This window comes from Bos indicus, chromosome 3, assembly GCF_029378745.1.
Source record: "Bos indicus isolate NIAB-ARS_2022 breed Sahiwal x Tharparkar chromosome 3, NIAB-ARS_B.indTharparkar_mat_pri_1.0, whole genome shotgun sequence".
NCBI classification, from domain to species: domain Eukaryota; kingdom Metazoa; phylum Chordata; class Mammalia; order Artiodactyla; family Bovidae; genus Bos; species Bos indicus.
This window is the reverse complement of record NC_091762.1, coordinates 20320604-20602151: the sequence shown is the minus strand read 5'-3', so window position 1 is coordinate 20602151 and position 281548 is coordinate 20320604. Positions and strand designations below refer to the sequence as shown.

At 43.3% G+C, this 281548-nt stretch overlaps 12 protein-coding genes, 2 long non-coding RNA genes, 1 other non-coding gene and 1 pseudogene across 44 annotated transcripts in view; 11 read left to right on the top strand and 5 right to left on the bottom strand.

Moving 5' to 3' along the window:
- CA14 (carbonic anhydrase 14) overlaps positions 1–850 on the top strand; it is a 7194-nt gene extending 6344 nt beyond the window's left edge. For 2 of the 5 annotated variants that reach the window (XM_019956478.2, XM_019956464.2), the window contains exons 9-11: positions 22–42; positions 164–248; positions 371–850. In XM_019956478.2, the coding sequence (XP_019812037.1) occupies positions 22–42; positions 164–248; positions 371–434 (170 nt within the window). In that variant the 3' untranslated portion in view covers positions 435–850. Of the gene's footprint in view, positions 1–21; positions 43–163; positions 249–341 lie in introns of all 5 variants that reach the window. The other 3 variants (XM_019956470.2, XM_070785759.1, XM_070785758.1) reach the window with 3 other exon arrangements.
- Positions 851–1161: 311 nt separating this feature from the next.
- On the bottom strand, positions 1162–5000 carry APH1A (aph-1 homolog A, gamma-secretase subunit). The gene is made up of 7 exons (XM_019956489.2): positions 4679–5000; positions 3722–3892; positions 3477–3550; positions 3118–3240; positions 2836–2963; positions 2305–2428; positions 1162–1959 (listed from the first exon to the last, which is right to left on the bottom strand). Exons 1-7 carry the CDS (start codon positions 4789–4791, stop codon positions 1895–1897), a joined length of 798 nt encoding a protein of 265 aa, XP_019812048.1. The 5' UTR covers positions 4792–5000; the 3' UTR covers positions 1162–1894.
- Positions 5001–7245: 2245 nt separating this feature from the next.
- C3H1orf54 (chromosome 3 C1orf54 homolog) lies at positions 7246–14195 on the top strand. Its single transcript, XM_019956498.2, has 6 exons — positions 7246–7399; positions 8610–8693; positions 9308–9366; positions 9783–9890; positions 13406–13507; positions 14127–14195. The coding sequence occupies exons 1-5, from the start codon at positions 7354–7356 to the stop codon at positions 13502–13504; spliced, it is 396 nt and encodes a 131-aa protein (XP_019812057.1). The 5' UTR covers positions 7246–7353; the 3' UTR covers positions 13505–13507; positions 14127–14195.
- A 2330-nt stretch (positions 14196–16525) lies between these two features.
- CIART (circadian associated repressor of transcription) lies at positions 16526–20047 on the top strand. The gene is made up of 6 exons (XM_019956444.2): positions 16526–16622; positions 17193–17618; positions 17781–17856; positions 18087–18165; positions 18267–18378; positions 19392–20047. Exons 2-6 carry the CDS (start codon positions 17253–17255, stop codon positions 19914–19916), a joined length of 1158 nt encoding a protein of 385 aa, XP_019812003.1. The 5' UTR covers positions 16526–16622; positions 17193–17252; the 3' UTR covers positions 19917–20047.
- Positions 20048–20491: 444 nt separating this feature from the next.
- MRPS21 (mitochondrial ribosomal protein S21) lies at positions 20492–39134 on the top strand. 4 transcript variants are annotated; one of them, XM_070785761.1, is made up of 3 exons: positions 20492–20515; positions 26705–26819; positions 37379–39134. In XM_070785761.1, exons 2-3 carry the CDS (start codon positions 26737–26739, stop codon positions 37557–37559), a joined length of 264 nt encoding a protein of 87 aa, XP_070641862.1. In that variant the 5' UTR covers positions 20492–20515; positions 26705–26736; the 3' UTR covers positions 37560–39134. The 4 variants fall into 4 exon arrangements, with proteins under 4 accessions (XP_070641862.1, XP_019811984.1, XP_070641861.1 ...); XM_019956425.2 differs by lacking the exon at positions 20492–20515 and adding an exon at positions 26147–26250; XM_070785760.1 differs by lacking the exon at positions 20492–20515 and adding an exon at positions 26248–26271.
- Positions 39135–46593: 7459 nt separating this feature from the next.
- Positions 46594–65327, top strand: PRPF3 (pre-mRNA processing factor 3). Of its 3 annotated transcripts, XM_019956391.2 has the most exons (17): positions 46604–46734; positions 47908–47999; positions 48996–49186; positions 50540–50670; positions 52617–52763; positions 54076–54159; positions 54393–54613; positions 55272–55578; positions 56253–56419; positions 57163–57242; positions 59058–59201; positions 59899–59998; positions 60171–60284; positions 61350–61468; positions 61722–61805; positions 62842–62903; positions 64966–65327. In XM_019956391.2, the coding sequence occupies exons 3-17, from the start codon at positions 49042–49044 to the stop codon at positions 65110–65112; spliced, it is 2052 nt and encodes a 683-aa protein (XP_019811950.1). In that variant the 5' UTR covers positions 46604–46734; positions 47908–47999; positions 48996–49041; the 3' UTR covers positions 65113–65327. The 3 variants fall into 3 exon arrangements, with proteins under 3 accessions (XP_019811973.1, XP_019811950.1, XP_070641858.1); XM_019956414.2 differs by lacking the exon at positions 47908–47999 and having other exon boundaries at positions 46594–46734; XM_070785757.1 differs by lacking the exons at positions 46604–46734; positions 47908–47999; positions 48996–49186 and adding an exon at positions 51885–51980.
- Positions 65328–74326: 8999 nt separating this feature from the next.
- RPRD2 (regulation of nuclear pre-mRNA domain containing 2) lies at positions 74327–169797 on the top strand. 11 transcript variants are annotated; one of them, XM_070785740.1, is made up of 12 exons: positions 74328–75556; positions 121695–121824; positions 139060–139160; positions 139958–140035; positions 141299–141351; positions 141934–142060; positions 143531–143706; positions 155606–155888; positions 157302–157562; positions 159571–159771; positions 163154–164335; positions 164476–164783. In XM_070785740.1, exons 1-12 carry the CDS (start codon positions 75352–75354, stop codon positions 164562–164564), a joined length of 2886 nt encoding a protein of 961 aa, XP_070641841.1. In that variant the 5' UTR covers positions 74328–75351; the 3' UTR covers positions 164565–164783. The 11 variants fall into 11 exon arrangements, with proteins under 11 accessions (XP_070641843.1, XP_019811837.1, XP_070641838.1 ...); XM_070785742.1 differs by lacking the exon at positions 159571–159771 and having other exon boundaries at positions 74327–75556; XM_019956270.2 differs by having other exon boundaries at positions 163154–169797.
- On the top strand, positions 75563–121688 carry LOC139182127 (protein-L-histidine N-pros-methyltransferase pseudogene; annotated as a pseudogene).
- Positions 169798–173658: 3861 nt separating the features above from the next.
- Positions 173659–186490, top strand: TARS2 (threonyl-tRNA synthetase 2, mitochondrial). Of its 5 annotated transcripts, none has more exons than XM_070785748.1 (18): positions 173659–174903; positions 175226–175422; positions 175747–175870; positions 176538–176662; positions 177454–177571; positions 177689–177753; positions 178003–178081; positions 179261–179407; positions 179603–179701; positions 180215–180432; positions 180891–181053; positions 181268–181405; positions 181586–181663; positions 183810–183910; positions 184111–184212; positions 184391–184463; positions 184977–185091; positions 185512–185982. In XM_070785748.1, the coding sequence occupies exons 1-18, from the start codon at positions 174838–174840 to the stop codon at positions 185565–185567; spliced, it is 2064 nt and encodes a 687-aa protein (XP_070641849.1). In that variant the 5' UTR covers positions 173659–174837; the 3' UTR covers positions 185568–185982. The 5 variants fall into 5 exon arrangements, 4 of the variants coding, with proteins under 4 accessions (XP_070641849.1, XP_019811879.2, XP_019811870.2 ...); XM_019956311.2 differs by lacking the exon at positions 185512–185982 and adding an exon at positions 185989–186490 and having other exon boundaries at positions 173666–174903; XR_002180268.2 differs by lacking the exon at positions 185512–185982 and having other exon boundaries at positions 173661–174903; positions 184115–184212.
- Positions 186491–186934: 444 nt separating this feature from the next.
- ECM1 (extracellular matrix protein 1) lies at positions 186935–192378 on the top strand. 2 transcript variants are annotated; one of them, XM_019956336.2, is made up of 12 exons: positions 186935–187133; positions 188231–188293; positions 188374–188475; positions 188580–188657; positions 188747–188824; positions 188920–189000; positions 189548–189562; positions 189712–190034; positions 190302–190676; positions 191161–191381; positions 191550–191637; positions 192054–192378. In XM_019956336.2, exons 1-12 carry the CDS (start codon positions 187064–187066, stop codon positions 192282–192284), a joined length of 1725 nt encoding a protein of 574 aa, XP_019811895.2. In that variant the 5' UTR covers positions 186935–187063; the 3' UTR covers positions 192285–192378. The 2 variants fall into 2 exon arrangements, with proteins under 2 accessions (XP_019811895.2, XP_019811904.2); XM_019956345.2 differs by lacking the exon at positions 189548–189562.
- A 624-nt stretch (positions 192379–193002) lies between these two features.
- Positions 193003–196247, bottom strand: LOC139182129 (uncharacterized). The gene is made up of 2 exons (XR_011565694.1): positions 194457–196247; positions 193003–193444 (listed from the first exon to the last, which is right to left on the bottom strand). It is a non-coding gene; the product is annotated as an uncharacterized lncRNA (long non-coding RNA).
- A 16734-nt stretch (positions 196248–212981) lies between these two features.
- Positions 212982–222009, bottom strand: LOC109555397 (uncharacterized). The gene is made up of 4 exons (XR_011565693.1): positions 221774–222009; positions 221195–221353; positions 216874–217054; positions 212982–213102 (listed from the first exon to the last, which is right to left on the bottom strand). It is a non-coding gene; the product is annotated as an uncharacterized lncRNA (long non-coding RNA).
- TRNAS-GGA (transfer RNA serine (anticodon GGA)) lies at positions 218025–218096 on the top strand. The gene has a single exon. It is a non-coding gene; the product is annotated as a tRNA-Ser (tRNA).
- Positions 222010–222183: 174 nt separating the features above from the next.
- On the top strand, positions 222184–233362 carry ADAMTSL4 (ADAMTS like 4). 4 transcript variants are annotated; one of them, XM_070785746.1, is made up of 19 exons: positions 222440–222543; positions 223038–223152; positions 224846–225077; positions 225294–225351; positions 225640–225995; positions 226177–226858; positions 227083–227185; positions 227922–228058; positions 228421–228625; positions 228893–229065; positions 229211–229322; positions 229414–229599; positions 229779–229908; positions 230461–230665; positions 230974–231150; positions 231447–231653; positions 231748–231927; positions 232199–232343; positions 232494–233362. In XM_070785746.1, the coding sequence occupies exons 3-19, from the start codon at positions 225058–225060 to the stop codon at positions 232628–232630; spliced, it is 3213 nt and encodes a 1070-aa protein (XP_070641847.1). In that variant the 5' UTR covers positions 222440–222543; positions 223038–223152; positions 224846–225057; the 3' UTR covers positions 232631–233362. The 4 variants fall into 4 exon arrangements, with proteins under 4 accessions (XP_070641848.1, XP_070641845.1, XP_070641847.1 ...); XM_070785745.1 differs by having other exon boundaries at positions 222441–222543; positions 222988–223152; XM_070785747.1 differs by lacking the exons at positions 222440–222543; positions 223038–223152 and adding an exon at positions 222184–222312.
- A 9995-nt stretch (positions 233363–243357) lies between these two features.
- On the bottom strand, positions 243358–248111 carry MCL1 (MCL1 apoptosis regulator, BCL2 family member). 2 transcript variants are annotated; one of them, XM_070785752.1, is made up of 3 exons: positions 247238–248081; positions 246645–246892; positions 243358–246107 (listed from the first exon to the last, which is right to left on the bottom strand). In XM_070785752.1, exons 1-3 carry the CDS (start codon positions 247923–247925, stop codon positions 245991–245993), a joined length of 1053 nt encoding a protein of 350 aa, XP_070641853.1. In that variant the 5' UTR covers positions 247926–248081; the 3' UTR covers positions 243358–245990. The 2 variants fall into 2 exon arrangements, with proteins under 2 accessions (XP_070641853.1, XP_070641854.1); XM_070785753.1 differs by lacking the exon at positions 246645–246892 and having other exon boundaries at positions 247238–248111.
- Positions 248112–271760: 23649 nt separating this feature from the next.
- Positions 271761–278589, bottom strand: ENSA (endosulfine alpha). 2 transcript variants are annotated; one of them, XM_019956212.2, is made up of 4 exons: positions 278383–278583; positions 276599–276724; positions 275229–275395; positions 271761–272528 (listed from the first exon to the last, which is right to left on the bottom strand). In XM_019956212.2, the coding sequence occupies exons 1-4, from the start codon at positions 278437–278439 to the stop codon at positions 272513–272515; spliced, it is 366 nt and encodes a 121-aa protein (XP_019811771.1). In that variant the 5' UTR covers positions 278440–278583; the 3' UTR covers positions 271761–272512. The 2 variants fall into 2 exon arrangements, with proteins under 2 accessions (XP_019811771.1, XP_070641857.1); XM_070785756.1 differs by lacking the exon at positions 276599–276724 and having other exon boundaries at positions 278383–278589.
- Between the last annotated feature and the right edge of the window lie 2959 nt (positions 278590–281548).

Genomic DNA, 281548 nt, shown 5'->3' with positions numbered 1-281548 from the left:
CCAGGTTTTCTTCCCTTGCAGTGGGACCCTCGTATACCACAGGTAAGACAGTCTTTCCCAGGTATCGAGGTGTGGGGTACAGGGTATGGTGCTCCTCAGCAAGTTAGGGAAAGGCTCACTATCTATGTCAGTCCTAGGCAGACACCCTCCATCTCTCTCCCAGGTGAAATGCTGAGTTTGGGAGTAGGAATCCTGGTTGGCTGTCTCTGCCTTCTGCTGGCTGTTTATTTCATCGCTAGAAAGATCCGGTGAGGTCCTACTCTCCAATCTTCCAGTCCTTTCTTTTGTCCCAAAAAGCATGCTCCTAGTCCACCTCTAATCTGTTTCACATTGGACACTAGGCATTTCCACGAACCATTCTCCCTTCCAGGAGGAAGAGACTAAGAAACCGGAAAAGTGTGGTCTTCACCTCAGCACGAGCCACCGAGGCATAGACTCCTTCCTGGACACTTCAGATGCCTTCCACTTGCTCGGCTGTCAGGGTGCTTGTCAAGTGAGGCGCCGGGACTGGCCAGGAAATACTGTAGGAGTAGGCCAACACCCCTCTTTCCTCCAGACAGTCCCTACACAGAGGTAGGGACAGGCTTTCATTCAAGGAAGAAAAACAGAACCTTCAGCCTCTCAGAACATGGAGGAGATCAGGACAGTCCTAAGGTGACAATGCAGAGGCTCAACTGTGTGTAGTTGTAGGAGGATGTGGCCCATAGTCCCCTGTCCCCTCATCTTTATAACCCTGTCCCTAGATATAGCTGTAAGATCTCCCCTTAGGAAAAAGGGTTGCTGCTGTTTATTTTGGTGTTTTGTTCTTTTTTTTGCTCAATATATTTGGAAATTAAAGCTGCTGACCCCACGTCTGGTTTTACTCCTGGAGCTCTTGAGAATGGGAGTGTTCCTTAATGCCTCAGATGGCAGAGGTGGGCAAACGGAAGCGTGGGTGAGTAACTCCTTTTACTCCAATCCTGGAGGAGGGGAGATCCACTTCTGGAAGATGCTTAACCCAGAGTTTCTGACATGAGTTCAGACTCCCTGCCCTTGCATCGAAGCTATCCTTGGAGGGAACCAGAAATTGCCAGGTTAGAAAGGAGGTGGAAAAGAGCCATGAGAGGGCAGAAACCTCATTAACATGTTTTCCCCTCCTTTTAAAGCCAAGTTCCCCCACAATTATAAAGTCCTTTTTATTAGTCAAAATCACAAACACCTCGATTAAAAGGATGGAATACACCACCCTCAGCAGAAAATGATACAGTTTATAGAAAACCTCCCTGCCCCCCACACACCCCAATTAAAAACTAGAAAAAAATCTGCCCTCCTTCCCTGTGATGTCATGGTAGGCTGACTCCTCCAGGAGCACTGCAACTCTGGAGTGGGCCAGCTCCCCGCAGCACCCTCCACTTCACCTTGGGGAGAGGAGGGATGCTGGTGGTCAAGGAGGTTAAAACATTAGTTCCAGTAATACCAGTTCCCAAACATGCACTTCCTTCCTTTCCCCCAAAGTCTGGGACCAAGGGGAAAGCTGGACAGTTATAAGCCCAGTCATAAGGAGCAAGTTGAGGAGGGAAAATACAGTCCCAGGAGGTTAGGAGAAGAATTCCAACATACCTCCTCCCTCCCCCCACTCAAAAAAAAAAAAAAAGGCAATTTGGGGTCTTTATCACACCAAAAATAGTTCCCCTCAGACCTGAGAAAAAGACCAAGATGTCCAGTCTGGGGAGGGGGTACTGGGAAACTCAGAGCTCGTCTACCCTTGAACCTCCATTGACTTCATCTCCACGGCAATGGCTAAACTAGGTCCCTTTTCTTGGCCACCTGCACTGTCCAGAACTGGAGATGGAGAAATACAGGGCGAGGAGATCAGGAGGGCACCCCAGGCCCAGGGGTCCCCCCCAAGGTTCCCTCAGTCCTCGGGTGGGATGCGCAGGGCAGAATACACCATCACCCGACTGTCCTCCTGCCGTCGGCCTGCAGAGGGGAAGGGGGGTGAGTCTTGGGCAGGGTGAGGGCAGAGCACTGACACATGGGGAGTCCTGGACAACACGGGGAAAGGGGAGTCCCCAGATGGTGGGGACAAGTGCAGATTCAAACCCGCCAGTCACTGACTGGCTGAACCCAGACTGCTTCTGGTAAAGCCTAGAGACTAAAGGTCACACACGAGTGGACAAAGCAAGACCCTGAAGGTGGTGGAACAGACCGACGAGGAGACAGAGAATGCTGGGCAATGGACCGGGCTGGGGCTGGGCTCAGTCATGGGCAGTGGGCAGGCAGGTGGGATCTGTCAGGCGATCGGTCCAGGTAGTCAGTCCTTACACGAGAGACTGCGCTGGATACTTCGGAAGGACCCTCCAGCTGTGATGAAGGCCCAGAGCCCCATGGAAATAGTGACTGCATAGATGGGCAGCAGGCTGGCCTCATACCAGGGGTTCAGGAATGTCTGGTGATGGGGGAAGAATAGAAAAGAAGTTAGATTCTCCCTCTAATCCCTATATTCCCATTGTGCCTTTGACCCAAATCTCCCTAGAGATCTCCCTCAAATCCCCCAGTCCTTCAGAGCACCAGTAAGTATCTTGTGATGTTCAACTCTCCCAAAGATTTCTGCTATTCCTGCTCACCTCAGGCCATCTGCATTATGGTTTGATTAATTCATTCAAAGTCCTCCCCAGAGAATCCCCAGAGCAGGATATACAATTGATGCTGAGCTGAGAGATGTCTCAAGACTCACCTTTCTGCCTCTTCTCAAGACAGATTTTTAAATGTTAAGAAGTGAGGATGTATTTCCCCTCCATCCCACTCACCATTAAGTTCTTTTCTCTCTAACTCAGGCCCCTGTCCCCAACTCACCAGTCCTGATGTCAGTAGGTGACTCCCAACCACCAGGCCCAAAGCCCAGTACCGTCTCCTCTCACAGGCATCAAAGAACACAACTCCCCAAAAGGTATGGAGCAGGATAATGGCTGCTGTCAGAAAGGCTGCAGGGGGGAGATGGGGATGAGATACATCCCTCGTCTTCTCCCAGCCTCCTGAGATGCTGAGCCAAAGAAGTCTCCCAGGGAGGGCCAGTAAATCAGGTCAGGGCTAAGGGATGGATGGGGCAGGACGGCAAGAAAAGAAAGTGGACCTTACCTGAAGTCAAGAAGTAATAGGGTGAGTCTCCGTGGATCCCAACCACACCTGGCCCAAGTGCATCAGCCAAAATATTGATAACAGAGAAGACACCACTGATGATACCGAAGGAAAGACCAGAAACTGGGGGGAGGGAGGGTCTCATCAATGCCAGAGATCACTACAGCCTGACTGCCAGTGATCCCTCCCCATTCTCAGGCACAAGTTCCCCCCCACCTTCTCTCCCTCCAGGCAACCTATCCTTGGAAGTCAGGTGTGAAGAAAAACAAGAAGCCACTTAGGACATGTGGATGTTTAGAGGCTTCCCTGGGAGAGACGAGTGTCCAACTCCCTCCTCCAGTCCTTCTCCCTTGGCTCACCATAGGCCATCTGGCGGATGGAGATGGGTGATCTTCCGTCCTCACTCAGCGATGCTAACCCTTCATCTGCCTTCCTGGGGTGTGGTGGGGTGGGTGGGACAGGGGAAACATGAGGGAGGGCAGGAATCTCCTTTCCCTCTAATGTCTTCCCTTAGTGCTTCCTCGTCCAAACCACCACCCAGGGTTGCCCCATTTATAGTTCAGTCCTCTGCCCTTCTCCCCTTCAGACCATCCCATCTTCTTACTTAAGCAGCTTGTAGTAGGCAAAGCGGAACACCTCCTGTAGAAGGACGGAGACTGCAGCACCAAATATCAGAAGGCCATACTGGAGCCGGGCATCTGACCGGTCGGTCACATGGACCAAGATGAACCAGACCACAGAGGCCAGGAGCAGGGAGACCAGCCAGAAAAATGCCCTAAGGAAAGACAAGGGCAATCAGACAAGCAAGGGTAGAGGGCATCCTGAGAAATCAAAGAGGGAAACCAATCAAGGCTGCAGCATAAAAAGCGGAACTTAGACTTCCGGATGGCCAGGGAGACAAGGAGGAGATAGGATAGGTGTCTCCACCAAGGGAGTTTGTAGGGATCTGAATGCAGGGGAAGGCTTAGAAATCTGATTAAAGGGTCTGCAGAGCTATGAAAGCCAGAGTGTAGGAGCACAAGAGGGCGAGGTATCCATTCCTGGATACTCCCGTAGGGACGGGTGAGGTCAGCACAGCCCCTTCACTAGACTTGGCCCTGGGCCTCCTCTGACGTCGCCAGGAGGAGTATAGGAGGAATCTGTGCGATCCCTGCAAGGCGGAAACCAACTGCGGGAAAGGGCAAATCAATCAGATCCCTTCCCAATCTTCACCTCCAACTTGTCTCCCCCTACTAAGGCTTCCCTTGGAGCGTCCCAGGTGGCTCAGTGGTAAAGAATCCGCCTGCTAATGCAGCAGACTCAGGAGACGCGGTTTCCATCCCTGCGTAGGGAAGATCCCTGAAGTAGTATCTTCAGTACGGCAACCCACTCCAGTATTCTCGCCTGGAAAAATCTCATGAACAGAAGAGCCTGGCGGGCTACAGTCCATAGGGTCGCAAAAGAATCGGACACCACTGAGCAGGAGCAAGACTCAGGTTCCCAGGCTCGCCCCAGGTCCTCAAGCTCCTTTCGGATCTCACTCTTCGGCGTCCTTCCGCGTCTCCCCAACCCCCTAACTTACCCGGCGACCAAGATAATGACGCGAAGCGGGTCTCCAGCCACAGTGATCAAGAAAAGCGCAAAGGCCGGGCCGAAAGCGACGAAAGTGCATCCAAAAAACACTGCGGCCCCCATGGCTGGGCAGCTGGGGGGGGGGGGGGGGGGGGTGGAGACCCGGCCAAGAGAGGGGAAGGGGAGGAGCACGCCAGCTAGGGTGTCCGGGTGGGGTGGCGACGCGACCCCGTGAGGGGCGCGGTGCAATGTCACCCCCGGACCCCCAGGAAGGCGGGGATACCGAAACCCCAGACACAAGTCCGCGCGACTTCCTCTACGGAAGCCGAGGAGGGAACAAACCCCTTTGCAGCCTCATGGCCACCTCCCATCTAATCCCCACCCCCTGGAGGCCAATGGAGGGAGAATCCGTAGGGGCGGAGCTGCGGAGGTGGGGCGTGGCTTCACGACCTGCTGGGAGTTGTAGTCCAGGTTTCCTTGCCCTGGACCTCGGACCTGGGAGTGGCTCCTGCCGGTTAAAGCAGTGGGCTGGGCCCGGCCCAGGTTCCTTGGTTCGGTTCGGTTCGGCCTTGGTCGCTGTTTCCTTTCGTTATTTTATGGGGCAGAGTGGTAGCACTCCTACCTTTTCTTGAAGACCTGCAGAGGGGGAAGATCCTGTTAGAAACTAAAGAACAAATACAAAGAAATCACAGGATAGAGGATGCCGGGAGATAGGGACGGGTATTGTTCTTACTTGAATGAGAGGAAATGAGCTGGAGATACTGCCCAAGAAATGAAGGTTACACTTAAAAGTAGGTGCGCTTTGAACAGGCTAGTGTAGGAAACATACAATACAGTGTCGCTAATGAAGCTTTCATCTGTAATGACAAGCGAATAAGAAAGAAGTTTAAAAGAAGCCTGGATAGCAATGTTAGGTAGGTTAGAGGGGATTTTGAGTTAGAATTGGGAGTTAAAGCTGTTTGTAAAAAGCAATTATAGCTGTGGAGTTGAAGGAAAACTATCTCCCTCCCCCCCACACCACCAAAGTTACTCAGTTCCTTTTATGTCATACTTCCTCTATTTATTTTCTGAAAATGAACATCAGTGGTGTCTTTTCCTCAGACTGGGGGAAGGGAAGGCAGAAGGGATGCCTTTTAGAGAGAAAGAAAGTTAAAATGTAAGAGGGTACTGTAACTTCATAGCAGGGTTAGTCCTTAGGGAGGATGTTTTGGCAAAAGAGTGCCAGGATGGGAAGATGAGGGAAACCAGAACATTGCTTTTGAGAAAGTTATCAAAGTACCCCCAAAATACTATAAAAATTGTTCAAAGAGAGCCAGCCTTCCTTTCTTTCTGGAAATGATTTATGGCAATGCATAGATGTATATCCACATAAGAGTTTTACATTTTTTTCTAGAAAATTCTGGAAAGGAGCCAAAGGAGTAGATTATATAGAATTATATGAGAACAAACCATGCAAATCTGCCCCCAATAAGGTTGAGAGGGTGGGAGCATCCTGGTTGGTACTCAAGACTCTATATTGTCTTGCTTCTGAGCATAGCAATCCAGAAGAGATGCGGATAAGACATCATTTCTCCTCTGAGCTGTTATCACAGCATCTTCTGACTTAGGAACAGGCGCCAAACCTATCTTGTTCATTAGTGTTTCCACGGAGACTTGCATAGTGCCTAGCTCATAGTAGATGTTGAATAGATGTTTATTAACTCCCTTAAAAAAAATTCTTTATTTCCTTGCCTCTGAACCCTGAATTGCCTGTCAGACTAGGCCTAGCACACTGTGCCCAGCAATTTGTCACTAAATGTTTCTACACTGAATGGAATGAAAATAGGAACTATAAAAGCAGAGAGAAGAATAAGATGAACTCCACCCCTGTAGGCTAGGAGGAAGGGAACACACCAAATGACTGAAAGGGGAGAAGAGGTGTGGCATATACCTCAGGGAAAGAGTACCTGCTTCCTCCCTTCTCCCATCCTGTGTGCAGAAACTTGAGAAAGGGGTGAGTTGAGGTCAGTACTTAGCAGAGAGGAAGGAACTAGTCTTGACTGAAAGTTGTTTTTTTTTTTTTTTTAAATCAGAATCGATGCAGCAGGTGCTTGTAGAGTCGGATGGTGATGTTGACACTGCTCCCATACTTCGTAGTCTGAGATAAGCAGGGATAGGGAATTGTTCTCACTCTAGAAAAAATGCTTATTCCTTCCGCAGAATATTTTGACTGTGAAGAAAGAGACTGTGATGAAGCCTCAGAAAGAAGGGCAGTTCTGGAGAGGATAGTCAGGGACAGTGAGAGGGAGAGTGAGCTTTTTGTGAGGACTGGGAATAAGGAAGGAAAGTAGGGGAGAGGGGAAATTTCAAGGTAAGCTGGGTTTTTTGTTGTTGGTTGGTTTGTGTGTTTTGTTTTTCAGAAAGTGGCAGCAGGTGGCCTGATTGGATCTGGTCTAGGGCCAGGGAGTCTCAGTGAACATGTTCCCGTCAAAATTCACTCTGTCTCTCTAATCTGGGCCGCTGTGACTGAGAACTGTACCGGTAGTAGCTGATGGCCTAGCCAGGCAGCAAGTGGGCGGGAATTCCCCCCGTGGGAGAAGAGTTGCTGCAGCTCCTTCGCTGCTTTGGGGGAGGGCAGAAGGCGGGGTAAGTTTGGTGGGAAACGCTGCAATTTCCTTTTTACAAGGAGCTAGAGCAGAATCCAGAATGGATGTCCTCTTTGTAGCCATTCTTGCTGTGCCACTCATCCTGGGTAAGTTCATATCTCTCCCTGGGCTTTTGAGCCAGGTCTTCTAACCATAAATGGGGAGAAACCATAAATGGTGGGAGAAAAGCAAATGAGAGGGCAGGAGGTGCAGTTCAGTAAGGAGGGATAACACTCTCCCATCGGAGTTAGATGTCAGGGGCAGAGGGAGGACCTGGAAATTAGAGACAGGAAACGGGGAGGAGAGCAGAGTCCTGTCAAAGAAGAGACAGCTGGTGCGGATGGAGCCCCAGACATGGGGAGGTTCTAACAAGAGTGAACTCAGCTCGCCATCATCACAGACTTCAGTGAGATGAGAAGGACTAAAGTGAGAGTGGACTGAGGCAGACTCCTTGAAGGTGGAGCAGTCTGAAACTATCGAGGGAAGCCAGGGTATCTTCTTTGCCAGAGAGCTGGAGAAAAAGCCTTGTATTAGTAAAGACCCAGGAGGGCTGACCTTTAGAATACTGAGTACGGGCTGCCTTCAGTGACAGGGTCCCAGAAGTAGCTTGGCTTCTTCCCTGCTTTGTTCCCAGTCTTCCAGGTGCTCTCATTGTTTCCTTTTCCTCCAGACTGTTGTGTCACTGCTTGGGGTTAAGAGAGCGAATTCAAGGAGTTTAGAAAAGATTAGCAGGAGGCCTAGAATTCCTGACCCAGTCCTGTCAAAGCCACATATTTTTAATCCTGGGAAGGAAGAAAAACTAAGGCAGATGGTTCATTTAGTCCGTCTGACTCATTCGAAGAAAGCGGGTGTTAACTGTGTTGTTCAGAGATATCCTGGAAGTTAGCATTGAAAGGAGAACCAACGCCCAAGTCCAAAAGCCTAAGGCCGTGTGTATTAGTTAATTGTGAGGAATACTGCTAAGAGGAGATCGCTCACAAATACAGTAGGTCTGGAGCATAATACTGAGAAGTAGATTTGGAGGTCTTAATTTCTGGTGTCTCCCTGCTTCCTACGTTTTTAAGGCTTCGTTTGGGTTCCAGTATGTGAAGGGACCCATTTTCAGTTCTGGGGATTCCCGGGTTGAAAGGGCACAGAGTAACAGGCCTTGTCAGCATTAAGGAGCCCGGAAGACTGAGAAGAGTTTAGAGATACAGAGGCAGGGAGATAAAAGAGGGGATGCAGAGACAAAGAATACTGACAGAGCTGAGGTCAGCGTCTGGTGTCTGTGTTGCTAAGGCTTTCCAGATGCCTCTTGACCTCTAGTCCTTGTCCTAGGACAAGAATATGAGGATGGAGAAGAACTGGAAGAGGATGAATATTATCAGGTGATCTATTATTACACAATCACCCCCAGCTATGGTGAGTACATATAAGGTTCTGATCCTTCACAGGCTGGAGAGAGGTTTGGGAGCTACTCAGTTCAGAGACTCTGACTTTTCCTTTTGCAATGGCATAACTAGATCAGAGAGAAATTTGGCCCTGAGCAAAAGCCATCAAACTCATGATGTTATTTCTCAGACTGGTGATCCTTTAGAAACAAATCTGTGCATGATTTTAGATATCAGGTTGAAAATATAAATGCATACACATTCACAAACATTTTTAACATTAGAGTTTGTTGTGTGCATCTGCTTAGTCGCTCAGTCCTGTCCGACTCTTTGCGACCCCATGGACTTTAGCCGATCAGGCTCCTCTGTCCATGGAATTTTCCAGGCAAGAATACTAGACCTGGTTGTCATATCCTATGCCAGGGTATCCTCCTGTCCCAGGGATCAACCCAAATCTCTGCATCCCCTGCATTGGCAGGCGGATTCTTTACCACTCTGTCATCTGGGAAGCCCTTAAAGTTTGTGGAATTATATTATACCGGTTAATTTTATAACTTGAGCAAACTGAAGTATTTCTTCCTCTTCTCTTTTCTGGATCTAGTGCTACCTTTCTGATTTGTAACTAATTTTTTTTCTCCTTCCCAGATGAGTTTGGTGTGAACTTCACTGTTGATTACTCTATGTTTGAGTCAGAGAACACAGTGGTGAGTGACATCTACATGATCCTCTAGGAGGATCAGGATAGGTAGCAGTTAAAAAGAAACTAGACATTGTTGAAATGTGAATAATGAACAGGAATAAAAACTAGTTAGGTGAAGCGAAACTAGGTAGTGAATCTGAAACAAATATGTTAACCACAGCTGGGAATGAAGCCAGAATGCAGTAGGTTTGCTAAGACACCGAAAGGGAGGAACAGTCCTCGAGTCAAGGGAGTTGGTGAATGGGGTGGGTACATAATCCATGCAAACATGAAGTAGGAAAAATCCCTGAGTGTAAGTCTTGGATGAGGGGTTGGAGGGAAGAAGAGGTGGTGAAGTAAAAAAGAAATCTAAATAGAGAATCTATGAGGATGTTGAACGGAGGCAATGATAACTCTGTTTCCTAATCCTACGGAGGGCAGAACAGGTTGGATGAGAAGGTGGAAGCATCAGAGACTACCATTAGTTACGAAACAGACCGCGCTGACCATCAGAAGCCTGTAATAGAGAAACCAGTGACAATGGAACCAGTGAGTGGATTGGGGATAAGGGGGGGAGGGAGACAGACATCCCTTACCCCGGATGGATCCCCAGACTGGTGACGTGGAGCAGAGGGAAGCTTTGGTGGATGGGGGAACCAAATAACTAGTACTACAATGCACGTGTTCATCTCAGATTGGCCATCATTTCTTTCACGGAGATTTAATACTAACCTTGTATACAGAACACAGGGAAGAGTTGGTGCAGTTAAATTTCAGTTGAATAGTGTTTAATGTGTTTATATACAAATACAGAGTCTAGTGCTCTGTCATGTCCAACTCTTTGAGGTTTTGTGGTCTGTAGCCCACCAGGCTCCTCTGTCCATGGAATTTTCCAGGCAAGAAATACTGGAGTGGGTTGCCATTTTCTTCTCCAGGGATCTTCCCCACCCAGGGACTGAACCCCTGTCTTTTGTGTCTCCTGCACTGGCAGTCAGATTCTTTACCACTTGGCCACCATGTTTTTGTAACCTATGTGTAAAGCTGCTAAGGATGTTGCTGCTAATGAAAAATAAATCTATGATGTTATGGTCCTCAAAGTATTCATAAAACTTTATGAAACATTTGGAACAAAATGGAAAGGTTTTTAACAGTGTTAAATTGCATACAAATTTGACAGCATACAACAAACAATTGCTTTAGGCGGTGGAAGGAGAGAGATTAGTACAGGTTGAAGTTGTCTGGAAGACTCTCAGAAGATGACTGTGCTTGAGATACTTCTTTGAAGAATAGGTGAGCTTTTGATTGGCAGTAAGTTATAAAAGGTTGAAAGCAATTCGGAAGAAGAATAGTTCTTCCAAGAGTGAAAGAGCTGCACAGACAAGGAGGATGGAACAAGAAGGGTATATTTAGTGGTTGAGGTATGACTGAAGGAGATGGTATATGAAAAGGAACAATAGGAAATTAACAAATAAAATGTTCAAGGATACATGTATTTGCTTGGTAATTTCACATATGGGAACACAGGGCCAAATTACAGAGTCTGAAGTGTCAAGGTAAATTTCAGACTTATAAACAATAGGGGGCCTAGTATGTTCTCCCAAGTGCTAAATGCACCATGAAAGTGGTATTTTTGAAAAATGATTTATCTGGTCGTATGAAGGATTCAATGGACTGGAGAGAAATTAATGAGATTTGCATCCATTAAAGGTCTGGATGAGGGAAGTGGCATTTTGTTTGTTTGTTTATTCTTGGCTGTGCTGAGTCTTCAGGGCTTCTCCTTGCAGTGGCTTCCCTTGTTTCGGAGCACAGGCTCTAGGGCAAGCAGGCTTCAGTAGTTGCAGCTCCTGGGCTCCTGAACACAGGCTCAATTGTTGTGGCCCACAGGCTTAGTTGCTCCAAGGCATGTGGGATCTTCCCGGATCAGGTATCGAACCCATGTCTCCTGCATTGACAGGTGGATTCTTTGCCACTGAGCCATCAGGAAAACCCCAGAAGTGGCATTTTTAATGGAGCAGAGAAAAATAAACACTTTGAAGAAAATGCCTTGCTTCAATGATAATTTCATATGGGCAATAAATAAGGGAGAAGGAAATGGCAACCCACTCCAGTATTCTTGCCTGGAGAATCCCAGGGATGGGGGAGCCTGGTGGGCTGCTGTCTATGGGGTCGCACAGAGTCGGACATGACTGAAGCGACTTAGCAGCAGCAGCAGCAAAATAACTTGAGTTTTAAAAATAACTTTAAGTTTTAAATATGGGCATCTCGGAAAATGGTTGACTGAAATGGGAACTGTGATCAGAGATCACAGTGATCAGAGTAATTTAGGGGGGGAGTTATAAATTTGGTATTGGCCAAGTTGAATTTATGGTCACAGCCTATGCTGCTGCCTATGCTCCAGCTCTAAGTGCAAAGTTATGAATGCAGACAAGCTCAGTAGATCCAGTATTTACAGAATACGGAAAGGCCAATGAGTGTGCCTTTAGTTAGTAGGAGAGGAATCAACCAAGGAAAAGGAAACAAATTGATTGGAGAGGTAGGTAGATAGCCAGATTTGTATTATCGAGTCTAGAAGAGAAAGTTTAATATAGTCAGTCAAAAGCTACCAATAAGTCAAGAAGGAGGTCATCGATAACCACAGAGAAAGCAGTTTCAATTGAGTGGTTGTACCAAAAGCTACTTTCTGTGGCATTAGAGAGGAAATATATTGTGAGGAAGTGGAGGGAGAGGATAGACCAACTAGCTGAGAAATCTGGTAATGAAAAAAGAAACAGATGACTTCCTTGAAAGTCCAACAGCTAAGACTCTATGCTTCCAATGCAGGGGTATGGGTTCAATCCAGGCTGGGGAACTAAGATCCCCCATGCCATGAGGTGTGGCCAAAGAGAGAAAGAGAGGAGCAACAACTAGAAAGGGCCACAGAACCAATGCAGTCTGAATACAGTTGTACATAGATGGGAGGAATCGGTAGGAATGGAAAGCTGATGACTGACAAGGACAGATAAATATTTTAAAGTATATAGTAGGCTCCCTTTTGGAGAAGGAAACGGCAACCCACTCCAGTATTCTTGCCTGAAGAATCCTGTGGACAGAGGAGCCTGGTGGGCTGCCATCTATGGGGTCGCACAGAGTCGGACACGACTGAAGCAACTTAGCATGCATGCATGCATGCATTGGAGAAGGAAATGGCAACCCACTCCAGTATTCTTGCCTGGAGAATCCCAGGGATGGGGGAGCCTGGTGGGCTGCTGTCTATGGGGTCGCACAGAGTCGGACACAACTGAAGCGACTTGGCAGCAGCAGGCTCCCTTTAGATTGTAAACTCTGTGAGGGTAGGACCAATGTCTTAATCATATTATCCCCCTATGTGGGCTTCCCCAGTGGCTCAGCAGTGAAGAATCTGCCTGCAAAGCAAGAGCCACAGGAGACCCAGGCTCGATCCCTGGGACAGGAAGATCCCCTGCAGAAGGGCACAGCAACCCATTCCAATATTCTTGCCTGCAAAATCCCATGGACAGAAGAGCCTGGTGGGCTACAGTTCATATGGTCTTAGAGACCCAACTGAAGTGACTTAGCACACATGGCACCTGTGCCTGAACCTGGTGCCTCAGACAGTAAAGAATCTGCCTGCAATGCAGGAGACCCAGGTTCAATCCCTGGGTCAGGAAGATCCCATGGAGAAGGGAATGATTATCCACTCCATTATTCTTGAAAATTCCATGAACAGAGGAGCTTGGTGGGCTGTAGTCGATGGGGTTGCATAGTCGGACACTACTGAGTGACTAATATGGCACCTAGCACGGTGACTAGCACAGTCATGTACATAGGTTAAGAAACAAAAAACATGTCACTGAATTGAGTCAGGCCTCCCTAGTATGGTCAGGAATGACTGAAAAGCACAGGGGAAAGGACTTCTTATAGTGATGGGGAGGAGGGCTGGATCTTTCTCTAAGCTCAGAGGAAAGAAGACAGAGGTTGGCATAAAGACATGGTTATCTTTCCAGAGTGGGAACTGGGTGGTGGGAAGGATGATACTAGCCTCCTATGAGGGGATGTCTGTATTTTAGCAGAGTCCAGATCTGAATGACGCTGTATCCGGTCTGCAGAGTCCTGGTCCACTCCTCCTGTCCTGGGCCCTCATTCAGGGGGTGATGTATTTCCTGTAAAAGGTAAGAGTGCAGCCACTGGCCTTGGGGGAGTTTTGAAGTTTTACCAGTATCTCCAGCTAGTGTTCCCAGCCTGGTCAATTCTCAGCTGCTTAAAGGAAGAGGGATCACATTTAGAAAAAGCTTATCTAACTTTAAGGAGGTTTAGGAGATGTTAAGGCAAAGGCCTTTGTAATAAGAGTCATTACTTTTTCTGAACTGGGATGATTTCAGGACCTCCTACAGCAGAAGCAGGTAGAAGGGACAAGAAACTTCTCCAGGTTTCCAGTCTGCCTTGAGGAATCAGAGCTGGTTTCGGCCTGGACTGGTTTAAGGTTCTGCAGGTGCCAGAGGGCAAAATGAGAGGGGCCCTGCAACCTGACAGAGTTGAGAGGCTGAAGTTCAGAAGCAGGGGCAGGAAAGGAAGGAATTTAAGTTGGTAACCACAATAAGAGGCATGAAGAAGTTTAGCAGAAGGAAGGAATGAAGGAGGGAGACACATCTAATAGATGTCATGAGGAAATCTAGCTCAAAATATAAAATCCGGGCAGTTTCCATAGAGGTGGGAGATCCTGGAAGGTTTCCTGAGTCCCCTGACCCTGATTTTCCACAAACCGCCTCCTCTCCCGATTTTTTTTTTTAGGAGAAGGAAGACTCGTTGATGGGGATTTGGGAAGAGGAGAGTAGAAGATTAAATAAATAAATGAAGTAATCTGGTTACTCTCTACTCCTTTATGAGGGCCAGTTCTAAAGCCACAACACTGAAGAGAGCACCAGGATATGTGGGAAGGATGGATTAGAGACGGAGCTCAGTTCAGCCGCTCATTCACGTCGGACTCTTTGCGACCCCATGAATCACAGCACTCCAGGCCTCCCTGTCCATCACCAACTCCTGGAGTTCACTCAAACTCTTGTCCATCGAGTCAGTGATGCCATCCAGCGACCTCATCCTCTGTCGTCCCCTTCTCCTCCTGCCCCCAATCCCTCCCAGCATCAGGGTCTTTTCCAGTGAGTCAACTCTTCGCATGAGGTGGCCAAAGTACTGGAGTTTCAGCTTTAGCATCATTCCTTCCAGTGAACACCCAGGACTGGTCTCCTTTAGGATGGACTGGTTGGATCTCCTTGCAGTCCAAGGGACTCTCAAGAGTCTTCTCCAACACCACAGTTCAAAAGCATCAATTCTTCGGTGCTCAGCTTTCTTCACAGTCCAACTCTCACATCCATACATGACCACGGGAAAAACCATAGCCTTGACTAGACGGACCTTTGTTGGCAAAGTAATGTCTCTGCTTTTCAATATGCTGTCTAGGTTGGTCATAACTTTCTTCCAAGGAGTAAGTGCCTTTTAATTTCATGGCTGCAGTCACCATCTGCGGAGTTAGGTGACAGTAGACTTAAGAGGGAATTATTAGGACCTTGGGGAGGGGGGTGGAACTTAAATTTTGGGAAGAACAGAGAAAAGCACCCACAAACAGGTTTATTCACAGCCTATAATTCCCTCTAATTCTACCGTTTTACCTTATCATATACAGGATTGAAACAATATGCTTGGAGAAAGTTGAAGTAGAACCCTTTTATCCTTTTTATAAAATAAGCACGTTGTTAAACAAACATAAACCATCAAAAGCTACTTAGAATAGATTTTAAAAATTCACACCCTTTTCTACTTACTTTCCCCACCCCTACCCCCTGCCCTCCGCCTCTAAATATGTACCTTTTTCAGTTAGTAATTAGGGCATGCAAGGACAAACTTTAAATTTTTTTTCCCCCCTTTATCCTTGCGACCCTAATCAGAACTAGGCTGCCCCCTTGTGGTCTCTTCAATGTTACAGCTTTAATCAGCCCACAGTCCCTGAGTCCCCGTCCCCTTCTCTCCACAGTGCTCTCAATACTGCAAGGGGCGTTCCCTGGTTGCTTAGTGGTTAGAACTCCCGAGCTTTCACTGCTGTTGCCCGGGTTCAGCCCCTGGTTGGGGAACTGAGATCCTGCAAGCCTCCCGGTGGTGCAGCAAAGAAAAAAAAAAAAAAAAAAACCTGCAAGGGGCAGTGAATAGTAAACTCCAGACTTTGCCACCCTCCCTTCTTCAAATCTTCTCTAGAGGACCAATGAAGAAACTAAAGCTGAACAAAGGCATAATCTAGGAAATCAGAGACCTACCCGCCTCCCCATTCCTTGTGCTAAGTAAAATAGAATTAAGGGCACAGGGCCTGAGGAACCCGGGTAGAAGTCAGGAACAACCCGGCTGGGCTTTGACCTCTAGATTGATGGCGGGCTGGCATCTGAGCTGGTAACGTGCGTGGCGGGTTATATAAGGAAAGGGCTGGAGGAGCCGCCCCAGTGGGAGCCGGGGAGAGGACGCGGTGTTCTCGGCAGAAGTCCCCACCCTCCTCACCCAACAGGGCAGGAGGCACCCAACTTGTAGGATAAGGAGGAGGAGGGGAGAGTGAAACAGAGACCGGGGAGTCACGAGGGCTGGGCCACGGAGAGCGGAGGGGGGAGGGGGGAGGAGGAGGATACACAGTGGCACACGTCCATGTTCTCACACACGTTGCAGACGCAAGTCGCTGACGGGTTCCACGTGCTGCACTTGTAAGCGGAGGCGCTGAAAAAGCGGGGACAGGGGTCGGTTACCAAGGAAGAACCAAGAGTCCCACACGGCAAGGCTCACATCTCAGATCACACTACTAGTCTGCACACTCCAGCCGCGCGGCTGCAGCACACCACCATCCTATTTAAGGCCACGGGCTCCGCCCTTTTTCTCCCCTCCCTTCTTTTCCACTCTTTTTCCATCCTCCTCCTTTTCTCATCACCGGGTCCTCCTTGCTAGCCGCATGTAGGGGCGGAGCACAGAATACTTACCATCCAACCAATCGTCCCCTGAGAGCCGCTTTATTGGCCGGACCCCTGTAAGCTGTAGCAAATGGGATGTGAACGTCAATAACGAGAGTCACGTGTCACCGGCTACACAACCAATGAGGGTGCGAGGTCTGTGTAAGCAGGGGGAAGGCACGTGCGGAGCTGCACGTGTCCTGGAGGGGGAAGGGGCGGGACCCAGTGGGAGGGAGCCGGAGGTGGGTAGCAGAGACTCGAGAGTCTGAGTAGGAGCTGCACACAGCCTGAACTGAACCAACTGACACAGGTGAGGAGACTCTGACGCCAGGGAGCGATCCGCGCGGGAGGATCAGACCCGGTGGGAGTGGGCTTTGGGACTCGTTGCAGATATTGGTATTGCAAGGATTCGCATCACGTGGCAGGTGCGACTGGAAGTGGTCCGGCGCAGGGATGGCAATCAGAAAGGTTGGGAAGAGGCGGGAGTTTCCTACAGGGTCCCTAGGTGGGTTCAAGTGCAGCAGATTTCCGGCTTGCTGGTGGTGTGAGCTCAGGTAGAGAGGCTCGCTACGGGGTCAGGATGAGACCAGAAAAGCGAACCGGAGAAAGGGGTCATATCATGTCATTTACTCTGAACTGAGGGAAGAAAGAACAGCCTGTGTCAGGCTAAGAGCTGCTCCGCAGAGGGCACAAAGGCAATCCAGGTTCTTAGTGGAGAGGGGGAGGTAGGGAAGATGACTTTTTCTATTGTGCCCGAGACAGGATAAATATTGGGAAGGGAGAGAAGAGATGTTATTATCGTATACAGTACACCCTACTCTCTCAGTCCATTTCCCAATCCTCAGATTCTGGTTTCAGACTCCCTCGCTTTGCTCTTCAGTTGCAGGTCCCGATCTTTGGGTACTCCGGGAGCTGCTCTCCAGACCCTGCTTCTGAACCTATGGATTCTCCATCTAGCGTTTCTTCCTATTCTTCCTACTCTCTTTCGTCCTCTTTTTCCACCTCCCCAGTGAACAGTGACTTTGGCTCCCCCTCCGATAGTGAGGGGGAGGACAAGTGGGCTCCTGGCCCCAAGCCAGACTCTGTTGGGCAGAAGGAAGGTTCTCGGCCCAGCCCTGGTCCTATCCGCTGCAGGCAACGACCCAAGGTTTCCAGTAACCAACATGTAGCATCTCACTCGGAACAGCGGGGCTTGGCTTCTTCTATGTCAGGATCTGGGATCAAAAGATCAAGAGATGGTGAACTGGAGACCTGTATAAACATCCAGGGTTGTACCACAGAAGGAGACCTGCTCTTTGCTCAGAAGGTAAGAGAAAGCTGGGAAAAGGAGATGGGACCAGAGTGGCTTAGTATTCATTTGGTTGATAAGGACCCCACAAGGAGAGTATTGGCTCCCAGGGATGGAAAAATAAGTACTGGTGTGGGCAATTCTTGGTCTTCTCATACCATTTGTCCTATTTTCCTACAGTGTAAAGAGCTCCAAGGATTCATACCCCCTCTCACAGACCTACTGAAGGGGCTGAAGATGGGTCGATTTGAGAGAGGTAATTATCTGATTAGTTGCATTCATTTGAGCTAGGCTCATATCTGTCTCTGTCTCCACATGTGTTTTAAATGTGTATTTCTCATAAATCTTTGGGGCCTAGATGATTCCGGTTTGCTCCTGTGACAATTTACTTAGGTGAATCGATTTTAACTCCCTTCTGTCTTTCCTTGCGCTCACTAAATTCTTGAATCTCAATCCTTGATCTCATCTTCTCTCTCCTAACCCCAGGATTGAGCACTTTCCAGCAGAGTGTGGCAATGGACAGGATCCAGCGTATCTTAGGAGTTTTGAAGAAGCCACAGATGGGGTAAGTCCCCTTCTTTTCTCTTCTTCATAAAGTGCTATTTCCAATCCTGTTCTGTGGCTTTTTTCACACCTAATGGCCTTTTTTTTAACTTTCCCTCACAGAGAACGTTATCTAGGAACTCTGTTACAGGTGGAAGGAATGTTAAAGACTTGGTTTCCTCATATAGCTGCTCAGAAATCATCATTGGGTAGTAGCAGGAACCAGCTGACCAAGGTGAGAACTTATTATCGGAGGAAAAGTTGGGGAAATAACCAAAGAAATGACGTGTACATACAGAAAGGGGCTCCCGCTCCCATTTTCTTCTGGGTCTTTTCATCTTTTCAATAAGTTTCTTTTCAAGGAAGAGAATGCCTAGATTCCTTCATAGTCTGATTTCTAGATGTTTTTTGGCTCTATTTTGTTTGGGTCATTTCTAAGAACTCTATGGAGTTTAACCCCATACCGTGTCTTGTAGCTTATCTGCTTTCTGTATAGATAACAGAAGACTTTTTACCTGGCCAAATGAATCATGCAGGAAGATTCCACAGCTTGTCTATGAAAATCTTTTCTCCTCTGCTGCTTCTAAGCTGCTTTTCCTCTCCTTTTTACTCCTACCGAAGGATCCTTGTATCCCTCTGGAAGCATGGGTATTGAGGAATGATCACAGTTCTTAAGGAACTCAACACAGAAAATTAGAACTTAAAATACAAAAATTGGAAAATGATGATTCCAATTAAAAACTTTAGAAAGACGTTCTAAAATGAATTTGTTTATAAAGAGTGGAAATTTGTGAGACTGTTAGTTTTATTTTGTATACATCTGAATTGTTGTTTAGTTGCTAAGTCATGTCCGGACTGTAGCCGGCCAAGCTCCTCTGTCCATGGGTTTCCCAGCCAAGAATACTAGAGTCGGTTGCCATTTCCTTCTCCAGGGCATCTTCCCAACCCAGGGATCAAACCTGCATCTCCTGCATTGGCAGGCGGATTCTCTACCACTGAGCCACCAGGGAAGCCCTTAAATGTCTGAATAGCCAGTGCTATATAGTATGTGGTATATATAGTAGGGCTTCAAAAATTTGGTTACTAAAACTTTTACTTAATCATGGCCTGGCAGGAAATTATCTATTGCATAAAGCAAGGTATGTTAGCATTACAGAGTTCCCAAGGAAACCAAGATTTAAGCATCCAGGTGGAAGTAATCTGAAAGCTTTCTCACATAATTTTTTCTCTTTTCTTCCCTCTCCCTAGTATTTTCCAAGCCACCACAGTTATCCAGCTGCTTCCTCTCCTGCACCTTCCATGGAAAAGATGGACCAGACACAGCTAGGACAGCTAGTATTAAAACCAAAGCAGCCTTGGCACCTCACCGAATGGCCAGCTATGAACCTCACTTGGATCCACACTACTCCAATTTGCAATCCCCCTCTCAGTTCCCCAGGTACCATCTCCTTTAGCCATGGTCCTTTAGGCACTGGAACCAGCATTGGTGTCATCCTTTTCCTCCAGCATGGAGTACAGCCCTTGACTCACTCAGCCCCAATCACTCCAGTTCCATCTACGACAGCATCTCCTGTCATCCCTGGTAATCATCAGAAACTATCTGCAGAGGGGTCTCATTATTACAATTTTCCAGTAACTCTGCCATCAAACTGTAGCTGTGCCCTTTCCCCTCTTGGTCTACCTGCCTCGACCAGAGAGAGGACCACAGGACACCTGGAACAGATGAGAGGCCATCCTGCAGTTGCTCCTGCTGTCCATCCTCTCGACCCCTAATCCAGGACCTGAGACTGTAGTTTCTAATTTGTGTAAATATATGTCTCTCTCTCTTTTTTTTTACTTTTAATGTGTGCATTTGTGTTGAAGAAAGAGAAATCCTTTATGATTAAATACATTTTATACCTAAAGAGTTTACTCACTGGGGGAAATTGAAACCTTTTGCCTCAACCTTTTTTCCTCTGACCTGCAGAAAAGAAAGGGGAGGGAAATGTTTGTGAACCCAAGCTCCACCAAATTAGAGGTCTGGATGGGACAATATTATGTCCTGCGGGAGAGGAAAAGGGACTCTCTGCTGCTAAGTTCCTAGGAAACACCTTTGGGACAGTTAGGGGTTCAAAGCTGGGTCTGTTTTTTCATTCAGGCTCAGAGACTAGTACCTTTCCCTTTGTGTGTCTCATGCTTGTAACCTTCCAGCTGGTCCAGACTAGCAGGTTCTACCACTCAGGGGTAGCTCTTTGCTTCACTGGGAGCTGTTGATTCTTGTGGATAAATGCATAATGTAATGTACTGCTGTCAGGAAAGGGACACCAAAGCCAGAACAGCCACCGTGGTTGCTAGTTTTGAAGAGGAAGGGATGCCTTAGAACTGTCAGAATGGTGAGTCCTCTTAGATGCTGGGCCTAATCATTATTCAAAAGCTTCAGCTGCTAAATGTATGTTACCCAGTGTCATCAGACCACAAAAGTGAAGTCTGTGAATTTACTTACCTCTGCTCTTCTCCATGTATTGTTCTTTCTGATCTATCCCAGTTTCCATCACAACCATGTCCTCTCCCAGCCTTAGCGATGTATCAGGCTACCTTGTCATTTTACTTATATTGCATATTGGCTGCGTAGCATATTTCTCATAGCTAATTGTACATCTTTCACCTGTTTCTCAACTCTGTTCTCAGTAGATTATTGTCTCCTTTTATTTCAGACAACATGCTCTCTCTTCTAAGGCAAACTGCTCCAGTTGTGCTTTTGATTACCTTTCACCTCTGGAATTTCTGCTGAATCACTTGTCCCTTCTTTACTTTGCAACTTCCGATTGTTATTGATTTGTTTATGCTTTCTTCCCTCCTGCAAGTATGATCAGGTACCCTCTTCATGAAAATATCTCTTGACTCTACTTGCCCTCTTTCCCGTCTTTTTTCTCTAATTCTTTTTATTTATGTATGTATTTATTTAGCTGCACCAGGTCTTATTTGTGGCACCTGGGATCTTCATTGCGTAGGCTTAGTTGCCCCGCAGCCTGTGGGATCTTTGTTCCCCAACCAGGGATCGAATCTGTGGCCCCTGCATTGAAAGGTGGATTCTTAGCCACTGGACCACCAGTGGCTAAGGGGAAGTCCCTTTTCTTTATTCTTTAATTCTTGACAGAGTAGTCTAATCATACTCTTTCTGACTCCTTCCTATCACATAATCCTTAAATCTTACAGCCTAGCCTCCACCGCACCCTCTTAGTCACTAATGATCTTACAGAATTTGAGTATCATAAAGTAGCTTCCACCCAATCAATAGCTAAATCCAGGGGCTTTACAAAGGCTAGGTACTCAGTGCTCTCAGAGTGCTCTTCTCCCTTGGATCCCATGTCAGCACACTATCCTAATTCTCCTCTTACCTATCTGGCAACAACTTCTATATCTCGTAATAGCCTCACTTCTGCCCACTCCAGAGTATGGGTGTTCCCTTAGGCTCAATCCTTGGCTCTTTAACTATATTCTTTCACTTCAAGCTTTCATCTTCTTCATGGCTCTAATTATTACCTCAACTTAGAAGACTTCTGAAGCTTCCTCTCCAGTCTCAATCTTTCCCATGAGATGACATACTGAATGTATACATTTCTGCTGGACAGTTTCATTTACTCATTACTAATACTTAAAACTTATTAAACGTTTCAGCATTTTAGAGCCAAGAGGGTGACATGAGAGTGTGATTAGTCTATTCAGTTGTGTCCTAATCTTTTCGACCCTGTGGACTGTAGCCTGCCAGGCTCCTCTGCCCATGGGATTCTCCAAGAAAGAATACTGGAGTGAGTTCCCATTTCTTCCTCCAGAGGATCTTCCCAATCCAGGGACCAAACCGTGTCTGCTGTATTGGCAGGCAGATTCTTTACCTCTGAGCCATCAGAGAAGCCCCAAGAAGGTATTATTTGTAATTTTATAAATGAGGACACTTAGGTAGCTTGTGTAAGACAAAACAATGTGTCATACAGGACTCTTGTTTTCCAGTCTGATGCCTTTTCTAGTGTTGACCAATCAAATTAGTGTTCTTCCTGTTCTGCCTTTTTACAGCCTCTTTTTCTTCTGTTAATGCTGCCTATAGTACCATCTTTTTTCTAGATAACTAGGTTTAAAAGTTGGTGCTATTTAGTCACCAAATCCTTTTTATTCTATATTTGGAATGGCTCTTAAAATCTGTTTCTTCCTTTCCATTCCATCACCACCTCTTTGGTCTAAAACTTGGCTATAGCAATAGCTTCTCTTACCTCTAATCCCTTCTCACTTAAAAACAGATTAATTTTCCTGAAACAATGCTTTGCATGTCATTTCCTATTCAATGGCTCTCTGATATTTTGAGAAGAAAATCCAAAGCAAAGTCAAGGCCTCTGTTTCTCTCTCTGCTCCCATGCATGATCCGTCTGTTCTACGCTGTTTTGTTGTTGCTTGCTCCCAGAAACTGTAAGCCTTTTTGCCTCTAAACTCTTGTTCATGCCACTCACCTTGCCCAGCCTTTCTGCCCTCTGTTAACTAAGCCCTCCGCTTCTTTCAGTGACTAACTCAAGTCCTCTCAATTGTTTGCCCCATTAAACACGATCTATATGCTTAGGCTTTGGCCCTTTACTCCATCAAATGAAAGGAGGTATATAAACTGCCTAGTATTTGGTATCTAATTTGGTATCTAATACCCTGATATAAGATTCTCAAAAACACTACTTTTCCTCTTCCTTTCTTTCAAAATATTTTTCCGTGTTATCCCTTTTGATTCCCATGACAAATTATGTGTGATTGAAGGCACATATTAGTTCAATTTTACAGATGAGGGAACAGACTGAGTTTAAATAAGTGGTCAGCAAAGCAAGATACATGCTTTGTGGGCCATACATCTTGCTGGAACTACCCAGCGCTGTCATTGTAGCCCAAACAGTCATACCTAATATATAAACACACAGCAGAACTGTGTTCCAATAAGTTTTTTTTTTTAATTTTTGATTCATTTTTTTTTTGGCTGTCAGTCTTCGTTGATGTGAGCAGGTTTCTCTAGTTGAGGCAAGTGGGGCTTGCTCTTCATTGCAGTACACAGCCTTCTCGTGGTGGCTTCTCTTGTTGGGGAACATGGGCTCTAAGTGCTCAGGCTCAGTAGTTGTGGCACATGGCCTTAGTTCCTCCAAGGCATGTGGAATCTTCCCAGACCAGGGATCGAACCCATGTTCCCTACATTGGCAGGCGGATTCTTAACCAGTTGACCACCAGGGAAGTCCCAATAAAGTTTATTTACAAAAACAAGAATGGGGCTGGATTTGACCTGTAGGCAGTACTTTGCAGACTACTGATTTAAGTGATTTGTTCAAGGTCATATGCCTGATGAGTATCAGAATTTTGATAGAATCCAGATCACCTGACTTCCAATCCAGTGTTTTTCTACTACAGTATGTTGCTGGCTATATAATTTATTTTGCATTCATCATACGCTACCTTGTTGTACTATTTATCTTTTTGGACACTTACTATGTTTTGGTAGTTCAAGAGGCAGTGGAGGAACTTCCCAGGTGGTATAGTGGATAAGAATATGCCTGCCAATGCAAGGGACAAGGGTTTGATCCCTGGTCAGGGAAGATTCCATATGCTGCAGAGCAACTAAGCCTGCCTGCCACAAATATTGAAGCCTGAACACTCTAGGGCTGGAAAGCTACAACTAATGCTACAACTCTTTAGTTGTAGCAACTAATGTGCTGCAACTACTGAAGCTCATGCTCCTAGAGCCTGTGCTCTGCATCAGGGGAGGCCACTGCAATGAGAAGCCAAGCACCACAATGAAGAGTAACTCCTGTTCACTGCAACTAGAGAAAACCTACATGCAGGAACAAAGACATAGCGCAGTGGTGAACGTTTGTGAAAGTCGCTCAGTTCAGTTCAGTTCAGTCGCTCAGTCGTGTCTGACTCTTTGCGACCCCATGAATCACAGCACACCAGGCCTCCCTGTCCATCACCAACTCCCAGAGTTCACTCAAACTCATGTCCATTGAGTCAGTGATGCCATCCAGCCATCTCATCCTTTGTCGTCCCCTTCTCCTCCTGCCCCCAATTCCTCCCAGCATCAGGGTCTTTTCCAATGAGTTGACTCTTTGCATGAGGTGGCCAGAGTATTGGAGTTTCAGCTTTAGCATCAGTCCTTCCAATGAGCACCCAGGACTGGTTTCCTTTAGGATGGACTGGTTGGATCTCCTTGCAGTCCAAGGGACTCTCAAGAGTCTTCTCCAACACCACAGTTCAAAAGCATCTTCCGCGCTCAGCCTTCTTCACAGTCCAACTCTCACATCCATACATGACCACTGTGAAAACCATAGCCTTGACTGGACAAAACTTTGTTGGCAAAGTAATATCTCTGCTTTTTAATATGCTGTCTAGGTTGGTCATAACTTTCCTTCCAAGGAGTAAGCGTCTTTAATTTCATGGCTGCAGTCACCATCTGCAGTGATTTTGGAACCCCCAAAAATAAAGTCTGACACTGTTTCCACTGTTTCCCCATCTATTTCCCATGAAGTGATGGGGCCAGATGCCATGATCTTAGTTTTCTGAATGTTGAGCTTAAAGTCGCTCAGTCGTGTCCAACTCAGGGAATTCTCTAGGCCAGAATACTGGAGTGGGTAACCTTTCCCTTCTACAGAGGATCTTCCCAACCCAGAAATGGAACTGAGGTCTCCTGGACTGCAGGTGGATTCTTTACCAACTGAGCTATCAGGGAAGCCAACCAAAAGTAATAATAAGTAAATAAGAGGTAGTCGGATGACACAAAGTAGGCACTCCATAAAAGTTTGTTGATAAGCAAAATCATGTCCCAGACTAACTCTATTTTGGTTACTTTGAACCTGGCTTACTTTAAGGCAGGCTTCAGTTTTTGTGAGTCCTATTAGCATAACTGATGTGGATGCATCTGTCTCTGTGTATGTTCCTGTGTGTTTCAGGGGAGTTACCCAAAGAACGGTATTGCACAAGTACCTGATTGACATGCTTTCTTCTTCTGAGCCTTTCCCTACTGTTTTCCAGTAGCCATTTCCAGTAAATCTGAACTTATATGAATACCCATAAAATAAGATATATGTAGACATAACATATGAATAAAAGGAAAGCTGGTTCCACAATGAGGAAAAAGTAAAAAAAAAAAAAGTTTCTACTAAGTCTCACTAGGAGACAAATGGGATAGAAGCTGGCATAAAAGAGTCTGATTCTAAATCCTTTAGATGAGTTTTCTGACTCTTTAGTGATTCCACTTTGTTTAGTGAAATGTCTAGGGAGATGGTGATATAGGAAACTGATAGTATGTTATTTCATTTCTTGCCCTTAGATTTTTGGGTGTAAAACTGTTTTCCATCCGCAGTTCGCTACGTTGTGTTCTGTTCTTTTGTGACCACCCACCACCCTGCCCCAACCCCCCCCCCCCCCCCCAATGGACTGTAGGTAGTAATGTGCCAGGCTCCTCTGTCCATGGGATTTCCCAGTAAAGGATACACAGTGGAGTGGGTTGCCATTTCCTTCTCCAGAGGATCTTCCCCACCCAGGGATCGAATTCGGGTCTCCTGCACTGGCAGGTGGATTCTTCCCACTGAGCCACCATGGAAGCCCCTTCCACCCTGAGAGCAGCTCTCCAAGAATCCGTGTCCTTTGTGAAAACAGGAACCATGCCAGGAAGCTTCGCCTATTTCTCTCATTTTCCGTCCGGAAAAAGAAATAGATTGAATATCTATTTAAGGTTTAATAGGATTACGGCAGAGATTGGCACAACATTTTAAATCAACTCTACTTCAACTGGAAGGGGGAAAAAAAAGATTTAATAGGATTAAAGGGTACAGAATCGGGCTGACCTCAGAGGCCAAAGGACCGTGACTCCGCGAGAAAGCGAAGAATCTGTTTTGGGACAACATAAGGCAACAAGTACTTTGCTTTGCCAGCTGTAGAGTGCTGGCCCGGGGGTTGGCAGTGGCTGACCGAACCGAAAAAGCCCCTACCCCGGCCAGACGGTTGCCATGGTTTCTTCGTAGCGTCTCTTCCTTTTCGGCTTCGTTGTCCCCTTGCGATGACCCAACTTCCGCTTCCTGTTGGGGCGGGCTTCCAGTTGGCTGGGTGCTAAGGGGTGAGGGGCTCCTACTGGGAGGTGAAAATAAGGCGGGTGTGGCGGAGGGAGAGATTCCGCGCGGTTGCCCCCTTTCCGAAGCACAGAGAGACTGTGCCCAATTGCCGCCCCAAACCATCCTGGGAACTTTTGCGGTAATTAGGAGAGGGAGGGGGCGCCCGCGGCGCGTCCCAGTTCTTCCGTGCCTGGCCAAATAAATCTCCGTCGGTACACCCTGCTACTGTCGCGTTTCTTCCCTGTGGCAGGATTTGTATTGGCAATGAGAGTGGGGGAATCTTGATAACGAGTCACATGTACCTTCCAGGATATGAGGTCTTGCACGTGTCCCAGTCTCCTGTTCTGAGTCCGTTGCATTTCCAGACCCTAAATAAGCCACGCGGTTCTGTATTCTATTGTGTTTCTCTTTCTTAGCGGGTCTCTATACTTAACTTCCCCATTCTCCATCGTACTTTAGGTCCTGCAGATTGAAGACTTAAATCCAAGGTCATGGCAAAACATCTGAAGTTCATTGCCAGGACTGTGATGGTACAAGAAGGGAACGTGGAAGGTGCATACAGGACTCTAAACAGGTAACTGGTTGGGGACCAGAATCACGTCTAGGCCAACTCTCTTGAGAAGTGGGGTGATTATTCTGTCCCTCCCTCTGTCATTTGCTGTTGATCAGTCGCTCAGTCGTGCCTGACTTTGCGACCCCATGGACTGCAGCATGCCAGGCTTCCCTGTCCTTCACTCTCTCCTGGAGTTTGCTCAAACTCATGTCCATTGATTCGGTGACGCCATCCAGCCATTTCATTCTCTGTCACCCCCTTCTCCTCCTACTCTCAGTCTTCCCAACATCAGTGGGAAGACTGATGAGTGAGTCTTCCCAGTGAGTCAGCTCTTTGCCTCAGGTGGCCAAAGTATTGGAGCTTCAGCTTCAGCATCAGTCCTTCCAATGCATATTCAGGGTTGATTTCCTTTAGGATTGACGGGTTCGATCTCCTTGCTGTCCAAGGGACACTCAGGAGTCTTCTCCAGTAGAATTCAAAAGCGTCAGTTCTTCAACGCTCAACCTTCTTTATGGCCCAACTCTCACAATTCTTACATGACTACTGGAAAAACCATAGCTTTGACTATTTGGACCTTTGATGGCAAAGTGAGGTTGTTTCTAACCAGTGCCAGCCCAGGTGTTCACAGTCTTGGAACTTCTCAGTCCCTCAGTTTACTGTCTTAAAATTGAAGTTCTTCCCCAATCCTAACAGTGTGAGGCATATTCATCCACAATCATTCCTTTGATGATGAACCTGAATTCTATCCAAGACTTTAGGAAAGAGCCCAAAGGGAAAACCAAGTTATAAAATTGCTAGTCAGCAGGAATATAGTACATGATACATGGAAAGCTGAGCGAGAGATTGGTGTGGGACAAGGCTAATGGAAAAGGTGAGCTCAGATTTAGGATCTTAAAGGAGCAAGCAAGTGATGGAAAACTGAAACAGGTTCAGAAAATAGGTTATAACATAAGCAAAAACATGGAAATAAACTCTCTGAAGTGGAGGAGCTGTGTTGAAAGGTTTTGAATGCTAGGCTGATCCCTAATAAAGTTATGTTTTCTAAAGAAAATAGTTCATTAATCTGCTCTTATCACTAGTTTTAAGGATTTTGACTTTCATTTATCATTTTCTCTCCCCAGTGAAGCAGAGTTTGGAGAAACAAATGCTTGTTGAATTGAATTATATGAAAGAGATAATACATGAGCTGATCTTCTGCCTTAAGGCCACTAAGGTGGTTGCTTTATTAAAGAAGTAAGAGAAGCCTGGGAAGATTAAGTTATATTCCTTGGGTTACAATTATTGAGTGGTTGAAAGAAGTATAAAATACACACATTTTTCTAGTGCAGTGTTCTTTGCTCCATGTTATAGATTACTTACTGGCTTCTGTGGAAATGAGGAGACCTATGGCAGTCATTCTCCAGTTAAGAATCCTTATATGATTAGGTTTAAATGTAGGTGGGGTTCTTGGGGACTGAGAAGATAAATGAAAGAGAACTACTTCTTAGCAGAGCAGAGAGTTCTAAGTGTGGAGGACAGAAGACCATAGTAGGTGAAGACAAAGATGCTGCCAGAAGCTGTGTGATTGAGAAGCAGTTGCAGGCTCAAGATGATTTGTATGTCTTTTTAAAAAGTCAGCCTCTTTACCTCTTATGGTGTCTGAACATGCCAGTCATATCCTTGTATAGTAGAAGCTATTCCCACTGTACTTTCACTTAAGTTGAAAGGATAACAGGGCAAGTAAGATAATCCTATTTCATGTTTCTCTATAATTGCTCATTCTAGACTCTTCTATTTCAGACTTTTAAGTGGCATGTCTGTGGGAAGGTTGAGATGTCTAATGATCTCTGCTCTTACACTGGAAGCACTAAGTGAATATCTTTACAGATTCTGTAGCTAATTAGCTAGTGAGATGAAATGATGAATTTGGGGAAGGAAAGTCTTTCAGATTACCTCACCCTTTTTCTGACCTATCCCTATAAGTTTTTTTCTGTGTGGTTTATTTTGGTGAATTTAGATAGGTTTTGTTGTTGTTGTTCAGTCAGTAAACCATGTCTCTCTCTTTGCAACTCCATGGACTGTAACACACCAGGCTTCCATGTCCTTCACTATATCCTGGAGTTTGCTCAAATTCTTATCCATTGAGTCAGTGATGCTATCTAACCATCTTATCCTCTGCTGCCCTCTTCTCCTTTTGCCCTCAAGTCTTTCCTAGTGTCAGGGTCTTTTCCAATGGGTCAGTTCTTCACATCAGGTAACCAAAGTATTGGAGCTTTAGCATCAGTCCTTCCAGTGAATAGTTAGGGTTGATTTCCTTTAGGATTGACTGGTTTGATCTACTTGTTTTCCAAAGGACTCTCAAGAGTCTTCTCCAGCACCACAGTTCAAAAACATCAATTCTTCAGCACTCTGTCTTCTTTATCCAATTCTCACATTTGTACATGACCACTGGAAAAACCATAGCTTTGACTAGTCGGACTTTTGTGGGCAAAGTGATGTCTTTCCTTTTTAATACCTGTCTAGGTTTGTCATCGGAGAAGGCAGTGGCACCCCACTCCAGTACTCTTGCCTGGAAAATCCATGGACAGAGGAGCCTGGTAGGCTGCAGTCCATGGGGTCGCTAAGAGTCAGACACGACTGATTGACTTCACTTTCCCTTTTCACTTTCATGCATTGGAGAAGGAAATGGCACCCCACTCTAGTGTTCTTGCCTGGAAAATCCCAGGGATGGGGGAGCTGCCGTCTATGGGGTCGCACAGAGTCGGACACGACTGAAGCGACTTAGCAGCAGCAGCAGCAGGTTTGTCATAGCTTTCCTTCCAGGGGGCAGGCATCTTAATTTCATGGCTGCAGTCACTATCCACAATGATTTTGGAGCCCAAGAAAATAAAATCTGTCACTGCTTCCATATTTTTCCTCTTCTGTTTGCCATGAAGTGATGGGACCAGATGCCACGATCTTAGATTTTTGAATGTTGAGTTTTAAGCCAACTTTTTCAGTCCCCTCTTTCACCTTCATCAAGAAGCTCTTTAGTTCTTCTTCACTTTCTCCCATTAGAGTGGTGTCATCTGCATATCTGAGGTTGTTGATATTTCTCCTGGCAATCTTGATTCCAGCTTATGTTTCATCTAGCCTGGCATGTTGTGTGATGTACTCTGCATATAAGTTAAATAAACAGGGTGACAGTATACAGCCTTGTCGTACTCCTTTCGCAATTTTGAACCAGCCAGTTGTTCCATGTAAGGCTCTAACTGTTGCCTCTTGACCCCAAATACAGGTTTCTCACAAGACAGGTAGGGTGGTCTGGTATTCCCATCTCTTTAAGAATTTTCCACAGTTCATTATGATCCACACAGTCAAAGGCTTTAGCATATATAGTCAATGAAGCAGAAGTAGACGCTTTCTGGAATTCCTTTGGTTTCTCTATGATCCAGCAAATGTTGGCAATTTGATCTCTGGTTCCTTTGCCTCTTCAAAACCCAGCTTGTATATTTGGAAGTTCTTGGTTCATGTACTGCTGGAGCCTAGCTTGAAGGATTTTGAGTATTACCTTGCTTGCATGTTAAATTGTACAGTAGTTTAAACATTCTTTGGCATTGCCCTTCTTTGGGATTGGAATGAAAACTGACCTTTTCCAGTCCCATGACCACTGCTGCCTTTTCCAAATTTGCTGACACTGAGTGCAGCACTTTAACCGCATCACCTTTTAGGATTTTAAATAGCTCAGCTGGAATTCCATCACCTCCACTAGCTTTGTTTGTAGTAATGCTTCCTAACGCCCTCCTGGAGGAGGAAATGGCCACCCACTCCAGTATTCTTGTCCTTTAGCTGCCTTTTCTGTATGTCTCTCTTAAATTCCGGCTTCTTATTTCTCTCATATTTTTGATAATAAGTTGCATATTCTGCAGTTGAATTACAGCAATAGGTATGACAACAAATGAGAAGAAAGGAAGGTGGTTAAAGCTTTAGCATGTTTAGAACACAAATATAGTCTTACAAAGAAAATAGTCTATGTGTCTGTACAGTGAGATCACCACAGAACGCTTTTTATATAACCAAGGGCCCTCGTTGGTGCCCTGAGATGAAGAGATGGAGACTGGGGGTTGCTAGGAAGCCCTGCATGATTGGCTGGCCCCCAGGTAAGGAAAGTCAAGTACTCAGGAAGTGTGCCCAGTTGACCCCTTTTATTCCTGGTAGGAGAGCCTCTGGGCCCATTGAGTCGTCCTGTGTACACTCTTGTCCTGACATAGGCTGGCTACAGTGACGTGTGTCTGTCGCCCTCAAATTCCTCCCGCTCGGGCAGCTTAGCTCCTTTTACATAATCTGTTGAATTTCACTGAAACTGGAAGCTGACTGTCCTGCAGTATTACGTTGCCAGGCACCCAAACTCCAGGCTGATCTGTTTACTGTGAGCCTCTTGGTCTGCTAGTCCTTGAACTACCTGTGGAAGCAGAAGCATCATTATTACTTCTATTTACTTCATAAGTTCTACAAAGCTCTTCTTACATCCTTGTTTATTAGAAATAAGTAGATGCCTTTACTGTAGGGATTCTGGAACATTTGAGGATAATCTGTTCTATTTTCAGGATAACTAGAAAGTGCAGCGGAGAAGGCAGTGGCACCCCACTCCAGTACTCTTGCCTGGAAAGTCTCATGGACGGAGGAGCCTGGTAGGCTGCAGTCCATGGGGTCGCTAAGAGTCAGACACGACTGAGCAACTTCACTTTCACTTTTCACTTTCATGCATTGGAGAGGAAATGGCAACCCACTCCAGTGTTCTTGCCTGGAGAATCCCGGGGACGGGGGAGCCTGGTGGGCTGCCATCTATGGGGTCGCACAGAGTCAGACACGACTGAAGCGACTTAGCAGCAGCAGCAGAAAGTGCAGGGTGAGGAAGGAAATCCTCACCTGGCACCTTGGAATTTATTTGATATGTGTTTTGGAAATAGAACCATCCAAGGAATACCATTTAGCAACTCCATCATTATGTTAGGGGGCACCGATCTTTTCATTTTTTTTCCCCTTCTTCTATTCTTTTATTCCTTTGATACTTTTTTCTTGTTTTTCTTTTCTGCCTGACCACACAGGCATTTACTTGATAAGATGATCACTTTTGTCTGTTTCAGAACTCTTTCGAAACTCCAGTAGGATACCTAGTCTGTTTCTCAACTCTTCCTTTTGCACTTCTCTTTCATAGTACTTTTAAACTGTCCTTGTCATTCCAGTAGGCTCCTCTTCCTAGGTGAAGTCATATCTAGGGTCTGTGTTCTTTTCGTGTGAAAGTGTAGTGTTACTCAGTCATGACTGACTCTTTGCGACCCCATGGACTGCAGCCCGCCAGGCTCCTCTGTCCATGAGATTTCCCAGGCAAGAATCCTGGAGTGGGTTGCTATTTTCTTCTCCAGAGTATCTTCCCACACCAGGGCTTGAACCTGCATCTCCTGCATTGATGAGTGGATTCTTTACCCCTGAGCCACCAGGGAAGCCCAAACAAAGCCTAGACAGAAATAAATACTTAGTTGTTTGGATCAATGCCTTTCCCTTAGTGTGCCATGTCTTCTTCGCTTGCATCTTTTTACTCTAATTAAGGAGTCTGGCTCAGCTTTTTCCTCTTTTATTTTCTCTTTGCCTGTGGGCACCGCAGTAATTTGTCTTTTGAACCTCCGTGATTTTTATTGGAGAAGCAGAGTGCTGTTATAAAGCACTGCACTAAAGACCTGAATTCTACTTCTAGCTCTATTTTGTGATCTTGGGCGGGTCAGCCTCACTGAACTTCCGTTTTCTAACCTGTAAAGAGATGCTGGGGACTTCCCTGGTGGTCCAGTGGTAAGATCTCGAACGCAGCACAGTGCAGCCAAGAAAAAAAAAGATGACGTTACCTGCTTAATCAGTTTCATAGAATTATGATTAGGATCATGGATGTGAAAATGCTATCTAAACTCTAACATGCCATTTTAGTAAAGGTAATGTTGTGGCCTTCTGAGCTAATACTCCCAAGAACTGTGTCTCTTATAAAGTAACAATCCCTTGAGCTGTGGACATTTGTCAGTCACTTACAGCAGCACTCCCCAACCTGTTTGGCCCCAGGGGCCAGTTTCTTGGAAAATTTTTCCACGGACTGGGGTTGGGGGATGGGTCAGGTGGTAATTCAAGCAATGAGGAGTAGCAGATGAAGCTTTGCCTGCTCATCTGCTTTGCGGCCCAGTTTCCTAACAGGCTTTGGACTGAACCAGGGGTTGAGGACCCCTGACCTAGAGGATTCATTTTTGTCATACATTTACTGATATTTGCTCTTTGCCAAGTATAATATTAAATGCAAAAATGAAAGACTTAATCTGTAACCTTAGAAAGCACACAGCCCAGTAAGGGAGATACACTGTCTGATCAGTGTTTTAACAGTGTGCTGTGGCATTGGTTCTCCCTGGACCGTCAGCTGCAACATCACCTGGGAGCTTGTTAGAAATGCAAATTCTTAGGCTCCACCTTAGACCTGTATGAAGTCAAAAACTGGAGGTGACACAGCGATCTGCAGGGTTTTTAATTTTTAAACATTATTTATTCTGGGCAGCACTGAGTGTCTTGCTGCATGTGGGCTTTCTCTAGTTGCTGCAGGTGGGGCCGCTCCCTAGGTGCGGTGCACAGCTTCTCATGTGGTGACTTACCTTGTTGCAGAGCATGGGCTCTAGGACTTGCAGGGTTCAGTAGTTGTGGCTCACAGGCTTAGTTTCCCCGCTTCCCGGCCCAGGGGTTGAACCCCATGTCCCCTGCATTGGCAGGCAGATTCTTAACCACTGGACCACCAGGAAAGTCCCAGCAATCTGTGTTTTAACAAGTTTTCTAGGTGGCTATTGCATGAGTCTCAAACTTTAGTTTGAGAACCACTGTGCTTTGGGAACAGAGGGAAGGCATGATTAATTTCTCCTGTATCAATTTACAAATGTCGTTACCCATTGGTTTACGCCTTTGAAGAGTAAATAGCATTTTATACAACAGAAAAAGAAAGGAATAGGGCTTCCCTGGTGGTCCAGTGGTTAGGTGTCTGTGTCGCAATGCAGGGGACACAGATTTGATCCCTGGTCTGGGAGGATCCCACATGCCTCGGGGCAACTGAGCCGGTGCACCACAACTGTTGAGCCCACATGCCGCAACTACTGAAGCCTTCGAGCCCTAGAGCCTGTACTCCACAACAATAAGCCACTGCAATGAGAAACCCACGCGCTACGACTAAAGAGTGGCCCCTGCTTTCCACAACCAGAGAAGGCCTGAGCACAGCAACGAAGACCCAGCACAGCCATAAATAAATAAATAAATAATTTTTTAAAAGTTTTTTTAAAAAGGAATCATTGTAAAGAGGATTGTGAACAAATGTAAAAAATAGATATGTAATGTGTTTGAAGTAAACACATAGTTCAGTGTGACTAGACAGGCTTTTTAGGGCAAGTTATTAAAGATAAAGCTAGAGAGAAAGGGACGATGAAACTCAGTTGTTTAGGGCTTTGAGCTTAGACTAGTGGTTCCCAAATGTGCACTTTGCAATTACTAGGGGAACTTAACAAACCCTGCTCATGTCCCTCCCTACTTGTAATTTAATTGGCCTGGAGTGGCCTAGGGTTTGGAATTTTTAAAAGATCCCCAGGATTTGGATTTTTAAAAGATCCCTAATATGCAAACAAGTGGGAACCACTGGGTTAGACTATTTTGTTTATTGGGAACAATTTTTATTTTTTTAACATCAGAGTGACATGCTCTGATTTATGTTTTAGGACAATAATTGGTGTAGGGAAAGAGAATGGAAATAGGGCAACCTGTTTATCCTTCACAATTCAAATAAAATATCCTTTAGGAAGCTTTCATAACCACCTTATCCTCAAGTCCTCTCCTGTGGGCTTCTATAACAATATTTCCCTTATCTTTGCATCTGTCACACTCTATTGTAATTCTTTTGTCTTTACTAGACCACAAGGGTAGGAAACCATATCGAAGTTTGTTTTCTATCCTCAGCATTTAATGCAGTATCTGGTATAGAGTTGATATTTCATAAATACTTACTGATTAAATGACCAGTTAGGTGATCATTTCAGTACAGGTGTAAGATAAGGATCATAATTAGAGCTGTAGCCATAGGAAGAGAGAGAAGGAAGAGATCTAAGAACTATTTCAGGTTATAGAATTTATAAGATACTGTAAATGTGGGTGTAGCAAGAAAAGAAGTCCTAGTCCAGGAACATGAGATTTTAGCTTGAGTAACTGATGATGCCATTAACAGATAGAGTATAGAGGAGGAAGAATGAATTTTAGTTGGAGAAAATAAGTTTGTTTTTTGTGAGGTTTAAGGCAATTGGAAGCATTGGCCTAGCTCTTAAGACTGGAACTAGAGATAATGATTTAAGAGTCAGCAGTGTCTAGGTCAGTTCTCAAGTGTGGCCCTACATTAGAATTACCTGTGGGGTCTTTTAAAATATACCCAGTATATAACCCCACTGTAGACCAATTAAATCAGAATCTCTGAGGAATGGGACCGAGGCGTGAATACTTTTTAAAGGCTCTTAAGGAGATGATTCTGTTGTGCATCAGGGTTGAGGCCCATGTTATAGTTTAAGGGAATCATGTAGAACCAAAAAGGAGGAAATTTACAGTCAGAATCTGGAGTGATACCAACATTTAAGGGTAAGATGAGGAAGAAAGCCAGCATTGGAGACCCTCTGTGGGCAAAGGTATTGAGTGTTTGGTGCCCTGCTTTTCTACTGTACAACTCTAGTGTTGGATCCACTTTTGGGCATGACTGTGTTTTCAATAGAACCCGAATTATCTGCTCCTTCCACCGCTGGGAGTTTGAGACAGTTCCCTCACCTCCCATCTCCCTGCCATTAAAACCTAGACAAACTGATCTTACAAATCAGCAGGAGTGTAAAAGTGTCCCAAAGGACAGTGGTGCCCATGTCTATTCACATTAGTAATGTACCCAAAGCTCAAATCTTTTCAAGCTCATGTTCAATCTATTATTGTTACCTTGGGCTTCTGGTATAACATAGCAGCAATACATAGGGTTTCCCACTGAGCAGAAGGAGCAGGTAGTTTCTCTTATTTCCTGCTTCTTCTGTCTCCCCTCTAATTATGTGCTTAGTTGTTCAGTCGTGTCTGACTCTGTGTGACCCCATGGACTACAGCCCACAGGCTCCTCTGTCCATGGGAATTCTCCAGGCAAGAATACTGGAGTGGGTTGCCATGCCCTCCTCTAGGGGATATTCCCAACCCAGGGATCGAACCAAGCTTTCCTGCATTGCTGGCGGATTCTTTACCGACTTAGCCATCTCCAGTTGTGTTTCTGACTGACTTTTTACGTGTAATGAAAGGAAAGAGTAGGCAGGATTGGGGTCATGTAAACAATGCAAGATTGGAGGGCAGGTGCCTCCAGACTTCTCAGGACCAGCTGATGATGGGTTGAGAGGGAGGAACAAATTGCAGATTGGAGCCAGAGCTCTCAGGTGCCTCGGGATAAAGTAAGTTATAGAATAAGCCCCTGTGTCTTCTTGGCTCAGTGAGAACAAAAAGGTGATTTTGAGGTATGCATGTTATGAATCCAGCAAGAGGAACTGTTGAAGTAGTTAGGTGGGCAGGAAAAAAACCTGAGCTAAATTAAGATGAATAAAACACACTTTCTGCCTTCAGGGATTTTCAGTCTAAGGAGAGAGACATCTGTATAAATAACTAACAGAATGGCAAAATGAAATAATCTCTACATAGGTGTTCAACAAAACAAATTATCTTCTCTCTAAGATGAGAAAGGTTTGTGGAGAGATGGTATCTGGATTTGGCCTCAGAAAGATGTGGAAAATCTCCCAAGGGGAAAAAAAAACATGGAAAACCTCGAAGGTTGGCAGTTTGGAGCTGTGGATGGCATTCTAGGCTGAGGAAGCAGCCCTGAGTAAAGACCTGGTATTAAAAAAAAAAGCTCCTATGAACACTTAAAAAGATTTGCTATTAATGTGTGTTCAGGGAGTAGTCAGATGTGTGGTTGGAGCATGTGGTACATGGGAAAAACATGGTTGAGGCTCTTATTTTGATGCTTCTATCTGTATCACTGGTGTGATAAGGGTCTCTTCTTTCCCTGTATGAAGTAGGCCGAGATTTCCTAAATGTTCATAATTGAGCTGCATCAGCTCTTAAACACAGTAGGGGTGGAACTACATTCTCCCTTAAGGACCAGGTAGGAATCACCTCTAGTTATTTTCTTTCCTACTGCAAATGACTTATCCCATTTGAAGATTCTGAAATGGTTGAGACCATTGGTTGAGACCCCCTGCCACTGCCATCTCTCTCAGGTGTGTTGTGGTAGGAAATAAAAATGGTTGAGAACATGATAATGACGATAAACTCCCCAAGAACAAGGACTGTATAATTAACTGCCTTTTTATTTCCCCAGGTATTCCTGTTTGGGGCCTGGCCTGTATATGTAGGCAGTGAATGCTGTACTGTCACCATTGCACACTATCATTTTTACAGATACCATTCGTTTGGTCAGTTGACTTCTGATCATTGTGAAACTGGAAAAGAATAACAATGAGCCTAAGCCTCTAACTTCATTGCCTGTCCTTAAACAGAATCCTTACCATGGATGGGCTCATTGAGGACATAAAGCGACGGCGGTATTATGAGAAGCCTTGCCGTCGGCGACAGAGGGAAAGCTATGAAACCTGCCGGCGGATCTACAACATGGAAATGGCTCGCAAGATCAACTTCTTGATGCGAAAGAATCGGGCGGATCCATGGCAGGGCTGCTGAGGCCTGTGGATAGGAGGCCCAGTATGAAAACCCTTACCAGTTGTCTGCACCTCTTTTCTTCCTCCAATTCCATTTACCTTTCTTAAAATAAACTCAATCACATATATGCAAGAAGCAATTCCAGTAGTCAGCAGTGGATACTCTTTTATTAAGTCAAAAGACAACTGAGTCAAAAAGTAGTCTAGGGATAGAATGTTGGTTGCCAAGGGCTGGTTTGACAGGAGGGGGATGGGAAATTATTGTTTAATGAGTATGAGTTTCAGTTTGGGAAGATGAAAAGGTCTGGAGATGGACGATGGTGGAACTTGCACAACAGTGTGAATGTACTTAATGCCATGGAATTGTATGCTTAAATGATCAGTTATGGTACATTTTGTGTTTTGTATATTTTACTGTAATTTTTTAAAAAGCAGTCTGAGGTGGGAAATTTTTCTCAAATGTAGTAGAGTATATCTCCCATGTTCTGACTAATTTTTATGAAACTCAAAGCAAGATCTTATGATTGGAAAAGGATCTATTCCTCTTTACTGAACTGCCTTCCAGCTGTTGGCAGGCAGTTCAGTAAAGAGAGAGGAAGTATGTATGTATTGGGAGTAAGTTCCACTTCTGAAACACCCATCAACCAGAGTAGTAGAGAGCTGAAACCCTTCCCCAAAAGAATCTTTAAGTCAGTCTAACATTTACCCCTGTTTTGTCTTTTCTTTAATTTTCCGAAAGGAAGCTAATGGAGGGTTGGTATACGTGAAAGCAGTAGATGGATGGTAGGAAAGAGGGAATGGGGGAGTGTTAAGAGAAAGCCAGAAAAACCTACAGTGGTGGTTCTCAAAATGTGATCTTCAGATCAGCAGCATCACCTGAAAAACAGCTTGAAATGTACGTTTTAGACCTACTTTAGACCTTCTGAATTGGAAATTGAGGTTGGAGCCCAGCAGTCTAAAGCCCTGTGGGTGATTCTGATGCCTGATAACATTTGAGAATCATTGCCCTATAGTACTCAAAAGAGACTCCAGGTGGAGGTTCTGACTACTACCACTCCCTGTCCTCAGCAGGCACTTCCAGGTGAGAGCTGGGGCAGCTGACCAGCTGCTCTGCTTCCTCTCCTGTTGTGTTTTTTCTGACATTGGTCCCCTTACAGTCATGCCTGCTGGTACAAAGAGAGTTAGCGCCAACCCCTGTAGAATGCAAAGGGTAGTCACCTCTCCTGACCCTGACTGGAGCCCTCTCAGATTTAACAAGAGCAGACTGCCTCACCTCCTACCTCTCCACATCAGTAGCGTTCAAACATTGCCCCCTTGTGGTACAGCAGCATGACTTCAGATTTCTTCTGGTTTTAATTCTGTCTTCAGTGTTTTTTCTCATTTTCATGATAACCATATTTATTGATTAAATATGTGATGGAACAATTTTATACAATCTCATAAGAAATATTTATACTTCTGAATCTGATTGAACCTTTCAATCTCTGAATTTTGTCTTCAGTACATCACTTTTGAATGATTTTGAGCCATGGCATGGTATCATCTGCCAATTGCTGTTGCTAAAGAATAAAGACCTGGCTTCTGCCAAAATGGTAAATAGGAGAACTGGGTCTGTTACTTGTCAGCATTTCCCTGAGGCTAAAGTTGTTTTTGTCTTCCCTGCAAAATACTAAGGGGTGGCTAAGGTCTGGAATTTGTCTCTGAAATTATCCCCTGCTTGTCCTAATCTCCAGTCCTGACCATCTTCCATGTTCCCTGGAGCAGTGAAAAATAATGGGTTGTAGCAGGTAGCCAGTTGAAAAGGCCTCGTGTGTGAAAAGGGAGTAGCTGGCTGGCTGAAGTCCTAATCAGCTTGTGCTGTCGTGGAAGGAAGAAAGACCTTCCACTCCCTGCTCTGGAAGCTAGAAGATACTTCATGGTCACTTAATGAATGGGGATTACCCTAATCTTTTTATTTCTGCATTAGCTTTAGAAGAGGGGTGGTTTAGTACCTTTTGCATTTCCAGGTAGCGTTAGTGGTAAAGAACCTGCCTGCCAATGCAGGAGACATAAGATGCAGGTTTGATCCCTGGGTTTGGAAGATCCCCTGGAGGAGGGCACTGCAACCCACTCCAGTATTCTTGTCTGGAGAATCCCATGGACAGAGGAGCCTGGTGGGCCACAGTCCATGGGGTCGAAAAGAGTCGGATGTGACTGAGCATACATGCAGCACGGCTTAGTATTTACACAGTTACAGGATAATAGATACAATACCTCCTACCTTGATCTTAGGCATCTTTGCCCTCTCTTAGATGTCCACCTGATTGCCTCTGGCAGGCCTGTTCTGATCATAATTTAAGGATCTTATCTTTAGTGCTCCAGAAACAGCTACCTCTTTAAAATCGGACTCTGAAAAAAAAATAAAATCGGACTCTGTTGAGTAACTTTGACGTTGCACTTTAAAGTTTTCAGAAGTGCTCTAAGTACAAAATAAGTATGCCTATGGGTTAACTGAAAATACTAAGGAATAAAAACTCACTAAACAAGTAAAGTAATAATGGATTACTGTATTAAAAGGTAGTTGAAGGAAAAGGAAAAGATTGGAACTTCTAGTGTGTGCCAGCTACCTAATATACATAGTTTTTTACATAGTCAAAAAGATCTAGATTCAGTCATGACCTTGGCAAATTATTTACATAAATTCTAAGAATTTAAATCTATCTGATTCCAAATAATGGAAATAAAATCAGTTCCTAAAAACCTATTTCCCTATGGGGAATTGAATCCAGGTGACTGAAAGCACTGAACCTAAATTTACAACTACAGAGTTGGAACTCATTAACCCATTTAACAGACTTTTTGGAGTGACTATTTGGAGCCGCAAGAGTCAGACACGACCTAGCGACTAAACTACCACCACCATTTATGTGAGACATTAGTTTTAAATATTGCAGATAAAATGAGCAAACAGGCATGAGTAGTAGTAAGTTGAGCAAGAGGCACCCTCAGCTTCTTACTCAAAGCCAAAATGTATTCATTGTTTCATGCTGCACCATCAGTGAAGGTTGATTTTAGTACATTTTTCTCAAATTTATTAAAAGCCAGACTTTAAATATAAAAATCTTGTGTTCCCTGGGAAACTCTAATAATCTCCTTAAAGAATAACTGCAATTTTCCAGTGAACCTATTATCTTAAAATACTGGAATTTCTTAAACATTTTGGAATTTTGGTTTTTGTAGTTTGTAATCTGAAAATAACAATTTTTTAAAAGATGGAGAAGCCCTACACAGTCAGCAAAAACAAGACCGGGAGCTGACTGCAGCTCAGATCATGAACTCCTTATTGCAAAATTCAGACTAAAATTGAAGAAAGTAGGGAAAACTACTAGACCATTCAGGTATGATCTAAATCAAATCCCTTACGATTATACAGTGGAAGTGACAAATAGATTCAAGGGATTAGATCTGATAGAGTGCCTGAAGAACTATGGATGAAGGAGCGTGACATTGTACATGAGGCAGTGATCAAGACCATCCCCAAGAAAAAGAAATGCAAAAAGGCAAAATGGTTGTCTGAGCAGACCTTACAAATAGCTGAGAAAAGGAAAGATATACCCATCTGAATGCAGAGTTCCCAAGAATAGCAAGGAAAGATAAAGCTTTCCTCAGCGATCAATGCAAAAAAATAGAGGCAAACAATAGAATGGGAAAGACTAGAGATCTCTTCAAGAAAATTAGAGATACCAAGGGAACATTTCATGCAAAGATGAGCATAATAAAGGACAAAAATGGTATGTACCTAACAGAAGCAGAAGATACTAAAAAGAGGTGGCAAGAATACACAGAACTATACAAAAAGATCTTCATGACCCAAATAACCATGATGGTGTGATCACGTACCTAAAGCCAGACATCCTGGAGTGTGAAGTCAAGTGGGCCTTAGGAAGCATCACTATGAACAAAGCTAGTGGAGCTGATAGAATTCCAGCTGAGCTATTTCAAATCCTAAAAGATGATTCTGTGAAAGTGCTGCACTCAATATGCCAGCAAATTTAGAAAACTCAGCAGTGGCCACAGGACTGGTAAAGATCAGTTTTCATTCCAATTCCAAAGAAAGGCAATGCCAAAGAATGTTCAAACTACTGCACAATTGCATTCATCTCACATGCTAGCAAAGTAATGCTCAAAAAATTCTCCAAGCCAGGCTTCAACAGTATATGAACCAAGAACTTCCAGATGTTCAAGCTGGATTTAGAAAAGGCAAAGGAACCAGATACCCAATTGCCAACATCCACTGGATCATAGAAAAAGCAAAAGAGTTCCAGAAAAACATCTGCTTTATTGATTATGCCAAAGCTTTTGTATGGATCATAACAAACTGGAAAATTCTTAAAGAGATGGGAATAGCAGACCACCTTACCTGCCTCCTGAGAAATCTGTATGCAGGTCAAGAAGCAACAGTTAGATCTGGAAATGGAACAATGGAATGGTTCCAAATTGGGAAAGCAGTATGTCAAGGCTGTATGTCAAACTGGCACCCTGGTTATTTAACTTATATGCAGAGTACATCATGAGAAACGCTGGGCTGGATGAAGTACAAGCTGGAATCAAGATTGCAGGGAGAAATATCAATAACCTCAGATATGCAGATGACATCACCCTTATGGCAGAAAGCAAAGAGGAACTGAAGAGCCTCTTGATGAAAGTGAAAGAGGAGAGTGAAAAAGTTGGCTTAAAACTCAAAACACTAAGATCATAGTATCCAGTCAAATAGATGGGGAAACAATGGAAACAGAGACTTTATATTTTCTTGGGCTCCAAAAACCACTGCAGATGGTGATTGCAGCCATAAAATTAAAAGACACTTGCTCCTTGAAAGAAAAGCTATGACAGACCTAGACAGCATATTAAAAAGCAGAGACATTACTTTCCCTACAAAGGTTTGTCTAGTCAAAGCTATGGTTTTTCCAGTAGTCATGTATGGATGTGGGAGTTGGACTATAAAAAAAAATGAGCACAGAAGAATTAATGCTTTGAACTGTGGTGTTGGAGAAGACTCTTGAGAGTCCCTTGGACTGGGCAAGGAGATCAAACCAGTCAATCCTAAAGGAAATCAGTCCTGAATATACACTGGAAGGACTGATGCTGAAGCTAAGGCTCCAATACTTTGGCCACCGATGTGAAGAACTGACTCATTGGAAAAGACCCTGATGCTAGGAAAGATTGAAGGTAGGAGACGGGGACGACAGAGAATGAGATGATTGGATGGTGTCACCAACTCGATGGACACAAGTTTGAGCAAGCCATGGGAGTTGGTAATGGAAAGGGAAGCCTGGCGTGCTGCAGTCCATGGGGTCACAAAGAGTCGGACATGACTGAGTGACTGAACTGAACTGGACTACAAAATGTGGAAGGCTTATGAAGGTAAAACCCACAGCATTATAGGTACATGAGTTATTTGTCAATAATTATATTTTGGAGCTGGCAAGAAGTAAGGTTGTTTGTTTTTTGTGTGTGTTGTGGCTGCACCAGTCAACTCGTTGGGTCTTAGTTCTGATCCTGGACTTCAGCAGTGAAAGCACCAAGTACTGACCACTGGACCGCCAGGAAATTCCCAGTGGTAGTTGTTAAGTAAGGGTCAGCTGGGGTTCGAATTTGTTACATGGTTATAAGGGAAGACCCTGAGACCATAAGTTGCAGCTGGCATGTATTGTTCTGAATATGACTAGTGTCATATTCAGACACTAGTGGTGTTTTGGGGTCTGGTATAGTCAAGGCTATGGTTTTTCCTGTGGTCATGTATGGATGTGAGAGTTGGACTGTGAAGAAGGCTGAGCGCTGAAGAATTGATGTTTTTGAACTGTGGTGTTGGAGAAGACTCTTGAGAGTCCCTTGGACTGCAAGGAGATCCAACCAGTCCATTCTGAAGGAGATCAGCCCTGGGATTTCTTTGGAAGGAATGATGCTAAAGCTGAAACTCCAGTACTTTGGCCACCTCACGCAAAGAGTTGACTCATTGGAAAAGACCCTGATGCTGGGAAAGATTGAGGGCGGGAGGAGACGGGGACGACAGAGGATGAGATGGTTGGATGGCATCACCGAGTCAATGGACATCAATTTGAGTAAACTCTGGGGGTTAGTGATGGACAGGGAGGCCTGGTGTGCTGCAGTTCATGGGGTTGCAAAGAGTCAGACACGACTGAGTGACTGAACTGAACTGAATCATAGTTCAGATATACAAAAATGCAGCTGGGAGGCCATTAAGGATCTGGTTTAAGACACATCTCTGCCTGACTGAGAACTTGAACTTTCTTTGAATTATCAGTTCAGTTCAGTTCAGTCGCTGAACTGGCCAAAGTACTGGAGTTTGAGCTTCAGCATCAGTCCTTCCAATGAACACCCAGGACTGATCTCCTTTAGGATGGACTGGTTGGATCTCCTTGCAGTCCAAGGGACTCTCAAGAGTCTTCTCAAACACCACAGTTCAAAAGCATCAATTCTTCTGTGCTCAGTTTTCTTTATAGTCCAACTCTCACATCCATACATGACCACTGGAAAAACCATAGCCTTGACTAGATGGACCTTTGTTGACAAAGTAATGTCTCTGCTTTTCAATATGCTGTCTAGGTTGGTCATAACTTTCCTTCCAAGGAGGAAGCATCTTATAATGTCATGGCTGCAATCACCATCGACAGTGATTTTGGAGCCCCCCAAAAGAAAGTCAGTCACTGTTTCCCCATCTATTTGTCATGAAGTGATGGGACTGGATGCCATGATCTTAGTTTTCTGAATGTTGAGCTTTAAGAAAACTTTTTCACTCTCTTTCACTTTCATCAAGAGGCTCTTTAGTTCCTCTTCACTTTCTGCCATAAGGGTGATGTCATCTGCATATCTGAGCTTATTGATATTTCTCCCAGCAATCTTGACTCCAGCTTGTGCTTCCTCCAGCCCAGCATTTCTCATGATGTACTCTGCATATAAGTTAAATAAGCAGGGTGACAATGTACAACCTTGATGTACTCCTTTTCCTATTTGGAACCAGTCTGTTGTTCCATGTCCAGTTCTAACTGTTGCTTCCTGACCTGCATACAAATTTCTCAAGAGGCAGATCAGATGGTCTGGTATTCCCATCTCTTTCAGAATTTTCCACAGTTTATTGTGATCCACACAGTCAAAGGCTTTGGCATAGTCAATAAAGCAGAAATAGATGTTTTTCTGGAACTCTCTTGCTTTTTCCATGATCCAGCAGATGTTGGCAATTTGATCTCTGGTTCCTCTGCCTTTTCTAAAACCAGCTTGAACATCAGGAAGTTCACGGTTCACATGGTGCTGAAGCCTGGCTTGGAGAATTTTGAGCATTACTTTACTAGCGTGTGAGATGAGTGCAATTGTGCAGTAGTCTGAACAGTCTTTGGCATTTCCTTTCTTTGGGATTGGAATGAAAACTGACCTTTTCCAGTGCTGTGGCCACTGCTGAGTTTTCCAAATTTGCTGGCATATTGAGTGCAGCACTTTCACAGCATCATCTTTTAGGATTTGAAAAAGCTCAACTGGAACTCCATCACCTCTACTAGCTTTGTTCATAGTGATGCTTCCTAAAGCCCACTTGACTTCACATTCCAGGATGTCTGGTTCTAGGTTAGTGATCACAGCATCATGATTATCTGGGTTTTGAAGATTTTTTATCTATGGTTGCTGCTGCTAAGTCATTTCAGTCGTGTCCAACTCTGTGTGACCCCATAGATGGCAGCCCACCAGGCTCCCCTGTCCCTGGGATTCTCCAGGCAAGAACACTGGAGTGGGTTGCCATTTCCTTCTCCAGTGCATGAAAGTGAAAAGTGAAAGGGAAGTCGCTCAGTCGTGTCCGACTCTTAGCGACCCCATGGACTGCATCCCACCAGGCTCCTCTGTCCATGGGATTCTCCAGGCAAGAGTACTGGAGTGGGGTGCCACTGCCTTATCTATGATTACTCCATTATAATTTCAATTTTTCATCACCTGTAAAAATATGGTGGCCATTAAGTGAGATGAGGGAGACTGTGTTGGGAGCTGGTTTGGGGAGGACGGTGGTGGTTAGAATCAGGAGTTTAGACTTTGTCATGTAAGTTTAGGACCTCTACATGTATGTAACCAACTGCATATATTGTTATACACCAAGCAGCTTTACTGAACTCTCTGAGAAGCACTGTCACTCTTGTGGTCTTCACAGCAACCCTATGAGGTGAATTTTTTTTTTTTTTTACACGTGAGGAAACAGCTTAAGGAACTTGCCTAATGTCACAGCTAATGAGTGGGAGAGCTGGAATATAAATACAGACGGCTTTAAAACTCGTGCTCTTGCTTAAATCATTAAGTAATACTGAATCTCAGTGGATGCATGACATATAGTAATAGATAGTCATTAATTATTTGTTCCAAGAAAGAATGGAAGGAAAAAAAAAAAATACTAAAAGGGGGGAGGGGCTACCATCTTCAGAATCCTATACTCACTTTTCCTGAGTGATCTCTGGCACCACTGTTAGGTTAGGGACAGAAGCTAATGAGGGAATGCTACAGATCCTTAACGCTAGGAATCACGACTCTCGGAGGGTTTACTTTGTACTAGAAAGTCCAGGTTTAGCCCAAACGCAGAAGCCCTGCTTTTAGTTGTAGCATAACCTAGTGTGGCACTTATTCGCCACACTAGGAATACTACCAGTGAAAGTGAAGTTGCTCAGTCGTGTCCGACTCTTTGCGACCCCATGAACTGTAGTCTACCAGGCTCTTCCATCCATGGAATTTTCCGGGCAAGAGTACTGGAGTGGGTTGCCCCTTCTCCAGGGGATCTTCCCCACCCAGGGATCGAACCCAGGTCTCCTGCATTGCAGGCAGACGCTTTACCGTCTGAGCTACCAGGGAAACCTGGAAGGGATACTACAGTCAGCCCGATTTATGCTTCACGTAACACTAACGTTGCACACCTTTACCTGGGGAAACCGATGAGGCGAGGAACTAGAAAACGTGTAACTTTAGGACTCCGCTACGCATGCGCTCCCTCTCTCGGGGAAAGTGGCAACTACGGCTGCGCGAACCGGCGGCCCCACCCTCCCTCGTCACGCGTTGTGGGACCGCGGCGTGGCGGCGGCCGCGGCGGTAGGACGGCAGGCCATAGGGCGGCCAGAGGGTTTCCGGTTCCGGTGTAACGTTCGGGCTCCGTCTCAGGGGCTGAAGTTTGTGAGGTGAGTAGTGGCCCGGGGCCCGGAGAGGGTATCCTGTTGTCCAAGTGATTGGGGTAGGGTTCAGTTCGAGAGAAGGACAGAGGCGGGAAGGTTCAGCGGAAAGGAAGCTGAGAAAAGAACAAGGTTCTGTGGGAGAACGGGTTGGAATGAGGTTGTTGAGAGGGAAAGGGCGGGGGCGGGAAAGGGACGAGCTGAGGGGACTAGCACCGAGATGAGGAGTTGGGGTAGAACAGGTGAGTAGCGGGCTGCTCAGAGAGGCGGAAAAAGCAAAAAAGAAACGAATGGGAGTTTCAGGGATGAAATTCGACTTCAAGCAAAGAACACAGAGAAAGGAAATCCTTCAGAAGATTAAATTGTGTTCCCTGCTCATTCAGAGATCATTCTGCCTTCCTCTCCTTCCACACCAGAACCACACCCCACCCCTACCCCACGCAGTCACTGTTGAACAATTGATTAGTGACAAAGCTCGTTACTGTTTGGAACTTTTATTTTGCCTATTGGCTGTTTAGTTTGCACGTTATCTTACGGAGAAATGGGTTGAAGTTGTGTACATTTGTTAGTATAGTGCTTGGGCACACCTTTCATCTAATAGAGTGATGCCCCATTTGTAACTCTGGATTTTCAAATTGTTTACCCTTTCTAGCCTATGATTCAGTTCCAGTGGAATATAAGTTCTGTTAAGGCAAGAATTCCTGTCTGTCTTTTTCACCGTTGTGTGTATCCTCAGCACTCAGTAGGCTGCCTGAAACTTACTAGGTTTGCAGTAAATATTTATTGAATGAATTAAGTGCCTTGTAAGAATGACAGTTGTCCTCATTTTGTAGGATGAGTGAACTGAGGCTCAGAGGAATTACTTTTCAGAAGGCTGGTAAATAGTAGAGGTGCATGTGAGCTCTTCACTCTATGGTGTCTGAATATGCATCTTTTGAGCAATGCACAGTTAACATGTTGAGATTGATAGGCTATCCTGCTATCTCCTGATGGGTAAATAAAGCCACTGCGGATTTATTCATATTACATGTCACCGAGGCACAAAATACGACACCCCTAGTTTCTGACTTTAAGCTACTAGTTTCATATGGTTATACCAAAATTACATACATTATTTAGCAATAGGTCTTCTGGAGGATAAACCTGCCAACAATTAGAAGTTAATCAAGCTGTACCTTTTAGGGAAAAGATGTCTTAAAACATCTTGAAAAATTGACACCCAAATCGAACCCTGATGTGTGGCACTTCTGGGAGGAGGTTAACTTGGATTTGAGGTCAGTCTAATTTATTGTCTTTTAGACAATATGGAGAAAATTATAGAAATAAAATTTTCTTTCTGCTCATGTAGAGTTTTGAGGTTTCAGTAGGAGATAAGACTGTAAACATGAATAAAGTTCAAGAATTGTACCAATTTGCATTAAATAACAGATTGTTGTAGAGTCTTGTATGATGGTTTCTGTATTAAGCTAAAAAGTAGAAGGATAAAGGTGAAAAGAGTACATCCAAAATGAGGGTGATCTTTTTTTTAATTAATTTTTGTTGGAGTATAGTTGCTTTACAATGTTGTTAGTTTCTACTGTACAGCAGAATGAATCATACATATACATATATCCCCTCCCTTTTGGACTTCCTTCCCATTCAGGTCACCACAGTGCATGAGGGTAACCTTTTCTGAACTGAGGGATTACTTATGACAGAGACCCTGTAGAACAAAAGAGAAAAGGATCTGGGTACAGAATTCTCACTGGGATGACAATGAATACAGAGAAATGTGACAGAACAGTCTTGAGGATTAGGAGCTTTAATGTAAGATGTAACCCGGATAAGCCATCTCTTATTTGTCTCCCTTAAAAGAAGCCCTGGGTTAAGGAATGCCTGCCTGGAAGTAGGAAGAATAGAAAAGTTGGCCTGTGAGTGGGCTTTTTCAGTCTTGTTTTCATGTTATATGTTTGACAGTCCTTGTTGAATATGATAATCAGAAAAGAAGCTAGAACTCATTTCTCAGACTAGGTTCTTCACGAGGGTTGTTTGTTTATTCCACAGATTTCATTGATTAGCTGATGATATTACTGAGTTAGGGTTAAAAATCAAACAGAATGTAGTTCTTTCTGTTTTGAAGTATAAGTTGAGAGTATTTGGCTTGAAATGAGGTTAGAGGAACTTGCCTAGGATTGAGAATAGCAGTGGGGAAAGTATTCCTGATATACTAATCATTGCCTGGGGTCCTTTTAGTCTTTTCCTGTTCTCTAACTTTACTGATTTCTTTTTAGGTGCAGTATTGAATCCTGTTTTGAGCTATCCTCCTTTTCCCAAAGAATGGCACTATCTAAGAGGGAGCTGGATGAACTGAAACCATGGATAGAAAAGACAGTGAAGAGGGTGCTGGGTTTCTCAGAGCCCACAGTGGTCACAGCAGCACTGAACTGTGTGGGGAAGGGCATGGACAAGAAGAAAGCAGCTGGTATGTGTGATCTTTCTGAATCTTTTGGCTTAACATGTTGGATGACTGCAAATGCTACTTTGAAGTTCCCCAAAATTCTCTATGTTAGGAGCATCTGAAAAAAGGTCAGGCCACATTTTATTTTCTCTTGCATTATAATTGTTGTTGTTCAGTCGCCAAGTTGTATCCGACTCTTCATAACCCCATGGATTATAGCACACCAGGCTTCCCTGTCCCTCACCATCTCCTGGAGTTTACCCAAGTTCATGTCCATTGCATTGGTGATGCCATCCAACAATCTCATCCTCTGTTGGCATCTTCTCCTTCTGCCTTCAATCTTTCCTAGCATCAGGGTCTTTTCCAGTGAGTCAGCTGTTCGCATCAGGTGGCCAGGGTATTGGAACTTCGGCTTTAGCATGAATCCTAAATAAAATGCTCAGGATTGATTTCCTTTAAGATTGACTAGTTTGATCTCCTTGCTGGCCAAGCGACTTTCAAGAATCTTCTCCAGCACCACAGTTCGAAAGCATCAATTCTTCAATTCTCTGCCTTCTTTATGGTCCAGCTCTCAACAACCGTACATGACTACTGAAAAGATCATAGCCTTGACTATATGGACCTTTGTCAGCAAAGTGATGTCTTTGCTTTTTAACACACTGTCTAGATTTACCATAGCTTTCCTGCCAAGAAGCAAATGTCTTTTAATTTCATGACTGCAGTTACCATCTGCAGTGATTTTAGAGCCCAGAAAGAGGAAATCTGTCACTGCTTCCACCTTTTCCCCTTCTATTTGCTGTGAAGTGATCCGGTTGCCATTCTCTTAGTTTTAATATTTAGTTTTAAAGTGGCTTTTTCACTCTCCATTATAATGGAAATAGCCTAAATAATTAATTTTCCTTTTTTTTTAATACTATTTGTGACGTATTTTGAATCTCAGACTGATTTCCTTTGACCGCTGCACTGAGTTACCTAAATTATATTTACTTAGGAAATATGCTAAAGTCAGATGGGTATATTCAGGTCAACATCTAAGCATATAGAAGTCTCTATAAAATACATTTAAAAAGTTGAGGAGGTAGATTTTGTTAATGGTAGTCTCCTCCAGCTTGCAGTTTAGGAAAAGTTACAGTGGTTATTCACCCTAAACTTTGATGCTCAACCTAAACAGGTTGCTCTGGCTCTGCTACTTCCTACTCCAAAAAATTAAAACTGTATTTTTATCTCATGGGGCAAAATCATTCAGTGTAAGAGAATTTATGAGAATCCTACAAAAAACTTAAGAAAGCATTTCCGTCCCTCTTAGGCATAAAATTCCAGTGTTGGTATCTGGATGAAATACCTTTTCAACCTTGCCACCTCTCTTTTTCTTGTCAGACCATCTGAAACCTTTTCTTGATGATTCTACTCTCCGATTTGTGGACAAACTGTTTGAAGCTGTGGAGGAAGGCCGAAGCTCTAGGCATTCCAAGTCCAGCAGTGACCGGAGCAGGAAACGAGAGCTAAAGGTAGGTTACAGTTAACTATCTGATGAGTGTTTTGAATGGTAACAAAGTTGCTGAGCTTACCTGGCTCACACTTTAATATCCATTATTAGAATACCTGATATTTAAGAGAGATACTTAGATATAGAAGTAGAAGGGGTGAACTTGTATTATCACCATCTTATGGTGATGAACTGCCTAAGTTCATGGGTTAAAATGTTCCAAGAAAACGGTTGCTTTGTCCTTTTTCATATACAGTTAGGAGTTTGGGTTCTTATGTTTCCCTAAATCTCCTTTTTAAAAAAATAAATTGATTACTTTAAGATTTTATGCTTGAGGCCTAATAGATTGCTCAGAATGTGACTTTACTGCTCCTTGAGCTATAGACCTCATTGTTCTGCTTTTCAGATATTTCTCTGCAATGACTTGCAGATGGGATACCTAAGAACTCACTTTTTACCATATGTCCTGAGAGCCTGCTCTTTGCTGTATAGCATATTGCAGGTCACCTGGCCCCATGAGTGGAATACTTAAAGGGACCATCATTACTCCCTTACTTTCTTCACTTTTTATCCAGTAGCTGCTGATTGGTCATGGTCTCTTTCAGTATTAACAGTGTCAAGTAGCTGATCAGTCTCTTTTCTTTGTCTGTCTCTTAAAATCTTTTCTGTGACTTCTATCAAACCTTCTAAAGTGCTTTTGATTCCTTGGCTATCCTTTTGCTTTTCCTGAGGCACAAGAGTGAATAAGCTGTGTCTGTTTGGTTCCTGACCAGGCTGTGGAACCAAGAGAAATAGAGATTTGTGTGCTGTTTGTGTTGAGGGTTTTGCAGGGTGATCAGAGGAATGAAAGATAGTCCTTGCCTTAAGGAATTTTCAGTTCAGGGGTTTGGGGATGGGAGGGCTGAACAAAATACAGTCACAAAAATGATAAAATCCAAGTAGCAGTTTTCATGGAAAGTTTAAGGTTGACTATAAAGTTTCAGACTTAGTTGAATTTTGTTACACTTAAGGAGAAATTCATAGATCTGTAGAGTGAAGATTATGTTTTTGGTAGGACATGGTACTGTATGAGTGCTGAGGGCCTGCTACAAATAAAGTGACTACATTGGGTGGGATTAATAAAAATGGTTTCTTGAAGGAAATCTAGATAGCCTTGGGAGTTGGGTCCCATTTTGGTCCATTCAGTCCCCATCCCACACAATATATTATGGGAGAGTCCTTTTTCTTGAACTGTAGGAGTTCCAGGAAGCGCTCGCCCCTGGCCGAGGATATGTCCTTGCAAAACACGAGCCCTCCTAGTGAAGAGGGGATGTCACCCAAAGCCTACCACCGGTGTGTACATTTGCTTTTTCCCATTGTCCCTTCCAGTTGGCCACTCTTGGTCCTGTTAAGTTCATCCTGCAAATTAGTCAACATATTTGAGTTCCCATTGTTAGATGAGAACAAAGTGTTATTGGGGAATATTGAAGAAGAGAGAAAACCCCTATCCTGGAAGAGCTTAGACGCTAGCTGGGAGAAAGTACATAGTGACATTGAAAGACTTAACACTTGGCAAGCAAATACCAACAATGTAATTTTACTTAGTATGAACCAAGTTCTTAAGTACTAAAGGGATGTGAAACAACAGTTTGATCAGAGTGGGATGAGATTATTAATGAGGAAAACTTCCTGGAGGAGGTGAGTTTTAGGGAGGGTTTGGATTGGGGGAAAAGTTGAGGGAGATAATTACAAATGTGGGCGGTAAGATTTGCAAAGACCTTGGGATGGGAACATTTATAAGAATATGGGGATGAAATTTGTTTGACTGGAGTAGGAAAATAATGAAGTTGAGATGGGTGAGATGGTCCATTTGGTGGAGGGTATAGAAGACTCTGGGAAAAGCCACAGAATACTGATAAGGACTAGAATTGTTCTTCCCTTCTCCCATGGGCAGGGATACAACTCTTCTTTCACCTTGGGTTCCCTTAGGAAGTGTTTGGTGATGACTCTGAGATCTCCAAGGAATCATCAGGAGTAAAGAAGCGACGGATACCCCGTTTTGAAGAGGTAGAAGAGGAGCCAGAAGTGATCCCTGGGCCTCCCTCAGAGAGTCCTGGCATGCTGACTAAGCTCCAGGTTAGTAGTTAAGAACTGGAAGCGGTGGTTTTGAGAGTTGAAGAAGAAAGAGATGGATTTATTGTATCCTTAATTTAAACTAAATGTTAGCGTTGGGGAAATTTTCTTTTCTGTTTTATGTTTCATCATTTCTTGGTTTAACCAGGAGAGATTCCAGTTGAATGGAGAAGGAAATGGCAACCCACTCCAGTATTCGTGCCAGAATAATCTCATGGACAGAGGATCCTGGCGGGCTACAGTCCATAGGGTCGCAGAGTCAGACATGACTTAGTGACTGAATGACAACAACAGCAGCCCAGTTGAAGGCTATTGAAATAGCATTTTGAGCACCTATTATGTGGCAAGGAAGGTGTGTTACATACATCATTTGCTCAGATATCTACCTCACTGTGTCATTAAGAAAATTATTGAAATAATTAGAACTCAGCATGATGGCAGAGAAGAATTTCCAAATAATATAATGCAGAAAGCTTAATCCACTTAAATAATTTCAGATTGACTTGGTTTTCTTTTTAATAGAAATTATCTATGTATTTAAAATGGGCATTGTTTAAAAATTCTGATACCATATAAATAGTAAATATTTTCAGAGTATACTTTTTGTACTTCTTGAATTTTAAACTATGTAAATATGTCACTATTTAAGAAATTGTTAAAAGTAAATTAAAAAAAATAACCTTGAAGCACCTTGACAGCAGACTCTTTTGGAAAATTCAAGAAGAGTTACTGGATCATGTTCTCAAAGCTTATTTTTCTGAATTTCCTTAGGACAGAGGAAGGGATTGATGGAGACTAGGAAGCAAGTCTACATTGTGGACTCTGGTTACCCAAACTAGGAACTCAAAGACCAGTAGTGTTGTTTTTTTTTTTTTTTTTAATAATGTTATGGATTCTATTTTGCATTATTTAAATGTTCACAGTTGCCCTGTAAGGTAGGTACTGTTTTTACTCCTTTTAGACACTTGGAGATTTAAGAATTAAATACAATGTTCAAGGTCACACAGGCATTAAATGGCAGAGTTAAGATTCAAACTAAGGTTTCCCTGACTCCAGAGTCTTACTCATCAAGCTGTGTTACTACTTAACATGCCAGTCCTGCCTTGGGAAGATAGGTTGAAAAATTCCAGTGATCAACTGTGTAAGCTTATCTTTACTAAATTTGCTAGCCTATGGTACAGGCAGAATATGATGGGATCATTCAAAAAATACTAGTTTCTCTAGACCTAAAAGCCCTTTGAGTTGAGGAACCTGTATGGGAGAAATAAAAAAGAGCTGTTAACTGTTTTTCAACTTTTTACCCCACTGAGAGCAGATCAAACAGATGATGGAGGCAGCAACACGGCAAATTGAGGAGAGGAAAAAGCAACTGAGCTTCATTAGCCCTCCTACACCTCAGGTATTGTAACCTCTTTTCAGGTTTCTCCAAAAAGAAGACTGTTAAACACAGAATTTCTTGCCACGTACTCAAATGAGAGTCCAGAAAATGACTGCATGTTCCACCCTCAATTTACCACAGTCCACCGCTCCGTGTGTGTGTGTGTGTGTGTGTGTGTGTGTGTGTAAAAGAGAGAGATCTGTTTGCCTATGTTAATTTTTTCTGATTCTGATTTCTTTTTCTCTATCTCACAGCCAAAGACTCCTTCATCCTCCCAACCAGAGCGACTTCCAATTGGCAACACTATTCAGCCCTCCCAGGCCGCCACTTTCATGAATGATGCCATTGAGAAGGCAAGGAAAGCAGCTGAACTACAAGCCCGCATCCAAGCCCAGCTGGCACTGAAGCCAGGGCTCATCGGCAATGCCAACATGGTGGGCCTGGCCAATCTCCATGCTATGGGCATTGCTCCCCCGTGAGTATCTATTTCATGGAATTCGTTTTTTCTGAAGCTTGAGAAGCAATAAATACCTTTGAGTGTTACTTATCCTTTCCTTCCAAGGAACTTAAATCATTTCTTGGTTTCATATTTCTTACATATGTTCAGTAAATACCAATTGAATTTTTTCTCTTGGTTTTTTTGTTGCAGAGTTTAATTATCTTCTTTTTATGAATGGTAGAACTAAAATTAAGATTATTCCTCCAGTATTAGAGCTAAGAACAGGATCAGGTCTCCTGGTTCCTAACTCAAGAGCTATTTCCATTAAACCATATTGAGTGAGACCAGATCTGAGAGTTCTCTGCAACTGGGTAAAGGTGATAGGCTTTATTTTTAGTATCTCAATTGGCTTGCCATTCCCTGACTCAAGAATTCAGGAGTAAAGAATGATAGGATTCCAACTTCTTGCCATTGTAATTTGTAAGTTCATTTCATCTGATTATACTCCATACTCAACTGTCCATCTTCATATATTCAGTCAAGATGTTATTACTCATTGATGGGTTTATATTCCTTAGAATTTTGTACCCTAATTGTGTTTGGTGGGTTTTGATTTGTTTGTATTTTTTGTCTATTTGTTTGCCTGCCTTATTGTTTTATATGGGATTTATTCCTCTTTCGGGCTATTTTTTAGGAAGGTGGAGTTAAAAGATCAAACTAAACCTACACCATTGATTCTTGATGAACAAGGTCGAACTGTAGATGCAACAGGCAAGGAAATTGAGCTGACACACAGAATGCCTACTCTGAAGGCCAATATTCGGGCTGTGAAGAGGGAACAATTCAAGCAACAGCTAAAAGAAAAGCCATCAGAAGACATGGAATCTAATACCTTTTTTGATCCACGAGTCTCAATTGCCCCTTCCCAGCGCCAGAGACGCACTTTTAAATTCCATGACAAGGGCAAATTTGAAAAGATTGCCCAGCGGTTACGGACAAAGGTATCTGGCTTAGAATAAAATCTAGAAATTTGAAGAAGTTAGGAAGGTAACAAAGGAAACTGAATATAATCCTGAAATACTGTCAACTTAATTCTCTATGTTTTTGGCAATTAAATAAATAAGTAGTAAAGCAATGAGTAATTTTTAAAATACTGTATTTATTCCTGGAATACTTGATTTTTAGTGATTTGTTTTCTCAGTTACTTACATTCTACTTAGGTAGAAAGGAAATTGAATTTGAAAATTCTGTACATACAACGATCAGTGGAGGGAACTGTTCAGAAACCTCAGGACATCTGAGGAAAGCTAGCCTGCTGTTAAAATTTGCTGCAGACAATCCACATTCCTGGATAGTTTAATTGACCATATATTCAATGACTTTTACCTTCTTGTTTTCATCCTCTCAGAAGTTTTCCATAAAATTCCATTTCTGCATATTTGCTGCAGGCACACACTGGGATAGAGGGGTGATGATGAGAGCCAAATATATGGAAATCAACCAAGTAATGAATAAAGTAAAGCAGAACAGCTCTTTTTTCTTAGCTTTCAGAAAATCTGAATTTGTTGTGTTAGATGTAAAGAGTTCAACAAGGGAATGTTTTAAGATTTGGGATTCTACTACTTCCTTGTTTTCTTTGATTCCCGTTTATCTTCTTGTCTTACCTTGTCTTTAGGCTCAACTAGAGAAGCTGCAGGCAGAGATCTCACAGGCTGCTCGAAAAACAGGAATTCATACTTCAACTAGACTGGCCCTCATTGCTCCTAAGAAGGAATTGAAAGAAGGCGACATCCCTGAAATTGAGTGGTGGGACTCTTACATCATCCCCAATGGCTTTGACCTGTGAGTTTGTTGGTAAATACCTTTTAATAAGGCTAGAGTTTTAATGGGAAAGATGGTACTCATGCATTAAGTAAAAATTTTAAATCTAAGGCAAATAGATAACCATATACAAGCTCCATAAAGAATATGTTCTATGGGTTGCTTTTAGTTTTTTGGGTCAATAAATGTAGGAGGATTGGACACAAATATTTTCTGCTTGCTTTGTTATACATTGTTAGTGTTTTAGCATATTTGTTTTCTTAATTACCTTCTTTTGCTACTTAGATGTTTACATTTCTTAAAGATCCAGTCCTAGAATAGAGAAAGGATTCTTAGTTGATGAGGGAGAGAATGATAAAGTATATAAGAAACATTCAGAGACCTTTAATCATATCTGCTCCATTATTCTGATACATGACTTAAGGAGACTGTGTCTCAGCCTTTCCTTATGCCTCCTTTGTCAACCACTGTCCCAGAGAATTATTGTTACTAATGACAGAATATGGTATCTGTTAAGTGTGTTAGGGTAGAAAAAAAAGGTTGAGAATGACTGGTGTAGAGAGTGCATCCAACCTTAGTGGGACCATTTTCTTATCTTGAAAATTACATGTAATCTAATTGCATATATAGATATGCAAATACTTTTAATAAGTACTAGAATGCACTATGGCGAGTGGATTTTTTTATTGTGTTTCTGAGATTGCCTCTCTCTTGGAATCGTCTCTACCCACATATCCTGTTTTCCCTTCTTCCTCCAATTTTAGTACAGAGGAAAATCCCAAGAGAGAAGATTATTTTGGAATCACAAATCTTGTTGAACATCCAGCCCAGCTCAACCCTCCAGGTAATGTAGAGATTACTCAGTCAAAGCTCTAGACAAGTATTAGCCCATAAGAATTTATGTGATAATGGATATAATCTCTGGGCTGTCTGTACTATAGCTGCTATTCACACATGACTACTGAGAACTTGAAAACTGAGTTGCACTAATATAGCTGAGGGACTGATTTTTTTAAATTTTTTTCAATTTTAATTTAAATGTAAATAGTACATGTGGCTAGTGGCTACAGTGTTGGAGAGTGCAGCTATTATAGAGCGTTGAGGTCTAAATTAGAGATGGCCTCACTGATGTATATCTGTATTTCAAATTGGGCTTTTGCAATAGTGTTGACTCCCAACTCTAGTCTAGCACACCACCACTAAACCCCTGCCATCTTCAGTCTGCCTTGTCTTCAGCCTTTCTGTTTATCTGTTTTGTAGCGAAAATCTGTTGGCTTAGTCAGAAGAGATAGGTTTTAGTTGTACCTGAAACCCCTGGATAAATCACTTACAATACAGAATTTTCTCATATGTACAGATAACACTATCTAACATTCCTTTTTCAAGTGATAACAGAAGATGCTAACAGTTTGATCAGATTTGAGATGAACAGAGAAGGTTAGTTTTTACTCAGTAAATTTGTTTATCAGGATCTCTAATAAATTCAGAAAAATAGATTCAGACTTTGAGATAATAAAAATAATAATAACCACTGAATTGTACTTAATCAGAATCTATTTAGTTGTCTTCAGTGTGAATCATTAGAAGAATGTAGGGGGTTTTGTTTGTTTTAATATATTGACTTGGGAGCCCAGAGGATTTTTCCCAATCCCTGTAACTCTTAAATTAGAAATTTCATCATCTTGGCCAGTGGTTTTAAGTTGGATTCCGTAGACACCTTGAGGTTTAGTAGGTAGGATCCAGATGGGATTCTGGATACCCTCTGCATACCCCAAATCCTCACACAGAGCAGTCAGAGCAGCTCTAATCTTTTTTTCGATATCTGCCACATTTCAGTTTATCAAATTCAGTTGCTTAAAGAAAAACAAGTTAGAACATGACTCATGAAAGATAAGAATGCTTTTTACTCCTTTTTTTTTTTTTTAGTATTTATTTATTTGTTCGGCTGCACCAGGTCTTAGTTGCGGCATGCAAACTCTTAGTTGAACCATGTGAGATCTAGTTTCCTGACCAGGGATTGAACGCAGACTCCCTGAATTGGGAGCACAGAGTCCTAGCCACTGTACTACCAGGGGAGTTCCAAGAATACTTAATAAAAACATAACTGTAATACTACTATGATGACCTAAAAATAACTAAAAACAAGCTAAAGGTCCTTTTTTAAAAAAATTTTTATTGGGACATAGTTGATTTACAATGTTATATTAGTTTCAGGTGTACAGCTCAGTATATCATTTATACATAAACCCACTCTTTTTTAGATTCTTTTCTCATATAGGCCATTATAGAGTATTGAGTAGAGTTCCCTGTGCTATGTAGTAGATCCTTATTAGTTACTTTATATATATATAGTAATGGGTATATGTCAATCCCAGTCCTCTAATTTATCCCTCTCCCTCTAGCCCCTGGTAGCCTTAAGTTTGTTTTCAGCGGCTGTAACTATTTCTGTTTTATTAAAAGATAAGTTCATTTGTAGTTTTTTTAGGTTCCACATATAAGCATTATATATTTGTCTTTATCTGTCTGACTTATATCACTCAGTCTGACAATCTTTAGGTCCATCTGTGTTGCTGTAAAGTTCTTTTTAATGTGATTGATATTCACCCATATCCCTGTAATATGCTAATTGCTTTGGTATATTCATTTCTCTGCCTGACAGTTGACAATGACACACCAGTTACTCTGGGAGTATATCTGACCAAGAAGGAACAGAAGAAACTTCGAAGGCAAACGAGGAGGGAAGCACAGAAGGAGCTACAGGAGAAAGTCAGGCTGGGCCTGATGCCTCCTCCAGAACCCAAAGGTACAGATCTTAGAGGCAGGGAAGAAAGGGTGGAAAGTTTTTCTTCCTGTCATTATAGAGGATCTTTAGTATTTCTCTATATTTGAATGCTTTTTGTTTCTCAGAATCATTCATTGGTTTTTCCTTTCCCAAATTTTCTACTGTCTTTCTTTATTAAATCAGGTCAACATAGTCATTGTAGAGGTCATTTAAGCCTGTTTCTTAAGTAATATTGACCATATAACATTCTTACCTTCCTGGAAGAAGAATAGTCTTGAAGTTTATGGAGATAGTAGTTGGAGTATTTGCACGGAGTTGTGGTATACATAATTCTTAAATGTTTAAAAAATGAAAATGCAGTTTAAAAAACCTCACTCCTATAGTTTCCAGGATCAGTTAGTAGTATTTTGAGTGAGCACTGTTATGTATAGGATCTTTCACTAAATGCTGCAGTGAAAGTGAAAAATGCCAACAAAATTAAGTTCGTTTTCTTTCACGAATTTTCAAGCAGTGTGAATAAATGTATACCAGTTACTGAGATTAATTGACCTCCTGCAAATGCTGAATTAATTGGGCTTTCAAGGTAGAAGTATTTGGAGGAAGTGAGTTTTGAGCAGATTTGAAATAGGTGAACAATATGAATTAGTAGGAAGAGATTGCCAGATTACCCTAGCTGGAGTGGTGACTTAGATTGATCTCTATCATCTCTTCACTGCAGTGAGAATTTCAAATTTGATGCGAGTATTAGGAACAGAAGCTGTTCAAGACCCCACGAAGGTAGAAGCCCATGTCAGAGCTCAGATGGCAAAAAGACAGAAGTAAGTGCCATGGGATTGGGTGGAAACCCAGGGCAAGTACCTTTCCCGAACTCTTCTGGGGGATCCATATTTGGAGGGAGGGGAGAGTTCTCCGTTGCTCTCTCTTTCCCTCAGCCCTGCTTCTGATCTGCAATGCCTTTCTCACTTGTGGATGTCCTTCCTGTCACGACAGAGCGCATGAAGAGGCCAATGCTGCCCGAAAACTTACAGCAGAACAGAGAAAGGTCAAGAAAATTAAAAAGCTTAAAGAAGACATTTCACAGGGGGTACACATATCTGTATATAGGTAGGTGTCCAGACTGGGCCAGCGTTTCCCTTAGAAATACCAAAACATTTTCCAAGTGCTCAAGGCAGAATCACTGGTATAAAGCATACCTAACATCAGCTCTACTCTCTTTAATGATCCTGGTATACATCAAGAGCTAGTAGATCTTTTACAGCGATGAGGGTTAGAAACTTACTCTTCTGTCTCTGAGGTCTTAGTGAACTAATGTTAGTTCTGAAGAATGAATGTGAATATGCTTGTTCAGGTCAAGATGTGAACTAAGGCTCATTCATTCTTTATGAAGCATAAAATACTGTTTTTGTAGGAAACATTAAAAGTTTTTTTCCTCAGTTAACTGTATCCTTATCCTAGTGTATTGCAGTAATCCTTTTATTTCCACTCCAGAATGGACTTTATGTGTTGTAATTATTTTCTACCGTTTGTGTTGATTTAATGTTTTCATTTTACTCTTTTATGTCAAGTATATATATGTCTTTTATTTAGATGTGCTCATGTTTAGTAACTAGTTCTTTATTATAGAAACGGTACATTATTATAAAAGTAGTGAATGCTTACTAAGATAAAAAACATTCTAGCAATACAGAAGGACACTTACTGAAAAAGTCCCCTTCCTATTCTCTGATCCTCAGGACCACTCACTATGGGTAATTGTCTCTAACAGCTTTTCATGTATTCTTGTAGAAATTTTCATGCATAGTATTGTGACTACTTTACATTATAAGCATCTAGAGGGCAAAGAATTTGTTGATCTTTATATTGTCAAGAATAACCAAGCATATAAATATTTGTGGATGATGGTTAATAGCTCTCCTTTGTTCTTAGAGTAAATTTTGATTACCTGCTACTTGTTGTAAAGTGTACTGTGTTAGACTTTGAAGAAGTTTAAGGCAGTAGAAGCACTTGTAGATTCATCAATTCTACCTTTCAAGCATTAGTATATTTGCCTACTCCAAATGCCTTTGTTTTTAGAAAGAAAACTATTTTGGACCCATCTTTATTTGCCATTCCATTCAGTCAGCTACTGATGCTAAAATGAAGCCCATAACTAAACTTTCCCTTCTCCAGAGTTCGAAATTTGAGCAACCCAGCCAAGAAGTTCAAGATTGAGGCCAATGCTGGGCAGCTGTACCTGACAGGGGTGGTGGTACTGCACAAGGATGTCAACGTGGTAGTAGTGGAAGGGGGTGAGTCTGAAACACGCGAGGCGCCTAGGCCTTGAGTGACTAGCCTGGTGGGAGAATTGAGCAAAAGAGTCATGCCTGTGTTCAATATCTTGGGCCTCTGTTTCTTTATTTATTGAAGTAGAAGAACCTAGGATGTGGTTCCTGGGATTGCTTCAACTACCATATTAATGTCTGAGCGTTGAGTGAGCTCAGAGGTTCCTTCTACCCCATGGTCTTCCACAACTCTGGCAAAATTCTTCTTCTCTGTTTCTAGGCCCCAAGGCCCAGAAGAAATTTAAGCGTCTCATGCTGCATCGGATAAAGTGGGATGAACAGACATCTAACACAAAGGGAGATGGTGAATGGGGGTTAGAGGGGATTAAGTGGGAGGTGGGTGGGATGGTACTCGGTCCATTCATCTATTCCCTCTCTCTCACACTCTTGCAAATACTAGATAATGTTCAAGAATCTTAGAAAAACCCTTTTGGACTTTAAATATGCTAGACATTCATAAAGTATTTACTGTATGAATATTAGCTATTCTCCTGCCTGTCCTGTAAGGCCTTTCTACTTGCTGGTTTCTCTGTTAGCCCAGAATTTAGATACCGACTACATGAGTACATTTAGTTTGTGAATTTTCAGCAAGCTGCACGCTCATATGTGCATTGTCTATATTGTATAGTTTTTTGATAAAAAGCTTTTTAAAGGATTGAAGGCAAAAAAAATTTTTTAGACCAAAAAAAGTTCTGCTTCATTCAGAAAAATACACTTTTCTTTTGCCCAAGTTTATCTTGTATATATTTATTTGACATCCTCCTGGCCATCATTCTTCCATCAATATTTATCCTTGCCTTCTTTGAAGACCTAGGTTAGCATTTACCATGTACAGAGAACCTTATTTTTCATAATTTTGGCCTTCTTATACTTTTTGTTCTTCCTCATTGTATTTTTGTACTTTAAGTACAGTTTTTATGATAATTGACTTGTATTTTGTTTTGCAAGTGTTCTAAGATATTTTCATTCCATATATCTGCCCTTCTTCATTAGACTAAAAACTCCTTGAGAATGGGCTCTATTGTTTTGGCATCTAAAGTGCTTAGGACAAGTTTTTATTGTTCTTTATCTCCTTATTCCCAGTACCTGGCACAGCTCTTGACACAGAGTTGGTACTCAATCCATATTTGTTGAATTAATTAATGTCCCTGCCAGATAGGAGATATCAGTCTAATTGGGGGGAAATAAAGAGTAACAGAAGATATTTGATCCCAATACATGAGGAAAAAATGGTAATATTTAAAAGAATTTGGGTAGGCTTGAATACTGTTTGTTTGAAACCTGAATCTTGGTGTCTAGTCTAAGTCTAGAGCAAGATTTAGCTATATTGTCTTTTCCAGATGATGAGGAATCTGATGAGGAAGCTGTCAAGAAAACCAACAAATGTGTACTAGTCTGGGAGGTAGGTGATCCTCTGTTAAACAGTGAGGCAAAACTTTAGCTAATTCCTGACTGTTTATACATAATAACTAATCCCTTAAGTACTTTGTGTTTCTTTTTGGAATTCATAGTTAAGTATTTGGCAGCAAATCCTTCCTGATTATATTTTAGTTAAACTGATGGGTGTATAGTTTATGCCATCTGGGGAAAACTATGGAAAACTGGTGGCAAGAATAAAAATTCTCTGTTTATTTATTTCAGTCATGGATATGACACTTAGAAAGAGGGGAATGAATTGTAGGATTTTTCTTTGGATATAGTGAGAGAAGTACTAGACTTAGGAGTATAAAGTTGCGGACTTCCCTGGTGGTCCAGTGTTAAGATGCTACACTCCCAATGCAGGAGGCATGGGTTTGATCCCTGGCTGGGTAACTAAGATCATGCATGGCATCGCCAAAAAAATATATATATATAAAGTTGACTAAGTTGGCAGTATCACTTACTAGCTGTGCAACTGGGCAACGAAGTAACACTTAATATAAAATACTGTTGCTTTGTCTATAAAATATGGATATTATTTTCCCTTGCTATTTTTTTTTTTTTGGTGGAAAACCTAATTATTATGTAATGATGCTTCGTAAAATGTGACTAAATCACTGTTTAAATGGAACATTTTTATGGTTGTACAATTCTTTCATCCCTAAAATTTTCCTAGTGAACCACTATTAGTTCTGAAGAATGAAGAAATGAGTGCATATGCTTGTTCAGGCCAAGTTGTGAACTAAGGGCTCATTCACCCTTTGTGGAGTGTAAAATATTATCCTGTTTCTCCAGAAAGCATTAAAAGTTTATTTCCTCAGTAACTGTATTCTTAATTTGATATACTGCAGTAATCCTTTATATTACCACTTTAAAATACCTTTTATACATTGTAAGTATTTTCTACCTTTGTGTTAATTTTTTCATTTTATTCTTTTAGGTTGAATACATGAGTATCTTCTAGTTTTAAAATGTGCTCATGTTTAGGAACCAGTTCTTTATTATAAAAGTAGTACTTTGGGAATTCCTGGTGGTCCAGTGATTAAGACTCCACACTTCTGCAGGGATCATGGGTTCAGTCCCTGGTTAGGGAACTAAGATCCTGCATGCCCCAAAGTGTGGCCAAAAAGAGTAGTATTTTAATTCAAAAGTAGTGAATGCTCATTACAATACATTCTAACCACACAGAGCCTGACTGAAATAGTCCCTTCCAGCCCCCTGATTCCTTAAGACCACTCTATAGGTAATTGCTACTGATTGCTTTTCATGTGTCCTTCTGTCTTATCCCAGATCCCTCCAATTTATGCATACTAATTAGGTGATAATAACCATTATAACTGTTTCTGTGTCTCATAAGTCCCCACTTGCATATTTAATATTCCAGCCCCATCATCTCTTTAAAATTCTCTTCATTTACCTCTGAGAGTCCTCAGGAATTGTCTCTCAGATTCAGAAACAAGCCAAGTTCTGCTCTTGCCTCCTTTTTGGAATCTGGTCCCTGAAAAGCCTCTTGAGGTTGCATTTGTGACTGACATTGCAGCCTTTGGTGAGAACACGATTCTACCACGTACTGTATCTTTCTGTTGTAGTTGTCTGCAAGAACCCCCCCTCACTCCCATTCCTCTCTCCCCCTCACCCTTGTATTGTTCTTTGTCACTGGGCCCCAAACCCTCCTGCTCGTATGAAAATCTCACTAAGTCTTGTGAAAAGAGTCCTTTTAGCCTCTAACTCCTTTCTCCTTAAAGGTCCTAGAGGCCTGGTGGGAAACAAGTTCATCCCATCTCCCATAGTCCTTCCTGACGTACTCTTCCATCCAGGCACCTGAGCACAGAAATCCTGTATTCAATTAAAAAAACAAACCCACAGAAAGTCATGAGAACTCAGCAGATACCCAGGGGGGTAGAGGTTAGAATTGTTTTTACCATAAAATCACTTTCAGCTAGGCACTTTGCTACACAGTGTTACCAGGTTTTATAAAGGACTATTATATCTGATTTAAATTAGAAATTGCAGTGTTTCTATTACATGTTTTGTCTCTTTCCCAGGGTACAGCCAAAGACCGGAGCTTTGGGGAGATGAAGTTCAAACAGTGCCCTACAGAGAACATGGCTCGGGAGCATTTCAAAAAGCATGGGGCTGAGCACTACTGGGACCTTGCGCTGAGCGAATCTGTGCTGGAGTCCACCGACTGAGACTACTGCAAGCCCTTCCTCTCCCCTCTTACCTTTGTCTCTTCAGTCCTCTCCCTTATTCTACTTCCACACCCAGCCCCACTTGTGTGTGTAATCTCAGAACGGTGCCAGGCTGACATCTGGACAGAGGGAGAACTCCTTGCTCCCTTCCCTAGTCAGCCTGGTGCTGCCCTTTATTCCTCTTATGTGAATATGATTAAAGAGTTATTTTTAAAGTCAGTATGATATTTTTCACACACTCATAGGTATCAGAGTTTGGGTCTTCAGGTGATCTTTCCTCCAGACTTCTAGCAACTGCTATGGAAAAAGAAAATTTTGTCATTGATATTTATGTATATATAAATGAATGAATGAATGGATGGATGATTGGATAATGGAAACTTCTGACCTCATCTTGGAGCAAAAGCGATCAATACCATTTTCCTGGAACAGAGTGAAGAAGGAAGAGGTGGATAGAGGAGAGGGAATGTCTCTTAACCTTCAGTGGTTAGTCACAAGGTTGACAGATTACTTCTGGTCTTGGCCGAATAACATTAACAGGAAATCCCTTCCTCACACGGGTGAATATATGAGAATGTGTGTTGTGAGTGAAATGGACACAGAGGGAGAGTCCAAGGATGATGTTATAGGTCAGTTTGTAAAATCAAATAGGATTTGAGAATTTAGCCTATTTCTTCTCTTTACTAATTAAAAAAAAAGCAATCCTTTTCTAAAAGACAGTGTGTAGTTTCTTTTTTTACCCCCCTAAGAATCTGACAAGATGCAGTTCTGTTAAGCACTTAATGTTTTTGGTTTGTTTTTAGGAGTCTTTGGGTCAGAATAAGTGTCCAAAGAAGTCCAAATTCTTACCGTAAATATCCTATTTCATGTTGCCTGTTGAGGACATACTGAGAATGGATTGTACACAGGAGCCATTAGAGCTCCTTCCTGCTAACTGAAGTTTACTAGGCAATAGTATCAGAGAATGCTTGACCAGAAGTTAAAACAGTCTATGATATCAAATTAACCCTTTTAAAAAAGGTTATGTGGGGACTGCTCTGGCAGTTCAGTAGTTAAGACTCTGTGCTCCCAATGTAAAGGACAATGTGGGTTTGATCCTTGGTCAGGGAATCCCACATGCCCTGCATCACAGCAAAAAATAAAAAGTTTTAAAAAGTAACATGTTTTAGGTCCTAGTTGGAGTTTAAGGCAGTATTCAGTTCAGTTCTGTTCAGTCGCTCAGTCGTGTCCGACTCTGCGACCCCATGGATCACAGCACGCCAGGCCTCCCTGTCCATCACCAGCTCCCGGAGTTCACCCAGACTCAAGTCCATCGAGTCAGTGATGCCATCCAGCCATCTCATCCTCTGTCGTCCCCTTCTCCTCCTGCCCCCAATCCCTCCCAGCATCAGGGTCTTTTCCAATGAGTCAGCTCTTCGCATGAGGTGGCCAAAGTACTGGAGTTTCAGCTTTAGCATCATTCCTTCCAAAGAAATCCCAGGGCTGATCTCCTTCAGAATGGACTGGTTGGATCTCCTTGCAGTCCAAGGGACTCTCAAGAGTCTTCTCCAACACCACAGTTCAAAAGCATCAATTCTTTGGCGCTCAGCCGTCTTCACAGTCCAACTCTCACATCCATACATGACCACAGGAAAAACCATAGCCTTGACTAGACGAACCTTTGCTGGCAAGGTAATGTGTCTGCTTTTGAATATGCTGTCTAGGTTGGTCATAACTTTCCTTCCAAGGAGTAAGCATCTTTTAATTTCATGGCTGCAGTCACCATCTGCAGTGATTTTCAAGCCCCCAAAAATAAAGTCTGACACTGTTTCCACTGTTTCCCCATCTATTTTTCCATGAAGTGGTGGAACCGGATGCCATGATCATTTTCTGAATGTTGAGCTTTAAGCCAACTTTTTCATTCTCCACTTTCACTTTCATCAAGAGGCTTTTGAGTTCCTCTTCACTTTCTGCCATAAGGGTGGTGTCATCTGCATATCTGAGGTTATTGATATTTCTCCCGGCAATCTTGATTCCAGCTTGTGCTTCTTCCAGTCCAGCATTTCTCATGATGTACTCTGCATATAAGTTAAATAAGCAGGATGACATTATACAGCCTTGACGTACTCCTTTTCCTCTTTGGAACCAGTCTGTTGTTCCATATCCAGTTCTAACTGTTGCTTCCTGACCTGCATACAAATTTCTCAAGAGGCAGATCAGATGGTCTGGTACTCCCATCTTTTTCAGAATTTTCCACAGTTTATTGTGATCCACACAGTCAAAGGCTTTGGCATAGTCAATAAAGCAGAAATAGATGTTTTTCTGTAACTCTCTTGCTTTTTCCATGATCCAGCGGATGTTGGCAATTTGATCTCTGGTTCCTCTGCCTTTTCTAAAACCAGCTTGAACATCAGGAAGTTCACGGTTCACATATTGCTGAAGCCTGGCTTGGAGAATTTTGAGCATTACTTTACTAGCGTGTGAGATGAGTGCAATTGTGCGGTAGTTTGAGCATTCTTTGGCATTGCCTTTCTTTGGGATTGGAATGAAAACTGACCTTTTCCAGTGCTGTGGCCACTGCTGAGTTTTCCAGATTTTCTGGCATCTTGAGTGCAGCACTTTCACAGCATCATCTTTCAGGATTTGAAATAGTTCAACTGGAATTCCATCACCTCCACTAGCTTTGTTCGTAGTGATGCTTTCTAAGGCCCACTTGACTTCACATTCCAGGATGTCTGGCTCTAGGTCAGTGATCACACCATCGTGATTATCTGGGTCATGAAGATCTTTTTTGTACAGTTCTTCTGTGTATTCTTGCCACCTCTTAATATCTTCTGTTTCTGTTAGGTCCATACCATTTCTGTCCTTTATCGAGCCCATCTTTGCATGAAATGTTCCTTTGGTATCTCTAATTTTCTTGAAGAGATCTCTAGTCTTTCCCATTCTGTTGAGGCAGTAGCAGTATTAGTACTAGGATAAAAAAGGTGGAAAGAGACAAAGGACTGCAAAAGACCTGAAGGAAAAGAAGCAACCTCCCTCTTAGAGATGAACCATAACGCAGACAGATGAAATTAGTAATTCCTAGAGCAGGAAGAAATCTTAAAAAAGAAGCCTATGTCCGTGAGATTTAGCAGCTAGAGAACTGAACTCATTTTTTATATTTCTTGATTCAAGCAAATCCAGGAGAAAATGTCAGAAATACATGCTTTTGGCTTTTATTACAATAATTTATTACAATAATGTGTGTAAATAATTTATACACAGCTTCAAAAATGTTTGCCGAAGAACTAAAAGGAGTTTTATGTTCTTTATAAACTACCCTTAATGAGACTTAATCCTTGTCTTGAGTAAGTGTGTTTAACTCCCTGTGTCTCAGGATGTTACTTGTTTGTTTTTTTGGTTTTCCTGATCCTATACTATATTGAGCACTGCTCAGTAAGCATTATCTCTTTTATCAGAACAGACTTATGAGGAAAGTAGGTCTTACAGGTGAGAAATCTGAGGCTTAGAGTAAGTAATTTGCTCCAAGGTTATGGCTAATAAGTGATAGAGTTTAATTTGAACCCAGATTTCACTAGAACCCAAACTTAGTCCCTACATATGCTATGTCACTTGTGAAATAGGTGTTAAGAACAGATGTGTTATTTTCCAATGAACGCTGATCTCAGAATAGTTCCTACCTTGGGATGCTGTCACCACTTAAAATACCTTGTGGACTTTAATAATTTCTTTCATAATCTGTTTGAATATATATCTTTAGTTAATGGTAGTTTTTTGTCCTCTGTAGACTTCTGGTAAGAATTTTAAAAGTCATTTGGAATTTGTTAAGGAGAATTAAGTGATATGGTCAAGATAGATAATAACTTTCTTTGTTTAAAAATGTGAATATAAAGTAATTGATTTTTCCTTCCTCTACGTGGCTTACCTTGATGAATTTCCAGAAATATCTTGAACAATGGCAGTATCATTGTCATATACCAATAATTATTTTTGGGTAAGAATTTTGTCATAACTAACATGGACTCGTTGGAAAAGACCCTGATGATGGGAAAGATTGAAGACAGAAGGAGAAAAGGGTGACAGAAGATGAGATGGTTGGATTGCATCATCTATTCAATGGATATGAACTTGGGCGAACTCCAGGAAATGGTGAGGGACAGGGAAGCTTGATGTGCATCAGTCCATGGGGGTCATGAAGAGTCAGACATGACTTGGTGACTGAACAACACCACCACTATTTAGCAATTAGGGTGCTTTTGCATGTTACTCAATGCAATATTACTGTAGGTAAGTAAATATAAATAATTTTATTCAGGGCAGAAAATGCTACTGTTCAAAAGAGAAATTCAGTTGGAATGATCAGGGAAGTTTACATAAAAGAGGCAATTCAAGATAGTTCTTGAAAGATAGGTGGAATTTTGGTAATAGAGGCCATTTTAGAAAGAATTTATAAACAGAAAATTACAGATACATTTAAGAAACAGTTTGGAGCCCAAAGAACCACTGTGGAAAGGTATTTGAGATAATACTGGGGAGATGGATTGGAACCATTGTGGATGGTCTTCAAAGCTAGAGCATTTACTTGGTAGATTGTTATCTGCAATCTAGAAACAAGTTTTTTGGTTGTGATTGAGTAGAGGAAAACTAGGACATTATATACTGGTAATGTATATAAGCTAAAGAGAGAGACTAGGAAGCTGATCATGATGCTGTTGACATAGTTGATTAGAATGGTGATGATAACCTTTAGGTAGAAGGCAAGGGGATGGAAAGAAGAGAATTTATGCAAGAAATTTTTAGGTAGAAGTCTATAGGATTTGATAACTAGGTGAAAGTGAAAGTCGCTCAGTCTTGTCTGACACTTTGCAACCCCATGGACTATATGGTCCATGGAATTCTCCAGGCCAGAATACTGCAGTGGGTAGCCTTTCCCTTCTCCAGGGGATTGTCCCAACCCAGGTCTCCCGCATTGCAGGCGGATTCTTTACCAGCTGACCCACAAGGGAAGCCTAAGAACACTGGGGTGGGTAGCCTATCCCTTCTCCAGGGGATCTTCCCAACCCAGGAATCAAACTGGGGTCTCCTGCATTGCAGGCAGATGCTTTACCAACTGAGCTATGAGGGAAGCCCTTGGAACAGGTAAAATCAAAGGTAACTAGGATAACAAAGATAACCAGGATAACTTTGTAAGTGAATGCAGGTGATAAATTTAACCTTTGAGAGAGAATAAGCAGAAAGATGAGAGAAGGGCTAAAAATGGAACTTTGGCAAACTCAAGTTATAAAAACTAGCAATGGGCAGAGAAAGGAGCCATTTAGTGGGATCTGATTAAAAACTGTATAATAGAAGTAAACGGAAAGAATTTTAAGAAAGATTTAAATATAATAATAGCTGACATCAACATCATCATCAAGCCTTACTAAGCTAGACAGCACTGCTTTGAGCACTACATGCATTAACTCGTTTAATAATTATAGCACCACAGATAGGTAAAGAAATTTATCTTTGGCCACTGGCAAGTAAATTGCCACTGAGAGTGGCAGAGTCTAAATTTGAGCTGTCTGGTTCTATGTTTGTACTCTAAACCATTACAGTACTTAACAGAAAAGATAAGGGTTGAGATTGTAAACGGTGCACTGGAATTGGCAATTAACAGATCTTCACTCTTTTTTAAAAGTGTGCTTCCTCAGCACATATTTCACTGAGAAAAGAAAGCAATTGAAGAGAATTTCTGCACAGTCTCAACAACTATCAACCTACTGGAATTTCTACCTAGACTCTCTACTTTCCTGTTACAAGAAAGGAACTGTCTATGGACTTAACATTTTATCTATCCTCTCCCACTTACTCAAGGAAATCAATTCAGCAATTGTCCCATCTTACGTGTATCAGCCGTAGCATCTGAAAATAGGTACATTATTTTCCATCTTAGAAAAAAAGAAATGACCTGTGAGCCCACGTTTCCCTTCAGCTTCAGCTCCATTACTCTGCTCCCACTTTATTTCTTGAAAGAGTTGTCTATATATGATAATGCCACTTCTCCCATTCTTTCCAGAGCCCTCTCCAGTCAGTTCCTGGAAACAGCCTTTGTCAAGCCCACCAATTACTAGTGTGTTTCCCAGATTCAATGATTATCTCAGTTCTCCTGCAACCTATGTAGCAACATCTGACACAATTACTCCCTCCTTAACAAATTTTCATGACATGGCTTTCAGAATACTACTTTCTGGGTTCTCCTTCACTGGTCATTGTTTTTCTATCTCCTTTGGAACTTGCTTCTGATTGCCCAGTCCTTAGACTTTTATTAATACCTATGCTCACTCACTTTCTGGGCGGCCTCATCCATGTCACAGCTTTAAGATCATCTCTATACTGGCAATTCTTAAATTTATGTTTCCTACCAAGATTTCTTTTATGAACTTGAGGGAATGAAAGTTTTAGATATTGCAGTGCTTTGTGACTTTCCAAAGCTGAACTCTACCCAACAAAATCTTTTTTTTTTTTCCCCGCCCTACCCAACAAAATCTTACCCTTTATTTAACTTCTCTCATTTTCTTGGCTATGACATAAGAAACAATGACATTGAGTTCATGGAAGATACAAAAAATGTATGCAAAATCAGTGCTACAAAACTATGAGGAACAGATGGCTGTGATTGGAGAACTTCATCTCTCTCAAATGACCTATTTTGAAGTCAGTGGCCTACTGACTGTGAAGTAGCGGGCTTCCTAAGAAGTAGTGAAGGAAATGCCTACACACAATTACTGCTGTCAGAAATGTTATGTTTGATTCTCTGTGCTTCTGTGCATGATTTGGACTTGGAGAAGCAAATAAAAATTGTTTATATTGTATTATTCAATTCTACAAAAATTATTTAACTCATCACTAACTATGTCAATTCTGAGAAGAAAAAATGTCAATATTTGAATCTCTAGCAGCTAGCAATTTTCTCATGTTGAATAAAAGTTCACTAAAATTTTTTAAAAATTAATTTTTCAATTATTTTACTGGAAAATAAGTTTTGAATGATTTTTTAAAAACTGATTACATTCTGTTATGTATTTATATATATTGGTAATTTACATATGTAGTGTAATGAATTACAACTTATAGAAATAATGTTTACTCAGTAAATAGTTATAAAATCATTATATATTACTAGGACTAAATTTTTTTTAATTTAAAAAACGTATTTTTTGGCTGCTCTGGGTCTTTGTTGCTGTGCTCAGGCTTTCTCTCATTGTGTGTGTCTGTAGGGCTCCTTTCTAGTTGTGGTCCAAGGGCTTCTCACTGTAGTGGCTGCTCTTGTTGCAGAGCACTGGCTGTAGAGCTCCAGCTTAGTAGTGGTACACGGGTTTTGTTGCCCCTTGGCACGTGGAATTCTCCCTGATTAGGGATTGAACCCATGTCCCTGCACTGGCAGACAGATTATTAACCACTGGACCACCAGAGAAGTCCAAAATATTTTAATTTTTAACTTAAAGATTTTAGTCATCCTTAATTCTGCATTGAATACAAAGTTCATTCTTATTCTTGTATAAAGAACAGATACATAGACAGTACATAAACAGATGTACAGTATATTTGTGGCATTAACATTTCATGGGGGCTAGGGGGAATAGGAACAAATACCTAAGCAGAATCTTTAGGGTCAACAGTTATGGAAAAAAAGCTGAGAAACACCGTTTTAGTTGCTCAGGTCTAAAACCTTGGTGCCATATTTGCCTCTTTTTTTTTTTTCTCATATTCTCCTTAAATTCATGAGCAATCCTCTGGACTCTACCTTCAAACTATATCTAGGATCTGACACCACTTCTCTCTCTCTTTTTTTTTATTGCCACCCTGTAGAAGCCACCATCATTTCCTTGTCTGGATTACTGCAATAGTCTCCTTAACTGGTTACTCTGAAGTCTATTTTCAATATAGCAACCTATGTAATCTTTTAAAAAGAATGCTATGTAACTTTCTTGTTTAAAGCTGCTCTGCTTAAAAGTGTTTCAAATCCCAAAGTTAAAAGCCAAAGTTCTTAGAGTGGACTTCCAGGCCACATGAATTATCTGTCTTCACCTCTCAAATCTCGTGTTTTACTATTTGTCCCCTCTTCGTTAGTCAAACTGGCCTCCTTGTTCTTGCTCTATTTCAAGACATTTGTGTTTTAGGTCTTTTGCACTAGCTGTTCCTTGTGCCAGCATGCTTTTTTCTCTTCCCTTCCACATATTTGCTTGGTTACCTTGAGCTCAACATTCAGATCAAATTATCACTTCCTTCCAAAAGCCGTCCTTGGTCACCAAACCACCATTCCACACACACACACACTACCCTCTCTCTCTCTCTCTCTCTCTCTCTCTCTCTCTCTCTCTCTCTCTCTCTCTCTCTCTCTCACACACACACACACACACACACACACACACACAGTACCCTCTCTCTCTTACCCTGCGTGGATAGAACTTATTGGTGGTGGTTTAGTCGCTAAGTCATGTCCGACTCTTGGGACCCCATGGACTGTAGTCCACCAGGATCCTCTGTCCATGGGATTCTCCAGTCAAGAATACTGGAGTGCGTTGCCATTTCCTTCTCCATGGGTTTTCCTGACCCGGGAATCGACCCAGGAATCGAACCCTGGTCTCCTGCATTGCAGGAGAACTTATTATTCCTTGATATTTTTATGGTCTCCTGCCAATAAACCCCAGAAGAAAGGGATTTTTGTCTGTTTTGCTGTGTTACCGCCCCACATCTAGAACTGTACTTGACACAAGACACTCAACAACTTTTTGTTGGGTTAACATATATGAAATGTGAGCTTGACAAAACAGGTGAATGTGAGTCTAATGTGGAGACGTGGGAGAATTAAAATACAGTAATTGTATGTGCTTAGTGGAACACAGAAGCCTCCAAATCCATCCAGAAGTTTTACATAGGCAGATGCTATGGCCTGGTTAATTTAGGCTGTGCTAATCAATATAATAGATTTCTAAGGGTTTTGTAAACTATAATGCATTATGCAATTGCGAGACTGTATGATAATTGGAGAAGGTCAATCACATCTTGCCTTTTATTGTTTCCTTGTCTCGAAAATTCTACAGGGAAAATTTTCGTTTCACGTCATTTACTTCCTCTTCCTATAATCCAGTCAAGGGGCTGTGAATGGTATCGTCCAAGGGGAGTGTAAAAAGTTGTTTCGTCTGGGAGTCTGCGTAGTGAATGGCTTGCCGAGGCTGGCGCATGCGCACCTTCGGAGGCACCGCAAGATGGCTGCCATCTACTTTGTCGCGCGTCAGTGTCCCGAGGAGTTAGCAGCGGCGCCGGTAGCGGCAGCTGCAAGTGCCAGAAAATAAGTGGCCGCTGAACGGTGGGAGTTTCTCGGTCCTGTGATGTGAGCTGGACAGCTCCAAAAGAGACACCTCGCTAGGAAGCAAAACGCGGGGTTGGAGCGGTGAAGCCCCTCCCCCCAACCTCTCTTTAGTCCGACCAACTCCCTCGCCTTTCCCTCCCCTTTTTTCCTCCCAACCCGCTACACGCTGGCCTGTCGCGCAGGCGCACAAATCTTCGAAGCGCCTCCTTAGCCCTTGGGGCTTGTGGGCTTCTGCGCGCGCTTCTTCGTCTTCTCCTTTGATTGGCCAGATTGCCCCGCCATGACGTCTCCCTCTGCTTTCTAGGTTGAGAAGGAAGCAGGGGGGCGGGTCCAAGCAGCGCGTGCGCGATACTGTTGCTGTCCCTTTGCTGCTATTGCGTTGCAAAAAAATTCCTGACTAGGTAGCCTTGGGCTTTTCTGTGCTAGAGGACCTAAAGGAGAGAGAAAGATTTCTGCAACTGAAGGGGCAGTCGGGTAGTATTTACTTTAAGATATTAACGCCCACTCTTAGAAGAGTGTTGGGGAAGGGCCTTAAGCGTTGAGAGCCGAAGAGTATAAAACCATTTAATTTCCGGGCCAGACGTTTAGAAAGGTTTTGCAGGAGCTGTTCTCTGCGTAATTCTTCGTGATTGCTGACTGGTTTAAACACAATCCCTTGAACAATTCTGATAAACCTTCGAAACCCGCAGCCCCTCCTTGCAGCGTGTAGGAGCCGCCAGCGTGCCCAGCACCTGGTCCTCCCGTCCTCCCTCCAGAAGAGCCTAGCGCGTGCACCATCCCCACCCCCTGGCCTCCCTCCCCACCTGCGGCTTTCACGCACTCGCAGTGATTGTTTTGCCCGCTCCCGCCGCCGTCGCCGTCGCCGCCGCGGCCGCCAGAGGAGAGCAGCGCTTGTGCAAACCGGGAAGATGGCGGCCGGCGGCGGCGGAGGCGGCAGTAAGGCCTCCTCCTCGTCGGCCTCTTCAGCAGGGGCTCTGGAGTCCTCGTTGGATCGAAAATTCCAGTCGGTAACTAACACCATGGAATCTATTCAAGGCTTGTCGTCTTGGTGTATAGAGAACAAGAAACACCACACTACTATCGTCTACCATTGGATGAAGTGGCTACGGAGATGTGAGTGTTGGGGGTGGCCAGGGAAGGGAAGACTGGGGAATGGAAGGAAATACTGCTCGAAACGTTTAGGGTTTCCCTGTGGAGCCGCTGCATTCGGTTGGGGTTGTTCAAATTAGAGCTTCAACCCAAGTGTTGCCAAACCCTGACTTATTTCTCACCGGGATTGTCTGAACTGTAGGAGGTTCATCATTTCTTGGATTTTACAGCCACTGACTTGGTGTGACCTTGGGCCGCTGGGCCCAATTCTGTAGAGATTTATATGTTATTTCAGAGCCTTGTGAGGTGGTGGTGTATTTACTGAACGTTCACAGAAATTGTCGCGTCCGTTTATTTCTAATAGGCCTTGATGTGTTAATGATTTCTCGTACTGCTATGGTTTAAGCAGTAGTAAATGCACCTACTTCGCGGGAATGTGTTGGACAATTCTATTTTCCACTGGCCTAAAACTTGTGATGTGTAGTAAGAAGAACCTTACCTAGATGAAGAGGTAACGTGAGCGCCACATAGAGCTCAGGCGACCGACCACCTGAGAGGTTTTCCTCGACTTGTGTTCGCTGCAGTAAAGTACAGGCTTCTTAATACTGACCAGAAACAACCGTAGTCCGTATTGCCACTAATACCTTAAAATGGAAAACATATCCGTCTACTTTTCAGTCAGTTCAGATACGTTTTTAAAGAATAGGAATTGGTTTCTTAGGTAACCAAAACAAGGAATCAGAAGTGCTCCTTTTGAATATATACTACTCCCCCTCTCACCGCGAGTTAATTGCTTTTTTGTCTACTTCGCTGAATTTATTTCACTTTGCTGCTTTACTGCGGAAAAGAAGTCTATTAAATTGTCAGGAAGCATGGATTGTTTGCAGATTTCAAATCTTGAGGACGAAGGAAGTGTGGAGAAGTCATTGTTGCTTCCTACACAGAAGAGATGGTTGACCGTAAATCCCTGTGTATCTGAATTTTATGTTTGTTGTTGCTTCTTGTCTATGGCTGTCACCAGTGAAACCCATCATTCAGTTATTATTATTATTCCACTTTTGCTACTCACTCTGTAGTGTTTTGATCTGTGTTTACTTTTTTAGGGAACCGATGGATAAAACTTGCAAAATCATAGACCCCAAAACTTCAAACTATTTGTGTATAGTTATTGTTGGGAGAGACGTTTTGCGAGATTACCTGTATTTACCAATAGCAGATCAAAGTTACCTTCTTTCCAAGAGGTAAAATTAGAAAATACAATATCAAGTACGGTACTCCTCACTATCAAAGACTCACATGATAAGTATCTACTATGTGCCCAGGCCATTTGTCATTTACAGTGTATCTAGTATCTCATTCTACCTTAAACTAACCCAAAGTAGATTTTTTAATCATTGATTTACCCATGGGGAAACTAAGGCTCAGAAATATTAAGGAAGCTACTAAGCTTATGGTGGAGTTGGGATTTGACTCCACCATATCAGATGACAGCGGTCACATTTAATTTTGTAAAATAATGTTTTCATGCTTTTTCTTTAATGTATTTGGTCTACCAGTGGTAGCAAGCAGTGCTCAAGCTTGAGGACATACTGTTCTTAAACATATTTTTCTTCCTGTTTTAAAACGTTTTCCTACCTTTGGACTCTGGTGCTTTAACTGTATGGGTAAGTTGGTCTCTATCCCTGCCTGTGGGATTATATATGACAATTACAGTATATTTTTTCTAGTCAGCGATGATGAGATACACTGGAGCCAGAATTTTTCTGCCTCTACTTTTTACATTGTGCCTGAGCTTATTTCCCTTGCTGGTATTTTAAGAGTGAAAAAGAGTGGTTGCTCTAGGAAGACAATACTTCATTTGAAGTGCATTATATGTAGTTTGTGTCGCTAAATGCTTTTGGCTTTCTATAAACCTGATTTTTTTCCCCTGGTGAAATGGGCTTAACTTTCTAAAATGGTTAAGGGTAATTTGTAGCTGTTTTGTGTTTACGTTAGTGAATGTCATCTGTCTTATTGTAAATAAAACCTTTTGAGAGAAATATTCGGGAGAGTAGTGTTAGAATTATTTTGGAGTTTGGCTTCTAAATCAGGTTTAGGCAAATTTGTGCAATAGATAGATGTCTTTGGCATTCACAGCCTTTCTGTCCATTTTCCTGATGCCACTTTTGCTTCTCTTTTGGCATCTGTTCTTTAGTAATTTATATTTAGACTTCAGCGTGAATTTACGTAACTGTATAACTCTTCCTGAGATATTTTCATTTTATCTTTTATTTCGTAATGTATATTAAGAGACTTTAGTTCACTTTAAAGGAAATAATTTTGGGAGTTCTTGGTGGCCTCGTGGTTAGGATTCTGGGCTTTCTCTGCCATGACCCAGGTTCAGTCCTCAGTTGGGGAACTGAGATCTGAAAGTTACGCGGTATGGCAAAAAAATAAATAGAAATAAAGAAAATAATTTATTAGAGAAGGCAAGTAGTCTTCCTGAAGACACACTCCATGGTGGGTTTTACCAATTTTATTCAGGTTTGTTTTAATTTGTTTGACCCTTCCACTGCTATCATTTTCCAAAAGTGATCTTTCTGTAGCATGAACCCATGTCATTTCTGTGCTTTAAAACCCTCCAGTGACATTCCATTGCAACAGGCTTAAGAGTTAAACTTCTTTTACTACAGGTAAAAAGGTCTACACATTCTTATACTATCAGCCCTGCCTACTACTTGTCAGGCTTCTTCCACTGCTGTCTTCTCATCATTTTAGATCCAAGCTCAGATACTACTTCCTCAGAAAGGTCTTCTATAATGATCTTATTTTAAGTGGTTTCAGTTGAATTCTATCATATCACTTTATTTTTCATTTTATGAAATTACATTATTTATTTATTGTGTGTTTGCTATGTTATTTCACTAGGGCTATGTCTTCTTTGCTGCTGTATCCCAAGCAACTAGAACAGTGTTTGGCACACAATAAGTAATCAGTAGATATTTGCCAATATAATTTTGTGAAATAGTTAATCAAGAACTTGAATGGTTTTAATTTCTGTTTATCAGAAGGCCACATTTATAATTTAGTAAAAGAAATAATAGATATGGTTGTTTACAGTTTCAAAATGTGGCTCTTGCATAGGCTTGATGTGCAATATGACTATTGTCATTTCTGTATTTCATTCATCCCTCCCATTTTTAATTGTAAATGGAAATCAAGATGGAAAAGTAGAAAAATACAGACTCTAGACATAAGTTCACATCATAATGCCATCAGTTAATAACCTGGGTGATTCTACGCATAGTGCTTAAGTTGTGAGCCCCAATTTCTGATTTGTGAGTAGAGAGAATTATCTCTCATAGGCTTGTTGTCTAGATTTAAAAAGATAATGCATGTGTTTTAGTATAGGTCCTAGCATATAGAAATATGTTCAGATTACTTATGATAATGATAGCGATGATGTAGTTAATCTTAAGGTCCTGACTATTTGAAATAATAACTGTTTTGGGAATGGTGTGGAAAACTATACCTAGTCAGGGGCAGATGATTTGAGCTAGCCTTTCTGTAGTGAATTAGCAAGTTCTCTGAAGAAGTAGTAGGAAAAAATAAAATATGTTGTGTTCATGATATCTCCACGATGTTCTGCTTCCAGCCATTGAATGGGTTGGTCTGTTTTAGAAGGTGTATGAGAATTTAAGTGAGTTTTTGAAGAAAAGCGGGATATAGGAAAGTAGAATCATTTGTAGAACAGAAAAATCTGTTAAGATTTCCTGTTAGCTGTTTCTGATACGAACTTTAAATATGAACAAAATTAGAAAAGTAATGACATCTCCCCCCACTGATCACCTCACTTCAGTAGTTATCCTTTTAAGGGCCGATCTTTTTTCTCCTATCCCCTTAACTTTCTCCCCCTCCCATTTGAAACAAATCTCTACAATCCGGTATTTTGTCCACAAGAGAAACTGTCATATAAACGTGGACTGGGAAAAACTTTTTTCTTCATACAGGATTAATCTGTTGCAGAGAATTTGCGAAGTGCAATTACTAGTTTTGGTGTATGGCAATGGTTTCTCAAATCCTTGGGTGAACCATGAAGATGGCAGTTTTCTAGCTCAGTTTTATCGAGTGCTTATTATGTGCCAGGTACTGCTCCAAGCATTTTACATACATTAATTCATTCGGTCGTCACAATTCTTTGAAGTACGTATTATTATGATTCCCATTTTACAGATGGGAAAACAGAGGCCCTGAGAGGTTGAGTAGCTTGCCCAAGGTTAGAGAGGTAATAAGTGATGGATCCAGGATTCAACCCAGGCATTCTTGATTTACAGCATACACTCACACTCAGAGCCACTGTACTAGTCTTTCTTACATTTTCTACAATGCAAAAAACCTTTGATAACCTGCCTATTTATTCATTGTTAGGCCAGATTAACTAAAATGTCTAGATCTTGAAGCTTTGCAGGGTTTGTTTGTTTTTACTTTTGCTTTCTGTGGGAAAACTGATTATCTTGTATAGATTTGAAGTTCTGATAGTCGTTCATAATTTTTAAAAAAGGGGGAAACAAAGCTGAACATGTTAGGTATTAAAGTTGTCTACTTGATAGAAATCTCTAAATGTTAAGTGGTTTTAGATTAAATAATAGAATTTTTTGGTGGTAGAAAGTTTAGGGTACCACACTGGTAGTTCCACTGGTCAGTGGAGAGTGAAGTCTTTAGTCTTTTATTTACTATTCCATAAATCTGAGGATCTGGAACTATTTTCTGTGGCTCTGGTATCTGAAATGTAGCTGTTCCTTTAACTGCTTAGTTTCCTTGTAATTCATCCTTTGTAATAGGTATGTTGGTCAGGCATATACAGTATAACAGTACTGCCTTAGGCATATGATTTTTTAATCATGTATCACATGTGTACAAATGTAAGTGGACTTGGTACAGATTTAAAGTTTCAAGATGAATTTTGCTTATAAATCCTTACATTCAGTGCTTTTAACAATGCCTTATTGGATACCTGCTGTGCCTGGCACTGGGGATATATCAGGTGAACAAAATGGAGGAAAATGTTTGCCCTCTTGGAGCTTATACTCTCGTAAGGAGAGACAAGCAGCAGACAAACAATGTTAAGTACATTGGAAGGTAAAAAATACTAGGAGTGCTGTAGAGAAATATAAAGCAGGGAAAGGGGATACAGAGTGTTCAGTTCCATTTAGTCACTCAGTTGTGTCCGATTCTTTGCGACCTCATGGACTGAAGAGTCTTCTCCAACACCACAGTTCAAAAGCATCAATTCTTCTGTGCACAGCTTTCTTTGTAGTCCAACTGTTATATCCATACATGACTACTGGAAAAAATATAGCTTTGACTAGATGGACCTTGACTGGGCAGCTTCACTTTCACTTTTCACTTTCATGCACTGGAGAAGGAAATGGCAACCCACTCCAGTGTTCTTACCTGGAGAATCCCAGGGACGGGGCATCCTGGTGGGCTGCTGTCTGTGGGGTCGCACAGAGTCGGACACGACTGAAGTAACTCAGCAGCAGCAGATGGACCTTTGTTGGCAAAGTAATGTCTCTGCTTTTTAATATGCTGTCTAGATTGATCATAGCTTTTCTTCCAAGGAGCAAGCGTCTTTTAATTTCATGGCTGCAGTCAGTATCTGCAGTGATTTTGGAGCACCGCCCCCCCCCCCCCAAAAAAAAAAAGTCTGTCACTGTTTCCATTGTTTCCCCATCTATTTGCCATGAAGTGGTGGGACTGGATGCCATAGTCTCAGTTTTCTGAATGTTGAATTTTAAGCCAGCTTTGTCACTGTCCTCTTTCACTTTCATCAAGAGGCTCTTTAGTTCTTCTTTGCTTTCTGCCATAAGGGTGATGTCATCTGCATATCTGAGCTTATTGATATTTCTCCTGACAATCTTGATTCCAGCTTGTGCTTCATTCAGCCCAGTATTTTGCATGATGTACTCTGCATATAAGTTAAATAATCAGGGTGACGGTATACAACCTTGATGTACTCCTTTCTCTATTTGGAACCAGCCTGTTGTTCCGTGTCCAGTTCTAACTGTTGCTTCTTGACCTGTATGCAGATTTCTCAGAAGGCAGGTAAGGTGGTCTGGTATTCCAGTCTCTTTCAGAATTTTCCACAGTTTGTTGTGATCCACACAGTCAAAGGCTTTGGCATAGTCAATAAAGCAGAAGTGGTTTTCTGGAACTCTCTTGCTTTTTTGATGATCCAGCGGATGTTGGCAATTTGATCTCTGGTTCCTCTGCCTTTTCTAAATCCAGCTTGAGCATTTGTAAGTTCACGGCTCACATACTGTTGAAGCTGGCTTGGAGAATTTTGAGCATTACTTTACTAGTGTGTGAGATGAGTGCAATTGTGCGGTAGTTTGAACATTCTATAGGAATTTAAATTGGGTGTAAGGGAAGGCCTCACTGAGAATGTGACAGTTGAGCAGGGAGATGAGACACTATAAACAATATCGATACGAGTGTGAGGGGAGAACAAAAACACAAAGGTCTTGAGGTTAGTGTGTGCCTGGTGAGTTTAAGGAACAGCAGGAAAACTTTTGTGACTGGAAAGGAGTAGAGAAAGAGAGGATTAGCAGATGAACTCAGATTTTGGTGGGTAATATGGCAGGAGGGACAGATCACAATTTTATAGGCATCCTTAGACTTTTATTTTTAATGAGATGGGGAACTTAGAGCCAAGGAGTGATGTGAACTGATTTGTGTTTTTAAAAGATCATTCTAATTGCTGCAGAAACAGGAATGCCAGTAGGTGGCTGTGGTAGTAGTCCTGGGATAAAATATTGGTGGGTTTTGGACCAGATTGTGAAAGAAATAAAAAGTAGTTTAATTCTAGATTTGTTTTTGAGAATAGATCCAATCGAGGTTCTAAATGAATTAAATGTGTGGTAACAGGAGGAGCCTGGTAGGCTGAAGTCCATGGGGTCACTAAGAGTCAGACGCGACTGAGCGACTTCACTTTCGCTTTTCACTTTCATGCATTGGAGAAGGAAATGGCAACCCACTCCAGTGTTCTTGCCTGGAGAATCCTGGGGATGGAGGAGCTTGGTGGGCTGCCGTCTATGGGGTCGCACAGAGTCGGACACGACTGATGTGACTTAGCAGCAGCAGCAGCAACAGAGGATAATAATCAAGAATGAGTGTTGTTTTTTTCCTTGAGTGACTAGAAAGAGTTAACATTTATTGACAAACTTCACTTATTTAAAGTGTACAATTCATTTACTAATTTCAATGTATTCACACAGTTGTGTGACAGTCACCACAGGGTGTCTGTTGAGTCTGTAAATTGTCTTTAGAGACAGCCTGGAAGAGATGTACTAGAAGTTAAGTGTAGATAGAGAAGCCACTGTAGTAAGTTAGGGTGGTAAGTACAGATAGAGAAGAAGTCCAGAGAAAAGGCTCTAGGGCATTCCAGTGTTTTAGATATCTCTTTCTACTTAGTTGGTGTTCTGTGTTATTGGCTTTGGTTCTTTTTGAAGTTCAGGGTAAACTAACTTTCAGCTCCCCGAAGAAGTTATAAATCTATTTTGATCTCTTTCATGTTTCTACTCTTGGCTTGGGTTTAACGGCACTTGTGAATCAGTTAGGCGTTAGGTCTGTTGTAATTCCCAATTGTAAAGTTATTGCATAATCAGTCTTCTCCCTGCCCTTTGGATACCTTGGTCACCTTTTCTTCCTTCTCCTGCCCTCCTTTCATAGAGATGTAGATCATTTCCATGTTTTCAGACAGTGTTTCAAAACATGAAGTACCTTAGTTATACACCTGATTATTATAATGGTGTGTACTAAATGAGCCTTTTTGTGTGTATTGAGAGACTTTACAAGTAGTTGTTGCAGTCTTCATTTACCTGCTTTGTCTCTCATGCTGAAGGGTAGTATTATATACATGACCCTAGGTAGATTTAAAACAGTATGTAAAACATAATTTTGTTATGCATCCTATAGTAAGCTAAAATGTTAAATTATGTAGCAGATAAACATTTCCATAACTCAGAGTGTGAAACACTATTGAAATAATTCAAATGATTTTGTGGTGTGGAAATACCTTGAAATTCCATTGGAAATTTTCATTTCCCCTGGAAAATTACTAACATTTCCTTAAACAGGCCACCCCCCAAATTACAGTTTTGTTGGTAGAGAAGGGGTTGACTGTATGTATGTGTGTAATGTTTTAGAGAGTGAAGACTTACTGATTTTATTTTAGTGATTTGGCTTCCTGCCTTTCATAAACTAATAATAGTTGCATCCAAACTTCTTTTTCTCCTAAGCTTTTGTCATGCAGTTACCATCTTTCCTCTCTCTTTTCCGCCCCAATTTCCCCATGTTTAGTGTTTTCTAGCAGTACTTTAAGAAATCCTTAGGGTATATTTTGAGTTCATTGCTTTAAATTTTCAGCTATCTGAGAACTGAGAATACATAAGAGTTGTGGAATTTTTTTGTTTGTTTAACATGAGGTTTTTTTTAATGTGTAGAAGGATTTCAAGAGACCCTAGTAAAAAAAAGTTACCCCAAAACTTAACACTGTTGCACAAACCACCTTGACTAAGCTGCTCCTCGGTTTGTCAAGGAAACAGAAAGGAGTTTGTACTTCGTAGTGCTTTTGATTCCCCTGCACCCACAGATTTTAATTATAGAACAGTGGAGAAAGGCACATCTTGTGGAGAAAGTAGTAGAACCCAGTTACTGTTTGGAAAAAGGCAACAGTTCCATTTGTGCTTTAGAACATTAAAGTATCTTTCAGACTAAGATAAAGATAGTTTTAAAAAAATACCTCTTTGTTTTTCTTGTTCTATAAAAACACTGGATTAGAGGCTGTTTGTTGAAAGAAAATGTTTAGAATGCTGGTTTTATATTTTGGTTGCAGCCTTTATCTTTCCCTTATCTCTCTTCCTTCACTCACTAGTGATTAGTTTCACTGACTTTCAGTTTATTGTTCTTTGGTACTCACTGAGGGGCAGAGAGAGAGAGAGAGAGAGAGAGCAGATTGAGTATTTCCGTTAGTGAAAATTTCACTGTTAGAAGGGAAAATTTTTTTTAATGTTAGGTTTTATAACTTCATTTTTAATTAAAAAAAAAAAAAAAGACCCAAATGGGTCCTGTTCTGTTTTTGTGTTCCCTTTATCATCGTGATAGTTTTAAAGTGGCAGGATCATTATTTTAAAATTATGATCTCTGTCCAAGAGGCAGTCAGTATTACTTGAGTTATTAAAACCTCTTTTATTGTGTGTATTCCTATGTCTAAGGATACAGAATTCAGAAAGTGAATTTGGAAATACTATATGTTTACTCTATATAAAACTTTCTTAGGTTGCGGAAAGAGATGGAGTTACAAGGAACTTAATGTTTTGTAACTAAGATAAGAATTGAACAAAAATAGCTGGTTCTGGGAAGTATGGTAATATGAGTTTGTATATGCTTTTCCAGTTTAGAAGAGGTATCATGTTTTGGTTGGAGTGAAGGTATCATTCACTGAGCACCCTTTCTGGATGTCATATGTATATATGTTACCTGTAATCCTAACATAAGCTCTGTGAGATAGGAGTTATCCTCACTTAAAATTTTTGTAAAATGAGGCTTAGAGATGTCAGTTGATTATTTTGAGGCAATTGTCAGAACATTTTTCTAGCATAGGAAAGGGAAGCTGCTTGTTTTCAGGGTGGCTAAGCATAAGCTAGTTTGTTTTCTGAAGGCAGAAGGTAACAGCAAGTGGGAGAAAGAAAAGATGTACAGTGGATTCAAAGCCTGAGTTACTTACAAGTACTTTGTTATTATTTAACAGTGTTCTTTATTAAATTTCTCATCATTAGTACAGTTACCTTCACAAACATTGTCACTCATAGATTTAGTAATAAATAGACAATGTTAACTGAGTTCTTAGCATGTGATCTCATAACAATTCATGAAGTAAGTATTATGTAATGTATTGCTTAGTAAGTCTACTAGTGATATATATGTAAAATTAGCTATGCTGGTGAGGGGCAAAATAATAAAATATTATAGATGATATAATTGAAGCACTTGAAGACTCAGTGAGGTAAAATGAATTGTTTAAGATTCACAGCTAGTGAACAGTAGAGCCAGAATTCAGATGTAAATAGTTTGACTCCAGAGCCTACACTCTACCTTTGTGTTAGACCGCTTCCCACTTCTTTCAAAGTTTACTGGTATTTTGTAGTGTTGTATAGTGTAGTATATAGAATATAAGACAGTAGCCCTTGTGCCTGTCTTTTTCCCAGCTTTTTGATATATTATTGACATAACATTGGATACGTTGTGATGATTTGATACATGTATGTATATTGCAGAATGATTACCACAGTTAGGTTGTTGAACACCTTCATCACCTCACATCATTACCCTCCTTTTTTTAGGAGAACATTTAGGATGTTGTCTCTTAGCAACTTGTGAATATATAAGGCCACATTGTTAACTGCAGTCACCCCGCTTTACAGTAGGCGCCAGAACTTATATAATTGTAAGTTTGTACCTTTTAGCCATCATCTACCCATTGCCCTACTCTCTGGCTCCTGGCAACCACCATTCTATTCTCTGTTTCTGTGATTTCTGTGCCTGTTGATTTTTTTTTTTTTTGCAGGCATAAAATTTATTATTACAGACATAGCGTAACAAGTGGGAGAGTACATAGAGAAATGGTCTGCTAAGATAGAAGCAAGGCAGAGAAAGGGCTTGGGCGTCACCCCCAGGGAGGGGGACCTGTGCCTGTCTACTGTGATGATTTTGCTAAGCTGCAGAGGTGAAAACAATCCATTAACTTGTATACAGCAATAAATTGGATATAGAAGCAGATGTGAGAGCCTACCTGTCTTCTATTAAGCCAAACATTAGATTTTCAAGAATATAAAACAGTGCTGCGGTCCTCACTAAACTTTTTGTCTTGGAAATATAGTTGCTTTTAATAAAGTATATATAATTTATTAGCTGAATGGTTTATTATTGTTTTTAATGAGTTGATAGATATTTTAAATTTCTTAGTTTTAATTAATTATACAGTAAATAGATACATCTAACCCACATAAGCTTCCCAGGTGGTGCTAGGGGTCAAGAATCCACTTGCCAATGCAGGAGACACAAGAGACGTGGGTTTGATCTCTAGTCTGGGAAGATCCCCTGGAGTAGGAAATGGCAGCCCATTCCAGGATTCTTGCCTGGAAAATTCCACGGGCAGAGAAGCCTACCAATTACAATCCATGGGGCTGCAAAGACTCTAACACGACTGAGCACACACAACCCACTGAAACAAAAGATGATCAGTAGTTTTTAGGGGTATAAAGGGATCCTGAAACCAAAAGTTTTGAGAGTTCACTGATTTATATTGTAAAATGACCTTTATCAGTTTCTACAAGGTCAGCATCCATTGTCTGTCATCTTAATGCCTTCTGTTGCCCAGAGGTTTCCAGATGTTATTTTATAAGCATTATTATTTTTTAATTTGTGAGATCTTAAGTTTACTGACTTTTATCTTGCCAAATAAAGTTGTAAAATACACTACCATTTATATTATCGCTACCATTTTATAAATTACAACTTTATATGAAAAATTTGCCTTGAAGTCCGTGTCTTTCAAGTCTTAACTCAAATGTCATCTCCTTCGAGGTTGTTCCCTATCGTCCTAGCCAAAGAGCTAGTGCCTACTATCCCTTTTGCACCTGCCTGTCATTCTCTTTAATGCATCACTGTGTTTTATTTTCTTTGTATACCTTTTCTAATTGTAAGATTCTGCCTTATTTGTTTATTTCCTGAGATGTCTTCTCTTGGAAGCCCCACGTGGCTGCCACTGCAGGAGACAAAAGAGACTGGTTCAGTTTCTAGGTTGGGAAGATCCCCTGGAGGAGGGCTTGGCAACCCACTCTAGTATTCTTGCAGAATCTTAGTTCGCTGATCAGGGATTGAATTCATGCTCCCTTTTTTGAGAGGGCAGAGTCTTAACCACTAGACCACCAGGGAAGTGCCCACAATTGTTTTAAATGCAATTATGTTATGTATTAAAAAAAAAAAAAAAACCTTTATTTTATATTGGAGTATAGCTGATTAACAGTTTTGTGATAGTTTCAGGTGGACAGCAAAGGGACTTAGTCGTACATATACATGTACCCATTCTCCCCCAAATTCCCCTCTTATCCAGGCTGCCACATAACATTGAGCAAAGTTCCGTGTGCTATGTAGTAGCTTTGTTGGTTATCCATTTTCTCCCAGTTTTTAAGTTTTTGGTTTTATATATATTTTCTTTATTTTTAATTGAAAGATAATTGCTTTACCGTGTTCTGTTGGCTTGTGCCGTACAACAATGTGAGTCAGCTAAAAGTATACATATATTCCTTCCCTCTTGAGTCTCCTTCCTCCACCCCTCTAGGTCATCACAGCACCAGGCTGAGGTCCCGGTGGTATACAGCAACTTCCCACTAGCTGTCTGTTTTACATATGGTAATATATATATTTCAGTGCCACTCTATTCTAGATTTCATATCTACGTGTTAATATACGATATTTGTTTTTCTCTTTCTGACTTACTTCACTCTGTATAATAGGCTCTAGGTTTGTCTGGGTTATTCATTTTAAATATAGCACTGTGTACATGTTGATCCCAAATTCCCCATCCGTTTCCCCCATTCTTCCCTCCTGGCAACCATAAGTTCATTCTCTGAGACTGAGTCTGTTTATGGTATTTATTTTTATTACACCATATTTCATGCAGGCCTGTCTGCTTAAGCTGTAAATTCTTCCAGTTAATCCTGCATACGCTAGGTGAAATTTTAAGGTTAATAGTCCAAAGAAATGAACATGGAATTTTTGGTCTTTCCTTTGTTAATATTAGAGAATACCTGGAAAATGCACTAATTTGGGAACTGTTTACCTATTTTGAGTATTTGAAGTGCCTATTCATATAATAGCATCTTGCAGTTCTAGAAGTTCATAGAATTTAAGAATCTTTCATATGTTTTTATAGCTATTGTGCTAATATGAAAATGCACCTCCATAGGGAATTTCATAGAGACAGCAGTATCTTTAGTGTTGCTGGATTTTTTAAAATGACCCGTTAAAAACAAAGGGTTTCTAAAAATTGAAGTTGGAATAATAAAGACCAAATGTTAATCATTTTCATGTGCATTTTTCTTTTTTTTTTTTTTCATGTGCATTTTTAAATTAAAGATTTTGTAAAAGAACATTTCATTTCATAACACATTTTGGAAGGTCAGTGTCACGTTTTTAAAGTCTTTAAAAACTTGATAATAAAAAAGTGAAGAGCTTTTGAAATCTGCTTTCAGGGCATCCTTACACATATATACTATGTTTAGTGTAAACTAGGATGAGAATTCATTACTGTTCTCTTACTTACCCTCAGATTGTCATGTACAATTGTATAAGATTGCTATGTACATATGTGTAAACTGAGAAGTGTGGATAAGATACCGAGAAAATAAAACGTAGCAATGAACATCAAATACTGTATGAATTTGACTTTGTGCAGCAGCATTCCCCCAGAAAATGGTGATGTTTAGGGTGTCACTGTCAAACCTTCAGTTCAGTTCCGTCGCTCAATCATGTCCGACTCTTTGCGACCCCATGAATCACAGCACGCCAGGCCTCCCTGTGCATCACCAACTCCCGGAGTTCACTCAGACTCAACGTCCATCGAGTCAGTGATGCCATCCAGCCATCTCATCCACTGTCGTCCCCTTCTCCTCCTGCCCCCAATCCCTCCCAGCATCAGAGTCTTTTCCAATGAGTCAACCCTTCGCATGAGGTGGCCAAAGTACTGGAGTTTCAGCTTTAGCATCATTCCTTCCAAAGAAATCCCAGGGCTGATCTCCTTCAGAATGGACTGGTTGGATCTCCTTGCAGTCCAAGGGACTCTCAAGAGTCTTCTCCAAGACCACAGTTCAAAAGCATCAATTCTTCGGCGCTCAGCCTTCTTCACAGTCCAACTCTCACATCCATACATGACCACAGGAAAAACCATAGCCTTGACTAGACGAACCTTTGTTGGCAAAGTAATGTGTCTGCTTTTGAATATGCTATCTAGGTTGGTCATTCATAACTTTCCTTCCAAGGAGTAAGCATCTTTTAATTTCATGGCTGCAGTCACCATCTGCAGTGATTTTTGGAGCCCCAAAAATAAAGTCTGACACTGTTTCCACTGTTTCCCCATCTATTTCCCATGAAATGATGGGACCGGATGCCATGATCTTCATTTTCTGAATGTTGAGCTTTAAGCCAACTTTTTCACTCTCCACTTTCACTTCATCAAGAGGCTTTTGAGTTCCTCTTCACTTTCTGCCATAAGGGTGGTATCATCTGCATATCTGAGGTTATTGATATTTATCCCGGCAATCTTGATTCCAGCTTGTGCTTCTTCCAGTCCAGCATTTCTCATGATGTACTCTGCATACAAGTTAAATAAGCAGGGTGACAATATACAGCCTTGACGTACTCATTTTCCTATTTGGAACCAGTCTGTTGTTCCATGTCCAGTTCTAACTGTTGCTTCCTGACCTGCATACAAATTTCTCAAGAGGCAGATCAGGTGGTCTGGTATTCCCATCTCTTTCAGAATTTTCCACAGTTTATTGTGATCCACACAGTCAAAGGCTTTGGCATAGTCAATAAAGCAGAAATAGATGTTTTTCTGGAACTCTCTTGCTTTATCAATGATCCAGCAGATGTTGGCAATTTGATCTCTGGTTCCTCTGCCTTTTCTAAAACCAGCTTGAACATCAGGAAGTTCACGGTTCACATATTGCTGAAGCCTGGCTTGGAGAATTTTGAGCATTACTTTACTAGCGTGTGAGATGAGTGCAATTGTGTGGTAGTTTGAGCATTCTTTGGCATTGCCTTTCTTTGGGATTGGAATGAAAACTGACCTTTTCCAGTGCTGTGGCCACTGCTGAGTTTTCCAAATTTGCTGGCATATTGAATGCAGCACTTTCACAGCATCATCTTTCAGAATTTGGAATAGCTCAACTGGAATTCCATCACCTCCACTAGCTTTGTTCATAGTGATGCTTTCTAAGGCCCACTTGACTTCACATTCCAGGATGTCTGGCTCTAGGTCAGTGATCACACCATCGTGATTATCTGGGTCATGAAGATCTTTTTTGTACAGTTCTTCTGTGTATTCTTGCCACCTCTTCTTAATATCTTCTGCTTCTGTTAGGTCCATACCATTTCTGTCCTTTATCGAGCCCATCTTTGCATGAAATGTTCCCTTGGTATCTCTAATTTTCTTGAGATCTCTAGTCTTTCCCATTCTGTTGTTTTCCTCTATTTCTTTGCATTGATCGCTGAAGAAGGCTTTCTTGTCTCTTCTTGCTATTCTTTGGAACTCTGCATTCAAATGGCTTATATTTTTCCTTTTGTCCTTTGCTTTTCGCTTCTCTTCTTTTCACAGCTATTTGTAAGGCCTCCTCAGACAGCCATTTTGCTATTTTGCATTTCTTTTCCATGGGGATGGTCTTGATCCCTGTCTCCTGTACAATGTCACGAACCTCATTCCATAGTTCATCAGGCACTCTTATCTATCAGATCTAGGCCCTTAAATCTATTTCTCACTTCCACTGTATAATCATAAGGGATTTGATTTAGGTCATACCTGAATGATCTGGTAGTTTTCCCTACTTTCTTCAATTTCAGTCTGAATTTGGCAATAAGGAGTTCATGATCTGAGCCACAGTCAGCTCCTGATCTTGTTTTTGCTGACCATATAGACTTCTCCATCTTTGGCTGCAAAGAATATAATCACTCTGATTTCGGTGTTGACCATCTGGTGATGTCCATGTATAGAGTCTTCTCTTGTGTTGTTGGAAGAGGGTGTTTGTTATGACCAGTGCATTTTCTTGGCAAAACTCTATTAGTCTTTGCCCTGTCAAAGCTTAGGTACTATGAAATTAAAGATAAACCTGTTTGATGCTGCTGGACTTGAATAAAATGCTTCATAAATTCCCAGGAGAGGCGGGGGATAGGCTGTCAGTATTTTCTAAACTTACTTAACCGTGGCATTCCTTTATTTTCTCACCATCTCATGTGAACATGGAACACACTTCGGGAAGCTTTGTTATGAAAGTTTTTCTAGGAAACCCCCAGTTAAAGAACAGAGAGAAATTTATATTTGTGTGTAGTAAGAAAGACTTCATGAAGGAAATACTTGTACAAAAATAATGAAGTAGGTGAGAGAAGACATTCCAAATACAAACAAAAGTATACGAGAATCAGAAGCAGGGAGTGAACAACCAGAAGTACATGTAGACAAGTGAGGGTGGGAAAGACAAAGAGAAGCAACAAAAGCCGTGATTCTTAAGACATAGTTGGGGGAGGAGGGGGAGCGTATGTTGAAAACAAAGTAACTGTGTCAAGGCACAAAAGCTGCAATAGATAGTGATTTTAATACTGGGCAAATTATTTTTTTGTAATACTGGTATTATTAATAGTATATTTTTAGGATTTATTCAAAACTTTAAAAATTTAAAAATTGAAGTCAGTGAGCTCAGATTTTTAATGTATTTTGTATTTTAAAAATTATATTTTAAAACCCATTGTAATATAAATCATCGGCTGGTCCTGGACTTTGCTGCTTTCTTTGACTTTGATCTTTTTGTCTGAGGCACTCTTGTAATTGCTATGTGGTGATGTAGCTGATTGGATTGAACTTTAGTATCTTCTTGCCATGTTTAACTCCCCTGACCAGTGCTTTCAAAACCACCTGTCTGTGTTCAGTAATATAAAATTGCCAAAGTTTTGACTTTTTCTTGGCCAACTTGGAAAACATTTCCTAAATGGAGTTTAAATCCTTTCTTTTCCCTAGGCGAGATTCTTCATTATGGAACGTTCTTTCCCTCAGGTTCAGACTCACCCTATAAGTGGCCCATGACATGGGTAGAGGTGGGTGAGTCTGGGGAGTTTCCTGAGCTATGTGGTAATTAGGGTAAGGAGTTTGGGTGAAAGGGAAAGAATGGGAATGGGTGAGTAGGTAGCAAAGAGATAAAGACAACCAAGAGAATGAATGAACTGCTTTTGTATTATGCCCCCCAAAATATGTATTTTGGTTTTTAAAATAGCAATACCTGAGGCTGATATTACAGTTTCTAAAAATAAATAGCCCCCAAAAATATGTATTTTGGTTTTTAAAATAGCAGTACCTGAAGCTGATATTACAGTTTCTAAAAATAAATAGCAACATATTTGGGGGAAATGTCAGAAGCCACTAGAATAATATAACCAAATTACAAAGATCTGAAAGAATATAGTGGTAGCGCCGGGCAGAATGACTGCTATCAAAAAGTCTACAAATAATAAATGCTGGAGAGGGTGTGGAGAAAAGGGAACCCTCTTACACTGTTGGTGGGAATGCAAACTAGTACAGCCACTGTGAAGAACAGTGTGGAGAGTCCTTAAAAAACTGAAAACAGAAAACTGAAAATCCTGGCTTATGACCCAGGATTCCCACTGCTGGGCATACACACCAAGGAAACCAGAATTGAAAGAGACACGTGTACCCCAATGTTCATCGCAGCACTGTTTACAATAGCCAGGACATGGAAGCAACCTAGATGTCCATCAGCAGATGAATGGATAAGAAAGCTGGTACTTATACACAATGGAATATTACTCAGCTTTTAAAAAGAATGGGTTTGAATCAGTTCTAATGAGATGGATGAAACTGGAGCTTATTATAAGTAAGTCAGAAAGAAAAACACCAATACAGTATACTAACGCGTATATATGGAATTTAGAAAGATGGAAAGAATGACCCTATATGTGAGACAGCAAGAGAGACACAGATGTAAAGAACAGACTTCTGGATTCTGTGGGAGAAGACAAGGGTGGGATGATTTGAGAGAACAGCGTTGAATCATGTATATTACCATATGTGAAACAGATGACCAGTCCATGTTCGAAGCATGAAACAGGGCACTCAAAGCCGGTGCGCTGGGACAAGCCAGAGGGATGGGATGGGAGGGAGGTGGGAGGGGGGTTCAGGATGAGGGACACATGTACACCCGTGGCTGATTCATCTCAGTGAATGGCAGAAACCATCACAATATTATAATTAGCCTCCAATTAAAATAATAAAAAAAATAGAATATAGTGGTAGTGGAGAGGACAGATAAGATCTAAGAGGTATTTAGAAAGTAGAATTTGATGGAAGTTGCTGACCACTTGGATGTTGGGGATGAAGTTAGAAGAAAGCTTCGAAAATGGATTCTGTGGATTCTGTCTTGGGTGACAGGAAATTTGGGAGGATAGGTGATGAAAATGGACTTGAACACAAGGATTTGGAGTGTTTGGAGGGCATCTGAGACAACTTGTTTAATAGATAACCGTTTTCCTAGTGCTTATAATCCTAATATTGGCTAATATTTATTTTCAGTTATATACTTGATCCAATTCTAGGAATTTCATGTATATTACATAAGTTTGAGAAAAATCTTTGAAAAGGTAGATACTATTATTATCTCATTGTATAGATGAGAAGAGCAGTCTTGAGTCATGCAGTTGGAAATAGGGGCTGGCCTTTAAAACTAGTTCTGACTTAAAAAATAAATTCATAACTACTCTGTTGTGTTTATTGTATTTGAGAGGGAGCTTTGGAACAGAGATGTAGACTGGGGAATTGCAAGCTTATCTATAGCAGTTAATGAATGAGCACTTAGGGGCATGATATCTTAAGTGAGAAGAGAATAGGGCCAATGAAAGAACCTTGGAAACACGAGTGTTTCAGAAGAAAAGATATCCTAGGTAGAGAAGAGGATCAGCAAAGTAATTTCTCAGAAATTAAGGGAAGAGAAAGTGTGCCAGTGGAGTTTCCCAGAACATGGTTCTGGGAAAGAGCAAGATTGTTCTGGGCAGAAGGGTGAACAGGACAATTTCTGTCTCAGATGATAAGACAGACTAGATATTTTGCAGGGAGACTATATTTTTTGCACTAAAAACATAGCTAAATCCTGCAGAAATTGTAATATAACTTAAAAAAATACTTTATTCTAGAATAGCTTTAGGTTTACAGGAAAATTGCAGAGTTAGAATAGAGGGTTCTGGTATACCCGACACCCAGTTTCCCGTGTTGTTAACAGCTTACATTGGTATATGATACATTTGTTACAGCTAATGAACGAATTATTGATATGTAATTGCTAACTAGAGTCCATACTTTGTGGTTTCCTGAGTTTTTGCCTAATGTCTTTTTCTGTCCAGGATCCCATCCAAAATTTCATCTTATATTTAGTCATCATGTCACTTTAGGCTCCTTTAGACTTTTAACAAGTTTTGAGGATTATTAATCAGGTATTTATAGACTGTCCCTTAGTATGGATTTTTCTGGGAATTCCCATCTGGTCCAGTGGTTAGGAATCCACAATTCCACTGTAGGGGATTTGGGTTCCGTCTCTGATCAGGGAACTAAGATCCCACAAGACACTCGGCATGGCAAAAACAAGCAAATAAATATATGAATTTGTCTGATATATATATATGTGTGTGTGTGTGTATATATGTGTGTATATATATATTTATATTTTTTTTTTTCATGATTAGCTAGAGTTACAGGTTTTGGGAAAGAAAACAGGAAAAGTGCCATTTGCATCACATCATATCAGGAGCATCCTGTCAGCATGACTTACCACCAGTGGTGCTACCCTTGATCACCTGGCTGAGGCAGTATTAGTTAGGTTTCTTCATCAGCCTGTGCGCGCCGCATCCCCCGCCCCCCCCAATCAAACAATACTCTTTGGAAAGAAGTCACTGCCCACAGCGCACACTTAAGGAGTGCAGAGTTCATGTCTTGTCTCTTTGAAGGGGCAGTATCTTTGCAAATTATTTGGAATTCTTCCGTATGGAAGGTTATAAGCATAATTTCTAATATATTACTGAGTATGCTAAAAAAGTAAGGCACTCTCTGAGGGCCTGTTTTCACAAAAGGGAAGAGGCAGATGAAGCAGGATCAGTGAGCTGTGGACAAACAAAAAAGGCAAGGCTGCTCTCTCTCTAAAGGCAAATGGCCACACTAGCAGTGATGGGAAACTAAACCTTTGACCCACAGCAAAGCGCAATAACCCTCGGAGAAAGATGCGAAATTGGACCAAGGTCAGCTCTACCCCCTTTCTGCCGGAGCAATTGGAAAGATATTTTGAGAGGAAGTTTTTTTCTGGTTAGGCTGTTTGAATTCCCACAAATAAAATTCAGCAAAGAATTACTAAATGCAAGGATAAGTCACTTTGAGTGAGATTTAATAGGAATAAGCCCCTAAAAAGTTAAACTGTTGGACTGATATAAAATAGTCATATATAAAATGTTTAATAAAAGATGGAGTTGCAAATGTAGCAAGAAATGAAAGACCGTCAAACATGATTATGTAGATATATAGAAGAACCAAAGTGAAATGTTAGAGATGAAAAATATAACTGTTGAAATTAAAATCTTGGTGGATTAATGAACTGAGGGATAGACCTAAATTACTTATCCAAAATGTAGTGCAAGAGACAAATTGATTGGAATGATACAATAATGAATCTAACATACGTGTGATTGAAGTCTCAGGAGAGAATTGAGAGCAAGCCATAAAGGAATAATGGCTGAGAAATTTTAAGAATTAATGAAAGACATGAATGTACAGAAAGTAGAATGTATATTAAGAATATTAAATAAAAAGAAATTTATACCTACACACTCTGTAGTTAAACTGAAGAATACATTCAAAGATAAAGAGAAAACCCTTAAAAAGAGCCACAGAGAACAGACAGGTAGCTTTTAAAGGAAGGACAATCAGTCTGGTAGCCACAATGGAAGGCTGAAGACATTGAGATCAACTATTCAAAGTGCAGAGAAAAAACAGCTTTCAATCTATAATTGTACACCTAGCAAAGTAATTTCTTAAGAACAAGGGTAAAATGAACTCATCTCCAAAAAGATGGAAGCTGGAAACCAACAGATCTTTGCCTTATGACCTTCTAACCGTCTTCCCTGGTGTCTCAGACAGTAGAGAATCTGCCTGCAACGCAAGAGACCCTGGTTTGATCCCTGGCTTGGAAAGATCCCCTGGAGAAGGGAATGGGGGCCCACTCCAGTATTCTTGCCTGAACTCCATGGACAAAGGAGTCTGGTGGACTACAGTCCATGGGGTTGCAGAGAGTCAGACACAACTAAGTACTAACACTGCTGTACCACTGCCAGTGGTTGTGTACTGAAGGACGAAGGAAGATAACCCCAGGAGGAGTGGCTGAGAGAGAAAGTGAGTGTTGAGCAAATAGGTTGGTGAGCATGAGAGTACATCTAAACGTTATCTGTATGAAATAATGTTTAATTTGCAAAGTTTAAGAGAAGTCAACTAACACTAGACAACATATTGTGGATCAAGAAGAAGTTGATTTGAAATGAAAGTTTTCTAAAATCCTTGTATTTTTTCAGGACACAAGATGTTTAAAATATTGTTTAACTTGAGACCTTGTTTATACACATACACGCGCACACGTTCACACATATATATGTCCCCCAAGAGTGGATGCTAAATGACTGGAATAGAATATGTGATTTCCAGCCCTAGAAGGGGAGGAGATGGAATTTAAATAAACTCCCCAGAGGCATGAATAGAGAAACATGAATAAAGGAAAAGCAGGGTAGATTAAAAGTCCAAATATATCAGTCACAATTAAATGTAAATATAATAATCCTGTCAGTTAAACAAGAGATGATCAGTTTGGATTTTTTTTTAGCAGTCTATTTATACAGACACATTTCTTTTTCTTAGGGATGGTCTTGATCCCTGTCTCCTGTACAATGTCACGAACCTCTGTCCATTGTTCATCAGGCACTCTGTCTATCAGATATAGGCCCTTAAATCTTTTTATTTGTCACTTCCACTGTATAGTCATAAGGGATTTGATTTAGGTCATACCTGAATGGTCTACTGATTTCCTCCATTTTCTTCAATTTCAGTCTGAATTTGGCAATAAGAAGTTCACAATCTGAGCCACAGTCAGCTCCCGGTCTTGTTTTTGCTGAATGTATGGAGCTTCTCCATCTTTGGCTGCAAAGAATATAATGGTCTGATTTCGGTGTTGACCATCTGGTGATGTCCATGTATAGAGTCTTCTCTTGTGTTGTTGGAAGAGGGTGTTTGCTATGACCAGTGCATTCTCTTGGCAGAACTGTATTAGTTTCTGCCCTGCTTCATTCCATATTCCAAGGCCAAATTTGCCTGTTACTCCAGATGTTTCTTGACTTCCTACTTTTGCATTCCAGTCCCCTATCATGAAAAGGACATCTTTTTTGGGTGTTAGTTCTTAAAGGTCTTGTGGGTCTTCATAGAACCGTTCAACTTCAGATTCTTCAGTGTTACTGCTTGGGGCATAGACTTGATATTGAATGTGATATTGTGATATTGAATGGTTTGCCTTGGAAACGAACAGAGATCATTCTGTCGTTTTTGAGATTGCATCCAAGTACTGCATTTCGGACTCTTTTGTTGACCATGATGGCTACTCCATTTTTTCTAAGGGATTCCTGCCCACAGTAGTAGATGTAATGGTCATCTGAGTTAAATTCACCCATTCCAGTCCATCTGAGTTCACTGATTCCTAGAATGTTGATGTTCACTCTTGTCATCTCCTGTTTGACCACTTCCAATTTGCCTTGATTCATGGACCTGACATTCCAGGTTCCTATGCAATATTGCTCTTTACAGCATTGGACCTTGCTTTTATCACCAGTCCCATCCACAACTGGGTATTGTTTTTGCTTTGGCTCCATCCCTTCATTCTTTCTGGAGTTATTTCTCCACTGATCTCCAGTAGCATATTGGGCACCTACTGACCTGGAGAGTTCCTCTTTCAGTGTCCTGTCATTTTGCCTTTTCATACTGTTCATGGGGTTCTCAAGGCAAGAATACTGAAGTGGTTTGCCATTCCCTTCTCCAGTGGACCACATTCTGTCAGACCTCTCCACCATGACCGACCCATCTTGGGTGGCCCCACAGGGCATGGCTTAGTTTCATTGAGTTAGACAAGCTGTGGTCCGTGTGATGAGATTGGCCTGTGGTCTGTGATTGTGGTTTTGGTCTGTCTGCCCTCTGAGATGCCCTCTCTCAGTGTCTACTGTCTTACTTGGGTTTTCTCTTACCTGGGACGTGGGGTAGCTCCTCTCGGCTGCTGCCCCCGCCTCCCAAAAAAAAAGAAATGCAAAAAAGCAAAATGGCTGTCTGAGGAGGCCTTACAAATATCTGTGAAAAGAAGAGAAGCGAAAAGCAAAGGAGAAAAGGAAAGATATACCCATTTGAATGCAGACTTCCAAAGAATAGCAAGGAGAGATAAGAAAGCCTTCCTGAGCTATCAGTGCAAAGAAATAGAGGAAACCATTAAAATGGGAAAGACTAAAGATATCTTCAAGAAAATTAGAGATACCAAGGGAACATTTAATGCAAAGATGGACTCAGTAAAGAACAGAAATGGTAGGGACCTAACAGAAACAGAAGATATTAAGAAGAGATGGCAAGAATACACAGAAGAACTGTACAAAAAAGATCTTCATGACCCAGATAATCACGATGGTGTGATGACTCACCTAGAGCCAGACATCCTGGAATGTGAAGTCAAGTGAGCCTTAGGAAGCATCACTACAAACAAAACTAGTGGAGGTGATGGAATTCCAGTTGAGCTATTCCAAATGCTGAAAGATGATGCTGTGAAAGCGCTGCACTCAAGATGCCAGCAAATTGGAAAACTCAGCAGTGGCCACAGGACTGGAAAAGGTCAGTTTTCATTCCAATCCCAAAGAAAGGCAATGCCAAAGAATGCTCAAACTACCACACAATTGCACTCATCTCACATGCTAGTAAAATGATGCTTAAAATTCTCTAAGCCAGGCTTCAGCAATATGTGAACCGTGAACTTCCTGATGTTCAAGCTGGTTTTAGAAAAGGCAGAGGAACCAGAGATCAAATTGCCAACATCTGCTGGATCATGGAAAAAGCAAGAGAGTTCCAGAAAAACATCTGTTTCAGCTTTGACTATGCCAAAGCCTTTGACTGTGTGGATCACAATAAACTGTGGGAAATTCTTCAAGAAATGGAAATACCAGGCCACCAGACCTGCCTCTTGAGAAACCTGTATGCAGGTCATGAAGCAACAGTTAGAACTGGTTATGAAACAACAGAGTAGTTCCAAATAGGAAAAGGAGTACGTCAAGGCTGTATATTGTCACCCTGCTTATTTAACTTATATGCAGAGTACATCACGAGAAACGCTGGGCTGAATGAAGCACAAGCTGGAATCAAGATTGCCAGGAGAAATATCAGTAACCTCAGATATGCAGATGACACCAGCCTTATGGCAGAAAGTAAAGAGGACCTAAAGAGCCTCTTGATGAAAGTGAAAGTAGAGAGTGAAAAAGTTGGCTTAAAGCTCAACATTCAGAAAACTAAGATCATGGCATCTGTTCCCATCACTTCATGGTGAGTAGTTGGGAAAACAGTGGCTAACTTTATTTTTTGAGGCTCCAAAATCACTGCAGATGATGATTGCAGCCATGAAATTAAAAGACACTTACTCCTTGGAAGGAAAGTTATGACCAACCTAGATAGCATATTAAAAATTAGCGATATTGCTTTGTCAACAAAGGTCCGTTTAGTCAAGGCTGTGTTTTTTCCTGTGGTCATGTATGGATGTGAGAGTTGGACTATAAAGAAAGCTGAGCCCCAAAGAATTGATGCTTTTGAACTGTGGTGTTGGAGAAGACTCGAGAGTCCCTTGGACTGCAAGGAGATCCAACCAGTCCATACTAAACGAGATCCGTCCTGGGTGTTCATTGGAAGGACTGAAGTTGAAGCTGAAACTCCAGTACTTTGGCCACCTGATGCGAAGAGTTGACTCATTGGAAAAGACCCTGATGCTGGGAAAGATTGAGGGCAGGAGGAGAAGGGGACGACAGAGGATGAGATGGTTGGATGGCATCACCAACTCAATGGACATGGGTTTGGGTGGACTCTGGGAGTTGATGATGGACAGGGAGGCCTGGCGTGCTGCGGTTCATGGGGTTGCAAAGAGTCGGACATGACTGAGCAACTGAACTGAACTGATACATACACAAAGAGACGTGTAAAATGGAAAATTAAAGGTAAAATGTAATTATAAACAAAAGCATACCACTATGGTAGCTGACTGAATAACAAATAGATGAGACTTTAAGGCAAAAAAATTTATTAAAAACAGAGCCCCTAAAATGACAAAAAAAATTTAGTTTACCTGGAAGAGTCAACAATTTTAAATTTATATGCATCCAATAAAGGGATGTCAGTATATACAACAAACATTGATGTACAGGCATACCTTGTTTTATTGCAGTCTGCAGATAATAATGTGTTTTTTCTTACAAACTGAAGGTTTGTGGCAATCCTGCATCAACCAAGACTATTGATACCATTTTTTTCAACAGCTTTTTAAAATTATGGTGTGTACATTTTTTTTTTAGTCATAATGTTATTGCACACTTAATGGAGAAGGCAATGGCACCCCACTCCAGTACTCCTGCCTGGAAAATCCCATGGACGGAGGAGCCTGGTAGGGTGCAGTCCACGGGGTCGTGAAGAGTCGGAGCCGACTGGGCGACTTCACTTTCACTTTTCACTTTCATGCATTGGAGAGGAAATGGCAACCCACTCCAGTGTTCTTGCCTGGAGAATCCCAGGGACGGGGGAGCCTGGTGGGCTGCCATCTGTGGGGTCGCACAGAGTCAGACACGACTGAAGCGACTTAGCAGCAACAGCAGCACACTTAATAGACTACAGTATAGTGCAAACATGAGTTTTACATGTACTGGGAAACCAAAAAATTCATGTGACTCACTTTATTTCTATATTTGGAACTTGACTTACAATAAACTGGAACTGAACTCGCAGTATCTCCAAAATATGCCTGTATGGAAAGGGAAATTTACCAGCTTTGTTATCTGAGTGAGAGAGTTAAAATGTAGCTCTAAATTTTTGGTAGTTTAAACAGATACAAATTTGTAAAAATACAGAGAATTTAATACTATACCAAATCTGATTTAGTTGCCTCACATGTAGAGAACCCTGTGCTCTAAAATTACAAAGTATGCTTTTTTTTTTTTTAACAAATCAGGACTATTTTAGCCAATTAGTGATGCGTAGTGGCCCCTCAGAAAAGATTTATTTAATTTCAGATGCTCTATATCATATGGATTCATGTACTTTAGTCATGTAGTAGTATTAATTTAGATGTTATAACCAAAAGAAAAATTTTCCCTTTGCTTGGAAATTAAAATGTATATTTCTGAATAACTCATGAATCAAAATTCATGAAATTTAAAAATATACAGAGCTGAATAGTAATAAGAATACTGTGTATGTGCTCAGTCGCCTCGGTTGTGGCGCATCTTTGCAACCCCATGGACTGTAGCCTACCAAGCTCCTTTGTGCATGGGATTTTCCAGGCAAGAATATTGAAGTGGGTTGCCATTTCCTTCTCCAGGGGATCTTCCTTTCGCAGGGATCAAACCCACGACTCCTGTATCTCCTGCATTGCAGGCGGAGTCTTTATCCACTGAACCACTACATCAAAACCAATGACTCATTTTTTTGAGTGCTTACTATGTGTTTATTTGGGATCCATCAGTGACTGCATTACAATTTCTTGTGGAGCAATAAATATGAAAAAGTAAATTATCTAGTATGGTAGAAAATGATGAAGTCTTATGGGAAAAAAGTAGAGAGCAGGGTAAAGGGCATTGGAATGAATGGTTGAGATTGTGGGAAAGGTTGTGGTATTAAAGGAAGCACTTAAATTAGGCTTCATTGAGAGAGTGAGAGCTGAGCAGAGACCTGAAGACACTGAGTTAGCCCGGTGGATATCTGGAGGAAGAGGATTCTAGTTAAAGGGAATAGTTAGAATTAAGACCTGAAAGTTTGAGGGAATCTGGTGTGTTCAAGGAATAGTGTTCCAGAACACTGTGGCTGAATTGCATGAAAGTAGACAAGGTCAGAGAGATGAGGGAGATGGCAGATCACAGAGGGCAGTCTTTGGCTTTTACTCAGAGTGGAAGTAGAAATCATTGAAAGGTTTTGAGCAGAGAAACAATGTGCTCTGACTTTATCTTTTAAAAGAATTGTCCACTGCCATGGTAAGAATAGACTATAAGGAGGAATAGAAAAAAGCAGAGAGACCTATTTCAAGAGTAATGTAACAGTCCAGGTGAGAGATGATGGTGGCTTAGATTGCAGTGACAGAGATGAAAGTAGTAAGAAATAAATGATTTCTGGATGCATTTTGAAGATAGAACAAATTGTTGACAGTATGAGAAAAAGAGCAATTAAAGATAATTCCAGGGTTTGTGTCCTGAGTGATAGAAGGATGGAGTTGTTAATTAAGTGATGAAGGCTTTGAGTGAACAAGATTTGGTGGTAATCAAGAATTTAGTTTTTAATATGTTGAGTTTGAGGTATCTTTTAGATACATCATTGGAGATGTCATTTTAGGTGGGTATATGGATCTTGAGTTAAGGGAAGAGGTCTGGGCTGGGATGCAGTAAAAACTGTAATTAAGGGAAATATATAACCTAAAATGCAAGAGGCTGGAAATTAATAAGCTAAGCATCTTTTGTTTAAAAAAAAAACAGGCAAAGAACAACAGAGTAGGCCCAAGGAAAGTAGAAGAAAGGAAATTAAAAAGAAAAACAATAAATACAGAAGAAAGAAAAGATCAGCAAAGACAAAATTTGCTTCTTCAAAAAGCACAGTAAAAGATAAACCTTTGTCTGATTGACCAAGGAAGAAAAAAAGAGAAAGCTTAAATAAAAAATATTAGGATTGGAAAAGGGGGCATGACTACAAGTAAAGTAGAAGTTTAAAAATCATATTAGCAACATTAGCCAGTAAATGAAAACTCAGATGAAATGGACAAATTCCTTTAAAAATAAATAATGATCCAGAAGAGTTAGGAAATTTGAACAGTTCTGTAAGTACCAACCAGATTGAATCAGTAGTTTGTAAAATCTTCTTATGTAGAGGACATCAGGCTCATGGAATGAACATCTTTGGCCAGAGGGCAAGAATATCTCAAAAGACCTCAAAGATGAATGAGATCTTCATCAAAAGGATATAAGAGCTGGCTTGAAAAGGATTTTGCTGACTAACTGTGGGACAGTTTGCACATCAAAAACAATGACAGTAATGAAGTATGAAAAAGTCCCTGTGTCTGTAGTCATATTCATGAAAAGAGAAAGAGAACAAGGTGGGGCAAAAAAGAAAAACTTTATAGAAGAATGTCACCTAATAAATTGTGTATTTTTGTATGTTTAATATTAAATGACATACATATTTTTTTTAAGTAAATAGTCCTAGGTGAGGACATGGAGAGACATCTGGCCATTGTAGTAGATATATGAATGAGGAAGGCAAGTAAGAAGTGAGAAGGTAGCTATGATAGATTATGTAGTTAAGGGAGGATTATTTTCAAATGAGTCACTTCAGTATACATTGTTAGGGAGCTATTCACTAGTCTGATTTTTAAACTATATTATAAAAGTGCATGGTAAATAAAATTCAAACTCTGTATGTGTTAAAAAATGAAAAGCAAGTTACCCTTCACCTTCATCTGTATGCCCAGTTCCGTTATTAACAGTTTCTTATTTACTACTTATGTACATTAACATTGTTGAACAACCATCATCACTGTCACTCTTGAAATTTTTGTTTTTTTAAACTGAAACTCTGTACTCATTAAACAGTAACTCCCCATTCCTACTATCCCCCAGCCCCTGGTAACCAATTTCTGTTTCTGTGAATTTGATCCCTTCAGAAGAAATGGAGTAGCCATCATGGTCAACAAAAGAGTCCGAAATGCAGTACTTGGATGCAATCTCAAAAACGACAGAATGATCTCTGTTCGTTTCCAAGGCAAACCATTCAATATCACAATATCACATTCAATATCAAGTCTATGCCCCAAGCAGTAACACTGAAGAATCTGAAGTTGAACGGTTCTATGAAGACCCACAAGACCTTTAAGAACTAACACCCAAAAAAGATGTCCTTTTCATGATAGGGGACTGGAATGCAAAAGTAGGAAGTCAAGAAACATCTGGAGTAACAGGCAAATTTGGCCTTGGAATATGGAATGAAGCAGGGCAGAGACTAATACAGTTCTGCCAAGAGAATGCACTGGTCATAGCAAACACCCTCTTCCAACAACACAAGAGAAGACTCTATACATGGACATCACCAGATGGTCAACACCGAAATCAGATTGATTATATTCTTTGCAGCCAAAGATGGAGAAGCTCTATACATTCAGCAAAAACAAGACCGGGAGCTGACTGTGGCTCAGATTGTGAACTCCTTACTGCCAAATTCAGACTGAAATTGAAGAAAGTGGAGGAAATCAGTAGACCATTCAGGTATGACCTAAATCAAATCCCTTATGATTATACAGTGGAAGTGAGAAATAGATTTAAGGGCCTAGATCTGATAGATAGAGTGCCTGATGAACTATGGAATGAGGTTCGTGACATTGTACAGGAGACAGGGATCAAGACCATCCCCATGGAAAAGAAATGCAAAAAAGCAAAATGGCTGTCTGAGGAGGCCTGTGAAAAGAAGAGAAGCGAAAAGCAAAGGACAAAAGGAAAAATATAAGCCATTTGAATGCAGAGTTCCAAAGAATAGCAAAAAGAGATAAGAAAGCCTTCTTCAGCGATCAATGCAAAGAAATAGAGGAAAACAACAGAATGGGAAAGACTAGAGATCTCTTCAAGAAAATTAGAGATACCAAGGGAACATTTCATGCAAGGATGGGCTCAATAAAGGACAGAAATGATATGGACCTAACAGAAGCAGAAGATATCATATAGAAGAGATGGCAAGAATACACAGAACTGTACAAAAAAGATCTTCACGACCCAGATAATCATGATGGTGTGATCACTGACCTAGAGCCAGACATCCTGGAATGTGAAGTCAAGTGGGCCTTAGAAAGCATCACTACGAACAAAGCTAGTGGAGGTGATGGAATTCCAGTTGAGCTATTCCAAATTCTGAAAGATGATGCTGTGAAAGTGCTGCACTCAAGATGCCAGCAAATTTGGAAAACTCAGCAGTGGCCACAGCACTGGAAAAGGTCAGTTTTCATTCCAATCCCAAAGAAAGGCAATGCCAAAGAATGCTCAAACTACCACACAATTGCACTCATCTCACACGCTAGTAAAGTAATGCTCAAAATTCTCCAAGCCAGGCTTCAGCAATAACGTGAACCGTGAACTTCCTGATGTTCAAGCTGGTTTTAGAAAAGGCAGAGGAACCAGAGATCAAATTGCCAACATCCGCTGGATCATGGAAAAAGCAAGAGAGTTCCAGAAAAACATCTATTTCTGCTTTATTGACTATGCCAAAGCCTTTGACTGTGTGGATCACAATAAACTGTGGAAAATTCTGAAAGAGATGGAAATACCAGACCACCTGATCTGCCTCTTGAGAAATTTGTATGCAGGTCAGGAAGCAACAGTTAGAACTGGACATGGAACAACAGACTGGTTCCAAATAGGAAAAGGAGTACGTCAAGGCTGTATGTTGTCACCCTGCTTATTTAACTTATATGCAGAGTACATCATGAGAAACGCTGGGCTGGAAGAAGCACAAGCTGGAATCAAGATTGCCGGGAGAAATATCAATAACCTCAGATATGCAGATGACACCACCCTTATGGCAGAAAGTGAAGAGGAACTCAAAAGCCTCTTGATGAAAGTGAAAATGGAGAGTGAAAAAGTTGGCTTAAAGCTCAACATTTAGAAAATGAAGATCATGGCATCCGGTCCCATCACTTCATGGGAAATAGATGGGGAAACAGTGGAAACAGTGTCAGACTTTATTTTTGGGGGCTTGAAAATCACTGCAGATGGTGACTGCAGCCATGAAATTAAAAGACGCTTACTCCTTGGAAGGAAAGTTATGACCAACCTAGATAGCATATTCCAAAGCAGAGACATCACCTTGCCAGCAAAGGTTCGTCTAGTCAAGGCTATGGTTTTTCCTGTGGTCATGTATGGATGTGAGAGTTGGACTGTGAAGAAGTTTGAGCGCCAAAGAATTGATGTTTTTGAACTGTGGTGTTGGAGAAGACTCTTGAGAGTCCCTTGGACTGCAAGGAGATACAACCAGTCCGTTCTGAAGGAGATCAGCCCTGGAATTTCTTTGGAAGGAATGATGCTAAAGCTGAAACTCCAGTACTTTGGCCACCTCATGTGAAGAGTTGACTCACTGGAAAAGAGTCTGATGCTGGGAGGGATTGGGGGCAGGAGGAGAAGGGGACAACAGAGGATGAGATGGCTGGATGGCATCACTGACTCGATGGACGTGAGTCTGAGTGAACTCCGGGAGTTGGTGATGGACAGGGAGGCCTGGTGTGCTGCGATTCATGGGGTCGGAAAGAGTCGGACACGACTGAACGACTGAACTGAAGTGAGGTACCTCATTAAGTGAAATCAGACAGTATTTGTCCTTTTGTGACTCACTTATTTTACTTGGCATAACGTCTTGGCAATATTCCTCCATATTATGACGTGTTGAAGTTTCTGTCCTTTTAAAGGCTGAATAATATCCCATATATGTATGAGATTTATATATATATATATATATATATAATTTTATTTTTTACCCAGAGTGTTCTTAAAAGAGGACTCACGTAGATGCAGAGATTTTTTAAAAATTGTAAACAATACATGTTCAACTTTAATAAGTTTTAAGGCCTAAAGGAAATGGGAAAATGTCCATAAACATATTAACCCTTATTGGCTCAAGAAGTAGAAAACCTAAAAGAGGCCTCAGACTCAGCTGGTTTAGCCGCCACATATATGACCATATATGTGTGTTTAACATTGTTTTGTGGCTGAGTATTAGTTTGAAATAGTTTTTTATCTTCAAAATTTTAAATGAGATGGTTTTTCCTGTCCAAGTAGATGTCTTTGCCAGACTGCATCAGATCTCATCAAATTAAAAAAAATAATGTTAGTTACATTCAAAAAATCATAACTACTCAGGATTCAGTCTATATTATAGTTGCTTTTCTGTGGTAAGTAGTGCTGTTATGGATACTTTTGGTTCTATACCTGGGCACATGTGCAAGAGAATTGCCAGATTGAAGGGATTTGACTTTGCAAATGTATATTGTCAGTTTGTTTCCCATTTAAAATGCCATTAAAACTACTTTGAGATGATTGATGAAATTAATAAATATTTAGCCAGATTCAGGGAAAAAAGAAAAGATGCAAATTACTATGCCTGAAATGGAAAAGGAGCAACAGTACAGATCCTGCAGACGTTGAATTTACAGAAGTTTTATAGTTAGGTTTTACATTTCAGTCTGTAATACATTTTGAGTTAATTTTTGCAAATGGTATGAGGTCTTTTTTTTTTTTAATGGATGTCAAACTATGTCCTTTCTTCATTAAATTGCCTGTGTACCTTTGTCAAAAATCAATTAACCAGACAAGTCTATTTCTGAACTCTGTTTTTTGTCCCATTGATCTGTGTGTCTGTCCTTTTGCTAAAGTTTACTGCCTTGATTATTATATCTTATTTTGAAATCAGGTAATGTGAATCCTCCAGCAAAATTTTCAAAGTTATTTTAGCTATTCTAGGTCTTTTGTCTTTCCATTTAAATTTTAGAATCAGTTTGTTTTTTTCCAAAAATGATGCTGAGATTTTGATTATGATTATGTTGAATCTATACATTAAATGGGAGGAGAATTGACATCTTAACAATATTGAGTTTTCTGACCCATAAATACGATGTCTGTCTCAACTTATTTAGGTCTTATTTGATTTCTTTCATCCATGTATTGTATTTTTTTTTTTTTCTGCATAAAGATCTTATTTTGCTAGATTCTGTCTTTCATGTTCTTGTAAATGGTACTACTAAAAAAATTTTTTTCCCTACCTATTGCATATCCTACAACTCTACCAAAACTCACTCACTAGTTCTAGTACCTATTTCGTGAACAAATCTTGTTGTTTGCCACAAGAGACAGTTTAATTTCTTCTTTCCAGTTTCTATGCCTTTTATCCCTTTCTCTTGTCTTACTGGTCTGGCTGGACATCTAGCTGTAGAGGAAGGGTGAAAGTCAACACCCTGCAGTTTCCAGGCTTCTCACCTTCATGTCTGAGAAAGTCTTGGTGACCTTAAGGTAGGCGGAGACTTCTTAGATAGGACACAAACAACACAGGCCATTAAAAAAATTTTTGTAAGCTAGACTTCATGAAAATTATTAAATTTTGCTATTTTAAAGATATTATTAAGAGATATTTGTAGTGACTTTACTCATAATTACTGAAAGTGAAAAAGTTGGCTTAAAACTCAACATTCATAAAACTAAGATCATGGTATCTGGTCCCATCACTTCATGGCAGATAGATGGGGAAACAAGGGAAAACAGTGACAGACTTTATTTTTTGGGGCTCCAAAATCACTGCAGATGGTGACTGCAGCCGTGAAATTAAAAGACATTTGCTCCTGGGAAGAAAAGTTATGACCAACCTAGACAGCATATTAAAAAGCAGAGACATTACTTTGCCAACAAAAGTCCATCTACTCAAAGCTATGGTTTTTCCAGAAGTCATGTATGGATGTGAGAGTTGGACTATAAAGAAAGCTGAGCACTGAAGAATTGATGCTTTTGAACAGTGGTGTTGGAGAAGACTCTCTTGAGAGTCCCTTGGACAGCAAGGGGATCCAGCCAGTCCATCCTAAAGGAAATCAGTCCTGAATATTCATTGGAAGGACTGATGTTGAAGCTGAAACTCTAATACTTTGGCCACCTGATGCGAAGAACTGACTCATTGGAAAAGACCCTGATGCTGGGAAAGATTGAAGGCGGGAGGAGAAGGGAACAGTAGAGGAAGAGACGGTTGGATGACATCATCGCCTCAATGGACATGAGTTTGAGTAAACTCTGGGAGTTGCTGATGGGCAGGAAGGCCTAGTGTGCTGCAGTCCATGGGGTCTCAAAGAGTCAGACACGACTGAGTGACTGAACTGAAGCCCCTAATAATTTTAGAATATTTCTAGTCTTTTGTTGAAAATAGTGCTGTAAAGAATATCTTTGTACCTAGGGACAAGCATGCTGGTGGAATTAATTCCCAGGAGTTTGGAGAATGCACTGAAACTAGAGATACGGATGAGTAATAAAGAGGTTTGTTGTTGTAATGATGAGAAACTGAAGTAGGGTAGAGGCAAAAGAAATGGGTATTTTGCCAAAAGTTTTACTTTTTGTTTCAGGTTCTAAGAATTCGTTAACAAATAGGTTCAACTTTTAATAGAAGATTGCTGCTGCTGCTGCTAAGTTACTTCAGTCATGTCCGACTCTGTGACCCCATAGACGGCAGCCCACCAGGCTCCCCCGTCCCTGGGATTCTCCAGGCAAGAACACTGGAGTGGGTTACCATTTCCTTCTCCAATGCGTGAAAGTGAAGTCGCTCACTCGTGCCCAACCTTCAGTGACCCCATGGACTGCAGCCTTCCAGGCTCCTCTGTCCATGGGATTTTCCAGGCAAGAGTACTGGAGTTGGGTGTCATTGCCTTCTCCAATAGAAGATTATGTAATTTCAATAGTCATTAGAAAAAAAATAGAAGTAGCAGCATGTGTGTGTTACTTGCGCAGTTGTGTCTGACTCTTTGCAACCCTTTGGACAGTAGCCCACCAGGCTCCTCAGTCCACGGGGTTCTCCAGGGAAGAATACTGGAGTGGGTTGCCATGCATTCCTTCAGGTGATCTTCCCAATCCAGGGATTGAACCTGTGTCTCTTATGTCTCCTGCATTGGCAGGCAGGTTCTTTACCAGAAGTGCCACCTGGATAAACATCACCATATTGAGCTGACCTACATCCGGATTTGAACAGTCCTGAGAAGTCCCACATTAACAGTGCTGAGAAGACTCCAGCAGTTTGGAGTCTCCATTGGGAAAGGATTTGGGGGCTCCTGTTTATAATCCCAGGCCACAAACCGATATCATCATCAGGGCTGGCCAGGCCCTCAGGGGCTTAAGAGGTTCGCAGAGAAACTCCTTTTCTTTTCTTTTTTTTTTTGAGAAACTCCTTTTCTTACCTAAAATGCCACTTGACTAGCTGGTAACAGTTGGTGTGCCAGCAGGCAGGCTTGTAGTCCACGCAGGGTTCAGGCAAAGTCAGAAGTTGGTCAGAGGCCTGTTCCCCTACTTCTGAAGCCTGAACAAGATACCTCCATTTTAATTTCCCTCACAGTGAGGAGGGGAAAAATGAATTAGAAGTTATGTACTTCATCAGTTCTAAGATGTACATTGTCTTTTCACATTTTAACATGTTTGAAATCAGTGTTTATTTTACAGTTGATGGCTTCGTTCAGCTTAACTGGAAGTACTTTTCAAATTTCTTTAGTAGCAGTATGTAAAATGTGCATGTTATAAACAATCTTATCTTAAATTCAGGAATATGCAAGAAAGGATTAACAGGAAGGATTGAAATGTAGAAAATAAGGGGAAGCAGCAGGCAAGGTTGATATTCCTTTTTTGTTTACTTTCAGTATGTAAACCATTTTTCCATTTTCTGTATGGTTTTCATATTTGATTTAATGATTGTCAGCTCTACTATTAGTGGATATTTAGATTCTAATTTTCTTTTGCTCTTTACAGATCATTAATGACACTGAATGGTTTTCTGTTTAGAGTTAGGGAATGTTTGAAATTAGTCAGTTGTTGTATATAATGATATTTAACAAATGTTCTGAGTGGCAAATTATTCAAAGAATTTCTGAGTTGATACTTCACAACTGTTAAGAGACCAGTTTGAATTTTTTAGCTTAGATGTGGTTCTTTCAGTGTACATTGAAGTCATTTACTCGGGACTTGGGTTCTAAAATCAATACCTAAGAAAAAAGATTATTCTTAAAATTGTGCACTAATTACAATACCTAATGGTATCTAGTTCTTGTCTACCCTGTGTAGTTACTCAGAGGCAGCTACTTTATGGGGTTATTAACCAAACTGAAAAGACTATAGTACTCATTTTTTAATTCCTTTTCTTTGTATTTTCCTTTCTTTTTTTCTTATTTACTTTTCCAAGAAATAGTGATTGAAAACCTACTCTGTTAGGCATTGTCCTAGGGGCTGAGAATTCAACACTAAACAAAACCGACAAAAGCCCTTACCCTCGCAGTGCAAGACAGGCGAAAAATAAATTAAGTAAATTATATTGCTGGGGGGGAGGGTAACACAGAAGGACAATAGTATTGGTGGTTTGATGTTGCAGTTTTCCTGGTCAGGGAAGTACAGAAAGCCACTGAGAAAGTGACATTTGGGTGAAGATTTAAAAAACAGTGAGAGCATAAACTATGAGATTATCTGGGAAAAGAATGTTCCAAGCAGAGGGAGCAGGGAGCTCAAAGGACTCTGAAGTGGGTATATGCCAAGTAGGAGTATGCCAGGCGTGTTGTACATCTTGCAGCTGCAAGGTGGCCAGAATAGCTGGAAAGGAACGAATGGTTACCAGGACTAGGGATTGGAGAGATAATGCAAGGTCAGAATTTAAGGACTTTGATCTTTACCCTGAGTAAGGATGGGAGCCATTATGGGAGCAATTTAAAGCAGCAGAGTAACATGATCAGATTTATATTCTGAAAGGATCTAGACTGAAGTGAGGCAAAGGCAGAAGCAGGGAGACCAGTTAAGAGGCCCATATAGTAATTCATGCAAAAGACTATTATAACTTAGACCAGGAGGCAATGGTAAGTAGTAGTTGAAGTCTGTTTTTTTTTAATTGTTATTTTTGGTAAATAGTAGTTGAAGTCTATTTTTTTTTTAATTGTTATTTTTGGTAAGTAGTAGTTGAAGTCTATTTTTTTAATTGTTGTTTTTAAATAATTTCAAATTAAAGTTGCAGTATACTATGAAGATCTCTTGTGTGCCTCTCTCCAGATTCCCCAGTAATTAATGTTTTACCATATTTACTTTAATCTCTTAACTGCTCTTTTATACACATATGTACACTTACACACACTTCAGAACTATTTGGAAGTATGTTGCAGACATGATACCCTATTTAATACTTCAGTGTCCATGCTGCTGCTGCTGCTGCTAAGTTGCTTTAGTCGTGTCTGACTCTTTGCTACCCCATGGATTATAGCCCGCCAGGTTCCCTTGTCCATGGGATTCAAGTAAGAATACTGGAGTGGATTGCCTTTTCCTCCTCCAAGAGATCTTGCTGACCCAGGGATTGAACCCAAGTCTTAAGTCTCCTGCACTGGCAGGCAGGTTCTTTACCACTAGTGCCACTTGGGAAGCAATGTCCATAAAAGCAGCTATTCCCCATATATAGTTGTATTAATAAGCTTGGGATGTGATAACAAAATACCACAAACTGTGTGGCTTAAACAGCAGAAATTTTTCTCAGAGTTCTGGAGGATGGGAAGGCTAGATCAAGGACTGACAGGGTTCAGTTTCTGGGAAAAGTTCTCTTCCTGGCTTGTAGACAGGCTACCTTCTTACTGTGTCCTCATGTGGTGGAGGAAGGTTGGGAGGAAGGAGAGTTCTCTGATGTCTATTATAAGAACACTCATGTCTTTTTATCAAGGCCCCTTTTGTCCTCATTCAACCTTAGTTACCTCCGTATAGACCTTATCTCCAGACACAGTCACATTGGGGGTTCAGTTCAGTCATAGCTGACTCTTTGCAATGCCATGGACTGCAGCACACCAGGCCTCCCTGTCCATCACCAGCTCCCAGAGTTTACTCAAACTCATGTCCATTGAGTCAGTGATGCCATCCAACCATCTCATCCTCTGTCGTCCCCTTCTCCTCCCACCTTCGATCTTTCCCAGCACCAGGATCTTTTCAAATGAGTCAGTTCTTCGCATCAGGTAGCCAAAAGTACTGGAGTTTCACCTTCAACATCAGTCCTTCCAGTGAATATTCAGGACTGATTTCCTTTAGGATGGACTGGTTGGAGCTCCTTGCAGTCCAAGGGACTCTGAAGAGTCTTCTCCAACACTACAGTTCGAAAGCATCAATTCTTCAGCACTCAGCTTTCTTTATAGTCGAACTCTCATATCCATACATGACCACTGGAAAAACCATAGCCTTGACTAGATGGACCTTTGTTGACAGAGTAATGTCTCTGCTTTTTAATATGCTGTCTAGGTTGGTCATAACTTTTCTTCCAAGGAGTAAACATCTTTTAATTTCACAGCTGCAGTCACCATCTGCAGTGATTTTGGAGCCCCAAAAATTAAAGTCTGTCACTGTTTTCCACTGTTTCCCCATCTGTTTGCCATGAAGTGATGGGCCCAGATGCCGTGATCTTAGTTTTCTGAACGTTGAGCTTTAAGCCAACTTTTTCACTCTCTTCTTTCACTTTCATCAAGAGGCTCTTTAGTCCTTTTTTGCTTTCTGCCATAAGGGTGGTGTCATCTGCATATATGAGGTTATTGATATTTCTCCCAGCAATCTTGATTCCAGCTTGTGCTTCTTCCAGCCCAGCGTTTCTCATGATGTACTCTGCATAGAAGTTAAATAAGCAGGGTGACAATATACAGCCTTGACGTACTCCTTTCCCTGTTTGGAACCAGTCTGTTGTTCCATGTCCAGTTCTAACTGTTGCTTCCTGACCTGCGTACAGATTTCTCAAGAGATAGGTCAGGTGGTCTGGTATTCCCATCTCTTTCAGAATTTTCCACAGTTTGTTGTGATCCACATAGTCAAAGGCTTTGGCATAGTCAATAAAGCAGAAATAGATGATTTTCTGGAACCCTCTTGCTTTTTCGATAATCCGGCAGATGTTGGCAATTTGATCTCTGGTTCCTCTGCCTTTTCTAAATCCAGCTTCAACATCTGGAAGTTCATGGTTCACATACTCTTGAACATTGGGGGTTAGGGACTTCAACATGCGAATTTGGGAAGACACATGAATTTCGGGAAGACACAGTTCACTACATTGCAACAATTGTGTAACATCTGAACAGCCACCCAAATCAGGAAATGAACATTGACACAGTACTATCCTCGAATCCACAGACCCTAGCTGAATTTTGCTAGTTATCTCAGAAATAGTCTTTAAAGATCCAGGGCCATTTGTTAGAATTAATTGTCATGTCTCTGTAGTTCTTTTTAGTTTTCTTCAGTCTGAAACAGTTCTTTGATCTTATCTTTCATGTCCCTTTAATTTTTTAAGACTATAGATCAGTAACTTGTAAAATAACCACAAATTTGTATTTGTCTGATTATTTTAAAAATTAGATTCAGGTTATTCAGTTTTGGGTAGAAATACCACAGAAGTGATGCTGTGTTCTTAAAGCATTATGCCTGTTTGGAGGAACATAATGTTAATCTGTCAGTTTTGTGGGCAGGAAGTTTGAGACTTTACAAATAATACTATTCTGCATTAAACTGTCTCTCACCAGGTTTAGCATCCATTCATGATTGTTGCTTGAGTCAGTTTTTGGTGTGATGTTTGCCAGATGTTGGTTTTTAATTCCTTCATTCCTTACACATACATAGATTGGCATTTGATTATAAGGCAGGGCTTTCCCCCTTCCAGTGTATTTCTTTCATTACTTTCATCAGTATGTATTCATGGATTGCTACTTTATTCAGTTGGTTATAGTCTTTTCCTAGTATTTATTTTGACATGGTTTATCCATGCAATAGATTTGGCCAGTGGGAACCTCTTGAAGGTAGTGCCTGTATTCTTTGGACATCACTGTTTGTGCACTTGACTAGTATAAGATGTTCTGAGCTCTTGTATCGATACTTTCTTTCCTGGCCTGGAATCAGCCATTTCTCCTGGTTCCTCTAAGAAACAAAGATCTCGGTATTAGGTGCCTGGGATGTTATTACTTCTAGGCCTTTTCAATGGAGAGATTTAAGAAATAATTGTATGTAGACAAATACATTTATTCACTGTATGTTTTCTGTATATAACTATGAATTCATGCCAAGACTTCCAATTACAATCCAGCACCACAGGGTTTATTTCTAACCTTTTTCCTTCCCACATTTGTAACTTCCTAAATCTGTATATATTTCAAAAAGTAGCATTAATGAAATGTGTATTTTGAATTTGGATATGTAATGTGAAAGAGAGGAGTCAAAGATGACTTGATTTTTGGCTGAGAAAAGCCACCGCAGAAGAAATGCCATTTATAGAGATGGAGAAGACTGTAGGAGAGAAGAGAATTAAGAAGAAATCACAACATCACATGTTGAGTCTGAACTGTGTATTAAACATCCAAGAGAGACATTGGGTAGGCATTTGGGTATCTGAGTCTGAAGTTCAAAGAACAAGTCCAGGCTGAGATACAAATTAGTTCAAGACAATCAGTTAAACTTTTTGGACAGAAATTATTATATTTCCTTAATCAGTTATGAAAGGATCAAAAATGTATCATATTAATAGAAAATTAGAATACAAGCAGGGAAAAGGGAAAAAACTAGAGATCTGTACTCTTAAAACTTAATTCCATATTCTTTCTGATCTCTTTCATTGATTTTTTTTCTAACACGAGATCATTCTGTAATTACTGTTTTTTTCCCCCAGTTGATGATTTCTTTATTTCCATTTCTGTAAATTTTCATTTTCCCTAGTCCCAGACCACATTCAGATTTCTTCAGTTGATCCAGAAATGTGATTTACAGCTGATGTCCAAACCTGTATCCATTTCAGGAACACAGATTAGTTATATTAGATTACTCTATACCTTGAGTCTCTTAATCTCTCCAGTAATAGTTGAGGGTGGGAATTCCCTGGTTAGAACTTTGTATTTTCATTGCAAAGGTCCTCAGTTCAGTCCCTGGTCGGGTGAAACTTAAGCTCCCACAAGCCATGGGGCATGCTCAAAAAGAAAAAAAGAAAACAAAACTTTGGGATGATTTGTTCTGGGGAAAAGTAGAGATGAGGTGGAGAGGGGTCAGAATCTGACATGAATTAAATTTAAAATTTGGGGCTTTTTTCTATGGGTGAATAGAAATCACTGACGATTATGTAGGATAGGGTATCATAGAAAAGGAAAGTTCTTTGTGAGGTGTTTCTGGGGACTGTGAGTAATTCATTAAGGGTAGAACTTTGAAGGGGAAGAGATGAGACTGGAAGAGAAGGTAAAAATCCAGAAAATGAGTGAAAACTAAGGTGTTTGACCTAGAGAACATATTAAAAAGCAGAGACATTACTTTGCCAACAAAGGTTCGTCTAGTCAGAGCTATGGTTTTTCCAATAGTCATGTAATGATATGAGAGTTGGAATATAAAGAAAGCTGAGCACCAGAGGATTGATGCTTTTGAACTGTGGTGTTGGAGAAGACTCTTGAGAGTCCCTTGGACTGCAGGGAGATCCAACCTAAAGGTTCCGTTAGTCCATCCTAAAGGAAATCAGTCCTGAATATTCACTGGAAGGACTGATGCTGAAGCTGAAACCCCAATACTTTGGCCACCTGATGTGAAGAACTGACTCATTTGAAAAGACCCTGATACTGGGAAAGATTGAAGGCAGGAGGAGAAGGGGACAACAGAGGATGAGATGGTTGGATGGTATCACCGCCTTGATGGACATGAGTTTGAGTAAGCTCCAGGGTTGTTGATAGACAGGGAAGCCTGGCGTGCTGCAGTCCATGGGGTTGCAAAGAGTTGGACACAACTGAGCAACTGAACTGAACTGAAGGTGTTTGGACATTCTCTAATAAGCAGTTGGAAATCATTGACAGATTTCATATGAGAAATAATTGGATAATGTTTACATACTAGAAGATGAATTTGGCCAACAAGGTATAGAATAAATTTGAGAAGATCAGGTCCAAGGCAAGATAAACAGAAAAGAGGTTATTGCAGTAGTTGTCCAGGTCAAAAGTGATAACCCAGCAAAGAGCAGTGGTAGGAAGAAAAGGAAAAGAAAGAAATTTAGCATATATTGGAGATAAAATTGGTTGGACTTGCAGATTTATCAAAATGGAGTAAGGATTAGGTAGGGAGAAAGAAGAGCCAAAAAAGACTGCTGAAATTCTAGCTAAATATAAGAACAGTAACAGATGGACGAGGAGGAAGATTATTAATAAAATATTGAGAAATCAAGTTCAGGGTACCTCTGAGATGATTGAAGTAGATGTCTGCGTTGACTGGTAAGGGAAATCCAGACATGAAATCTATGGGTGTTGGAGTCATTGATACACAGATGGTAGTAGTTAAATGTGGATAGTTCTGCTGATAGCATTCCATTTTCTGTTGACTGAGTGCTATTCTAAATGGTTTACATACAATGTTTTATTATTTAATTCTTTTAACAACCCATGAAGTTGTCATTTCTCAAAGGAAAAAAGGTAGCATACAGAAGAGTTAGGTTATGTATAAGCCCCTAAAGCTAGTAAGTGACAAAGCCAGGAATGGAACAGACTGATTTCGAACCTGAAATCTTAAAACACTGCACCTTGGGAAGCACCAGCATTTAAAGGAGGAGGATCACAGGCAGAGCTGCCTGTAACTATACATGCCCCCTGTGTATATATATGGAGGAGCAGCTAGAGATGTCAGAGGAGAAGTAAGAGCGATTAAGACAGAGCCCAAAAGAGGGTTTATTAGATTATTCTGTGTACCAAAAGCCTGGTGGAAATGATACTTCTCTGTAGAAATAGCATTTAGAAAAAACTCGCCTTGACCCTCCGCCTCGGCCCTGAAGGGGCTGAATGGGCGAGTTGGGTGCGATGGCTTGAGCCTGGGTGGCTGCGGCATTAGCTGGAGGCAGTGGTGCGTCCTCCTCGCCCCAGCGGTGATTGGAGCGAGCGGCCCCGGCCCCGGCCCCGGCCCCGGGCGAAGCTGCTAGTGAGCTGACTGCCTAAGCCTGGCGTCCGTGTAGCTGGTGCGGAGGGTGTGGACCCTGTGGAACCCACTCACCCGCTCCCTGTAAATGAACATGATGAGTGGCCGGGGCGCCCGGCTGTGGCCACAGGCGGCAGGAAGGAGAACCACCGTGGTATGTGTGCAACAGAGAAATTAAGCTCCAGGCTGTGTCTGTTCAGAGTTACCTTGATCAGGGAACACAGATCTTCTTAAACAACAGCAGTGAGAAATTGGGCTAGCTGTTTATCCAATTATATCACTCATTCACTTGTTTTTAGCCTGTTTATGTCTAGAACATCTATCAGCTAGATCAGATCAGATCAGTCGCTCAGTCGTGTCCGACTCTTTGCGACCCCATGAATCGCAGCACACTAGGCCTCCCTGTCCATCCCCAACTCCCGGAGTTCACTCAGACTCAGGTCCATCGAGTCGGTGATGCCATCCAGCCATCTCATCCTCTGTCGTCCCCTTCTCCTCCTGCCCCCAATCCCTCCCAGCATCAGTCTTTTCCAATGAGTCAACTCTTCGCATGAGGTGGCCAAAGTACTGGAGTTTCAGCTTCAGCATCATTCCTTCCAAAGAAATCCCAGGACTGGTCTCCTTCAGAATGGACTGGTTGGATCTCCTTGCAGTCCAAGGAACTCTCAAGAGTCTTCTCCAACACCACCTAGAAAGAGGCTCAATGTTTGTGTTTTCACCAGATCAGTTTCAGAGACTGCTTAAAATTAACCCGGACTGGAAAACCCATAGACTTCTTGATTTAGGTGCTGGAGATGGAGAGGTCACAAAAATCATGAGCCCTCATTTTGAAGAAATTTATGCCACTGAGCTGTCTGAAACTATGACATGGCAGCTACAGAAGAAGAAATACAGAGTGCTTTGGTATATAAATGAATGGCAGAAGATAGGGTTTTAGTATGATGTCATCAGCTACTTGAATTTGCTGGACCATTGTAATCACTCTCTGACTTTGTTAAAAAGATATCAGAAGTGTCTTGGATCCAACCAAAGGCAGGGTCATCCTTTCTTTGGTCTTTATGTGGAGAACGTAGGTGGCAAATGGTATAAACCATTGGAAATTTTGGAAATCAAGGAACAGAATTGGGAAAAACAAGTAAATAGTCTGCCTGACGTTTCCAGAAAAGCTGGTTTTGTTATTGAAGCTTTCACCAGACTGCCATAGCTGTGTGAAGGCAACGTGTATAACGACTACTACGTTCTGGATGATGCTGTCTTTGTTCTCAAACCCATGTAAACATGTGAAGGTTGAGGTCTTCCGAGTCCATCCCAAGAATGTACACTCTGGAAGAGGGTCTGTGTGTTCAGTTATATGAAAGGAGGACCTTTGGGGACTGCCATTCTAAATATCATGTAGGATTTTTAAAAGCCAAAATACTAATTATTTCCTTGTAGTGTGTAAAAGGAATGTTTTTTAAAAAACAAAAAACCCAACTCTTTGAGGATTTTTAACTCTTACGCAATTATGTAGGTCACAGTCTGATTATGGAAGATATTTTTTATACTTAATTGCAGTAGGGACTCATTCCCAAAGCAATAGTCATGACTTCACAGGGAACTAGTAAATGTGGGTTGTTTGTAATAAAATGAAGACTGGGCAATAAATCTGTCTTTCCAGTTGAAAATACTGGTTATAAAGTATAGCCACTGATCCTCTTTCATTATTCAACAAAATTTTTTAATCATGCTAATCTTTTTTTGGAGGTGGGAAAAAAAAACTCGCCTTTGGGTTTAGTAAGTTGGAGTTTATTGGTAACCTTAGTAACTGCCGTGTGAGTAAGTACAAAAAAAAGGTAGCTCCTATAATTATGGAGTTACTAGAAATCAAAGTGGAGACAGTGACTATATAATACTCTTTCAGATCCCTAAATCTGAAAGATCTTAACCGTCTCAGCTAAGTTGATTTGGATTGGTTTAAATATGGGTACATTTTTTTTTGTCGGAGCCCTGTGGCATACGGACTTTTAGTTCCCCGACCAGGGATCAAACCTGTGCCCCCCTACATTGAAAATGTAGACTCCCAACCACTGGACCACCAGGAAAATCCCCATGGATACATTTTTGAGAGAACATAAGTTCCATCTAATGATTTCTGTTTCTCTGAAATAGCATATTAAGGTTATCTCCTAAGAGTGAGAAAGAATGTGGTATACGTAAGGGTGCATCATAAGAGTGGTAAAAGTTTGAAATAGGTCTAACAGCAAAGTAGAGAAGATGCTAATTAAAGACACGTGGAAGGAGGGCCCAGTGAGGAGGAGACTGAATTGTTTCAATACTCTTGGTGTGATTTTTCTTTGGCAGAACCCAGGGACAGAAATATAGGTGCAGTAAAGGCATTCAGTTGGATTGATCCAGATTTAGGATTTTGTTGAATACATGTGATAGGCTATAAACTGTAGGGAGAATGAAAAGTATATGAAGGTTTTAATATGAGTGATTTAGATAATCAAAAAGACTCTGGAATTGGTAGAGAAAGAATTGAGTACTAGAAGAGACTATACATGAGTTAGAGAAAATAAAGAGACCTTGATGAAATTGAAGGACAGATACAACAGAGTGGGTGGTTGTGGTCAGAAAGGGTGATTTGAAAGTGTAGAAAGAAGTGGTTCTTGGAGGTCACTGAATTTGAGGTTGAAACTAGAAAATGTGATGAATCATCCATATGGACATTAAGATTGTTCAGGATAATGATGAAACTTGGGTTTGCTTGGCTCAAGTTTCCAGATAGTAAATAGATTGGGCCTTGCCTTGGACCTTTAAAAAAGATTGACCGAGGTATGTTTGGGGGCTCAAATTACTTATTTCCCAGGACATTCACCTGGTGATGAAAGTGGCAGCAAGCCTCTCTTCAGTAGATGGGAAGGTGAAAAGAGTCTGTCTACAATAATAATGGAAAGGAGGTTAAGCAGTTTGTCTAAGGTCACATTCTGATTGGATCCTAAAGCCCACACTCCTTCCACTAACCCTGGTGTCTTTGCAACAAATTGAACTACTTCAGCTCAGTTTTTAATCTTCCCAGATGTTTGGGAGAACAGTTTTGTCTTATTTTAGCTTCTCCAAAGTTAATGTATTTTTTAGTGCCAAACATATACAAAGTAAAGTGGAAATCTGCTCAAAGGAACACTTTGAACAGAAACTTAACCTGAAACAGTCAAGGTTTTTAGGCATTAGGTTCAGTAAATTGATCCATTAGTTCGTTTGTCTGTCTGTATTTGGAGTAAGTTACACCAAGTATAACTTGACTAATTTGGTTTTCTTTATTGTCTTTTCTCATCTCCAGCTGCCTATCCCCACCGTTTGAATCTCTTTTACCTTGCCAATGATGTCATACAGAACTGTAAAAGGAAAAACGCGATCATATTCCGCGAATCATTTGCTGATGTACTTCCTGAAGCAGCTGCTCTAGTGAAGTAAGTAAATTCTCACTCTTCTTTGGGATCTAAGCTTAGAAAATTTAGAATTTCAATTTCCCATCCTGCCCATTAGTAAGAATTATAAAAGTTGCACAGGCTTGAAGATTCAAGGGTATTTTGTCTCTATTGTTCATTATAATCTTTTTGGTAATAAACATATTTTTCTTTTAAAGAGTTTTTCTTCCCTTTTTGAAAACTTGTCTGTTATCTATGCTCTGCCTGTTTTCTCCTTATTTGACCAGGAGAATGTATCTCCTGTTCATACTCTCTGATTGTACTTCTTTCTGTTTTCTTCTGTTTTGTGATTTTTATATATTTCCATTTTTCTTACAGTCTTCCTGAAATCTTGCCCTCTTCATGAAATCTGTGTAATTAGGAAAAATGAAAATATATACTCCTAACTCCATATTAATTTACTCCATTCTTAGCAAAATTGTATCCAGCATTTTCCAAAGTGCTGGAACACTCGTATTTGATCCTATTTGCCCTGTATTAATAGTGTTTTCCTTGTGTTTCATGCATATTTGTAAGTTGTTTGCTTGGTGCAAGAAGCACACACATATATACACAATTGAAGGATAAACAGTTATGTGGAAAAATAAAAGTAGCCAAATATTTCCTCAGATTATATACTTGTTGTGATTGTATGAATATATAAATATTCTGTTTTATTGACCCATTTCTTAGTATTAACCCAGTCACAATGGAATGATCCTTGTCCTTTCCATTGGATTGTAAACCTGAGATGGTCTACTTTGGTATCATAAAAGATTAAGATGTGATCTTACTTTCAGGTACTAAGTAATAAAGATTTATACACACGTCAGAAGAACATAAAGTAATAACAGTAATAGTACCTACCTTTATTGAACATTCATCATTGATCAGATACTTACACAAAGTGCTCTGTGTACTTCAGGTTGTTTAATCCTGAGAACAACATTTAAAGTGGCTACTACTATTGTTCCCGTTTTAAGGAGAAGAAAACTGACTTAGATTGCTTTGCTTGCCTAAGCTCTCACAGCTGTGGGGGGGCCGGGTACGGGGTAGTGGTATTTGGCAGAATTCCTATCCAAGCCTATCTAGACCCCAGAGCTTATGTTCTGTGCTGCCTCTTTACGTATTTAAATTCAGTATAATTTTGAGTAAGAAAAGCAGTGTCCTAAATGATCTCCACTTATGATTTCTGCTGTAAATATCATTATAGTCTGGAAAACTTAACCTAGTGTTTCTTAGACTTAGGTTTCATGACCTAGTTCATGGATTAATATAGGGTTGCCAGCTTTTATTTTACCATGTAAAGATTTTTTTATGAACAACTACTTTGTGTACAGTCCTTTAAAATAAAATTTTAAGCTCCAAAAATGTTTTCAACTGAATGGAGGTTATCTTCAGAAACCTGTAATAAAATCACTTAATGGTGAAATAGTAAAAGCATTTCAGGACAGCGATACCCTTTATCATCATTACTATTCACCATTAGGTTGAGATTCCCTTTATTTCTAAATAAGTAAGAAGAAGAATGCATTTAGAAGAGATAGAATTATCATTATTGGCAGATAATATGATTACCTATATCAGGGGTGGGCAACCTTTTCCTATAAAAGACCAGATAGTATTTTAGTTTTTGCAGTCCATAGGATCTCTATTGCCACTATTCAACTCTACTGTTCTATCATGAAACCTGCCATAGACAGTACATAAGCAAATGGTTATGGCTGTGTTCCAATAAAACTTTATTTACAAAACAGGCAGCAGACCAGATTTGGCCTGAGGTTTGTAGTTTGCAACCCCTTGGCCTACATAGAATCAATGAATAAGAGAGTTCAGTTAAATAGCCAGATTCAAGTTCAACATAGAAAAGCAGTAGATTTCCTGTGTATGTTAATAGTAACCAATTACCAGTGTAATTAGGGGATTTATGGAAGGCTTGCTTCTGCCATGAAGCATAAAGGCCACCTTCTTCCTGTAAGTTTGTTGGTGGGCCCAGTGCACCTTTGTGGGCCTCTGCCAGTGTTGAGTAGTCATGGACTAGCAACCAGTTGTTCGTTTGAACTGTTTTTGTATTGTAAAAACTAAACATTCCAAGGACAAGACACTTAACATCCTGATAGAGAAACGAGCAAAGAATGGGGACAGGCAGAAGACATATAAATTAAAGAATTTTCAACTCAACTATACAAAGAAATAGAAGTTTAAACGCAACTTTTCACACTAATCAAAAGAGTGGAGTTCTTTTTACTAATGGAAGCCAGGCGTCTCTGTACTGCTGGTGAGAGTATAAATTAGAACCTTTCTTGAAAGCCATTTGGCAGAATTTGTTGAAAGGCTTTAAATGATCTGTCCTCCAGAAATTCTCGAGTAATTGAGAGCCTATAAACTCTCCATCCTCTTTGACCCAGGAATGTGACTCATAGAAATCTATCTTGAAGAAAAAAATCAGAAATACAAAGATTGTCTTCAAAGGATGTACACTGCAGAATTTATTGAAGTTGGAAACAAATGGTTAAATTGTGATTATTTTCTTTTAAATGTAATTAGGGAAAAAAGATTCTTTTTGCAACACAAAGTAATGCCTCCTGTCCCCCAAGTAAAGGAAACCTTACCCAAAAATAACATAAAAAGTATGTAAAGCTTTTACAGAGAAGAATTTTTAAACTTTACTAAAGGATATTAAAGAAAATGTGTAAATCAAGTGATAGATATATAATTTTGAAGGGAAAGATCTGGTATTGTTATTCTTTCCCAAAATGTAGACTATAAATTCATTGTAATCATAGTCAGAATCTCAATAATATTTAATGTAGAAGGATAAAATGTCCAAGATGATTATTTATAAGAACATTGAAGTCAGAGCTCCCCTGTCATATATTTGTATATATTTTAAAACAGTAATAGAATGAGGAGTAGAAGACTGTTATGAGTGAAACAGAATATATCCTCACTTATAAAGAAATTGATTGTAATATGGTGTTAGTTGCACAGTCGTGTCCGACTCTTCGCACCCCTATGGACTGTGGCCTGCCAGGCTCCTCTGTCCATGGAATTCTTCAGACACTAATATTGGAGTTGGAAGCCATTCCCTTCTCCAGGGGATCTTCCAGATCCAGGGGTCAAACCCAAGTCTCCTGCATTGCAGGCAGATTCTTTACCATCTGAGGTAAAGTATATGATAAATGAGAGGATATTAGGATATGAGCTTTAGTATTCCGTAAACAGCCACATCCTAACCACCATTACCCCCTTTTAAATTTCTGTTCACAGTTACACCTTGCAAATTCATTTCTCTTAATTTAAGGCTATCATTTTAATCGCTTTAATTTAGGAGGGGCAAATGTTTAGAAATTCCAGGCAGGTAACCTAGGTGAGTGAAGTGGGTTGATTGTAAGGAAAAATCCATCTAAAAGGGACAGCAGCCATTCAGCTCTAGCCTATGGCCGTAAAGAAACATAACTTCAGTGTTAACATATGTTGTCAGACCTTCCAAAAATCTTTGTCATTTTTAAGCTAGGTCAAAATCTAGATTCCTATATGAAGTTTCCCAAATTTTAAATGTGTGAAACTAAGTCATATTCTAAAAAATTTATTGCTAGCCAAACAAAATATATCTGAGAAGTAAATTTTAGGGTTACAAATAAATTTTAGCACGTGGGTGAATTTGCAAATACAAAATCTGCAATTAATGAGAATCAGCTATATTTAGAAATCTTAACAAAAGATGTATAAGATCACATTGAAAAAATTATAAAACATAATTGAGAAACAGTATGGAAAACTGAAACAGATAATTCGTGAATAGGGAAGACTCAATATTTAATGATATTATTTCTTCCCAAACTGATTTATAAGTCCAATGCAGTCTTAATTAAGATCTTAATAGTTTCCCCCCATTTTACAAATTTATTTATTTGCTTTTGTACAATTTATTAATTCCTGGAACATATGTTGTGTATTTACTAAGTGCTTCGCACTGTTAATGATCTGAGATTTAGACAACGAATAACACACGGTGTAGCCTGGACACAGCATGAATAGGTGTGGACCAGTAACGTGATGACTGCTGCAGTGGAGTTACCTCAGCTTGCAGTGGGGGCAACTAAAATACAAATTGATTTTGAATTTTGTATGGAAGTGCAGAGAGCTCCCTCTTCTTCCCCCACGAAGAAAAAGCCGAGAAACTCTTGAAGAGTAACAAGGTGGGAAGACAGGCTCTACCAGGTTTCAAGACTGGTAAAAAAGCTATGATAAATAAAGCAGAATGATATTTGCCCAGAGATAAGCAAAGAAAGCTGTAGAACATAATACAAAGTCAAAAACAGACCAGTGTATGTGTATACTTGGTTGCTGTGTGAAAAAGAACTGTTTCATAATATTGCTGGGGCAGATTTGCTATATAGGAAAGATTAGATCCTGTGCACATCATACACAAAAATCAATTGCATATTAAATACAAATATGAAAGAGCTACAAATCTTTTGGAGACAACACAGGAGATTGATAAATTCAGCTACATTAAAATGAAGACCTACCATTTAATCAAAAGATACTATAAAGAAGGAAAAGACAAGCCACAGAGTGAGAAAAAATATTCTGCAGTCAACAAAAGATTTATATATAGAATATATAAAAAATTGCAAATAATAAGAGAAAGATAATATATTAAAGATTTTAGTTTTAACTGGCTTATATGAGAAATCAAGCCAGAAATTGTTTAAATATTTATTAATGACTTTTTAAAACAATAAATGTTAATAATCAAAACTTATAGTTTTAATAGTGTTTTGTGTTCTTGCAGATCTCTTTAATATCTGGCTTAATAGCAGACAGCTGTATTTTCTTACCTGCTTTTGCATTCAGTCTGTTTTGATAGCACATGTCATGTAGCCCTAGAATTGCTGAAATATATCATTACATATCATATATGTTAAGTCCTGATCGGGAGAGAGAAATCACATACCAGTAATTTAAACAGGGAAAATTTAATACAATGGATCGTTGAGGGGCTTTTCTGCCAGTCCAATGGTTAAGACTCCATGCTTCCAGTGCACGGGGTACAGGTTCAATCTGTGGTCAGGGAACTAAGATTCCACATGCCACAGGTGTAGCAAAATAAATTTTAAGAAGCTTAACTTTGGGGGGGAAAAAAGGACCGTTAAGTAGGTAAAAGGTAGCTAACTACTAGAAAGAATAAAATAACTCTTAAGGTGATATGGAATAGTATGTGCTGAAAGCAGCTACTACTTCTGAACCTGAGGGAAAAGTAAATAACTACCCCCACCCTAACCCACTCCAAGCTGAGACTCAGACCTCAGGAAAGAGTAGATGGCTGTAAGAACATGCTACCTGTCACTAGTGGTTTAGAAACAGGTCAGAGAGCGCTCACCACTGAACTACAAGAGCTGTGCTGAAATGCTGCCAGGGTACCTCTGTGCTGATCCACTTGAAAATATAACCCTGAAAGAGGAATCCCTACTGCTTCTTCCAGCCTCTCAGTGTCACTCCAGGGCTCTCTGTTGGCAGAGTCCAACTCTGAACCAATGGGAAATAGAGTTTTCAGTGTCTGGCCCCAGTACAAGGAAGGACGTGTTGGAGCTTAGAGTCAATAAAGCAATAACTAGCACACATACAAATCTTTAAGTCCACCAGTACAAACATTAGCAAAATTGTGGCACAGTGGAAGCTCTCTTATACTGTTGGTTTTGAGGGTTGATTGGTATAAAACAACCTCATTTTTTTTTTTAAGTTTGTTATATATACCCTATGATCTTGTAGTTCCAACCCTAAGCTTTTAAAAACCCTGAGAAACTTACATATTTGCAGCAAGATCAGTGGAAGGGAATTTTTAATACCAACTTTGTCTATGGTAATAAAAATTTGGGGTAATTCCTTGGCAGTTCATTGGTTAGGACTCCATGCTTCCACTGCAAGGAAGCCAGGTTCAGTCCCTGGTTGGAGAATTAAGACTGCAAACCACACAGTCCAGCAGAAGAAGAATAAAGTGAAAACCTTAATTAAAAAAAAAATTGGAAACACTTTTTACAGTAAGGTGAATGAATTGTGGCATACTGGAATATCAAACAGCAAAGAAAAGTAATGGATTTCAGTTATATGCAATGATATAGATAAATCTCACAAAATACTGGTTGGAAGTACAAAGGAATATTTCTGTATACATAGTATGAATCCATTTATATAAAGTTCAAGTTTGGCAGAAAAATAAACTTGTTTATACTTCAGCCAGTCAGTGCAGTCACTCAGTCATGTCTGACTCTTTATGACCCCATGGACCTCAGCACGTCAGGCTTCCCTGTCCGTCACCAACTCCTGGAGCTTACTCAAACTCTTGTCCGTTGAGTCGGTGATGCCATCCAACCATCTCATTCTCTGTCATCCCCTTCTCCTCCTGCCTTCGATCTTTCCCAGCATCATGGTCTTTTCCAGTGAGCCAGTTCTTTGTATCAGGTGGCCAGAGTATTGGAGTTTCAACTTCAGCATCAGTCCTTCCAGTGAATATTCAGGACTGATTTCCTTTAGGATGGACTAAAGGAACCTTTAGGTTGGATCTCCTTGCATTCCAAGGGACTCTCAAGACTCTTTTCCAACACCATAGTTCAAAAGCATCAATTCTTCAGAGCTCCGCTTTCTTTATAGTCCACCTCTCACATCCATACATGACTTCTGAAAAAACTATAGCTTTGAGTAGATGGACTTTTGTTGGCAAAGTAATGTCTCTGCTTTTTAATATGCTGTCTAGGTTGGTCATAACTTTTCTTCCAAGGAGCAAACGTCTTTTAATTTCGCGGCTGCAGTCACCATCAGCAGTGATTTTGGAGCCCCCCAAAATAAAGTCTGTCACTGTTTTCCCTTGTTTTCCCATCTATTTGCCATGAAGTGATGGGACCGGATGCATGATCTTAGTTTTCTGAATGTTGAATTTTAAGCCAACTTTACACTCTCTTCTTTCACTTTCATCAAGAGGCTCTTTAGTCCTTCTTTGCTTTCTGCCATAAGGATGGTGTCATTTACATATCTGAGGTTATTGCTATTTCTCCCGGCAGGTCTTGAGATTCCAGCTTGTGCTTCATCCAGTCCAGCATTTCGCATGATGTACTCTGTATAAGTTAAATAAGCAGGGTGACAGTATACAGCCTTGTTTATACTTGCCTATTTTTAAAACAAAATTAAGGAAATAGGCATAAAAGTCTAGGTAAATGGTAAATTTACACAATCCCTTCCATCCCAGGTAAATGGAAGGGATTGTGATCTTGAAGGGACCCACTCAGGTCCTCTAGGTAGCCAGTAGTGTATTATTTCTTGACCTGGGTTGTGATTACATGGGTATTCACTTTTTGAGTATCTGTTAATATATATCATATGTAATTATATATTATATGCAGCTTTTCTGTAAGATTTATTTGGACTAAACAGTTTTCAAATTACAATTTTAAGTAAATGAATTTAAGAAGTTGGTTCCCTTTGAAAATTGAATTGGCAGCCTGGTAGAACAAATTGTGTAGTCAGTCATAGAGCACTACAGTATTCCCAGTTAGGTATCAGTTCTGTAAGATTTTATTTACTCTATGCCTTCACCTTTCTTATAGATCTAGTATCCTCAAGAAGTTTTCCTAACTGGTTTTTCAAATTTTACTTAATCTTTTTTTAAATTTAAACGTATTTATTTTTGATCGGAGGATAATTGTTCCATAATTTTGTGTTGGCCCTGCCATATATCAACATGAATCAGCCACAGGTACATGTATGTCCCTTCCCTGTTGAGCCTTGCTCCCATCCCCTACCCCACCCTTCCTGACTTCTCTTCCCCAGTCTGGATTAAGCAGGTCTTCTTTGCTATCATTATACCTACCGCTTCTTTTGTCATAGCCCCTAACACACTGCTTTATAATTGATATACTTGCTTTTTGTCACCAGTTTCTATCTCCCAGACTTCGAGCTTCTGCTCCCAGCACAATGCTTGTCACTTCATAGGTGGTTGGTTAGCTTGATGCATGGATGGAAATACCATGGAGTGCTATAAAGCTGTGTTTCTTAGGTATAGGCCTAGTTATTCATTGGTGGGTCCATGCATATAGTTTAAAGCGTCATTGGATTGTCTAAGCATATTGAATATCATCTGTATGATCACCTTATTAGCAGTTCTGTGAGTCATTTTCAGTGGCTCTATTGTGTGTTTGTATTTTGGTATAAGACAGTATTACTTTATCAGAGGCTAATGAGGAAAGGTTAAAGGTAACTTTAAATAATTGTATCAGTTGAAGGCACTAATAATTTTAGCATACACTAAAGAAATAAATTTGTAGTAGTTCAAATGGATAAAAATGGTGAAATACAGAATGATAATGGTATTATGGTCTTAAAAAAGTTTCAAACAATGTATACAGTATCATATTTGCATTGCAATTTGGTTTCAACAAAATATCAGTTATAACTTTAAATCAGTGTTTATATGAATGGTATTTACTATATTTTTGTTTAATTTGAAAATTTTGACTTGTAGTTGTTGAAGAACTATAAAATGTTTTCCAGAGAATCATATAGGGTAAAAAGATATAGAGACTTTGTGATCATCTTCATAAGCAATCCAAGAGAATTTACAGACTTATGAGGGTTCAGTGAGGTTGCTGAATACAGATCAACATATAGAATCAGTAGCATTTCAGTTGGAGAAGGCAATGGCAACCCACTCCGGTACTCTTGCCTGGAGAATCCCAGGGACAGGGGAGCCTGGTGGGCTGCCGTCTATGGGGTTGCACAGAGTTGGACACGACTGAAGTGACTTAACAGCAGCAGCAGCATTTCAGTATGTCAGATATAACCAGTTATAATAAAATGATATTATTAACAGTAACAAAAAAGCTCTAGATACCTAGAATAAAAGTGTGTTGAGACCTTTATGGAGAAAACTGTAAACTTTCAAAAAGATAAAAATCAACATATAAATACAGTACACTTTAATCAAGTTCCCAATAGGATATTTTAAGAAATTTGTTATACTGATTGTAAAATTCATATAGAGGAGTCATTGTCTTAGGAGTAGCCAAAACTGTTGATAAAAAGCAAGTAGGGGACTTCCCTGGTGGTACAGTGGATAAGAATCCACCTGCCAGTGCAGGGAACACAGGTCCAACCCCTGGTCCAGGAAGATTCCACATCCCTCAGAGCATCTAAATGCTTTGTGCCGTAACTCCTGAGCCAGTGCTCTAAGCCCATGAATCACAATTGCTGAGGCCTATGTGCCTAGAGCCTGTACTCCACAGCTAGAGAAGTGAGCACACTGAGAAGCCTGAGCACCTCAACAAAGAGTAGCCCCTGCTCACTGCAATTGGACAAAGCCTGCAAGCAGCAGTGAAGACCCAGTGCAACCAAAAATAAATAAATTTAACAAAACAACCAAGTAGGTCTTAACCTATGAAATATCAAGAGTTATTATTTGGTTTAGTTTCTAATACATGTTTTTAGTGATACTGTGTGTGGAGGGATGATGGGATGGCTGAAATAGCTCTGCCTATAATTTCATGACCTGTATTTTTGACAAAGTGATAAATAAAAAAGTGAGATTATTCTCAGTAAAAATCTGATATAGGGAAAAATAATTATTATTTGGTACAGTAATTAAAAGAGGATGATATTAATGCAAGGATAGACAAATAGATTTAAGGAACAAAACAGAGAGCCCACAGATGCACCCATACCTATATGGGACCAATGTAAATGGTAGAAGTCGCATTGCAGTTCATTGGGGGGAAGATGCAGTCTTCAATAAATGATTCTGGGACATGGGCTTTCTGTGTGGAAGAAATAAAATTAAATGTTTCCCAATACCGCACACAAAAGCTTGTTCCAAATGAATTACTCTGATGTATAAAACAAAACTTTAAAATGTTAGAAGAAAATGAATATTTTCCTGACTGTAAGGGTTAGTTTAGAAAGCTCTTAAGACCTAAAGAACAGATAATAAAGAAAAGTATAAATTTAATTACATCAAAATTAAACTGCATTATAGAAGACACCCTAAAATTAAAGACAAGTGACACACGAGGGAAAACATGTTATAGGCAAACAAAAAAGATACATTTTTATAAATGGGGGTTATTTTAGGCTCTACAGAGCAGTGCGTTTTTATTTATTTTTCTTTGGCTGCCCTGGGTGTTTGTCACGGCGTGTGTAGGCTTCTCGTTGCAGAGCGAGAGTGCTCAGTAGTTGTGGCTCGTGGGTTTCTCTTGTTGCCATGCATGGGCTTAGTTGCCCTGCAGCATGTGGGATCTTAGTTCCTTGACCAGGCATCGCACCCGAATTCCCTAGATTGGAAGGTGGATTTTAATTAAGTATTGACTACTTGCTCCTTGAGTTGACCCCATTATTTGGTCTTCCGTTTGGTGAGTTGGCAAATATTTATTAAGAAGCTTCAAGATACAGCACATTACTGTAATGATGTACCAGAAATAAGATATTGATAAAGAAAAGATATTCCCTCAGGGAATATCTTGTGAGGCACAAAATTATGCGGTTTGGTTCTGGTTGGTTGTTTGGTTTTGTGTTGTTCATGTTTGTTGTTGTTGGGTTTTGGCCACATGGCTTGTGAGATCCCAGTTCCCCAACCAGGGCTTGAACCCGGGCCCTTGGAGTCCTAACCACTGGACTGACGGGAAGTTTCCTAATTCTGTTTATTTTAACTCTGATAACTGGGCATCTCTTACACTGTTCATCAGCTTTGTGCTTTACTTTTTTGTTTTAAAAGTGGTCCAAGGCAAGGGTTGCTAGTATACAAAACATCTATTCAGCATCCTAGCAATTGTGCAAATCAATGAATTTTTTTGTTACTTACAAGTCAAACAGCAAAGTCTATATTTAATTATTTTATGATGTGTATATGTGGTAGTAGTTGTATGTTCTGTAGAAATTGAGGTTGTGATCAGTAATGGCTGAAATAGAGGTCTAGAATTACAAGGTAAGTAAAACAGCTATTCTGGATTTTTTTTTTTTTAATTTTACTTGAATCTGTAAATTCAAGAGATGGTTATATTGTGGGAGTTTGAGAGCTCTGTGTTCATATAAATGAAAAACAAATTTAGCCAAGAATTTTAAACCTAACAAATTATCTAGTAAAAATAATTTTACAAATGAAGAAACCTAGTTCCCCAAAGACTTTTTACTAAAACCAGAACTAAAATGTCTAGTTTCCTCATCTCATGCTTTGTTTACTATATTTTACTCTAGTCTTATTTACATGATTTTCTATCAATTGCTGTTTCTCCAGCGTATTTTACTTGAGGATTTTGGTGAATAGCTCTTGGGACTTCATAATGAATAGTTGGGTTTGAAAATGACAAAGTCTAGTTGTCATTCATTCATTTACTATTTAGTGAACACCTTGTAGATGCTGAAGAGTTCAGTTCAGTTCAGTCGCTCAGTCGTGTCCGACTCTTTCCGACCCCATGAATCGCAGCATGCCAGGCCTCTCTGTCCATCACCAACTCCCGGAGTTCACTCAGACTCACATCCATCGAGTCAGTGATGCCATCCAGCCATCTCATCCTCTGTCGTCCCCTTCTCCTCCTGCCCCCAATCCCTCCCAGCATCAGGGTCTTTTCCAGTGAGTCAACTCTTCACATGAGGTGGCCAAAGTACTGGAGTTTCAGCTTTAGCATCATTCCTTCCAAAGAAATCCCAGGGCTGATCTCCTTCAGAATGGACTGGTTGGATCTCCTTGCAGTCCAAGGGACTCTCAAGAGTCTTCTCCAACACCACAGTTCAAAAGAATCAATTCTTCGGCGTTCAGCCTTCTTCACAGTCCAACTCTCACATCCATACATGACCACAGGAAAAACCATAGCCTTGACTAGACGAACCTTTGTTGGCAAAGTAATGTGTCTGCTTTTGAATATGCTGTCTAGGTTGGTCATAACTTTCCTTCCAAGGAGTAAGCGTCTTTTAATTTCATGGCTGCAGTCACCGTCCGCAGTGATTTTGGAGCCCCCCAAAAGAAAGTCAGCCACTGTTTCCGCATCTATTTGTCACTGAGTTATACATTTAAAAAATGATTAATGGGCTTTCCTGGTGGTCCAGTGGTTAAGAATCCATCTGTTGATGCAGGTGACACAGGTTTGATCTCTGGTCCAAGAAGATCGCACGTGCCACAGGACAACTAAGCCGGTGTACCACAACTATTAACCCTGTGCAGCGCCCCCCCCCCCCCCAAAAAAAAGACATTAAAATGGCTTAAAGAGGAAGACTTGACACCATAAAACTTTAAGAAAACATAGACAAAACATTCTCTGACATAAATGTTTTCTTTAGTCGATATCCCAAGGCAAAAGAAAATAAAAGCAAAACTAAACAAGTAGGGTGTAATTAAACTCAGAAGCTTTTGCACAGCAAAGGAAACCATTAACAAAAAGACAAGTTATGGACTGGGAGAAAGTATTTGCAAATAATGTGACTGACAAGGGTTTATTTTCCAAAATATAGCTCATTCAGCTCAATTAAAAAAAAAAACTGTCAAAAAATGGACAGAACACTTAAAATTGTGTTTTCTCCAAGGACAACATCCAGATGGCTAACAGGCACCTGAAAAGATACTCGACATCACTGTATTAGAGAAATACAAGTCAAAACAATAGTGAAGAATCACCTCACACAGAACTGGTCATCATCAAAAAGCGTACAAATAATAAATGCTGGAGAAGGTGTGGAGAAAAAGGAACCCTCCTATAGTGTTAGTGGAACTTAAATTGGTACAGCTACTATGGAGGACAACATGGAAGTTCCTTAAAAATTAAAAGATACATATTCCCCAGTGTTCATGGCAGCACTGTTTACCACAGCCAAGACATGGAAGCCACCTAAGTATCCATCAGCAGATGAATGGATAAAGAAGATATAAGTTATAAATGATACAATGACTTTATTTACAAAATAAAAACAGATTCACAGGTATAGAAAACAAATTTATGGTTACCAAAGGCAGAAAAAGAATGGATAAATAAGGTTCGGATTAATAGACAGATTCTGCTATGTATAAAATGGATAAACAACAAGGTCCTACTGTATAGCACAGGGAACTATATTTGATACCTTGTAATAACCTATAATGGAAAAGAATAGGAAAAAGAATATATATGTGTATATAACCAAATTACACTGCTTTACACCAGAAATTAAAGCAACATTATAAATCAATTCTACTTCAATTTTTCTTAAAGAAAAATACATTAGGAAGCCAAATCAAAAGGATCATATACCATGATCCAGTGTGAGATACATTCCAAGGATGCAAGGGTGGTTCATCTGTAAATCAACATAATAATCACATTAACAAAAAGAATTAAAAAACATGATCATCTTAATAGAGGCAGAAAAAGCATTTGACAAAATTCAACACCCAGTTATAAAAACTCTCAATAAAGTGGGTACAGAAAGAACATCTTTCAGCATAATATTATAGGCAGTATATGACAAATCCACAACTAAAATAATACTCAGTGGTGATGAACTGAAAGCTGTCCTTCTAAGAATAGGAACAAAGCAATGATGTATACTCTTGCCATTCTTATTCAACATAGTATTGGAAATTCTAACCAGAGCAATTAGGCAGGCAAAAGAAATAAAAGGTATTGGAACAGAAGAAGTATAACTGTCACTATTTGTGGATGACATGATTTTATATAGTTGTTATTTACTCACTTAATCATGTCCAATTCTTTAGTGATCTCGTGGACTGTAGCCCACTAGGTTCCTCTGTCCTTGGAATTTCCCAGGGATTGAATCTGTGTCTCCTGCATTGCAGGCAGATTCTTTACTGCTGAGCCACCATGGAAGCCATAATTTTGTATAGAGAAAATTTTAAAAACTCCACCAAAAGCTTATTCGAAACAATAAGCAAATACAATTAACTTTCAGTATACGGAATCATTATACAAAAATCAATTTCATTTCTGTGTTAACAACGAGATAGCAGAAAAGCAAATTAAGAGAAAAAGCAATCCCATTTAGAATTACAACAAAAAAGAATGAAATACCTAGGATAAATTTAATCAAGGAGGTAAAAGACTTGTGCACTGAAAACTGTAAGACATTGTTGAAAATAACTGAAGACACAAATAAATGGAAAGATATTTAAAGCTCATGGATTGAAAGAATTAACATTGTCAAGTGTTCATACTACCTAAAGCAATCTATAGGTTCAGTGCAATCCCCATCAAAATCCCTATCAAATATCAAAGGATGTTTTCCACCAAAATAGAAAAGAAATTCTAAAATTTATATGAAACCACAAAAGAACCTGAATAGCCAAAGCAATACTGAGAAAAAAGAACACAAAACTATAGTAGGCATCACACACCCTGATATCAAATGATACTACAAAGCCACAATAACAAAAAACAGCATGGTATTGATAGAAAAACAGATACATTGATCAGTGAAACAGAATTGGAAGCCCGGAAATCTATGCATTTACGTACAACTAATTTACAGCAGAGACGCAAAGAATATACAATGGAGAGTCTCTTCAGTAAATGGTGGGGTAAGAAACAAGAGCAACATAAAAAAGCTAAACTAGGCCACTGGACTCATACTGTACACAAAAACTAACTCAAAATGAATTAAACTTAATGTAAGATCTGAAACCATAAAACTCCTAGAAGAAGAAAACATAGGCTGTACATGCTGACATTGGTCTTAACATTATTTTTCTGGATATGTCTGCCCAGGCAAGCAATACAAAAGGAAAAATAAACAAATGGGATTACATCAAACTAAAAAGTTTCTGTATAACAAGGAAAACCATCAATAAAACAGAAACATAGCCTACTGAATGGGAGAAGAGATCTGCAAATCAAATATCTGATAAGGGGTTAATACCCCAAATATAAATAACCCATACAACTCAACAACAGAAAAACCAATAACTTGCTTTAAAAAATGAGCAGAGGAGCTGAATGGACATTTTTTCCAGAGAAGATATACAAATGGCCAATAGGCAGATGATGTTGAACATTACTAATTGTTAGGGAAATGAAAAAAACCACAGTGAGCCATCACCTCATACCCATTAGAATGACTGTTTTCAAAAATGCATGAAATAACAAGTGTTTGAGAGGATTTGAAAAAAATGGAATCCTCATACACTGCTGGTGGGAGTATAAATCCATGCAGCCACTGTGGAAAACAGTATGGAGATTCCTCAAAAAATTAAGAATAAAACTACTGTATGGTCTGAGTATTTATACCAAGAATACAAAAGTACTGATTGGAAAAGATTAATGCACCCCTATGTCCATCACAGCATTATTTACAATAGCTAAGAAATGTAAACATTGTAAGTGTCCATTGATAGTTGAATGGATAAAGAAAAATGTGACATATATATATATATATATGTATGTATGTATGTATACACACACACACAAAATGGAGTACCACTCAACCATTTAAAAAAAAGATGATCTCTTTCCCTTTGGCTCACCACTGAAAATCCTGGTGTCACCATGGGCCGCCGCCCCGCTGGGTGTTACCAGTATTGTGAGAACAGATCAGATCAGTCGCTCAGTCATGTCTGACTCTTTGCGACCCCATGAATCGCAGCACGCCAGGCCTCCCTGTCCATCACCAACTCCCGGAGTTCACTCAGACTCACATCCATCGAGTCAGTGATGTCATCCAGCCATCTCATCCTCTGTCGTCCCCTTCTCCTCTTGCCCCCAATCCCTCCCAGCATCAGTCTTTTCCAATGAGTCAACTCTTCGCATGAGGTGGCCATAGTACTGGAGTTTCAGCTTTAGCATTATTCCTTCCAAAGAAATCCCAGGGCTGATCTCCTTCAGAATGGACTGGTTGGATCTCCTTCAGAATGGACTGGTTGGACTCTTGCAGTCCAAGGGACTCTCAAGAGTCTTCTCCAACACCACAGTTCAAAAGCATCAATTCTTCGGCGCTCAGCCTTCTTCACAGTCCAACTCTCACATCCATACATGACCACAGGAAAAACCATAGCCTTGACTAGACGAACCTTTGTTGGCAAAGTAATGTGTCTGCTTTGGAATATGCTATCTGGGTTGGTCATAACTTTCCTTCCAAAGAGTAATCGTCTCTTAATTTCATGGCTGCAGTCACCATCTGTAGTGATTTTGGAGCCCAGAAAAATAAAGTCTGACACTGTTTCCACTGTTTCCCCATCTATTTCCCATGAAGTAGTGGGACCGGATGCCATGATCTTCGTTTGCTGAATGTTGAGCTTTAAGCCAACTTTTTCACTCTGTGTTTTAAAAATTAAAAATAAAAATAAATAACCAAACACACACACACACAGATACAGAGGACCAAGTAGTGGTTACCAGCGTGGGAGGGTGGTAAAGTGTGAAGTGGATAAAGGGAGTCAGCTGTATGGTGACGGATGGAAAATTAAACTTTGATTATAAGTATGCTCATGAATGTATATAGAAGTAGAAATATAAGGTACTCATTAAACATGTAAACCAGCATTAAAGTTCAATATGTCATCCATAACCTCATTTATGTTACCAATAAAAAGTGTCGAACAAGACTTTTTTAAGATTTTAGCCCTAGACATCAGAAAAAAATGATTTAAAATAAACATGAAAAGACATTTGGAAAATAATTTTTAAATTAATTTTTATTTATTTATTTTTGGCTGTGCTGGGTGTTCGTTGTGGCACACAGGGTCCTCACTGCTGTGCACTGTGTTTCTCTAGTTGCAGTGGGTGAGAGCTGCTCTAGAAGCGGTATGTGGCCTGCTCCTTGCAGTGACTTCTCTTGTTGCGGAGCAGGGCTCTAGGGCATGTGGGCTTAGATGCCCCACAGCATGTGGGATCTTAGTTCCCAGACCAGGGATGGAACCGTTTCCCTGCATTGGGCTTCCCTGGTGGCTCAGCTGGTAAAGAATCTGCCTGCAGTGTGGGATACCTGGGTTCCATCCCTGGGTTGGGAAGATCCCCTGGAGAAGGGAAAGGCTACTCACTCCAGTATTCTGGCCTGGAGAATTCAATGGACTGTATAGTCCACGGGGTCACAAAGAGTCGGATACAACTGAGCGACATTCAGTTTCCCTTTCCCCTGCATTGGCAGGTGGATTCTTAACCACTGGACCATGAGGTAAGTCCCTGGAAAATAATTTTGTTGACAACTTTATTTTCATATTTCTAGTTTGAGACGCAAGTTTAACACTTTTGTGTCTCACTTTTTCTTTCTTCTCAGGGATCCATCTGTCTCTAAATCTATAGAACGAATCTTTAAAATCTGGGAAGATAGAAATGTATACCCAGAAGAAATGATTATGGCATTAAGAGAAGCTTTGAGTAAGTATCCTTTCTCTCTGAAAAGAAAGACTGAATCATTATTCAGTCTTTAAAATTATATGTACTTTACAGGTCCAGTCCTTTTGCTTATTAATGAAAGACAAAGTTTGGGATATGGCCCTATTTGTTTAAAATTAAATAACTGTACAAATCTGTTTGCATTAATTTAAGTAGAATGGTTTGGAGAGGGTTGAATTTGGGTTTTTTGACTTAAGAAAAGGCAAGCATATTAAGTGATGATCATTAATTAATTTTCTCCAGCCCTGTCCTCTTACTTTTGGGAGAGTTTTTAGACAAGGTTTCAGTTTTCACTAAATTATTTGATACATTAATCATATATTGATATTCTTCAGTCTCTTTTAGTTTAGATTTACAGTAAGTTTTGTACAGGTGTTTTTAAAAGTATTTAGTTTCTATGTTACTAGATTCGTGTAATAAAGTCAGTGAGTAGAAGTTGGTGATATTTGATAACATGACTGTAATTTGACTAGAAATTTGCTTTAAAAATAGCATCTTCTAAGAAGCTGTTAAATTCTTCATTTGAGTGAGTTACCTAGTGTTTTTAAACTTCCTACCCTATTCTTCTCCAAATTAGTTATTTCTTTGATACAGAAATCATGTTTATTTGACAGCTTCTTAGATCTGGTGGGTGTTTTTATCTTTTTGTAAAAATAAAAGAAAAGGAAAGAAAGAAACAACACACAGTCTCGGATTGCCTTTTTTCAACTTTGACACTGAAGTGGACAGACAGAACAGCTTCCCATAACGCCAGATTGCAAAACTGAAATGTTTTCCAGGTACCACTTTCAAAACTCAGAAGCAGCTGAAAGAAAATCTGAACAAACAACCGAATAAGCAGTGGAAGAAATCACAAAGTAAGGAACAAAATCTCAACTAATATAAATTACCTCCTCTTTTTGGAGCAGAAGAAAATGTAGACCATTTGACATCGTACCTGGCATAAACCATGGGCAAGCCTGTGTTTTCCAGGCCTGGGAGGCTCCCAGTGACTTACACTAACCAAGCCATCATGGAGTTACTTCTTTAAAAAAAATAAAAATACTTTTAAACAAAGGAAATGCAGAAAAAGGGTTTAAATGTGTGAAGATTCAAGAGTAGTTGGGGGATTGGAAGAAGAAAAAAATACATGATAGTGCCCGGGGTACCTTTAAGGTTCAAAGCTATGTGAAGTTAGAGGCAGCTGGCATTACAACCGAGCTGAAGAGGAGACTAGGCGTTAAGAAGCATTTCTGTGGGAGCCATGAAATCCTTCAGATTTGGGGAGATACTCTACCAGATTAGACATGAGCCTCAAATCCTGGCCAGAAGCCATTCTCTTAACAGGAGCTCCTGCTGTGTTTATCATGTTTACCCAGCATGAGATCATGGGAGTGGAATACTGCATGTGATAGGCTGCTGTGGGCCAAACTGAGGAATGTTGAGAAAGATTTGAAGGTGTGGAGGGAACAAGGTAAAAGACAGACTTGGGAGGTGAAACAAGACACTTGGGATGGTTTTGCTCCAGCAAGCATGTGATATTCATCATGATTAAGGGAGTCCTTTCACATCCTTTTGGTCATAAGTTGCATGCTTAGGAACAGCAAGAGTCATCATTTCAGCCAAAGTTCAACCACAGTAGTATTGTACCTAGAACTTTTCCTGCCTGTTTTTGCTTTGAATTGAGTCAGCAGAAAAAAGAAATCCAAAACTAAATACATAGGAATAGAGTTGATGCTTGGAAGTAAATTTTCTTCAGCCAGTGATCAGAATTAATTGGATGTCCTGCTCCTGGACACCCTTAATTTGAGGTGTTAAGATCCTGTTACACTCAGTCAGTATAGGCAGAAAGATACTTCATGTATCTCCAAGTCAGTAATTCTAGGACTTCAGACTTACAGAATATATTGGAGGTAAGTAGGTTAAACCTATCTAAATAGTACATATTTTTATACTGACCATGCTTGGGAGTTTTCAGTTTACATATCCACTGTATGTTCTAAGCGTTATGATTTAAATGTGCATGTTTGACATATATTCAAAGAGTATATACCCTCAACTATAAAGCTGAAAATTTTCCTAAATAATTAGTCAACATTTTTTGTCTATATTCTTAAATAACCTTTTGTTTAATTCAACAGCATCCACGAATCCAAAAGCTGCTCTCAAGTCTAAGATAGTTGCTGAATTTCGAGTAAGTTACAGAATATGTCCCCTGTGCCAAAGTATTATCCAATCCTTTTGTGTTATAGTTTTCTGTATAGTTCATCCTGTAAGATTTCTTTTTATTGAATTATGCATCCATTATTTTTATTTATTTTTTTTTTGCTTCATATATTTGCTTCATATATTTTAAACATATTGAAACTCTCTAAAACTCAAGAGTTTTATCTATATGCCAGTTGAAGTCTGTATTAAACCCGAAGAAGGGGTTCATCTTCCTATGAAACTATTAAATTAAAATTTACTTAAAGTTAACATACTAAAACTATCTAATTCAAATTGAAAGAAGAGATAAATGGATCTTTGCCTGTTTCAATCTTAACTTTATATCCATAAATTATCTTTGAATAACATGAAAAAGATCTTTTAAAGTATATAACTAAAAATATGGTTTTGATACAAGAATTGATGTTGATATCCCTGATTCTGAGGAAATACGAAGGTTTTTGCTTCTCATGGTTTAGTTAGGTGTTAGTCATGTTTTACTTTGGTGTAGAAAGATAGAGTAAGAGGATGATTTCATAAATGAAGTATGACCCTGGTCCGTGTTCAGTCTCAGGCCCTCATTGAAGAGCTGTTGCTGTACAAGCGCTCAGAAGATCAGATAGAACTGAAAGAAAAACAGCTGTCAACCATGAGGGTGGATGTGTGCAGCACAGAAACTCTCAAGTGCTTAAAAGGTAATCTTACATCCTTCTAAATAGAATAAGTCAGGTTCTCTTTCCAGATGTGTCATTTCAAGTAATCAGACTGACTGCTTCCATAAAGAGAACCTCAGGTTGTAGAGAACTGCTGTGGCACCTGTTTCCCAGGTTGTGATTTCATGCATGTCAGTTTCATAAATAAATTCCTAGCCTTCAAATTTTACACCTTAGAAACAATAGTACATGCCACTTATATCTCCATTAAGTTAGAGAAAAATAAATTTAAAAAATTTTTAATAAGTATATTCTAGCCTTTTCCCCACTTCTAGTCCTTTCTTGATGTATCAGGCTATGATGGACAGGTGTATTTCATGTGTGTGATTATGTGGTTTGTGTTCACTCTTCAGTAAGGTCACTGTAGGGAACTCCCTGGCAATTTCAGTGGTTAAAACATGGCACTTTGATTGCCGTGGCCTGGGTTCGACCACTGGTCAGGGAACCAAGATCCTGCAAGCCAAACAGCACAGCCTAAATAAATAAGGTCACTATAATACCTCATAAAGTCTAATCACTTTCTTTCCCTTACATTGTAGATTATAAATAATAATCATAGTAATTTATTAGAATGTGAATCTCATGAAAGTAGAAATTATCCTTATTTGTTCTTCCAATATCTTAGTGCCTAGACCAAATACCTGGTATGTAATAAATACTTGATAAATATTTTTGAAATAATAAGTAAATAGCTACCGAACTATTTGTTGTGGCACCTATTTTGTTCTTGTACCATGCTTTAAATTGAACATGTATTATCTACTTTAATCCTCAGAACAACCCAGAAGCATGTTAAAAACCTCCACTTTGTACATAAGAAATCTGAGACTTCATAAGGAGATACGAAACTTGCCCAAGTTCCACAGCTAATAAAATGCAGAGCCTAAATTTATATCTATACCTAAGGCTCTATTCCAACATCACTGGGCAAAAAGTACTTAGGAGAATAAGTAAAAGATGGTAATGTCACTGTTCTTGAAAAACAATTCATGGTACTTTTCTAATTTCAAATTACCAAGGATCTTCTCCAGAGAGGAAAGAATTTCTAAGCATGATACACACAGAGGTCACTTTATCTTTACTTTTTTGAGCCTCTGTTTTTTTCCTCAAAGGGATACATCTTACTATAATCTATAGTGTAAAAGTTAATGGTATATAAAAAAAAAAGTTAATGGTGTATAAGTGTATAGAATTGAGCCTCATTCCGTTATTCCTAAGTAGCAGGGTGACATCAGATTTGTGAATTAAAGCAATCAGCAAACTTTCATTTAGTTGAACTTTATCTTAATTACAAGTGCTTTCATGATGCACTCTTGCTTCAACCTAGCAGGATCACATGAAACATTTAAATAATCTGTTTTGTGATTTTTTGTGTGTGTGATTTAGGGAAGCTTCTTTAAGGTGTAACTATGAGACTAAGAAAATATAGAATACTTCCTCTTGTTATTTTAGATAAGACAGGTGGGAAGAAGTTCTCCAAAGAATTTGAAGAGGCAAGTGCCAAGCTGGAGGAATTTGTGAATGGATTGGATAAGCAGGTGAAAAATGGGCCCTCGTTAACAGAAGCACTGGAAAATGCTGGAATTTTCTATGAAGCACAGTACAAAGAAGTAAAAGTGGTGGCCAATGTAAGTAATGATTAATACTGTCTTAACATCAGTTGCTGTCTGTATATCTGTGACTATTTATAAGTGTTATTTAACTCTATAGGGATAAGCATTATTATTTCTAGTTCACAGATGAAGAAGTTACTTTTGAAGGTTAGTAACCTTGTACAAGGTCGTAATATAGCTAGCAAGTGAAGCCATCTGAGTTAAGACCTAGGTCTTTCTGAGGATTTCCTTGGTGGTACAGTGGTTGAGACTCTATGCTCCCCATGTAGCAGGTATGGGTTCGATCCCTGGTCGGGGAACTGGATCCCACATGCTACAAATAAGAGTTCCATATCGCAACTGAAGAGTCGCACATGCTGCAACTAAGACCTGACGCAGCCAAATAAATAAATCTTAAAAAAAAAAAAGAGCTAGGTCTTTCTGATGCTAAAGACCATTAAGCTTTGCTAAAGCCTTATGTCTCAGTTTTTCAGTGGCTATGTGCCACGTTACTATTACAGAATATAAAATTGGGCAGAAGTATGTATACTTTTTTTAAACCCAGAAAGCTACATGGAAATATTGTAACTGAATTTCAGCTCAGTTAAGGACCCTCTTTTTCCCCACCTCGACTGGAAGAGGGATTGATATTTGGACATTTGTCTGTAACGGCTCTTGAAAGAAACTGCTTTGTACTTTTTTTTTTTTCTTTTTTTTTTAAAGTTTTAATCACTGTATACGGTTATAGAGGGGCTTTCCAGGTGGCACTAGTGGTAAAGAATCTGCCTGCCAATTCAGGAGACGTGGGTTCAATCCCTGGGTCAGGAAGATCCCCTGGAGGAGGAAATGGCAACCAACTCTAGTGTTCTTGCCTGGAAAATAGACAGTGGAGCGTGTGGGCTACATACAGTCTATGGGATCATGGAGTCAGACACAACTGAGCATGCATGCGCACATGGTTATTAGAGTATGTAGTTCTTTAATTATTACTATTTTTTTGGCCACACTGGAGCTTTTGGGATCTTAATTCCCCATCCAGGTATTGAACCCACGCCTTTGGGAGTGAAAACTCTGAGTCCTAACTACTGGACCCCCAGGGAATTCCCAGTATATAATTCTTTATATCCAACGAATCCCACTTCTTAGACACAGTTTCTTTTAACTCATTTAGCTGTTTTTTCTGGTATTTACCTCTATATTTCTGAATTATGTACTCATATTATTCTTTCTTGATTTATACTGTATAAGAAATATTCATTGGGACTTTAGCAGTCCAGTGGTTAAGATGCCATTCTTCCACTGCAGGGGATATGGGTTTGATCCCTGGTTTGGGGAACTAAGATCCCACTTGCTGTGGGGCGTGACCAAAAATAAAAGAAAAAAGGAAATATCTGTTAACTTCTTCATGTGACAAATGAAGATTTAGCTTATAGTCACCTCCCTAGCCTCTTCTCCCAGTATCATTATAACTTTAAAATCTGTTGATTATCCTGTAATTTGAAATACTAAATTTACTATTTTTTTGAGCACTTATTCTAGGTTCCCCACTTTATAAAATTAAAATAATAACATTCCTGTTCTTTGCCATTATTTTCTTCTGTCCCTTCAGTTTCTCAGCATCACTAAACTATACTTTTACATTTTCTGGGTTGATAATACTTACATTCCACCCTATAATTATAATTAAGTCTTCTTTGCTTTAAAGGCTGAAAATTAATAAGCAAAAAACATTCACCATAACTGTGTGAACATTGTTCACTACAAGGTTTTATAGTAACTTGGTTATAGTAGAGAGTTTTTGTTTTTTCCTAGAATTTCTGTTTTTCTTGTTTGCCTTTAGCTTTGTTTTTTTTGTCTCTTTAGATTCTGTATCCCATCAGATATTCCAAATCCGTGTTTTCCCCCAGAGACCTTCCTATCAGAGCTTGTATTCTGCTCTATTTTAGGTATTTAGATCTCATCCTAGGACTATTCTTTACTCCTTTTCTGAGCTGAGGCCTCTATTTGCCAATTTCCATGTCTTCTTTTCTTGGTTTTCTCTCCTGTTTTGCTAGAGTATATCCTCTATTAATTTCCCAAAAGAAGAGTTTGTGAAGGATGACTTCTGGGTCTCTCTATTTTAAAATGTCTTTATTCTGTTTTTACATTTGCTCTGATAGGTTGGCTGGTTGAAGATCATTTTCCCTCACAGCTTAAAAAGCATTAGTCCATTGTCATTAATGTTGTTGAAATGAAATCTTTGCAAGGTCTTTGTAGGTGAAACTTTTTTCTCTGGAAGCATTTAGGGGTATTTTTTGTGATGTTCTGACATTTTGCAATGATATATTTACAGGTGAGGTTTTTGTTTTGCATTCATTATGGGTTGGTTGGAGGGCTTTTTCAGCCTGAATTCTGAGATAATTTCTTTATCTCCTTTTTCTTGGAAATTGATTAATCAAATGTTAGACTTTCTAGGTTGATCCTCTAGGTGTCCTGTGTTTTTCATGTTTCATCAACCTTGATCTTTTTGTTCTGCTTTCTGGAAGATCTAGAGTCTTTTTCCTTCCTCTAGTTAACTTGATTTTTCTCTTTTATGATTCTGACTTTCTTAAAAATCAGATACTACCTCTTTTTTCTTTTCATATTTAAGAATGAGCTATGAAAAAATTGATTGGGAAAGCTCTCTATACATAGATAGGAATTATCTGAGTTTATCGCAAGTATAGTAAAGTCTGTGTAGATAAGGAGCTGGCTGTTAGGGTGGAAGGAGTCCTAAATGTCAGAAAGCTGGAATCTTTTTGCCAGGATACTGTAACTCTTTAGAGAAGAACTCATATTTTTTTGCCTGGGGCATAGTGCCTTACCTGCCACATCAGGATTGCAGAGGAGTTGGTATTGAGTGTTGGGTATTCACACTTTTAATGTCTAATTTCAACCCCTCTATTCATTCCACTTTTTTATACTCATCGTTTCTTGGAGCAAAACTTCTCAGGGATTCTGCAAGACAGAATCTTTCCCAGGTGTAACTTCCTTTCTGCATATTCCTAACCTCATTTTTCTCCGCCCTCACTTATTACCGCTCATCACTTCTTACTCTTACAGCTCGTTCTGTTTTCTAAAAATTTGTAGAAACCTTTTTCTCAAATATGCTGCTGGTTTATACTTTTGTGTTGCATTACTAGTCATTTATAGGTGTTCAGGAGGGAGAGACACTAAATGGGAGTGGTCAGTTTACCATTTTTACTCAAAGACCATTTTGTGATTTTTGAGTAGTGAACCATCATCACTTACTTATGAAATTATATAAAATGATTTAGTGTGCTTTGGAGGATCCACAGCAAATGGCTGGGAGAAGTTTATTCAGCTAACAGTCATTCCAACTCTTTGCTAAATCATGTCCAACTCTTGGCAACCCCATGGACTGCACCCTGCCTGGCTCTTCTGTCCATGGGATTTCCCAGGCAAGAATACCGGAGTGGATTGCCATTTCCTGCTTCAGGGGATCGTCCCGACCCAGTGTCTCCTGCATTGCAGACAGATGCTTTACCATTGAGCCACCAAAGAAGCGCTTCATTGAGCACATGCAATTGCAATTCTGTATAATAGAAACTGTAGTAAAGGTAACTATAGGGTGGTAGGAGAACAGATTGAATAGGTACTTGAGCTAATTTGGGAGTAGGGATCGGGCATATGGAGAAAATTTTTCCCAAAAGGAGCTAAACTCTGAAGTTGCAGTAATTAGCTAAATGAAAGCTCTTATTCTCATTCTCAAGCATGGGAATAAAAGTGAGCATGGCAAAATTGGTGGGCCTGAAAGTTGTTTCTTATAGGTGAGCATTTATGAGGAAGTGATAAGTAAAACTGGAGAGGGCGTCAAGAACATGGTCCTGAAAGGTGTATGTTTATTCTAAGGTCTTTGAATTTTACCCTGAAAGCAGTGGGAAACAATTGTAGCATTTTAATTTTGCTAGTGATGTGATCAGGTTTGCATTTTAGAATCAAGATAGCAGAATGGAGAATAGGAGACTATTAGAGCCAGGGAGGGAGAAGGCAGTGGCACCCCACTCTAGTACTCTTGCCTGGAAAATCCCATGGATGGAGGAGTCTGGTAGGCTGCAGTCCATGGGGTCGCTAAGAGTCGAACATGACTGAGCGACTTCACTGTCCACTTTTATGCATTGGAGAAGGAAATGGTAACCCACTCCAGTGTTCTTGCCTGGAGAATCCCTGGGACAGGGAAGCCTGGTGGGCTGCCGTCTGGGATCTCACAGAGTCAGACACGACTGAAGGAAGCGACTTAGCAGCAGCAGCAGCAGCAGACCCAGGGAGACAAGTGAGTAGGTTATTTAAATAATCTGGATTGATTTATATGGAAACACTTAAACCTTTAAACGATATTTTCAGAAAGATTTTACTTGGAAACTGAGAGCTACAACATGTATATGCGCACACACAGTTAAAATTTCACAAAATAAAACTTGTTCTTGTTATATGCAATACACTGGGAGATTTTCTTTTATATTATTTCATTTCCTATACTTTTTCTTATTTTTAAGATGAATATTTATTTATTTAGACTTTTTTTCTTTTTTTTGTTTTGCTGTGCTTGGTCTTTGTTGCCGTGTGCAGGCTTCTCATTGCAGTGGCTTCCCTTGTTGCAGAGCATGGGCTCTAGAGCCACGGTCTCAGTAGTTGTGATACACAGGCTTAGTTGCCCCATGGCACGTGGAATCTTCCTGCCTCGGGGATCGAACCCATGTGCCCTGCAGGACTAGCAGGAAACAATAGTAAGATTCCCTTCCCTAAGATCTTTATGCCATTGTTAACTTTTTACTTATGTATATTTTATATAATTTTTATTATTTTTCTTAAACAGTCAGTAGACTTTTAAATTAAGGGGAAAATAGTCCTCTGTATTTACCATTTCTGGTATTTTTCATTCCTTTTTGCAAATCCGTATTTCCATCTAAGATCATTTTCCTTCAGCCTAAAGTCTAACATTTCTTGTAGTGCAGAACTGTTGGTGATGAACTTCTCAGTTTTTAATCTTAAAAATGTCTTTATTTTACATTCTTGAGAAATATTTTCACTGGATAAAGAATTCTAAATTGGCATTTTTTTTTCTTTCATTACCAAAAAACATTCCTTTACCTGTCTTCCCTTGTTGTAATGAGAAGTCAGCTGTGCCTAGATTTCTTCTTTGTAGTTATCCTGCTGCAGAGGGATAAAGAGGGTTCACTGAGTGTTTTGCATCTGTGGTTTGATACTGTTAATCAATTTTAGAACCTATACAACTATTATCTTTTAAAATATTTCTTCTTTTTCATTCCTCTTCCTTCTGGGACTCCAGTTATACATCCCATGTGTTCTTAGATTTCTGCTCTTTCATTCCTTTTTCTCACTGGACTAATTTTTGGGTACTTAGTATTTGTTGTTGTTTAGTTGCCAAGTTGTATCCAACTCTTTGAGATCCCATGGACTGTGGCCCGCTAGGCTCCTCTGTCCATGGGATTTCCCCAGCAAAATTACTAGAGTGGGTTACCATTTCCTTCTCCAGGGGATCTTCCCAACCCAGGAGTTGAACCCACGTCTGCTGCATTGGCAAGTGGATTCTTCACTGCTGAGCCACCAGGGAAGCACTTGTCTTCAAATATTCTTTATTCCACTGAGTGAAGTCTGCTGTATTTTTCAGTTCTAGAATTTTCATTTGGTTCTTTCTTAGAGTTGCTTTTCTTTGTTGAGTTTTCCAGTCTAGTCATCTGTTCTTCATCTTTTCCTAAAAATTTTTCAATGGATTTGTAATTACTGTCTTAAAAACCTTATGTATGTATTCTAGTATCTGGGTCATCTCTAGGTATACTATTGACTGTTTTATGATTTGTGTGTGCGTGTATACTTTAATCATATCTATATGTTGTCTCTTTGCATGTCTAAGAATTTATTTTTTAGGAGACATTTTGAGTGATACTTGTGGAAGCTCTGAATTGTGTCATTTTCCTTTAACAAATGTTTTTGGGTTTTTTTTTTTTCCTGGCAATTAGTTAAATTATCTGTGGATTACTATGATGTAAAGGCTTTGGTTTTAGGCTTTCTTAGGATGAGTTTATTTGGACATAGTCCTTAGTCTTAGAACATGGTCCTTACTCCTAATCCATGGCCTTTGTGGCATTTTAATAAGAAGTAAAGGTGTTTACTAAGCCTCTCTAACTTATTGCATGAACTCTTAACTCTGCCTGGCACTGGGCACTGCTGAAATCTCTGCTCAGATCTTTAACTTCATAGTTTCCTTGGAGATATCATCAAAGGAGCTATATCCACCATCCAGATTTATGTTTTTATTGTTATATATTTTAATTATACACACACAGATTTTACAGTTGTTTCATCTCATCAACATTTATTTAGTGTTTAAACTTTTTTATTGTACTGCATTTAGTTGCTGTTAATATTTTCTCTTTATCTTTGGTCTTCAGTAGTTAAAACAGTGATCTGCCTAGGTGTGGTCTTCATTCATCTGATTTAGGGTTTGCGGAACCTTGAATCAGTGGTGTATTAATTTACTAGGACTGCTGTAACAAAGTATCTGAGAGTGGATAGCTCAAACCTACATTAATTTATTGTCTTATACTTCTGGAGACTGTAAGCCCAAAATCAAGGTGTTATTAGCAGTGTTAATTCTTTCGGAGGGCTGTGAGGGAACGTTCTGTTCCTGGCTTCTCTATTTAACTTGTAGAAGAGGGTTGTTTCCTCCTTATGTCTCTTCACATGGCCTCTTTGTTTCTAAATTTTCACTTTTAATTAAGACTACCTGTCATACTGCTCTAAGGCCCATCCTGATGACTTCCTTTTAACTTGATTACCTTTAAAAACTCTTGTCTCCAAATAAGGTCATAGTCTGAAGTATAGGGTTAGGACTTCAGTATACAATTATGAGGGGATATAATTCAACCCTTAACAAGTGCCTTAATGTTTTTCATAAATTTGGGGGTGTTTTCTTGTCAAATACAGTCTCTATTACATTATATCGCCTCTCTTCTTGGAACTCTGTTAATTTGTGTATTAGATCTCATCGGTGTTCCAAATGTCTTTTTATGTTCCTCTCTGTATTTTCCATTCTTTCCCTTCAGTGCTTCTCTTCTAGATATTTTCTACTAACCAGGCTTCTAATGCATTAATTCTTTCTTCTGCTGAATTTTACCTATTATTTAACCCATTGGTTAATTTAGTTGGCTTATTTTTCAGTTTTAGAATTGCCTTTTTTTTTTTCCCCCAGAAAGGATTCTGTTTTTATGGTGAAATTCTGTTAACCTATTTTAATTTTTTCCTCTCATTTTTTTTCAGTCTTTATTTTGTAAAACTCTCAAACTTTAATATCTTAAGTACATTATGAAGACCTTTTTGGGGGGAATCATTTGAAAATAAGTTGCAGACACCCCATTACCCCCAAATATTTTCATGTGTGTTTTCCTCCAAGGTAATTTTCTCTTTCATAACCATAAGAAATTTAATACATTGATGTACTATTATGAAGATTACAAATCAAATAGTTTGTCCAGTGTCTCCTAATTTGGATTTATATGATGTTTCTTTGTGATCAAATAGAGGTTATCTGTCTTTAGTAAGAATATCATAGAAGTGATTGTGTTCTTCTCATTTCATCCTTTCAGTTAGCATACAAGTTTGATTTGTTTTACTACCTGTAACATTCCCTTTGATATCTTAATAAGATATTAATAAGTGGCATCTTCTCAGCTTGTCCACTGAAAAGTTTTCACTTGGTAATTGCTGTGGATTGAATTGTGTACCCCCACAACGATAATGATGAAGCCCTAACCCTTGGTACATATGAAAATGACCTCGCTTGGAAATAGGGACTTTATGGATGTGATCAGGTTAAGGGGAGGTCATTAGAATAAGCCTCAATCCAGTGTCACTGGAGTCCTTATAAGAAGAGGGAAATTTGGATGCACAGGAAGAATGTCGTGTGACAACCAAGACAGATACTGTAGTGATGCATCTGACAAACCAAGGAATGCTAAGGGTTGATGGCCACCACCAGAAGCTAGGAAGAGGCAAAGAATTCTGCCCAGTCTCAGAGGGATCATAGCCCTACTTGTACCTTGATTTTGGACTTCTAGCCTCCAGAATGTGAAAGTCAAAGTGTTAGTCACTCATTCATGTCCAACTCTTTTCAATCCTATGGATTATAGCCTGCCAGGCTCCTCTGTCCATGCAATTCTCCAGGCAAGAATACAGAAGTGAATTGCCGTTCCCTTCTCTGGGGGATCTTTCTGACCAAGGGATCAAGTCCAGGTTTTCTGCATTGCTGGCAGATTCTTTACAATCTGAACCACCAGGGAAGCTACTCACTACATTCATTGCTAACTACTAATTCATTACAAAATAATTGTTTTGATGCTCAAATTATTCCACGTGGCCAGCGGGAGCTCCTTTCAAGCTGCTTTCTGTGTTCTTTTGACATGTCCCCGTTGTTTTTTGTGTTTCCTTACTTTGGGAGCAAGGTATTCCAAGTTCATATTGCACTTTTCTGTCCAGCCTTGGAATCAGTCATTTCTCCAAGGAGTCTTGGTTCCTTTTAGTAAAAAACCGTATTTGGAAACTGCGATCTGAATACTAGGTGTATTTATTCCTATTGGGATATCACTGCTGCCAGACCATATCAGTGTACAGAGCTAGGAAATATATGCATACATACTTAACCTATATACTCACATTCACATCTGTATATATTTCTGTATCTGTCGATGCATGTTAGAAACCATGCGTTCACACTGTTGTCTCCAGTCCCAATCCAACGCTACAAGGTTCATTCTAGTTTTCTTCCTTTCCACATTTGTAATTGCTTTTTCTAAAAATGCAAAATCTTGCTCCCCGTATCTTCAACATAATTGCTTATTTGATCATTGCCCATGTGTATAACCAATTTTCCAGCACTTCCATTCCTCCCATCACCTCTCTAGGCTTTCTTTTTAAAAAAAAAAAATGTTTATTTTAGACTGTGTTGGGCATTTGTTGCTGTGCGGGCTTTTCTCCAGTTGCAACAAGCAGGGCTCCTCTTCAGTTGTTGTGCACAACTCCTCGTGGTTGTGGCTTCTTCTCCAGAGCATGGGCGCGGGAGCATGTGGGCTTCAGTAGTTGCGATGCGTGGGCTGAAGAATTGCAGCTCGTGCATCTCAGGGCTTAGTTGCTCTGTGGCGTATATCCTGAACCTGTGTATCCTGCGTTAGCAGGTGGACTGAAGCACCAGGGAAGCCCTATAGGCTTTCTTTTTATCTTGCTTAGGCTTCAAGTTCCCATGCAGTGCCTTCCTCCCATGCAGTCATTTTCCTTACTCCATTTTGGCTCCATTACCTAACCTAGGCACCCTTAAGCTCTTGCTCTGATGAATTTTGGACTGAATTGTTCAAGATGATATTTTTCTGTGTCTTCTTGAACGTGTAAATGATAGCTATTTGGATTTTGTCAGATGATTCCAATATTGAATATACTTGTTTTGAGTATGTTCATAGTGTCTGTTTTTTCTTTTAGGTCATTTGGTCCTATCTCTTGGCATGCTTGCTGATTTTTTCTTGAATACTGAGCATTGTATATAAATATATTTCTATAGAGTGTCGGTGATTTGTTTTCCTTCAGAAAGGATTCACCCTTTGTTTTGCTAGGCGATATTGTGAGAGGTAATCATATTAATCAAGTATGATTAATTATTTGGCTGAATAATCACGCTTCAGGCTGAATTGCAGTTTGGGGAAGCCTTTGATTTTGTCTTGTTCATCCAGCTTCTGGATCACAGATTTTTCCCACCAAGAGCCTGGGCTGATCACTAGGCCCCTTCCTTCATTGTGTGATTTGAACTCTAATCCTTGTCTCTTCTGTACCACGAGACTGTGTTTAACTGCACTTTACTTTTCAGAAATTTTATGCTTAATTCAGCAAATAATGTGGTTTTTTTTTTTAATTCAAGTACAGTTGATGTTTTGTTAGTTTCAGGTATATAGCATAGTGATTCAGTTACATATATACATGTATTTGTTCTCTTTCAGATTCTTTTCCCTGTATAGGTTATTACAGAATATTGAATAGAGTTCCCGTGTACTATCCAATAGGTCCTTGCTGGTTATCTGTCAGCAAATATCTTGAAGGAAAAACAGTAGCATATTGTTAAGCCAGTTCTGTCCTTTCTCTTTCATCAGAATTTCGGCCTTTCTAATTTTTTTTAATGTTTCTATAGGCCAGCAAGACTGTTAAAAGTTCTGCATTTTTCTTTATATTATTTAGTAGTAACTCTCTGCCTTTTCCTTTTGCCTAAATTGTCAGATTTTTGCTTAGCTCCCCCATATCAGCAGAACTCTAAGAAAAAGACAGCTGCAGTATGTCAGCTTGACTTTACTCATGGTTTCCCCCTGCTGGAGAATTGCCACCTGGGTTTTGGTTGCCTTGGCTCTCTACAGTACATTCAAATGCGTGTGTGTATGTGTGTGCTTGTGAAAGTGTATAGATAGGTATATGTATATATCTGGCTTTTCTAGTTGTTCTTGATGAGAGTGTTGCTTTGCTACAAAGTACTCAATTATATCCAGAAGCAAAAGCTCAATTATAATATTTTATTTTCTGCCCCCCACCACCCGTTATTTTGTTTGTTTGTTTTGCCCCACCACATGGCATGTGGAATCATACTTCCCCAACCAGGGATTGAACTTGTGCCCCCGGAATTGGAAGCATGAATTCTTAACCACTGTACTGCCAGGGAAGTCCCCCACCCCATTTTAAAAATAATGCTCCTTGCTCAACCAACTGAAATGATTCCATGATCTAATAGTCCAAGACCCTTAACCAAAAGGAAAAAGACACAGAGCTTCAAGACAATGGCAGTTGAGATAATCAGATGACTAGTAGCATTTAAGCCAGGTGATCAAGGTTAACAACAACAGTGGTACATCATATTGATTGTATGTACCTTTGAAGTGATGTGATGACAGTTACACTTTACCTCTGTGGTCTTCCTCCCCACAACCCATAACCCCAGTCGAATCATGAGAAGAACAGTAGACAAAGCTCAGTTAAGAGACCATCTACAAAATACCTGACCAGTATTCTTCAAAACTGTCAGGTTCATCAAAAACATGGAAAGGAACATCTAGCAAACTATCACAAACAAGAGAAACCTAGGAAATTTGACTACTAAATTACAGGATCCTGGAACAGAAAAAGAACATTAGATAAAAACTGAGGAAATATTCATAAAGTATGGACTTTAGTTAATAATAATAAAGATCAAAATTGGTTTATTAATTGTAACAAATGTATCATACTAAAGTGTCAATAATAGGGAAAATTGGGAACTTCCCTGGTGGTCCAGTAGTTTGAAATGTGCTTCCACTCAGAGGGCGTGGGTTCGATCCTTGGTCAGAGAACTAGGATCCCACATGCTGTGCATATGGCCAAAAAAAGGGGGGAAATTGGGTGTAAGATATATGGGAACTCTCTATTTTATCTTCACAGTAATTTTGTACACCTAAAACTTTTAAAAAATAAACAAGTTTATTTTTTTTTAAGTCAATAGTGTTTGACCTCTCAAACGGCTTTATTTATGAATATAATTTTTGTCTTCTTGGTCATTGTTGTATCTCCAGTACCTAGAAGGTTGGCCAGCACATTTAGGCTCTTGATAAATATTGGTTGCCTGGAGGGATAGAAGAGAGCAAGGGAGGGTGAATTACAGATAACTTGTAAGTTTCTGCCTTGGGTAACTGTGGATGGTAATAATGACTTAGGAAATACAAGAAGCAGAGATTGGAAACTGTTCCATGCTTGACAGATGATATGTTCTTGTTTTATACCAGTGATACAGTTAATAATAATGAAGAAATCTGATCAAGTCAGAATGGTAGCTTCTTGGTTACTTCTCAGAGGAGTAAACTCTTTTTTTCTCTTTTAGGCATATAAAACCTTTGCTAATCGAGTGAACAATTTAAAGAAAAAGCTGGATCAGTTGAAGTCAACCCTTCCTGATCCTGAGGAATCACCAGTCCCTTCCCCAAGCGTGGATGCTCCCTCCCCGACTGGCTCTGAGTCCCCTTTCCAAGGAATGGGAGGTGAGGAGTCCCAGTCACCAAATGCAGAGAGTGAGAAATCTGCCACACCTGAGCCTGCGACAGATAATCGTGACGTGGAAGATATGGACCTCTCAGATGTAGAAGACGATGGGTCAAAAATTATTGGTACGCCCTGTGTGATTAGTAGACCACTTGCTCCTTGTCTGTTTTGCTTTCCCCACCAATAAATCTGTCACTGGCAGGTATTAGAAAGGTAGTTCAATCCTTATAAAATTAGAGCACCAAGGTGGTAGTATTGTCTCTAGAGCAGTGGTTCAGGTTTGGTATGCCATGTAGATTAAGAATCTGTGCTATTCAGAGAATTCTTTGGTGGTGCAGTGGTTAGGAATCTGCGCTTCTGCTCCCGGGGGCCCAAGGTCCAAAAAGCCACATAGTGTGGCAGAAACAACATATACACTGGATTCTAGAAACTGAGGACCATAAAAAAGAGTGAAAATATCTAATTAATAATTGTTTTACTAAACCGAAAATATTTGGGGTGTATTGAGTAAATAAAATATATTATTAAAATTAACTTTACCTGTGGGTTTTTTGTTTTTTGTTTTGCTATGGTTACTAGCAAATTTATACTTATATACGTGTCTTGAATTGTATTTCTGTTGAACACGCACTGCTCTAGAGGGAGGGCCGCTTATGCTGAAATTCCTTGTTCTCTGTCACTCTTGACCTTGAAGATTCCAAGATTCTCATTTTGTTAACCACACTTTGACAATTAACACAGTTAACCTGGATGGGTGAATTGTTTCTCTGGCATCCCCAGCTTTTATAACTATTTTTATTAGGCAGTTTGACCTAGGTTGAATTTGATGCACTATCCATATATACATTGCCTTTAAAGTATTAAGACAGTCTTATTGCAGGAGGTATAACATTGTATTAGTGTCTGATTTTACCCCCAGTAGACCAATTTCGGGAAGCCAAAGGAAAGTAAGTACACTAACGTATGTACAGAGTTTCTGTCTCTTAGGAAGCTCCCAGGTTAACGGCAGAGAAAAGACAGGACAGTTTATGACATAAACATTACTGAAAAAACACAAATGTGTACCAAATAATAACATGCTTCCAGAAATGTACAAATTCAGTACACAGATACTAATATGGAAGAAATCATTAAAAAGTAAAATGAAAGAAGCTTTAGAGGGACTTCCATGGTGGTCCAGTAGTTAAGAATTTGCCTTGCCATTCAAGGGATGTATGTTCGATTCCTGGTCAGGGAAGCAAGATCCCACATGTCTCAGGACATAAGCCCACATGTCACAACTAAGACCCAACACAGCCAAATAAATAAATTAAAAAAAAAAAAAAGACATGCATTTGGGAAATTCAGTTTAAGCAGATACTAAAGGTGGGAAGGTTCATGAGTTATTAAGAGTATGGCTTTAAAAAAAAATGATGAATGATTTTTCTCTAATAAATCATAATACATTTTAGGAAATATTAGGACATGTGATTCTGCATTGGAAGCAGAGTCTGGAAAGCAGTAGGATGCAATATCATCTCTTCTTTTTTTTTAAGCAGTAGAGGACAGGAAGGAAAAACCTGTGGAGAAGTCAACTGTATCCACTGCTGTACCTACAAAGCCAACAGAAAGTATCTCAAAAGCCTCTTCGTGTACTCCAGCACCTGTGACCATGACAGCAACGCCACCTCTTCCGAAGCCTGTGAACACATCCCTTCTCTCCCCTACTCCAGCATTGGCTTTGCCAAACCTAGCTAATGTGGATCTGGCAAAGATCAGTTCCATCCTTAGCAGCCTGACATCAGTCATGAAAAATACTGGTAAGTAGGCCTAGTAAAGAAAATAAAAAGCTTATTTCTGTCTTTCGAATTGAACCATCAATCTGAGTTTTGTTTTTGTTTTCTAATTAAAAGTAGTTTTTTAATTATAAAGTAAAAATACAATACATGGTCACTATAGAAAAATTAGAAAATAAAAGAATAAATATTCATAGTCTGCCACCCCAAAGGAACTCATTTCTGTTTATTAACCTTTCAAGTATGTGTGTGTGTGTGCATATATATGTGTGTTTGGGGAAGTAAAATATTTACATTAATTTTTCTGTCAATAATTGAAGCATTGGGAGGGGAAATAGTTGAAGTGCATTGCGTGTACAGTTGGTTCTCCATATTCATGAGGTCTGCAGTTGCAGGTTCCACATCCATGGATTCAGCCAACCATGGATTGAAAATATTTGGGGGGAAATTTTTTTCAGAAAGTTGAAAAAACAAAAACATGAACTTGCCTTGCCCTGGCAATTACTTACATAGCATTTACATTGTAATGTGTATTTTAACTAAATCTAGAGATGATTTAAAGTATATGGAAGATGAGGAGTTCTCTGGCAGTCCTGCTTAGGACTAGGTACTTTTACTTTCATGGCCCAGGTTCAGTCCCTAATCAGGGAACTAAGATCCAGCAGGCAGTGTGGCCTGGTAAGTATATGCACACATAGGTACTGTATATAGAAGGATGCGCATAGGTTATATGCAAATACTGTGCCATTTTATAAGGGAGTTGAGCATCCGCAGATTCTGGTATATTCAGGGGTCCTGAAAAACCAGCCGCCCATTGATACTGAGGGACAACTGTACTGTTTTGAAATCAGCTACTAAAAATTTAACTCCGTATCATGAACATTTTTGTAAGTCATTAAATATTCATCTACATCATCTGATAGCTATACAGCATTCAGTAATTTATATAAGCCTTTATTATTAGACCATCTAGTGTGTTTGCAGTTTTTCACTATTGTAAAGAATACTTAATGAACAACCTTGATGCTAAAAATGTATGCACAACCCTTCTTAAAAGGAATTTTAAATAGGACTTTTTTTTTTAATGGAAATCTTAATAAAAATTTACAAAGTAGAGCCCTTGTATATACTTATCACTCATTTTCAACAGTATAAACACATGGCCAATCTTGTTTCTGCTGTGTCCTCTCCAATCCTGATTATTTTGAAGAAAAGCCCAATTATTTCATTTCTTCATAAATAATTAAATATTTATTTCTAGAAGATAAAGACTCAAAAAAATCAGCATGTAAGTTTTTAAGTTTTTTATAACTAAAACAATCTCCAAAAGATGTACTATTTTGTGTACCAACTATATGAAAGTTCCCATTGTTTCTCAGTCTTTCCAACACAATTTAGTTTTGCTTTATACTTTGTCAAATTCAGTCTTAGAAAAAATTGTTTGTTGGAATCTGCATTCCTTTCATTAAATATGTAAAATTTTCTTTCATTTATCAGTAATTTTTTCTTTACTAAATACCTGTTTATATTAAAAAATGACTTTCTATTTATATACCTTTTTTCCTGTTAAAAATTAACCCAGTGTTTCAAAACATAAAAATGTAAAGATTGCTTGAATGAAAAGTCCATGTAAAAGGAAATAACTTATTTATCTCAGAATTATTCAGTGACCAAGTCTGATCATAATTAACCAGCAGTATTTATTGAGCACTTACAGAAGTCTGATGTGTAGGTTTCATTTGGTAGAGAAAAAAGAAATCAGTTTTCCAATCTCTTTCTCCTGGGGCTCTGAAAGCTAGTAAATACATATGAACAAAAACTTGATATTTGTCTAATTTAATGGTGTTCCAAGTAGACGGGAGCAAGTCTTGGTTTTCAGAGTTTTTCTTTCTATATGCAATGGACAACTAGTGGATCATGCACAGAAGAATTCCTATGAGACATATCAGACTCAATTCAGTGACTCGAAAGTGTCATGCATTTAAAGGTCATTTTGAATTGCGTATTCTTGAGTTGATCTTTCTGCCACCAGGGGTCAGTCCTGCATCAAGACCTTCTCCAGGAACTCCTACAAGCCCGAGCAGCCTCACCAGTGGCCTGAAAACACCTGCACCTGCCACAACAACATCTCACAACCCTCTGGCAAATATCCTCTCGAAGGTGGAGATCACCCCAGAGAGCATTTTGTCTGCTCTTTCCAAAACCCAGACACAGTCAGCCCCTGCACTGCAAGGTAAACTGACATGTGCCAGAGGGATTTGAACTGTGAATGTTTGTCTCTGGCTTAATCCTGGGTACCATTTCTGAGAAATCTAAAGCCATGAAATATATAATACAGTTAGTTCATTATTCTCTTTATCATATATGACCTGTCATTTATAGAATTTTGAAATGTCAAGGAAGAGACTTTAAATATGCTCTAGTCTAATCCCCTCTTTGGGTGAGGAAATTTAGGCTCAGTGAGGTGATGTGACCAGGTTAAGATCACACATCGGCCTTTTTAGTGAGCTGAGACTAAAAGCCAGATTTCTTGACTGGAGTCCAGTATTCTTTCACTTATTTATCCCGTACTCTTAGTATACATGAGTAAGTGTTGAATTGTACATATTTTAATGTAATTGAAACTAAAAACAATAAAAAAGATCAGTCTGCTATCAGAAATCTTAGAAGACATGATTATCTCCTTTTTTATGTCCAAATGGCCTCTATAGATATCATACCTTTTTCTGTTTTCTGACTACCTATGAAAGTGAAAGTGTTAGTTGCTCAGTCATGTCCAACTCTTTGCAACCCCATGGACTGTAGCCCACTAGGCTCTTCCTTCCATGGGATCTCCCAGGCAAGAATACTGGAATGGGTTGTCATTCCCTTCTCCCAGGGGTCTTTCCAAACCAGGGATCAAACTCAAGTCTCCTGCATTGCAGGCCGATTCCCACCAGGGAAACCTACCTATTATCTTTTACCTTGTTTGAATCTCTCTATTCAGCTTTGCTAATTATGTTTTGTGCCTAAAACTGTCTGCTGCCTTTTTTTTTTTTTTGCTTCTAACATTTTTTCTTAAAGCTTACCTTGCTCTTTGTTCTCAGATCCTTCAAATACCAACCTGAGTATAATTATGCAGTGAATTACAGCTTCAATATAGTAATTTACTCTGCATCAGTAGTTCTTAACTAAAAGTCTCCAGGGGACATTTGGCTGCGTCTGAAGACATTTTTGTTTGTCACAGCTGGGGTTGAGGTGGGGAGCCACTCCATTTGATGGGTAGAAGCCAGGGATGCTACTTAATCCCTGCATAGGAGAACCCCAACAACAAAGTATACAACCCAGAATGTCAGTGGTGCTGAGATCCCACTTAAAATGAATAGAGAGCAGCAGTACAGGTATCTCTTCATTTTCTTATTTCCTATACTTCTATAAGTGGATCCGCCAAGCACTGTATTATAGTGAGCTTTGTCTTACAATATAAGAGAATTTTGTTACACATGACTAAATACTACTAAATAATAATCCACACCTCTACATATTGGCACCAGCAAAAGAATTAATACTACAGTGCAACTCACACTACTAATTTCAGGGATAAGTAGTTTGAGAGATTGGCATGTTGATGATTTCTCCTTTCTAGTTTCTCTTCTATTATCATTCTGTAATTACATTAAAAACCATGAACTCACTTGTATTTTAACTTCTTATGTAGATATAATACATAGATCTTAAGAAGCTTTTTCTTTAAGCAGATTGTTAAAACAATATCATGTAGACCTTCTAATCAGGCAAAATTTGAACAGAACTAGGTGTGTTGTGACAGAATAAAAAGTGGGACTCTCAGAAAAAAAACTTTGTGGAGTAACAGGGCAGTTCACCACCTTTGAGTTCCTCATGGAAAGTGGAATTCTCCTTACCTTTTAAAAGGACTATGTCTGACAACTTAAATAGATACCTTTCTTCAACAACCATAGAGGAAATCTCTTAGAACTTTGCTCTCAATGTCTCACCTACAGCCCTTAATGGTATTTTCAGCACAAAAGAATGACTTTAGTGGGCAGACACTATAGTGTATATAAATAAAGTAATATTTAGTGGTAAGAGAGTAATATTTCCCCTATTACCAGAAATCTGAGTAGTATCTATGTTAAGAAGATGATCTCTTGAAGAATTCATTTCACAACATCTGAAAGATATGCTGAAATACCATTTTATAATCATAGGATATTATCACTTTGCAGTGCTTCAAGACTTCTGATTTTGGTAAAAGCAGTTGCTGTTAAGAATTAAATCAAACTATTAAAAAGAGGAAAATTGTACAGCCAGGGAGATTATTTAAAATTAAATACAGATATTTTTTTCAGGAGGATAGCAATGAAAATAAACTGTTTTAATTGTTTGGATTTTTCAAATATTGCATAATAATAAAAGCCATGCATCATTGTTTAGAAGTCAGTGGCATTTGAAAATGCTGCAAAGATGGAACAACCTTAAAAATTTTAAGACCTTAACTCTCTTAGCAAATAAGGATAAAAATTGAAATTTTAAAGAGACAATAATTGAAATATCAAATGAAATATTATTTTTTTTCATATATCATTATGAAGGAACAGTTTTAGTATATGACTGAAAGCTATTAATTCAGGTGAAGTGTATGTAAAATTTTCGTTTGTGATCAGAAATTGAGTAAATTTTCCAAAATATGATTGGATTTTAAATAAAGAACCTTCTGTTATTTCTTTATCAAATATTTTTTCAAGAAATTTTCTACAGGAGCAGTTTGCTTTGGTGGACTTCAGCCTGCCTTTGCCCCCAAAGAATTCTTTCTTGGTGCTCTGAGAATGTTTTGTCTGTCAGCGAGTAGAGGTGGATCTCATCAGTGTCAACATGTATAGACCAATAATCCTTGAATTTTCCAAGCTATAAGAAGGGGATTGGTGTGTCGTCTTGTCAAAGGATCAGTGTCCCCAAAGGTCTAATTCTATAAGCTTTTTGGTGTATATTTATTAGTGCTACATTCTACAACTAAAAATTTCACAACCGAAGCCTTGTTTCCCCAAATATAACACCAATCCAGCAAGATATGCTTCTTAAAAAAAGCATCACAGGTCACATAAGTCCCTGCAATTTGCATGTCGTTCTCTCTGTCCTAAGAATAACTGTACATTAACTTATTAGAGACAGTTGCGGAAGTTGGAAAGGAAAGATAGGGCAGAATATCTGTTTGCGTTTAGAGAAACAATTCTGCAGACCAAACATTAAGAAATACTGGCTTAAAGTGTTATTTTACAGATAATTATGCCCCCTTTCTTTTCCTGTTTTGTCTTGTTTAAACTCTGAGTGATTCTGACACTAAAATCTCCCTCTTCCTGTTGCGTTTTATTTTTGCCATGTTGGCCTTGTTTCATGGCTACTAGAAATATTTCAGTAATTTGCTCTCCTTATATTGATAAATCAGACCAGTGTTTTCTGTGACATTTAGCCATTACTTGTTTGTTCTGAATCCCTTTGATCTCATATTTTAATGTCTGTCTAGTTCCCACTGGAATGAATATCTGATTAGCCTACATTGTTTTCATTGGAAAGTAGGGAGTTGTTGTTCTTAACTTCTCTAATCTTTGTTTCTACAGGCCTGTCATCTTTACTTCAGAGTGTTACTGGGAACCCAGTTCCATCCAGCGAAGCTACACCCCAGAGCACTTCAGCTTCCCCTGCTAACACCACAGTCTCTAGCATAAAAGGAAGAAACCTGCCCTCCAATACCCAGTCCTTTATTCCCAAAAGCTTCAACTACTCTCCTAATTCCTCAACTTCTGAAGTCTCGTCAACTTCAGCCAGCAAGGCCTCCATTGGGCAAAGCCCAGGGCTCCCAAGCACTACTTTCAAGCTGCCCTCCAACACTTTGGGGTTCACAGGTAACCACAGTGCTAGCCCTGCTGCACCGCCTACTGAAGTTGCCATGTGCCAATCCTCAGAGGCCTCCAAGCCAAAGCTGGAGTCAGAGTCCACCTCCCCAAGCCTGGAAATGAAGATCCACAACTTCTTAAAAGGTAATCCTGGTTTCAGTGGCTTAAACTTAAACATCCCAATCCTGAGCAGTTTGGGATCCAGTGCTCCAGCAGAAAGCCATCCATCAGACTTCCAGCGTGGCCCTACTAGCACGTCAGTTGACAACATTGATGGAACCCCGGTACGGGATGAACGGAGTGGGACACCCACTCAGGATGAGATGATGGACAAGCCCACGTCCAGCAGTGTGGATACCATGTCCCTGCTTTCTAAGATCATTAGCCCTGGGTCCTCAACACCCAGCAGTACAAGATCACCACCCCCTGGGAGAGAGGAAAGCTTCCCCCGAGAGCTCTCCAGTTCTGTGTCTACGTTTCGGCCCTTTGGCTTGGGCAGTGACTCCCCCTATAAGCAGCCTTCCGATGGAATGGAGAGACCGTCTTCTCTGATGGACTCTTCACAGGAGAAGTTCTATCCAGATACTTCTTTCCAGGAAGATGAAGATTACCGAGATTTCGAGTATTCAGGGCCTCCACCATCTGCCATGATGAACCTAGAGAAGAAACCAGCCAAGTCTATCCTGAAATCAAGCAAGCTTTCTGATACCACTGAGTACCAGCCAATCCTGTCCAGTTACAGCCACAGGGGTCAAGAATTTGGGGTAAAGTCTGCCTTCCCTGCATCTGTGCGGGCCCTCCTGGACTCTAGTGAGAACTGTGGCCGGCTTTCGTCTCCCCCTGGACTGTTCAGTGCCTTCGGCGTCAGAGGGAATGAAGCGGGGTCTGACCGGTCACCATCGCCGAGTAAGAATGATTCATTTTTCACCCCTGACTCCAACCACAATAGCTTGTCTCAGTCTGCCACGGGGCATCTCACTTTGCCACAGAAGCAGTACCCAGACTCTCCTCACCCAGTCCCACATCGGTCCCTTTTCTCTCCGCAGAACACCCTTGCTGCTCCCACGGGCCACCCACCCACGTCAGGCGTGGAGAAAGTCCTGGCCTCTACCATTTCCACCACGTCGACGATTGAGTTTAAGAATATGCTTAAGAATGCCTCACGAAAGCCCTCAGATGATAAACATTTTGGCCAGGCCCCCAACAAGGGCACTTCAAGTGATGGTGTCAGCCTGTCAAACCTCGCCCAGCTGAGCTTGACGGCCGCCGATCAGCAGCAACAAGAAGAGCACTATCGCATAGAGACTCGAGTCTCCTCCTCCTGCTTAGACTTGCCTGACAGTACCGAAGAGAAGGGGGCCCCTATAGAAACCTTGGGTTATCATAATGCATCCAATAGGAGGATGTCAGGGGAGCCGATACAGACTGTAGAGTCCATCCGAGTCCCTGGGAAGGGAAATAGAGGACATGGGCGTGAGGCTTCAAGGGTGGGTTGGTTTGATCTGAGCACCTCAGGAGGCTCCTTTGACAATGGCCCCTCAAGTGCCTCTGAGTTGGCATCCCTTGGGGGTGGGGGCAGCGGAGGCCTCACTGGCTTTAAAACAGCACCATACAAAGAACGAGCACCCCAATTTCAGGAAAGTGTCGGCAGCTTCCGTTCCAACAGTTTCAACTCAACATTTGAGCATCATCTCCCCCCATCCCCCTTGGATCATGGGACACCCTTCCAGAGAGAGCCAGTGGGGCCATCATCTGCCCCACCTGCCCCTCCTAAGGATCATGGTGGTATCTTCTCTCGAGATGCACCTACTCATCTACCCTCTGTGGATCTTTCGAACCCCTTCGCAAAGGAGGCAGCCCTGACCCACGCTGCCCCACCTCCTGGGGAGCACGGTGGAGTTCCTTTCCCCACCCCACCCCCTCCTCCGCCCCCCGGGGAACATAGCAGCAGTGGCGGGAGTGGCGTCCCTTTTTCTGCTCCTCCTCCTCCTCCACCTCCTGGTGACCATTCTGGGGTTGTACCCTTCCCAACCCCACCACTGGCAGAGCACGGAGTGGCGGGGGCCGTGGCAGTATTTCCCAAGGACCATAGTTCCCTCCTTCAGGGGACCCTGGCTGATCATTTCGGGGTGCTCCCAGGACCCAGGGACCATGGGGGCCCCACCCAGCGGGACCTCAACGGCCCCGGCCTTAGCCGTGTGCGCGAGAGCCTGAGCCTGCCTTCCCATTCTTTGGAGCACTTGGGCCCAGCCCATGGAGGAGGAGGTGGGGGAGGCAGCAACAGCAGCAGTGGCCCCCCCTTGGGTCCCTCACACAGAGACGCCATCAACCGGAGTGGTATGATCTTGCGGAGTCCCCGGCCAGACTTCCGGCCTAGGGAGCCTTTTCTCAGCAGAGACCCTTTCCACAGTTTAAAGAGACCCAGGCCACCTTTCGCTAGGGGCCCTCCGTTCTTTGCACCAAAACGCCCATTCTTCCCTCCCAGGTACTGATGGAAACTAAGGGAAAGGCATTTGAACAGTAGAGAGCATTGGAAGTAGGAGTTTGGTTTATTATCATTGTTTTTATTTGTTCTCCCTCCTTTGATCTATTTTTTTCTTTCTTTTTTTATTATGACAAAGGACCTCCCTTCCAAATTAAAAAGTTATATATGCTTACATTTCACTATTCCATCCAGTCCTCCCTCCCACTGCACTTATACCTACCTTTTCCAAGATGTTTGTATTTTAAGGGGGTGGGGGGCAAAGAAACACAACTAAAGCCACTTCATTTGGCTGGGGGTTTGAAGGGTGGGGAGGAAGACAAATCTTATTTTACCCCATCTATTGAAGAGTATTACTACATTTGAAATAAAACTTCCATCAGTACAGATAATACCATGTGCAATGTTGGGATGTTATTTGGGGCTTGGCTTATCAAGTAGTCAATGGAGGGATTCTTGTCCCCTTCTCTGTCCAGCTCAGTCACCTGCTGTAACCAGTGTGGCTGTCTTCTCTGTGTGCTCTGTGGCCTGCTGACAGCCAAGAGATGTTGCAGGGGAGGAAATGTGGGGGACCTCGGACCTGTCAAGTTATTTGGGGGCTTTCTTTTGTTTTAAAAGGCATATTGAAGTTGAGTTCTTGACCTTTCTCCCAAAGTCTAAGCCCTTGTTTTTTAATTCAGCCTCTTCTGAGGTTCTATCAGGCAACAACTTTGAGGAAATACAGACCTCATTTTATCCTAGTAAAGAATTTTCCTCCTCTGAGTAGAAGAAAGGGGGCCAGGTATATTAAAATTAAAGAATAAGTAACTGCAATACAGAGAGTGAGAGAAAGGAGCCATTGATGGTATGATCTGACTTGGCCATCTGTCATAAACATATTTCTGAGGTGGTTTCACATATCTGGAATCAAGCTCTTGCTTCCTGCTTTTTTTTTTCCTTGACTTTTTCTCCCTCAGTTTTCTCGTCTACATTTCTAGTCTAGCCGGAAAGTCACTGTAGTTGACAGTAGATACAGAGGTGCAACTGAAACATTCTCCCAGTTGTTGTTTTTTTTTTAAGTAGACATTTTTACCATGGTGCCTCCCTAATGTGACATTTGTTGGTAGTTGTCACCAAAAGTTAACTATGAGGAAAGAGAAATATTTGTCTTTATCTTTCTTTTACCCTTGACCTAGTCCTGTATTCACCCCTCCTCTTGGTATTCTGAAGGAGGAAGTTCAGTAGCATCTTTCTTTATACCTCTTTAGCTCTGTCTTAGTGACAAATGGATGTTATACATATCCTTGCAGACAAATATGAGGACCTGATTAGTTTAAATTTACCCCACTCTATGGATAGCAACCTGTCACATTTCAAGGCTCAAACCTTATCCTCATCTCCCACTCTCAATAGAAAATGTTTATGCCCTTAGTCATTTTACATGAAAAAAAAAAAAAGTGTTTTTTTTTTTCTCCCTGAACTGAAAAGCTCCTTATTTGTATTTCTACAGCTAGTACTGGGAAAAGACAATCACTGCGCTTTGAGTGTTTAGGGACACTGAAAAGCAAATGTTGCTTTACTACATTTTTTTATTTAGTGTCTTACCCTAAAGTACACACTGGTAGTCTCCAGCCAGATGAGTAAAAGACTATAAAAGGAAATCCTAGCAAGTTTCATATTTTCTTCCAAGTTAGTGTAGAAGTAACTAGGAAGTGTGGGGATTGCTTTGGATTCCCCCGGTGAAGTTTTACAGATGGGAGACCGTGGGCAATATAGTGACAGAAGATGATTCTTTGCCTCAGAATAAGCTTGCCTTGCAGGTAAAAGAGCAGCTCAAACCAGGTGTGCATCATAGTTTGGGTGTTTTTGTGTAATTTATTCCATGTTACTTGTTTGGTTTCTGTGGTTTTCTGTGGTTAGGATCTTGCAAGTCCTCCATCTTCCTAATGCATTTCTGGTCTTAAGCCAGCTGTTCTTTCTTTGACCTTCTCAAGCCTCTCTGCCCTGTAGCTCTCCCTGCATAAAAACGCATGATACCACAACATTTAAGTGGGATGAGATATATAGTGTAGCAAAGCAAAGAAACAATACAGTTATACTGAGTCCTAAAACATTTGTTTAGAGAAAAGTATAAAAGAGTGTGAGGGTGGGGTGGGGGGAGGTAAAGGGAGAAAGTTTTAACTCAAAACTGAAATAGGTTTTTTTTCTTTTGCAGAAAATTAAGTGGGATGTTTTTCATTCTAGAATAAAAGAATGTGAATTCTTTCTGCTGCTCTCGATTAATCTAAAAGTAGCGTTTACTTGAAAAGGCTCTCTGACCATTTGATTTTATCAGAAAATGGGGGGTTGGTCAGCAAAGTGGTTTCCTGAATGTTGGGGCAGGTTAATTGTCCTCAGAAGCATGATAGCTAGTACATGAAAGGGAAGACCTTGTACAGTTATAAAAGATGGACTTTAAGGGTTGGGTTTCTGTGGAGTGTGTTTTGTTTTTTTAAGCCACAAAATCCATTTGTTTCAGGATGGAAATGAGGATTTGTATGTAACTGTCAGCTGTTTGTTAACTTGAAGGACATCTGCCTACGGCAGTCAGTGAAGACAACGATGTGTGTATATATATGTGATATAGTGAAATAAGATAATTCTGGTATTCATAACATGAAACAAAGGGGTTTTATTCTTTCTGTGTCTGTGATTTAAAACTCCGTGCCCATGCTCTGACTTTTGTATTTCAACCTCAGAACAAGATTTTTAAAAAAGCATAGTATAGTGTGTCTTGGCAAGGACATGATTCAGTATGCAAACAGATAATGCGAAGTTGTTACTAAGGTTCTTGGTGCTCACTGTAAAATCACAGACAGAGAATCAGTGGGTACGGCATGAGTACACTGGTACCACTTAAAATTCAGTGATCCAATATCAGAAATTGAGTCCTTAAATATTCTGTAAAAGTTTACCCTTCAGTCAGCTTAGATTCAACCTCTGTCCCTGCTCCCATTTGCCCTCCCAAATTCTGTTGAGAATAAATAGAATTTGGTTTATTTCCAGGGAGGGTAAAATGATAAGAGAATAGGCCTTTCATCCTTTCCAGTCCCAGGAATACAATGTTTGTGATGTATATGGTACAGCAAACCTATCTAGATAATGGGAATATGCTAAAACTCCTAATTGCAGAATATTCACTATCAGTGGTTCATGCAGAAGTAAGCTTCAGCTGTTACTGTTTTGAAGCCGCTGTAAATTACTGCTTTTTCTCCTTTTTGCCTCCCCTCCTTCCCCTCCTTTTTTTGAATGGGCTGGGGTGCCTGTTAAGATTTAAATTAGATATGTTGGATTGATATTCTCACGTGTTCAGTGTGGAAAACAAAATAAGTACATGCTTTAGAGGCAACAACAATGAAATCCTTTTGAAATGTGTATTAATATCATTTAATAAAATAACTAGTTCTAAAGGTTTGACATTTTTCTTTGAGATTTGGGGCTTTGACCAAGGGCCCCTGGCTTCTCTGGTGAATGCAAATAGGAAGGAACTTCTCCAGAAGCTGAAACTGCTGCTTTGAGGAACAGGCCTGTTGTTGGAAAGACCTAAGTTTTCTCCAGCAAAGACCCTACATGACTGTCCAGGGCTGAAGGTGAAACCAGCTACAGGATTGCAGGAAGAAAAGCCTGAATATATCTCTGAAGATACAGTTGTATTTGCTTTTGGTCTAAACGTGCAAGGAGGGTAGAGGGGCTGGTGTGTGTGCACCTGCACAGGTCTGAGGCAAACACACGCCCAAGACCCCCCATCTCAAGCCTGCCTTGCGACTGCTTGCGCTTTCCTCTCTTCCAGCCATTCCTTTTTTTTAAAATCTCTTTGCCCCCAATATTATGTTTTTGTTTTCCTGTTTAATAAAGTATGGTTTCCTTTGTTGTGTGGTTGACTTTTCCCCTCTCTGATCTTGTCCAGCTGTCCGCTTTGACTTCTGCAGTCAATGTCACTGAAGGCATTCTGAGCTTCTTAAGATCTTTATGGCCTTGTGGGTTTTGTTTGGTCCTTTATGGCAGTTCAATTTTGGAAAGGGACAATGGGTGGGGCAAGATCAAGATGTTCAGGAAGTGCTTGGTAATGAAGTGGGTATACCGTATGGATAATAATTTTGTACGTCTTACCAAAAAATTGTATGGTTGTGAGCAAAAAAAGTATTTTTAAAGCAAGCATAAAATTGGGGCAGTGGCAGTCGGGATCCTTCTGGCCAATTCTTTGCCCACATCTACCCTTCTCACGTATTGCCAGTAAGAGAAGCCACACTTAACCTCTCTCTCACCCCATCCCTTTTCATGACCCAGTGAGGCTTAATAAATGTTGGCTAAAGGGGTAAAGAGAGTCATTGCATCTAGACCAGGCCTGGATCCCTGGCAGGGTAGAAGGCCCTAAATAGCAGCCTTGAATATGTGAAACTGCACACATGTCACCAGACACTTCAGAAATAGCACAGTTTAGGAACACACCCAGCAAGTAGGGGTGTACACTGTACTGGCCGCTTCTGGAATCCGGCTCACCCTAACTTCCTGGTCCCCACGTGGGGCCTTGACTTGCCACCTGATTCCTGTCCCCATCCCAAGGAAGCAACAGCTTTTAGAACTCATTGGCCTTTCTGGGCATGTTGAAAATACACAACTTCCACAAAATTGTTTTATTTGGGCCAATATAGTATAGAAGGAATGAGTTGCCCCCTCATGTATGTGGACAGAGTATGTTTTAGGGTATGGAGGCGTTTCTCATACTTGATTATGAGTAAACCGTATAGGCAAGTCTGGTCAGCTGCTGTTCACAGTTGCTGAGTAATAACTGGTTGAGGCTGCAAGAGGGACACCCATGAGATGGCTCTTAAGTAAACATCCTGTTCTCCCCCCATGTAGAAGTAGAAAGAATCACATGTGCTTTAAAGGAAAGGAGCAAGTGCCATGTAAAATAAATTATTTCTGACAAACTAGGGGGTGGGAGAGGACAGAAGAAACAATACTTAAGTTACAAGTTTCAGGGGAACCGGATAAGAAGGCCGAGATCTATTTAGAAACTGATAATTGCAGTTACCTTATGGTTCCATTTTTTACCCCTGTCCTTTTCCTTTATCACTGTGGCAGGAGTCAAAAGTTGAGAACACAGATGTGGGTGGAAGGGCTAGTGAGCAGTGCCAACAGAGGAAACAAATACAGGCTGCAGTTTCTTTGTGTTTGACTCAAAAGGGTGTTGACTAACCCAGCACACCCTGGATCTGCTGGGGTTCTTAGCAAATTAGATGTTCCAACATGCCTTCCTTTCCCTTCCCCATTGGATTCCTTTCTTGAGAATTAAGTCCTTTGTCACTTAATTTGTGGGAAGGAGGAGATAAGACTTGAAACTTCCTACATTTTTCTTGGGGTGTTTCAGTTGGAATGGGTAGAAAGGAGATGGGCAACATCTAGTTTGGTTTCCTCCTCCCCTGGCTAGAAATCCTTTGCACCTACATAAGGCAATACTCAAGGTCTCATGTTTTCTAAGTGGCCAGTCGTTGCCAAGGGCAGTAGCGGTAATAAAGTATTAAGTTGGAATTTTGGATTTTGGGTAGTGGCCATAGTTGTATACTTGTACAGATAATATCTAGGACCTTCCTTCAGGTTACTTAGGTCTTTGTTTTTGTTACTTTATTTCAGCATCCCTTAAGTTGACACTGGCTCCTGTGTTTGGGAGACTTCATATTTTCTTGAACTGACCAACCAGGGTCATTTAAAAGGCATGGTGATGGCTGTATTTCTCTTGAACAGACTCAAGAAATGTCTTAGGAAAGGACAATCTTAGTAGAGACTGTTCAGGGGAGCCCAGGGTTTTATTTTCAGTTTATCCCCATGCTCTGGCTAGGATGTTTCCCCCTCAATTTACTCAGCTAAGTTGGCTGGACTCTCTCTTTGTAGTATGTTTAAAGCAAAGTTAAAGTTTGGCCCCATCCTAGATCTTTATTACTAAGGGGGGGAGGAAATTTTTTTAACCTAACCTCCCACAGCACCTACTGTAGCTTTAGCCACGCTGCTAGTTCTTTGGGCCTCAAAACCACTCGGTGGCAATGAAACAAACCTTTCTTGTCTTTTACCTTCTTACATTTTTCCTTTTTCCCTCAATATCTCTTCTACCGCTTTGGTGTAGGGAAATTTTGCTTCTAAGAATGAAGATTTGGAGGTGTGTGTTGCTCCTGCTAACAAGGGGGAAATGTACTGTACTTTCCATGGAGAGAATTCTTATAAACAGTTAAAAGATGATAAAAACAATACCTCCTCAACCAAAGCTGTAACTAACAAGATGTCTATTCTAAGAGTGGAGTAAAGCTGAGAGTTTCTCAAAGTTGATTCAGGGTCTAGTGTACCCTTTTCTGAGGAGTTCTTTTCCCTAGACTTCTATGAAAACATCTGGTATTATTTCCTAAACTCTTCTTTTTCCTTAACCTTAGACTGGTAGAGGTTATTTGGTAAGATGCCTCTTTGCCTATTTTCTTGGCTTTTTATTACTTTCTCTCCACCCTATTAAAGGCCTCTTAGGGCCCAAAGGCTCCTAGTACTGTGCCCTGGAGAGAAAAAAAAGAGATGAGCTACTAAACATGATGCATGGTGATGATCCTGGTCCCTATGAGACAGCATAACATGTTATAACACTGCTCCTACATTCAGATGGAGTGGGGTTTGAGTTCTTTGAGAGTCATTTTCAACATTTTAAAGGGTAGTAGAAGAAGAAGTAGTAGTAGTTCTTCATTGTAAGAAGAACTACTACTTGTTGGGTTCTCGGAATTCAGTGAGATAGTGAAGCATGGCACTTGGCACATAGGGGTTGTTGAGTAATACTCCGGTGGAAGGGAGGAGCAGTTCTAGCAACAGATATTTTCCCAGCAGGCTAATTGGCTAAAATTCTGAGGCTGAGACGTGCTAGTCACAGATCAGACATTGTGAAGTGATTAATGTGTTGGCCTTCGCTAGCTTACTCTTGCCTGCTTGCTTGCTGGCTTGCTTATGCCACAGGGAGGAATGGAATAACGTGACATTCCTTCCTTCCTCCACTGCAAACCAGATCACATAAGTGATGATGTAGCAGTTGGTTGATTGGCATCCTGTAGCACCCAGCTCAGTGCATCGTGCATAGGCAGTAGTCAGTACATGTTTGAGGGATGAGTGCAGGCAGCTACTGTAACTGTAATTAATCTACTTATCCCACCATCCCTCTACTATCCTCCCAAAGCAGAACGGTTAAAGAAGGTGTGTGTCAGTATACAAGTCCTAAGGGGTTTCAAGTCAGTACAGTGATTGGTATATTCTTAATTACTTACAGAGAAGCTACCATTTTGTTGCATGCAGTGTAACACGTCCCTGTTCCTTTTGGTGCAGAGCCATGGGAAGAGTTCTGCCTGCTGTCACACTTCCTGATTGCCACTTAAAAATTCTCCTAACCTTCTCCCAAACTCACACACATGCAAGTAATCTTCCTCTTCCACACTCTTGTCTATTTCTTTTTGTATTTCAGGGTGTCTAATATACCAGAAGATGGAGCCAAGATCCGGAGTGGTGCCTGTGACTCAGATCAGCTGCTGCCTCCCCAGACAGAACCTCTGGAAACTTAGATTAAACATCTTTCTATGACAGCTCTTCCTCCACAATGCTTGATAACATCACCATTGGAAACTTGAGAACCAACACCAACCATCCCCACCCCCAGGTGAGGGGACTAATGGGAATTACTAAGAACCTCACATCTGTCCCTAAATCCATTTCCCCTCATACTTTACAAATCTGGTTGTGTTTCAATTTTTACTATAGAAAACAAATCAAATACACCTAGTCCTGTATTCTGGATATAGCAGGGAGAGGGCTAAAGGAGAGCTAGGATGGGAATTAGAGGCAGTTTTGGTTGGCAGCAGAGAGCTAAGGTTCTAGGGTCAGGCACTTCTTTCTGAGCTGTTGGGGGAATTGTATTGGGAGTAATTTCTTATTACCAGAGAAAGTCTGTTGTGGTAGAAGAATACGAAACTTGGATTCAGAATCCAGCATCATTTGGTATTAAACCACTTACCTTCTGTGACCTTAAATTCCTCATCTGTAAGTTAAGGGATCTCTAAAGGGCCCTCTTTAAGCACCATGAGTATGAAGGGATGCCAAAGAATGCCCTTTGCGGTTTCTTTGCTCTAGCCCCAAAGTGGTTATATTCATTTATTCTCATAGCTTGTCACTAGTGTTGCCCATTACTATGTACTATGCAATATATTAGACAATATAAAATTAACAATTCAGAATGAGAATTATTATTCCCATTTTATAGATAAGAAAATTGAAGTTCAGAAGTTTATTTTGTTTGGGGGTGTCTGTTTTTGTTGCATTGCCTGGCTTGTGGGCTCTTAGTTCCCTGACCAGTTCCCTGTGGCTTCTGCCATGGAAGAGCGGAGTCTTAACCACTGGACCGCTAGGGAATTCTAGAAGTAAATTACCCAAAAGACACAATTCCCAGGATTTACACTAGATCTGTCTTATCTCAAAGTATATGCTTTTATCTGTTTCCTACCTGCCAGTGAAGGCTATGTAAAAGAAAAAGTATGGTTTAAAAGGAAATGACTACCCTTTCCGATCTCTTCTCTTCCGCTTGCATTTTGGGAAATTTTCCTGCCCTTGTCCTCAAAGCCTCAGGATATCTTACTGCTCTTTTGATCTGAAACTGCAGGTCTCTGAAATTGCCCACGTGTGTAACAGTTTAGGTCTTCCGGTCAGGCGGAATCACCCACACCGCTGCTAGTGCTGCGTGGGGTGTTCCTCTTCGGAGTTCCTGGAGGCGGTCCCAGATTGGAGTGGCAGCTGTAGTAACCAATAGGCATGGATATTGTTGGGCCAGACGTCAATGAGGAATCTGGCGAAGGAGAAGCGGCGATCATTTGAGCATGTAGGACCGGACTGAGGGAAAATGGGGCTGTATCAGAGGTGTCGGCGGCTTCGGTTCCCAGGGTTACACGCCTGCGGGCTGCACACGGTGCGTGAGGTACCCAAAATTTCCGAGCCACATTGGACCCAGCCCAGCGGAACCCCAAAGTGTAGGCTCTTAACCCTGCTTGACACCGTCTGCTCCCGCCCAGAGGCCCCGAACCCGACTACCCTGGCCCTTAGATGCGCCATTGTTTCCCTCCTGTTAGCAGCCTGGGGAGCCTAGAGCTAGCCTAGGGCCCTGTATCACCCAGTGTTTTTAAAGGCCCAGGATTCGGACCACGGGCACTTAAATGTTCTAATTTCGCGCGGTCCCAATCCCAGGAAGGAATGATGGAACCTGTGTTACTTCTTAACATCTTTCCCTCCAGGCAGCTGTGCCGACCCCTCCACACTGGTTGGTAGAGCGGCTTGGCTATTTTGAGGAGCTATGGACTGCTCAGGTAAAGAGGTTAGCAAGCATGACACAGGAGGAACAGCGGACTATTAAGATATCACTTCCTGGAGGTCAGAAAGTCGATGCTGTAGCATGGAAGACAACCCCTTACCAACTAGCCCAGCAGATCAGGTACTAGGCTCATTCTGTACCTACCAGGATAACGCTTCTATCTCTGCTTTCTCTTTCTTAATTGGAGTAGGGAAAAGACTTTGTATGTTTATCCCATCCTCCTCAAGATAGCATTTCCTGCCAATTCCTTTTCAATCTGCATTAGTTTCATAGTCTCTGACCTTCCTCCATTAGGCATGGAGGGTGGAGGGGAATGATAAATTCTATTGCTCCCGTAACCCGTTTCCTCTTTGCAGGTTTGGAGTTGCTAAGAGATTAGTTCCTGTCTTCGCCTTTGGATTGTAACCTTGTCTTTTTCTTTACCTGTATTCCTCACTGCTGAAGTTCAAACCTGGCGGATACTGCAGTGGCTGCTCAAGTCAATGGAGAACCTTATGATCTGGAGCGGCCCTTGGAGACAGATTCTGACCTCCGGTTTCTGACATTCGATTCTGCACAGGGGAAAAAGGTAAGCTTCTTCCTTATCGGGGATACAGTGGCTACTAAACTAAGAGATGTTTATGTGGGCATTTCTAGCGTTTATTTCTCTTGCCACAGTTTCTCCAAGTGCACTTGGGAGGCTTACGGCATATTGCTTGTCTTGACTGGTCCTGGCTAAGCTGGAAACTTAGGATGAAAGTTTTTACTTAGCCTGGGTCTATTAAGCAGTGACCAGTTGTGCTAGTGAAAGGGAGAGAATTAAGTTGAAAATAGATAATATGCCCCATTAGCCCCCCAGCTCTTGAGACCTATATTATAAGTCATCAGTAGCACATTTTTAATTTTAGTGTGGCTTGCACAATTGGGCACATGACCTGGCTTTCCTTCCACTTTTTCATGTCAGCTTAGATGGTATGAAAACTGACTAACCTCCTACTATGCTCTGAAACTGGAAAGCAGTGAGGAGTGGGGCTTACTCTTTTCTGTGCATTGCTTCTAGGGGTCTTCTTTCTTTTATATTCCGTTTTGTTGTTGTCTATTTGTCTTTTACTATTCAGCAGTCACCCCCAAGCTCAGGGGCACATTTTGTGATAGTTATTCATAACTGGTTCACAAAAGCTTTTCTGAGGAGGTCAGAGAGGTAGGGACTAAAGGAGAAGGCTATGAACTCATGAACTCCTTTCTTGTGAACCCAGGTATTCTGGCACTCCAGTACCCATGTCCTGGGGGCAGCAGCTGAACAGCTTTTAGGTGCTGTCCTCTGCCAAGGCCCAAGCACAGAATGTGGCTTTTACCATGATTTCTTCTTAGGAAAGGAACGGTGAGTGATGGAAGGAAGGAGGAGAATAATTCTGGGGTGCTTTTTTTTTTTTTCAGAGATATCACCATAATTTCTTTTTCTTTTTTAGAGGTCTGATTGACAAATACAGTTGTAATTTATTTAAAGTATAGTTATGGTGATTTGATATATGTCTACATTGTAGAAGGATTCTCATAATCAAATTATCACATGCTTTTCTGTATGTATGAGAATGCTTAAGAACTACTTTTAGAGAATTTCAATTATACAATACAGAATTCATCAAGTACAGTCACAGTGTTATATGTTAGTTCTGCAGGCCTTATTCATCTTATAACTGAAAGTTTGTACCTCTTTACTGGGATGGTTTCTGAGGCCTTTTCTGGAGCCTCACGCATGTTCAATTTGGAGGAGAAAGAAAGCTGGGGCCAGGGTCCCTCCGTGCCTCCGCTGTGACACTGGTATCACCGTCTCTATTAGTCCATGTCCTTCCTTATCTAAATCAGCTTGAAACTTACCTTCTATAGCGTTTATGTATTCAACTTTTACTTCATCTCTCATTGCTGTTTCTCTAGTTTTGTTTATCCAGATTGCCTGCATGCAACATTTAATTTCATACCTAGAGCTGTTTTCCTCCAGCCGTAAACTTTGTACCTGATTTCCTATTTGTTTTCCCCTAGTCTCTTTGTCTTTGCCAGTAACTTGATATTTTTGGAGGGCAGGATTTCACCCCCTATCCAGTACCCAGGTGTGTCACCCAGGTGTTGCTCCCTAGCAGACAGAGGCCAGCCAACCATTCTTCATCTCTCCAGGACAGTCAAGGGCTCAGAGCTGCCTGTTTTGGAACGGTTTTGCCAGGAACTTACAGCTGCTGCTCAGCCCTTCCGGAGACTGGAGGCTTCCCGGGCTCAGCTTCGCCAGCTCTTCAAGGTGGGGTGGAGACACACAGGTTTAGGAGAATGATCAAGAGGTGTGAGGGGAGGAGTGGCTCTCTCCAGGATGTCTTTGTGAGAATGAAGGCTTGTCCTCACTCTCCCCTTCTTCCAGGATAACCCCTTTAAGCTTCGCTTGATTGAGGAGAAGGTGACGGGTCCAACAGCAACAGTGTATGGGTGAGAGCTGCTGACACTGAAGGGACAGGGAAAGCTGGGGATGCGCTAAGGAAGGCCAGGGCTGGCGTGAGGGAAAGAAGAGAGGTCATCTGGTGCTCCCAAAAGAAATGGGCATTGGTTTTTATCTCTCACTGCTCTCTCCGTGGAGTAGATCTTTGCATCTCTTTCTGTCAGCTAAATACCCTGAGAGGGAGAAACTTAGAAGCTCAAGAATTTGGAAACCACTCACTGGCCCCTTCTTTCTCCCAGGTGTGGCATGCTGGTTGATCTGTGCAGGGGCCCCCACCTTCGGCATACTGGACAGATTGGAGGCCTGAAACTGCTGTCGGTCAGTCATGAGGACTGGGTTAGGTTGAGATTCCTGTGTTTTCAGTCGAGTGAGTTGAGGAAGGGGAAGGTGATTCTCAGCCCCTTCTCTGCTCTGATAGCTAAGGGAGGAATCTGGAAGGAGAGAGAAACTTTGTCTCTGCCTTCTAGAAATTTCCCATCTAGTGACAGATACTCAACACCCTGCCAGGGCCCAGAAGCCAATTCAAATTCTGTAGTCGGACATTACCACCAAGGGAGATGGCAAAGGAGGGCATAAACAGACTGGACAGGGTCATTAGGGAAGACTCATGAGGAGAGAGCAGGTGTGGAACACCATTTGACAGGCACAGAGAGAATATTCTTTTAAGTCAGAGGCCTGCCCTTTATAAAAAGACTGCTCCTGGGCAAGGTGAACTATCAGTTGGAGTAGGAGCAGGAAGCAGGGAGTGAGGGGACAGGCAGATAGGTAGAGCAAAAGCCCTGGACTGAAAACCTAGGCATCTGCTCTGAGTTCTGTCTCTGCCACTGATAAGTATATGGCCTTGGGTAAATCTTGCCCATGATCCCCAGCTGTAAAGTGAGGCTGTTAATTGCTGTCCTGCCAGTAGGGCCATATCATAGACACAAAACCAACTAACACAAGAGAAAGTGTTTGAGGACAAGTTAAAAGTACTATAAAATGCAAGCCATTTCTTATTAGTACTGTAGTTCAAGGAACGAGAAGCAGAGGCGTTTGAATTTCATGAATCCAGGAACAGCATGGGAGATGGGGTTTTCTCATGACTGTATGGGAGCTTGATAAGGGGATGGATGGACTTAATATTTGACCAGTGCTTAGGGTTACTTCCCTGTGCCATTGTTGATTAGAAGGGGAAGGAAGGAAGTACAGGATTGCTGGTAAGATAGTGCTGGTGAGAATGCAGAGGTGACAAGATACAGTTAGAGTTGAGCAGTACATGTGTAGAAACCAAGGCCCAGGTACCTCCAGGGTGCTAAATGTGGCAGGGGTTGTCTGGAGGATGGGGTGGGCATCCTGCTGCTGGTGATGGTTGGAAAAGTGGTGAGAGAGATGAGATGGGATTGTTGTCAAGTGGGTACCTCTGATGCTTGTTCCCAGAGTATCATCTGAGGATTGAAGGAGGTTGGGTGGGTGCCTTCAGTCCTCATCTTCCCTTTGACTCCCTCTGTCCTCCCACAGAACTCATCATCAGTGTGGAAATTTCCAGACGCCCCAGAGACACTGCAGAGAGTGTCCGGCATTTCCTTCCCAACTGCAGAGGAGCTGAGGGCCTGGGAAGAATGGAGGGAGGAAGCAGAGTTACGGGACCACCGGCGCATTGGGAAGGTATAGAGAGAGACTGGGGGAGTGGGGGCAGAGGAGGTGGTGATGATAAGGGTTGCAGAGCAAGGAGGGAACCTGATCTGTGAAGTTGGGATCAAATTCAGAATCCCACAAACTGAGCAACTCTGTCAAGTAATCTCTTCTGGGTTTTCAAGCCCTGCTTTCACTTTGAAGTGACATTGCTGATTCCAACTCCAGGAACAGGAGCTCTTCTTCTTCCATGAACTGAGCCCCGGGAGCTGCTTCTTCCTGCCTCGAGGGACAAGGGTGTATAATGCACTGGTGGCTTTTATCAAGGTAAGGAGGACCCATGTTCAGGGGGAGGATGACTGGAGGGGGACTGAGGGCCTAGAAGAATCCAACTGTTAAAAGAGAGGGATTAGAAGTTTGAACATTAATACCATAGAGTGCATGTGTGCTAAGTCACTTCAGTTGTGTCTGACTCTGCAGCCCCAGGTACTATAGCGCACCAGGCTCCTTTGTCCATGGAATTTCCCAGACAAGAATACTGGAGTGGGTTACTATTTCCTTTTCCAGGGGATCTTCCCAACCCAGGGACTGAACCCACATCTCTTTTGTCTCCTGCATCAGCAGCGGGTTCTTTACCACTAGCGCCACCTCGAATGATAGAGTGCAAGTGACCTTAATCAAGAACAGCACGTCTACTGTGGGGAGTGTAGAGAGGGGGTGTGGTAATTACCAGGTATAGCTGTGATCAGCATGACTTGAGGGCCCGGAGAGCCACACAGCTGCCACCCTGCCTCCTTTCCTCCCCAGTCACTCTGGTCTCCCATGTCTTCATCTCTGCAGGCTGAGTACACCCGCCGCGGTTTCTCAGAAGTGAAAACCCCCACGTTGTTTTCTGCGAAGCTCTGGGAGCTGTCAGGGCACTGGGAGCATTATCGGGAAGACATGTTTGCCCTGCAGCCACCAGGCCTGGACAGGCCTTCCAGCTCTCAGAGCGACCACTCTGCCAGCCCCCACACAGACACACTCGCCCTCAAGCCCATGAACTGCCCTGCACATTGGTGAGCTGGAAGCCAGGAGACCTGGTTTCTTCTGGGGCTAGGCCTAGGCAGCCTGTTTGCTAAATATTAATAGAAGGCACCTTGGAATAGTGTTGGAACCCTGAATTTGAGTCTTGAATCTGCCCTCTATCTCCCCATGTGAATTTGGGGAAATCATTGTACCTCCCTAAGCCTCAGTCTCATCATGAGTAAAATAGCAAGGGTTTGGAGCTGCTGTCTCAGGTTCCTTTTTCAGTTCAATGTCTGTCACAGAACAGGGGTACAGGAAGTGATGTCTTATTGTTACTGAGAAATTCACTTGAGAACCAGGCAAAATTAACAGGACTCAGCAGGAGACAGGGTGAGGCCCGAGAGGGCGTAAGCTGATGGTGCAAAGAAGGGAAGTAGACCGGGCGGGGGAGCAGGCCTCAGGGGTTAGTATTCCCTGTGGCCCTGACTCTTCTCCACCCCAACCTCAGCCTAATGTTCGCCCACCGGCCCAGATCCTGGCGAGAGCTGCCCCTGCGACTGGCCGACTTCGGGGCCCTGCACCGGGCTGAGGCCTCTGGCAGCCTGGGTGGCCTGACCCGGCTTCGGTGCTTCCAGCAGGATGACGCCCACATCTTCTGTGCACCGGATCAGGTGGCCCTTCCCCAGCTCCACTGAAGCAGTCTAAACCACCTTTCATTCTCCTTGTGAAGTGCCAACATTCCTGACCCTCAGCTGCCCCCTTTATATAAGTCAGCTGCATTCTATCTCCAACTTTCCTCAATGTTTTTGCTTTCTTTCCCCCAAACTACCACCCTGACCCCAGAGCTCTAGCTGTCACGCAGCTCACCTACCCTTATTCCTCCAGCTGGAAGCAGAGATCCGAGGCTGTCTTGATTTCCTCCACTCTGTCTACACCATCCTTGGCTTTTCCTTCCACATGGCACTGTCTACCCGGCCATCTGGCTTCCTGGGAGAGCCTTGCCTTTGGGACCAGGCCGAGCAGGTGAGCGAGTCGTAGGGAAGCAGAGGCGGATAAAGCAGTCTAATGGAAGGGGAGGGGAGGTGGGAATCAGGGTCCCTGGTAGAGGCAGGTGCCAAGAGGGTCATTGCGGGGGCTAGTGGGATATGTTGCTTGTTAAGTCTAAGGCGACATATTTCTTCTCTTGTCTCCTTCTCTCTAAAGGTCCTGCAGCAGGCCCTAGAAGAATTTGGAGCACCGTGGGATATCAGCCCTGGAGATGGTGCATTCTATGGGCCTAAGGTAAGCTGGGCACCCAGATAAGAGTCTTACTTACTCATCTTCTGGTTTTGTTTTATTAAATGTTTAATAGATACGGAAGAATGTGTTTAAACTTGTGTAGGATGTAAAGAAGAGCAATACATTTCCTGCCCTCATGGAACTTAGGTCTGGTGAAGCTTCTGGGAGGTAAAGAAGGCATTTTCAGCACCATGGGATCAGTACTGTGTAGGTACTAAGGGAGCATGTTACTCTGGAGGGTCAGAAAAGGTTTCCTGTAGGAATCTCTTTCTAATCTGAAAAGTAATTGTTGGTTAAGTAAAAAGATGTCTCAGGAGGGAACATTGTAGGCAGGGGCTGGGTCGAGGAGTGACATGGCAGGTTGAAAGAGGTGAAAGAAATCAGTGAAAAAAAGCCCTGAGAAGGGCCTGCTGGATATAGTGAAAAAGCTGTTAGGTTTGTTTGTTTGCTTGTTTAATAAAATTTGGCTGCACTGAGTCTTGGTTACTGCATGAGCATTTTCTCTAGTTGTAGCAATCAGAGGCTCTTCTTCATTGCCGTGTGCAGGCTTCTCACTGCAGTGGCTTCTCTTATTGCAGAGCACAAGCTCTAGGCACATGGGCTTTAGTAGTTGAGGTTTGCAGGCTCAGTAACTCGGGTGCACAGGTTTAGTTGCTCCTAGGCCTGTGGGATCTTCCAGAATCAGGAATCGAACCTGTTTCCCCACTCTGGCAGGTGGAATCTCAACCCACTGGACCACCAGGGGATCCCCAAGGCTGTTAGGTTTTGAGGGGCCATTTTCCAGTAAAATGGGGATGGGGGTTGGAATCAGAAGTGAATAAATGAATATAACTCTTTCAAAAACATTGGCTGTAGGGAATTTCCTAATGGTCCAGTGGTTAGGACTCGGCACTTTCACAGCTGAGGGCCCAAGTTCAATCCCTGGTTGGGGAACTAAGATCCCACAAGCCACACGTGGTGTGGCCAAAGCAAACAAATCTTAAAGATCATTGGCTTTTATAAAGGCAAAGGAGAGTAGCTGTCAGATCCAAAGAGGTGTTGCTTGAGGATGTTTAAATGCTGTGATGAGAGGGAGCCTGTTTGGGTCGGGAGAAGTTGAAGTTGTAGAAGGGGTTTCAGTAGAGGGACATTTGTGAGATGTCGTAAGGGATGGGATCCAGAGCCCTCCATAGACAGGACCCCTGTGCCTTTGTTTAGGAGATAGGCGGAAAGGCTGGGGTAGGTGCGAGGAAATGTATAGATGTGGTGACAGAAGCTGAGACATTTTTCCTTTCTCATGCTGTCAGTTACTGGAATTCTCCACAAGGTTGGAGGCAGGAACATTTGCTGAGATGGGAGTGGGGAAGAGGAGAGTTGTTATGAGGGAGCTAAAGAAGGGAAATGAGGAGAAAGCTTGAGCATCCCTGAGGAGAACAGGGCACAGAGCTGGTTAGGCTAGCCCGTGGATTGCTGGCAACAGCATGGCTTCTGTTGAGGTTCACAGCAGCCTCTGGCATCAGTGTTTCTGCATCTGTAGTATGTGGTATGCTGGGCAACGCAGAGCAGCTCTGTTGCAGGGCCAGGCAGGTGGGCAGCGAGGATGCTACCAAGGTGGAGTTTGTCATGTGGATGTGACAGAAGAACAATGATACCAGGGAACTAGAAGAGTGGTTATAGCTTCATGGAGAGAGAAATGGGGGCGGGAAGAGCCGAGGGGCCTATGAGTGTGAAGAAAAGTGAGTTAAGGAGCTGAGAAATTGAAGAGTCATTATAGGAATAATTGTCAGACCTGGAAGGACAGGATACAGGAATCAGAGCAGGTGTCTGATGGATTGTTTCAGAGGCGTAGCCATTCTGGGAGATGATGGGATGAAGGTCATGGCCACAGTGTGGGCTCGGGTGAAGGTCTCTGAGATGAGAGAAACTCATGGAATTGAGAGGCCAGGGTGAAGCTGGGCCATTCATGTGAATGTTGACGTCCCCTAATGTTACATCACTATTAAATGGAAAGAGCCACTGCCAGAGTCTCCAGGGAGTGACATGGAGCAGGATGCCGTGGGTGATATGTCTTCTCCACACAGCCCGGGATGTGGGTAGATAGAGGGGGCGGATGTGCAGTGGAGTGCACTGGCTCTAGTTTCTCGCGTGTCCTCCCTTCTGCCTTCTCCAGATTGATGTGCACGTCCGCGATGCCCTCGGTCGACCCCATCAGTGTGGGACAATCCAGCTTGATTTCCAGCTGCCCCTGAGATTTGACCTCCAGTACAAGGGGTATGGCACCTTATCCTCTCACCTTTCCCCTCGGCTCACGGAGTAGGTGGAGGCCCACTTCCCTTTCTACCCTTAAAACTTAGCCACATCCTCTACACCCTCCCTTGGCGGGGTTGAAGATTTCTTGGAAACTGGAAGGTAATCTTGGGTGCTCATTTTGTGATGCTTCTCCATTCCGTCCACCCCCATCTCCCTCCAAGGCAGTTGGGGGCCCTAGAGCGTCCAGTCCTCATTCATCGCGCTGTGCTCGGTTCCGTGGAAAGGATGTTGGGAGTGCTGGCAGAGAGCTGTGGGGGGAAATGGTGAGACCTTTGACCCCGATTCCTGTCTGTTCTGGCCCTCAAACCAGGCAGTGCGTGCTCCAGATCCTGGTCCCCTTCAGACTCCAGCTTCTGTTTCCTTCTAGAATCTGCCCTCTGCAGCCACACTTGGGGTCCATGCCAGGATAAATAATTTGCCTTCCTCTCTTCTCTCAATCAGGCCACTGTGGCTGTCCCCGTTCCAGGTGGTGGTCATCCCTGTGGGGACGGAGCAGGAGGAATATGCCAGAGAGGTGAGGATGGGGGTCGACCCAGGCCTAATAGAGAGGCCCGGGACGAGCAGTGGGAATTGCTGCATGCTGGGAATTCCACATCTGAAAACTGAGCTAATCCCGCCTTGCCTGGAGATTTGTGAAAATTAAACAAGTCAGTAAATGTTAGACAATAAGGTGCATGGCACAAAAGGGGCCTTGGATGAATGTTGTTCTTATTTTTCGTTTCTAGAGAAAAGTAAGGATAATGGACAGTACTAGAGCCGAGCAGCTGGTTGGTGGCGCAGAGTGGTGTCTAGAAACAGGCAGAGTCCAGGGAGGCTTGGCTGCAGGATGAAGCAGACAAGGAAGCTGTGGGGGCGGCAGAGGGGCCTCAATGTAGAGAGTGAAGAGGGTTCGTCCCTGAGACCCAGAGAGCCTGGAGGCAGAGGAAGGAGGAGCAGGTGGGGGAGCTTGAGGAAAACTGGCATTGGGGTATTCTACCTCCTCAGCCTTCCGTTAAATCAGGTTCCTATCAATGACCCTCTACCCCAGGCACAGCAGAGCCTGCGAGCTGCGGGACTGGTTGGTGACCTGGACGCTGACTCAGGACTGACCCTCAGCCGGAGAATCCGCCGGGCTCAGCTCGCACACTACAATTTTCAGTTTGGTAAGACCCGGTCATCACAGCCCCATGGCCCTATACTCTTCCACCCGGCCTGTATGTTCTTTCCTGTATGTCAGGCCTGGTCATTTGCACATTTGGGTAATTTGCGGCTCATGACCCGAGCTGGGCAGGAGCCAGGATTCAGCTCAACTGAGCCATTGGGGCCTAGGCTCTTGCACCTCCTGGCCTGCGCCTCTGACCCTCAGGACGGTTTTCTGCTGGCCTGCACCCTAACTCTTGATGTCTGTCAGGTTAATTAGTCAAGGGAGCATCAGACAGAAAGGGACAGGAAGGGCTAATAAGACGTTAATTAGTTAGTTTTATTTATTCTAGACCTAGGTGGAGTCAGCCCTGAGGGATGAGAAAAAGGGCCATAAGGGGAAAAGTCTAAGCCAACCTTGTGCCTTTTTTCATTTTTCCAAGATTCAGAGCTCTGTCTTGAAGGTAAGAAGTTGAGATTTCTCAGCCAGATTACCTGATTTTCTAGTTTTGCACACCCACTCATCTTGCCAGTCTTGGCACAAGCTACGCCATGACCCACCCCATGGACTTACCTACGTGTCTCCCACCCTGCCACCCTCCCCTTTCTCTAGTGTACATGCACACACACAGACACTTTTCTCTCTGGATCTGCTTCTTGATCTGTTTGTCTTTCTTTGGCTGACCATACTGCCTCTCACCCCTGGGCTCCTGAGTGGAAGTGATAAGGCATGTAAGAAAATGTCTGGAATCTTTCAGGAAGACCAGGGAACTGGAGAGCGAGAGATAGCTAAATATATCCTTTCCCGGAACCGTGTCTGAGCTCTGCTTTTCCTAAAGATTTCTGCACAGCAAAAGGAGGATATCCTCTCCTTTTGGATACACTTGCCCTAAGATTCCCAGACCTCCCTCTTCCTGCAGTGGTTGGCCAGAGAGAGCAGAGTAAGAGAACAGTGAACATTCGGACTCGAGATAATCGTCGACTTGGAGAACGGGACTTGGCCGAGGCTGTACAGCGGTTACTGGAGCTACAGGACACCAGGGTCCCAAATGCTGAAGAAATTTTCTGAGCATTTGTATATAGATGTGGAAAAGACCTGCAGGAGCCCCCAGCCCGCCTTAACATGGGGGAGCCCAACCTAACTGACAGGACTGGAGTCCCTCAGACTCAGAACTCCTGTGAAGGCGTGAATCTACTTCATGAAGAGATTTGGTCTGGGAGAAGCTGTAGCTGTTTGGATGTGAGGAGAGTGAAACTAAAAATAATAAACTTGGGGAACTTCCCTGGTGGTCCAGTGGTTAAGACTTTGTGCTTCCAATGCAGGGGCTTGGGTTCAATCCCTGGTCAGGGAACTAAGATCTCACATGCTGTATGGTACAGCCAAAAAATTAAAAAAATAAAAATAAAAACAGTAAACTTGAAGCTAGTGGTGTATGTCTTCATCTCTGATTCCTGACAGGGACATGAAAGGGAATTTGACTCTGTCTCCCTCTCTTTTGTCCTAGGGGCTTGGGGGTTTGAGAAGGGGCATTCCAGAGCTCTCCCTGCTGGGGGAGCTCCAGTTTGGAGGGTGTTCCTGTCTCAACTCCTCAGTGCCCTGTTGCACACTTCAGTTCAGCAGGTTGTCAGAAGCATTCTCCACAGAAGGCAGCACGCAAACGGAGAAGTTGGGGCACAGAATAAGGCCTCAGACCTCTCTTTCTCCGGGATTCTCAAAATCAGTTTCTTCTGGAGTTGGGTGCACCTCTGTTCTTAGTCCTCTCAGGAGGCTTCAGGGTGAGTGCAAGAGGAGGAGTGGCTGGGACTGAGTCATGGCAGGAAGCTGAGGAGGGCGGGAGCTGTCTCTCGTAGCCTATAAAGAGGAGAAGGAACCGGCCCTGAAGTTCACAATAGCAGTAACAGCAACTGGACAGGCAGGCTCCCATCTGCCCGGCCCTTCAATCAGATCTGCCTGAGAGGACGTACTGGTGGCCGCCCACCTGTACCTGCCCCAGGATGGGGACCATGTCCGGAGCAGCCTTGGTCTTGGCCTGTTTAACTGTTGCTTCTGTGGCCTCTGATGGAGGTGAGTTGGGCTTGGAGCCAGCACTTGGACAGGGGGCCTGGGTCCAGCCATCCTGGATAGCTCATCACCAGCAGAAAGGTACCCCGCTTGGCTGGCCGTTCTGAGCAGGCCTGTGGTGGGCCTGGGCACTGGAGCCTTTAACAGGAGGGGGAGCAGGCGTACAGAAGGGGAGGGGTTTGTCAAGATTGCTGCCAAGAAACAACTGGAGTCAAATGGACAGCAGAGAGGGCGGGTAAATTCACAGAGTGAGGGACATGCTATTTCTGTGGGACCTGTTACCCAGAAGAGAAGATCAGGAGCCCCCGGCTGCTCAAAACCAGTGTACTGGCCCAGGGAACCTTGAGTGACTCCTTACCTGTTGAGGGGAGGTGAGGGGGTGTTACCTGTCCACAGGGGACCAGGCACAGCCCCTCTAGCTCACACACATTATCTGCTTGGATGCCCAACAGAACATTACTGTGGAAAACTTGAGAGAGTGTCATAGATCTAATCTATGGGAGGCTCAATCTTGTCCCTCCCAGTCCTAGCCTTTCGTAACTGCAAATAGCTACAAGCGAGTCCTTTCGCCGTGACTGTGGGGGTGATTTGCTTCAAGAGTCCTATACCATGCAGTTAGTTCCCCAGGTCCTAAAGAGACCTAGTGAGGAGCTGAGGCTAGCGCAGGGGGGGACCTCAGCTCCTGTGCGGGCTCCTCACCAGAGGCCCCAAGGAGTCTCAAGGGCCCGGGGTAGGCCGGGGGCGGAGCAGACGGGCAGGCAAGGCTCTGGCCTGCTCAAGGCCTGAACTGTGGGAAGAGCCCAGAAGCTCTGAAGGGAAAGACACTGATGCAAGATTAAGGCCTCCTCCCCAGCTCCGTATGTCACAGTTCCTTTAGGCCAGGACTTGGGAGACCCAAGACACTGAGCCTGGTGAAAGTGAGGCTGTCAGATTATCACACCGAATCGGTCTTGACCAGGTGGGTTTGGGGCAGGAGCAATAGATTTCTGGTGTCTTGGTCATCTTTTCTAAGCTCCTGACCTCCAGTGTCTCCCCTTCCTGTACTCAGGGCCAGGAAAGAGCCCCTCAAAGCCACCCCTGATTCACCCTTCCTCTTCCAGGTTTCAAGGCTTCAGGGCAGAGAGAACTGGGGCCACAGCCCCTGACCCACCCCCTTCAACAAGGTAAGCATTTGGGGGCGTGGCATGGTACTGGGGCTCCAGGAGGAAATGCAGGCTCTGACCATCTGCCTTCTTGCCTCCAGTGGGCTATGCTGCACCCCCTTCCCCACCTCTGAGCAGAGCCCTCCCCCAGGGTCACCCTCGCACCTCCCAGCATAGCCTGCACTCTGAGGGACAGAGTGAAGGTAAGTCTCAGTTGCACCTCTAGATTTCTAGTCTGGCCTACACCCTGATCTTCAGAAGGGGAGGGGAGGAAGGGGTGGCTACTCACACACACCCCTTTCTGCAGTGCAGCCCTCTCCCTCACAGGACGCCATCCCCCTCCAAGAGGAGCTGCCCGCTCCCCAGCTCCCTGTGGAAAAGAAAGGTGAGTGCTTCCCTGTTCCCCCCCTGCCCCCCCACATCCTGCTGACATCAGCCTGATCCTTGCTCCTTTGTGGCCTCGGTGACTTTCAGGGGGTCCCCCTTTCCCTCAAGAAGCCATCCCCCTCCAAGAGGAGCTGCCCGCTTCCCAGCTGCCTGTGGAAAAGAAAGGTGAGTGCTTCCCTGTTCCCCCCCTTCCCCCGCCCCCCGACATCTTGCTGACATCAGCCTGATCCTTGCTCCTTTGTGAACTCGGTGACTTTCAGGGGGTCCCCCTCTCCCTCAAGAAGCCATCCCCCTCCAAGAGGAGCTGCCCCCTCCCCAGGTTCCTATTGAACAGAAGGAAGGTAAGCGAGTCCCTCCCTTCTGCCCTCCTGCCTCCCGTGACTGACAGCATGGGCTCTGGGGTCTCTGCCACTTACTAGCTGTGTAATAACCTTGGGTGAGTTACCTCTCCAAGCCTTAGTTATTACTTCATTTGTGAAGTTGAGGAAATAATTCCTATTTTATAAAATTATAAGGTTAAATGACACAAAAGTAGTATTTATTTTCGCTTGCTTCTCCACTGAGTTCCTTTTTATGAATGAGAACTGGCCAGGCCCCTGTCTTCTAGAGGTGCCCATCCAAACATGATTTCTGATTACCTGTCTCCTTCTACCCTAGTAGACCCACCTTTCCAATATCAAGGGGAGTTCACCTTCCAATCTAAGCAGAGAGAGAGTGACTGACAGCTTTTGTCTGTCCCTCCCCCTCTTTAGGGCTCAGACCCTGGTGGGGGTGGGGTGAGGAGCAGGGATTCTGAGCCCAGGGAAGCAACACAGTGGGCAGGCGTGATTTGGGGTTGGGAGCTGTAAGGGTGACACCTTGCATGACTCAAGTCTCTTTTTCTTTTAGTCAGTCATTCTGAAGGTAAGAGCCACAAATTCATTTCTTCTCTTTTTCTTCTGTATCCTCCCCTTTCTCCTTAACTGCAAGTTCTCTCAATCCTCCCAATTTAATCCAGCCTTTCACTGTCCCTCTACATATTCCCCCTTCCCACTCTGTTTTCCCCATTCCAGAAAAGCCAGCTCCCTCCATGGACCACAGCCCCCCAGAGCCCGAGTCCTGGAATCCAGCCCAGCACTGCCAACATGGCCGTCCCCGAGGTGGCTGGGGCCACCGACTGGATGGCTTCCCCCCTGGGCGGCCTTCCCTGGACAATCTGGACCAGATCTGCCTTCCTAGTCGTCAGCATGTGGTATACGGCCCTTGGAACCTACCACAGACTGGCTTTTCCCACCTCAGCCGTCAGGGTGAGACCCTCAATTTGCTGGAGACTGGATATTCCCGCTGCTGCCGCTGTCGCAACCGCACAAACCGCTTGGACTGTGCAGAACTCGTGGTAAGGGTTGGGCTCTTGATCCTGGGGGTGTCCTTTAACCCCCAGACTGAGTATGTGTGTTTCAAGGACTAGAGGCCTAGGCCTGGGTGTGAAGGAACCTCAGGTCCCTCTCATTGGTCCTCCCTTGGGCCTCCTCGTGTGCAGAAGCGTGGAGGACAGCCTCCACTTCTTTCTTATCTGCCTGCCCAGGGGCCTTTTCTGGAGCCTGGGAGGAAGACAGGAATGTGGACAGTGGGCTGCTGGACTTACCCACTCCTCTTACTCTAGTGGGAAGACTCAGTGACCCGGTTCTGTGAGGCCGAGTTTTCGGTCAAGACCCAACCCCACGGGTGCTGCAAAAAGCAGGGGGAGGCTCGATTATCCTGCTTCCAGGAGGAAGCTCCCCGGCCACACTACCAGCTCCGGGCCTGCCCCAGCCACCAGCCTGGTATTTCCTTGGGCCCCGAGCTGCCCTTTCCCCCTGGGCTACCCACAGTGGACAATATCAAGAACATCTGCCACCTAAAACGCTTCCGCTCGGTGCCACGCAACCTCCCAGCCACGGACTCCATCCAAAGGCAGCTGCAGGCCCTGACCCGGCTGGAGGCGGAGTTCCAGCGCTGCTGCCGGCAGGGGAACAACCACACCTGTACCTGGAAGGCCGTAAGTGGGCGTCTCGGCATCCCAAGAGCCTGTCTGCCTGCCCACCCGTCTCACACCTCTGAGCCCGCCGGCCTATTCATCCACGTACCTAGCTACCTGCTGTGAGCACGTCTGCCCATCTGCCTGCTTGTGAATGTCCGTCCGTCCACTGTGTTCCTCGTCCAAGTCCTCCATCGTGCGCCTCCATCCTGGCCGCATCCACCCAGTGTCCCCCATGTGCACCTGTCTGCCGTCCACCCGTCTGGCCTCACCCGATCCTCTCCGTCTGCTGCTCCAGCACATATCCCATGGCCAGCTCCGAACCTCAGCTGTGCTTCTACCCCTTCCACCTTCCCAGCCCCACACATCCACAGCTGCCTCTTTGCCCTTCCCTTTCAGCACCGGGGGCAGGGAGTGCGCGTCTCATCGGGTGAGGCAGTGAGGGAAGTAGAGGGACAGGAGGGTCAGTGTCCAGTCATCTGACTTGCCTTTCTCTGGTCCACAGTGGGAGGATACCCTCGATGGGTACTGTGACTGGGAGCAGGCTATAAAGACCCACCACCACTCGTGTTGCAACTACCCCCCTAGCCCCCTCCGCGACAAGTGCTTCGCCCGTCGGGCTCCCTATCCCAACTATGACCGGGATATCTTGACCCTTGACCTCAGCCGAATCACCCCCAACCTCATGAATCACCTCTGTGGAAACCGAAGAGTTCTCAGCAAGCAGTGAGTCTTAACCTAGTTCTTGCCCAGTGCTCTTCCCTTCTCCCAAAACTCACTCTGGGGCACCCTCTGGGACACTATTGGGAAGAGCAAAATCATGGTCTGCAAACACCATTTTGGTGCCTGGGGTCACTCAGAGACCCTGACCCCTGCCCCTTTCCACCAACATAGCAAGCAGATTCCTGGGCTGATTCAGAAAGTGACTGCCCGTTGCTGTGACCTGCCATTCCCAGAGCAGGCCTGCTGTGCTGAGGAGGAGGTGAGTGTGAGGTCAGGGCTCTCCCAGGGATGCAGAGGAGGGAGAAGCCTGGCACAGCGGGCCATGGCTTCTCTGAGTACCTCAAACCAGCCCTCAGAAACAATGAGGACCAGTGGGGAGGTCTTCTTTCTTGGTTCCAGAAGTCTTCATCCCTGACCTGACCTGCTCCCCACCTCTAAGCACCTATGATGCCTTCTCTGGGCCTCTGGCATTTCCAGATGGTCACATCTGTCTGTCACAAGGAGTCTCTCTGGCTGTGGAAGGCAGCCTTGTACTCCCTGTGGGCCCCAGGGGTGGGAGGATCCAGGGAGAAAGCAGTAGAAGCAGCAGGGAAGGGGAACTTGGACATCCAAGTAACCAGTCCTGACTTCTGACAACCCTCCTCCCCTATCACCTCTTCTTTATTTTGTCATCAGAAATCAGCCTTTATTGATGAGCTGTGTGGTTCCCGACGTAACTTCTGGCGAGACTCTGCCCTCTGCTGTAAACTGAGTCCTGGGGATGAACAAATCAACTGCTTCAACACGAAGTATCTGAGGAATGTGGCTGTAGTGACTGGGGACACTAGGGATGCCAAGGGCCCCGGGGAGCAGGGCCCGACTCAGGGAACAAATAGCAGCCCCACCTCTGAGCCCAAGGAAGAGTGAGTCACCCCAGAGCCTTGGAGGATCAGATTGGGGGAACCCCACCCCACCCCACCCATCTGGAATACGCATTACAGTAAACACCTCTTGTATTTGGCCTCGTTATGTCTGTTGTCTCACACAAACACACCCTTGCAAGCCTGCCCAGATTTTCCTCGGTGACTGGCCCCTGAGGCCCACTGCCCCACCCCCACTAGCTCAGCAGAAATCTTTCCACTGGCTAAGTTGGGACCACAACTAAACGGCTTAACATCAGTATTTATCATCTTGAATTTATTATTATTTTTCTTTATTTTGGCTGTGCTGGGTCTTTGCTGTGTGAGTTTTTCTCTAGTTGTGGTGCGTGCACTTCTCACTGCAGTGATTTCTTTTGTTGCGAAGCACTGGTTCTCAGGTGTGCACGCAGGCTCACTAGCTGCAGTCCCCGGGCACTCTAGCACAGGCGCAGTAGTTGTGCACAGATTTAGCCGCTCCGAGGCATGTGGGATCTTCCCGGACCAGAGATCAAACCCATGTCACCTGCATTGGCAGACTCTTCACCACTGAGCCACCAGGGAAACCTTGAATTTATTTACACATTTAAAAGGAATGTCACTTGTTAGCTGGCTATCAGGATTCAGAACTGAAAAAGTTATGATTCATGTCTTTGGTGAGCCCCCAGAATCCCACAGCCCTGCCTGACATTTTTTAATCTTGACTTTTAATCCATGGAGTCCATGTGTTTATTCCTTCAGTATACATTTATTGAATTCTTATGGATGTGTACTGTGCTAGGCTGTGGGATACGCATTTTTACACAGTTCCCTTTCTTCAGGATGCTCACATTCCGGGAAGGGACCTAGCAGGTGTGATTACTGTTGTAATACAGGGCTGCAAAGTCCAGTGTGCTCGGAGCACTTGATAACCAGGCCAGAGCTGGGAGTAGGGCTGGGGGCAGTAGGAGTGCACCACGGAAGGCCTCTGCGCTGGTGAGGCAGAGCTTCTCCAGGAGCATGGAGGGTGCAGGGGGCGGGTACAGCCCAGGAGAAGAGGTAGCTTATACAGAAGGTGGAAATGACCCAACTCTGGTGGTGGTTCCTCCCACATGTGACTGGAAAGATCAGCAGGAGCTCATCACAAATTAAGATAGGAGGTAGATGCCCATCACAATCGGAGTTCATTCCCTGTGGACAGAAATTCCAAAATATCAATAGCAGGACAGTCGAGAGAGGAGGCTGGGCCCTGCCCAGATAAGAGATTAGAGACCACATATTTCTCATTCGCGACCATCCCAACTAGAAAACTCTTTGGAGGTTAAAAGGGAAATGATGCTAAGCTTCCCATAGACCTCTTTGCTGAAATCCCTCTTGGTTGAGATACCTGCACACACAGGAGGATCCTGAGATATACCAAAAATGGACTCAGAACCAGGCAAATTAAAATGATCGGCCAAAGGAAAACGCAGAAGAAATGCCCCATATAAGTGATTCAAATTACCAAGACAATGCGACTTTCTGAGTCCACCCATATGACTATTGCGAGTACTGTACTCTTTTTCCTCCTAATAAACTCTTGTTTCACTGTTTTCCGTCTCCATGGGAACTCTCTTCTACAAAGCTGAAGGGCCAGAACCTTGTCACTGACCACTGGTCTAACAGCTAGGATTCTGCGCTCTCTCAGCCAAGACCCAACCTCAATCTCTAAGCCGGAACCGAAACCCTGCTTCAAGCTGCTGCAGGCCGAGGCCACCCGAGTTAAGGATGACTCATCCACAAGCCTTAAAGTGGATCTTGGCCCTTCTGCCCACAAGGATACTGGCGGCTGCAAGCAGAGTACGCGTTCAGATTTGCCTCTTACAGACAGGCAGGCAGGAACCTGGGCGGCCAGTTCAGACAGTGTCGCGCCAGTGCCTGAAGGGAGGTTGCCGTAGGCCCTAGACCGAAGCTGAAAGAACTACAATGAAGGCTCGGTTCCATGCGGACGAAGCAACTGTGATTCTGTTGCCTGTTAAAAGAAGGACCTTCTCTGCCCAGGTTACTGAGAAAGAGGGCGGAACAAAGACCGCTGTCTTTCCCCAGTGGGGGACTAACTGAGCCCCAGCCGCTCTAAAACTGACACCAGCCCTTCCCTCCTCCGCTCTTCCACAGCCTTTTATTTATTGTTTACATTTTGCGCGCATAGTTGTTTCTAACTCACCAGCGTCTTAGCGGCTCCTTGGCCTGTCCGTCACCTCGGAGACCAATGAGCGAACGAGGAATGAGCTGTGACCCGCCCCTGCGCCCGCAACCCCGCCCGTCCGAGCCTGCACAACCCCGGCAGGGCGCTCGTGCGAAGATCTAACAGGGCGTGATCCCTGCGCGGAATTCTGGCACCTTTCCGATCGCCTCTGGGGGCCAGGGACAGGCAGGGGTTCTTTTCCCATACACCGTCCGCTCTTCCGCCCTCGAAGTACCGTTCCAGACTAGCTCGCGGGGTGGACCCCGGCCGGTGGAGGGACGGGCGGGCAGCTGCGCCAGCAAAGGCACCTCTCTCGGGCTCTGTCCCTTCGGGAGCTTCCCGGAGATGCTTTAGAACTGCATTTGCAAAGGGCAGCGCCAAGTCTGGAGAGGGAGTCAGAGAAGAGAAGGACCACGGTCCCAGCCCCCAGGAGTTTTCAGTCCATCGGGGAGGAGAAGAAGAAAACCAGGAAAGCAGTAGTGAGCAGCTATGATGAAAGAGTGTCGGGTGCTAAGTAAATATAAGCATCATGAGCTGAGAGTTAAAAGAAGTAATTATCTCGAGGAATGGGGTACTGTCTGGAGGAGATGGCTTTCGATAGAGCCCCGCCAAGCGTGGATAGGATTACTGTTAGTTACCAAAAGGTGAAAGTGTTAAAATTTATGGCAACTCGTTGTATGGATAAACTTAAAATATAATATTAAATTCAATACAGTGCTGTGTGTCAATTATACCTCAATAAAACTGGAAGAAAAGAATAAGTAAAATTAAATGTGCTAACTTCAGATAAAGGAGTCAGAGACCCTAACTACTTGACGGGGCTGGGGAAAGTTTCCTGGAGGAATGCAAGCTTGAGTAGGATTTTGCTGGAAGGGGGACGGAGGATGAACAAACCACTGGGTGTATGCAGAGCTCAGCTAAAGTAAACAGTATTTCGTGTTAACAGAGTGCTAAATCTTCTGGCTATAAAGAATATTTTAAAAATTGTCCTCAAGGATTTTTAGCTCTGGAAACTTGAATGTGTATGATAGATATTCTCAGGACGGAGGTCTTCTGCAGGAGGCAGTAAAGCAGGAAGTTTGGTTGATGTACTTGAAGAGCCATTAGGTAGTGAAAAATAGTGTGGGGGAGTAGCTAGCCATGAGGTTGGAAATTTAGGCTTAGTCACACTTTCTGGAAGATCGTGAAGCACTAAAGAAGTCACGCCAGGGACTTCCCAGTGGTCCAGTGGCTAAGACTCCGAATTCCCAATGGAGGGGCCCCGAGTTCCATCCCTGGTCAGAGAACTAGATCCTGCATGCCACAACTAAATATCCCAAATGTTGCAACTAAGGCCTGGTGCAGTCAACTAAGTAAGTAAATAAAGCATTTTTAAGAAAAGAAGTTATGCAGCCAAATAAATAAATAAAACATTAAAAAAAAAAAGACTTATGCCAACCTGGGGGTAAGCACTTGTAAAGGACTGTAAAAGAAAACTGAAGGGAATGAATTTATTTTAAAAAAAGATAAATTAGATGGACAGACAAGTAGTTAGGAGTAGATGAGGTGGAGAGAGGGTAAAGACTGGAACCATCTTCAGTTCAGTTCAGTTCAGTCGCTCAGTCGTGTCTGACTCTTTGCGACCCCATGAATCGCAGCATGCCAGGCCTCCCTGTCCATCACCAACTCCCGGAGTTCACTCAGACTCACGTCCATCGAGTCAGTGATGCCATCCAGCCATCTCATCCTCTGTCGTCCCCTTCTCCTCCTGCCCCCAATCCCTCCCAGCATCAGAGACTTTTCCAATGAGTCAACTCTTCGCATGAGGTGGCCAAAGTACTGGAGTTTCAGCTTCAGCATCATTCCTTCCAAAGAAATCCCAGGGCTGATCTCCTTCAGAATGGACTGGTTGGATCTCCTTGCAGTCCAAGGGACTCTCAAGAGTCTTCTCCAACACCACAGTTCAAAAGCATCAATTCTTCGGCGCTCAGCTTTCTTCACAGTCCATCTCTCACATCCATACATGACCACTGGAAAAACCATAGCCTTGACTAGATGGACCTTTGTTGGCAAGGTAATGTCTCTGCTTTTGAATATGCTATCTAGGTTGGTCATAATTTTTCTTCCAAGGAGTAAAAGTCTTTTAATTTCATGGTTGCAATCACCATCTGCAGTGATTTTGGAGCCCCCCAAAAAATAAAGTCTGACACTGTTTCCACTGTTTCCCCATCTATTTCCCATGAAGTGATGGGATCAGACGCCATGATCTTCGTTTTCTGAATGTTGAGTTTTAAGCCACCTTTTTCACTCTCCTCTTTCACCTTCATCAAGAGGCTTCTTAGTTCCTCTTCACTTTCTGCCATAAGGGTGGTGTCATCTGCATATCTGAGGTTATTGATATTTCTCCCGGCAATCTTGACTCCAGCTTGTGCTTCTTTCAGCCCAGCATTTCTCATGATGTACTCTGCATAGAAGTTAAATAAGCAGGGTGACAATATACAGCCTTGACGTACTCCTTTTCCTATTTGGAACCAGTCTGTTGTTCCATATCCAGTTCTAACTGTTGCTTCCTGACCTGCATATAGGTTTCTCAAGAGGCAGGTCAGGTAGTCTGGTATTCCCATCTCTTGAAGAATTTTCCACAGTTTATTGTGATCCACACAGTCAAAGGCTATGGCATAGTCAATAAACCAGAAATAGATGTTTTTCTGGAACTCTCTTGCTTTTTCCATGAAAAAGAATTGATGCTTTTCCAGCGGATGTTGGCAATTTGGTCTCTGGTTCCTCTGCCTTTTCTAAAACCAGCTTGAACATCAGGAAGTTCACGGTTCACGTATTGCTGAAGCCTGGCTTGGAGACTTTTGAGCATTACTTTACTAGTGTGTGAGATGAGTGCAATTGTGTGGTAGTTTGAGCATTCTTTGGCATTGCCTTTCTTTGGGATTGGAATGAAAACTGACCTTTTCCAGTGCTGTGGCCACTGCTGAGTTTTCCAGATTTTCTGGCATATTGAGTGCAGCACTTTCACAGCATCATCTTTCAGGATTTGAAATAGCTCAACTGGAATTCCATCACCTCCACTAGCTTTGTTCGTAGTGATGCTTTCTAAGGCCCACTTGACTTCACATTCCAGGATGTCTGGCTCTAGGTGAGTGATCACACCATCGTGATTATCTGGGTCGTGAAGATCTTTTTTGTACAGTTCTTCTGTGTATTCTTGCCATCTCTTCTTAATATCTTCTGCTTCTGTTAGGTCCATACCATTTCTGTCCTTTATCGAGCCCATCTTTGCATGAAATGAACCATCTTCAATATCAATAAAGCTTAGAAATTCTAAGATCCAGAATTTTGTCAATGGTATACAGGATGAAAAGGGAGGGGAGATCTTTTAAAGACATTTCTGAGATAAGATTGACAGAAACTGCTGCAGGAGCTGTCTAGGATGACTTCCAAGTTTAAGGTTTGGGTAACTGTAAGGCTATGGTTTTTCCTGTGGTCATGTATGGATGTGAGAGATGGACTGTGAAGAAGGCTGAGCGCCGAACAATTGAGGCTTTTGAACTGTGGTGTTGGAGAAGACTCTTGAGAGTCCCTTGGACTGCAAGGAGATCCAACCAGTCCATTCTGGAGATCAGCCATGGGATTTCTTTGGAAGGCATGATGCTAAAGCTGAAACTCCAGTACTTTGGCTACCTCATGCGAAGAGTTGACTCATTGGAAAAGTCTCTGATGCTGAGAGGGATTGGGGGCAGGAGGAGAAGGGGACGACAGAGGATGAGATGGCTGGATGGCATCACTGACTCGATGGACGTGAGTCTGAGTGAACTCCGAGAGTTGGTGATGGACAGGGAGGCCTGGCATGCTGCGATTCATGGGGTCGCAAAGAGTCCGACACAACTGAGCGACTGATCTGATCTGAAGGTAGTTTCTGCAGGAAGGGGAGCAGGTTTTACTGGCGGATTATAATGAGTTCAGTTTTGAAATCCTTAGTAGTCCAGTGTCCCTAGTGAAAAGCACCTTCATGTAGAGGATATCCAAAACCAGATTCTAAGGAATTGAGTATGAATGGAGGAGGAAAAGAGGAGGCAATATGTGTAACTTGCTCTTTCACTGTCCTTCTAGCTACTTGCAAGTCCCTTAGCCCAAATTCAGCTTGTTCGTAAGTGAACTCCTCTGGGTATATGGGAGATGTGAAAAAGAAAATGTAGTGATAATCTGAGGGGTGGGCATTTGGGTGTTCACCCTTGTGACTCAGCTGGTAAATAATCTGCCTGCAAAAAAAAAAAAAAAGAAAGAAAGAAAGAATCTGCCTGCAATGAGGGAGACCTGGATTGGATCCCTGGGTTGGGAAGATCCCCTAGAGAAGGAAAAGGCTACCCACTCCAGTACTCTGGCCTAGAGAATTCTATGGACCCTATGGTCCATGGTGTTGCAAAGAGTCAGACATGACTGAGAAACTTTCACTTTCTTTCTTATGCAATTTGTCAACCTTTTTCTGCATTTTTCACCTGAGGTCATCATCTCTACCCTCCAGCTAGCTACTCCTGTGGGCCCCAATTCAGTAAACAAAACCACCATCTACTCAGTTGTTTAGGCAACAGACCTGGGGACTGTCATTCTTTAATTAGTCCATCTCCTTCTCCCTTCTATTCCAGTCAGTCACCAATCTCCTAAATATCTCTTAAATCCATCAATAGTGGAGTTGCACCTTGTACCAAGGTTAGGTTCTAAACCTAAAGTTTCTAAACCTTTAGAACCAAGGTTTAGGTTCTAAAGTTCATACATAAGGCAAAAATTACATAGTCAGCATAACCTTTGGATGGAGAAGGCAATGGCACCCTACTCCAGTACTCTTGCCTGGAAAATCCCATGGACGGAGGAGCCTGGTGGGCTACAGTCCATGGGGTTTCGAAGAGTCGGACATGACTGAGCGACTTCACTTTCACTTTTCACTTTCATGCACTGGAGAAGGAAATGGCAACCCACTCCAGTGTTCTTGCCTGGAGAATCCCAGGCGCCGGGGAGCCTGGTGGGCTGCCGCCTATGAGGTCACACAGAGTCGGACACGACTGAAGCCACTTAGCAGCAGCATAACCTTTGGAAATTCCTCAAATCACTCATTAAATGGAACACCCATGGGACTTCCCGGTGGTCCAGGGGTTAAGACTCCGAGCTTTCACTGCAAGAAGCACAGGTTCAATCCCTGGTCCAGGAACTAAGATTCTGCAGTGTGGCCAAAAGTTTAAAAAATTAAAAAAAAAATTTTAAATACAGCAGCCATGGTTTTGTGTGCACAACTCTGTACACAAAATATGTGCAAGCATGTATGTATAAGCATGTGTATAGTAAGGTATAGTATATAATAGGGTATGCAGTATAACAAAATATTTTAAACTACATACAAAAATGAGAGAGTGCTGTCTCCAGCTACAGGATACCTGGATGCTCAGAGGGTGAGGCCCGACACCGCCAGGACCTTGGTGAAGGGCAGGGTGGATAGCAGGGAGAAAGGCTCTGCTCTCATCTTTCTATAAAGCTGTTGATCTAAAAATATGAGATTGTTGTTCAGTAGCTCAATTGTGTCCAACTCTTTGCAAACCCATGGACTGCAGCACTGCAGCCAGGCTCCCTGTCCTTCACTGTCTCCCGGAGTTTGCTCAGACTCGTGTCCATTGAGTTGATGATGCCATCCAACCATCTCATCCTCTGCTGCCTGCTTCTCCTCATGCAAGGAGAAGCCTGAGCACGGCAACTAGAGAGTAGCCCCTGCCCAACACAGCTAGAGAAAAGCCCGCACAGCTATGAAGTACCCAGCACAAGCAAAAATAAATACATAAAATTAAAAAAAATAGTGTCTTTGATGAAAAGTTTTTAAATCTAATGTAATTGTTACTGTGTTTTGTGCTTTTCCCATCTGCTTTAAAAAATCTCCTACCCTCAGGTCACAAAGATCCTTTCCTATTCTATCTTCTGAAAAGATACTATTGTTTTGCCTATCTCATTTAAGACTCGTATTCACCAGGAGATGATGTTTGTTTATATTGGGATTATGATTCTTATTTTATCCCATTTGGGGATCTAGTTATCCCAGCACCATTTGTGAAAAGATTGCTGTTTCCACTGCTCTGCAGAGCCATCCTTGTCATAAACCAAGTGTCCATATTCGCAGGATTCATTTTGGGGCCCTCCGTTCTATTAGTTGTTCATCTTTGTGCAATACTACACAGGCTGTAGCTTTATAACAAACTTTGATATCTATAGGGCAAGTCCCTCCCACTGTGTTCTTTTTCAAGAGTGTCTTGACTATTTGCTTCATGATCAGACACAAGTTTGTACAGATTCTTTTAAGTATTGAAAATACAAGAGCCATGTTGTTGCAGTCATTTTCTGAACACTTATTACAGTGACTTTCCCGTTTTGTAGTTGGCCATGCTGTCCAGGTCACTCATGAGCATCAAGCACTTGTGTGTGGCTGGCTGGAAGTGCAATGTGCTGTAAGTGTAAAAAAACACCAGATCTCAAAGACTTAGCATGAAAAAAAGAATACAAGATCTCTCACTAATGATTTTTGTTTTGATTACATGTTGACATGATATTTCAGGTATACTGGGTTAAATGAATATATTACCAAAATTAATTTCACCTATCTCATTTTACTTTTTGTTAATGTGACTACTAAAAACTGTGAAATTGTATACGTGGCTCGTCTTTGCAGCTCACACTGTATTTCTATTGGACAACATGGGGGGAACTGGCCAGTGACCCCCAAAGATATCCAGGTCCTTCTCTGGAACCTGTGACGGTTACCTCACATGGCAAAAGGGACTTTGCAGATGTGACTAAGGATGTGGACAATTATCTTGGATTATCTTGGATTATATGCAATTACAAAGGTCCTCAAAGGAGGCAGAGTGAGATATGACAACAAAAGGGAAGGAATTCAGCTGTGGAAACAGAGATCAGAGTTATTCATGTGGGCAGCTCCCAGAATTGGAAGAAACAAAGATTCTTTCCTGGGCTCTCCAGAAGCCTTGCTCATACCCTGATTTTAGCTCTGTAAGACTCTAGCTTCCAGACTTCTGGCCTCTGGAACTGTAAGAGAATAGAGTTTCTGTTATTTCAAGTTGCTAAATTTGTGGTAATTTGTAACAGCAGCCATAAGAAACTAATACAGACAGCATGCTTCTAAAATTATTTTTAATTTTAATATTATACTCACCATATATTCAATAAAAAATTTTAAGTTTTCATAGCACACACATCAGTTATTAGGAAAAACTAGTATTGATGCCTGCAGAATCCCATGGACAGAGGAGCCTGGCAGGCTACGGTCCATAGCATCGCAAAGAGTCAGACACAACTGAAGGGGACTTAGCATGCACGAAAACTACAGTACCGAAAGATGTCAAGGATAGAACATCATTCTGAGAGGGAGCTCCAAGACCAGTGTATAGTTATATGTAAGAGACAATTCTACTGAAGAACAGTATATCCAGAAGAAAATATTCAGAACTCTTATACCTCAACAGTAAGAAAACAATCAGAAAATGAACAAGAGATCTGAACAGACATTTCAGGTAGGAAGATACAAAAATTGTTAATAAGCATATGAGAAGATGCTCAATATCACTAGTGATTGCTGCTACTGCTGCTGCTAAGTCACTTCAGTCGTGTCCGACTCTGTGCGACCCCATAGACGGCAGCCCACCAGGCTCCCCCGTCCCTGGGACTCTCCAGGCAAGAACCCTGGAGTGGGTTGCCATTTCCTTCTCCAATGCATGAAAGTGAAAAGTGAAGTGAAGTCGCTCAGTCGTGTCCGACTCTTCAAGACCCCATGGACTGCAGCCCACCAGGCTCCTCTGTCCATGGGATTTTCCAGGCAAGAGTACTGGAGTGGGGTGCCATTGCCTTCTCCAATCACTAGTGATTAGGGACATGCAAATCAAAACCACAATAAGGTACAATTTCACAGCCACTTAAATGGCTGAAATCAAAAAGACAGAGGGACTTCAACAGTGGTAAAGTGGTAATGACTCTGAGCTTCCACTGCAGGGGGGTGGGAGACGGGAACTGGTCAGGGAACTAAGATTCCACATGCTATGTGATGTGGCCAAAAAAAAAAAAATCTAAAGATGTATCCTTGCCTATATCTTTTGATTGGTCTCAACCTTTTTAGGGCAATCTTGCCCATTTGCCATTGATTCTAACTCCCCTTCAATGGAACTGGCTTGTGAACTGCAGGATTCTGTCTTAGATACTGGAGGGAAAGAAGGTGCCCGTTAGCCATAGAGTTTTGGGGATTTTCTATGCACATGGGCTTCCTGGTGGCTCAGCGGTAAAGAATCCACCTGCAACACTGGAGTCACAGAAGACACAGTTTCGATCCCTGGGTGGGGAAGATCCCCTGGAGGTGGGCATGACAATGTACTCTAGTATTCTTGCCTGGAGAATTCCATGAACAGAGGAGCCTGGCAGGCTACAGTCCATAGTCACAAAGAGTCGGACAAGATTGAAGTGACTTAGCATGCAGGCACACGCACATAATCACATCCACGATGAGTATCAGTAGTTTTATTTCTTCGTTCTAATCCTTTTGCCTTTTGTTTATTTTTTACTTCCGTGGATAGACATTAAAGAACATTGATGGTAAGTGGATGTAGGGGGCATCCTAACCTCGTGTAGTTCCCGATTGTGGCCATAGCCTCCAAGACGGCCCCAGCCACACTTGCCTGCTGGTGTTCACACCCTTGTTTAGTCCTTCTCTCAAAAACAGTATTTTTAATGATCACAGTGTCTAGTTAACATTTGTCAGCATACATGGTTACATTTTTTCCCCTGTTACATCCCCATGTCTTATTTTGCAACTGGAGCCTTATTTTGTATCCTTTTCTTTTCCTTTTAGTTTCCACAGCTCTCAGTTGTGGCATGTCTGATAGTTGCAGCATGTGAACTCCTAGTTGGGACACGTGGGATCTGGTTCCCTGACCAGGGACCCCACCCAGGCCCTCAGCATTGGGAGCACAGAGTCCCAGCCCTGGATCACCAGGTAAGCCTTCTCATATTGTTAAGTGGTGGTATGTCACTTCTGGGGCTAGGACATGAAAGGTAACTGTAGCATCTACCTCTCTATTACAGTTCCCTGGTGGTCTAGTGGGGCTAGGATTCAGCGCTTTCACCACCACAGCCTGGGCTCAATTCCCGGTCATGGAAGTAACTTTTACGGCTCACCTGATGGCTCAGCAGGTAAAGAATCCTCCTACAATGAAGGAGGAGGGTTTGATTTCTGGGTTGGGAAGATCCCCTGGAGGAGGGCACAGCGACCCACTCCAGTATTCTTGCCTGGAGAATCCCATGGACAGAGGAGCCTGGCGGGCTACAGTCCAAAGGTCACAAAAAGTTAGACAAGACTGAGTGTCTAAGCACACACCTCTCTATTACCTAGGGTACCTATTGTTCTTATTTGTGCTGTTTTATACCCTTGGGTTATATCTGTGTGCTGGACATTGTTTTTGAGCAATTATTTATAGAAAGTTCTTGAGGCTCAAGATAATGTTATCTCTACTAAAGAGAACTTATTTTGCTGGCTCCTGAGGGCACTAGCAAGTTTGGAACCAAGTCACTCTGAAATCTTTGCCCAGCCCCCCAAGGCTGCCAGGACTGCAGCTCCGCCCTTTCTAAACTGAAAACCCCAAAGCATAAACAGCCTTTAGGAAAGGTTTCACTTCACTTACCATCCTCTCATCATCTCAATTCAGTAATTCTTCAAATCTTGTTATTTCTCTGATGTTTTTAAGATGAATTTTTAAAAACCTTTTATTTTACATTGGAGTATATTTGAGTGACAATGTTGTGCTAGTTGACTTTTAAAGTTTTGAGCATGAGGATTTGTTTGAATTATCTAGGCTTCTATATCCAGAATTGGTGGTCCCTTTGATCCTCATGTGAGGGATCCGATAAGTAGCAATATCTTCAGAGAAGGTAGGGTCCTCACTGCTAGAAGATGAGTCATAACTGGGCTTGTGCAATTATGGTAACCCCCTTTGCTCTAGGTCTGAGGTGGCATTATGACTCACTTTTGAGGGAAAAAAAATAAAGATATAAGAGGAAAACCCCTAAGAACTTGTGGATGAATTTTTGTGCCCTTTGGAAAGCGCACTGACTGGGAACCAGAGCCCTTTCTCTTCTTTGTGCTTTGGGATGATTCCATGGAAGGAAGTCACACTTGAGTCTGTGGCACTCCTGTTATGACCGAGGGAAAAGCCAAGAAAATTGCAGAAGTATCAACTCATGGTTTTTTGTATTGTTGAGCCACTTAAAAAATCCTGGAACCCTTTGCTTTCAACCTTCTTAAATATTCCTATGGTTTCACTGTTAGTCAGGTTTTCTGTTATGTGCAGTTCAATGTGTTCCTAACTGATACATTATCCTTTAAGATTCAGCTTTAGGGCCTTCCTTGGTGGTCCAGTGGGAGGATCCCCTAGAGAGGAAATAGCAACCCACTCCAGTATTTTTGACTGGAAAATCCCATGGACAGCGGAGCGACTGAGCACACACCGGTGGTCCAGTGGTTAAGAATCTGCCTTGCAATGCAGGGGACACAGGTTTGATTCCTGGTCACAGAACTAAAATCCCATATGCTGCTGAGCACGAGTACTCTAAGTACTGAGCCCATCCCACAACTAGAGAGTCTGTTTGCCGTGATGAAAGATCTCATGTCCCTCAACTACGACCCCCCAAAAAAAAACAACCCTCAGCTTTAAATGTCACTTCCTCAGGAGGCCTTTCTGAAACCTCCAACACATTCAATAATACTCTCTCCTTTCCCCTCAGTGCCCCTCATCATATTTCAAATTCTCTGTTGAATGACAGTCCCTCTCTGGGCTGAAAGCACTTGAGAACAGAGACCTTAATAGGTATCCTAGAATCCAGCCCAGTGCCAAGCATGGTGCCTCTTATAAATAATTAACTATTGAATAGACAAATACAGGCGTCAAGAGCATAAGTGGAAGAAGAAACTGGATAAAAACTCTGGAGGACATGAATTTAAATTTGTGCATCTACTAACAGATGAAAACTCTTAAAGCTCAGAGAATCATTACAGAAGGGTTGGATGATCATCGTGAGAACTGGGTGTGAGTGTTTATGTGGTACAAGTGAGAGTTGCCAAGTAGTGTTAAAGACCCAGCTGGGATTAGAGACCGTAAATGTGCATTGGCATAAGTCGGCAGAATTTTGAGATTTTCTGCAGCAGTGTTCAGCTGTCTGGGTGTGGGAAAGAAATTGGATAACTGGACTGATCCAAAGATGGGGCTCTCAGGACAGGCTGCTTTCTGCTCTGTTCTCTGGTAAAGTAAGTAAAGGTAGATGTGAGTTTTTATTTCCACTCTCTCAGTAGAGAGAACTTGCAGAACTCAAAGGCTTGCCTTTTCACTCCGGGCTTGGAGACACCCCTTGACTGAAGCACGCACAACAGAGGTCTGCCCCCACCTCCCACTCGCCGTGGAAGGCTTGGGAAGGGGATCTGTGAATTTCCTAAAGCGTGTGTGTGGGTGTGTGTGTGCATGCTGCGGGCATGTGTGGGTGCTTGTGCACTTTTCTGGAGTGAGTGTCTATCACTTCCACCAGATTCTCAAAAGTGTCTGTGATTCAGAAAAGCAAGAACCACTGACTTGGGGTTATAGCTCCTAACCAAGGACCACCGTGTGGATCCACTCTGTCACTCAGGGCTTGACTGATGGCTAATCACACCCCCGCTTATTGACGAGAGGCAGCCTAGGACGACGGTGGACTCGAAGGACAGAAGCCTGGGCTATGGTGCTCTGTGTGTCGGTTTCCTATCAAATGGGAATGACGATCACAGTTCCTTATCTCAGAAGGCTGTTGCAAAGATTAAACGAGTTAGTATATGTAAGTGCTTAGGACCATGCCTGGCACTTAGTAAGAGCTCATTTTTATTATACCTAGAAGGGCTTCTCCAGTGGCACAATGGTAAAGAATCTGTCTGCCAATACAGGAGACACAAGAGATGTGGGTTCGATCCTTGGGTTGCGAAGATCCCCTGGAGTAGAAAATGGCAACCTATTCCAGGATTCTTACTTGGAAAATTCCAAGAGGAGCCTGGCAGGCTACAGACCATGGGGTCACCAAGAGTTGGGCACAACAGCACAGCACAGTGGTCAGCCTAAGCCACACCAGGACAGAGAAGTTCAGTCGGGAGGCGTCATTTGTAGGAGCATATTTGCTACCAATCTTGTGCTAATCTAAGCATTCTCTTCTCTCTGATACTTCCTGTGTAATCTGGGGCAAGTTCCTTAACCACTCTCTGTCTCAATTGTCTTATCTGTAGTATGGTGACAATAATAGTAACTACCTCATAAGATTGTTGTAGGCATTCTACGTGAGCTCAAAGCGTGATTCCAACTCACGAAAGGCTGATGTGATTGTTATTACTGCCTAAGTACATTCTGGGGAAGCAAATGGTAAACCCACTCCTGTATTCTTGCCTGGAAAATGCCATGGACAGAGGAGTTTGGAGGGCTAATGTCCATGGGGTCACAAAAGAGTCAGACACAACTTAGTGACTAAGCAACTACAACACAAAAGTATATTCATGCTCCTCATTTTGCTGAGAGAGGCTGTTTGCAACCGGCTCCCACAGCCTTCCCTCCCACTGAAATCTTCACAACACACAAAGCGCCTCACACATACCTTGTCGGACTCACAGTGGCTCATCGAGGTGACGACTTGAGACCCAAAGAGAGAGGACTAACCCTAAGGCCTCTCTACCCACTCCTTTCCTCACGGCATCCCTTCCCTTCCTGGTTTCCATCCACAACAATCCCGCTTGCGAAATCCCACACTGACCACAAAGCCTTTCCAGTTCCCCTAATCAGAATCCCTGGTTGGAACCAATTGTGTGACACGTGCACAATTCTGCAAGGGCTACACGGCTCACTCCCCATCAGGCCGCAGACTCCCAGGGAACGGGCTGGCCCACCTCCCCCTTCTACTGTATCCGTCACCGTTCTTGGGACAGAGAGTGCCTGCTCTAGAGAGCTGCTGAGTGAAGGAAATGGAATACTTGATGATTCTATTATTCCTAGGTGATCACATGTTTAAGGGAAGGAAGGAAGAGACACTGAGAGGTTGCTCTGCCCTGCAGACTAAGAGACTGTGCACATAAACAGACAGTGGCCAGATCATATGGAGAAACAGAACTCACCCACAACCTTCTGCAACCTGCCCAGGAAACCACCCCCTTATCTACAGTAAACCACCCAGGAAATCTATAAATCAGATTTGCAGGAAGTCAGACTATCTCTAATATCCAGGAAGCGAAACAATAACTTCTATAACAATTGGCTCAAAAAACCCAGGACTTGATTAATCACTGTCAGCTTCTCTTATTTTGGTCCCCAGTTCCAACGTGGGATCAATCATGGAAGTCAAATATGTACCCCTAACCAGTCATATGTGTGCGCGCTAAGTAGCTTTAGCTGTATCTGGACTCTGTGTGACCCTATGGACTGTAGCCTGCCAGGCTTCTCTGTCCATGGGATTCTCCAGGCAAGAATACTGGAGTGGGTTGCCATGCCCTCCTCCAGGGCGTCTTCCTGACCCAGGGATCGAACCTACGTCTTTTACACCTCTTGCATTGGCAGGTAGGTTCTTACCACTAGTACCACCTGGGAAGCCCAACCAGTCATATGGAATGCCCAGTATCTAGTGAGCCTGGCTACAAGCTTCATGCCAACAGCCTCAGTCAGGCACGCCTGGAACTTTCCTTTTGTTTTTCACTATTAAATTTTCCCATCCCTCTGCCTGCCTTTGAGTCTCTCCTAAATGCAAGTGACCTTGGCTGACTCTCTTGCTCTAGCAAGGACGGAATAAATAGGCTTCTTTTCTTATTTGGTTGGTTATTTCCACAAGACCCAAGAATGAAAGTGCAAAGCGCAGAGGCCCAGACTTCTGTCAGTTCCCCGGTTTCCCCTGGGGTGGAGCTCTGAACCCTCAAACAGCAGAGTTGCTGGCTGATCCACTGGAAATGCTGAGCAGACCTTTGGACTCCACTGAGTGAGAGCTGGGGAGGCCAAATTGACTCAGATTAAATCCCCCAGGCATAAAATCACAAAAGAGTTTTTGTTAGATGCTGATTGAGAGGGAGACGCTCCAAAGATCTAGTGAGAGGGTAGGACAGCTGGGAGTAAAGCAATGAGGGAAAGGCAGGCATCTTGCCTAGAACTGGAGTAAGGATTGCCTACAGCTGCCTGGGTGGGATGGAGATTTGAGTCAAGATTCTTATCTAACCTCCACCAAAATTCTTTATCTAATACACAGATATTTACTGAGTGTGTAGTGCGTACAGGGCACGGTTGTGACCAGCAAAGCCACTGACCTCATGGAGCTCACACCCTAGTGGGGAAAGACAGACAATAAATGACTAAATTATACATATATAATCTCAGAAGTGGTCATGTCGCAGGATGGGGGACCCGTTCCAGGACCCAAGAGCGGGCTCTTGTCTAACACTTGGCAAACAATTGTCTGAGGACACGCATGCTGACAAAGCAAGAGACTTTATTGGGAAGGGGCACCTTGGTAGGGGCCTTCCCTGGTGGCTCAGTGGTAAAGAATCCGCCTGCCAATGCAGGAGATGTGGGTTTGATCCCTGGGTCGGGAAGATCCTCTGGAGAAGAAATGGCAACCCACTCCAGTATCCTTGCCTGGGAAATCCCATGGACAGAGGAACCTGGTCAACTACAGTCCATGGGGTCACAAAAGAGTTGGACACGACTTAGCGACTAAACAGCAATAACAACCAGAATGGAGAGCAGCAGGGTAAGGGAACCCAGGAGGACTGCTCTGCCATATGGCTCGCAGCCTTGGGTCTTATGGTAAGGGGGTAGTTTCTGGGGTGTCTCTGGTGAATCACTCTGACTCAGGGTCCTTTGTGGTGGTGTGCAAACTCAGTCAAGATGGATTCCGGCCAGAAGGATTCTGGGAGTTGGTAGGATATCTGGACTGGTGTCTCCTCTCTCCTTTTGACCTTTCCGAAATTCTTCTGGTTGGTAGTAGCTTGTTTGTCCCACAGGCCTTACCAGATCCTCCAGCTATAAGATTAGCTCATGCAAGTGGTTACTATCGTGTCTGGCCAGGGCAGGCAGGCGGTTTCAGTCAGTGGTTCCCCTAACAGCTAGAGCCTTGAGGAAAATAGGATGTTGGAGGGCATCCAATAGGATGCTGAGGGTGAGAGCAGAGAATGTGGAAGTGTGATTGGGGAAGGTCTCTCTGAGGAATGACATTTGAGCTGACACCAGAAGGAACCAGAAATGGCAGGGGAAGTTGGGGAAACAACTTAAGCAAAGACCCTGAGGCAGGACTGGCTTTGACACACTCCATGATGCTGCTGCTGCTAAGTGGCTTCAGTTGTGTCTGACTCTGTGCGACCCCATAGACGGCAGCCCACCAGGCTTCCCGGTCCCTGGGATTCTCCAGGCAAGAACACTGGAGTGGGTTGCCATTTCCTTCTCCAATGCAGGAAAGTGAAAAGTGAAAGTGAAGTCGCTCAGTCGTGTCCGACTCTTAGCGACCCCATGGACTGCGGCCCACCAGGCTCCTCCATCCATGGGATTTTCCAGGCAAGAGTGCTGGAGTGGGGTGCCATCGCCTTCTCCGGACACACTCCATATGGAACAGAAAGAGGGAGGGTGTGCCTAGGGCAGCTTGAGGGGAAGGTAATGGAGATGAGACCAGGAATGAAGGAAGGGCTTTCGACATCGTGCAAAGAGTTTAGGTTTTATTTTATTTTAAATATAATATATATTTAAATTTGCTTCCCAGGTGGTTCAGGTGATAAAGAATCTGGCTGCAATGCGGGAGGCTTGGATTCGATCCCTGGATTGGGAAGATCCCCTGGAGGAGGGCATGGCAACCCACTCGAGTATTCTTGCCTGGAGAATCTCCATGAACAAAGGAGCCGGGCAGGCTACAGTCCATGGGGTCACAAAGAGTCGGACATGACTGAGCGACTAAGCACAGCACAGCACATATTTAAATTTAATATATATTTAAATTTTAAATATAATAGGAGGCATTAAATTATTTGCCTGCCTTGCCATTTTGTCCAAGTCCTAGGAGAGCTTCCTTGTTGAGATCTTGTCCAGATGCTGGCAGTCGGGGGATGTCGGTGGGGGGATGGCATTGAGGAGATAGGATGTGGCTCTGACCCAGTTGCTTTAAGTCACAACCAGAATCCCTTGTTCAAAAGGACAAAATGGGCCACAGAGAGTGTGTAAACCCCTGAAGCTGTACACTAATTTTGTACGTGAGTGTACTCAACTTTAGGGATGAACTCAGGCTTTGTCAGATTCTCAGAGGCGTCTCTATAACCAAAAAAAGATAGGAAAGGAAGCTGTTGACTTGTATCTTGCACTTGCGAGCTTCATCTTAGTAAGGACCCACAGACTTGGCCAAGGTTGAGGGAGGGGAAGAAGGAGGGAGATGCTTTTTACTGTGCACCATGCACTTTACCTATTTTTAAATTTTTTTGATTGAAGTATAATCGACTTAAAACTTTATATCAGTTTCAGATGGAAAATTAGTGATTCAATATTTTTGTACATTACAAATGATCACCACTGCTTTATCTATTTTTAAAAATCCACTTCAGGGTAAAGGACTGAAGCTGGAGAAGAATGGACAAGGTAGGGAGGAAGGTGCAGAAAGTTTTGTTTGTGGGCCAGGGCAGGACAGTGAGGTACCCACTGGATCTAACTTGCCACCTCACCCCTAACCTGTGCTCATAGCCCTCAACTCTGAAGAGCTTGTCCCAGACAGGTGGGTCCGGGCAGAAGGGCTTGGCTGCCTAGCGAGCACCTACCGCACTGCTCTGTGAGAGTGGCCACAATAGATCCCCTGCAACTCAGGACCTGCTCGGGACCTGAAGCCACTCAGGAACTGCCACTGTCCTACGCCTGAGCCCCAGGCTCCTCAAGTCCTGCAACTTCACTTCTGAAAGTTCCAGAAGCTGGGGCCTCTGAAGCCAGGTACACTGCAGACCCCACCTGGAGCTCTGGACTCAGACCTGAGTGCATCTCTCAATGGCTTTTAAGAGGGGTCCATCCCCAACATCTTGGTTGATCATTTTGCTTTGAGTAAAAGTTCTCTTGCTCTGCCTGGCCTCCAGGCCCAGCCCTAGCCAGGCAGATGGAGGCTGAGATGGGAATGTTTTCTCTAATTATGTCCAGAATCTTGTGATTTGTCTCCCCACAAATAGGTCTGGTCCAACCTTCAGACCCATCTGTTGTCAGAGATCAGTGAGTGGGCTGGGACCTGTCTCCCTAGGGTGTTCAGATCCCCAGTAATCCTGGCCCACAAGTCGGGGAGCAGAATCAGCTACTGATGACAGGTCCCTGGAAGGGTGCAGAGCAGCCACAGCCTCCTCATCCCCACTCAGGGAAGATATCAGGGTGGCTTTGCGCAGGCCAGTTAAACCACCAAGCTGCTCTCCTGCTGGGGAAAAATTCAGACCTTTCAATAGCTTCCTCCTGCGGCCACCTCTGTCATGTCTTCCCAGGCACGTATACTCGTGTAGCCTAAGAGAATTTTACCACTCAATCCTCTGAGTGATAAATCTTCCGGACTTTTAATTCAGAGTCCCAAAATAAATAAAAGTGCCATACAATATTTACTTACTTACTATGTTCAGTTAAAGCTTGTGTTCTATGTGCATCATCCCACTTAAACCTGCACAAAGCAGAGCCCTGAGGTGGGGACATAGTCATGTCCCCCGTCACACTGCCAGTTGGTCAAGGAGCCGAGAAGTGAACCCAGGCAGTCTGAGGACACTGTGCCTATACAGTTGCATCAATAAAAATAAAGTGAGTTGCAGAAGGGCCCCACAGTCTTGCGTCAAATGGGATGCAATCAGGACCTAGAGAACACCCACATCCTGACTGTTGCACAAGGGCGCAGAGCACGCAGTGGTGGTGCTGCTGCCGGCCTGGAGTCAGGTGTCCTGAGCTGCTGTTCCTTCTGGGAAATAAGGGGCCAGCCTGCACTTCTCTGGAGCTCCCTGCTCGGAAAGGCTGCACGTTCCTTCCCAGAAAAGTATGAGCTCCGCCTGCAGGGATGCTGGCTCTGAAAACCACGACCTGGCCGCCAACCCTTCTCCTTGCGCCAGCGGCTTGGGAAGGTGCCATGAAGGTGCTGGGCCAGGAATGGGGAGACCTGGGTTCTGGCTCCAGTTCTGTCTCCTAAGTCAAGTGCTTGGCATCACCTACTGCCTCGGTGTTTTCATCTGATAAATGGAAGGAATGTCCATCAGTCCACCTCCACTTTATAATGTTTGGGGAGAAGATCAAATGAGATGATGAATCTAAAAAGCTCTTGGAGGGAATTCCCTGATGGTGCAGTGGTTAGGACTCTGCATTTCCACTGCAGGGAGCATGGGTCTGATCCCTGGTGGGGGAAATGAGATCCTGCAAGCCGCATGATGCTACCAAAAAAGAACAAATAAATAAAAAATTTTAAATGAATTTTTTTATTATCCCCCTTGGAGACCAGAGGCTCTATGCAGAGTGAAGACTTGGGGCCAATGTAGTTCTCTTACCCACTGCGTCCTGGTGTTTTTAGATGAGGCCAGGGCCTGAGGTGAGAGAATGGAAGGTGGTGTTGGGTATAACCGCCTCTCCTCACCCTTCACCACAGCCGCCCTCTCTGCCAGGCTGCCCCTCCTGTGGCACCTGCCCCGCCCTGTGGTGGGAGGGTCGGGAGACAGCTAGACAGAGGCCTGAACCATCTTCTGAGGACTAAGGTGAGGAGAAGACACAAGGACTCAGAAACAGGGGTTTTCTTTCTGATACTGCCCCTGGACTGACTGTCAGGGCTTCAAAGGGAAAGCTCAGGGAGCCGAACCCTAAAATGATCGCTCACACATTCAACAGCATAACTGAACACCTACACGGGAAATAGTGAGGCCCCAGCTGCCCAAGGTGGATGCTCTGCAAGCGAGTCTCAGAGTCCCCTGGGCACTGAGGGGCCCAGCAGAGCCGGGGGACTGGGTGGGCCTGTCCGGGAACAGGGACTGAATGGGGATCAAGTGGGAGCAGTGGCAGAAGCCAGTCTAGGGAAGCTGGGGAGCCAGCCTGCAGTGCTGGACTGAACGTGAGGCCACAGAACAGGAACCAATACGCTTCTCAACCCAGGAAGACCTTAGGGCCCGGAAGCCCCACTGGGGCAGTGGGACAGCCAGCGTCCAGGCTCACCTGGAGGAGGGTGACCCTGGCCCTGGTGCCGCAGCAAGCTGGTTACTCCCTCCTTCAACCTGTGCCTCCCTGGAGCAAGCCTCTGCCCGCCCACCTCTGATGTCAGGTCCTTGGTTTGTACATTCTTTCCTCTTGTCCTGGAAGAAGACGCCCACTGCACTGATTTCTTTCCATCACCCTTGGTCAATCTCGAGTTTGCTTACTCCAGTTTTTTTTCTTTTTTTTTCGGCTGTGCTATGCAACGTGTGGATCTTAGTTTCCTGACCAGGGATCGAACCTGGGCCCTTGGCAGTGAAAGTGTGGAGTCCTAACCACTGAACCACCAAGGAGTTACCCCAGAAATTTTTCCTTCTCAGTGGGTGTTCCCAGTTCACTTGGGCCAGTGGCTCAGGGGACACTTCTAAGTATTTTGCTAAGTTTCTCCTCTTAACATACAGCACGCAAGCAGCAACTGAAATGTTATCATGTGGTCCTCAACGCCAGGCCCTGAAGGGGAAACCAAGAAGAGCAAGGCAAGCCCCCACTCTTGGGAATTTAACAAATCATATTTATAACACATTTATAAATACATATAAATTATCATATAAAATTATAAATCTAAATGATACATCGATTAGATTATAAATTCCCTAAATGATATAAACTGACAGTGTAAGGTCAGCCTGCCTACTGTCTCACCTGCCATGAGTTGGGGTGTGGTGCTGAATGTAGCTGTAGGAGGAAAGGACAGGTCAGAGCAGCACCTGCTTTTGGAAGAGGTGGCATCTGAGTGACCTTGGAGGATGAGTTGGATATGAGGGATGGGAATAAGCAGAGAAGGCATTCCATGGATGCCAGAAGCAAAGTATCACACATTTGTAAGGGTCACCGTCACTGTGATCCATGCAGGAGGTGAGGAGAGCTTAGACAGGGGGTGGCCACGGAATGGATGAGGACACATAACCGTGTGAAGGGCAGGAAGTCTTTGGGCTAGGAGGCCAGACTTCATGACACAATCTGGGAATCTAATTCTGGACTTGCCAAAAACTGCCACAATCTCTTCGCCTGGAAAACGAAGGGACTGGGCAAAATGACCTCTAAAGTCCCATACTATTCTGGAATAAAGGAGAGGAGTAAAGATGTCTCTAGGATTTTGAAGATTAGTCCTAATCAGTTTTGTTTTTTTTTTCCATGTAGGATCTTGATTCCCCAAACAAGGATCAAACCCAACCCCCATGCAGTGGAAGCCCTGAACCTTAAGTTCCAAAGATGTCAGTTTAAAATAAACAGAGTGGACCCATTTCTGACTCTCCCTTCCCACTGGAGTCTCGTCACAACTGCCATAGGCTCACTGGTTCTTAGTCTTGCCAGGCAGCCACCGCTTCCCTCCACTGGGAGAGCGTGACCCTGCTACATCAAAACAAGAGCAAGGAAGAGGAACTGGCCTTTGCTCCTGGAGATTTGTCAGCTTCACCTCCGTGAATTTTGTCCGTCATCAGCACAATCTTGCTAGGAAGCACGTGACTGCCCAAAGCCGGCAGGTGAGGGTGTGAAGTCCCTAAACTGACAGATTAAGTTTCCATCACCCCAAGGGAAGGGGGCCTTAAAGCAGAAATGAGGCTGTTAATAAGAAATGAAGGATGGTTTTTGCATACCCAGGTTGGAGGACTCAAGAGAGTACCTACTTCACAGGCAAACTTCCCAAAGAGTGGTTTAGACCGGCTGGCCTCGCCTGCGGGTGTTCATAAAACCCCTGTGGAGCTTAGGAACGAGATCACCCAGACTGGGGACCAGACATCTGTACTTTAATATCCCTGCAGGCAATTGTCAGACACACCTAAGTGTGAGACCCCCTGGCCTAGAGAGCTGCCAGGGCCAGGGCTTTGGGCCAAGGAGCGAGAGGGACAGAGGTGGTCCTGGGAGGTGAGAGGCTTACTCACAGACTGAGCTGTGGCGTGGAAGGTTCCAAGCTCAGAGGAGATGGATGGGGGTGGGCATTTCAGACAAGGAGGCACAGAAGCCCTGGTTGGAGGCTTGGCCTGTTCAGGGTGGCGAAGCCGGAGGGGCTTTGAATGCCAAGAGCTGGACTAGATCCTGAAGCCGCAGTAGCAGGGAAGCTTTGAGCAGAGAAGGGAGACCCTTTACAGCAGCAGGAGCTGATGTGGCCCCTGCTTGTCCGCACAGGGCCCTCAAGGTCTCTGAGATGGGCCTGGGCCTGTGGTCAGAGAGGCAAGTCTGCCCTCCCTCCTGCCTCGACTGTGTTTCCTTCACGGCAAGCCCTGACTCTTCCATATCTGACTTCAAGTCCTTGGTATGTACGAAATTCTTGCCTCTCCTTTGGCTGCCCTGCCTGTCTCTCTGGCCGCAGTTTTGAGTTTTGTACCCTGATTCCTACCCTTTTATGTCTGCCTTTCTTAGGCCTTCAGCACACTCTGTCAAAATTAATTTGACACCAAGCTGGCTTTCTCTAGAAAGTCTGGGAAACTTCTAAGCACGAGAGCAAGATTCATGTGGGAAGAATTACCACAGCCCTTTCCTTAGGGCAGTCCTGAGATTAGAATCCTCTGTCTCCAGTGACAAGCCACTAAAGAAAGAAGCTGTTTATCAAGGCTCAGGTGGGTAGAAATAACTTGCTCAGATTCTGGATGGCAGAGTCCAGCACGTCACCTGATTTCCTGGCTCTGTTCTGTTACTTTGATGGGATGCCCTCTTCAAACCACAAACAGACTCTCATCACCTCAAGAGCCTGCCTCTCTGTACACCTTTGCTCTGCTTGGAGAAGTTCTTCATTTACTTCTGGAATCAGGTGAGGGGTTGGACATTGGGCCCAGTTATTACATGGACCTTTATTCTCTCTGTAGGAGCCTTTTTGGGGCGGGAAGATGGGTTTCTGCCACCTTTCTTACTTGGGACAAAATACACTGTTTCCTGCTCTTAATTCACATCTGCAGTTGATCTTGGAATTGGTCATAGTTCTATGTGTGGCCAGTACATTGAGTGCAATTCCAGACTCCAGAACAAAACAGTTTTTCTGTTTTCTCAAAATGCTTAGAGGCCTCAACCCTCACCGCGCCTCCCCCAAGCACTGCCCTTCTCTCTGTGATACTGGGACGATGTCTTCCCAGTGCATTTTTGCCTTCAGCAGCTGCTGGATCTGTGCCAGCGCACCTCACCTTCTGGTCCAGGAACCGCAAGGCACAAGGAGCCTGCCAAGCTGGGAAGACATCACAGAACTCAGTCCTGGTCGCCCGTTTGCTGCCAGATTTCTTCGTAAGGAAGATAGTTTCTGCCCAGACAGCAACATAATCTTCCCCCAATCCCTGGCACAGAGGCTGGGCCACCGTTGTCAACCTGCTGTGAGAACACATTTAATATATGCTGTGTCACTGGTGAATCCTTGCTGAATCCTGTTGGGCTCTGAGAGAGCACAGAACGCCAGCATCTGTGCATGGGCAAAGGGGCAGGTCTAAGTCTTCACACAGTGCAATTTTGATTCACATCAACTAAAATAAAATTTTAAACATATCATTAATCATAATGCTGGCTGCCTTTTCTATATGACTCTGCAGGTTCATGCTCTTACTATTTATTTATTTATGGCTGCACTGGGTCTTCTTTGCTGCACGCGGGCTTTCTCTAGCTGTGGTGAGCAGGGGTTTACTCTTCATTGTCGTGCTTGGGCTTCTCACTGTGGTGGCTTCTCTATTTGTGGAGCACAGGCTCTGGGGCGAGGGGGCTTCAGTAGCTGCTGCACAGGCTTAGTTGTTCTGAGGTATGCGGAATCTTCCAGGGCCAGGGATCACACCCGTGTCCCCTGCGTTGGCAGGTGGGTTATTTTTTGGGGGAGGGAGATTCTTAACTACTGGACCACCAGGGAAGTCCCCACATGCTGTTATTTTTATTTTGGCTTTTATAATAATCTGTGAACATAAATGGAGTATTGTTGTTACTCCAATTGAGAAGCCAGAAACTTAGCATGCCCAAGGTCACACAGCTACTGAATGGCAAAACTGGGATGGAATCTGCATCAGAGCTGGTTCTTCCGCACTTCCTCTCTTTACGACCCAGGGCTGAATCTTGCTGCAGCAGCAGCCTCAGTGGCAGCACAAAAGGGGACTTCAGGACTGCCTACTGCCCTGAGCCCCCACAGGCCCTAGTAGTTGAGGGGTGTGTGGCTCTTGAGAATGTTCTCTGAGATCCTAAGGACAGGACTAAGTGGAGGCTTGTGTCAGAAGAAGTGTCCTGGCTAATTGTTCCCCATCCCTGGTGATGGGTATCATTTTATTAAATCTATAAATTGGTTAGGTTAAGACTACAACAGGCTTCCCTGGTGGCTCAGAGGTTAAAGCGTCTGCCTGGAATGCAGGAGACCCGGGTTCGATCCCTGGGTTGGGAAGATCCCCTGGAGAAGGAAATGGCAACCCACTCCAGTACTCTTGCCTGGAAAATCCCATGGACGGAGGAGCCTGGTAGGCTACAGTCCATGGGGTCGCAAAGAGTTGGACACGACTGAGCGACTTCACTTCACTTCACTTCACTTCAAGACTATGACAGAGGAAGGATAATATCTGAAGATCTTCCCAATTAGCAAAGAATGAATATTCTCAAACCTGCTACAGGCCTAACCCAGAAACTCTAGCTTATGGCCACGTTTCCCAAACACATATGTAAGAAGATGTACATGAGTTCAACCAGCTTAACACAGTTGTCACAGTACTGATGATTTTGTAAACTTAATGGCTGCCAAGGTTATGTTTGATCAGTTCATTCAATTCCATAAACATTTACTGAACACTTCCTGTGTTTGGAATGCCGATGGACAGACACATGGCTCAGGGTGGTACCAAGGCAACCTCTGTCAGCAGGACCCCAGAACCTGAAGGACTGAACTATGGAAATCAAATTTAAAAGAATCCTAGCTTTGGGAGTTTCTGACCAAACTGAATGTTTTCGAAGCAGTGACTGGTGACCAGAATGTCCTATCCTCATCTTGGACCTCATTTTACCAAGCAGGTCATATCCTGTTTCTTCATGATTCCATCATCCTAGCGCCAGCTCAGCCAAAATGAGTTGACATAGCATCCAGGAAGTGCTGGAATCTGGCCAGAGCTGAGGCAGAGATCACAATTTCTCGTTCAGGGCTCATCCCACAAGCATTTATTGAATGCCTACTATGTGCAAGGCAAGGCGGTGGATGCAGCGGTAAACATGGCCAGGCGGTCCCCACCTCCAGGTTCCTTGTAGTGAGCAGGTCACAACAGTCTGTTCTCATAACTGTTGTGGGGAGTGAGCTAACTAGGCCGGTGTCAGAAGAACAGCATTAGTGAAAGAAAACGGCCCAGAACAACGTGACAGGACACAGAACCAACGGCTGGAGCCCAGCCTGGTGTGCAGCGGCTGGGAATAGAGAGGCTCTTCGGAAACAAAGGAGTTGAGCAAACCACGATTCCCAGGGGCAGAAAGGCAAACAGACTGGGCTTTCTGAAAATGGGTGCTATGACCACAAACCAAGCGTTTCACTAATTTCCGGACGCCACCTACACATATTGGTATTGGCATCAGCGCTGTATTGGAGTTGGGACAACATCTCACAGGAAATATGAGTTTCAAATGTTATTCGGCTCAACAAAAATAAAACTTCTTTAATCGACTACCAGAAAAGATTATTAAGCAAATTCAGCTATAGTTCTCAAAAACTTCACTTGTACACAACATAAACAGATAATAGGTTCTCACTGAGAAATTACCAAATTTTCCTTTGTGTCTTTGTTTCTTTTTCTCTTTGGCTGTGCCCCAATGCTTGTAGGATCTAGGCTTATGGGATCTCGGTTCCTCGACCAGGGCCAGGGCTGGAAACTGGGTCCCTGGAATTCCCTGTATGTTTGTTTGCAGCCGTGTTACCGTGGGGCCTGCACGTGTCGTAAGTGCTATATATGTTTTGTTATTTAGTCACTCAGTTGTGTCTGACTCTTCGCGACCCCGTGGACTGTAGCCCACCAGGCCGCTCTGTCAATGGGATTTCCCAGGCAAGATATTGGACTGGATTACCATTTCCTTCTCCAGGGGATCTTCCTAACCCAGGGATCAAACACACATCTCCTGCATTGGCAGGTGGGTTCTTTACCACTGAGTCACAAGAGAAGCCCTCAGATACATGTTAACTATATTATTATTATTAAGTCACTCTGTTATACTCCAAGTCAGACAAATACTTAGCCTATCCCCTCTGTTGTCCATAGTCCTAGAGGTACTTTGGGGTGAACATCTACTTATTGCATAATCTTTTAAGAAATTTCTTTTTATCCTTGAGACAGTGTCCACAAATTTTATCTGGCACTTTGCACACTGCTGAGGCATAGGAAATTCCTTCCCTAATACAATATTTTCAGACCACCAAGTCCTGGGAGGTGACAGCTGTAATAAATCTCGTGAGCTCTTTGGTCAGCAGCCACTTCTTAATGGAAAGGTCTATTTCTGACCCTCAGTTACAAATGTCAAAGGCAGACCTTTCCCTCCTCCCAGGCTCCCTTCCCACTCTGCTGTCTTTGGTCACACCTTCTGGTCCTGCAGCTTGCCCCCTGGTTGATAAGTGAGTGCTGCTGGGATGTGACTTGGGGGCACAGAAAGGTCCTTGGACCCAAAATATCTTCTGCCCTGTGGGCTGGGCATCTCATCATCAGTATTGTTCTCTAAAGTCTGAGCAAAGGGGCTTCCCCTCCAAATCCAGGACTATAAATGTGCCTCTGAATTAGGACTTGTTAACAGCAGTCCCAAAATAAACCACCCATATGGGGAGGGGGCATTAACCCCTTACCTTCCCAAGCTCTAGGAGTAGAAGACCAAGACTGAAGATGTCTTCAGGAAAGCTACAAACCTGAGGCCTGCAGACCAATCTGCAATGATCCACGTGTTTTAGGTTATACTTGTGGTGTCCTAAAGCTGTTTTTTAGTGACTTGCCAATATTTTAAAACCAGGATACTTTATAATGGTTCTTGAGAAATAAAAACTTAAAAATAGATGCTTCAGCAATATTGTCCTGCACCCCACAAAATAACAGGAGTCTCGGGGATTCCCTGACACTTTACCCACCACCCACTGAGCCTGAGTTTAAAGTCAGAAAGCAAAAAAAAAAAAGTCAGAAAGCAGGCCTGGGCACCTGGGACTCATCTGTTTGTTCTGTTTCATTCCAAATATTTCTATTAACTCTACAAATACAAAAACCAAAACAGAAATACAAAAGATGAAAAAACAGAGATGACACAAAGTGGCCTAAATGGTCCTTGTCTTGAGAGAACTTAGGGATTTATTGAAAAAACAATAAATCATAATGAAATGATAATTTTATCATATAAATTATATAATTTATAAATTAGAACAGAATATAGATGTTAAACTTCAAATAAGGATATAATACTGATACATAAAAGCATTTTATGTTTTCACTTCCCTCATCTCTTGAGATAACATTTGCTTCTGTTGAGTCCAGTACTTACCTCCCAAGTCTGTCTCCAAGTAGACCCAACTCCTTGAGGCCAGAGGCTGTTCTAATTGTGTCCTCCGCAGCAAGTGCAGAAAATGCTCAATAAGTATTAGGTGGGAACACCTGATACACTGCTACTGAAATATCCTGGTTTTAAAATATTGACAAGTCACTGAAAAAAAAAAAAAAAACCTTTCAAATACTTGAGAGTAGACCCAATAATACATGACTGTAGTTCATGAACAAATGGCAAATAAAACTTTAAAAATAGTGGTGACAAAAAAAATAATGACTTTATCTACTCTGTCATTTTATGTGTATTATTTATTTCTTTACCATAACTAAAAACAGATAATGCCTGTGGTTAAACATTCAACAACATATAAGCATATAGAGTAAAAAAGTGAAAGCTTATATTTTTATTTTCCTCTCCCAACCCCTCCCCAGCTGCTGCCCCCAATTCCGAGTTTGGGATGTATTCTTCCAGATATAAGTAACTAGGCAGACATATCTCCAAGCCTATTCGTATATGTCAGATTAACCCCATTTTACAGATGAGGAAACTGCAGCACAGAAAGGTTGAAGCATTCACCCAAGATCACAGAGCGGAGATTCAAATCCAGATCCTCTGATTCCTAAATCAGAGCATTCCTTTCGCTACGCCCCGTAGGTAACATTTATGGATGAAGAAACCGAGGCTTAGAGGGTCCCTGAGCAGTCAGAACCACATGGTTCACAGTCCAACTTAGGAGAAGCAGGGATAACTGGGCGTGCACGGGAGGCTGCGTGGTGGAGAGAGCCCTGACCAACGTGGAACCGAGGTCGGGTTTGACCATCTCAGCCCAGCAACCCCCGATGTGGGGCGCGGGGCTCGCCCACGCCGCTCGGGTACCGGCGCCACCCAACCCCTTGGCGCAGCTCGCGGCCACCCCGCCTGGGCTGGCGCAGCGCTCGCACCGCCCACTCGGAGCCGGTCGGGAGACCCGGGTCCCGGAGACCGAATCCCAGCCGGGTCGAGGGACAGCCCTGGCGCGATGGCTCCCTCGGAACCCGGCTGGGACCCCCTCGGCTTCGCCCCCCTGGAGCGGTCCGCAGGTGCCGGGCGGGAGCGGCCAAGGCCCGCAGTCTAGGGTGGGTGGCCCTGGCGGGCTGGGGATTCGGGGGCCGCCGGGGGGCTGCCGCTGGGCGCGTGGCGGGCGGGCTGGCGGGCGGGAGGGGCGGGGGCGGGGCGGGGGCGGAGCCGCGGCCGGAGGCGGCCGTAGCCCGGCCCGGGGGCCGCAGTGGCTGCCGCGGAGCGAGGCTGCCTGGAGGGAGCGCCCGGGCGCAGAGGGGTTAGCTGGCCGCCGGGGCCGCGCAGAGCAGGTACAGATCTTCCCTGGGACCCCTGGCCCCGGTCTCCCTCTCTTCCCCCGTCCGGTTAGACCATCCGCCCCGCGCCCCTGCGCCGCCCCGGTTCCCTGAGCCCCGCGGTCGCGCCCCAGCCACGACCCCGGCCCCAGTTCTTATAGCCTCGGAAGATCTTCCAGTCCCTGGGGTCCAATTCCTGGGGAGGGGGTTCTGATCCCTTGGAACGCTGGCCCCATCACTCGGACGAAGAATCAGCCAAAATTCCTACACAGAATAAAATTGGAAAACACACCCAGGAGCTCCCGGCACCCGCCGGGCACCTCCTGCCCTTCCCCTCAGGAAAGGTACTTCTGGATGATGCGTTCCTCCCCCCCATCCCCCCAACCCTGTCATCCGCTTCCGTCCTGGGTTGGGGGACACAGACGCTGGGAGGGATACAAGTGGGTGCCCTGAATCCAGCTCAGCCTGACGACTAGAAAGGCAGGACACCTGTTGGGATGGGCCTCCAGGACCCAGGAGAGGCACAAGGAGGACCAAGGAGTTCTCGCCCAAGACAGGGGCTCTGCAGCCAGCCCCGGAGCCTGTGACCCACCCCCTGCCCCTCAGCACCACTGTTCCCCAGAGGTAGGTCTCTTGGGGATGAAGGGGTTAGTTCTGCCCAGGTCACTCCTCCTTGATCTCCACTGGCCAGTGTGGAGTTGTGGCAGGGAGGAGCCCAGGTTTGTCTAGACCAGTGTCAGCCTGGCCCAGGAATGACCAGTTCTGTCTGACCTCTCCTTCTTCACTCTGGACAGTGAGACTCACCAGATGAGAAACATGGAAAACATGAAAAGACTCAAAACCACAAATGTGTATCTGTTTCTGCAGTGTGTGTGTGTGTGTGTGTGTGTGTGTGTGTGTGTGTCGGCCCCCTGCCCAGCTATGCAGGGGGTGGGGTAGGACTTTTCCAGAGAGGGAGCCAGGCCTGGCCCCGGCCCCAGGAGCTCACGTCACCCCACCCCCCACCCCTCACTTCTCCAGGGAGCTGCCAAAGCCAAACCCAGCTCAGGACAGGATTATGTGTACTGGGTAGACCCATAGAGAGAGACAGCTAGACACAGGCCTGGGGTAGCAGAGAGAAGCAGAGGCAGAGGGAGTGGAGAGGGGACCCAGCAGCAAGAAGTGGCAGTAACCATCCTCCCATCTCCTTCCCTTCAGCCACCAGGAAGGGAGTCAGGCCGAAAGCTGAAGGTTTGGGTGGAATGTTGGCCCTTCTCTGGAGCCCCTACCCGCCTCCTCATCAGGGCGGAGTTGCTGACCTCAGTGATCAGCCCAGCCAAGGGAAGGAGCAGCCATCAGCAACCCCCTTCCCAACCCCAAGTAGCTGAGGAGACCGTTCGGGCACAGGCTCCGCCACTGTGATCCTTCCCTTAACTTCCCAAGCCCTGGGGTCTCAGGGAGGTGCGGGGGAATGAATTTGCTACCTCCAAGCACATTCCTACCCTTCCCTCTGTCATTTTCCTGCCCCTGAACTGGCCCACCTCGGCATTAGCTCCTTGGATTCCTCTCCCGGGTGCCTTTCAGATCCAACAGAAACATTTTTTTTTTTTCCTGGAAAGCAGAGCTCAGAGCAGCATGAAGAGTGGGGGTGGGAAGGGTTCATTGTGAAGGAACTGGAGGTCCATGGGGGAGCCAGGCTTAGACCAGGGGAGGGTTCCAAGCTCCACTTCTCCAGTGATCAAGCTGAGACTTCAAGATGGACTTCCTGGCTCTTCAGAAGATAGACCCATGAGTGACCGGGGAGCAACAGCCTCTCTAGCTGTATCTCCCCTTCCCAGCTTCTCCCAGCCATCAGAGTCTTGCCTGAAGAAAGGCCTCATTGATCCAATGCCGGAGGCTGGCCCCCTAGAGGGAAGTTAAATATCACTGGGAAAAATCACCTGCTTCTCTAGAGATTAAACCATCAGGCCATTTAATTTATCCCTTGGCTGAAAAGTTTGAGACAGGCACAGTTGTGTCTGAGTGTTCCAGAAGAAGCTTACTAGCTAAGAAGGCAAGAAAAGGCTGAGAGGCAGGTGGGAATGGAAAGCCCAGGGGGCTTCCAGTCAGCAGCTTGGAGAGGATGTCTGAAAAGCCCTCAATGAGCCTCCCTCAACCCTCTTAAGAAAGATGCATGTGTCTGAACTGGCCTAGAGACAGTCACTGGTTAGGACCCAGGAGCTGAGAAGTTCCTGCAGCTGAGGGGAGGACTGCGCCTGAGCTGGGAGGCTGAGGGCACCCACCCCTTCAGCTTGTGTAGATGGACAAAGGCAGTGTTCCTTTTCCCTCTCACCTTTAGGATCATTAAGAGATGGACCAATCATCACCCCTCCATTCTCACTCTGAGTTGTCCTTCTGAGAAGTCATCCCTCCCAATCTCCAGCTTTCCGGAGACTGGACCAGGCTTGGGTCCTTACAGAGTGCAACCCCCATCCGAGGCCCAGATGCCACAGTAGAGTGTTTACTTCCGGTCCCCTCCTCCCTGGGCCCAGGGCCATCAAGGGAGGAGCAATGGAGAAGTGGGCGGGCAGGTAAGTGGTAGGGGCCAGGGTGGAGGGAATGACTGATTCTCAGTCTGTAGAAGTGAGGGAAAGGACCTCTCTGGGAGGGGCCGGGGGAAGTGATGAGTAACTTCTGCTTTCTGAGAAGTTGGTATCCGGATGTGGGGAGCCAGCTGGGGGCAAGGCGTGATGTAACACCTCCTCAGGCTCCTGTCTGATACCTTCGCTCCTGCTTTTGGTTTGCAGGCCCCAGTTGTGTCTGATGCTGCTTCTGTCCCTCCCTCAGCTCTGCCTGGATCAGGAGGTGAGCCAGGGACTAGAGGCTACGATCCTTTCATCTCTCTGTCTCCCCACTACCCACTATCTCCAGACCACATTTGCATTTTCTGCAGCCTCTGATAAGACCTGGCCCCTTTCTCTCACACTTGGCCCTCCAGCCTCTCCAACTCCCTAACTCCTTGCCAAATCACCTCTGCTACTGAATTTGACCTTGGGTCAGTAACAACTGCCCCAAACCTCAGGATGGACTAGATATTCTGTACAGTTCCCTCGAAAATCATTCTAATTTTGTCTGAACTTTTTGTCTACCTAGGTGTTGTCTGGACACTCTCTTCAGACACCCCCCGAAGAGAGCCAGGGCCCTGAAGGGGTCTGGGGTCCTTGGGACCAGTGGGCCTCTTGCTCCCAGCCCTGCGGGGTTGGGGTACAGCGCCGAAGCCGGACATGTCAGCTCCCTACAACTCAACTCCACCAGGGCCTGCCCCTTCCACCCCGGCCCCCAAGACATCCAGAAGCCCTGCTTCCCCGGGGTCAAGGCACCAGACCGCAGACTTCCCGAGAAACCCTTCCCCTATACAGGCCACCACCTCGAGGAAGAGGTGGCCCCCTTCGAGGTCCTGCCTCTCAATTAGGGAGAGAGGAGGCTCCGGAGACTCAAGGAGCTAGGAGGTGAGGGGTGGGGCTTTGAGGTAGGGGCGGTGCCTTGAGGTAGAGGCGGGGCTTGGGGTGAAGGAAAGGGTAGCAAAGGATCCAGGGCTTAGAAAGGCTTCTCTGGTGCTAGTAAGTAAGATGGGGAGGCCGGGTCAGAGATGGCCAGCGCTGTGACTCCACGTCTGCAACACCTTCTCAGGTCCCGGGTTCGAGACCCCATCAAGCCAGGAATGTTTGGCTATGGGAGGGTGCCCTTTGCTTTGCCGCTCCATCGGAACCGCAGGCATCCCCGAAGACCACCCAGATCTGAACTCTCTCAAACCTCAGATCTTCCATCCCTGACTCCGAGAACAGAGCCATCTTCCTCAAACCACACCCAGAAAACAGAACTGTCTCCCACAGAACCTTCTGCCCACACCCTCCCACCCCAAGCAGAACCCCCAAGCCCTGAAGCTGCTCAGACAGCCGTGCCCTCTAGAGCCAGACCTGCCCCCACAGGGCCACACCCCAGAGCCCAGGCCTCTGGCACAGAGTCCTCCTTTCATTCCCCATCCCCGGGAGAAGGTAGCTCCTTTCACCTGTCCCTTCAGCCAAGAAGGCCAAGTTCCCAGGGTTGGGCCAGCCCCAGGCTGGCAGACAGACACCCTAATCCTTTCCTTTCTGTGCCTTGGGGCCGAGGCCAGCAGAGCCAGGAGCAGTGGAGACCTGGGGGGAATCTCCACGGGTCCCTCACGGAGTCTGCCCCTCCCCAGCCAGATGGCTGGCTGCCTCTGCTGAGCTCTGGCCCCCACTCCAGCCCACTCTGGAGCCTCTTTGCTCCCAGTAGCCCTGTCCCAAGATGTTCTGGGGAGAGTGAACAGCTGAGAGCCTGCAGCCAAGCGGTGAGTTCCTTCTTTGACCCCTCCCAGACTTCCAATTCTGCTTCCCTGATTAGCCCGTCAGATCTGGACCTGAGGGAGAAGGGCCTTGGCATCCGACCTCTTCAGGGCAGGGGGCTTGGAGCTCTTCCCTAGATCTGACCTTCCTCTCTACCCCCCAAATCCAGCCCTGATCCACACCCCCATTTTCCTCCCCAGCTTTGACTCCTCTGTATCCCCCACCTCAGCCCTGCCCCGCTGAGCAGCCAGACCCCCGGGCCCTGCAGTGTGCAGCCTTTGACTCCCAGGAGTTCATGGGCCAACTGTACCAGTGGGAGCCCTTCACGGAAGGTGAGGTTTCTAACTATCCCTGGAACGGGGGGCTGAAGATTGGGGGATGACGGGGAAGGAGACTCAGCCCTCTTTGTCTCCTCTGTAGGCTCTTGTGTTTCTTCTGAATCATTGTCTTCCTTATTTCCCACGACTGGGGTAAAGAGACAGAACAGGCCCAGAAAGGGGTGGGGGTTTCAAACAGGGCCCCAGCTGTCAGATGTGGTGGATGGTCAGCCGAGGAGTCAGGCTGGGAGAGGGCTGCATTCAGAGGTGTTCTTCAGCGGACCTCCTCTGGGAAGAAACCCGTCCAGGAGGTGGAGTGGACACGACAGGGGCCGGGCATGGGCAGAGAGATCCTGTCCGGTGGTAACAGCCGGCTGGGGGTGGGCCACTGATCCTGGACCATGTTATATCACTTTGTCTCAAGTTACCATTCTTTGGATTTTAGGCCTGTGTCACCTTGATACCAAGACAAGCCCTCCTGAGCTCTGAACTCCCATAATCACAGTTTCAGCTATCTCTCTCAGAGTTGCCTGCCCTTTTCCTGGTCTCAGTGATCCCAGCTGATCTGACTTTTGTGTGACCCTCAAACTGACCTTTCAGAATTGTTGCGTTGCCTTCGACCACAGGGCCCCCGACAACCTCAGGATGCCTTATTGCCAACATAAGGGCTGTTCTCAGGGCCCTTGGAGTCTTTCCCAACTGACCTCCCACCAGGGAACCTAGCTAACCACCCTTCTACCCTGTCTCTTAGTTCAGGGTTCTCAGCGCTGTGAGCTGAACTGCCGTCCCCGTGGCTTCCGCTTCTATGTCCGTCACACCCAAAAGGTCCAGGACGGGACCCTGTGTCAGCCTGGATCCCTGGACATCTGTGTGGCTGGACGCTGTCTGGTGAGGGAAGAGGGGGAGCATGCATGGGGAGAGGGGCAGTGTTAGTAACTACTACACACACACCAAGGGAGCCTCCTTGTTCATTATCACAATGACAAAACACCCGGCTGAGATGGCAGAGAGGAGGGTTCTTACCTGCCAAGTGAGGCTGAGCAAAAGATGTGAACAGTGGGAAAGACCCCGCTGGGCCCGTCCAAGCTTCCTGGAGGCTAGCTGGGGATGGGGTGCTGACAAAGAAACAGTCTCACTTGTACAGCAAAGATCAAGGCCCATGGTGAGCTGAAGGCTCCAAGAAGCCCAGGCCAGGGTGCGAAGTGATGTCTGGCTTCCAGCAGGCTCTGCCTAACTCTGTTTCCCCCCAGAGCCCTGGCTGTGATGGCATCCTTGGCTCTGGCCGGCATCCAGATGGCTGTGGCGTCTGTGGGGGTGATGATTCTACCTGTCGCCTCGTCTCGGGGAACCTCACTGAGCGGGGTGGCCCTCTGGGTTATCAGAAGATCTTGTCCATTCCTGCCGGGGCCTCCCGACTCCAGATTGCCCAGCTCCGGCCCAGCTCCAACTACCTTGGTGAGTCCCTGAGCTCCCTGAGTCTTAGGTCCCCACTCCTTCCCTGGTCAGTTGGTTCTGCCCGGCACACCCCCATTCAGCACAGGAAACAAGCCACCAGTGAAGTCAGGGCTCCCCTCCCTCTCCTTCCCAGGTGGGGGCAATGAGGAAGCCACAGGAGCATGGGGAGGTGTGCAGGTTGGGGGGATATGTGGGTTCCCTGCCAGTAGGGAAGTGAGAGGAGAGGAGGACAGGATGACCTCACATGTCCTGATCTGCCACCTCCAGCACTTCGAGGTCCTGGGGGCCGGTCCATCATCAATGGAAACTGGGCTGTGGATCCCCCTGGGTCCTATACCGCCGGCGGGACTGTCTTCCGGTACAACCGTCCTCCCCGGGAGGAGGGCGCTGGGGAGAGCCTGTCCGCAGAAGGCCCCACCACCCAGCCCGTGGATGTCTACGTGAGCGAGGGGCCTGGGCTTGAGGCTGCACCACTGCGGGAGGCCTTTTCTCTGAGGGGAGGCTGTGGGTCTCAGGATGGGCAGAAGGCTGGCGGATGCCCCCGGCTATCCCTGGACATTCATTACCTTCTCTTTCTCTCCCCAGATGATCTTTCAGGAGGAAAACCCAGGTGTTTTCTATCAGTATGTCATCTCTTCACCTCCCCCAAACCTTGAGAACCCCACTCCAGAGCCCCGTGTTCCTCAACTCCAGCCTGGTAAGACTTTGACTCCCAGACTTAGAAGGAGGTGGGGTGAAGCTGAGCGTGACGAGGCCCATCTGATTTGTCTACTCAACTCTCTCCGCAGAGATTTTGAGGGTAGAGCCCCCTCCTGTTTCAGCGCCTCGCCCTGCCCGCACCCCAGGCACCCTCCAGCGGCAGGTGAGGATCCCCCAGATGCCTGCCCCACCCCCTCCCAGAACACCCCTGGGGTCTCCAGCCGGATACTGGAAACGAGTTGGACACTCGGAGTGCTCGGCATCCTGTGGGAAAGGTGAGACTTCACACACCAGCCCCCTTGGCCCATATTCCTGGCTTGGCCCTCCTGATCCCCTGCCCTGGGCATGCATCACACCTTGACTCTGTGCCAACTCAGACTTCAGTGCCTGGGACCCACTGACACTGGATGCCGAGCCATCCCACCTCCCCCGGCTTCCCTTTATCCCCCTTCAGGTGTTTGGCGCCCCATCTTCCTCTGCATTTCTCGAGAGTCAGGAGAGGAGCTGGATGAACGCAGCTGTGCCATGGGTGCCAGGCCCCCAGCCTCCCAGGAGCCCTGCCACGGCCCCCCGTGCCCACCATAGTGAGTGTGCCCCATGGGAGGGCTAGGATCCTAGGGACATAACAGTTGCCCCTGGGAGACCCATCCCTGCACCTGTAGGATCTCACTTGGACTCTGCACTCAATACAGGGTCTCCTGGCTACATTCTCTTAGTTTCTTATACAACCGAGGATGTGTGGTGTGTGTGTGTGTGTGTGTGTTAGTCGCTTAGTCCTGTCCAACTCTTTTTGACCCCATGGGCTGTAGCCAGTCAGTCCATGGGATTTCCCAGGCAAGAATACTGGAGTGGGTTGCCATTCCCTTCTCCCAGAGGATCTTCCTGACCTGGGGATCTTCCCGACCTTGGGATCAAACCTTTGTCTCCTGCATTGCAGGAGATTCTTTACCATCTGAGCCACCACAAGACAACCCTGAGTCCCACAAGGGATCCCAGACTCCAAATGTTAAATAAGCCCACTCGCCTCTGACAGGTCCCCACTCCCAGTTTGTTGTCCCCTTTCCCGAACATGGCAGCCGCACGTATCTCTGTTTTTGCCATCTCTGTCTCTGTCCCTTTCCTGCCTCTGCCCACAGCTGGGAGGCCGGCGAGTGGACGTCCTGCAGCCGTTCGTGTGGACCCGGCACCCAGCACCGTCAGCTACGCTGCCGGCAGGAGTTTGGGGGTGGCGGCTCCTCAGTGCCCCTAGAGCGCTGCGGGCACCTGCCCCGACCCAACATCACCCAGCCCTGCCAGCTGCGCCTCTGCGGCCATTGGGAGGTTCGCTCACCCTGGAGTCAGGTGAGTGGCTCCGGGCAAGGAGGCTCTCGGACAGGGAGGATCCTGGAGGTGTGGGCACCAGTGAGCTAGAGCTGCAGTTTTCCCAACTCTGTATTAATCGGCAGAAACTTTTACAAATGAGATCTCATATGAGCCTCCAACTGTAAGGCAGCTAAGACATGCCTTGTACTCAGCCTGCTCCTCAGCCCATGAAGCCCTGTAACCTCTGAGCCAGGCATCAGAGGCCCATCCTGGTTCAGAAGCCCCAGAGAGGGAAGACAGTGAGGAAGCCAGGGAAGCCCAGCCCTCCGTGCCCCTCGTCCCCTCAGTGCTCTGTGCGATGCGGGCGCGGCCAGAGGAGCCGGCAGGTCCGCTGTGTCGGCAACAACGGGGATGAAGTGAGTGAGCAGGAGTGCGCCTCAGGGCCCCCGCGGCCCCCCAGCAGAGAGGCCTGCGACATGGGGCCCTGCACCACGGCCTGGTTCCACAGCGACTGGAGCTCCAAGGTGGGCCCCCCTCTCTGCTGAGCCCCAACATCCCTAGTGCCCCCCATCACCCACGACACCCTCTCAGGTGTCTTCCCAACGCAGTTGCATAAACGTTGACTGGGCAAGCACCTGCTGTGTGCTAGACACTGCCAATGTTGGGAACTTGGAAAAAAACTTACACTAACGTCCTGAACCTGCCTGGCAAAAGTCCCCCAGGGCATTCCCTAACTCCCGGATCCAGGAGGTGTCTGTCCTTGACCCCCCTCCCCTCCCCCACGTCACCCCGTCTCCCTTCACACTCTGCTTCCCAACAGTGCTCAGCGGAGTGTGGGACGGGAATCCAGAGACGTTCTGTGGTCTGCCTTGGGAGTGGGGAGGCCCACGGGATAAGCCAGGAGGAAGCAGGGGCAGGAGCCGGTGAGCAGACCTGTGCACCCGGAAGCCGGCCCCCTGACATGCGTGCCTGCAGTCTGGGGCCCTGTGAAGTGTCGTGGTGCTGGTACACCGGGCCCTGGGCAGAGGTGAGCTGAGCGCCTGGGAGGGGCCCATGGGTGGGATTCCCGGGGGCGAAGAGGCAGGAGTCATCCTGCTGTCCCTCCCTGTCTCCTCTGTCAGTGCTCCTCAGAGTGCGGCTCTGGCACACAGCGTAGAGACGTCATCTGTGTGTCCAAACTGGGGACTGAGTTCAACGTGACTTCTCCTAGCAACTGTTCCCACCTTCCCAGGCCCCCTGCCCTGCAGCCCTGTCAAGGGCAGGACTGCCAGGACCGGTGGTTTTCTACACCCTGGAGTCCGGTGAGTGCCTGGCTCTCCTGCCCTACCCAGCGTGGACTACCAGGAAAGGAGAGGTTTCTCTCTTTGGACATCCCTCTGTGCCCCCTAGCTAATGCCAGGGGCAGGTTAACTTGTCCCCCTGCCTAGACTGGGAGGAGAGGTGGGCCCCTCTGCATGGGGGTTCATAATGCTCCAGGAGAGGCCCCCCAACTCCTCCTCTGAGGAGGCCTGGGGTGCAGCAGGAGCCTGGAGCACAGCAGAGGTCTGATTTGATAGCTTGGGGTCTCCCCAGTGTTCTCGCTCCTGCCAGGGTGGCGTGCAGACAAGGGAGGTCCAGTGCCTGACTGCCAACCAGACCCTCAGCATCCGATGCCCTCTTCACCTGCGGCCCGCCAGGAAACGATCCTGTAACAGCCAGCCCTGCAGCCAGCGCCCTGGTAAAGAGCTCCCTCTCCCCCATCCCCAGTAGAGTGGATTTAGCTGAAGTGTGGGTGGAGAGTAGGAAGGACAATTGGGAGTGGGCAGCACGCCTCCAGCGGGATGGATCTTGGTGACTTCTTGTGCCCAATGGCCTCCTCTGTCCCCAGATGATCAATGCAAGGACAGCTCTCCACACTGCCCCCTGGTGGTGCAGGCCCGGCTCTGCGTCTATCCCTACTACACAGCCACCTGTTGCCGCTCTTGTGCCCATGTCCTGGAGCGGTCTTCCCCGGAGCCCGCCTGAAATGGGTCCAGGAGACCCTCTCCTTGTGGTTTTCTCATCAGTCACCCACCATCAGTCACCCCTCAATCACCCCACTCTGTATCCTCTGGCTCTCCAGCCTGTCCTGGTCTTACTAGAGACGTCCCCCAGGGTGATGGAAGTTGGCAAGATGATGGACAGTGATCATCAAGATGTGTGGCTGGGTCTGTGCCCGTGTGGCGGTGTGATGGTGTGTGTGCACACATGCACCCAAATGTGTATGGGCCCGTATGGATGTGTGTGCACCCATACATCTGTATCACTTCTCAAAAAGAAGTTACACAATCCCCCAGGAGGGGATGATGCCTGTTTCCCAGAGAGTTTTCTGGGCTGAGAGGAAAGCAAGTTTGCAGCTCTTTGGGAATCCGAGCTACTTAGAGTCTGGCCTCCACATTAATCCCAATTTTGTGTCCTAACCCTCATTTTTCCTGTTCAGGCCACGTATCATCTAAACCTTCCTTCTGTCCTCTGACCCCTTCTCCCTTTACCTAGTCTCTATCCCTCCCTCTCATAGCTAATGAGGGGTGGGGGTGAGCGCTTGCCCTCCAGGAAGAGAGACTGACCCCCAGAGCAGAGACCAGCTGGGCAGAGGATGGAAAAGAGCAAGTTTAGAACAAGACATCCTAGCCCCTGCTTCTACTCCCCACCTCCTAAAATGGTTCCTACTCCAGAACTAATTTATTTTTATTAAAGATGATTATGACAAATGAGAAACAGGCTCTTCATTGTCCTCGTGGGAACCCAGCTATACAGGCCACCTAAGCAAGCTGTGTGAGATGAGAATGAAGGGTGGGAAGGGGAACAGCGCTTGGAGCCCAGATGGAGAGTCTGGGCACAGAAAGCCTAATGAGGGAGCCCCAGTCACCTGAGACTGGAATGAAGCCTTGGTCAGAGGCAGAGGGTCCTGGCTGATCACAGTCCCTGCAGGTTGGTCATCGACCACTAGAGGTCACCACTTCCCCCAGTTTAGGTACAGAGTTGGGCACTTGGGTCCAAAACAGAAACTGCTGGGTCCACGGTGGGTTTCCTGGTAGGCTGGGTCCTTCTGTAAAGTCTCTTGGGATCTAGCAGCACTTTTTTTCCATCTGGGGCTGAGCTGAATGACAGCTGCCTTTTCAGGGGTCGTTTTTCCTGTTCTCTTTCCTTGGCCCTGCCTTCCTGCCCCTCTCATCTTTTCTGCTATTACCCGTTTCCCTATTAAGCTCTTGGTTTGTTGCTTTTTATAGAGTGGGAGGAAAGGAAATGATCACCCCCTAACCCCACCCCCAGCAGAAAGGGCTGGAGGAGGAGCCTGGCCTGGCTCTAGGGGACTTGGGGGTGGAGTCAAGGGTGGAGCCAAGGCAGTACTGGATGTCCAGCCAAAGACACATTCTTCCGAGATGTCTCACCCTGGTCTCCTCCCAACCCAACGCCCACGTCCGCTCTCAAGGTAAATAGTTTGTTGGAGGTGGTGTGAGCACGGACAGCCTTTTCCATAACACATATCCTCTCCCCGACACCACCCCTACAATTCTGAGTCCTGATCACCACTTGTGGAAGCCACACTTCTGGGGGAGGGGTCCCCATGCTTAGGAAAGGGGGAAGTGCAATAGAATTGAGCTTCTCTCCCCATTAGGAGGATCCCTCCCCCATCCCTTCACCTCCACAAGTCTGGCCAAGTAAGATCATAAATAAAGGCCTGCAGTAACAGCTGAACTCAGTAACTACTGTCCTGAGCATGTACACCTAGACACACCCAGACCCTGAGAAGGACCCCAGAGCTACCCGAGGGGACAGGACTTCTCCATTCTGGCAGCTCCCTCATGTTATTCTGTTGCCTTGGGAAGCAGGCTTTCTTTGGGCTGGAAATGGCTGAGAAGGAAGACTACAGGTACCATCTCAGGCGGACAGTGTATCAGGAAGGAGGCAGAAGAAAATGGGGAGAAAGGAAAATGAAACTGACTCCTCCAGGGTGGGAAATGAAGAATGGGGTACCGAGGGGGTCCAGTCTCAGTGTCTCTGCAGGCATCAGACGGCTCCTCTCTTTGGTGAACCTCTAAGGGGATCAAAGATGTGGGGGCACCAGGGGAGTGGGACCTGAGCCAGCCCTGCAGACACTGAAGGCTGAAGGCGGAGTCGTGAGACCGAGGGAGGGGTGTGGTGAAGAGCTAGGGCCCTCCCAGTGATTCCTGGAAGCTGAAGGCTGGGCGGTGGCCCCAGTTCAGCTGACTTCCCGAAGTTCCTCCTCCCTCTTAGGGCCTCTCAGGACTGTTGCCGGGCAGGTTTGGATTTTGGCCTTAGCCTGAGAGCCAATCACAGGTGGGGAATGCAGCCACAGCCCCTCTTAGGGCTCCCCCAGCTTCAACACCTCCCTTCCCTGACATCCCCCAGCTCCCTCACAGCCTTCAGCCTCTGACTTCTCAGGATGTAGGCTTTCATCTGGGGGGTTGCCCCCTTTCCCCTTTCATTTTAAAGCTAGGATTCAGTGCAGCCCCCAAGGATTCTTTCCTCTGGTCACTGAGGTCAGAATGGGAAGGGGAGTCACTGTGAAACTTTTCAGGAAGCAGAAGCGGACCTCAAGCACCCCTTTTCCTGGCCTCTTTCAGGGGATTACTGCGGCCAGACACCTCTTTGCTGACCTCTGAAACCCTGTGGAGGGACTTGGGAGAGAGGAAGCTGTAACCCAAGTTCAGGGAGATGTGGTGCAGGGGCCCTTAGCCTTGCTGCTCTGGGGGGGAATTTAGGGAAGGACTCAGAGGAACTGGACCCCTGAGAGTTGAGGTGGGGGTGGGGTGGCGGTAGGAACAATCTTGATGAGCACAAGAGAGATCAAGCGTGCAGAAGGCCAGCAGATTGCTGGGGCTTCTCATTTCTGAGTGTTTGCTGGGGGAAGGTGACTGTGGTTCTAATCCGGGGACTTAGAAGTGAACTTCTGAGGACTCTGTTCAGCTGGGTCAGAATTCCCCCCTCCCCCCTCCCAGCTTCCCCAGGGTAATCACCCACCCAATTACGCTTCAGCCTTCAGACTAAATTTAGCTTCTAGACTTCCCCAACTGGGGGCCTCCCTGCAAGCAGGTGCTCACAGCTGCAGGGGTGGGTCTGAAGAGACCCGAACGTTTCACTGGTCCAGATTCAACCTCTGTGGTAACTAGGAGTGAAGCCAAGCGCAAGGGCCCAGGTGCTGACCCACGTGATGGCATGAGTGTCTCAGAGAGTCTTAAGAAACCCTCTCTCAAGAGCCCTTGAGGCAGGATCTAGATAGACCTGGAGAGCAGAGGGATGAGAGTGAGAATAAAATGCAAGGAACTGTTAATTCCTTTCCAGATTCTCTCCAACCAGATCCTCTTCCATTTTCTGCTTTCCCCTTCTCCCCAGTTTTACAAATAGACTTCATTTGAACTTAACACCCTCCCCCACCAGAGTAAACTGAATCAGGAAAACCTCTTCTTAAAGCATGGAGAATCAGGCTAGAGATTATAATTTGGAGGTGGAGTGGGGGTGGGGGTTCCCACATTCCCACCCTCTCTCCTACCAGCATCCCTGAAATCCATCATCTCTGGTTCTGGGAGTCAGCTGGGTGGAGAAGTTAGAGCAGAGGGGGGCTTATTTGTCACAGGCAGGTGATGAAAAGATGTCAGCTATACAGGGTGGGAGGCACCTTCTACAGGAAGTAGAAAGCCTCAGGAAAGTACCTAAGACTAAGTCTGTCAACAAGAGAGATAAACAGTTTGGGTTAACCAAACTAGACAGTACAGATCTTCAATCTGACTTCGGGCTCCTTGACCCTGGAGCCTGGGGAAAACTCTAGAGGAGGGTGTTTCATGGCTGAGGTCAGACCCTAGAAAGGATTGGAGGGAGTAATGCACCAAGTTAGTCCAAAACAAGGCATGCGTGAGCCATGGCAGTCAGAACCTAGGGAACCAATCAGCTACATCAGTTGAAGGGGAGGTGCAGAGATGGCTAGGGACTGGAGAGACCAAAGCACTTTTTCAGTGAGCACCAGAGAGCTGTGTTTGAATCTCAGTATTGGAGAAATGGGTTCAATTTCAGGACGGTTCCAAGTTGGAGTTAGGAGGTATGTCTATGTGAGCCTTGCCTGAATCTTAAGACACAGCTCTACAGAAAGAACTTGGAGTTAGGAGGAAAAGAAACAGGGTGAGAGGCTGAGGTTACTTTCTTCCTCCCTCCCCTTGCCTTGATTCTTGGTTGCCTGACTCTTTCATGACATCGTAAGACTCCTTTTTAGCTCAGGTAGAGGAGAGGGCAACCTCTTTCTAAAGTACCAAAGATGTGACTTCCCTGGTGGGCCAGTGGTTAAGACTCCACACTTCCAGTGTAGGGGGTGTGGGTTTGGTCCCTGGTTGAGGAACAAAGATTCCACATGCTGCAAGGTGTATTAAAAAAATAAATAAAAGCAGAGAGTATAAATATTTTCAATCTTGCAGGCCATCAATCTCTGCTGCAACCCTTGACTCTGCTGTTATAGCATAAAAGCAGCCCTATGGCAACCCACTCCAGTACTCTTGCCTAGAAAATTCCATGGATGGAGGAGCCTGGTGGGCTACAGTCCATGAGGTCACAAAGAGTCAGACACGACTGAGTGACTTCATGACACAACAAATGGTCATGACTTTGTTCCCTTCAAACTTTGTTATCGCTCAGCTGTGACTCTCTGACCCCACAGACTAGCCAACCGGGCTCCTCTGTCCATGGAATTATCCAGGCAAGAATACTGAAGTAGATAGCCACTCCCTTCTCCAGGGGATCTTCCCGACCCAGGGACTGAATCAGCATCTCCCGTGTCTCCTGCATTGCAGGCAGTCTTTACTGTCGGGAGCCACCAGGGAAGCCCCCCAAACGTGATTTTACTCAATACTAAGGGACCTGGTGGGCTGCCATCTATGGGGTCGCACAGAGTCGGACACGACTGAAGCGACTTAGCAGCAGCAGCAGCAAGGTCCTGTGTGGTGTGTTTAGTCGCTCAGTCGTGTTCGATTTTCTGTGACTCTTTGGACTGTAGCCTACCAGACTCCTCTTCCATAGGATTTTTCAAGCAAGAATACTAGAGTGAGTTGCCATTTCCTCCTCCAGGGGATCGCCTCGACCCAGGGATCAAACCTGCATCTCCTATGTCTCCAGCATTGCAGGCAGATTCTTTACTCGCTGAACCACTGCTAAGTCACTCCAGTTGTGCCCGACCCTTTGCAGCCCCGTGCACTGTGGCCCACCAGGCCCCTTTGTCCTTAGGGTTCCCTAGGCAAGAATACTGGAATGGGTTGCCATTTCTTCCTCCAGGGGATCTGATCCAATCCAGGGATTGAACCCACGTCTCGTACGTCTCCTGCACTGGCAGGCAGGATCTTTACCAAGAGGGCTGTCCCAAACTTTGACATTGAAATTTTAATTGCATGTAATTTTAAAGTCACAAATTTCTCCCAACCAGTTAAAAAGGCAAAAACTGTTCTTAGCTCTTTTAAAAAATTACTTATTTTTGGCTGCGCTGGGTTTTTGTTGCTGCTCCTGGGCCTTCTCTGGTTGCGGCGAGCGGGGGCTCCTCCCCAGTACTGTGAGGGCTTCTCTCGATGGAGCACAGGCTCTAGGAATGCAGGCTCGGCAGGTGCAGCTCAAGGGCTCCAGGGTCTGGGCTCAGTAGTCGTGGTGCACAGGCTTATTTGCCCTGAGGCATGTGGGATCTTTCCAGACCAGGGATGGAACTGGTATTCCCTGCACTGCAAGGTGGCTTCTTAACCACTGGACTACCAGGGAACAACAAACCAACCAGGGAAGTCCCCCGTTCTTAGCTTTTGACCTATACAGAAACAGGCAATAGGGAAGATGTGGAAGGGCGCTAACTTACCCCTGGGATTTCTGCCATCTGGTTGAACTCCCACAATGCCCAGGCACAGAAAATCCTGTTTATGTCCCCTCTGCTTCAAAATACTGCAGACCCTTTTAATCTAATCTCCTATTTATTGATACCAACTTCTTAGTGGTTTCTCCCTGGGAATTCAATGACTTGGACATGGTCAAGAGTTAGTCCTTATAGGACATTTCCCAAAATCCCATACGTTTGTTTTTAAAGCACTTGTATGTATTCTTTTTAAAAATTATTTATTTATGGCTATGCTCCGTCTTCGTTGCTGCACAGGCTTCTCATTGCAGTGGCTTCTCTTGCTGCAGCTCCGAAGCTCTAGAACAGAGCCTCAGTAATCGTGGTGCACGGGCTTAGTTGCTCCGCAGCATATAGGGTCTTCCCAGATCAGGGATCAAACTCATGTCTCCTGCAGTGGCAGGTGGATTCTCAACCTCGGGACCACCAGGGAAGCCTTCTAATCTCTCTTTAAATCTTTGCAATAATAAGATCGGAAAGACAAATATAGTTTACAGGGGAGAAAATTAAGTCCTGAGACCTAGTATTTTCACTTGCAAACATAGGGTTATGATTTACTAAGTCACGTTTTTCCCCCTCCTAGGACAAACTTTATCAAAGTTGTGTTGATGTGTTCTGTACTTAATAACCTACTTCTGGGATTGCTGACCAAATCCTTACTTTAAGTTTTTTTTCACTCAACAGCATTGAGTGAAATGGATTGATCATTATGGTTCATGAGGCGGAAAACAGGGTACAGAACCTCTGCCCTGTTTCAGATCTGACCCCAAGGACCAAACTTTGAGAGAAAGGGGCAAAGAAGCAGGTAGCCAGCCACTCCTCTGCCATTACCAAGCTCCTCTGCAGAGCTGCTCTTCCTTAGAGCTGAAAACAAGCCACCTCATTTCAAAACATGCAGACAAAACCTCACGTCATTTCAACATGAAGTTGTTTCCCTGTTTCTGTTTCTCTACTCTGCCTCACGGAGGATTTCTGAGAAATGAAAAAAATGTCACCTCCCCCAGTGTCAGTCTGCAGTTTTGTTTTTGGCTTTTCTTTTAAAAAAGAAAACCACTGATGAAGAGTAGAGAGGAAATGAGTATACAGCTTGGGCATACAGTATTAACTCCAAACTTTACAAAGAGAAATGCCCTTCCCATTACCCTTCAGCCCCACCTTGCCTTAGATCTGGGCTTTCACGGTCTAAGGAAATAAACAAGTTATCTTCTCAGGAAATTTTAACAACAAAGCAGTGAAACAGCTGCTTCTTGCAGTGGCCCAGCTGTCCCCCCGCCCCCCACCCCGTTCCCACCAAGGACAAGAGATGGGTGGGAATCACTCCAGGTAACCTCAGGAATAGAGGTGTGAGCTGAGGATGAAAGGCTTTAAAGATCTGGGGATAGAGATCCAGTAGTTTCTGAAAGCAGTGTTTCTAAGGGAAAATCCCTACCTAGCACCACCCCCTCCCCATTCCCAAATCTGAACACCTGAGTCATACCAGCCCTGTAGGCGTGTCTATGAAATGTGCAGCACAATTTTTAAACCAGCTTCTCCTACTAAACTGGAAAAGATTGTTTTTAGGGGCACAGAATTGAAGGCATTTTAAAGTGGAAACTCATCTAATTCAGGTAGAAATCCAGCAAACAGCTTTCCTTGGCTCTTTCCCAGCACACCTTGTTCCAGGATAACCTGAATAAACACACGCATGTGACCACAGTGGGGGTGGTGAAATTCTGAATGGAATGCAGCTTCAGCTAACTAGGGGGCTGGGACTGAGACTTCTGGCAGTCTGTGGATTTATACAGGCAGAGAAGCCAAAACAATGAGCTCATGGGCAAGAATGCAGCCTGTGGGGAAGTCTGGGCAGTCAGAGCAAACTGGTTTTTTGAGCCAGGATGGGAATAGCTGTAATCGAGTCTCCCACGGGAACAGGATTAGGGAGAGTGGCGCCGCATTCAGTTTCTTGGGGTCCAGTTAAATAACTTTTGGGGGCTGTTCTTTATTTTCCTTTCCCTATGTGAACCTGAGTGGGTGAAGATAGCTGGTGAATGTGTGAGTGAACTTAGGTGGTGCTCTTAAGACAACTTCATTCAAAGCAGGTCTGCCAATGCCAGCTCCCACACCAGGATCCAGTCGGCAATGGCTATAATCCTTGGGTTTTGTCTTCAAGACTGCCACTTTTAACAAGATAGAGCAAACAACCAAGTCTGTCTTCTTTACTTCCCGGATAAACACAATCCACTCAGTTGTATGTCATTTACACCAAATTCATACTTCTAAAACCAAAGAGACCTCTTTTTTCTTTTTCTACCAGTGTTCTCCAGTACTTCTATATAAGGCCCTAAATGGAAGAAACTGAAGATACTGTATTCACTGGCCATGCAGGGTGAAGGGGAAGGAAGACAGGGAGGGAAGATGAAATGAGTAAAAAAATTATCTACAAATCTCCTTTTCATAGCCTCCACTAGAGGTTCTTTCCGTTTCTACACTTTTGTGCACGTTTTCTATTCACTTTAAGGTCCAATTTCAAATGTTCCCTGCCTTGTCCCAGCCCTTGTTTTACTATACATATATTTTACAATACCTTTAAGCACCATGTGCACTGTGCTCTTAATTACCTTTGTCTGTTATCACTTTGACTCGATTGTGAACTTTACCACTGTGCTACAGTTGCTTTCTTTCCATGGATTTATTAAGCATAAATTCTTCAGATGTATGTCCTAAGAACAAGGACATTCTCTTACATAACCACAATTAAAACACTCAAGAAATTTAACGTTGCTCAGTACTACCTAACATATTGCTTATACTAAAAATCCCCCAATTGTTCAAGTCCTTTATAGCTTTTTTCCCCCTCATCCAGGACCCAAAGTTCACTGTGCATTTAGCTGTGAAGTTTCCCGTGTTCCCTAGGTATTTTACTTTCAATCCATTCTATATATAAAAGCTTACATCTGCTTACCCTTAACCTCCCACTCCTTCCTTGTCAATTTTGACTGAGGGAAGAATTGGTCCTTTCCTCACTCCAGCATCCCAATGTAGATAGTGCACAGTAAGCAGTCCCCTGCCAGGTGATGGACAAACCTCAAACATCTGGCTGCCTTGAGCTCTTTAAATGTTTCAGTTCAAAAAAAAAAAGTCCCAGTTCATTGCAGTATTGAAATATTCTTAGCAAGGTAACCTAATCCCTAACCAGGGGATGAGGAAGAGAAGGTAAACTGGTAAAAATACAGAAACCCAATGGCAGAAACAAGCCACGGAAATAGATACTTGGAAGGGGTAAAATCCATAGCAGTACTCTTGGCGCAAACACATTTCACAACAGTCAAGAATTATTGTTCTATACAAGTACAGAAATGAACTGCCAGAAATACCAGGTATAGCTGGGAACAAAACCCTGCCACATGTATTCCCGTTCCCCCCGCCACCCCCCCTTCACAAGAATTACCAGTTAACATGAAATTCCAAGAGTTGTTACATCTGCCTGGAGGCAGATTCCCAACCCCCATCTTTCCACATGCTTCACATAACTAAGATAACACTGTAACAACTTTGAAACTAAAGAAGAGGGAGAGTCAAGCTTTCAAATCTTGAAACTAAAAAGCCTTTGAACAGTGTGGGAGGGTTCCAGAAGATAAAGTTCTGTAATCATTGAACAAATAGGGCCAAAAAGAACTAGGATAAATTAAGACTGACTCAGCTGATCATCTTGAACTCCAGGAATTAATGGTCTGTGCTCTGGGCATTTGGCTGGAGCCATGCTACACACCAGTTGGCAAGTTATTACACTTTAACTTTTATAAAACCCTCCAGCTGTCACAACTGCTTTAAGAACAGTGTTCTGAAACAGTATGAAGAGCTGGTACTCAAGTCACAAAACAGGAACTGAAAGAACAAGCCTAGTGGTGTTTAAATGAGGAAAAGTGTTGATTGACTCCCTCAGTGACTCATATTACTGGTTACCATTTGACCCAAGTTTATAAGGTGTTAAACTAAGGAATATTGCCACACAAATAGCTTCAGATAGCTACAAAGCAGTGGGAGAAACAATACTGTTCAGCAGAACTGGACACTGATCATGATTCCGGCTCTCATGTCCTTTGCTAACTCTCCCTGCACACCTCTGTATGAGAGTTCAGTTGTAAAACAGTTTTCTTCGTAACTACCATCTTTTGGCAGTTAGGCTTCAGAAAGAGGAGCGGCCAGATGCACGTAACACGAAGTGGGGGAAGCACAGAATCCGGTTTGCACGATTAGTATTTTGTGATCAGGGCTTAAAACCAAAATGCAAACTCCATATTTGCACATTTCCATGGTGACTCCACTCTCTTTCAAAGTAACTGAAATAAAGACAGGACAGTGCTTCTGAAACTGACTTGCTAATTCACACTTCCTATTTGGGAGGAAATGGGAAAAGTACTGAAACATTAGTACCAACCACCTTATCAAAATTCTTAACTTTGGGTGTTAATTCTTCTAGCTCCTTCAATCACCTCAAAAGGTTGAGTGAGACAGAGTGATACAATAACTGCTATTATGAACCTCCTTACTTTCAAGTTATACCAACATCTGGTGGTTAAAAGAAACCAGGACAGGGTATTGATTTTTGTATTAAAATGTACAGGAACTGCTCCAAAGTACAGCACTAGTACATGTAATTAGAGGCCCAACACCTCTAATTTGAATGAAAGGAGTTATTCTAAAGGGAACTGACCTTCACTCTAAGGCAAATCAGCTTTATGGAGCTTTTGCTGGTTAATTCACCTAGACTGTACCTATTTGCTCAGCTGACTTCCCTCAGATGCTTGCCTAAGAGGGGGAAGGAAAACAAGCATTGATTAGAAAACACCCATACCACACCTTGTATTTGAATAAAATATTTATTTTCTTCTTCTCAGGAAAAACAGGAAGTTAGGGAAACACACTACATTTTATAGCCCACATTAGTTTGTTGGTCCTAACCCTTCTTGGCACAGCTGTCAACAGCATTAGCTGTTTTAACCAGAACCAAGGTGTTCACCCCCAACAGAATGTACACAGACAAGACTAAAGGACTGCAGGGTTTTCCCTGAGAGAAGCATCAGACAGAAGCTGCTGAGAGCCAACTTTGCAAGCAGCGCCTCCCTTTCCACTGTGGAGGATCTGCCTGCACATACACAGTCAGCACTTACAACATGTGCCTCTTCTCCCTACAGAAGCACTCACCTTGCCCCAAAGCACTTGGGCTCCCTAAACCCTCATCGCCAGCTGCTGACCAAAATATCAATTTTAGATCCTCCTTTACATTTCAGCACTCACACCTAGTAAAGTGGAAATGGGGCCCCTAAATTCCATCAATTTACATCTCTGTGCTTATTTCCACAACTGGCTATGGGGAGACAGGCCTTTCAGTCACCTCAACTAGATCTTAAGATTAATTAACTATATAAAGTGCTTTTAGGTCCTTAGAGATAGACATGATATAAATAAATGGTCTCTGATCACAATGATAAATACACAGATAAAAAAATAGCTCTAGCTAGATGACCTTAAGGCTTAGAGATGGGCAGGCAGGGCAATTATTCCCTTGATTACATTCTTAGTCATTTTATTCATGTCTATTTTCGTCTGGAGTCCACAAACTAAAGGTCACATTCAGAGGCTCAATTTTTCAAATGATCCTGGTTCCACTGTAGTTTTCTTCGGTTTACTAGTAACTTTTATATAACTTTGAGGTTTAACAAAAGAACCCATCAATTTTAAGTGAGCATATTCAAATGCAAAGGTACCTAGAGAAAATCACCTAAGAAGTTGTCCCCTTCTCTGAAAACCCCTAAGGGGACTTTTGAAAATTTCTCCCCAGAGTTAAGCAACACCCAGTAAGATACTAGTACAAGAAGGGACCCTTCTCACCTCATGACCGTTACTGTCAGCATCCACTGTACTGCCATCTCCTAAGATAAAATTCAAAAATGAGGAAGGTCGGTGGACTCTGTGGGCGGTCACTTAGGTTCCTAATGCCAAAAACTAAAAGGGCTAATAAGAGTTCAGGAATGGCAAGGTAAATTTGTAGGGACTAATATAAATATGTGTAGAGGGAGCAGAATAAGCAGCAAATATTTTAAGGAAGGATAAGAAATAAAGTTCAAGAATCATTAATAAAAATGAAGTATTTGTTTTATTCACAGGCTAGGCTTAGACCTGTGTTTTAACAAGCAAGCCTAATAATAGCACCATGGTTAGACTACAGCTTGCTTTGCCAAGCCATTATTGTACAATTTATTAAGCAAATAGGGGTCAAGTGTCTCTCATCCACCTGATGTGATCTTTTTATACATATTCCTAATAAGTCCCATTTGGAAAACCTGAAAATCTTTTAGCAAAAGCTCTAAAGATGAGCTCATGAACTCAGTTTAAATTGCACCAGTTAAATTAGGACAAATGGAAGGAATTCAAATAAGTAGTTGCCCAATCAGAGCCCATCATCTGAAAGTCATCAGCCTGTGTGTTCCACCCCCCAAAATAAAACTTAAAACCTTGACTCAATTATTCAAAACCCAGGTTGTAACAAAGTGAAAGGATTAATTTCCATTAATTTCTCAGTCCCAGGTTAAAAAAAAAAAAAAAAAAAAAAACCCCAAACAGCAGTTTAAGAAATACTTACCCAAGTCAAGATAGGAAAATTAAAGCCTGCATAGTTATCAGAATTGTTGTACTACACCAGGTTGCATACCATTACATCAGCTGGTTCTGTATACAATCTAGTATTGACTAGAACAAAGATTAGAATAGAAAAGCTGTAAGAAGCAGGTTCCTAACTATAGAAACTGAATTTAAGGGTATGAAAAAATGAAAAGTAAAATTGTTTTTATCTTTTTGATTAATACTAATTTCCAAACTTATAAACAATTTTTACAGATAAACAGAAGTTTTTCAAACATTCCAAATTTGTAATTCTATTCAAACTTTCAGTATTCTTGGCCATGACATTCGGCAAGTAAGAATCCCTCAAAGTAGAACAGCTACAAACATCCTGAGCATTTGGTCTATTGAAGAATCCCACATGGGAAAGCTAACTAGTACTGAGGCTTCTTGTCATAGTCGTAGCTTAAATTTTACATGTGCCACGGGCGTTGGTAGTGCTTCTGTTTTAACACTATAGAAGTTTCTGAATTCAGTGGGCGTATCTATGACCAGCCTGTCCATTTCCTGTTCTAGGAGAGTTGTCTCTCCACTCTACAGTCTTCACCAAAATGTCCATCTCCATAGCTTCCCAAAGGTTGCCTGTTGCTGAAACAGAACTCAGCTTCTTTCAGATACTGACTCTTTAAGGGAAATTACTTTTCTCATGTGTTTATTACTGTTAGCCACAATCCTCCTGTCACTTGGTTTTATCCATCGCTAGGTGATGGCCTGCACAGCCTGATGTCCGACTTCATAAACAGGTGTGAGTTCACAGTGGTGATTTTGGTGGCTGTTTTGGTGGTTGAAGAATCAATTATTGCACTTAAAAGGCTATCTTATTAGATATGCCAAACCAGCTCCTACTCCGGCAACACCTGCAAAAGCCAGCAGCACATTTCTGATGCCGCCTTCTAGGTCCTCTACATGGAAGAACTCCACAAACCCATCCTAGAAAACGAAAAAGAAGAGCACATTTTCAAGCGCAGGCTTCCACTGACTTAAAAACACTATTTACAAGGAAAAGATGAATTAAAATATCTAAGATTTCCCTCCAAACCTAATGACGAACCAATTATGTACCCCCAACTCTGCAAAGGAGACACATTATGCAATTAAAAGGGAGGTGGGGCACGCTCAAGAATGTATTAACTATCATCCCCAAGGGATTCTTCTTTCATTTCTTCATAATCTGAATTAACTGGGATGAGGAGTAACTAACTGAATAAAAAAATAACCGAAGCAAAACACTCAAACAATAAAACAGCCTAAGAAAATCAGGATTTTTGACGCAACAGTTCAAGACACTCACACCACCATCCTTACGGGCCAACTACTTAAATCAACACCATGCAACCAGAGGTCCACAATTAGGGCCTTGAAAACTAAGCTGTGCATCTTAAAAACCTTTAGATATCCTCTTTCTCTTATTAAATCCTTCATCCATTTCCACTCCAAGTCCCCTACTCGACCTTAAAACAAACTTACCCAGCCTCTTTGTTTGACTATCCAGTCTCGTTTTGACCTTACGAGAACATCTGTGATGCTTTCTGCTAGTGGTTCGATGCAGCTTTCTTGATTTATACTCTTCAAGTGTTTGGCCACAAAGGCACCAAAAGAAATAAGAGTCACAATCCTGCCCCAGTTTGTTACTCCGTCACTGAAAACATGAACCATCACTCGAGACAAAGATTTGACATCGTCTTCATTTTTGATGTCCAGTTTCCGAAGCATGCCTGAGAGGAAGAAAAGCATGCAGATTCCCACGGTCGCTTTTGTCTACACCAGGGCACGATTCGCCTGCCCACCCACGGCGGGGGAAATTGCTATTCGGGCTCTAAAGCACTCTGGGCGATCCCACTTGAAAACTGACATCCCACCCTTTCCGGGCTTTGAACAGAGCTGCCATTCCCAAAAGAATTAAGTGGGCGGAAACAATGACTCACAGCCAGAATATTGGGTTTCAGAAATAAGAAAGTCCTTTCAATACAGACTCGTTTCTGTTTCCACCCACCGAAGATGGGTGAGTCCAGAGAGCTGGGAAAAAAAGGCAGCACGACTTCCAGGACTAACCCCCTTACCTTGGAAAGCCGTCTCGTGGTTGCGCTGCACCCCATCCCCGACTCGGCGCAGGGTCTCCAACGCCTTCCGGCTTGTGGTCCCAGACCCGCCCAGGGGCTTCGCGTCCTTGGCGCCGGTTGCCTGCTCCCGGAGGTACTGAGAGATTATCTCCAGGGACTGCCGATATAACTCGTCCTCCTCCTCCTCTGCTGGGGGCGGCGTCGAGGGCAGCGAGCCGTCCGAGCCTGGACTGTTGTTACTGGCTTCTCCGACCAACAAAGGTAAAGGCCGGACGGCAGGCCGCTTCCCGAGAGGGTCTGGCTCGCACCCGTCCAGCTCCTCTTCGGGCGACATGATGGCGTCGGAGATCGGGGATTCCATCTCTTCAGGCGGCGACGCGCGGCGTGTGGGCGCGAAGAACAGCAGTCTGGTGGGGGTCGCGGTGACGTCGGGGCCCTCGGCGCCAATGGGCGAGGGCCGCGCGACCCTCCGGGCGTCGGGCGCAAGAGTGGCCGGGGGGCTCGGGCCGGCGCTTCCGCCAATCACCGTGCCGGCTTCCCCTCCCCCTACCTCTCGCCGCGCCGTGGCCTCCTTCCCCGCAGCCAAAAGCCGCCCCCCCGGAGAGGAGGCGCCGCTGCCCTGTCCTAATCCGGCTCCCCCACAATAGAGGTTTAGTCCGATTACTGCGTTTCTCTTGAGGCCGAACATCGCGAACCGCTGCCGCTGCCGCCTGAGGAAAGTGGAGGCTGAGCCCGATTCCTAACTTGAAGAGAGCGGAAGTAAGCTCTGAGAGAGGCGCTCCGAGATCACGGTTTTAGGGCCAGTCCTACGCAATGGCGTCAGGAGCTCTTAAAAAAAAACACTTTATCTGTATCCCGTAAATGGGGAAGGCTGAGAAAGCTTCCGGCGGTTGCGCACGGCACCTAACCGGCGGGGTCAAGTCAGGGGCGGGGCCTGGGGCAGGGCGGGGTTTCCGGCTCCCCGGAGCCTCTCGCGGCTGGTTACGTAAAAACGGCGGCTTCGGCGCATGAGCTGGTGGGCTTGCGCCCTGGCTTCGCGCCCACCTGGGTCTCCTATTGATGGCTCTCTCTGCTTTCCTAAGCCGTGATATGGGAGCCGCTCCTGTTTTTGTGCAAGAGATTCCCCCCCCCCCCCCCATTCCCAAAGCCTTAACTATCGAGTCACTCAGACTTTGAGGAAAAGGGATAAGTAAATTCTGCTACAGATGGGGAACAACAGTCTTAGATAATATGGATTAAATAAGAGGGCACTGTTGGGGGTGGTCTATAGTTATTTTGCACATCCTCAACTCCTTGGAAATGGGGAGGCTCAATGGACTGCCCTATTGTTCCGTCGCTCAGTCGTGTCCTACTCTTTGCGACCCCATGGACTGCAGCAAACCAGGCCTCCCTGTCCTTCACCATCTCCCTGAGCTTGCCCAATCTCATGTCCATTGAGTGGGTGATGCCATCCAACCATCTCCTCCTCTGTCATTCCCTTCTCCTCCTGCCTTCAGTCTTTCCCAGCATCAGGGTCTTTTTTTAATGAGTCGGCTCTTCATCTCAGGTGGCCAAAGTATTAGAGCTTCAACATCAGCATCACTCCTTCCAGTGAATATTCAGGGTTGATTTCCTTTAGGATTGACTGATTTGATCTCCTTGCAGTTCAGGGGACACCACATTTTAACACTACAGTTGAAAAGCATCAATTCTGTGCTCAGCCTTCTTTATGGTCCAACTCTCACATCCATACATGACTACTGGAAAAACTATAGCCTTGACTAGACAGACCTTTGTTGGCAAAGTAATGTCTCTGCTTTTGAATACACTGTCTAGGTTTCTCATAGCTTTTCCTCCAAGGAACAAGCGTCTTTTAAATTCATGGCTGCAGTCACCATCTGCAGTGATTTTGGAGCCCAAGAAAATAAAGTCTATTACTGTTTCCATTGTTTCCCCATCTATTTGCCATGAAGTGATGGGACTGGATGCCATGATCTTCGTTTTCTGAATGTTGAGTTTTAAGCCAGCTTTTCCACTCTCCTCTTTCACCTTCATCAAAAGCCTCTTTAGTTTCTCTTCACTTTCTGCAATAAGGATGGTGTCATCTGCATATCTGAGGTTATTGATCTTTCTTCCAGCAATCTTGATTCCAGCTGATGCTTTATCCAGCCTGGCATTTCTCGTGATGTATTCTCATATAAGTTAAACAAGCTGGGGACTGCCCTATAGAATCACGTTATGTAAACTGACAAAACAAAATTGTTCTGCTCCAGCTAAATTTTATTTCTGTCTCCCTATTTGCTTTCTCCCATTCCCCATCTCTATACTCTGGTGCTATTTACCTACAAGCCTTGCTCTGTCAGCACCTCCTCTAAGACATTTGACTCTAGGGGTAAACTCCTTGAGGACAAGGATCCTGCTACATACCATATGTATGAATTAACATTTATTAAAGCAACTTCTTTTTGTTAAAAGACCTGTAAAAATAATAGCTAAAATTCAAGAGCAAAATATTTGAGGGACGTAAGCACGAAAGGTGAGCAAGTTTCCTATTTCTGAAACTATCTGTTTAGTAAGGAAATAGGGCATTCATAACACACAATTATGTATTTGGGCAAGACCTAAAACCAGGGAGATTTATAATATGTGGTAGAGAGGATGGAGAGAAACATCTTGTGGTTGTAGTGAATAAGATATAGTTTCTCTATTTAAGGAGCTTCCAATCTTGCACAGCAACTAACCATAATGTGAGATGGAATTTATGCTTTATAGGAGGCATCAACAGCTTAATATTGGAGTTGAGAGGTTGGAAAATTTGCTTTGGGCTAGACAACCTAGAGGAAGAAGACATGGAAGTATTCTGCTCTGCTTTCTAGAATGCAGTTTTAGATTGAGGGGAGAGAGGTTGAGCAAATTTTTGTGCTCAATGATGTGGTGGGAGGTGGGAGGGAGGTTCAGAAGGTAGGGGCCATACATATATCTGTGGCCAATTCATGTTGATACACTGCAGAAACCAACACAATATTGTAAAGCAATTATCCTCCAATTAAAAATATATTTAAAAAATTGTGTGTGAAAGCTTTTTCTTCAGAGGCTAAAAAAGGAAATGCATTGCAGGTGTCACCTTAATTATAGCTAGAAATCTCAAGTGCTCAGTAATCCAATTGTGTTTGCTTAATCAATTCAGTCTCCTGTGATCCAAGATGACCATTGCACATCCTCTCTTATGTCCCTCAGCCTCCCATATTCTCTCCTCCCTTCCTCACTCTCAGCTGTTAACTTACTTCACTGAGAAAATGGAAGCAATCACAAGAGATAAACTTTATTTCTCATCACCAAGTCTACTTATTTACAATTGTTTCCATTCTGTTTGCCATCACTATGGTTAAAATGATTGAAATTTCTCTGCTATCTCAGATCAACTGCTTGTGCACTGGATCCCATCTTCTTTGCCTCCGCAAGTACTTGCAGTTATCCCCTGCATCATCAGTTCTCTCTATATATTGAATAATTCCATCACCAAACAAACAAACTTGATGTTCTCTCTCACATCTTTAGAAAGACTTCCCAGAACCTAAATTCTCTCTCTTTTTTTTTTTTGGTTGCCCTGCATAGCATGCAAGATCGTAGTTCCCTGACCAGGGATTGAACCTGTGCCCCCTGCAGTGGAAGCTTGAATTCTTAACCACTGGGCCGCCAAGGAAGTCCCTAGAACCTAAATTCTTGATGTTCCCCTGTGTAGCAAAAACCTTCAACTTCCTTATTCTCTCGCTTGAACTCACCCCAACCAAGCTTTCATTCCAACTACTCCACTGAAACTATTCTTGTCAATGTCAGCAATGACCTTCACATGGCCAAACTCCAGTTGTTGATTTGGAGTCCTCATTTACTTGACTTAGCAGTATTTAATACGTATTTAATCATTCCCTTCTTGAAACATTTTCTTCATGTGATTTTTTGGGCACCATAGTCTCCTGGTTTTCCTTCTTCCATACTAGTTACTCTTCAGTTTTTTTCCTCTTTTCCACTGGCAATCTGCTTGGATACCTTGTTTTCTTTTGTAACCCTAGCTATGCCTGACCCATGGCAAACACCCCATTGTTGAATGGATAAATATGAATGTTTATTAATATGGGATATACAAAGGCTAGAAAAGCAGGATGGGGTCATATTATTGAGGACTTTGAAAACCAGTTGAAAAGCTTAGACCTTTTCTAGGGACTAAAAAGGGGGGATCTCTAAGAACTAGAGTGGGCTCCCCTGGTGGTTCAGTGGTAAAGAACCTGCCTGCTAACACAGAAGTGGATTCGATCCCTGGGTCAGGAAGATCCCCTGGAGAAGGAAATGGTAACTCACTCCAGTATTCTTGCCTGGGAAATCCATGGACAGAGGTGCCTGGTGGGCTACAGTCCATGTGGTCATAAAGAGTTGGATATGACTTCGCAACTAAATAACAACAAGAACTACAGTACCATGATATATGCTCTAATTTAGGTTCATTACTCAAATTGTTGGTTTTAGAATGGATGCAGAGAGAAAGGATTGGAAGTAACTCAATTAGGAGGCTACTGCAATACGATAGGCAAGAATTAATGGTGACCTGAACTCAGGTAGTGGTCATGGAAATGGAAAAAATAACATGACATTATGGAGGCAGTCTATAGGGCTTGATGACTAAGAGGATGGAACAACACAGTGTGACATTATCATAAAACAGGCATCCATATTATACAAGATCAGCAGGCAGACCACCTTCCAGACTGCTGTGGATGGCCCTAGAGAAGCACTACTCTAACCAGGGCGGGGAAGGGTCTATACAGCTCAGAGGCAAGGAGTCAGCGTATTTCCAGCATGTCCAGGAGGGCTTGTCCTCAGGGCATTTTAGTTCACTTAGAAGATCTCTGCTTCCCCAGTGACTCAGCTGGCAAAGAACCTCCCTAGCAATGCAGGAAATGCAAGAGACACGAGTTGACCCCCTGGAGAAGGAAATGGCAACCTGCTCCAGTATTCTTGCCTGGAAAATTCCATGGACAGAGGAGGCTGGTGGGCTGCAGACCATGGGGTTGCAAAGAATCGGACATGACTGAGTGTGCATGCACACACACACATCAAGAATGGCTCTTGTTCTTAGGATAGCGATAATGGCCACAGTCCTTAACGGGAAAAGCATTGTTGACATCCTGACTATATGCCCTTCTTGTAGGCATGTATTGAATCCTTTGAAATGTCCCCAAATTGTGAGCACATTTCCTCCTTAAAATGAGGCTTTGTTTCAGAGAATTCATTTACATCATTTCTTTCAAAATAGAAAAAAAAAGTCTTAGTATAATATCTAAGATGTACTCCACTAGCTTTGTTCTCCAGTCCTTGGGGCCTGAAATTGGGCATACTTAGCATCTCATGTTGCCTTATGCTTGTGCTCACTCAGTTGTGTCTGATTCTTTGCAACCCCATGGACTATAGCCCACCAGGCTCCTCTGTCCATGGATTTCTCCCAGCCAGAATACTGGAATGGGGTGCCATGTCCTCCTCCAGGGGATCTTCCTGGCTCAGAGATGGAATCCACATCTCTTGTGTTTCCTGCATTGGCAGGCAGATTCTTTACCACTAGCGCTGCCTTCTCCCTTTCTAATTAGAAAACCCTTGCTCTTATTCTTACTCTCTTAATTACTCAACTCTTTTATTCCTCAGCCTAGTAAAGCAACATTTTGTCTTTGTTTTGAGGCCCTATATATAAAAAGTTTGGGAAGACTCTCTACTCGGCTGTTAGAAATTTCTAGAATTCCTACAGCATCTTGTTCTTTCTTCAAATTGAGTCTAATGTTTTGCTTTTAAGCTATTTCTAAGGCCTCTTCTGAATGTTGAGTTTTAAGCCAACTTTTTCACTCTCCTCTTTCACCTTCATCAAGAGGCTTTTTAGTTCCTCTTCACTTTCTGCCATAAGGGTGGTGTCATCTGCATATCTGAGGTTATTGATATTTCTCCCGGCAATCTTGATTCCAGCTTGTGCTTCTTCCAGCCCAGCGTTTCTCATGATGTACTCTGCATATAAGTTAAATAAGCAGGGTGACAATATACAGCCTTGACGTACTCCTTTTCCTATTTGGAACCAGTCTGTTGTTCCATGTCCAGTTCTAACTGTTGCTTCCTGACCTGCATACAAATTTCTCAAGAGGCAGGTCAGGTGGTCTGGTATTCCCATCTCTTTCAAAATTTTCCACAGTTGATTGTGATCCACACAGTCAAAGGCTTTGGCATAGTCAATAAAGCAGAAATAGATGTTTTTCTGCATGGGAAATAGATGGGGAAACAGTGGAAACAGTGTCAGACTTTATCTTTTTGGGCTCCAAAATCACTGCAGATGGTGACTGCAGCCATGAAATTAAAAGACACTCCTTGGAAGGAAAGTTATGACCAACCTAGATAGCATATTGAAAAGCAGAGACATTACTTTGCCAGCAAAGGTCTGTTTAGTCAAGGCTATGGTTTTTCCAGTGGTCATGTATGGATGTGAGAGTTGGACTGTGAAGAAAGCTGAGCGCTGAAGAATTGATGCTTTTGAACTGTGTTGGAGAAGACTCTTGAGAGTTCCTTGGACTGCAAGGAGATCCAACCAGTCCATTCTGAAGGAGATCAGCCCTGGGATTCCTTCCTTCTTTGGAAGGAATGATGCTAAAGCTGAAACTCCAATACTTTGGCCACCTCATGTGAAGAGTTGACTCACTGGAAAAGTCTCTGATGCTGGGAGGGATTGGGGGCAGGAGGAGAAGGGGACGACAGAGGATGAGATGGCTGGATGGCATCACTGACTCGATGGACGTGAGTCTCAGTGAACTCTGGGAGTTGGTGATGGACAGGGAGGCCTGGCGTGCTGCGATTCATGGGGTCGGAAAGAGTCGGACGCGATTGAGCGACTGAACTGAACTGAACTGAAGGCCTCTTCATATCATACTTTATCACACGACCCTCTAATTTTTGAAGGTTGAAAAACTGGGTGTTAATCAAACAGAATTGCATCCCCCAAGACAATCTCATGACTCTCTGGTGAACTTATCTGAAAATGCTCTAACATGATATTAAAAGATCATATAGTCATCTTTTTGCCTTATTTCTAAAATGCACATAACTTTCCCTAAACCTTCCCCCATAAATAATCTCTAAAGATCATTGTTGATCACACACTTAAAAGGTTGATCTCATGTTTTTAATGTCAAAATCATTCATTGAACTTCTTTGACATTTTCTACACTTCTTACTGAACATCGTACCCTTTCATACTGTGCCTTCAGTATCAGTATCTTCCTACCTTGCCATTGTTAACAGTTAATCCACCATCTTTGCCTGTAAAATCATAATTTCAGGCCCTAGTCTCCACAGGTAACACTAGCATAGAATTAGGGTTCAGTAGCCCTCCAGAAGGTGTGACAGACACTGCTGTTTGCCCTATCCAATATTCATTCTTATTCCTTTCGAACAAACCCAGAGTTGGCATGGTGGTTCCATAATGATCAGGAACTTATATTCCTTCTATTATGTTGTTCTTCTATCTTCAAACATACTTTTCTACCTCATGGTCCAAGGTGGCTATCTTTACCCATGTTATTTGCATTCTAACCAGCAGGAAGTAGAAAAGGGTAGGCAAAGGGTGCCTAGCTTTCTTTAATGACACTTCCCTGAAGTTGTGTATCTTTTTTGTTAACATCCTGTTAGCTCAAAATTATTGCTTCCCTGATGGCTCAGTGGTAAAGAATCCGTCTGCAATGCAAGAGATGCAGGAGACATGGGTTCAATTCCTGGGTTGGGAAGATACCCTGCAGAAGGAAAAGGCAACCCACTGCAGGATTCTTGTCTGAAAAATCCCATGGACAGAGGAGCCTGGAGAGCTACACTCCAAAGGGTCTCAAAGAGTCCGATATGACTGAGCGACTGAGCACAGGCACACACCACTAGAAATTAGTTACATGGTCTCCTACCTGCAAGAGAGTTTTTATTCTAAGAATACAGTCTTTATTCTGAGTGTCTGTGTACCCAGCTAAAAACTGGGAATTCTGTTGCTATAGAAGAAAGGAAGCATAACTAGCAGTCTCTTTCACTCTGTGTAAAACTATAGGGAGAAAATTGTAAAATTCTATTGAAATACATTAAACAAAACTGAATTAGAGTCACAAATCAAGTTCACATATAGGAAGACTCATAATTGTAAAAATGTCAGTTTTCCTTCAGACTGATGCATAGGTTGAATGTAGTTCCAAATAAGTGAAGTGAAGTCGCTCAGGCGTGTCTGACTCTTTGCAACCCCATGGACTGTAGCCTACCCGGCTCCTTTGTCCATGGGATTTTCCAGGCAAGAGTAATGGAGTGGGTTGCCATTTCCTTCTCCAGAGGATCTTCCTGACTCAGGGATCGAACCCAGGTCTCCCGCACTGTAGGCAGACACTTTACCATCTGAGCCATCAATTGGCTCAGTTCCAAATAAGGAAATGGATAAATTGATTCCAAAACTTACTTGGAAGACCAAAGGGCCAAGACTAGCTGAAATGCTCTTGAGAAAAACAACAAGGAGGAGTAAACTTGAAAGGGGTAGCAAACTTGGTTTACATTTCAATTTTTCTCATTTTGGCCTGAGATATAGAACCCAGACTTCTCCTCTGTGAAGTCTGACAATGGAGTCTGCTATTGTTTAATTTTCTGTGAAACTCTGTAATAACAAAAAATAGAAACAATCTATGTCCCAATAGGAAAAGGAGTATGTCAAGGCTATATATTGTCACCCTGCTTATTTAACTTATTATATGCAGAGTACATCATGAGAAACGCTGGGCCAGAAGAAGCACAAGCTGGAATCAAGATTGCCAGGAGAAATATCAATAACCTCAGATATGCAGATGACACCACCCTTATGGCAGAAAGTGAAGAGGAACTAAAAAGCCTCTTGATGAAAGTGAAAGAGGAGAGTGAAAAAGTTGGCTTAAAGCTCAACATTCAGAAAACAAAGATCATGGCATCTGGTCCCATCATTTCATGGGAAATAGATGGGGAAACAATGGAAACAGTGTCAGACTTTATCTTTTTGGGCTCCAAAATTACTGCAGATGGTGACTGCAGCCATGAAATTAAAAGACGCTTACTCCTTGGAAGAAAAGTTATGACCAACCTAGATAGCATATTGAGAAGCAGAGACATTACTTTGCCAGCAAAGGTCTGTTTAGTCAAGGCTATGGTTTTTCCAGTGGACATGTATGGGTGTGAGAGTTGGACTGTGAAGAAAGCTGAGCGCTGAAGAATTGATGCTTTTGAACTGTGTTGGAGAAGACTCTTGAGAGTTCCTTGGACTGCAAGGAGATCCAACCAGTCCATTCTGAAGGAGATCAGCCCTGGGATTCCTTCCTTCTTTGGAAGGAATGATGCTAAAGCTGAAACTCCAGTACTTTGGCCACCTCATGTGAAGAGTTGACTCATTGGAAAAGACTCTGATGCTGGGAGGGATTGGGGGCAGGAGAAGGGGACAACAGAGGATGAGATGGCTGGATGGCATCACTGACTCGATGGACATGAGTTTGAGTGAACTCCGGGAGATGGTGATGGACAGGGAGGCCTGGGGTACTGCGATTCATGGGGTCGCAAAGAGTTGGACACGACTGAGCGACTGAACTGAACTGATGTCCCAACAACAGAATGGTTAAATTGTTATACATTCATATTATGGGAGCCTTACTATAGCAGCTACAAAGAGTGAGATAGCTTTGTATGTACATATATGAAAAAGTGTCTGAATTATAGTGAAAAAAGATGTAGAATAACACAAACCATTTGGTACTGTGTGTTTGAAAAATCCTATACAACTACATATTTCTAAATGTATATATACCTGTAAATAGGCAGAAAAAAATCTGGAAGGATGTATAACTAAAGGACCAGAATTGGAGAAATGATCAAGGAAGACTGCCTTTGCAGTTTTTCTGAATGAAGAATGTAATCTCTATTATTTACAAGTTTTATAAATGTATTCATATGTTATTTATAAAACAAAAATAAAACAACTCTATTTCATCCCCAACATTACACCTCTAGGTTTTAGTTTTAATGAGTCAACGGTGTGATAGGGTGCACACTGAAGGAAACCTGAGAGGACCGAGGCTCTCTCACAGTCCAAGTCTACAGCCAGGAGGTGATGATTTATTTCTTCTTGCCTCAGTCAGGTCACATCTGGACCAAACTTAGAGACGCATACTGACACCATTGGAACTCATCCAGAAAGTAGTCAGGGAGATACCAGAAGTCCATTCCAGGTCAAGGAGCAATAACTGAAGGAAGTGAGAATGTTTAGACTAGTGAAATGAGATCTATAGAGAAGTTGTCCTCACATACTTGAAGAGTTTTAAGAGGGTGAAGATAGTAGTATATTCTAAGACACTGGAGTTAGTCAAGAAAAAAACTAAATGATCACTTGGCAGGGTGCTGCGGAGAAGATTAATTCAGGAGGAATTAGAACTAGTTGATCCTCGAGGTCCCAAATGACTTTGAGTCTATTTTAAATTCCTTGGTCTCAGCCAGATTTACCAAACCCCAAGTCCCTAAAACTCCCTTCTTTTGAGTAGCTTTACTGTGGAGATGATCTTAGCCCTTCAAAAGCACTTCAGACTACAAACTGGAAGGAATAATCTCATTCCATGAGTGCCAATTAAATGCCTCATAGAATAAATACAAATAGGATAGCTGGAATGTTTAACAAGTACCAACTGAAGGGATGTAATAAAAGTTAAAGTTCAATTCTGTAGTAGCAGAACATACTCATGATTTAGAAATATTTGAACAAACACATCAGTCTTCATTATAGGTGACAGCATATCCACACCCCCGCCCCCAACCCCGGCCACAGTTAGGACCAGTACAGCTGGCAAGCTGGCTTTGTGGAAGGGCAGTAGTTAGCTTCTCCTCTACTTCCTAGATGCTGATACTGACACCTCCTGGAAGGGAACAGAAGGAAGTGGGAGGAAAGTTCTTGGTGGCTTCAGCTCTTATCCTGACATTGGAAGCCCACTGTCTCGTGGGCATTTGTGTGGATCCATCAGAGGATTTCCTGCTGGTCCCTCCAGAGGCAGTATCAGCTTCCCTGAAGTGACGTGACACAACATATTTCTATGGCCACCACTCTCTCTCTCATCCTTTTGTTTTCCAGAGGTCCATTCTACGCAGAACCTTGTGTTAAGAGTCCCACTATGTTTCCGGGAGTTCTCTTGAGCAGGATTGAAACTGGCTCCATACTTGGTTCCCAGGATTCATGTATATTTGACCCTTTGTCAGAAGGGGGTGCAGTTACTTCCAAGATGTAGCTCTGTTACCTCAGACTCCCTTGTTAGCCAACTTTTGCCTTGAAATTCCTCTCCTGTGAGTCATACACAGTCTAATGATTACCTCTTACCCAGGAACAAACATCAGATGCTTCAGTGAAAAGAGGGGAGTACTGTCTACACCTTCTCCCCTAGACTGGACATAACTCACGACAGGGTCCTAGCTCTCTCCAAAGAAATCTCCCTTGTAAACCCTATCTCCACTTTTTATACTCTTAAAATGGATAAGAGGGTTCAAAAATTGCGGAGCTGGCCCTTGGCAATTTCCTCTAAACCTCTGCACTTCTGTCTGGTGTCACCCTTTGGAATTCCATATCTATTATATCTTGGTACCCCAGCTGAAACATCCAATTAAAATCTTAAGTGCAAAACATAATCTCCTTTATCAATCCTGCTTTACATCCTTCCCTATTCCCTTTGGGTCTGTGTGATTTAGTCATATTCCACAGACCAAGTCATAGGGTTGTCATCAACTTGGTCTGACATGGTTTGATTATACTACCCTTTAGTGATATATATAAAAAAAAGCAAGCTAAGGTCTAGGGTCCACCACAATGACCCCACTGCCCTTGAGAGGGAAAGCTCAGGACTCCCTCTTGGCTCCACACCTCTCTCTCTCTGAGGGTATGCACAGGACATGTGCTCTGGGTTGGGATGGGGGTGGTAGGCAGCCATGGACCCTAGAGTCTGTAATTATCAAATGACCTTAGATAAATTACCTTTTCTGAGCTTCATTAAAAGTTTGTCAAATAGTCTTACTATTCAAAATTTAATTTTAATCGCATAGTTAACACATAAATACTCTTTGTAAACAAAAGCAAAACATTACAGATGAGACTAAATTTCCTTTGAGTATCACCTCCAATTCCATTCCTCTAATTCCCTTCCAGATGTAACCACAATTCTCAGTTTAGAATTCATCTTTCTTTTTTCAGTCAAATGTTTTTGTGTTTTTTTTTAATCTGTAAAAATAGGACAGCAGTGTCTATTCTGTAACATAGGACAGAGGTGAAAATCAAGGTACATAATAATGTTTTCTTCTATTTTCCTCAGTGTGTTGGGAAGAACTCAGACTTCCTGTAGGAACATAGTTCCACACTAAATTCAAGCTGAAGAAGAGAAATCTTACCTATTTTCACGGGTGGAAGTACCTGCTCTCTATATGGTATTAGAAAATTCCAGTTTAAAAAGAATTATTTATTTATTTGGCTGTGCTGAGTCTTAGTTGGGGCAAGTGGGATCTACTTCCCTGACCAGGGGTTGGAACCTGGGCCCCCTGCATTGGGAGCACAGAGTCTTAGCCACTGGACCACCAGGGAAGTTCCAGAAAATTCCAGGTAGAGCCCAAGGCCCGGGGAACACTCCGCCTCCCTTATGTGCTTCCATTCCAGCCAGGCAATGGTTTTATGTCTTGTGTCATTTCTTTCCCGTAACCTTCATTTCAGACTGCAGAGAGGAAGAGATCATATATGCAGATTTTCCATCCCCAAACAGCTTTCCAACTGCGTACGACAAAGGCAAAAAACAAGGCAATCTTCCCCCCACGCACAATTCTGCTCTTCCATCATTCTACAGGACAAAGGACATTCCCTCAATAGCTTTCTTCTTCCATCAAACAGAAAGCATGAGCTAAGATTTCCAAAGGCACCTGTGGCTGGTTCCCAGGTGCCGCAGAGCAGGCTTTATTTTAGCATAGGAACAAATTCCATTCATTGAGAATGTACGTTGTCATTCCCAAGTTTTTTTATATATATCTAATTTAATTCTAGCAAAAGTCATCTAAGGTTTATAATCTTCCTCATATTATAGATTGAGGGGTGGAGGTTAAGTAATTCTGTTCTTAAACTGTGATTTCTTGAGGCAAAGGAAAGGTTCAAGAACAGTACTGGTCAGTAGGAAGTGTTACTTGGGAGCAGAAGCAGCAGCATGAAAACGTGGGGAGAACAGAAGAGGTGATGGGGTAACAGCAAATTAAGAGAAAGAAAAACACACATCCCAGGAAGAACTGCCACTCATCGCCATTGCGCAGTCTGGGCCATGCCCTAGGGTGTGTGTGAGAGTGTGTGTGTGTGTGTGTGTGTGTGTGTATGTAAACAAATCTTCATAGCAACCATCTGGTTTCTGTCTTTCTATGACAACGCAGGCTTGCAGTGCTAAATACGGGCATTGGTGAGGATGAGTGTGGGCTGGGGAGGGGAAGTAGGACAGCTGAGTCAAGGGGAAATAGTGCAGAAAGGGCAGATTCCTTTGGTATGTCCTTATCTCCCCTTCCCAGCCCACTGTCAAGATAGGAAAGGGGCTTAAAGTTCTGCTCTCTCCTTGATTCACTGCAGTTACAGTTAAGCCTTGCATACATTTTGTCTTATTTTAACCAATTATGTAAATTCCTATCCAGCCAGGGGGATCCCCTTGGTGCAAGAGGGTAAGGGTAGAAACTTTTGCTTCCTATTTTCACCACAGGTGCCACTTTCAGGGCACCCATCTGAGGATCCCATCTGATGAAGGCCTAGAGGCCCCAGGGGAAAGGTGAGAGAGAATCCAGGCACAAGGGTGAAGGAATAACAGGCCCTGCTGGGAGGATTAAACAGCCCCAGGCAGGAGTTACAAGAACCTCTTCCTCTAGTCAGCACAGTGGCTCCCAACCAGGGGATCCCAGGGGACACACGGCAATGTCTGGGGACTTCTTTGATTGTCCTCACTGAGCATCTAGTGAGTAGAGGATGAGGAGGCTGTTAATATCCTAAAATACACAGCACAGTTCCCATAACAAAGTACCTGGTCCAAAATGTTAATAGTCCCAAGGTGGAAAGTAATAACATGCTGGTCCTACGTAAGTCCTCTCCTTGGTCCCGTGGGGGAGCACCAGTGACCGGTCAGATTACTTGAAAGGAGCACCATGCGACACCAGCTTGTTTCCCTCAGCCCTGAATTCCTCTCAGACTTCCAACTTGAGTATTTTGTTTGTTTACTTCTAAAAACAACAACAAAAAATTTCAGCTGGAGTCCCAAATCTGCGTGAGATCAGCTTCTAGAGAAGAGGGCCTTGAGCTGTCTGACAGAGCCTGTGCAACTGGGCAAAAGGCACGATCTCCTGGTCACAGTTTCACTGAACTCAATGATTTCAAAAGTCCTGTGGTTCCAAAACTGTACTTTTGGATAGTTTCTGCATGTACTCAGTTTGGGTCAGTAGAAAAGGAAATGACTCAGAAATGTAATAGAGGGAAGTCTGAGGGTGATTCAGACTTTCCTTATCATAACAGATGCTTCAGACATGGACTTTAATGTCAAACCAGGACTCATGATCACTGAATGATGCCAGGACTTCCCTTTGTGTATTTGCATGCATACATGCCAAGTCGATTCAGTTGTGTCTGACTCTTTGTGACCCTATGCTGTGGACTGTAGCCCACCAGGCTCCTCTGTCCATGGTATTTTCCAGGCGAGAGTACTGGAATGGGCTGCCATTTCCTCCTCCAGAGGATCTTCCTGACCCAAGTCTCTTATGTCTCCTGCGTTGGCAGGTAGGTTCTTTACCACGAGCGCCACCTGGGAAGCCCTTGTATATTTTGAGTAGGTGGTATCTACGTGGGGTGATTAAAAATGCTGTGAAAGACAGTTCAAGGAATCCACCTGATTCAGACTGCGTATGAAGGTAGATTAAGTTATCTCTGCTGCTGCTGCTACTAAGTCGCTTCAGTCGTGTCCAACTCTGTGCGACCCCAAAGACGGCAGCCCACCAGGCTCCCCCATCCCTGGGATTCTCCAGGCAGGAACACTGGAGTGGGTTGCTACCCGCCCCAAATTTCCCTCATAGGTCTACTTATGTTTGAATTTCTACCATGAGAGTTTTATATGCAGTTAAAAATATAAATATTGTAGTGCAAGTATCAGTTTGATGTTACTAATTGCGGTTGGGACGGTAAGGTAGGGAAGTAGCTGGTACTCGATCGAGAACAATCCTTGTTGCTCTAGCAGTTAACGTGAGTAATTTGAGGAAAGTTTTTGTCCTGTGTTCAGTCTTTTCAATCTAAATATAATAATAAAGATTTAATAACTAAGAGTTCATGTTTTGTATTACTCTCTAGTATCTACCCATGATAAATATATCAGAAGAAGGTTCAAAAAAAGTCCGTCTATTATAAAAACACTAAGTGCTTCTGTCACTAAAACTTCCGTTTATACCAAAACTCTTCTCTTACCTGAAGGGGCCACTTTACCACAATGTGGCTGTCAGTGCTGAGTGCTCTTCCTGTCAGAAGTTAATGTTTCACAGAAAAAGCAATCCTTGGTTGACATTCTGAGCACTTGACCTTTACCTGCTCTTAGTCATGGGGCTCATCTAAGTTTTCCAAGAGGGAGACCCAGCTTTGTGTGCGGAGTAACCTTCCAACATGGTTCTCTCTGAAGTTTCATTTCCTGGCTTATCCACTACTGCTGCCATTCAGAGACTGTTGAAAGAGGTCAAACTCTTTACTTTTTTCCAAATACTCACAGACTAATCTGAACATAAGTTAGTGAACAATTTATTCCTTCAACAAATATTTATTGAACACATATGTGCCAAACACTTGATACTGGGGATGTAGCAATGAGCATGACAGAGTCCTGGTAGGAGGCCAATACTCGATAAAGGTGTGAATGAAGGACCCTCCTCCAGCTGTTCCTTTAATCTGGCTTACTTGTTCCTCTTTGTGATCACTGTTCAAACTACTATTCCATTCCCTTTTCCCCAGAATGTCTTTTCGGAGACGGAATGCTTAATCTTCCCCTCAGAGCCTTGAGAGGCAGGCCTGAGGACGCTGAACTCCACAGCCCCGTGAGGCCTTCGGTAAAAACTGGTACCAAACAACTTTTGAACCAAGTTGGGAGCCTTAAGGCTAATTCATTGCACAAGTGGTTGCCATCTCTATAATCTTTGGACTCTGCCCCAAATGCAGAACTCTGCTACTTTCAACCTTGGCCCCGTCATTTCTCTGATACCTCTGATACACAGTAACTCCTCTTCAAAGAATTTCCCTCAACCCACTCATTTAAATTACACTGAAGCTACCCTTAAACATGGCTTTATTTGCAGACCTACAGGGTTTTCCCCTCCTATATCAGAAAGTGGGGGAACTGAGACACTCTAGTTCCCTAGTGCCATCCTCAGGCCCTTATTTTTCCAAGACATTCGTATGTAACCCCTCCTACTTTGGAGTTCATTCCATCAAGCTAAATTCTCCTTCATATTCTCTGCTATTCTTGGTCACTCCTATACCGGGACTGGAAGTTGGCTTCATCTTCTCCTCCCCAGTCTTGCATAATTCTAGATTCATTTAAACACCTTGATTTACTGACCCAACACTCTAAGCCCATAATTCTTTTATTGTTGCTATTATTGTTTTCTCAGTTAAGACTCTTCAATTTTCCTTTTATAAAAAAAAAAAAAAAAAAAAATACAGTTAGGCTTAATAAGACAGAACAAAAGCTCAAACACAAGAGCCACCTACCCTGGCAGCTTGATAGGGAAACTCCCTTAGTTCTTTAACACCCCAACGATCTTTACCTTTACTCCACTTGAAACGCCTGTTCCTATTGCCCTTGTCATGACATGGAAGAGTTCCAACTCTGAAATCTGAAACGCCAACATCATTGTGACACCATGTCCTGAGCTTCCAGCTTTATCACTTCTAAATCATCTGCTCTTTGACCTTATTAAGGCTTCTCTTGACCTGAGTTTATCATACTTTCCTTAGCCAACCTTCTTACCCAGTCTGAATCAAGTATTCCTTCTTTCACCAACACCTTCTACCCCCTTGTTCCTCTGTCAATCCTCTTCATCTGTCTACAAATCATGATCCAGGATCTACACAATAATAAGTCTTCTCTGCTCTTGTACCCAGGCAGCTAGGCGTTACTAGAGAAAACAGCAGAAATAAACGAACTGATACCTTTCCAACGGTGTCACTGAGAGCTGGACCATAAAAAAGGCTGTGCTGAAGAACTGATGCTTTCGAACTGTGGTGCTGGAGAAGACTCTCAAGAGTCCCTTGGACTGCAAGAAGATCAAACCAAATCCTAAAGGAAATCAACTCTGAATATACATTGGAAGGACTGATGCTAAAGGTGAAGCTCCAATACTTGGGCTATCTGATGTGAAGAACCAACTCATTGGAAAAGACCCTGATGCTGGGAAAGATTGAAGGCAAAAGAAGAGGGCGGCAGAGGATGAGATGGTAAGATACCATCACTGACTCAATGCACATGAACTTGAGCAAACTCTGGGAGATGGTGGAGGACAGGGAAACCTGGTGTGCTGTAGTACATGGGGTTGCAAAGAGTCAGACACGACTGTGATTGGACAACCACCACCATTCCAATGGGTTACGCGTTCCAAGGATTATACGTTCACGGTTTCTGTTAGACCCTCACCACTGTTTCCTAATTCATTTACTTAATAACAGTACTATTTGTCATCTCTCTTTCATCCTCCTCCCTTTCATCCTCTCTTCAACACTATGGCCACTCTTCTTAAGTCCACTAACTCCCACCTTCCTAACTCTCAAGTAGTAACTTCACATCCTATTCCACAAGAACAAGAAAGCCGTCAGACAAGGACTCCTATAAATTACCGACCCCTATTCACAAACAGCTGTGAGTTTACCCATTGTTATATCTTCATCTTTTTTTATATTTTGCCGCTTTACAATGTTGTGTTAGTTTCTGCTGTACAGCAAAGTGAATCAGCTATGTGTGCTCAGGATCACCTATACATCTATCTACCTATCTTCCCTCTTTTCTGGATTTCCTTCCCATTTGGGTCACCACAGAGCACTGAGTGGAGTTCCCTGTGCTATACAGTAGGTTCTCATTAGTTATTTTATACATAGTGGTGTATATGTGTCAATCCTGGTCTCCCAATTCTTCTCACTACCCCTTCCCGCTGTTGGATCCATAAATTTGTTTTCTACCTCTGTGTCTCTATTTCTACTTTGCAAACAAAGTTCTGTGTCTTCACCTTGAGTCTCAAGCAGGATGAGGCATCTGTCCTTTTGCCGCCGCTGCTGCTGTAAAGTCGCTTCAGTTGTGTCAGACCCCTGTGTGACCAGGCTCCCCCATCCCCGGGATTCTCCAGGCAAGAACACTGGAGTGGGTTGCCACTTCCTTCTCCAATGCATGAAAGTGGAAAGTGAAAGTGAAGCCGCTCAGTCGTGTCCGACTCTCAACGACCCTATGGACTGCAGCCTACCAGGCTCCTCCATCCATGGGATTTTCCAGGCAAGAGTACTGGAGTGGGGTGCCATTGCCTTCTCCATCTGTCCTTCTGCTTTAGACCAATTTCTTACTCAGCTGGCTTGCTAACTAGATTAACTTCAGTACCTCACCTTGTACAGAGGCTGGCACATATGTCCTCAGTATATGTTTGCTGAACTACTGTTTAATTAACCACATCCACCTGAGTTGTTTCCACACCCCACCCTTTTTGGAGCCCTGCTTTTTGGTTATCATCCTTCTCTATGATGCCTCTACTTTTACTTTGTAAATATACATGCCTGTCATTCTCATTCTAAAACAACAACAGACAACAAAACCTTCACACACCACTCAGGTTTACAAGCAAGATTCTACCTCTACCAATACACTGAAACTGGTCCCAAAAAATTACTAACTGGTAAATCAAACTGACACCCTTTCGTCCACCAAAAAAAAAAAAAAAACAACTGTGATTTTATTCTTGTTTTTAGAATTAAAAGTACCTCTAATCATCAAATAGATGCTCATGTCAAAATCTTGAAAAGTACAGAAAGTAGAAACATACATACAGTCCTTAAACCATAATCCTGACAGTTATTCACAATTTTGGCATGCTGCTTTCCTGAAATTTGGGGGCACCCTGGTGGCTCAGATGGTAAAGAATCTGCCTGAAATGCACGAGATGCGGGTTCAATCCCTGGGTTGGGAAGATCCCCTGGAGAAGGGAATGGCGACCCACTCCAGTATTCTTGCCAAGAGAACCCCATAGACAGAGGAGGCTGGCAGGCTACAGACTATTTGGTTGCAAAGAGTTGGATGCCACTGAGCGACTAACATTTTATTACACAGTGAGATTTTACTTGTAACAGTGCTTTACACTACTGACTGCTTCAGTTTCTCCATTACCTCTGTTCTTGGGCTCCACATCATCCTGACTCCATTCTGGTGAGCCTGTTTCTGTTTCCTTCAGGTGTCAGCCTTCATCGGGTCAGTTTGTCAGGCTTTCTGCTCTCTGTACTTACATGTCCATGGCTTTACTAGTGTATCCTGAGCTCTACAGAATTTGTATCTCCTGTTCTGAAATTTTCTCCAACCTCCAGATGCATAAATGCAGTAACGTAACATAAATCTAGTAACCTACTCTTGGATGTCCTACAGGCACCTCACATCAACTCTTCTGCAAAATGAACTCATTGTCTTCCATGCCAAACTTGCTCTTCCAGCTGTGTTCTCTCTGGATTACAGCATCATAGTTTACCCAGTAACTCAGGCCAGAAACCTCAGAATTTTTTAATAGTGTCCTGTCTCTTTCCGAGTCCCACTCCTCACATCAGTTTCTGTTGATTGTACTTCTCATGTATCTCCTGAGTCTGCTCAGTCTTCATCCCCACGATCATTACCTTATCTCCTCATCATATCTAACCTATAGTACTCTAGCTACATACAGGCTGTTACTGTACCTCAACTAACCCATGGTTAACAGTTTACAAGTACAGAATTCTCCACTTAGATGTTTGTTAAACTTATGTCTCAAATAGAATTCATCATCTTCCTTTTCACAGTAGCCTTTTCCTTTTCCATCCCATTAGTAGTATCTTTAATACACCCATTTTACCATCTCCAGTCTCCTCCTGACACTACAATCAAAAAAATTATTTTAAGGGGCCAATCTGATCATGTCATTTCCTTGCTCAAAATCTTTATTAAGCAGCTTCACAACGACTCCAGGATGAAGCCTAACGGGCCCTTTGTGACCTAACCCTTGGTTACTTCCACCCAGGTCCAGCCTCATTCCTTGCATGCTATGCTACAGTTACTCAGTTATTTTAAGTTGCCAGAATGTAATACCTCTGCATCTTTTCAGACTGTTCCTTCCACCTGGAAGGCCCCCTTTCCCAATCTAACCCCCTTCCCTAAGTCCTACTACTCCATCATATTTCAGCTCAGAAGCTACTCTCTGTGTAAGGATTTTCCTGGCTGTCCTCCCATTTACTCAAATTAGGTGCCCAGACTCTGTACTTCCAGACCATTTTATGCTCTTCCCTATCTTAGCTCCGAATCCTTGTACTCTAATTATTGTCAGTCTGCCTATCTTCAGTATATCCCTCAATAGTCTGTAAGCTCCCTGGGCAGGAACCATATCTTAGGCACTGCTGCAATCCCTGAAGTAAGGGCTTCACGTGTTCTATCTTGTTTAATCATCACGGCAAATCCTGTACAGTGGGTACTACATCATTCCTATTTTATAAAATAAGTAAACTGAAGCAAAGAGAGTTTAAGAAACTTGTCTCAAGTCATTCAAATGTATCAAAATCAGGACTTAAAACCAGGAAACTTGATGCTAGAACCAGTCCATCACTAAATTTATCAATTCTAAATCTCATTGGAAAGACTGGTACTGAAGCTGAAGCTCTAACATGTTGGCCACCTGATGAGAAGAGCCGGCTCATTGGAAAAGATCCTGATGGTGGGAAAGATTAAGGGCAGGAGGAGAAGGGGATGACAGAGGACGAGATGGTTGGATGGCATCGCTGACTCAATGGACGTGAGTTTGAGCAAGCTCTGGGAGATGGTGAAGGACAGGGAAGCCTGGCATGCTGCAGTCCACAGGGTCACAAAGAGTTGGACACGACTGAGCGCCTAAACAACTAAATTTCATCTCCACACGATTTGGCAGTGACCTAATTAAAACACAGAACCAACTAGATTTCTTCTTTGCAGTCACCTCCATGGTTCCCATGCCTGCCTGCAAATCATATCCTTCTGCCTGCCTTTCTGGCCTGGGCTCGTCCCTCCCCAGGACTCACTTGATACGGTATTGCAAAATCAGCAGATTCCACACTGCCTCACCCTTCTCTTAGTGTTGGTCCTGCTACCAAAATGCCCTTTTGCACCTTTCTAGAAAAATCTCGTTTCTCCTTTGGAATTTGCTCCATGAAACCTTTCCTGATTACTTTCTTTTGGGGTGTGCCGTGTGGCTTGTGAGATCCTAATTCCCTAACCAGGGACTGAACCAGGCCAGGTAGTAGAAGCGTTTCCTGATCACTCTTCTCGCCATCCCATTGCAGGCACTGGAATTCTGCCTCCACTCTCAGAAGCTGTGTGATTTGGCCAAGTTACTGATTTAGTTTTCTCACTTGTATAATGGCAATACTATCTACTTCGTAGAACTGTTATGAGAATTAAATGAGATGACGTAAATTAAGGACTTAACAATGGGCTAGATGCTACTATTAAATACTTGTCCCTATTCCTCTATGTAGCTGAACTTCTGCTGCAAGTTTAACGCTGCGGCATGATTTCCTCACGTGTAGTTTCCCCACCAGAGTGGCATCTCCTTGCAACTTGTTTAGTCTCTAAGTGGTGTCTGACTCTTTTGCAACCCCATGGACTGTGGCCTGCCAGGGTCCTCTGTCCATAGGATTTCCCAGGCAAGAATCCTGGAGTGGGTTTCCATTTCCTACTCCAGGGGCATATTATAGGCACTTATCAACTAATAATTGAACTAGATTCTTTAATACTACCCATCTTTTAAAGCCCAGTTCAATTTCCATTTCTTCTACTAATATTTACCTCATGATTCCAGCCCTTTGAATTTTCCCTTCTCAGAATTCCTTTACCACTATCTTGCATTATATGTAGAAGTGCTATCTCAGTGAGGCTTCAAGTTCTTCCAGGACAGACACCATCTCTTACACTGTTATCTGCCCAATAACTGCTAGTATTTCCAACTGCAAAGAGTCAAAAACTGCTAGTATTTCCCCAAAGTCAGACTTCATCAATTCCTTGTGAATTAAAAAATCACTGCCCAAGCATGGGGGGGCCTTATCTTTTTAAGTAAGTCACCCATCTCTAAGGAAATTCAGCCAACTCATCTCCTGACCCTCCTCTTAGTTCACAGGAATTCTGCTTAGAACTACAGTAATCTGGACACCTTCCGGTGGCCCAGTGGTTAAGACTGTGCGCTTCTACCACAGGGGGCATGGGCTTGATCCTTGGTCAGGAAATTAAGATCCCATATGCTTTGTGGGATCTTATTACATTAATTTGCTTTTACTTGCATGCCACTGTCATACTTCAGCTTCCAAGGGAAGAGATCTTTCCTTTGCTTGTTGACTTCCCTCAAGGTCCAGTAGAGGGCACTGTACACATAAGGGCTGCTAGTGTGGGTGTGGCTGGCAGACCAACAGTAGATATCTTCAATGGCAATCCTCCCAGCTATTTTCCTTTTGCCTGTGTTTTCCATGCTCAGGCCACATCAGCTTAAAATAAATGTGGTTGGACAATAATAATTGTGACTTCATCCCTGCCACCCTGCATATCAGACGGCTCAACTGAGAGACTTGTCAACACAATTATCACTCAACCATGCTGGAGGAGTGGCAGAACCCTTGAATCCACTCTTTGGAATAAAGATAAAACACTAAGCTAAAATAATGGGCAAGAACAGCTTTTTGAAGCACTGCAGAATCGGGCTTCCTGACTGCCTAGCCCTGTCATATGAGTAAAGGAAAAGGAAAGGCAGGTTTTAAACTGGAACAGAAACAGCAATGACTATTTCTGGGCACCCCAGGATTCCTAAGGCGACAGCTTAAACCTAAGGACCAGGAAAGCCAAGAGTAATGGAAAAAGCATGTAAAAGCCTAAAAGTTAAGAGATGTTAACTCAAGGTCTTCAGTAAACTAGCACTGCCATAAATAACTTATTTCTATGTCAACGTCCCTTCTCTTTATATTAAATGGAACTTGACGCTTCTGCATTTGGAGCCTTGTTGACCTCACTGCCCAGCTGTTGCAACTTGGCAAGCATAAAAGTAGGGACAATGTGCTCAAAAAGAAGTCATGGGACTGGCGTAAGGGGAGTAAGACTCAGAAACCCCATCATAATAAACACTCCTAGCTTTACAGACACACATCCATCTCCTAGCTTTAAGATGTAAGTTTATACTACTGAAGTATATGAACTTTTTCATGTATTTTCTTCCAGTTAGATAAGAAACCCCATTAAAGGTGGGGCATGCCTTTCTTTAATGTATCTACAAACCACCTAGCTCAGTGTCTAGCATGCTGTTCAGAAAGGCTGATGGTTAGGAGGCATCGCAGTCCCCTGACTAAATTAGGAGAGAGCAAGGCAGCTTCCTGAGAAGCTGAAAACTTATTTGGAAAGTTTCTGATTAAGAAGAGAGAATGAATCACATGCTGAGAACATTCCTTCTCTAGTTTAGAAGTACTCCACCCTCTCAACGTGATAGAAATTTCTCTAGAACATCTATTGTCTCCGGGATTCTGTCTTCCTTGACGCATGCTCATTTGAGAAGATAACTATGGTAAAATCTCCTAATCATAAAATCTCCTTAGGCAAATGGGCAAGTTTCCATCTTCACACATGGTAGATTGGTGTGAGTGTGACAGAAGAAAAGTGTGAGTCTGTTTCTCCTTTGGCAACACTTCTTTTGTATATTACACTCACAGATAGTTTTAAACCCTTTTCAGTGGCAGGATTCCAGCGATGGTTAGCACATCATGAGGAAAGAAGTGACTCTGCCTCCTGCTGGCCACTAGCAGAAAGGCTGATCACTAGTGGTTACAATTCTCCAGAGACACAGGAATTTGAGAAGAAAAGAAGACTGAAAGGGAAAACAGAGTGGCTTCCTTTCATGCTTAGCCTGGAGTAATCTTCAGGTGTGAATAAACCCTTCAGATCAAATACCGCAAACCCCTCATTTTGTGATGAGGAAGATTCATCTTTGCATTAGCTATAGAAGTCCTGGTCTATATGCCAATGTCCCTGCACCCTCTCCCTAAATGATGGAAATGGAGAACCCAGACACATCCCATCTGAAGGGCCCCTGTTCCTTAGAGGCTCAGAACCCCACACCAGCTTCTCCTGACTGGTGTCTTCAGTCTTATTTTTTTCCCTTTTGCCAAACCCCAATAAAACACACCAACTGCTGCAGAGAATTTCTGGGTTGGTTTGTTGTTTTTTTTGTTTTCCGTGGATCTTCTTGTTTGTTTTTTATTTCAAATACTGAAAAAGTCCCCTGGGCTCTGCGGTGCTCCCCACACTCATCCCCTTTCTCCCACACTCACTGCCCTTCTTCCCACAGCAAATCTACTTCAAAGACAGCACTTTTCTCCCCACCCAAACAATTAACATTCAGTTCTTAGCTTTTTCTGCAGAACCAGAGGAGTCATCCGCATCTTTCATATTTAGACAGTTTCTTTTATCTGACATCAGGTCCCCAGTCATATCCAAGCTAGCAAGGCACTCTTCTACACAGCTCAATTAGAACCCCTCACCTTCAGTCCACTTCACTCCCCCACCCCACCCCACCCCCACCCCACACCAGCTACAAGGTCAAGGAGGAGGATAGTTAGGAATGTTTTTGTTATCAACTCTAAGTCCTAATTCATAACCCCGCACATCTCCCACTCCACCCTCTCAACCCCCCACCCCACCCAACCCCCAGGATTTCACTGTGATGTCTCCCAACAATTACTTGGAAAAAAAAGAAAAAACAAAAAAGAGTCAAGGTCTTGGTGCTCGGCCCAAGGGGCTCCATGCGCTGGGACACCGACGGGCAGGGGCTTCTGCCTCTCCAGCCCGCACCCGAGCCACCTCCTGACCCCTGGCTGCAAAAGCAGGGAGGGGCAGGAGCCAGCACAGGACCCAGGGGGCAGCGTCTCAGGATCTGGCGGAGCCCCGGGCAGCATCATTCGACTTGGCCACTGCGGACGAACACAGAAGAAGAGAAAGAAAACACTGTCAAGTAGTAAGGGAAAAAACCCTAAGTTCCACCCCAGTCTCTACCCCATCATTCTTCCACACTTATCAATCATTGGGGATACATGGCACATCTCTTAATCCTATTCAGAGAGTTGTCCTTTTTTTTTTTTTTTTAAAGAAGAGGAACATTTCGGTCTTCGCCTAGTTACAAAACTGTTCTCTGTGTTTTTGGAGATATCCAAGAAAACAAAGAAAAATATTCTTTAGACAAGATAAAAATAACGAGGTTTTCAGAGCAGGCTCAGTTTCAGGGGCATGGCCAGAGCCACTTGCCACAGTGGAGATGGACGGACTGGGGTTGGGGGCACAGAGTGATGAGGTGGCAGCTGCATGGAGGCCAGGGCCAGACAACACACGTGTTGTTTTGAATGGACTTAATATTCTAGGTTTAATCAAAGCAAACTGAATTTCAAATGACCCTTTTCTGCCACGGAAGCTATGCACTTCATGCTGTGGGAGCAGGTGGCATCTACAAAAAGTAGCTTGTTTCTTTGTTTCCTTAGCTTTGAAGATGACTGGGTGGAAAGAGAGACCAATAGTCTTTCTGATTTCCCTATTTCTTCTATTCCTTCCTAAAACTGAGACTCACTGTGACTTCAGTCTTGAGGATTCACACTGACTGATAGAGAGAGCAGCTCAGACAGAAAAGAGTACAAAATTCGAAAAGATTGGAGATGAAGAAAACGTACAAAATTATATATATATTTATATATATAATAACATGACATATCTATGTACAACATGTCTGGGACGGTTGAGGAAACTATACAAGGATATTCGGCATTTTCCCCTTCCCACATGGACTTTAGACTAAGGAAGACAGCATGAGGAAATGAAGCAAGAAACACAAAAATTATATACAATTACAAGTGACAGTCAAGGAGTTGCCCTAGGGGCCAGGGAATCACGGCATCCTGCTCTCTCCTTCCTTCCTCACCAACTTTTTCCTATCCAATCTGAATGACGGCCTGAAAAGTGAATGGCTGGTCAGGAAAGACGTGTAGACACACCCCAACGCCCCACGTGTGCATCAGCAAGTTCATTAGTTCTCACTGGGCCAGATGTGTGGCATATCAGAACTGGTGGGCTGAGAGGTCAAGAGAGGACTAAAGACAGACTCTTCCTCTCTTGAATTGCTAGCTCTCACTTGGCCCTCTCTGTCCTAACGAGCAGACTGCATTCAGTGTGGTTCAGGCCAAGCTAGTGATAATCAGATAGACGATGCTGGCCACCCGCAGCCCCTCTTTCCTCCACCTGGTTCATGATCAGCGTTGCTACCTCTCAGAGGACAGGAGCTGAGCTCCAGGAAGGCAGAGATTTCTCAGTGCTCCTTCTATTTCTCCCTAACCGCCTTCCCCAGCTTTCACCAAGGTGAATCATCTCCTGAGAACCTGCTGCTCCAGCCCCACAGCAGCACTAAGCCCCGGAGCGACCATTCTTCCCTTTTCTTCCTGTCTCCCTAACAATACACCTGGCAGCTGAGAACATCTGAAATGTAGGACTCCACATGAGCATGACTGAGCGTGTTTCTTCAGGCCCACAGCCTGGCTCCCAGAGCAGCCTTTTAGCAGCCAAGGCCCAGACTGTAGGAAAGAAGTGAGAGCAGAGGCAAGAGCCTTCATGGCTAGCTTCTTAGAATTTTTTTTTCTTGACCCTCAAGACCAATGACACGAATGAGGTCCTCCTGCCTGAATTTATAATCCCTAAATCTCAACTTCTCTCCTCATGCGGTCTTCAATGACTTCTCCTCTGTAGTCTCATCTATGGTCCTTCCTCACTTGTGGTTTTACAATGAATAGCACAGAATTCTTCAGGATGTTAGAATCAGAATCAATCCGATTTACATTTGGATCTATATTACAGATGAGGAAGTAGAAATCCAGAGAGGTGAAGTGACTCAACCAAAGCTACCGGTCAGTTCTGTCTAGAATTGAATGGAAACAGAACCCAGATATCCTGACTGCTAACCCTGTGTTCTTTCCACTATCCCATGATACTTTCAAAAAGCAACATGCTGGAAGAGAGAGAGAAGGTGCCCATTTTACATGAATAATATCTTCCAGGGCAAATTGTAAAAGACACTGAATAAAGAAGGTTAGGTGGGCATTATAGTTTTAGGCAAGCACATCAGTTTTTCTTTTTGAGGATTTGCTAAACCTGCCATAATGAAAACAAGAAAGCAATAGCAGCCCAAAGGACAAAACACTTAAAGCACAGAAAACAGATCTCATTCAGTCTATCTTTCCCAATCGTATCAGGTTAGCCTCGGGATGTTAAACCTGTCATATTATTCCCAAGGCTTAGCCTCCCCTATTTTGGGACACATTCTCTTCCAAAAGGAGAAATGACATCTCCCCAGTTTCTCATACAAATGAAAAAGAAAGTCTGCAGCATTATCCAATCCTAGGCTCCTATTTCTGGGCCCCTACTTGGGCCACATGAGGGTGTGGAAATCTCAGTTTATCCAAAGCAGTGAACTCAGAGCCTCTCTTTAGCCCATGTTACAGTCTCAGCAGCCCCCAGAAGCAGCATAGTCATTTCTGGCGAGCAAGCTGAGAAGAGACAGCTAGGTGCCCATGTCCCTGCCTAAGATATAGAAAAGTCCAGTGAGTGAGAAGGGGGGCAGAGGGGGCCCAGGTTACCCCGCAAGCTTGCTGGTGACGAGCGAGGACTTTCTCTGGGGCAGATCCTGGGGGGTGGGGATGTGGTCACCGGTCACCAGGTTCTTGTCTGGTCCTGCACTGGGCAGCTGCTTATTCTTCATCTTGGCTTTGGCCATGTTGTAGTCTCCTGAGTCAAAGTACTTTTGCTAAGAGACAAGAGGGAGGTTTAGGTGAGTGAGGAGCTCCGGTCTTCCTCAAAAGCAAGGAGACTCAGGTCCACTATAAACCTGCATCCACACTCAGATCTTTCAAGTCTTTTTTGATTAGCCTCATGTATACACAGCTTAGTATTAACTATATTTAATTATGCTTTCTCCCCAGTGTCTTCTGACTTTCACATTTGTAAGCAGTTTCCCAGCTAGGGTATTTTTTTTGGAGTTAAGAGATAGCTCCTATAGCCTTTTGTAGCCCCATGAGTCCACGATACTTCAACCATATTGCTGACTTTAATCCCAAAGGTTTATAAAGGACCTATTAGTCTCCAATGGGCTTGGTGCTGGGGAAACAGAAATGAATAAGATATATAAAGGGTCAACCTATGGCTATCAGTAGGAGATCAACCTCAAGCTAACAACCTCAAAATGAGAAATTATTCTCTCAGACTATGAATAGAAACTGGGCTTGTCTCTGAGGATAATGTACTTTCCTCTGACTCCAACCACTCCCACACATGTTCCATGGCTGTGACAGCCTGCCTACGCCTGTCTTGCTTACAGCAAGGTAAAGTGCAAATCAGCACCACATCATCATCTGTGACTAAGACTCAGTAACTGGGATTCTCCACAGGGATCTGTTTCCCTCTCCATTTCATCCGCGTAGAGAAATACACTCCAGGTTAATGACTAACAACCCCTCAGTCAGCTTTAGGTACCTCTGAGGACTGAGGAACCCAAAGAGGAGCTAGAAGGCTATGAAGGTAAGACTCTCCCTTGGGAGAAGGACCACTTGTAGGACAGATTTCTGGGCCTTTCTTCTGAAATGATGCACCTCAAAATTTAGCTCTAATCCTACATCTGCAGTCCTAAAACTCCCACCATCCAAACAGGCAAATATCTGGAGGCTGTCAGCATTCCAGACTCTGACATCCTTCCCTCAGTCTCCCAAGGCCAGTCCTAAATGCCCCTCCATTAAGCTTTAGTATCCTGAGGGAAATCAGAAAATAACTGATACCCTTAGGAACTTACAGTATTTGCCTTGGGTTTTTTTTTTTTTTTAACAAGTTTCTAATTTTTCTTTACTACTGCCCAACAACAAAACGTTCATATCAGTGCTCAGCAGAACTTCCACAGATCTCATCCCTAAGGCCCCTCTGGTTCCAAAGTAAGAGGGTAAGAGATTGTGCTCCATACCCCTTTCTGGAGTCTCTTCATGAGGAAGTCGGAGCCTCCAGGCTTTTGTCCTAGGCTTGGATATTTGGCTTTTAGCTTTGCCTCCTCAGCTCTCTCAGGGAGAATACCTTCTTTCTCTTGGGTGTCCTAGAGGAAACAAATGGGGCCAGTAAAATTAAACACTGAGAAGCAACTGCTTCTAATATCTGCTAACTTTTACACTATTACCTTTTCCTGGAGATCTACCCATTTGTAAACATGCTATTCACACTCTTAAATAAAGCCAGACCTTTGTTCAAATCCCTAAAGCTCAAGATGACTGTATTGTGAAAAAAAAAGCTGTTTGTCACACTACACCCAGGGAACCACCCCAGTGACCTGTGAGTACTGGGTTAAAGGTAATGCCAAAGAACAATACTTTAATCAAAGAGCAAGCAGTAGCTCACTTAGAACAGAAGCTTGGAAAGACAGAAAAGAGCTAGCAGGGATTCTGGTGATGCAAGATTAGTAGGGAGATCTCTAGCTGTCTGTAAAACACAGTACAGGTCAAATGGGAAATCGAAAGGGATAACTGCTGTGATGTTCCCTCCTAAGCTAGGCTTTTGATAAATCTATGGAGGCTAGCTCTGTGGCCTTCTCCAGAAAGCTCCACCTTAGCAATGGTCAGCACTGGACAGCAATGAGGGACAGCATTGTTTCCATAAACATTGTAGTAGGAAGGTGACAGGTAAACAGAAATTAATCTCAGGAAAATTAAGATACATTGGGTTCACTAGTATTTACCCACCAGCTCTGTCAAAAAATCAACACCTTCCCTAGTGATGGAGGTTTGGGAAACATGCCAAGAGCCCAATTAACTTGCAGGGTCTCTTACTGTTGTTGTTACTCTGCTTCCCTTTTTGTGGGCCCTGCTACCCTTTTCTTTAATGACTTTTAAAGAATGGACATGAAGCCAATTTGTGGTTCTTTTTAGTGGAATTGCATTCCTTTGCTTTGAAAACCTGGCCGAGATATAACCCAGGGGTATTTCATGAACCCGAGTACATTACTAAATGTTATAAATTAAATACAAAACACCTAAAGAAGTTGGCATGTTTTCATCACAGAATCGCGGGTGAAATAAGTCCCCACTACCTTAAAAGTAGGGGGGAAATATGGTGGCGTCTTTCTTTTCACGACTCTCTAGGGGTCTTTCCTAGGTTTAACCTCCATTATTCTGTTTGAAACTCTAGCCCTCTTCAATTTTGTAAGGTCCTCTTTGAAGGTGGGCAACAGACCATCTACAGCGATCAAAAGGTCTCTTTGAGAAAGTTGCCGTCTTAAATTAGCCATGATAATAATTACTCTTCTCCCTTCCCCCGGTGCTGATCCCTTTTTAAACGTCTGTATCTTGACCAGTATCTTTCTGAGGATATAGAATGCAGGACACAGCCTGGCTGTTCGTTCATTTTACCCCTACTAAGCAATAACATACATCTCATCCCGAGACCACCAACCCCCTTTCATTCACCCACTCTTTCCAAACACCCGCCCCGCGCTCAGGTTCGGCCAATTACAGCACAGCTTCAATACGTCTAGCAGTAGGTCTACTGACCAATCAGGAAGGGTACTACAATGATTGACAATCCAGCCAACTAACCAGAGCCAAAGCAGCAGGCCATGTTGAAACTCACCCTGCATGACGCAAGACGTGGCCAACCCCTGCAGAGCCCGAGACCATGGCGACCAATCCGCACTGGTGGGAGACCGCCTCCCGCCCCATCACAATCGCCCCCAACTCGCCCACCGCACCCCCTCCATTTCACCTGCTTCTCCTCGCCGGTCTCTTCCGTAGGGTTCTCCTCTTCTTGTTTCTGGGACATGGTGGGACCGGGACTGTGGAGTGTGGGGGACCCGGGAGGTCAACCGGAGAAGGGAAGGGGGAGGGGAAACGGGACAACCAGCGCTGCTCCTTCAGCTCCTGTCACTAGGATTGCTCAGTCAAAATGGCGGCCCTTGCCTGTGACGTTGTGACCGCCCCTTCCTATGGGAGCCAATGGGAGCGGGGTGGATAGGGCAATGACGTAACGATCTACCAATAGTTGCTGGCTAAATGTGGGTTCTATGGAGGCGACGGGCAAGCTGGAACGCCAATATGGGAAGAGAGTGACTCACAAGGACCAATTGGATGCACGTGGGAGAGGTTAAGGGGTGGTGCTGGTAGCTTTGGCATTTTTGCTCCTTTCGTGGGGGTCAGACTTTCTGCCGCCCTACCTCGTCTGCCCCAGGGGACTTTCCTGAGCTTCGAATTGGAGAGCGAAAGGATGGAAACCTTTTATTTCCAGGTGAAGAGGATTAAGCTTCGCGTAGTGTTAGCAGAAAATTATCAATCTCCAGAAAATAATATGGAGGTCAGAGTGGACTTTAAAGTGGTCCTCCTCACTCTTCCAGTGTGTTATTTAGGGTGTGGAATGGAAAGACTGAATGGTCTAGCAGAATATGGTCTAGCAGAATATGGATGGCCATCCCATGGAGACTGAGCTCCTTGAAACAGCACAGGTCTAGGTACATGGTAAACATTGCGTAAATACTCGGGAACATATTGAGTGTTTGAAGATGGTACTGTTTTAGTTTTACAAGGAATATATATGTAGTAAGGCAGTCTTTGCCATAGAGGGTTTTCACAGTATGCCAGGTGTACCCAAATCCTCAAGATTAAAAGAGACTCATCTTCCTAGAGTGTTAGTTAAAAAACGTCATTTTTATATTAAAACAGTCTAATACACTGAAAATTTGATATTAAATTTTAATTTTCCAGGGAACCTATTGTGACAGATAGCCTTAGGGCTGTCTGTTCATTTTTCTGTATAATTAGGTACATTTCTAGTGGGAAAATCTGAGAATCTTAGAATACACAGATTATTATACAAGGCAAAATCTTGTCAGCTTGAAATTAAAGTGTTAATAAAGTGATAAAGGGGTTCAAAGGAAAGTTCATATTCAGCAAATGGCAACCCACTCCAGTATTCTTGCCTGGAGAATCCCATGGACAGAGGAGCCTGGCAGGTTACATACAATCCATGGGGTTGCAAGAGTTGGACAGGACTCAGCAACCAAGCACCCCCCCCCCACTGCCACCCCCGCTGCTCCGCAAGAAAAGAAGACTTAATAATCGAGGTGTGTATTTGAAATCAGCTTTAATTTTGCCAGGTAAAGGTGATGGAAGGGTATTCTAGCTGATGGGGTCAGTATGAAAGCTAGAAAAATAGAACTGAGTTGAGAACATGGAGGTCAGGATAAGAAACTAGTGGATAATTTAGTTATCTAGGAGAGACATTTAAGGGTTTTAGGCCAGAGAGTGGCAGACCAGAATTGTTCTTAAGGAAGATTAACCTAGTAGTAATGAATAAAAAATCATTTAGAATTCCAAACAGAAAGATACTAGAGGGCAACAATCTAGCTGGGAGTCCTCTGCAATACTCTGGTTGGGAAGTAATTAGGATTTACTCTACAAACGAGGTAGTTTAGAATAGAAAACAGTGATTCTAATTGAGAAAGTCTGTGGCAATGAAATCTACTAGATTAGCAGCAAACTGAATATAGGGAATTGGCAGGCCATGTGCCTCAAGGTGACTATTTGTAGAAACAAATTCAAGGAAAGGAATCAATTTGGAAATGAAATTTGGAAGTAGATAGAAAAAAAGGTGTTCAATTTTGAAAACACTGACTTTTTCAAAGCCAGTGAGCCATTTGGTAGAGATATCCAGGCAATGAAGTCTTCAGTTCAGTCGCTCAGTTGTGTCCGACTCTTTGCAACCCCATGAATCGCAGCACGCCAGGCCTCCCTGTCCATCACCAACTCCCGGAGTTCACTCAGACTCACATCCGTCGAGTCAGTGATGCCATCCAGCCATCTCATCCTCTGTCGTCCCCTTCTCCTGCCCCCAATCCCTCCCAGCGTCAGAGTCTTTTCCAATGAGTCAACTCTTCGCATGAGGTGGCCAAAGTACTGGAGTTTCAGCTTTAGCATCATTCCCTCCAAAGAAATCCCAGGGCTGATCTCCTTCAGAATGGACTGGTTGGATCTCCTTGCAGTCCAAGGGACTCTCAAGAGTCTTCTCCAACACCACAGTTCAAAAGCATCAATTCTTCGGTGCTCAGCCTTCTTCACAGTTCAACTCTCACATCCATACATGACCACAGGAAAAACCATAGCCTTTGACTAAACAAACCTTTGTTGGCAAAGTAATGTCTCTGCTTTTGAATATGCTATCTAGGTTGGTCATAACTTTTCTTCCAAGGAGTAAGCGTCTTTTAATTTCATGGCTGCACTCACCATCTGCAGTGATTTTGGAGCCCAAAAAAATAAAGTCTGACACTGTTTCCACTGTTTCCCCATCTATTTCCCATGAAGTGATGGGACCAGATGCCATGATCTTTGTTTTCTGAATGTTGAGCTTTAAGCCAACTTTTTCACTCTGCACTTTCACTTTCATCAAGAGGCTTTTTAGTTCCTCTTCACTTTCTGCCATGAGGGTGGTGTCATCTGCATATCTGAGGTTATTGATATTTCTCCCAGCAATCTTGATTCCAGCTTGTGTTTCTTCCAGTCCAGTGTTTCTCATGATGTACTCTGCATAGAAGTTAAATAAGCAGGGTGACAATATACAGCCTTGACGTACTCCTTTTCCTATTTGGAACCAGTCTGTTGTTCCATGTCCAGTTCTAACTGTTGTTTCCTGACCTGCATACAGATTTCTCAAGAGGCAGATCAGGTGGTCTGGTATTCCCATCTCTTTCAGATTTTCCACAGTTTATTGTGATCCACACAGTCAAAGGCTTTGGCATAGTCAATAAAACAGAAATAGATGCTTTTCTGGAACTCTCTTGCTTTTTCCATGATCCAGCGGATGTTGGCAATTTGATCTCTGGTTCCTCTGCCTTTTCTGAAACCAGCTTGAACATCAGGAAGTTCACGGTTCACGTATTGCT

What these genes read in the sequence shown, in the direction of transcription:
- CIART (XM_019956444.2), top strand. Translation starts at nt 17,253, where the DNA reads ATGGATTCTCCATCTAGCGTTTCTTCCTATTCTTCCTACTCTCTTTCG. An exon ending in GATGGGTCGATTTGAGAGAG is followed by an intron (nt 17,857 to 18,086) that starts GTAATTATCTGA and finishes TCCTAACCCCAG; the next exon opens with GATTGAGCACTTTCCAGCAG. An exon ending in TTGAAGAAGCCACAGATGGG is followed by an intron (nt 18,166 to 18,266) that starts GTAAGTCCCCTT and finishes TTTCCCTCACAG; the next exon opens with AGAACGTTATCTAGGAACTC.
- APH1A (XM_019956489.2), bottom strand. Translation starts at nt 4,791, where the DNA reads ATGGGGGCCGCAGTGTTTTTTGGATGCACTTTCGTCGCTTTCGGCCCG. An exon ending in GTCATTATCTTGGTCGCCGG is followed by an intron (nt 3,893 to 4,678) that starts GTAAGTTAGGGG and finishes GTCTTTCCTTAG; the next exon opens with GGCATTTTTCTGGCTGGTCT. An exon ending in ACCTACTGACATCAGGACTG is followed by an intron (nt 2,429 to 2,835) that starts GTGAGTTGGGGA and finishes CCCCATCACCAG; the next exon opens with ACATTCCTGAACCCCTGGTA.
- PRPF3 (XM_019956414.2), top strand. Translation starts at nt 49,042, where the DNA reads ATGGCACTATCTAAGAGGGAGCTGGATGAACTGAAACCATGGATAGAA. An exon ending in ATCTAACACAAAGGGAGATG is followed by an intron (nt 61,806 to 62,841) that starts GTGAATGGGGGT and finishes TGTCTTTTCCAG; the next exon opens with ATGATGAGGAATCTGATGAG. An exon ending in AATGTGTACTAGTCTGGGAG is followed by an intron (nt 62,904 to 64,965) that starts GTAGGTGATCCT and finishes TCTCTTTCCCAG; the next exon opens with GGTACAGCCAAAGACCGGAG.
- MRPS21 (XM_070785761.1), top strand. Translation starts at nt 26,737, where the DNA reads ATGGCAAAACATCTGAAGTTCATTGCCAGGACTGTGATGGTACAAGAA. An exon ending in GCATACAGGACTCTAAACAG is followed by an intron (nt 26,820 to 37,378) that starts GTAACTGGTTGG and finishes GTCCTTAAACAG; the next exon opens with AATCCTTACCATGGATGGGC.
- RPRD2 (XM_019956262.2), top strand. Translation starts at nt 75,352, where the DNA reads ATGGCGGCCGGCGGCGGCGGAGGCGGCAGTAAGGCCTCCTCCTCGTCG. An exon ending in AGATAGTTGCTGAATTTCGA is followed by an intron (nt 141,352 to 141,933) that starts GTAAGTTACAGA and finishes GTCCGTGTTCAG; the next exon opens with TCTCAGGCCCTCATTGAAGA. An exon ending in CGATGGGTCAAAAATTATTG is followed by an intron (nt 155,889 to 157,298) that starts GTACGCCCTGTG and finishes TTTTTTTTTAAG; the next exon opens with CAGTAGAGGACAGGAAGGAA.
- ENSA (XM_019956212.2), bottom strand. Translation starts at nt 278,439, where the DNA reads ATGTCCCAGAAACAAGAAGAGGAGAACCCTACGGAAGAGACCGGCGAG. An exon ending in AGACCGGCGAGGAGAAGCAG is followed by an intron (nt 276,725 to 278,382) that starts GTGAAATGGAGG and finishes TGTTTCCTCTAG; the next exon opens with GACACCCAAGAGAAAGAAGG. An exon ending in TGAAGAGACTCCAGAAAGGG is followed by an intron (nt 275,396 to 276,598) that starts GTATGGAGCACA and finishes CTTGTCTCTTAG; the next exon opens with CAAAAGTACTTTGACTCAGG.
- TARS2 (XM_019956311.2), top strand. Translation starts at nt 174,838, where the DNA reads ATGGGGCTGTATCAGAGGTGTCGGCGGCTTCGGTTCCCAGGGTTACAC. An exon ending in ACGCCTGCGGGCTGCACACG is followed by an intron (nt 174,904 to 175,225) that starts GTGCGTGAGGTA and finishes CTTTCCCTCCAG; the next exon opens with GCAGCTGTGCCGACCCCTCC. An exon ending in TTCTTCTTAGGAAAGGAACG is followed by an intron (nt 176,663 to 177,453) that starts GTGAGTGATGGA and finishes TCATCTCTCCAG; the next exon opens with GACAGTCAAGGGCTCAGAGC.
- ADAMTSL4 (XM_070785747.1), top strand. Translation starts at nt 225,058, where the DNA reads ATGGAGAAGTGGGCGGGCAG. An exon ending in TTCGCTCACCCTGGAGTCAG is followed by an intron (nt 230,666 to 230,973) that starts GTGAGTGGCTCC and finishes TCGTCCCCTCAG; the next exon opens with TGCTCTGTGCGATGCGGGCG. An exon ending in TTTCTACACCCTGGAGTCCG is followed by an intron (nt 231,928 to 232,198) that starts GTGAGTGCCTGG and finishes GGGTCTCCCCAG; the next exon opens with TGTTCTCGCTCCTGCCAGGG.
- MCL1 (XM_070785752.1), bottom strand. Translation starts at nt 247,925, where the DNA reads ATGTTCGGCCTCAAGAGAAACGCAGTAATCGGACTAAACCTCTATTGT. An exon ending in CCACGAGACGGCTTTCCAAG is followed by an intron (nt 246,893 to 247,237) that starts GTAAGGGGGTTA and finishes TCTTCCTCTCAG; the next exon opens with GCATGCTTCGGAAACTGGAC. An exon ending in TAGTCAAACAAAGAGGCTGG is followed by an intron (nt 246,108 to 246,644) that starts GTAAGTTTGTTT and finishes TTCGTTTTCTAG; the next exon opens with GATGGGTTTGTGGAGTTCTT.
- C3H1orf54 (XM_019956498.2), top strand. Translation starts at nt 7,354, where the DNA reads ATGGATGTCCTCTTTGTAGCCATTCTTGCTGTGCCACTCATCCTGG. An exon ending in TGCTGTGCCACTCATCCTGG is followed by an intron (nt 7,400 to 8,609) that starts GTAAGTTCATAT and finishes TCCTTGTCCTAG; the next exon opens with GACAAGAATATGAGGATGGA. An exon ending in AACCAGTGACAATGGAACCA is followed by an intron (nt 9,891 to 13,405) that starts GTGAGTGGATTG and finishes TCTGTATTTTAG; the next exon opens with CAGAGTCCAGATCTGAATGA.
- ECM1 (XM_019956336.2), top strand. Translation starts at nt 187,064, where the DNA reads ATGGGGACCATGTCCGGAGCAGCCTTGGTCTTGGCCTGTTTAACTGTT. An exon ending in GACCCACCCCCTTCAACAAG is followed by an intron (nt 188,294 to 188,373) that starts GTAAGCATTTGG and finishes TCTTGCCTCCAG; the next exon opens with TGGGCTATGCTGCACCCCCT. An exon ending in GCTGCCTGTGGAAAAGAAAG is followed by an intron (nt 188,825 to 188,919) that starts GTGAGTGCTTCC and finishes GGTGACTTTCAG; the next exon opens with GGGGTCCCCCTCTCCCTCAA.